At 45.5% G+C, this 288,358-nt stretch overlaps 5 protein-coding genes and 2 pseudogenes across 27 annotated transcripts; 2 read left to right on the forward strand and 5 right to left on the reverse strand.

Annotated features, from left to right (window-relative positions):
* Positions 1-6,686: 6,686 nt before the first annotated feature.
* On the reverse strand, positions 6,687-38,725 carry KDM5C (lysine demethylase 5C). 10 transcript variants are annotated; one of them, XM_025468570.3, is made up of 26 exons: positions 38,052-38,725; positions 33,957-34,034; positions 31,568-31,690; positions 31,092-31,262; positions 30,430-30,564; positions 29,545-29,668; positions 29,253-29,434; positions 28,072-28,230; positions 26,159-26,278; positions 25,869-26,027; positions 25,073-25,254; positions 24,818-24,980; positions 18,376-18,495; positions 18,068-18,262; positions 14,301-14,482; positions 14,084-14,208; positions 13,804-13,951; positions 13,082-13,187; positions 12,044-12,402; positions 11,290-11,428; positions 10,655-10,834; positions 10,371-10,508; positions 9,601-10,200; positions 9,255-9,333; positions 8,932-9,131; positions 6,687-7,553 (listed from the first exon to the last, which is right to left on the reverse strand). In XM_025468570.3, exons 1-26 carry the CDS (start codon positions 38,199-38,201, stop codon positions 7,416-7,418), a joined length of 4,455 nt encoding a protein of 1,484 aa, XP_025324355.1. In that variant the 5' UTR covers positions 38,202-38,725; the 3' UTR covers positions 6,687-7,415. The 10 variants fall into 10 exon arrangements, with proteins under 10 accessions (XP_025324355.1, XP_025324352.1, XP_025324350.1 ...); XM_025468567.3 differs by lacking the exon at positions 6,687-7,553 and adding an exon at positions 7,584-8,828 and having other exon boundaries at positions 9,264-9,333; positions 30,430-30,561; XM_025468565.3 differs by lacking the exon at positions 6,687-7,553 and adding an exon at positions 7,584-8,828 and having other exon boundaries at positions 30,430-30,561.
* Positions 38,726-45,012: 6,287 nt separating this feature from the next.
* On the reverse strand, positions 45,013-125,191 carry IQSEC2 (IQ motif and Sec7 domain ArfGEF 2). 6 transcript variants are annotated; one of them, XM_025468573.3, is made up of 16 exons: positions 124,262-125,191; positions 98,176-98,205; positions 85,103-85,198; positions 64,196-64,457; positions 62,605-63,006; positions 60,640-61,535; positions 59,024-59,185; positions 58,419-58,541; positions 57,261-57,427; positions 54,703-54,842; positions 53,191-53,316; positions 50,861-50,960; positions 50,139-50,300; positions 48,424-48,597; positions 47,883-47,932; positions 45,013-47,285 (listed from the first exon to the last, which is right to left on the reverse strand). In XM_025468573.3, exons 1-16 carry the CDS (start codon positions 124,966-124,968, stop codon positions 46,320-46,322), a joined length of 4,563 nt encoding a protein of 1,520 aa, XP_025324358.1. In that variant the 5' UTR covers positions 124,969-125,191; the 3' UTR covers positions 45,013-46,319. The 6 variants fall into 6 exon arrangements, with proteins under 6 accessions (XP_025324358.1, XP_025324360.1, XP_025324361.1 ...); XM_025468575.3 differs by lacking the exon at positions 85,103-85,198 and having other exon boundaries at positions 124,262-125,190; XM_025468576.3 differs by lacking the exons at positions 98,176-98,205; positions 124,262-125,191 and adding an exon at positions 87,077-87,192.
* A 1,808-nt stretch (positions 125,192-126,999) lies between these two features.
* LOC112673197 (40S ribosomal protein SA-like) lies at positions 127,000-128,394 on the forward strand (annotated as a pseudogene).
* A 33,938-nt stretch (positions 128,395-162,332) lies between these two features.
* On the reverse strand, positions 162,333-211,136 carry SMC1A (structural maintenance of chromosomes 1A). Of its 6 annotated transcripts, none has more exons than XR_007409263.1 (25): positions 210,915-211,136; positions 205,952-206,140; positions 205,728-205,840; positions 204,582-204,785; positions 204,250-204,488; positions 203,330-203,588; positions 203,108-203,248; positions 202,196-202,278; positions 201,861-202,068; positions 200,464-200,649; positions 200,195-200,374; positions 199,933-200,079; positions 199,694-199,831; positions 198,741-198,857; positions 198,528-198,634; positions 194,694-194,835; positions 192,178-192,323; positions 191,934-192,087; positions 190,779-190,889; positions 181,625-181,781; positions 180,991-181,145; positions 180,718-180,869; positions 166,557-166,764; positions 164,842-164,938; positions 162,333-162,543 (listed from the first exon to the last, which is right to left on the reverse strand). XR_007409263.1 is itself a non-coding variant. In XM_025468557.3 (25 exons), the coding sequence occupies exons 1-25, from the start codon at positions 211,021-211,023 to the stop codon at positions 173,244-173,246; spliced, it is 3,699 nt and encodes a 1,232-aa protein (XP_025324342.1). In that variant the 5' UTR covers positions 211,024-211,136; the 3' UTR covers positions 172,671-173,243. The 6 variants fall into 6 exon arrangements, 3 of the variants coding, with proteins under 3 accessions (XP_035567566.1, XP_025324342.1, XP_025324341.1); XR_007409262.1 differs by having other exon boundaries at positions 166,552-166,764; XM_025468557.3 differs by lacking the exons at positions 162,333-162,543; positions 164,842-164,938; positions 166,557-166,764 and adding exons at positions 172,671-173,324; positions 179,110-179,220; positions 179,508-179,577.
* A 7-nt stretch (positions 211,137-211,143) lies between these two features.
* Positions 211,144-228,147, forward strand: RIBC1 (RIB43A domain with coiled-coils 1). 4 transcript variants are annotated; one of them, XM_025468560.3, is made up of 8 exons: positions 211,144-211,545; positions 211,757-211,859; positions 218,764-218,880; positions 220,241-220,322; positions 220,527-220,871; positions 226,863-226,981; positions 227,402-227,808; positions 227,918-228,147. In XM_025468560.3, the coding sequence occupies exons 3-8, from the start codon at positions 218,764-218,766 to the stop codon at positions 227,997-227,999; spliced, it is 1,152 nt and encodes a 383-aa protein (XP_025324345.1). In that variant the 5' UTR covers positions 211,144-211,545; positions 211,757-211,859; the 3' UTR covers positions 228,000-228,147. The 4 variants fall into 4 exon arrangements, with proteins under 4 accessions (XP_025324345.1, XP_025324344.1, XP_025324346.1 ...); XM_025468559.3 differs by having other exon boundaries at positions 211,144-211,431; XM_025468561.3 differs by having other exon boundaries at positions 211,144-211,431; positions 227,414-227,808.
* A 146-nt stretch (positions 228,148-228,293) lies between these two features.
* Positions 228,294-230,822, reverse strand: HSD17B10 (hydroxysteroid 17-beta dehydrogenase 10). Its single transcript, XM_025468562.3, has 6 exons — positions 230,550-230,822; positions 230,034-230,198; positions 229,247-229,411; positions 229,019-229,147; positions 228,828-228,936; positions 228,294-228,621 (listed from the first exon to the last, which is right to left on the reverse strand). Exons 1-6 carry the CDS (start codon positions 230,574-230,576, stop codon positions 228,431-228,433), a joined length of 786 nt encoding a protein of 261 aa, XP_025324347.1. The 5' UTR covers positions 230,577-230,822; the 3' UTR covers positions 228,294-228,430.
* Positions 230,823-242,629: 11,807 nt separating this feature from the next.
* On the reverse strand, positions 242,630-243,841 carry LOC112673271 (MICOS complex subunit MIC26-like; annotated as a pseudogene).
* Positions 243,842-288,358: the final 44,517 nt, after the last annotated feature.

Consider the following 288,358-nt stretch of genomic DNA (forward strand, 5'->3'; position numbering starts at 1 on the left):
ATCCCTTTTTAAAAAAGATTTTATTAATAATATTTTTTGAGATTTATATTTATCTGATAGCTACTTAGTTTGGGCATTTCTTCATGTGCCTATTAGCCTTATGGCTTGCTTTCCTTTTTATATCCTTTGTAGACCTGTTTGCACCTGAAGGTATTGTCAAAGCTTCCCCTCTGTGAGGGCTACACTGATAGTCCCAGTACTGTGGGAAGCCTGGACCCAAACCAGGGCTTCTATACTCTATACTGTGAGGAACTTGCATGCCTTCCAATCTTTGGTTTCTTGACCTGTTCAAACTAGCTTCCCTAACTCTGATCCTCCGAATCACCTTCTTTTCAAAGTCTCCCTTTGGATCAAGACCACGGTAAAGTCACTATTCATACCTCTCTACTGACTCTGAGAATGCAACTCCTATGCCCTTCACACACCTCCAGTCAGCCCTGTGTTTATTCAGAAGCTATCTTTCCCTCCCCAGAGCCAACCCTTTATCAGAATACCCCCATAGACACCCCACTGTCTAAAATCCCCTGGTAAGATGCTGTGTGGAGTCCTTTCAGGGGAAGGAAGCACTGTAGAATCTGTCAGTGGAGCAGGGAATAAAGGAGGTTTCACTCCTCTCAAGACCGTGGTCTACTTACCTAGAGCAGATCATGAGGAAAAAACATGGGACACCCTCTCCTCAAGGACAGGGAGGTGTGTGTGGATGATGGAAGAACTTCAGAAGAGGCTAGGGCCTGTCAGGAAACCACTAGGAAGGAGGCAGTGGGTGGTACAGCCAGGGGAGGGAGAGAGGTAATTATGACCTAGAAATGGCTTTTGGAAAATGACGGTTATGGCCCTCTGGGTACCTCCAGGGTCTGCCCCTCCCTCATCAGCCTCAGCATCCAAACTCTTTCAGATTAGGCTCAAAGGCAGGCTCTTTGGTATCTCCCCACCATCTTTCTCTCACACACAGATTCCTGCCCTTATCATGGCTGCCTTCCTCTATTCTCCTTATCTGAACCACTTTCCCCCACCCCTTGCCCCAGCATCCCACAAAATTCAGATCTCACCACAGGTTCTGTAGGCAACTTTCCTGGGCCCAAGTCTCCTTCCCCATCTCATCTCCCTTTCCAGGAAAGAAAGGAGGGACCTCTGGCAGAGGCCCAAGGGGAGGAGGTTGGAGCTGGAACATGAAGTGGGGGGGGGGGGAGTTGCGTGTCCTCCAACACTGCCTTGAAGCTGCCATCTTTCTGGAGGTCACCATCTGTGGGGCTCTCAATTCAGAGCTCTCTCCACCTGCCTCAAAGACCATAGCTCTATAAAGTATTCTCCACCTCATGTCCCTCCCACCCTACTTCCGATGTTCTAGTTATTCCCAAGACAAGCTGAGCCCTGTTGTCTGGTCTCCAGGCTTAGCTACTGTTGAACCTTCAGGTTGATTCTCCTCTTTATTCTTATAATCGGGCAAACTCCTGTTCATCTCTCCAAATAGCTCATCACCACCTTCTCCATGAGATCTACTCTTACCCCCTACTCTCAGGCACGGAAAAATGGAAATATTAGCTACAAAAAAATAGTGGGTATGGGTCCAACTTCATTCTTTTGCATATGGAAATCTAGTTGAACCATCACCAACTGTTAAAGACACTGTCTTTGCCCCATCGAATTGATTTGGTACTCTTGCACTGAGTAATGTATAGAATTGCTGAATCATTATATTGTATGCCTGAAGCTAATATAACGCTGTATGTTAATTACATTTCAATTTTAATTAAAGAGAACCACTTGGCCATTTGACTTTGTTCTTCTTGGCATGTTCTTCTTGGCAAATTGGCATTTCCATGTTTCTGCAAAAAGGCTGTTGGAATTTTTAAAAAGATTTTATTTTTATTTATTTATTCATGAAAGACACACACACACAGAGGCAGAGACATAGGTAGAGGGAGAAGCAGGCTCCATGCAGGAAGCCTGATGTGGGGATCCATTCCAGGACCCCGGGATCAAGACCTGAGCCAAAGGCAGACATGCAACCACTGAGCCACCCAGGCATCCCAAGGCTGTTGAAATTTTTAAAGAGATTGTGTTGAATCTGCATGTTAGTTTGGATAGTATTGACATCCTAACAATATAGTCTGCCAATCCATGAACACAGAATGTCTCTTTTAATTTCTTTCAACAACGTTTTCTAACAAGTCTTTGGCCTCCTTGGTTACATTTATTTTTAGGTATTTCTTTTAGATGCTATTGTAAACGGAATTGCTTTCTTAATTTCATTTTTGGATTGTTCATTGCTAATGTATAAAAGCAAAACTGATTTTTATGTGTTGATCTTGTACCCTGCAACTTTGCTGAATTTATTAGCTCTATGCCTTTTCTGCCACTCTTGCATTCCTGTGATAAATCCCGCTGATTATAGTGTATAATATTTTTAATATACTGTTGGGTTTGGTTTGCTAGTATTTTGTTGAGGACTTTTGCATCTACATTCTTAGGGATAATTGATCTATAATTTTCTTTACTTGTGATGTCTTTATCTGGTTTTGGCAGGCTCAAACTTTTCTCTTTTTTTACATTCCCTCACTCACCTCCCCTCTGGTAACCATCAGTTTGTTCTCTATAGTTAAGAGTCTGTTTCTTGGTTTGCCTCTTTCTCTCCATTTTTTCCCCTTTGCTTGTTTTTCTCTTAAAATTCCACACATGAGTGAAACCATATGGTATTTGTCTTTCTCTGACTTATTTCCCTTAGCATTATACCTTAGCTCTATCCATGTTGTTGCAAATGGCAAGATTTCATTCTTTTTTATGGCTGAATAGTATCTTAGGGAGGGTGTGTGTGTGTGTGTGTCTCACTTCTTTTTCTTCATCCATTCAACTATTGGTGGACACGTGGGCTGCTGCCATAATTTGGCTATTGTAAGTAGTGCTGCTATAAACATAGGGGTGCCTGTATCCTTTTAAATTAGTGTTTTTGTATTTTGGGTGTAAATACCCAGTATTTACTACTTTGTTGAGGATTTTTGCAACTATACTCATGAGAAATATTGGCCTGTGGTTCTCTTTTTTTTTTTTTTTTTTTGTGGTGGGTGTCTTTATCTGGTTTTGGTAACAGAGTGATACTGGCTTGATAGAATGAATTCGGAAGTTTTCCTTTTCTATTTTTTGGAACAGTTTGAGAATAGGTACCTATTAACTCTTCTTTAAATGTTTGGTAGGATTTGCCTGTGAAGCCCTCTGGCCCTGGACTTTTCCTTCTGGGGAGTTTTTTGATTGGTAGGGTCAAACTTTTCAATATGGGGGCACTTATCAGCAATCCTGGATATACTGCTAGCTGAAGCAGCTAGGAATATTTCTAAGATTTGTTCCATTGATTGATTGAAAGCTGTACTCAGCAGTAGCCTGTGTTAAATGAGGTAAAGATGCCAGATATACAATGTAGAGGGAGGAATCTCTAAATGCCAAGGGTATTGATAGCATAGTGGTGAATGTAGCTGCTCTCCAAATATTTAGGGCAATAAGAATGTTGGTGTTAACTCATCATGTGTAACCCATTTAACTCACCTTCTGGCCATGTGGACATTCCTCTTACAAGGGCTTTGAGAAATACATTATGAGGTGCAGCAGAGACTAGCTAGGTAGTCATTAAGCCTGTTTCCTCTTCAGACTACATTTTCCAATGTCCCTTGCAGTTGAGTATGACCTAATCAAGGAACTTCCATTTGCCGAAATGGATTTCAGACTTGCTATAAAGCAGGGACTTCCTTGTGTCTCCCATTTCCTCCCTTTCTGAACTGAAATGTCTGTAGTAGTTATCCTGTGCCTGTTTCACCATTGCATCTTGGGTGTGTTGGGGACTGATAACTTGTGTCATAAGTTTCACAGATCTACAGGTGGAGAAAAATAGTACTCAAGGAGCCATACTTAAGGAATACACACGGAGCCATGTTCACACCTGGTCCTGATTTAGAGGGGATCCTGGACTTTGAGGTGATGCTGAAATGAAGTGGGAATGCGTGAAAGGGATGCAAGTCACTGGGGGCCAATGAACTACAGTAATCAGTTTCCAAGGTGGCACCAAGGATCTTCACCTCCTGGTATTCGCACCCTTGTGTAATCCCTTTCCCTCGAGTGTGGCCTGAACCTAGTGAGTTACTCCTAATGAGTGGAATATTGCAAAAGTGATGGGATGTCACTTCAGAGATTGGGTCATGAAGACTTTTCATCCTGCACTCATGCAATTCTCATTTCACTTGACTGGCCTGATGAAGCAAGTGGCCGTGTTGTGAGCTGCCCTATAGAGAGGCCCACAAGACAAGGAACTTAGGGCAACCAACAGCTAGTGAGGAACTGAGACCCTAGTCCAAAGACCCTCAAAGAATTGAATCCTGCAAACACCCACGTGAGTGAGCTTGAAAGCAGATCCTTCCCCATTTGAGCCTTGAGATGACCGTAGCCCTGGCTGACGCCTTGACTGCAGCCTGTGAGGCCCCAAAATTGGAACCCAGCTAAGTCGTGCCCAGATTTCTGACCTACAGGAATTGTGAGATAAATGGCATAGTTTTAAAGCCACTAAATTTTGGAAATAATTTGTTACTCAACAATACTTCATGAATATAGGCAGGCATGAAGGTTATGCCCAAGTTCAGCAATATGGACTTTTACCTACCAAGGCCAATCTGGCTGTAGCATTGCTGAGTTCCCACCTGCCAGTGACAGAGATCGATAACGAGCCCCCGCTACCTAGTATTTCCTGGGTGCAGGCTGATTACTTTGGACCCCTTCTATCATGTAGCACAGAGCAGTATGTTCAGAGATTTGGTGGGAATCCTGGCTCTGCCAGGCTGATATGCCCACACTAGGCCTATTCTTCCAGGGGTCTGTTTCCCCACATGTCCTACAGGAACTTTGTGAAATGTCTTACATGGGGCTGGCACCCAAGAGGGAGTTCACAAGGAACTGCTCCCTTCCCTTTCCTAAGAATGTCCCAGGGATAGGGTTCGTGTCTGTCTTGAAACTCCTCCCATCAACAATTTCAGGACTTCTGAGAAGCATGGTCAGTGCCTGCTCCTTTAGGCCCCCAGTGACCATGGACCTGGACCCTAGACCCCACCTTCATAGGTTAACACCTTTACCAGTGGGGTTTACATAGTGCAAAGGGAATAGAGTTCATATGCAATGGGGCTTCAGAGGTTGCTCCTGTCTCCCTCCTTCTGTGCAAGACAGAGGACTTGGGCCTGGGCCTTGCTTTCCCTCCAGGAGCTCCCAGGAGAGACAGACCTGTTAATCCCAGAGTGTTTCAGACACCATGTAAAGCACAGTTGGAAGCACTAGAAGGAGGAAAGGTGTCAGTTGGGCCTGAGAAGACTTGGGGTAAGTCCCTAATGGAAGTGAGGTCTCTTCCCACCTTTGCCACTTGCAGACCCGGGAGCCATCCTGAGCCATGTTTGGGAGGATGCAACAGCAGCAAGGAGGTGTCACTATAGAAAATTACTTCAAAGTGAAGATACTCTCTTCTTCCTGGATCCTTTTTTCCATCTCCCACTCATCTGCCCCCTCTCCCCAACCCCTCCCCAACACATCACTCCTCCCTTTCTAGGTGAGTGCCTGAGAAAGGGGGACATATATGCCACCAATGAGCTTTCTGAAGAGGCCACGCTTGACCTAGGTCTTATGGGATCAGTTAGGGTGTCACCCGTAGGACTCTCCAGATGTAGGTCCACTGTGAGGAATGGGACAGGCAGTGCCAAGATGGAAAAGGTTGTCTGCCGACTGCTGAGGGCCAGGTCGTACCCTAAAGGACCCGTCTGGGCCCAGCACTTGCTGGCCTGGAAGCTGCTGCAGGCCACAGGTACCCTTTTTCCTCCCCTGTTGGGCCACTTCTAGGGGTAGACAGCCTTGGGGTGGGAGTGGTAGTAAAGTGCTGAGCCTGAGCCCCTTCCTTGTCCATCATAGCTCGCAAGCCTGTCTCTTCTGAGTTGTCTCCTCCAACCCTGCTTTCATGATCAATTCCAAACAGGTGGGCAGGTAAAAAGCCAGCCCTTCCCCCCTAGATTGGGGCCTGGGGTTGAACTGGATCCAGCAGGGATGTGTTGGCCCCTGCCTCCCTCCCCTTGACTTATACAGCCCAGTGTCTCCTGACCAGAAGACTAGAGGCAGGGCTGGCCAGATCCTCCCACCAATCAAACCTACCAGAAGAGGGTGGGCCTTCTCATTCATCACTAGGTTCCTATCAACCGGAAATCTTGGGAAGGGGGAGAAATGGAGCAAAATGAAGCCATTAAGCGAGCACTCAAGATGAGAAAGGGCAGAGTACTGATAGTTCCTGATCTAGTCCAACACCCTCATTTTCCTGACTCTGGAAGTGCCTGGGTGGCTCAGTCAATTTTGAGTGTCCAACTCTTAGTTTCGGCTCAGGTTGTGACCTCAGTCAGGGTCCTGAGATCCAGCCCCATGTCAGGCTCCACAATCAGTGTGGAGTCTGCTTGGGATTCTCTCCCTCTGCCCCTCCCCTCTACACACAGAACCACACATACTGTCTCTCTAAATAAATGAAATCTTAAAACAAAACAAACAAACAAAAAAAAAACCAAAAAAACCAGCCCAGATGGGGGGAAAATCTGTCCAATATAAAGATACCATTCATATCTACACTTAAAAGTGAACTCACCTTGAAACAATTATGCTAAGTGAAAGAACACAGTCACAAAGGATCACAAATTGTATGATTCCATTTATATAAAATGTCCAAAATAGGCAAATCCATATAGATTAGTGGTAGCCTAGGGTTGAAGGGCCGGGGAGGGGGGTGATGCCTAAGGAGTGTGGTTTCATTTTGAAATGATGAAAAAACATTCTAAAATCTTTTGCATTAATGGTTGCACAACTAGAATTATACTAAAAGCCACTGAATTGTATATTTTAAGTGGGTAAACTGTAGGATATGTAAATCATATCACAATAAAGCTGTAAAAGTGAACTTGGGCTGCAAATGACCATAGATCTGAGTTTTAGTCTCCATTCACAGGGGCAGAAAAAACCCTTTAGGGTAGAGAAAAGTCAGGGAAGCCTCCCCAAACATGGCTTATGGGTCGGACAGGAAAGCATTCCAGAAAGAATGAGATCATAAATATAATCTTGATCCTAAGGGCAATAAAGCATCACGGATGGTTTTAAGCAGCAAGAGTGACATGATGAGATCTGTACTTTGGAAACATCCCTCTAAATCACTGAATTTTACATTTAAAAACAGGTAAATGTTATGATGTATAAATTATGTCTCAATAAAGCCAAAACCAAAAATCCCCCTGGGGGCAGGGGGCATGAGGACAGACCAGAGGGCATAAAGTTGGAGGGGGCTATGGCAGAAGCTTAGTTGCGAGGTTGTCAGGCCCATCTGCTGGAAGATGGGGAAAACTGGTCTGGGGATGGGTAGGGGAGCCTCAGGATGTCTTGCCCACAGGTAAGGAGAACCTGGTAGAACTTGTTTTCAGAACCCAGAGCTCCCAGGCTTCAGCCCTAGTGCTCCCGCCAGCACTGCAGCTGCTCCACTGACAGGTGATGGAGGCACTGTTCTCCCCCTTCAAAGAGAAATGCACTTCAGAAACATATTTCCAAAAAATGTTGCTAAGGGTTTTATTTCTAACAAGAGGAAAATAATAAAATAAAATTAAAATAGGCTTCAGTTGGAACCAAGTTTCTTGTTTCTTTCTTTTTTTTTTTTTTTTTTTTGAACAAATTAATTACACACCAACAATCTTCTTTTATTACAACATGAACCCAGGAGGAGGAAAGAAGACAGGGCAGGACAGGGAGAGAAGGTTGAGGTGGTTGTGAGGACAAGCACCAAAAGCTTTCTTCAGATCATAGGGAGCCTGCTCAGCTCCCCAACCAAATTCATTGAAAATAAACAACTGTGAGCACGGCTATGTGAAGTTTCCTCCTCCTGGGTAGAACAGTCAGGGGAAGGGGGGAGGAAGGAGAGAGAAGGAGAGAGAAGGAGAGAGAAGGAGGGAGAAAGTGGGATGGGGGGGAGGCAGGAAAAGGGGAGAGGAGAAAGAGTGAGAGGGAGGTGAGGTTAGTGTAGCATGGCCTGGCCAGGGCCAGAACTGGGGAGAGAAGGGAGAGGAGTTTCCCCCAGTTTGCATATGCACTGGCCTTGTCTCTGGAATGGTGCTGGCCCAGCCCCAGCCACCCCCCTGCCCACCTGCCTATCCATCTGTCTATCTGCCTCAGGTGTCTGGGAATGCTGGTTAGAGGCTACCAGGGAGGGGGACTCCAGGGGCCGGCCCCCAGGAGCTGAGGTCTGAACAATACCTTGGAGTCAGAATATAAAAGTCAAGGGATTCAGGGATGGGCTTGGGGGGTGGGGGGTGGCCATCCCCCCTACTTGCCCACCTCCCAAGAAGCAGGCTTGATGGTCAGAAAGAGGATCCTTGAGGCCAAGGGGGGGGGGGTCTTTGTTGGGGGGTCTGTGCTAGGCTCAGCCACTGTCACAACTGTTGCTGAGGTGGCTGCTGTGGGCAGGGCACATGCAGCTGAGGAGACAGAGTAGAGAAAGGGGCTGAGGGGCCTGAAGTGGCCAGCGCAGGCTCCAAGCCATTCTGGTTCTCCTGGGTGCTGGGGCTGCCAGTAGTGGGCAGGGTTTGGGGGGGGCCCTCACCCCCAGTCTCCTCCTCCAGCTCCTCCTCCTCCTGGGCCTCCTCGGCCTCTGGCCCTGAGCTCCGTACCCTCTTTGGCTCTAGCTCCTCTCGGGCTGGGTCATCGCCCTCCCCACCCCGATCCACCTTCCGCCGTCGCCGCCTCTCCAATGCCCGGCCCCGTGCCCGGCTCCCATGGCGCTCTGCCTTCTCCAGCTGTGATCAGACAGGCAGAAAGAGGTGTGGGCAAGTGGTCAGGCCTGGGCTCCCTGCCTCCTTGGCCTGACCTCCTGGCCCTATCCATGATCCCTGTCCTCACCTCCAGAAGTGTGCGGATCCGCTCCATGTCTGGAGGCTGCCCGGCCTGCAGTAACTGCCAGATGCTGTGGTTCTCATCCAGGGTTACCTCAAGCAGGTCCCCTTCTAACATAAGCTCCTCCAGAGGGGCCCGGGTGGCCTCAGGCAGCTCCAATGCGGGGCCAGTCAACTGTGGCAACAGCGAGGACAGCAGCTCCAGGTCTAGGGGGTTGAGGGGACAGGCTGGGTTAGAAGCTGCTCCCGGTTGTAGCCTCACTACAGAGCCGAGGACCCCATGGGTCACTGGGAATACCCAAGAAACAGCCTACCCACACCTAGACCTACCTCTCTTACCTGAGCCTTCCCCCAGGGCTACCTTCTCAGGACTGGTCACACTATCTCCGTTCTCTAGCAACCCCTGGACCTATCAAGGAGAGCAAGGATGGGTAGCGGTAACTAGAGAACCGGGCTCCCACCAACCCCAGACTCGGGACATTCTGTCTCCTGGAGGAGGAGGGCAAAGGTTGTGGCAGGGAGCAGTCTGGGGATCTGGACAGAATGCACAAGGGGGAAGGGAGGCCGGGTCAAGAAAGATCAGAAGTCAGAGAGCAGGGACAGGGCTTAGAGCCTAAATGGGGGAGGGGGCTAGGAGATGGTAATTGGAGGGCAAGAACTGGGGTGGGCAGCTCACCTTGGGCATATCCTTGCCACTACCTTCTCTGAGAGGGTCAGAGGCAGGGGCTGGAGGGTAGGTAGGGGGTTCCTCAGGTCTGGGTTCAGCCTGCAGCCGCTGGCGAAGCTCAGCCAGCCGTCCCAACAGAGCAGTCACATCCTCAGAGGCCAAAGCCTGCCTGGCACGGCCTTGCCAACTGATGGCCCTCTCTGTGAGACACTGCAGGGCTTCACCCTCAGGCAGCCGCACAGGCAGTCTCTGCAGGGCTACCAGCAGTGCCAGGATGGTCTCCAGGCGTGGGCGCCGTGAGCGCATGCACAGTGGACACAAGAATTTGGTGTCCCACTCCCACCAGGCCAGCAGTGGGGATGAGGTGGGACTGGGCCTCGGGGAGCTGAGGAGGCGGGGTACCGACACACATCGCCCATGGAACCAGTCCTGACACAGGTCACACTGCAGAGCTCCCACCCCAGCTGGCACCTGCCCACACACACAGACAGAGGTTGCAGAAGAAGCCGTGGCTGATGATGCCAGAGGACTGGGCTTGGCGGAGTTGGTGCGACGTAGCTGCAAGATGCCCTCCTTCTCCTTCTGTTCCCCCTCCTTGAAGGCCACGATCTGGTATACCCAGGACAGCAGGAGAGGAGGTCAGCAGCCCATCCCCTCCCTTCTTGGACACCCTTAACACCCTACTCCCAAACCAGGAGAAGTGAGAGGCCCAGGGAGCAAGTGGTCTGCCTACGGCTGCCCTACTCAGACACTGATCACCACAGGCCCCAGTTCCTTACCACAGAGCCTGGGTCCCTGAGGTCCTGCGCAGACAGTCCCAGAAGCTCTGTGTCAGATTTGTACAACCCCAGCTCCTTCTCCATCCACCGGCTGCGCTTGATGCTATCTGAGCCAGCATCTGCACATGGGCAGAGCACCTAAGGCAGGCAGACAGGGTGCAGATGCCTCAACTTCCCCTACCCCTCACTCCCAGTGCACCCAAAGCCCCATGTTCTCCTAGAAGCCATCTCATAGCAGCTGGGCCGGAGGCTGGAGAGGCTGTGGGTCAGGGTCCAGGCCTCACCTCTAGCAGAGTGTAGCAAGAATTCTTCTTGAGGAAGGTCTTGGAGGCCTTCTCCCTCCAGGAGTGCGCTGTCAGTACCTGCAGCTCTAGCTGTCTTAGCTCCTCCAATCCCACAGGGAGGTCCCGGCCCACAGCCACCAGGCCCTCTAAGTCATCCAAGCAGGGGTAGTGGTCACCATTCTGGGACAGGGGCAAGAGAAAGCTCAAGTCAACTTGTCAACATCCATGGATGTCATTCTGTGCTCAGCCCAGAGCTGCGAAGAGGCACCAGATTTGCGGTCTTTGGGCAGAACAGAACAGGGATCATCCTAAGGAAAGCACTCCTACAACTCCCACATTCAGTGGCTCCACCCCGCATTCAGCCTCCATGACCATCAGACTGATCATTCTGTTGTGGTCTGCCTCTTCCATCCTCCCTGCCCCTATCATTCTGACCCTCTCCACAACCTCTCCACCCTCAGGCTGGCCTTGTGAGCCCTCCTCACGTTGCTTGCCGCCAAGCACGTTTTGCCTCCTCTCAATGTACTGTGCCTGCTTCTCTAGCCAACCCAACTCAGCACAGCCAAATGCATGCCAGCCCTCCTGGCAGGAGTGAAGGTCTAGGGTGGATGGTCAGGGGGCAATAGGGTCCTCACTTGGATCTCGTCCACATCAGCAATCCAGGCTCGGGCCTTAGCAAGAGCCTCCTTAAGAGCCTGGATGTTAGGCAGGTGAACTGGGATGTTTTCTGCCTCATGGATTATGGCCTCAAGCGTGGCTGGTGGATGCTTCTGCCTAAAGATAAGGGAAAAAGAGGCCTGAGTCTAGAGTGATCTGCCTGAGCAGCAGCCTGAACTGACTACCAGATATATCAGCATGGGCCCCCGGAGCTGCCACTTGGGCCTACTTGCTAGCATTCTGCCTACAGGGGGCTGCCAGTCCCTGCTTGCTCCAGACTGCACGCACCCACCCAACTTCTGCCATAGCCTTCGTGCCTCTGCTCATCTACCAGGCTATCAGCCTGTTCATGCTGCCTATACAACCAGTGTTAGTGATCTGGCACTGCAGTGTGTGGCTTCTATCAACATCTGTCCATCTGCCTGTTAGTACTTGTGCAGATGTACTTGTACTTGTGTGTGTGTGTGCCCACGTGAGCCTGTGGAGTTAGTCCACTATACATCTCTGTACCTGTCCATCCCTGCTTCCCCATAAGCTTATCTCTGCCTCTATGTATACACGGAGTTTTAAAAAAAGAGAGAGAGAGAAGCTAGGGAACTAAAAAAGGGGAAGAAAGTCAATACACCAACACCAGAGTCTGGTACCCAAGGACACCCATGGGAATCACTGTCAGCTCTTCCACTAAACTTTGAAGGTTGGGGCAGAGGAGGGAGGGGTGGAGGCTAGACCTACCTGGCCTCCAGGCAGAGGTGGGCTTTCTCCTCCCAGCGCTCAGCAATGGTCAGCAGCTCCTGCAGCTCAGCCCGGGCCTTATCGACAGCAGGGCTAGGGGCTACGCTAGCACCCGCAACCAACAGTCCCCGCATAACAGCCAGGGTGCCCCTTCGGGCCGCAGGGGCCAGCGTCCGCTTCACTTCATCCAGCCATCGTGCCTGTTCCACCTGCCGCTGGAGCTGCTGGGCCTCAGGCACCTCCACCCCAAGCTGCTGCCCCCTCTCCAAAAGGGACTGCAGTAGCCCTGGACTGGAAGGCAGTGAGGCCAAGGCTTCACGGGCCTCAGCCTGGTAGCCCTCCACCTGTTCCAGAATACCCTACCAGGATACAGATGGAAGAACAAACTCCTCAGCTGGGGCCACTTAGAGGTCCCACCACCAAATACCTTTGCCCCATCTACCTTCTCACCCTCCAGTATTTGGGAAGAGCATCTAACACTGGCTGCGCTCTCCTCTTTTACCATGCCCTAAGACAATGGTTCCTAACACTCACTGCCTGTCAGAATACCCCAGGGAATTTGTTAAACAGATTCCTGGGCCCCACCCAGGGATCTTAGAGTATTAATAGGGTTTGGCCAGGAATCTATGGTTTAAGTCCCCAGAGGATTCTGAGGTCTAACACCAGGAGACCTCCCTGCCCTAAAAACACTCTGCTATGCTTGGCCTTCTCACAAACCCCTACACTCTCACTGGTGTCCACGGCCCTCTTCATCCCACCTCTCCTCTCCCTTAATGAATTTGACTTAGCTTTCCAGGCCCAAAGACATCCTCATTCCTTTCTCCTCTTCTACCTCCACCAGGACACCTTCCCTTGATTCCGCATCTTGTCACCTGCCCCATAAGCCTCCTCTGCCTCCTAGCTCCTGTTTCTCTCACATGTGCATGCTATCTTGCCCAAACACCTTATGCTTTTTGAAAATAGCCAAGAGTGGCCTGCTGCTCAGGTCTCCCAATCCCCCTGAACCCTCATCAGCACTCTGAGTACACTCCTCCTCACCTTGACATCCCCAATCTGGTGCATGGCACAAGGCAGGTTGTTCATCTGGTCCAGAAAGGCCCGGAGCTCAGCCAGGGTCATCTGTAGACCAGCCACCCTATGGGGGCTGTGGAGTTTCACATGTGGGGTTTCAGGTCCAAGCCGAGTTCCCTCCCTCCATCTCCATGCTCAGATCCAACACCTTTCCTCATACCTGCCCACCTTGAGCTCTCCTACTCACAGTGCCCCCAACTGTCCAGGTTAGAGGGAGGGTTTTAAGATATCAGCACATTCATATGATGGGAGCAAAGAATGATGGGGGGAGGGTGGGATATAGGATATATTTGCGGGGGGGGGGGGGAGTCTAGAAATTAAATGATTGTAACAGAAGCTGGACTTTTCAACCCATCCTTTACTGTGAACTCTCTGATCAGGTTTTTGCTTCTGTGTCCTTTTCTTGTCCCTAAACCTTCCACAACTCCTCCCTGCCCACAAAATCCCTTGGCCTGTCTGAAATCTCCAGATACTGATAAAAAGAACAATTTCTAGCTTTCCCAGCACCAAGGCACTCTTCTCCATTCTAGCTGCCTGATCTCCTTGCCCTCCCAACATCTTAGGCCACCTTGCACTGCAGTGCTTGTCAGCTTCCTGCTGATGTCATCTGCTCAATGGCACTCAGAGTCTACTCCTAGGCGCGGGCTCCTCAGCAGGCTATCTGAGCCCGACACCCCCCACTGCCATACCCAGCCTCCTGGCCGCTGACTAGTCCCAGAGCCCGGGACACACAAGCCTCCGCCTCGCTCAGGCAGTTCTTTAGTCGCTGCAGCAGCTCGCTGTTAGGAAACCGCCGCTCACGGGCCTCAGACTCTAGTGCCCTCAGCTCTTCAAGGCCTGGGGAGAGAATGGAAGCAGCAAGGAGTAGGCAGTATTGAGTAAAGGGAGAGGAAGGAGGTGGGGGTGGGGGTACAGAAGAAAAGGGAAGAGAACTTGCCTGTGCAGTCCCTCCATCCCCCCATCACTCACTGCGCTTCCGCCCATCCTCCACCTCCAGGGCCACTCGAACTTTATTGGCCCAGGTGTCAAAGGACTCGGCTCGAACCTTCAGCTTATGCAGCATGGCAGGGAGCTCATCCAAGGTGTATCGATACCTGCAGGCAGACAGCAAGGAAGCACACATCTAGCCCAGCTCTCTGCATCCCTGCCTCAGCCCACTTCCTTAGTAGGCCCCCTCCCTGCTCACCGCAGGTACTGCCGGCTACTGGAGCACTTGCAGAGGTCATTGATGTGGGAAAGGCAGACAAGGCCGTCTGGGCAGTCATAGCAGGCCAGGGCTGACAGGAAGCACGTGGTCTTGCACTTGATGCACTGGCGCTCATCATCTGGGAGCAGCTCGAAAGCCTCTCGCTCAGCTTCTGTGATGCCCTGGGGGCAAATTCAACCCACACACATTATACAGAATCAGAACGGGGCTGCAGATATGGCCCTGTCTCTGCCACAGCTGAGCCCTGCATTAAGACTCTAATAATCTGGGTTGAGAGTTGTGGAGGCCAAACTCCACAGAATAGACTACCTCTGTGAAGTTCAAACTCTCGAAACTGGGGAAATCGGATGAACCAGGGCAAGATCAGTGTGGGCTGAGAGGAAAAAAAAAATGAGGTAAGATTCAGATCAGCAGAAAGGGCCTTTAGGGTAAGAGAGGGTGAGGAAAGTGATGGGCCAAGGCACCAGAGAGGTGGCAATATGTGGGAGTGGCCAAGAGAACTGCGTACAAGGGGAACAATGCTGGCTTCCAGTCATTCAGCACCCAGTGTTCCAGGCACCATGCTGGCAGCTTGGCAGACAGGACACACTGCACACACATATAAAACTCACAGAAATAAAATTCTGTGCTTGTGTCCAGTGTTTAAAGATAAATTTTTTTTTCAACAACATGGCTTCCAAACCTATGCCAATCACTTCATCTGTTACTCAGATGAAAAAAAGCATTCTGTTCCAAAAATGGAAGAAAAGCCAGCTTTGCTTTTCATTATACTAAAAGACAGTATAATGCTATGCATTATGGCTAGTTGTAGGGATTTTTAAAGGGAAATTCTGGCTAAGTTTTCGTTCTATATTGACTGTAACGTCTAACCTCTGCATCAGATGAGTCCGCTGTATATTACAAATCCCTCTCTGCTACTTACTGGTTGTATGATATGGAATACATTATTTACACCTCTCTGTTTCCGTTTCCCTGTCTTATAAAATGGGAGATAATATACCCTCATTGTATTGTCATGAAGATTAACAAAGGTACGGCAACTAAGGACTTAGTAAAGTATTTTAACATTTAGAATTAGTGGAGGCACAAAAGACCCCTAAAAGCCAAAACAACCTTGACCTTGAGAAAGAAGAACAAAGCTGGAGGCATCATACTTCCTGATCTCAAACTATACTACAAAGCTATAGTCATTAAAACAGTATGGTACTTGCTTAAAAACAGACACACAGACCAGTCAGTGGAACAAAATTGAGCCCAGAAATAAACACTTGCATACACAGCCAACTAACTTTTTTTTTTTTTTTTTTTTTATGATAGTTAGAGAGAGAGGCAGAGACACAGGCAGAGGGAGAAGCAGGCTCCATGCACCGGGAGCCCGATGTGGGATTCAATCCCGGGTCTCCAGGATCACGCCCTGGGCCAAAGGCAGGCGCCAAACCGCTGTGCCACCCAGGGATCCCAGCCAACTAACATTTGATAAGAGAGCTAGAAATACTCAATAGGAAAAGGACAGTCTCATCAATAAATGGCACTGAGAAAACTGAGTAACCACATATAGAAGAATGATTTTTGGTCCTTACACCACTCAAGAAAATTAGCTTGAAATGGATTAAAGACTTAACACCTAAAACCGTAAAACTCCTAGAAGAAAACAGCGATAAAGTTCCTTGACCTGTGATCTTGGCAATGACTTCTTGGATAGGACACCTAAAGCACAAGCAACAAAAAGCAAAAAGCAAAATTACGTAAATGGGACTACATTAAGCTATAAAGTATCTGCACAGCAAAAGAAATCATGAACAAAATAAAAAGGAAACCTATAGAACAGGAGAAAGTATTTGTAAACCATCTATTTGGTAAAGAGCTAATATCCAAACATATAAGGAATTCGCCCAACATCAACAGCAAAAACCACCCCCACAAGCGATAAGAAAATAGGCAGAGAACCTGAACAGACATTTTTCCAAGGAGATACAAATGGCCAAGAGGTACATGAAAAGATGCTCCATGTGACGAACATCAGGGAAATGCAAATCAAAACCATAATGTGGTATCACTTTACACCTGTCAGAATGGCTATTACCAAAAAGACAAGAAATAAGTATTAGCAAGGATGTGAAGAAAAGGGAACCTTCGTGCCCTATTGGTGGGAATGTAAATCAATGCAGCTACCTGGAAAACAGTATGTACATTCCTCAAAAAATTCAAAATAGAATTACCCTATGATCTAGCAATCTCACTTCTGGATATTCCAAAGGAATCATAGACTCCTCTGAGAATTGGATGCAAGCTAGGAGCCCTCTCCTCATAAAAGTACTCAAACACACACACACACACACACACACACACACACACACACACCCTCTCCTCATAAAAGTACACACACACACACAATCTTTTACAGATTTTTAAGACTATGGGGTTCAGAACCCTCCTCTAAGGTAAGAGCCAAGTATAAAAAATTTTCAACATCAGGATGAGAATACCTAGTCTTCCCACCTTGCTTTGGCTTCTTATAGTCTGGTACAACCCCAGAGTCATCATTTAATAATAGCACTGAACAGAGAGAGAAAATGATGCCTGGAAAAGACCCGGGGCTTACCAACTAACACCACAGACTTTCAACATTACCATAGCTGCAATTCTCCTTACAGCCCATGCTCATGGGAAAGTTATAAATGAGCTTTAAAATAAGAAAGTATTATCCTAAATGGACAGCAAGGGGTCCCTCAGGACGAGCATTCCTTTGTAATACTATGAAGGACTCTCACTAAGTCACTTATCTAACAGGGCAGGTGTGGAGCTTTAAGAAGGCCACTGAACTACATGAGTAGCAATCCCACTCATCTACAAACACAACTGACCACATGCTTATGAGAAATCTATTAAAGGAACACTGCCTTAAAAAGTAAAATAAAATAGGGATGCCTGGGTGGCTCCGTTGGTTAGGGGCTGCCTTCAGTTCAGGTCATGATTCCAGGGTCCTAGGATTGAGCCCTGCATCAGGATCACTGCTCAGTGGGGAGTCTGCTTCTCCCTCTCTCTCTGGCCCTCCTCCTGGCTTGTGTTCTCTCTTGTTCACTCCCTCTCTAAGTTTTTAAAAAAGAAAAAATTAATTAATTAAATTTAATTAAATTAAAGAAGGACTGCCTTGTGTTTGGTAGTATCACCCTGGTTTGAGCTACTGAATCATTTGAATGTACTAAGATGACATTTCCTAAGAAATGTTCCATATTTCAATCTCTTTTTTCATGAATTAAAATTACGAATAAAAGCAGCTGTTACAATGCAAGTACAATTAATAGATACTTTGATGTAAATAACCTTCCTCAAGCTTTACATTTTACAGAGCAGGGAAGTGAGACCATGAGAGGTTAAGTAACCTGCAGTGGGGGTTTCATGTGCCCGTCAGTGCTGTTGGGTTATTTAAACAGATGACAAATAGCAGCGACACCAGCACTTGCTATGGGTCAGTTACTTAACAAACATAATCTTTAATCTACTTGACTATCCAAAATGATAAACATTATAATACTCATTTTTCAGATATGGATATAGACAGTGAAGTAAATTAACTTGCTCATGGCTGTTGATAAATGGCAGAGAATGGAATGTGATTTCCAACCCAGATGCATCCAGTTCTTTTTTTACTACACCCCAAGAAGAGAGGGTACATCTATTTCTTCCTTCTCCCACTTCTGCCAGGATAGGGTACCTAGTTCAGGGCACTTTCCCCTTCACCCTACCTTCTCAAGCAGAGCCTTTCGTAGGCGCCGCTCCTCTTGCACCATGATGAACATCTCCTTATGCACAGCTGCTGCCAGGTTCAGGTCCAGCTTCTCTGGGCAGGCGGCCATCTTACAGATGAGCTCCTCGTGGGAGAAGACACAGTATCTTCGGAGTCGGCGGTAGTGCTCAATGCACTGGCGACCAGCCGGCAACTGTGGGCAGATTCAAGGATGAGTGTGGCCAAGTCTGAAGGCCAGGGTGCCTCAGCTTCCCCACAACCCTCCTGCTTCTCCCTGTCAGCCAGCCCACCACACTCCAGACTCACCCAGTCAGCAGTGCAAAAGTTGACAGCCTCTGCAAAGTTGTAACCTTGGTTGAAGCCACTGTGGTAAGCACGAGGGAAGGTAATGACGAATTCTCCTGCACACTGGTTTGTGCGGACAACCTGGGGAAGAAGGCAGCCAAGGTCATGGAGACAGTTTTCCACAGTTGGGAGAAACCTGATTTAAGTGCAGGATCCTTAAGGAGAAAAAAGGAGAGCCTGAAGGAACAGTGTGAGGACAGATCCTCAGATCCTCCGATTCTAAAAGGAAGGACAACTGGCCTCTGCTCTCAAAGTTGAAGTTTACCTTGGCAGCAACAGGAAGATCTGAGTCAAAAGTAGGAAATGTACATACCAACATATTTCAACTTTCCTTGTAATTTTTATAAAAATGCAATATATCACTTTTCATTAAAAATTATTTTTATCAGTCACACATGCAGTTCCAAGAGCCAAATGTTCTACAAGATTTGTTTGAAAATCAGCAGGCCCAGGATTCTCCAATCCCCAGAGCAAATCACTTTCACCTCTTCTGATTATTTTGGCATTTACCTTGACAGCCCTAAATAAAATGCCTCTAGACTTTAAGGATAGCCTATTATTTCTCAGTTTGCTTAGTTTTCTGTGCATGTATTAGTAATCCAATCCCAACCTTTTAACAAGTGTCTAACCCTCCTCTTGCCTATCACTTCTCACCTTTCTGTAGCAGTCTTATGATCTGTTCCAACCCAAACCATCTGTCCTCCCTGGACCTTCACTTTCCCACGATGATCTCTTCCATTCCCTAGATCCCAGGTCTTCCTCTCTTGGTATTTATTCTTTCACTATACTTGAGTACATCCTCCACTAGCTTCCCAGGAAATGATGGGAAGAACTTTTTTTCAAATATGTCTCTATTCTACTCTAGTGCTTCATAATTTGACCTTATAGAATTCTAAATTGAAAGCCAACGTAAAGGCATGGCTCGGGACGCCTGGGTGGCTCAGTGGTTAAAGCGTCTGCCTTTGGCCCAGGGTGTGATCCTGGGGTCCCAGGACTGAGCCCCATATCGGGCTACCTGTGGGGAGCTTGCTACTCTGTGTCTCTGCCTCTCTCTCTCTCTCTCTCTCTCTCGGTCTCTCATGAATAAATAAAATCTTGAGGGAAAAAAAAGGCATGGCTTTAGTCTTCTAGTGTTGTTTTTGAAGTCTTAAGCCATTTTGGTCTCTAATGCTTTGAATTAAACTTGTTTTCTCTCTCAGGAAGCTTGTAGGACTTTTCTGACCCCAGTGTTTGATATATAAATTCATCAGATATACCTTGGTATGCATCTATTTTCATTCATGTCCTGGGCTGGCCCTTTGATTCTGAAAACTTAATCTTCTGATTCAGGGAAATGTTCTTGAATTTCATTAATGATTTGCTTCTGTTTTCATCTATTCTCTTTTCAGAACTCATTATTTGAATACTGAACATCCTGAACAAATTTTCTTTCAACTTTACCATTTCCCATCTTTATTTTTTATTCTATTTTCTGAGAGATTTCCTTAACCATTTATCTTCTAAACTTTTTTCTTCCACTTTTACTATAATTTCTAAGAGCTCTTTTCTGTTCTCAGGATGTTTTCAAATAGTATCCTGTTTGCGCTATATACTCCTCTCTAAAGACAGAGTGCATGAGCAAGGAGGAGGGAGAAGCAGGCTCCCCCGCACTGAGCAGGGAACCTGACATGGGGCTCAATCCCGGGACCCCTGGATCATGACCTGAGCCGAAGGCAGATGCTTAACCAACTGAGCCACCCAGGCACCCTTATCTCTGAAGATCTTGAGGTTTCTTTCCCTTTTCTTTTTGAAGTTTAATTCTCTGCCTGCCCAACCTATTTATCCAAGTTGCCTTGTTTGGTTCTGTTTTCTAGAGGTTCCTCGGCTGTTTGTTTATCTGTGACTGTCAACTTTTAAGAGTAAGAAATGGAAAAGCTGAATGGAAGTTCTGAGTATATAGGTGAAGTCTGTCAACTGTGAGCTTCACTGTAGGGCGATCTGGAAGTGCCATTCAGTTTGGGAAACTCTAGGTCTTTCTTTTAAGGCTGCTGAGATTCTCCAGAGAAAACTCTCCCATTTTTTTGGCTGAAGGAAAAAGATCTGGCTGCCAATGTTCTGAGAGCCAAGTGGAAGAAGATGGCTGGAAACCTCAGCATCCACTATGTATACAACGATGAATCCTACTATTTTCACTCTACCTCCACCCTCAACAGTACCTAGAAGACCTCAGTCCAGAGACGTTTTAACCTCTTCAAAAGTAAAGTCTTTTACTTTAGTGAGGAAGGGTCACATTTCCAGCTGCCCAGTGTGGGAGGGGAATCTCACAGCTTCCTATATAGACATGAACCAATCCTTATTTTCACCTCATTCATCCTTCCTCCCAGAATACCTGGTGTCACTGACTACTGAACCTTTGGGGGATATTCTGAGGTATAAATCAGGCTGGTTGGTTCTCAGATGTCTCAATACTGGCTTAAGACTCAGTTTCCTCATCCGTTTTTTAGTTTCAAGAATTTTATTGTATCGTCTCATTTTCTCCATTTTAGTAATTTTTTAAACCTTAAAAAAAAGAAACTGTGCTGTTTAAGTGGTTTCAGTAAGGAATGGAAGCAGCCATGTGTGTGTTTAATTTGCCATCTTTAAAAGTCTCATTAAGATGAACATTCAATGCTGATGAACACACAGTTAAATAGGTACAGGTAATGGGACCTGTACCAATAGGTTGGTAATGGGACCAGTAACTTCTACTATCTGGAAAATCAAATTGCTAATTAGATCAAGGTATAAAATGTTTATACCCTTCAACCCAACAATTCCTCTGCTAGGATTCTAGAATAATGTGGAGAGAATTAACATCCTCACAATATTGAATCTTCCCAATCATGAATACATCTCCACATTTATTCAGGTCATACATCAGCTCCCACCTCCAATACATTTTCTTTTCAAATCTACCCCTATTGAGGGGTAACATCAGCATTTCTTGCCTGGATTACTGCACTGGCCTCCATTACCAAGCACTAGAATGATCTTTCAAAAAATGCAAATCTGATCAGCAAGGCCCCTGCTGAGAACCCTTGACCTGAAACCCCATGTCCACATGATGAAGCCACGGCTCCAATGGGCCAACTCTCACCTTCCCCCAAAGATCACCACTTCCACAAATGGCTTTCCTGACTCCCTCTTCCTAGCGACCCAGTCTGTTGTTCTTTTGAAGCACCTCTAACATTTATTCACCTCCAAGCTCCACTCAACTGCACATACCCGAAGGCAAGGACTGGTTTATTTGTCTCCAAGATGTTGGCCAGAGGCCTTGTACACAGAAGGAGTTCTAGCAACACCTGCTAAATGATCTAGACCCAGCTGTAATTTTATAGATATGAAAACTGAGTCCGAGAGAAGCTTCAAATAGCAGAGCCAGAAAGAGAACTTAAGGCTCCTGACTCTTCATCTCAGCCTGCACCCTCACTTTGGCAATCAATATCCCTTCACCACTTTCTATGTGGTTAGCTCATAAAGCTCTCCTCACATTCTGCAGCTGTTAAAAATTACCCCAACAGCCATCAAGTGGTGAATGAATAAACAAAATGTGGTACTTCCATAAAATATATTATTCCACCATAAATAGGAATGGAGTTCTGACACATGCTATAACGTGGACAAACCTTGAAAATATTAAGTGAAACAAGCTGGATGCAAAAGACCACATATTATCCCATTCACGTGAACTCTCCAGAAAAGTGAAATCTCTAGAGACAGAAGGCAGACTGGTGGTTGCCTGGAGCTAGGGAGTTAGAATGGAGAGTGACTACAAGAGGGCATGAGGATCTTTTTGGGGTGATAAATGTCCTAAAACTGGATTGTGGTGATGGTAGCACAATTCTGTAAAATCACTGAACTGTGTGTGCTTAAAATGGGTGAATTTTATGGAAATTATACTGCAATAAGGTTTTTTTTAAAGAGATAGTTATAAACAGTTTATACTAAGGCAGCAAAAATCATTCTAGATCAACACTGTCCAACAGAAATATAGCACCAGCCACATAAGTACTTTTAAATTCTCTAGTAGCCACATTAAAAAAGTAAAAAGAAACAGGTGAAATTAACTTCAATGTATTTTATTTAATATATCCACAATATTACCATTTCAATGTATCAAATGGTACATAAAAAAGTATTCGTGAGATATTATCATACTAAGTCTTGACATCCAATGTGTTTTATACTTTCAGCACATTTCAGATGAGATTAACCTTGTTTCAAGTGCTCAGCAGCCGCATGTGGCTAGTGGCTACCAAACTGGACAGTGCTGTTCTAGATCATTAAACTTAAAAAGAGATGATAAAATCCACACACTAATTATTGTTATGTCAAAATTTACATAGGAGAATAACAGAAATGTATCAAAGTGTGGAGGAAATAGGGATGACCACTTTAAATTTCCATCTTCTGAAAAGGGGGTAGGTTTCTTTTATAATGAAAATAAATACTTACACTATATAGCTATAAAAAGAAATGGCCGCCTTCCACCAAAGGGGAAGGGGGGAGGGGTTGGGCTAAAGATAGCTCCTTGGGGAGCTTCAGCTGGCTAAACTGCAACCTGCCAGCATGAGAATATGAAAATCAGATGCCTTGGATTGAGGGGATACTGCCAAGTCCAAAGAGTCTGGAGATGCTGGGAACCACCTATAGGAGGGGCAGGGTAGGGGATGGGGGTGGGGGGTGAAGCAGCAGCTGGCGAGCCATGAGCAGGACAAATGCTGTGGAGCTGGAAGCAAAGAGCACATGTTTAAAAATCTGTATTCAAGTTTTCTTAAAAAGAGGTAAGGATTAAACAGCCATATATATAGATATATACAGTACATATATATAATCTATATACATATATATATAATCTATATATATATATATCTTAGCTGTCTAAATCCTTAAGGATCCTCTTCCACTCCTACAATTAATTTTTCCTGACACTAGGCAAGGACTAATACCGTGCTGTGGGTCAGGAAGAAAGGAGTATGAGGAAAAGTCAGACCCAATGCCTACTTATGAAGAGAAGTGGAAGGGCCTGCAATCATCTCCACCCCTCAAGTCCAGTAGTTTTTAAACGGAGTGAGGCAGTGAGGGAAAAAGATGCCCATCCCCCCACCCCCACCATCTTGTGTGGAGGAAGGCTGCTTGAACTGTTGTGGTATACACTTCTTCTAATTCTCTAGATCCCTCAATGCTTAGTATATATAGTAGTATATAATGAATATATTATAGGGCATGTAGTGCATTAAATCAAGGTGAAGGCAAGAACTGTGGGTGAGAATCACTGACCTAGTCCAAAGCCCTACTATATAGATGATCGGGGATATCAAGGAGACATTAATTCAGTATGAAGTGACTGCCTACCACGTCCCATGTGTTAGACTAAGTGGCAGGGAAGCCAAGGTGGTGGGGAGGGGCGGGGGTTGGGAGGAAAAGTAGTATAGAATAAGACTCAAAGCACAGGTGGAAGATATACTAATTACTGTTCCTACAGAACTGATCAGGCTGTCTTAAGATCCACACCAGAAAACTGACTGATGCTAATGCTAGAAATTCTGTTACAGACAAGCCAGACTGTATAACCAGCAAAGTGTTTTATGGAGTCCACAGAGGAGGATAGGTTCAGTCCAGCACTCTGGGTTCAACTTTAAGTGTTGACAGATATTAGCCCTTTTTAAAAAGAAGTTATGTACTCCTCTCCCAGCACTACTGAGATGTGTGACATATAATACTGTATAAGTTTAAAATGTACAACATGTTGACTTAATACACTTAGATGTTACAAAATAATTACTACCATAGAACTCCTGACTTGTTACATAAGTAAAAATAAATAAATAAATAAATAAATAAATAAATAAATAAATAAAAGCACCCATTGCTCCCAGAAGTGCTACATGTCAAAGACAGCTAGTTATCCCCCAATATTCATTCTTACCTTCTTTCACAACAATATGAATTTGTAACTGGAATGTGACCATTCAGAATAAAAATCACATTTTCCAGTTCTCCTTGCAGCTAGATGTGGCCATGTGACTAAGGTGTGACTAACAGAAGATGAATGGAAATGATGTAAGACTTTAAAAATAAGGAGACTTGTCTTGCCCTGTCCTTTTCCCATTTCCCTCTTCCACTGGCTAGAATACAGACATGAAAAGAAGCCATCCTGAGGTGTTGCCCTCAAACACAAGGTCCAGAGGGCTCACCACCACATTGCCTATCTAACCACTATTATGTACAGTCTCTAGAGTTGTCAAATTAAGATAGAAAAGGAATGAGAAAGAGGCAGGGGTAAATTCTGGATGATCACCACCACCACCACCACCATTACCACCACCACAAAGGACATCGCTACATCATTCCTACCCCTTGTTCCTGTTTCCTGAGCACTCACCGGCACACCATGGGACATGAGGGTGTTGGGATTCATGAGGGTGACAAGTTGGTGCAGGAGGTCAGGCTGGCTATCAAAGAGCTCAGGTGTCAGCTTCTTCATCACCTCTTCCAAATGTTCTGCTGCAAGTGAGGGTACCCCATACCAGGTCTTCGGCTCACCCCTGGTCACATGGAAAGGGGACACATGGTGGTCATGCACATGGTCCTGAGGGAACCTACTCTGCCTCCCTGGCTTCCCAGGGGCCCCACTCACCAATGGAGGTAGTTAATGGAGTAACTCCAGTGATCCTCAATATGCCAGCAAAAGGCTGAAAAGACCATGCCCACATACAGCCAGGGCACCTTCATGCCAGAAATATCCGCATTGATGTGGCACAGTACAGACTGCTCCAACACTGGCATCACATTCAGGTTCCAACCACTGGTAGCATACTCCTGTCAGGTTGGGTATTTGTGGAAAGGGGATGAGGGTTATGCTACAGAGCTGAGATCTTTAGCCCAGGGAACCTTAATTTTGAGGTCACAGACCTTTTGACACATCTGAGATACCATAGACTTTCTCCACCTCCTACCCACCCCGACTAGCCAAATGCATACATACAAGATTTCAATTCCATTCGATTTTAGGAAGTTTTATAGAAATACTCACCCACCAAAATATCTGCAAGCTAAAAGCCCCTGCTCTAGACCAAAATGCACCCTTCTCTTGAGGTAGGCCTGGGCCCTCATTTTTTCCTACACATACAATACCAGTCACTGGACTCTTCTTATGAATGAGCCAGGTACCCTGCCAAGTATTTCATACACCTTCTCATTTAGTTCTTGTAACAAATTTGTAAGGTAGATACTATCCTCGTTCTAGAAAGAAATAGCCATCTCATGGCTAGAGATGTCATACCAGATCATCGGGCTGTTTTCTACATATACCATCTTATCTACATCTCACAGCAACCATTTGAAGCAGGTATAATTACCCCCTACCCCAACAGAGATACTAAATGACCTGCTGAAACTCACACAGCTGACATAACCGTGAATCACCCACTCACCTCCTCCTCTGGAGTTAGGTGCCGCTTATTATCACTGACAGGGAAACCGCTACCAAATTCTTTGGAATGGATGTCAGCCCCATACTCGACGGTCACATCCTCTTCAATGCTGTTCACCAGCCGCCAGAACTCCTTCTCCACGAGTTCTGTAGGCACCATCTGGGGAACAGGGGTAGCAGATGACTGTGGCCCACCACATCCTGGCCCCAATGACCCAAGAGAGCCAAGCCTCTCAGGCACCAACATCTATGACCATAGCCCTGATGCTACCTCAGCCCTCCGTCACCTACGTGCACAGGCATGTTGAAGTAATCGGCTTTAAAGGAGTCAGCCATCTCGCCAAAGCTCTGCAGAGTGTATTCCCGGGTAGCCTGCTCAAAGCCAAAGGCTTCAGGGGGGCGCTTACACTCCTGAAACCCAAAGGAGAACATGTCACCACAGCAGAGGGTACAGAGGTGGAAAACCCTAAGGAGCGGAGCTGGAATATGGGATAGGAGCAGGGAGGAAGAAGAGCCCTAGGTCTGCACTCAAGGCCCCTGAGGCAGGCCTCACTTTATAGCTCCACCTTTTTTTCCCAGTGCTGTGGCTTAGTCTTTTCATTCCCCACAGGCACTGTTGCTGTGCTTTTGCTCTTCTCTTCCTTTAGGACTCTACCATCGAAATCATGAACTCTGACTTAGATATGCTATCCTATGTTCCTCTGCCACCGTGTTTTCCTCTTGAGCTTAAAACAGGGAGTTTAAACAGGGTGCCTAAGGAAACTTTCTTATGCCCAGACTGGAACTACAAGCCTGGGAAAATGGCGCTGAATATTCCAGTAACTCAGAGGATGGAAGTCAAAGGCACTAGCTTCTACACTATTCCTGTTCGTTAGACTGTTTCAGAAGACAGGACGTAAGACTACCTTGCTTTGTACCTATGTTCATGGTTTTAGGTGAGAGCTGTATGTATCCCAGAGTTAGATTCACTCATGTCTGGAAAAATCAATGTCAATCTGGTCTGCTGGACCAGAACCACTTAGAGCCAAGTAGAGCTGACAGCCTTCACTGTCTATGATGCTCCTGGTATCCAAACTCCTTCCTGAAGGAATTCCCACCATTTCCAAGGCCTTTATGCACTGCCCTGGTCTCTTTTCTCAGCTGTGTGTATATGTGTGCATACACACATACCTGGTCTCTAGGGCCACATTTGAGTCCCTAAGATAAGACAAAAGACCATCAATATCTGCTCTCCAGAAACCCAGAGAAAAATGTAGATGAGTGCCCAGAATTTGGATGAAGGAAGCAAGCTAATGGAACGGACCTGGCAGACTTACTGGACCTCTCAGCCCTCACTGCTGCTTTAGGTGCTCTCCTTACCGCCCCTCTTACCCTAAGGTGCATCCTCCCCAAACATCCTTGCTCCAGCACGCCTCCATCCCAAGTTTACAAAGCCTGCCCACCTCTTCCAGTTAAAGCTTATTATCACTACAAACTAATGAAATTACCAAAACAAAAGGAAAATGAACTAAGGACTATACCCATATGATGGACCCTCCCCTACAAGAAAAAACAAATCACTGCCCATGAATAAATGTAACAACATAGAAAAATGATTATAAGACAGCAAATGAAAATATGTAATAAGAGCCCAAACTTGTTAAAGATAGTTTCGCAATAATGAAAAGATGAGAAGAAAATATACCAGATTATTAACAATGGCTGTCTCTAGGTGGTGAAATGATAGGTAATTTGCCTATTTTCCAAGCTTTCTTAAAAAAACAAAACAAAACAAAACAAAACAAAAAAAAAACACCAAAGAATAAAAAGCTTGGAAATTAAAAGAACAATTTTTCCTTCATATTCCTATCCTCCAAATCTCATTCCTGTCACCTTTCCTGATTGCTACCTTTTGTCATTTTCCTTTCCTCTGAACTTCTACACCTCAGAGTTTCTAACACATAATTTAGCACATGACTCTACATCGGCAAAGGATCCATCCAATTATGACTCTCACCTCCCCAGGTAGTCTGGCGGCTCCCAGGGGGACACAAGCAAAGGCTAGGTCTCCTCTTCTCTCTCCCCAAACTCTGCCCAGCCTGGCCTCCCCAGGGTTCTAAAACATTGAATTGTGGCTGAGCTAGGAAGTTTGTCAATAAGGCCTGATGAAGGAAGGCAAGAATACCCTATGAGGCAGACGTGAAGTGAGGCTGGGAGGGCCTTACCGCCATGACACACTTTGGGCACCGCCAGACACCCTTGGGAATCTCAGGCAGAGGAGGCAGCAGGCAGAAGATGTGGTAGTTGTCATCACAGCCATCACACAGCAGAAGCTTGTCATCCTCATCTCCTCGGGAACACATCCGGCACACATATGACTCAATCTGCCAGGAAAAGGAGGCAACGGTTCATCAAAGCCCTGTCCTCCAGACAGCACCCTAGTCCACAGAGCTCTCCATTAGAAACCCACCGTGCCTGCTGGCTAGATCATTCACAGCTCTGTTACAGGCTAATCGTGCTAGTTTTGGAGTTTAACTATATGCACATACCATCTCCCCCCAAAAAACTGGTAGAGCTGTGAGAGCAGTCTTTATCATTCAGTCATGAAATCTCCCATTTTTATTAATTCAGTAAACACTGAGCACTTACATGTTCAACACTGTGCTGGACTCTGAAATACAGCAATGAATAAGACATGACATCTGCCTTCTAAAGGCACATGGTATTCCAGAGACATATATTCATAAAAATTAAAGGGTAGTGTGGAAACTGCCACTATCAGTCTATAGAGGGTACCAGGGGAGCCTAGAGAAGGGAGCACTCAAATCAGCTGGAGATAAGGAGAATAGCTTTGAGGAATGACTTCACTGAAAAGGTGATACCTGACAATGACATTTGAAACTGACTAAAACCTGCAGGCAAACTAAAGTCTGGCTATGGGGGAGAGCACAGGGAAACTCTTCCAGGTAGAAGAGATAGCAGGTACAAAGGGATGGGGGAAAGAGAGCATGGTGCATCTCAGGGGAAAAAATGAACATACCTATAAGTAGTTCAGTGTGGCTATAGCAGAGGAGTGAGGTGGGCAGTGCTGGGGAATGAGGCTAGAGGTCAGCAGGGACTGGATCATGCATGATAATGAGGAGCTTAGCCTTTATCCTGAAGCAATGGAGGGAGCCTCCTTCTCTGGACCCTTCCAGCACTTCATGTTGACAGCACTTGATCACCCTTTCTCGTCCTTTGTTCCATGTGAGTTGGCCTTGGTTCCCCAATTAAGTGAGCTACCTGAGGGCAGGGCCCACCAGGCCCACTTTTCTGCTTAATGCAACCTGGTCCAGAGCCATGCTGGGGAAATGCTCGCTGAAGGGATGAGAAGCAGAGCATTAGGAAGTCAGGGCTGGGTCCTTACAAACTGGGCATTGCTGTGGTTCCTCCGCAGTCTCATGGTCATCTTGGTGCACGGCTCTGGGCTGTGACTCAGCTCCTCCTTGCTCTCCAGGAAGGTCTTAGGTGAGGTTGACTCCACCTTCACATCCCCGCCTGACTCCTCCTTCACCACTACGGTGGGGGGACACTCAGGCCCTTCCTTATCTGGGAGAGGGAAGAGTGGCTCTAAAGTACAGGTCTAGAACAGTCAGGGCCCCGCCTCCTCTCCCCAGGTGAGGCCATCCTTCACACTGCCCCAGCCTGTCAGGCCTCACCTTTCTTCCGCAATGTCTTATCCTTGGCCATGAGGCCCAGGCCCATCATCTTGGGGCCTGCCCCATAGATCTGCAGCTTCTTCAGCTCCGGATTCTTTTCAATGTCTTCCTCCGTGGGTTCCGGCTGGGAGGGGAAAAAAAGGAAATGAATTAAGTCTTCTATCTGAGGCAAACTGCTCCAACCTAAAAGAATGATAGCTTGGACTATATATTGCTTGAGCTCATGCCAGGAGTCAGAAGCAGGCCGGCTGCTTTTTGGAGACTAGGGTTAAGTGAGCTCCCCCATTAGCTCTCTCTTGGAAAGAAATTAAGGTGGAATTTCAGCTTTCCCAACTGTAAAATGAGAATATTAAGTCCTACCTTCCAAGGAGGTTCACAAAGGGGCTTGGGGAGAACACAGAGAGAGAAATCTAACAGTGTCTGGCACTACCAGTAGATGGCAGTGACTAATATTACCTACTATACAACATGCTCCGGTGAGCCCAGGGACAATGTCCATCTTGTTCCTTCTTGTATCCCCCAGTGCCTAGAACAATACCTGGCACATAAGCTGCTGCCTCAAGCTAGGATAGAGGTATGAGGGAAAAGAGCTCTAGCCCTAGGAGCAGAGTGAGTCTGGAAAGAACAAGACAGGTAAGAAAAAAAGGCAGACACAGAAAAAGACAGTGAATGAGCAGATCAAGACACAGCTCAGAAGTTCAGCTGAGAGTGAAGGAGAAAGATCAAGAAACCGGGGTGGGGGGGGGTGGGGGGGGGGCACACCACTGCTCGGAACTCAGGAAAATAGAGTGAAGGGAGAGTAAAACAGGGAACAGAACTCTGGTCAGAACTTTGTGGACTCCCATCACCACCCCCAAAGCTCTAAGTTAGAAGTGGAGTACTCACATCAGGCTGCAGCCTCTTGGCCCGCCGGCCATAGCTATTGAACTTGGAAGGCTGGACAGACTGTCGAAGGGGGATACTGTGGGGTTTGTACTCCTTGTCCTTTTCCTCATTATCAAATGGACGTGTGTTGCACTGCTGGGGACAAGTGACGAGTAAGGGTCAGGGAACGGGGCCCCGGCCACCATCAGTGACTCCTCTCTATCCTTACCTGATGGCAAACAAAGTTGTGGAGCTGCACCTGCCTGACCCGCAACAACAGGCCCTGTTCCACTGGTCGTTATCAACGACACCAGCACACACTTTGAGAATTCTTCTCTTACCTTTGCTTATGTCATTCCACTTTCAAACCACCTCCCACAACCACCTCCCTAACTAAATCAGATGCCATTTTTTCCCAGACCTCTCCAGCCCAAAATGTCTCTCCCTCCTATTCCTTTATCAGTTAAAACCTTGTCACATATTGGATAGTAGGCTCATTCTGTGGGCGACCCCAAGACGTGTGACCCTGGGCAGTATGGGAAGAGTATAAGCATCACTAGAAAAGGGTAGAGTCTAGCTCCCAGGTCTCCAGCCCACTGAACCAGTTCCATTAAGAGCAAGTATGAGAAATCTGCATCTGGTGTGGGGGAAAGCCTTCTTCCACCCCAGCCTGGCATCCTTACCACCAGGTTGGCTCCAGACTGGTACATCTCATAGGGGTAAACGATGCGTTCATAGTGGGAGCGTAGCAGGGAGCCTATGTTTTTGCCTGGTGGGTAGTTGAGGCGCTGGGCCACCCGGGCCCACCGACGGTCTTTGCAGATGGCTTCATAGCCACCTTCCTCCACCACGATCTGCAGGGACAAGCAGGAAGGGATGTGGATGTGCTGTGTGTATGTACATAAGGGAGTAGGCCTGCAGAAAGGGTGATGAGGACAACTCCAGCCCCTTACCTCACTGGGGGCTAACCCCTCCTCCTACCACCACCGATCAGATTCAGATTGCAGTAAGAGATGCCAAGAAGTTCTGGTGACACATGTGTTACCAGACTGTGCCCCTTCCACTGCAGCCTAGAGATCTAATATCCAAACCAAGGGAGTCCCCAGAGTATCAAGGATATTAAGGGGTAGGGAGGGTTTTGAGAAAAACCTTTTCTTACTTTGCTGAGGCTGTAGAGGTCCAAGATCCGCCGTTCTACATTGGGAATCTTTAAGGAGGAGCCCTGGATTTCCCAGAATTTGGCAATCTGGTCCAAGTAGTTCAGCTTCACTCTTGTTTGGGCCTGGAAAAGAAATGGCTCAAAGAGGCTGGCCTCCCCCTCCACCTGACCCCTGTCTTCTGGCCTAATTTTAGAAGAGTTGAAAGGGCATACAGAGCAGCTCACCATCCAGGGTTTCTCCCATGAAATGGGTCCCAAAGTGTAGGCAGTGCTTAGCCCACCTCTCTCATCTCTGCCACCGTCAATAGGAAAAGCCCAACAGAGAAGGTCACGGCACAAGGCCAAAGCTTTACATACACACCCTCTCAATCTCTGTCAGGGTTGTGTATCATCATCTCTTCTACAGAGAGCCTCTGTTGCCTTAAGTCAAACAGCAGGTACCAAGAGACCCAAATGTCAAGTAAGTTTTAGCCGTTCCCTGCTGATTTGCTGTATAGCCTTGAACAAATTGGTTCTACTCTCTGGATCTCCATCTACTGATTATAAAAGGAAAATAAAATAATTGCCCAGTCCACTTACCCCAGAAGGGTGGACTTACAAGAAAAACAATGGAGGCCTTCTGGAATATCCAAAACTACATCTAAGTTCTTGGCATGTTTCAGAGATTGAAGGCTCCAAAAGAGCACATTTACCTCTTCTTATGCACCACCAAACTTGTCCCGTGGGGGCTTGATGGTTGAGAGTATATGCTGGAGGCAGACTGGCCTGAAGAACTAAGATAGTGTACCAAAGCGGCGCTGGGACCTGGCCAAACCAGGACTTGCTGAGGGCCAAGGATCCTGGGAACAAGGCATGTACCATGCTTCCCTGAAATTTCAGTGGCCCAAGAAAGACTCTCCAAAGCCCCAAGTCTAGAAACACCTTGCACTGGTCGGAGGGCCTGATTCTAGGGAGAACTAGAGTCCTTACCATTCTCCACCTTGCTTGGATCCTATTAGAGGAATAGAAACAGTTCTATTTCATAGATGGGGAAAACTAAGGTCTGTTTGTAGAAATAAACAAACTATGGCTCTTTAGCTATGAGAACCTGGAAGAGGCCAGGAACTCTACTCCCTCCACTTTAACCACTTAGCTTTCTAATCTTGGCCTCATCCTTGCTCTTCCTCATCATTAGCCAGCACAGTACCTCTAAAAAATCCTACTCTTGTCCCATACTAGGTAACATCATATAGCACTTAGCTGTACCTTCACAGACCTAGTCAGATGCATTTCTTTTTTTTTTTTTTTTTTTTTTTTTCAGATCCATTTCTTTAAGGAACTTATAACCCCTTCATGAGAGGACTTTTGGTCTGACCAGGACAGCATACAGACAGACTCTAGAATAGTGGTTCTCAATGAGGAGAACAATTTTGCCCCCTACTCCCACCACAGGAGACATTTAGCAATGCCTGGAGATATTTTTGGTTGCTGTAACTGGGAAAAGATATTACTGGCATCTAACAGGTAGAAGTCGGAGTGCTGACAAATATCCTACAATATATCGGACAGTCCCCCCACAACAAAAAATTATCTGGGCCAAGATGTCAATAGTGTCAAGGCTGAGGAACTGTGGTCTAGAAACAAGTAAGGCTTTAGGTCATGGGTTTCCAGTTGGCCCTAATACGCCCTCTCCCCAGGACATCTAGTAAGGTTTGTGGATATATAACAATGACTGAATAGTGGTAGCAAACTTGTAAACTACATCTTCTGTGGGAAACTCCAGGATCCTCCCTGGAACTGGCTTCAAAGCACCCACTCTCATTACCCCCAGGGCATTCTCAAGCCCTTAGTGGAGAACTTCCCCTATCCATGCAAAGGGCCTGGACTTCCTGTACAGAACAAAAGGGAGAGGGAAAAGCCTGTCTGCCTAACCCCTGTTCAAATTTATAACCACTCTAGCCTCAATACAGACCAGTTCTTGTGTTGTTTCTGCCTATCCACCTCATGTCCCACCTTATCAAGCCCCATAGAAGGAAGCACAGTGCTGTGGATGAATTGGATAATGAGGCCACACTCAGCTGGCCAAGAAAGAAAGGGCTCAGCCAACCCATTTCCCTTTTGTTGACTCAGGTATGGTACATTAGCCGACAGGAGTCTCAGAAGTAGCAAACCTTTAGGGAAACGGAGATACCCAGTCTTTGAGCTATCAGACTGGAGATGCTAAATGCTCCTGCTCTTGGTTATATACAGAGCTCTAAAGCTTCCTCCATGACCTCCATGCAACTTCACAGAAGAGAGAATAAAGGCCAAGTCGGGTAAAGTACCTTAGCCTGAGAAGGAATGAGGGAAGTGGGATCAGAGCTCAGGTATTCATTCGCCCAATCCCGCCATCAGCTGCTAGTCTTCTCACCTCTAGTTCATTCAGCCTCTGGATTCGGGGTGTAAACCTGAAGTTGTCCACTTCTACAGCAAAGGGTGGCTGCCAGTCCTGGGGGAGGGGGGGGGAGTTACAGAGGGGAAAGGGAGTTGGGTTATTCCAGCAGAGTGTAAGACCAGAGGGTACCACAAGCGGCTCAGTATCCCATTCGTGCCTCCCCAGACCTCTGGCCACCCGACTCTTTAACCTGGCAAACACCCAACCCACTACCCACTGCCCAGGATTCACGACAGGGCCCTAGCAGCCCCTCAAGTCCATACTCAATGCCCTAAGCACATGTCCTGGAAAATTTCTCCCAAGTCCTTCTCAACAGTACAGTGCCTAGATTTCAAGAAATAGAGATAGGGGACCCAAAACAGTTGACCCCAAACTCTCCCTACATCAACATTAACTCCTTATTCCCCAGGCATGTGCTATAGAACACAGGCTAGAACTACTGGTGAGCACAAAGGATCTGGAGTCAGAAGACTTTGGTTCATGTTCTAGCTCTACTACTTATGAGCTATGGGATTTTTACCTTTCTGGGCCGGTTTTCTCATGTAAGGCAGGAATATGAACACTTGCCCTGGCTTCCTCATAAGACTGATATGGAAAATTAAACTGGTTTTCAAATGAAAATGAAAATGTTATCCCCAAAGGAATTGTCCTTAAGACTTGATATTTTAAGCTGACCCCACCACCTAATACACATGCACAGCAGCTCAGCTCCGATCCTAGCAGGATTTAAAGGTTCGGGCCTTTAACGTCTGTTCTCTCACTTTAAAGGGCCTGAGACAGACACTGCAGGGAAAAGCAAGAATCTGCATCACTCACCCAGTCTGGAAGGTTTCCTGTGGGTCCTCTCTCAAACACCTGCCCAGTACAGGAAGAGGCAGGGGGTGGGGGGTGGGGGGGACAGGGGAGATAAGTGATGGAATACCCAACTGTGGTGGCCAATGGGAGAATTTGGAGAGGAAGGAAGTCAGGGAAAGATAATGAAAAGGGTGGGGAGGGTGACTCTGTCCTGCCAAGTTTAAGCTTGTTGTGTCCTACCCAAAGGGTGGCTATGGGGAGCCCCTCACTGATGGCCTCCCCAAACCTTGCACAGTCCTCTCCTCCCCAGAGCCTCAGCTCCTGGGGAGTGGTAAAAAGAACCTTGAGTAACCCATTCATTTTATGAATGGGGAAAATGAGGCCCAGAGAAGAAATGCGGTTTCTCCAACATCACATGCTGATTTAGTGGCGGAGCCAAGACTAGAACCCATGTCTTCTGACCTCCAGTCCAAGGCTCTTTGCACTACACCAGGATACCAGTGTTCGTACACGCACACACATGCATACATATGGAAGTGGGAGGTAGTAAAAAAAAAAAAAAAAAAAAAAAAAAAAAAAAAACCTGTCGGCCTCTTCTGCACACTTTCTTTTAGAACAGAGGCCAGAGGACTCTCACTTGCATGCACATATAGTCCCCTCAACCCCTCAGCTGAGAGAGGTTTGCAGCAAACACCTGGGGCTCAGTGAAGCACGGGCAAATTAAAAAAAAAAAAGGAGAGAGATAGAGACAGGGAGAGAGAAGACTAAAATGGTATGTCTCATGCCCAGACAAGCGCCCCATGTCCTCTTGCCAGCCATCAGTAGGGCAGTCCCCTTAGTACAGGTAGAAAGGGATTCAACCTCAAAACTCCAGGCACCCTTCTTTTTTTGCTGAATCGAGTTCTATATAAGTACAGCATCAAGCAACCTGACAGGAAATGGCAAAACTGAATCCTAGAGAAGGAGCTGTGGGTGCAACAGATAGGTGTGGAAGGTCCAGCAAACCTCCCTGCCCTGTTCTCCATGGGACCTATGAGCTCCCTCATCCTGCCTTTGTCTCATACACCTGTGTGCCAAACACACCGGTATTATCAGGATGGTGATTAAAAAGTTGGCTACGTGATACAGGAAGCAAGGCCCTTCCAAGATCCCCTGGGTCTACTCCGGGTACCAACATTCTCCTCCTACCCATCTTCCCCAAGACTAGCAGTCAACCATCTAGCAACTCAAAACCCAAATCACCCTTCCCTTAGGCAAACCTCCAATTTCCAAGCACCCACCCATACAAGGTTCCCACTGTGGGCCCAAGCACAACTTGGGTGAGTGCTTCAAATTCCAGCCAAAAGGCCTGGCTGCCTAAAGGTGGCGTAGGAGCAGCCCTACAGGAGGAAAAAAAAAACAAAACAAAACAAAAAAAACTGAACAAAACCAAAGAGACCAGGTTTCCAGGACTGGAGGAAAAGAAAATACACTATTGGGGTAAAGAGGAGAGGAGAAGCATAACAAAAGATGGCCCCTTGCAGGTCACGCGGGGGGGGGGGGGGGTTCCCCCCCTCTCTCCCCCTCTCCCTCTTTCTCTCTCTCTCTCTCTCTCTCTCTCACACACACACACACACACACACACACACACACACGTGTCACTTTTTCCCTTCCCGGTCCCCTAAGGAAGGGTAACACCTGCACGAGGCCAGCCTGCCCGTAAGTTCAAGGCAGAAAAATAGAAATACAGGCCTCAGCCACCCCCTGTGTCAGATATACTTCTTTCCCACAGGCATGCTGGACCACTCCAGGGAGTGCCTCCTTGAGGCTGCCCAGGACTCCAACCTCTCCTTTCTGCTTAGTGCCTTCCTGACTTCTAACTACCTAATGCCACTCATTCACCATGAACAAGGATACCTTAGAGATCAGTGGCCAGGCTCCAACTAGGAAAAAATTGGTTTACGCAACACCTCCCAAAAGATCCATTTGAAACTAGCCTAGATCTGTGGCTGAACACCAGAAAACACCAAGTTGGATAAGGAGGCCTGTGGTGCCCTCCTCAGGTGGCAGTCAGGCTTCCTATCCCTTTTCAGACGGGAGACGCCCACTCAAAAACACCCTGTTCCAAACTCAATTCCTGCCTTTGGAATCCCAAGTGGCGACTGAGCAACACACATCATCATTTCTCCTCCATGCCAGCAAGGTGGCAGCCTATCCTAGCCCTTGGGGGACTTCTTGCAGCCTGAAGCCAGGCCTAAGAACAAAGATATGCCCTTTGTCATTGACCTCTGGGAATCGAGTGTTCCAAAGGAGACAGACTTCCATAGCTCCATTCTGTTTTTGGAAGTCCAAGAATACCCTTTTGTCTGGGACCTGCTATATCCTGGGACAGAACACCATACAAATCTGAGAAGGACCCATACCAAGCTGCCAAGCTGACTGGTCCAAGCCTATCCGTAGAAGTCAAGGCTGGGGGGTGATACGCAGGGAAGGATATTGCCTTCCACTAGGAAAAGAAGGGGACAATTCCCTAAACCTATCTCAGGGGAGCCAGAGAGAACGTTCCCAGAGATTGATTTCCTGACTGATCTGCCAGGACCTTATCATAGATGGATTGGTCTGGCAGGGTGTGAGTAAATATGAATCAACCCACATAGAAGCAAACCAATGACCACATCAAACACCTTCGCAGTCACAATAATTACCACTTACCTAGCACCTACTACACAGACTCTACCTAGTTTAATCCAATTTTCAAAATAACCATTCACGGGACTCATTTCACAGGCTCAGAGAAGTTAGGTTATTTCTCCAAGGTCACACAGCTGGTAAGCTGCACAGAATTTTGAACTCAGGTCTGTCTCCATTTACACCTGTGGTCTTTCCACTACACCACACTGCCTGCCTTAAGGGAAGCGATGACAATAAACGGAAAGATGGCCTTATTCAGTGCAGCCTTGACCTGGGTGGTCCAGGGTAACTAAGAGATGTGCAGGTACTTCTCTGAACGCTCCTCGGCCCACTCGGCATCCCTTTTTTGAACCTTACCAAGAATGAACCTAAAAGTCGGAGTGGGAGTGAGGGTGGGTATCTGACCCCAGATCCCTTGAGGGCTTCATACCACGAGAGGACCCTAGCCCCATCACCCTTTCTCCGACCCACCGCCACATCCACAGCAGTCCCAGCAATCCCGTTTCCCCACACCTCGAGATGCCCTCCGCCCCAGAATTCTCAGCCAGCTACCCTAGCTCTTCATCCCCGGCCTCGCCTGCGGCGACCACAGACCCCGGGCCTTACCGCGGGTGGGCGGATCTTGCAAATGCCGGACTTCTCGGCGATGGGCCTTATTTTCGCGATGTAGCCTAGAGGGTCTCGGAACTCGGCCCAGCTAGGCTCGAACACCGGGCACTCCGGCGGCGGCAGGAAGTCGTCGGATCCCGGCTCCATGGTGGGCCCTAGAACTGGAGGGCTCGGACCACCCTTAAGGACTCATGGCGGACGCCGCTGTATGAAGCCGAGGCACTGCTCGGGGACTAGGCCCTACGCGGGGCGGCCGCCGCCCGCCGAGGGCTTTGGGGGGCGTGTAGCTGCTGCGCTCCGAGAGGCTCAGGCTGGCGCTACTGCTACCGCCTCTTCGTCCTGCTCTGTTCCTTCCAAACTCTGCCGCTGCCTCCCAACTACTGTAGCCTTCAACACGACAGTTACCTCCTTGCCGCCGCGGCCTTCACCGCCGCCGCCGCCATCTTGGTTTGTCAGCGTCTCCCCCCCCTCCTCACCACAACAAACCGGATCCTTCCGCGGTGTGTCCCTCCGAGCCTCGTGTACGTTGCGTGAGGCCAAGCCCTAGGAAACTTTCATCCCGTGGGGACTGAGCTGAATCTGCAAGTGTGGGTTCCCTATTTGGAAGCGGGAACTCAAAAGTACCTCCCAGACTGAGAGCAAGTAGTCCACCTCGGCGGCGGAGGAGCAATATTGTAATTAAACCGCCGGGTCCTTTTTCCGGATGGACCGGCGGCGCACGTTTAAAGGCCAGTGGTGCGCATGCGCGCTACGAATTCAGACCGGAAGAGGAGCTGGCGTTGGTGGGTGGTGGGCCCAAACTGGCTCCCCCTCTATGACCTCAGCTCTGGCCCGAGCCCCGCCCCAACATTTTCTTCTTCAGGGTCCTTCCGGTGTGGGCCAAAGAAGGCGGCTTTGGGTGCTTGAATACGAGGGATCCCTTATTCTGACAAACAGGTTGGGAAAGACATAGGGAGTTCCCAGCTCTAGGCACTGACACCTCTGAAAGAAGGAGAGCAAGATGCTGCTCACCCCCTGGGGATTATGGATTTTGGGAATGCTGGGTCCCAGGGAAAGGAAGGAAATATTTATTTCATCCAAGGTTATGTGTAGAAGCCTCTCAGAGATGGGGCTTCCATTCATACCCCCCAACGAGTCATTGTCAGTCAGCATTTTAATGAACACTTTCAACTGTTCTGTATGCACTTTTATTGTGTTCACATTTGTGGAATGTACTATAAAACATGCTCGAGTGTATATATATTTTAACTGTTGGGTGTTTAGCAACAGCATATTCATCTATCGCCTACTAGTGCCTACTGTATGGAACATATACCATTTGTGAGCCTACAGTGTACTTATCAAACATCTGTGTACATGGGTTGTATTTTTTGTGTATAACACCTGTCATATGCATTTGAGTACCTATTATGTATGCATCTACTCCTATTGTGTGCGTGACCATTGAGCGGTTTCTGAATAGGTTTATTGCAACTACTTTGAATATCAAACCAGCACTTTGCCCACACATCAGGCATCTCCTGCATTTGAGGATATTTTTCATTGGTTGTGGGACTATTGCACACAGGGTGAACACCTACTACGCACATATTAGAGTACTTGTGTACGTGCTGATTAAATGCTTAATTTGTGCCCCCCCTCCCCCGCATCAGACTGAATTTCTTAAGGGCAGGAACCATGTGGCTTTATATGTCCTTAGCACTTGGCATGGTAAGCAGTAAATGTTGAGTAAACAAAAGAAAAATGAGTATATATTTTTGAGTATCCTTAGTATATATTGACTGAAAATAATATATGCTCTTTGCAAAGACTTCCTGTGTATAATAAGCATCTGTTACAAGCTTAAATATGTTTGAAGCAGGAACAGTTAACTGTACCATGTCCCAGTTAGGTACATCATTCTACCTGCTTCAGGGCTGAGCTGAAGACATCCTGATAGAGCAGCACACACCACTAGGAGCTCACACTGTAGGATCAGATAGGCCTAATTATTTTAATTATTATTAATCTTTGCAATTTCCCTTAACCTTTGTCCTGGGAAAGATGTAGGTCAACTTAACCATTCTGTAGATGAGGAACTAAATTCTAGAAAGATTAAACAACTTGTCTACTGTTACATGGGAAGTTGCTAAACTCCTGGTCAAATGCTCTTCCTATCATTTGCTCTCACTAGGAATAGGACAGGCAGAAGGGTGAGGAGAATGCAGAAGGTGGGAAATATGTCAAATTCTAGGCTGAAGGAAGTTCAGCCTTTCCATCTAGATGCAGCTCAGCAAAGGGCAAAGAACATAAATCAGGAGTCAGGAGACCAGGTTCAGGACCTCAGTTCAGCCCACATGCCTGAGGTCCTGAGCCCAGACACCACCCCCAGCATCCTGGAAGGGCGAATGGAAATTGCACAGAATCTTTAAAGCCAGTGAGATCTAATTCATTCATTCATGAATATTTATTAAATTCCTCTTATGTACCAGGCACTTTTCTGGGCTCTGGGAATATAATAGTGACCAAGATGGATAGGGGCCCTGCTTTCCTGAAGCTAGCATTCACCAACAGAGGTCTGCCGGATACTTCTTCTCCCTTAGCCTTGATTTTCTCATTTATCCAATGAAGCTCTATAATCCCTTCCTCACAGAGTAGTTATGAAAATTAGAGATAATGATAACTGCCATTCATCAAGGGCCTAGTGCCATGAAATAGGTATAGTTATCCATGTTCTGCACATAAGTGGGCTGAAGCTCAGGTAAGTATAAACTTATCATGTCATATGTAAGTGGCAGAGCTGGTATTCAAACCCAGACCTGTCTGCCTGTAAAAGTCTCAGATGGTGCCCTCTACCCCCACCCTGCAGCCCCAGTAAGGTGCTCAGGAAACGGGTTCCTTGCCCAACCCTCTGGTCTTGCTGGAGATCAATCCGCATCTGGCCACTGCAGAGTTAAGATTTGGGAAGCACCAGGGAGCTCACCCTGGGCCTCACCCACCCACCTGGTAGAGAAAGTCTGGCGCAGAGCTGGTGCAAAGCAGTGATTGAGCTCTCCACCACACACCCCATCCATGTTTTCTGAATGGACAGGATCAGAATGACTTTGTACCTTACTTTTTTGATTTGTAAAATAGGATCCCTTTTAGTTCTGATGTGGGTATGAGCTATGAGTTCTGACTCCTGAAGAGCTCTGGAATCCATCCTCTCCTTCCCTTGCCATTGTCTAACCTATTCCCCAGAGAGCCATTTCCTATCTCTAGCCTGTATTATTAAAAGAGCCTCCTCAAGGTATTAAGGTATTTGTGTGAATTCATGGATATATACGCACAAAAAACAATAAAACATATTCAAAATAATGACAATTCCAGATGAATTATGACAGTGGATTATAACTCATTGAAGAGTGGAATAAAAATCCATGACTTCACACTGATATACATAAATAAAATGAGGGAAAGGGAAAGCTTTTCTTTCAAGGAAGGATGGAGTAAGTAGATCCTCAATAGATGCTCAGACTTTTTCCAAGTAAAAAAGTAAACTCTTAATTAAAACATAGCTATAACACTGAAATCTTGGCCCAAATCTTGGTTCTTAAATGCCATTCTCTACTAAAAAGAACCAGGGCTCCTTGGAAAAAGTGGCTGATTCCAAGACTAGGGCAAGGAAAGTACATGACGGGGCTGGAGCATCTTGTAGTGCCAGAAAACAAGGAAGTGCTCAAAAAAAGGTGGAGACCTGCCAAAAGTACACAGCAGCCAGCTCCCGGAGGGCCTCCTGCTGGCCAGATCTGGGGCATTTTGAACATCATAATAAAGAATGATACTAATGTGTTATAACCCATTGAATACTATAGACAATCAAGAGTCCACAAGGATATAAACAAATACTTGTAGAAGAAGGGAAAGTTCTCCCTTAGAGTGGAAAGCCAACTAATCCATGTCAAAAGAATGATGGCATTTGAAAATCACCACTTGGCAACCTGGAGAATCATCAGTGAATACTCAAACTGGTGGGTGCAAGTTTGAGGAGAACGGGATATTTATATGATGTCGATGTAGCTCTCCACAAGATGCTCATTTATTACAAAGAGGAAAACAGTAACTGTGCAATGGGGACACTAGGTCTAGTTCAATGTGTCACCGGGTCTTACTTAGGTCCTCATGAGGCTCAGGTGAAAAAACGTATTGGCAACAGAGGAATGAGGGTATGCTGCCTGCCAGCCACTGTGCTTCAGGATATGCCAGGCCTACCACCTGGGCTTCCCTCTCTCATTCCTTCCTCACTATGCCACTAACACATCACACACTCACACCCCTCCAGGCGTTTGTATACACTGTTCCCTCTGACAGATGCCCTTCCTTATCAGGGTAATTCCTATTCACCTTTGAAGACTCGGCTAAAGGGGCAGTTCCTTCCTTGCCTGCCCATCACCCACCCCAAGCTGGGTTTTCCCTCTTCTTTGCACCCCCTCATCCATGCTGTGCTCCCTTCTGGGCCTGTACTTGTTATACCACATGGACATTATCCCCGCCAGGCTGTTCACTCCTGAAGGTCTTGTTCTGCTCTAATATGGTAGCCACTATCCACACGTGGCTATTTATATTTAAATTTAAAAACTCAGGTCCTATGTTGCTGTAGCCACATTTCAAGTGCCCAAGAGCCACATGTGCTAGGGGGTATTGTACTGGACAGTGCAAATACAGGACATTTCCATCATCACATAAAGACTTATTGGACAATGCTAGTCTAGGACAAAGAATGCTGTGAGAGTCTAGGACCTTTGTCTTTTGTTGTGTGTTGTCTGTTGCCATCTACATTCCCAAAGAGATTGGCAGTAGAACCTTTGATAGCCGGACAGCCACTGGGCTTCTTGTCTTCAGGCCCTCAAACAAATGGGGAGGTGAGGAGCAGAATTACCCCTCCACAGTCTGGATGGTGAGGCTCCGGGGAGTGGGGGTGGGAGGGTGAGGGTGCAGGGTCAGGAACAGCCCAGTGCTGATGCTGCAATGAGGAGGGAACAGGAGAACATAGGCAAGAGCTGAAGGAGGCATGAAGAGGTCCCAGGGGGCCCAGAAGCTTGGGACACAGGTTGCACCAATCAGTAAATCAACCAATTCAAAGGTACCTGACTCTAGAAAGAACTATATATTCATTTGAATCAACAAAATTTCAGCGTCATCTGTGCTGGGCAATGCTCTGGACAGCGATGATTCAGACCATCGTCGCTCTTGAGCCACTTATATGGCCTGGTGGGGGAGAAAGATAACGAAAGATCTCAGAGGATGTAATCAAGGGCCCATTTTGTGAGGGATGGGTTTTTTAAAGCCCATCTCACAAGAATGAGAAACTCTTCATCAGGGATGTTGGGGGGAGCCCCTTTGGTGGGGGTGCAGGGAGGCACAGGTAAAATACAGAACTGGGAAATTACACACAGGCCTTCTCAGGGAACAGTGAGTGGGTGGTCAAAGTGTGAGTGAGGAAAGAGGATGAGGAGATCAATTGGGGCCCTGCGGTGGAGGACCTCCAATGTCAAGACAAGGAGTTTGCATTAGTTTCTGTAGGTGGCAGAGAACAGCTTACTGTGTGTCCGGCAGGAGGGAAGCATTTCACATGCATCTATTATCAGTTTCCCTACAAGATTATTATCCCTGTCTTACAAGTGAAAGACCCAGCTCAGAAGGGCTAGGTAACTTGCCAAAGGCAACATAGTCGGATATGTGACTGAGCCTGGATTTGAGTGCAAAAGGCTCAGCCTTGGGGAGACAAAACCGGCATCTGGCATCACCTTGAAGGTGGGAGAAGGGGGAGCAACCAAAGGCAGTCCAGCTTGGCCCACCAGGGAAGAAACCAACCAAAAAAAATACTTATTGGATTTCATTCTGGCACCTCTGTATCTAAGCTCTTCAAAAGCTCAGAGTGGGTCCCCGAGGAGGCATCAAGTGGCTAGACAGTCCCAGCTGCTTCTTCCATTCGAATGTGCAGGCAAAGAGGCAAACTGAGCCACTGTCCAAGCTGCTAAAGAGTGGGGCCATCCAAACCATTCCCTAGAAGGCACCAAAAATGTTTACTGACTGCTGCTTCTGGGGACCCTGCTGAGCCCAACCAAGAGCCAATGCTCTGCCCCCATTTCTCCTGTGCTCCCCAGGATATAACTAGTAGGGTTGGAAACATGTTCATTTCCTAGGGAGGCAGTTTGGAGGGCTGGACAGTAGCCTGGCCTAGAACTCAGGAACCCTTGTTCTGACTTGTATAGCCTTGGAAAAGACCTTTCCTTTCTCTGGACTTGTCCCCTGCCTTGTAAACTGAAGAGAATCCAGCTATTTGTTATCTGAGGACCTAAGTGGATACACATAAGAGCTCTTATAATGTATCTAGCCTCTGGATGCCTGGCCCAGGTCACCTACTACCCCCGTTGTTACGCTGCCGGACCTCCCTCTCAAGGACAGAAACATGGCTTGCTGTGGAGGGTGGGGAGTGCCCCAGGGTAAAGCCAGGCCAGCCACAGGAAGGGTAAGCATAGATGGCACAAGAGCAGAAGGAAGTCTCCGACCTGTGAAAGGAAGAGCAGGGAAGTAACTTCCCGAGCACCTACTCCATGCTTTTGGCTTGACATTCATCCGTCCCTGCATGTCATCATCCCAACTCCACGTGGCAACGGCTTATCACCTTTGATTTTAAAGTAAGAAGACTGAGACTGAGAGGGTGCTCTTCCCAAGTGTGCATGCCTCAGAAGGGAAAGCTTCAGGATTTGAACTGGATCAACTCCAGAGCCCACATCCTTGCTGCTGTCACCTGGGCAGCTAATGAGCTGAGACAGGGAAACCTCCCTCTTCCCCACCTCCCACCCAACCAAGGCATTTCACCCACCCAGCTGCCTGAGCTGCTACCCTTAGCTCCTTACCTCTCTGGGCTAAGGCCTCTTTCTCCATGGGCTCCACCCAGGGGGAAGGGGCATAAGTAGGAGGCAGAGGCGGGAGGTGAGCACAAGGTCTTTTATGAGGCATCAAATATACATTCTTATATACAAGGAGGAAAAAAGACAATGCCTGAACCCCAGCTCCTCTCCATACAGCCCCTCCGGCTGCTGCCCTCCCCCACCCCAAGCCCCTGGGTCCTTGGACCTTCATACAGCCAGGCTCTGTCTGTCTGTACTGCAGCCCACTGTGGAGGGGGGAGAGGGAGGCAGGAGCTGAGAAAGGAGCTGGATATGCAGGGCAAGAAGAGGAGCTGGGGTTTGTAAAAAATATATTTATAATAAATAAACAGGGCTGTAAAGGGGCTGGAGAGGCAGCAGACATTTTGATGGACAGAAGGACTCAGGCATCCTGGCTCCCAACCCCTGCTCTGATGGCTTCAATCTGCCTCAGGAAGGAACATCATGGGCTTATGGTGGCCCTCTGGGAGCCTCTCTCCCCAGGGCTGATGCAGGGTGCCCTGCCCCAGCGAGGTGTATGTGGGCAAGATCTATAAAGTGCATTGTCTTCAGTTGTAGACGGGGGAGGTATAAGGGAATGGGGGGGCATGCAACATGGGTGAGGGAGGGCAGTGCCCTTCTCATCCTAGACCTGAGCACCCCCCTCCAAAACCTGTCTGGACTTTGATCAAGCTGAAGAGGTCTAGGCTGGGGCCCACTGGAGAGAGGACAGAGGCTGGCTCTGGAGAGGAAGCGTTGCCCCTTGCGGAGGGTGGGGGGAGGCCCCCCCACCCCAGTGTTAGTGGGGGCCCACCCACTGAGTGCACTGATAGCCCCATTCCTCCAGCAGGTGGAGAGACACACGGAGGGATCTAGCCAGGCCCTGAGGTCTGAGAGAGCTGAGCCAGCTAAGGTTTGGCCACAACTCTACAGAGCTCCCTCCTAGGCCCCCATGGCTAGAGGTGCTCTGGGGAAGCCTTCACCCTCACTGCTCCTGACACCTACCTGCCCTTCTCTACCAGCTAGAGCTGACAGGTCGCTCACATTGGTTCTCAGGCCTGAGGCCACCTCAGGGAGTGGGGAGTGGGTGGGGGAGTGGAGAGAGGAAAAACAAAAAGGTCAAGGATCTCCGAAAGGTCCTCACCACTCCCCAGAGCTTGAGAGCCCTGTGTCCAGGCTTTAAGTGGCAAAGATCCTTGAATCTGGAAGGAAACCCCATGGCAACTGTTGGGGGTTAGAGGAAGGGTGCCGAGACAGGGAGGAAGTGGGGAGGAGGACATCTCTATGTGTATATATATTTTGGAAAAACCAGGGAATCTCTTGTAGAATCCCCAGACCTCCCTGGGCCCCAGCTCACTCCCTCCATTCATCATCAGACCACGGTGCTGATCCGGCTTGGCTTGGCCTTGGGGTTTGCACTGGGTGGGTTGGCCGTGCCAGGGGGCCCAGAGGCGTGCAGTGGGCCATGGGGGGAGGTGGGTGGCAAGGGCGAGTGTGGGGTGTGGGGGGAGGGTGGGGGCAGGGGTGGGTAGGAAGGGTGGGGCGGGATGGGTGAGTGCGGTGACAAGGGTGACTGGGGGTGGTGAGGGTGGGAATAGGAGCCTCCTGGTGGCCGGGATCCAGGGCCCCCAGTGGCCCCTGCTGCTGGCATCATCTGTGGGTGGTGGCTGAAGATGAAGTGCTTGGGGCCCTGTTTGTGGGCTGGAGGGTGCTGGGGGGCAGGACTGTACAGAGGCAATGGGGATGTGGGCTGGTGCAGGGGGTGGCGGCCATGTGGAGCAAACTGAGGGTGTCCTCCAGCCCCCCGTCTGGGCACCCTGCCTGGCCGGCCCAAGGTATAGTGCTGGGGGCCTGGGACTGGGCCGTGGGCGTGGAAGTGGCGATGTGGCCCCACAGGTGGGGCCGAGGCGGGAGGTGGTGGAATGGAGCCCAGCTGGGGCAGGGGTGGGGGCTGCTGAGGAGGTGGGGGGAGAGGAGGTTGCTGGGGTGGGAGGTAGGGTGGTGGGGCAGGGCCTGGTCCTTGGCAATATTGGGCATGCAGGGCCTGGAGCTTGGACTGCCCATCAGGTAGCACTCCCAGGCCACCATGGCTATGACCGTGGTGGTGGTGGTGGTGGTGGTGGTGGGTGGAAGAAGCAGATGAAGAGGAGGCAGAAGCCTGGCCTGTTGGCGGCGGTGGCATCTGGAAGGGCCCCTTGCCCCGCTTGCTTCCAAACAGGGAGCCCAGGAAGGATGAGGAGTTGGAGACGGGCCTCTGGCTCTTGTACTCCTCTGGCGGCGGGGGTGGGGGCGGAGGTGGCATCCTCTGGTGAGGGCGTGGACTGCTAATAACAGACCCCTGGAAGCGGGGAGGGGGGGAAAGTCAGGCCAGTCTAGACTTCCTAAATGCCCAACCCTAAACTCCACCCGGCCCCTGGGGGTCTGGAGCTGGGGAGACAGGAACCCCCAGGGCATCATGAAAACCAATAGTGGTCCTATACTTTGTACACAGAGCTCCCCAGCTTGCAGAACTCTGCTGTCACATCTACTATCTCATCTGAGCCTCCACTGGGAGAGGAAGAAGTAATCCCTCTTCATCATCCCCATTTTGCAGGCAGGGAGAGTGTCAGGCCCCGAGAGAGAGACACAGATTGACCTGCCCCGGCTCAAAGGGCAGGGACTTGGAGGTGAGAGCTTCTCATGGCTCAACTCCAAGGACAGCTCTACTCGGAGCAGCCCTGGGATTGAGCGGGGCTAGGGAGAGTGGAAAAAAGACTGAGAGACAGGCAGAGTGAGGACAGACAGAGTTGACAGATAGAGAGTGGGTGGCCGGGAGAGGCAGCTTCAGGGTTCCCGTCAGGGAAGAGGGGGAAGCAACAGGTCCCCTCCTCCTCTGGGGCTCCATGGCAGGGCAGGGCTCATGCAGAGGACATGTGGGGCAGGAGCTGGCACTTACTTCGATGGTGCTGTCCAGCGATCCCACGCTGTTACGCCGCCCCCGCTTCCCTGCACCCATAAGCAAGGAGCCCAGCGTCAGAGCAGCAACCCCCTCTCCCCACCCTGCTGGGCTCCAGAGCTGGGCACCAGGCCTGGGCCCCTCCCGGAGATAGACACCCCTATTCCCTTTTCCCCATTGAAGAGGGGAAGGCAGGGAGGAGGAGAGATGGAGGAGGAGGAGGAGGAGTGAGAGGAGGAAAAGATGGAGGAGGAAAGGTGGTGCTGGAGAGATAGAAGAGGAGAGGAGAGGTGGAGCAGCAAGAGAGAGGAGCTAAGACTGTGGCCCCGCTTCACACTCCCTGGCCCAAACTCTGGGCTCAACCTGATCTGACCTGGCTCCCAGGCCCCCCTGCGGTGCAGCGCCCAGGGCTCTGGATGAAGGCAGGCAGGGTGCGTGCATGTATGGCAGGTGCAGGGAAGGCTGGAGGCCAGTGAGAGGAGGCAGAGAGGACACCCGGTCCCACATCTCCTTGGCCAGGGCAGGGGCCCCAAACACTTGCCTGCGTCAGAGAGGTCTCGCAGGGAACTGCTGAGTGCGCCCCGTTTGAGCCCATCGCCTGCCCCATATGTGTCCTCCAGGCTGCTGCGGGCCAGAGTGCCATTGACTGAGTCCTTGGCCCCTCCAGGCTGTGAGGCGTTAGGCCGCATCATACCTTTCTGCTTCTCTAGCTCCGCTGGGGTAGTCGGGGAGACAGGGAGAGAGGGTCAGGAACAGGAGTTAAAGGCCACCCAACTGCCCCCAGCCCTCCATGAACCTTCCCGCTCTGTCTCCAGGCCTCCTGCTTTGCCCCCTGGACATTCAGCACATTCCCTCCCACTTCAGCTCCATCTCTGAAGCCCCCCATAGTGCCCAGCCCTGTTTTGCACCATCTCCCCTAGCTCTAGCTGGGTTTTCCCTCTGTTCCTCCTATTCCCCCCCTTTCCTCTGGCAACTTCTGGTTCCTGGCTTCCCTGCCCACTCTCATTCTAGTCTCCCAAACCACCCCTACCCTTCAAAACAAAGCTTCAGAGCTGTTGGTCACACCAGGGGTAGGAAGAATCTTCTAGATTATGGCAAAGGGCAAGCATTCCAAAGTCTGCTCAGTTCTCAGAGCAGAGGGCTCCTGGAAAGACAGGAGCAGGAAACCAAAAGGAATGCAATCCTCTGTTATGTGCCAGCAGTATGCTGGGTGCTATGCATACTTGATCTTGCTCAATCTCACAACAGTTCAGAGGTAAGCACCACCATCCACAGTTTTCAGATAAAGAAACTGAGAGTCCAAGAATACATAGAGTTTGCCCAGGGTCATACGGCTGGAAGGCGGGGAGCCAATACTCTGGAAGCAGGTCTGCCTGAGTCCAGAGCCTGAGCTCCCCAGCCTCTTTATACCCTCATTTCCTGGAGGAGGTCATGGAGACTTCTGTCTGCGGCCTTCCCCCTCATCTTGGTATGCTCACCCCTCTCTGAATATCCCCTGAGTCTCAAGGATCTGGTCTCAAGGAACTGAAATGTGTGACCCTGCTTTGCTGAGGAGAAGAGTAGACCCTGGAACCATGATGAGCTCACTGAGCAGCTGTCCACTGCCTTAGTTTCTCTCTCTGTGTCTGCCTGCCCCTTTATCCTCAACACCATGTTACTTAACTGTTGCTTATCCTGGAGAAGAGAAAACTTGGAGGGCACTGAGTGGAATGAGATGTAATCACCACTTTCCATTATATATGCTTTAAGTGACTTGATGTGGCTTCTGGTGGCCAGAAGGATGGGCAATGAGGACACTGCTCAGGAACCTGAATGTGAGAAGAGGACACCCTGTCTCCCTTACCTCACTGAATCTCCACAACTCTGTGAAGGAGATTTCATTTTTCCAATGTCATGTATGAAGAAATTGGGGCTCGGGGAGTCAGGCAACTTGTCCCCGTTTATCTAAATAATAAGTAGCATACCTGGGATCTGAAACTAGAGTCCTACCTCTGGTACCCTGATTCTTCTCCCTGCTGCCTTTCAAGAGAAGGAGTTGATTCATAATTAGGGCTTGGAATAATAATCTGCAGTTCAGAGGTAATGAGCCCCTTGTCACTGAAGGTATTCAAGCAGAGGCTGAAAGGCTCCTAGAATGAGGGTAGGAAGGTTGGACAAGCTAACCCTCAACTCTGAGATTCTCAGAGGACAGGATTCTTGGTGTCTGTGGGATACTGTGTCAGGGAAAGGGGAAAGAGGCGTGGCTGCAATACTCACACTCCACGCGGTATTTCTCCATCTCCTGAACCTCAGCGATGGACTCACGCAAGTCAGAAGTGAAGCGCAGCCGGTCCTGGAGGCTGGGGGCATTGAAGATGATGAGGACTTTGCGCTCCCCGCCAGGTACTGCAGACAGCAACTTGATCCCAAACTGGTAATCTGCGGGGAAGCGGGAGGTCGGGCACCTTCGTCAGGATGGAAGCAAAATGGCTCATATGTGAACGCATTTTTCTCAATTCCATCTTCCTCTCCTGCTCCAGCATCTTCAGTGGCTCCCCTTTGCCCCCCCAAGCCCCCCCAAGTTCCTGGTAGTTATGGCCCCATTACTTCCTCTATTCCAGATATAAAGGCAAAGTGAACCCTAGCTGCTCTCTCGAACCCCTTCCTTCACACCTCTGCCTCTACTCACATTGCTTGTGCTGCCACCCCACAAAGCTCCACTGGCTCAGTCCTGCAAAGCACAGTGTGATCACCATCTCTTCGGCCCACCGGAAAACATACACACCACAGCTCTCTGCCAGACCACGAGCTCCCCAGGGCACAGACCCAAATTATACCTCACCCTGGCCTGCCCTGCCATCCTAGGACCAAGTAGGTGCTTTGGAGACCTTGGTCCAGTTGTAAAGGACTCCAAAAACTGGAGATTGGTATGGATGAAGGATGAGTACAGGGGCTATAGCATAGACTTTGGGGATGCTGGGATCCAAGGAAGGACTCACATGAATTCTGGAAGAGCTGCATGTGCATTTCCACGAGAGGAAAGGACTGACGGAAGCTGTACGTCACCAAGATCTTCTTCTTCTGGAAAATTTTGGTGACCTTTGGCAGGGGGGCGGGAAAAAGACAAAAGGCAGAGTTTGGGGTGAGGAATTTCCATATGACACCTATTTCTTACAGCCGCCCTCCTCTCCCACTGCCACTAACACACACACACACACACACACACACAAACACACAAACACTCATACCCACAAATTGGGAAAAACTGAAGCTTAAGGAGCAGACGGGGAGAAAACGCAAGTTCCTGATGTAATGACGCATAACAGGCATTTACGATTTTTATAGGAGGTAACTGAAGGCTGTTCTCTCCAGAAAGTCTGTTCTACCTAACACCTCTCACAGACTCCCCCATCCTGCCCCCCACTTTTTAAAAACGATTTCATTTATTTATTTGAAAAAGAGAATGAATGGGAGGGAGGGGCAGAGGGAGAAGGAGAAGCAGACTACTTGCTAAGCCGGGAGCCTGATGAGCCTGATGAGCCTGATGGGGGGGCTTGATTCCTGGACTCTAGTCCAGACGCAGACCCTTCACCGACTGAGCCACCTAGGTGCCCCCCCTCCCCTTTTTGGAACTTGAGAGTGCTGCTTCAGTGCCTTTCACCAAGAGGCTTTAGGTGAGCACTCTGAGGGTGGATTGCCCCCTGCTGGACCAGAAGTGCCAAGAGGAGTCTCGTTTTCCTGTCTCTTGCTCACCCTTCCCACCCCCCCCACGCCCCCACCCCCCCACCCCACCCCCACCCCACCCCCCCCACCCCCAACCCAGCAAAACAATGGTAAATGCCAAGGAATGGATGTCTTGAGTCTTCCTCTCTCAATACCCCAAGGTCTTTACCAAGTACTTGAGCACGTACTTGAGCACTCTAGATTCAACCACCATAGGCTGTGAACATCTCAAACAGTCTACAAGTAGTGTTTAAAAGCAAAGTATTTCATTTCAGGATGGTTACAGTGCATGGTTATGCAAAGCATTTTTTTTCTTTTCTTTCCTTTTTTTTTAGTCCTGAGAACAAGGACTGAGTCTCATTCATCTCTGGGAACCCAGTGCCTAGTATGGGGCTGGACACACACAGGTGTCAGTATGTGACAGGTACTGAGACATTTACTCAGCAGCTGTGTGGACCAATCATTCCTCTGGGTTAGGTTCTTCCACATCCAACTTCTTAACTCCATCCTCATGGCAACCCCATGAGAGAGGGATTAGCCCCACTTCACAGAGGAGGAAATTAAGGCTTAGCAAAAGCATCAGAGGGGCTTCATCTAAAGTGGCAATTCTCAACCAGGGGCGACTTTGAACCCTGGGGGGATATCTAGCAATGTCTGGAAACAGTTTTGGTTGAAAGAAGTGCTACTGGTATATAGTAGGTAGAGACCAGGGATGCTGCTAAATGTCCTCTGATGCATAGGATAGCCCCTACAACAAAGAGTTATCCCGCCCCAAATGTCAATAATGTTGAAATTGAGAGACCCTGTTCTAAAGCACAGAAGACCACAGAGGTGGGTGGTGGGGGAGACAGGTCACTGTCCTCAAATCCCTGGGAAGCTGTCTCAGAGCAGGAGAACACTTGTTCTCTGTGATTGCAAGGACCCGGGGAAGATGGTTAGTGGAGACTCATTGGGAGACAGTTTCTATCAATCAGAGCTGTCTAACCAGGAAACTGGCTGCCTTAGAGGAAGGCAGCCTTCTCTCTGCAGTCATGCAGGCAGGGGGCCATGCAGGAAACTAGTTCTTGCACCGGGTAAGAGGTTGGACAGGAGGCCCTGAAATTCTTTTCCTACTGGCAGAGTCCTTAAGAGTCCCAGCTCTAAAAGATGTAGTGGTGATGAGCTTGGTTTTAAGAATCACTTCAAGTGTCCTGACCACCCAAAGGTTTCAGAGTGACCCCAGGGTCACAGGTTCACCTCCTTCCAGCCAGCACTCTGGGGTACTGAGATGGATGGGGACGTTTCCTACCACTTCCCAGACTGTAGGTCTGTCAGCTCCCCTGCTCCTCACATTTTCTCCCCTTATGCCACTGTCACTACCTCCAAAAGAACGCAAAAGGTAATAGAGGGGCAGAGGGCCTTATCCAGTGCCTTATCCAGGACTGCACAGATCACATGATAAAGCACCTCACCCACCATGCCTCCACCTGCCAATGTTAGCATGGTTCATACTGGACCCAGGGTCTGAACTTACCACCTCCCCTTCATCTCCACCCCCACATAGGATACCACAAGGTATCCTCATACCACAAGGAGATCACTCATACCACAAGGAGATCACTCATACCACAAGGAGATCATTGAAGAGGAAGACTTCCCGCTGATGCAACCCTAGCCTCTGCGGGCGGTTTGGATCTGGCACCTCATAGAGTTGACAGCAGCAAACCAGTCGACGGTGAGGAAGAGACAAGACCTAGACAGGCATGAAGAAATAGGTGTCAACAAGGCTAGAATACCAGCTTCAGGCCTCTGGCACCTTATCACTCAACCTCAAGAGGAAGTTTACCTCTGATACATATCACTGTCACTCTGACACAAGGAGTCTAAACAACAAAGGCCTAGGCTTGCCTTTGTCCTAATAGCTTTCTCTGTCTGGAATGCCTTTCTTTTCTTTCCTTTTTATTTTTTAAATATTATTTATTTATTCATGAGAAAGAGAGAGAGAGAGAGAGGCAGAGGGAAAAGCAGGTTCCCTGTGGGGAGCCCAATGTGGGACTCAATCCCAGGACCCCAGGATCTCGCCTTGAGCCAAAGGCAGACACTCAGCCACTGAGTCATCCAGGCATCACTGGAATGCCTTTCTTGCCCAGCTCCATATTCCACTCTTCCTCCAAACCCCAGTTCTAGTGTTGTCTCTTCCAAAAAGCTGTTTCTGATTTCCCTGGACTGAAAATGACTTCTCCCTCTTTAAGATTTGATTTATCTATTTGAGAGAGAACGTGCACATGAGTGGGGCGAAGGGGCAGAGGGAGAGGGAGAAGCAGACTCCCTGTGCAGCAGGGAGCCTGATGCAGGGCTTGATCCAGGACCCTGAGATCATGACCCAAACTGAAAGCAGATGCCCAACCAACTGAGCCACCCAGGTGCCGTGACCTTTCCCTCCTTTATGCCCCCTTAGACTAACTATGATGCAGAAGTATTGCGCTGTCTGACACCCCCCACTCCCAGGCTCTGAGTGCCCCCAAGGACAAGACTCTATCTGATTCATATCTATGTCCCTACTCCCTGGTGCATTGCTGGGCTCTGTGGAAAGGCATCTGTAAATGTCTGTTGACCACAAGACTAAAGCGTGTACTTCATTTGGGTTATCAGCTAACTATGAGCTTGGCTCCTCACCTGAGATGGAGAGGCAAAACCAGAGGTGGGAAGGATGCTAGTATTTACACAGCACCCATTATGTGTCTTACAATGTGCTAGATGCGGGCAGCCCCAGTGGCGCAGCGGTTTAGCGCTGCCTGCGACCCAGGGCCTGATCCTGGAGACCCGGGATGGAGTCCCACGTCGGGCTCCCTGCGTGGAGCCTGCTTCTCCCTCTGCCTCTCTCTCTCTCTCTCTCTCTCTCTCACTCTGTATCTCTCATGAGTAAATAAAATAAAATCTTTAAAAACAAAACAATGTGCTAGATGCATTCCCCTAAGAGCATTGCACTCTGCACCATGACCCCTGAGAACGCATTATCACTCACTCCAGTCAGCAGGAGAGGGGAGTCTGGGGCTCTGAGAGGGCTACTGGCTTACCTACCACTCTGGCAGAAGCCAACCCAAACCCTGTCCCCTCTGTAGCCTCCCAAGGCACTTACTGGTTTTTTGCCCACAATCATGCGCTCCACGGCCTGCACCTGGGACACATGGTCATCATTGGTCCTCAGTTCACGCCCCTGGATACGCTGGTAGATGCCCACCAGGAGGTCTCGGGGGATGTCTTCACCATTGTCAACCCCTGGGTAGGGGAGTAACACAGAGGCATATTGTATAAATGTGGGGAGTGGGTGGTAGTGGTTCTCCACAATACCTCACACCCAGACTCCTGCAGGCAAGCAATGGCTGGGACTGGAGGCAGTGGGCACCCCTCAGTCCCTTAGGACTGGGCCAGAAGAGCTGCTCTTCACCAAGGACTATTGTTCAGCAAACAACTGGATACCCAGTTGCTTTCTTTCCCAGCATGGGGATTTTTTCTAAGCAACTCAGAGCACCTGGGATTAAAATAATCAGGTACTTTTTTTTCCCTTCTAACTGGCAAAAATAGCATTAGATGATATAGCCAGTGTTAGTAAAAGGGCAGGGAAGTGGGCACATATATTAACATAACTGTTTTGGAAGGCAACCTGGCAAAAGCCTAAATATTCTGGGGTTCTTCTTTTAGGAATCTACCCTAAGGAACTGCTCAGAAACAGTGCAGAGATACATGTGCAAGTGCTACTTACCCACAGGAAAACTTTGAAACAACCTAAGTCCTCACAATAGAGGAATAGTCAACTAAAGCTGAATATATCCACTTAATAATTTATAGCTATTAAAAACTTGATGTTTATAAAAAAGCCTGAGAAAATTCCTGGAGCAAAGTAAGTGGAAAGAGCAGGATAAAAATTACATTCACAGCTTAACTGTGATCTTAACTGTATAAAAAGTTACATATGCTGAGGGGGAAAAAAGACTAGAAAACAGCAAAATATCAACCATGGCTGCCTCTAGGCAGCAGAATTCAGGACAATTAAACAAATTTTTTCTCATTTGCTCTATTTCCAAAATTTCTGGGCATGAGCAAGTATTCATTTCGCTTGTTTATTTATTTAATAATTGGAGGGGGAAAGATATACACATACATAATACATATATATATATAAATGTATGTACAAATATATGTATATGCACACATATACATAGAGAGGAAGTACCTCCTCTCCAAATACATATACACATATACAATAATACATGCACACACGTATATATACACATATATGTATGCACACACATGTGTATGCATGTAACCATATGTATGCACACATACACATATACATACAGAGGAGGAGGGAGGGAGAAAGAAAGGGGAGAATGAGTGAATGAACAAATGACTAACAGCAGGAGTCTGGAAGACAGCTCCAGATGGCCTCTGATCTAACTCCCTCCCCCCGAGTCTACCATCCTTCTCCACTCCTGTCTGCTGAGTGAAACCCACTCACTCTTCCCCCTAAATCTTCTGCTAGAGAAACTGTATTCTCCTTTGGAAATGCCACATCTCCTCCTTGGACAGGTGCTAAGGGAACATCCTTCATCACATCATCTTTTTATCTCAGCTGCCAGAGAGCTTAAGCCCAGCAACCGTGCAAAGCCTGTCGGTCAGCCAATTTGTCTCATCTGTTTGTTTTTCCTCAAATCTATTGCTCTCTTTCATTTCTGTTTAAATAATACTAACATCTGTGCCGCTTTTAGTAGGCTGCTCTTTAGTGAGATGACAGGCTTGATATCAACACAATAAACCAAGAAAAAAGGTCAAGGTGACACCTTTCACCTCGCATTTGAGGCCCTCATATATTGATTCCAACTGACCTTTCTGACTAGGTCGTCCACCCCATCTTAATTGTTCTCCCAACAACTTTTCCTACCTCTGTGCCTTTTTATTCTTACTGCTAGGTAAGCCTCCTCTGTTGCTATTCTGTCACATTGTCACATTGTCTATGCCTTGAAGGTCAATCTTAAAAATGAAAATTCTACTTCCTCCAGGAAGTGTATTGAAGGTGGGCTCTCCTACCTCTGAGCTCTGACTGCACTTTCGGCCTATCTGACATCATGATTCACTTATTTATTCTCTTGTGTTGGGTATCTGGTACTATAAGTCAGTCCCACAAACCGGGAGCTCTCTCGGGGCAGGGGCTACGGTGTCCTAAGTCCCCATTGCAGGGCCGGGCACACATGAGGCATTCAGTGTTGGTTGGCTGGCCGTCTGGCTGGCTGATCAAGGGAATCAATAAATGTATGGATGGAGAAGGAGCACAGAGCATAATTAAATGAGCCTTTATGAGCATAAATAAAGAGGAGAGGGGAAGAGGGAGTGATGCGTCAATGCCTGGGTGGATTAGAATAAGCTCTGTAAGAGCCAGGACTTTCATCTCTCACATCCACTGTTGTAACCCCAGAACCCACTCAGTCAGTGTTCAGTGCAGGAATGAGTGGATGGACAAGTATTTGAGTGAATTAATAAGGGAATATGGCAGCTTTGGAGGAAATCAGAGAACATCACAGGTTAATATCCAGGGAGCCTATATGATCTCCCTCCTCCTTCCCCAGCCCACTCCCACCCTGCCCACTCTCCCTTCCAAAGGGAAGGACAGGACAAGCCAACAGGGGGACCTGGGGTCACCTCTCAGGTTCTTGATGAAGTCATCTAGTTTCATCTTGCGTTCAGCCTTGACGCTGGGACTGTACATGTCAGTATTGAGAAGAATGATAGCAAAAGCAAGGATGAAGATGGTGTCTGGATTCCGGAACTGGCGCACGAGGGCTGGGTTACACACACAGTATCGTTGGCTGCAGGGCAGGATCAGGGCCAGGGTCAGGCACCAGTAATCTTCACCTACCCACCATTGCCCCTCTGTCCTGAGTCTGGTGCCACCAACCCTCTCCCCCAAGAAATACTCCCAAGCCTTTTGGGTACAACCTCTTTCTTCAGTTTCCCCAACACTAGTGTGTAAAAATCACAACCACTACCTCTTCGGAGCTCTGCTAGGGGACTTAGGTACCTTGTGTCATGTAATCCTATCAGAATTCTACAAAGTAGCTATTAGCAGCCCCATGTGACAGAGGAAGTAATGAGGCCCAAAGTGAAGAGGTATCTTTCTCAGGGTAATAGAGCTGGTAAATGGTGAAGACAAGATGAAAATCCAGATCTTTCTAACAAGTCAAATCCTTCTCCCATTATGGGCAACAAGTTCTTAGGAATTCTTCTGTTTCTCTGCTAAATACCCCAAAGTGATGGGGCCAGGATTTCTATCCAGGTCTGCCTAATCCCCAAAGCATTAACTCTACTAAGTTAAGGGCATCTGGTCATGAAAGCAAACACCCTTGAGTTCAAGTCCTGGCTCTGCCTCTTACTCACTTTATGACCCTGAGCAAGTTACTTAACCTCTCTAAATTTCTGATTTCTTATCTGCAGCATGGGAATCACAATAAAAGCACCTACCTCACAGGGTTGTTGTGAGCATCCAGAGAAATAATTGTGTAAAGTGCCCAGCTTAGCACCTGATACCTGGTAAGTGCTCAACAAATATTAGCTGTGGCTGCTGTTGTCACCTATTGGATGCCCACGTCCCAGATGCTGAACCAAACACTTTAGGCACGCTACCTCTGATCCTCACAACTGCACAACTGCCTGGCAAGGTAGGATTTATCATTTCCATTTTCTGGTGAGGAAAGTAGGAGGCCCAGAGAGGTAACTTGGAGATGCATACTGTACTGACCCCTCTCCCCATCCCCATCCCACCCCCAATCTTGCTTGGGGAGAGTGGGGAAACAGGCACACCTGAAGGCTTCAATGAGTCGCTCCACTTTCTGGGCCTCGCCTTGAACCCGGATGTGGGACTGGAACTTTCGGAGTGCATCATCCAAATCCATGGAGGAGAAGTCCATCTCATCCACCACACAGCTGAGAAACACAGAAGTGGGTATGGCACTCTCAAGTCCTCTGCAGAAAACCTCTGACCTACCCTGACCTGCCTAAATGGACGGACACCCCCACTGACAAGACTTCCAAAATCTGGACCCATGGTCCCTAGCAGGTCCTTATGAGGAAGGAATGTTCGAAATGGAATCCACCCCCAAAAAGTCAGGGCCAGACTACATGGTTACTCGGGGTCCTTTCCACTGACCCACTCATTTCAGAGACAGGAAAATGGGGGCCCAAAGCAGGGCAGGGGATAAGCCGGGCCACCCAGAAAGACTTTTGGGCATAGAGCCAAGAGAGATGAGAGCTTTTGTGAAGTACAGGGGTACGGGAACAGGAAAGTCTCTTCATCCTGTTTTGTCAAGCTCATCTGAGCACAACAGACCAACTGCCCACTTCCTCCCTCCTGCCCTCCTTTTCCAGGAAGCCCCAGCCCAGTCTCTGCCCCTTCCTGGGGTCCTCACTCCAACACATCTCTGTTGAACTGCTTCTGCCGGTTCCCTAGGAATTCCCCTATCATCTGCCGGCTCAGGCCTTTCCGCTCCAGGATAAAGTGAGCCACTCCCACCGGTGTGTCTGACAGGAAGCCCCGCTCGATCAGATACTGGATACCCTTCTCTGGCTTCCTGCAGAAAGAGGGGAGGTAGATGAGATGGCTGTCCGCCTGGAGCTCCGCCCCCTGTCCCTACTACTTGCACTAACTTGGGGCTCAACCACTGCCTCAGAGAACCAAGACAACTTCCTTGCTATGCAGTCAACTGAATACATAATTTGGTCCAATGCCACCACAGTACAGGTGAGAAAACAGGCCCAGGCAGAGGAAGATACTCTTGCAGAGCTTCCAAATTTCCAAGGTATCCTCAACCCAACTGCCTTCTTTACTGGAGCCACACTACAATGGAAAGAAAATGAAGATCTAATGGGAGGCTGCTATATGCCAGGGGCTTTGATATTCCCAGGGGGCACAGAGGAGTCCCAGGAAAAGGCATGAGCTCCAGGCGAAGCCCTTCTCTCTGGGTCACAGACCCTCAGAATAGGAAGGTGAAGAGGTTACTCTGTCTGCCTCCCACATCCCACTAAGACAAAGTATTACCCAGCCTCTGTGGGTGGTTTGACAGAGAAGATACTCCCTACTTTCCACAAGGCCAAATCTGGGTCTGAACTATCCCATAGTCAGAACCCCAGAGCCTTAGGACGCCACAACGCTGGAATTTGGAAAAGACTTTGGTGCCACCAGAGTCTCAAACCCATTACTTACCAGTTGTATGACACAGGACAACTCCTTTTACTTCTCCAAGCCTCAGTTCTTTTTTATAATATAAACGGGGACACTACTTCCCACCTTACTGAGCTATTGTGAGAAGTAAATACAGGTGGCAGTGTCTCCTAGGCTATAAAGACACAGAGCATTTGCTTTCTAATTATTTTCTGACCAAATGTCACACTTCTACCCCACTCCTAAGCACCTGGCAACAAGATCAGGCACCTAGAAAGAGCTCAATCATGGTTACTGATGACTCCAGCACCCCACCATGCCCCCCAGAACTTCAAACATTACACACCCTGCTAATCAATAGGTGGAAGAACTGAAACCCTAAGGAAGGCACACACCTTGCCCATGGCTGCACACAGAGTTCAGCTGAAGTCAGGTTGGGGCCCAGGGTGCCTGTTACTCAGAGCAGGGCTCTTTATACATCATATTACCTCCCCCACCAAAAAGGGGATGTGGAAGAACCGAGGTTCAGAATCCATCCCTAGAGACGGTGAACTGGGGCCCAGAGAAGGAAGTTACTTGCCCAAGGTCACATAGCCAGTCAGAGGCAGTATGAAGACTAGAACTGCCTCTGACGGGGTGTGTGTGTGTGTGTGTGTGTGTGTGTGCGCGGTGGGGAGGGCTTTCTATTCTGCCACCCTGTTGCCAATCCTCTTCCCTGAAAAGCTGGGGAGAAGCCCCATCCATGAAATAAGAGGACAGCAAGGGGAAGCAGGATCTCTGCTTGGAGTTCAGCACCCCCGCCCCAGTCAAAGCACCCCCAGCAGGGTAGAAACAGGTGCGGAGGCAGGATCAGGGAGCACGTACTTATTAAACAGGTTGAGGCCAATTCTGTAGTGCCGCCTCTGTACCACGTCGTTGTTAAAGGCTGGTGAGTCCCAGCTGTGCCTCGTCTCTCGCTGGTAAGTCTGCTTGCACAGACCTGTGGCAGGAGGCTCCCTCAGGCTGTCTCTCGAAGAGGAACCAGAACTGCAGTTGATGGTCTCATTGGAATTGCTGGAGCTCTCAAGGCTCTCATTATCTCCACCATCAGAGTTCTCGCCTGCTGCCTCGCACTTCCCCAACCTCCGACCCCCAGCCACACCACTGGGTCCAGTGCCACTGCTGGGGGCTGGTGGCAGGGGCCCTGGTGGGGCTGGGGCTGGGCCCTCCGGGGCTGGGTAGTGGCGGTGGGGGATTGGGGCCCTGCCTGGTGGCCCCTTGTGCTTCAGGGTCCCATGGGGGCTGCAGCCGTCAGCCTCGTACACCAGCTGGCGGTGGACAGAGCCGCGATCTGAGCGGTCACTCAGGTCCACGGAGCTGTCACTAGGAGGCTCAATGGTAAGCAGGGGAAGGTGAGCGGCCCGCAGCCGGAAATCCCGGCACTCCAAGCACCCGGGACCCCTGCGAGTGGCTTCCTCACGGGCACCATCTTCCCGGGTCCCTGGTGGCACTGGTGGAGTAACTGGCGGGAGAGGGGCTGGTGCCCAGAACTCAGCCCGGCCCTGGGGTGGGGGCTCTGTGCTGGGCAATCGTTCAGGGGATGGTGGGGGAACTGGGTCATCCAGGTAGAGGGGAAGATCACTGAAGGATGTGGCTGAGCTGTCCTCTTGCTGTTCCTTTGACTCCCGCTTCTCCAGTTGGGCTGACCCTGGCTCCTCAGACATGGGCCCTGATGGGTGGCAGTTCAGGGCCTCATCAATGGATTCAGCCAGAGACTTTACCTGTGCAGGAGGAAAGGGGAAGAGGGAAAGGGAGAGAGAGGGAGGAAAGATGTAGGGGAGGAGGGTGGGATGGTGCAAGGGAGGAATGAGGAAGGGAAGGAAGAGGGGAGGGAGCGGAGAGGGAGGGAGGGAGAGAGGAAGGGAGGGAGAAGAGGGGAATCTTCCTAGTGGGTCAGCCAAGAAGAAGGAATTCCCCTCCCCCTCCACAGGTTCTCTGCAGTATATAAAATAGCTCCCAGGGAGCCATTGTGAGCTCACAGGAGCTGTATAATGGCAGTGACAAGGTCCCTTCTCAGATATCTCAATACCTCCTTCATGTCCCTATAGACCCAAGCCAAATGCTGCCTCCACCCTGATTCAATCCACATTTCTTGCCTCTGCCATCCCCCAGGGTAAACCGAAATCCCAGCTTCCTCTGCGGTCCCAGAGTCCTCTGTCTGGTTATGTCTTAGGAAATCTGTAATATTTATCACTTGAAACTCTGAACCATGACTGGCAACCCTGTTTCCCTGTGGTATCTAGCCTCCAAAATGGTCTCTAAAGATCCCTACCTCTTGGGATCCACACCTTTATGTCCCAGGTGTGGTCTGTGGGACCAACAGTATATGGCAGAAGTGATGGAATGTCACTTCAAAGATTAGGTTATGAAAGACTACAGCTTCCTTCTTGAGAACTCTTGTTCACTCTGCTCGCTCTCTCTCTCTCTTTCTCTCTCTCCCTCCCCCTCTCTCAGACCCCTTGCTCTGGGGGAAGCCACACCATGAGCAGTCCCATAGAGATGCCCACATGGTAAGGACCTGAATTTTCCTGCCAGTAGTCAAATGAGTGAGTTTGGAAGCACACTCATCAGTACCAGTCAAGTCTTCAGAGACTGTGATCCCACATAGATTTTTAACTTGCTTGTTTTAACTACATGATTTTTTATCTGGCCAATTCTTTCTCATCAATCTCACAGCCCTGACTCAAATGCTTGCTAGGCAACTTCTTTCAGTTTGGAATATAGGTGAGAGCCATAGGAATAGCCAGAGTATGGGGCTGGGGAGGAAAGGCCCTTTTCATGGATGCTGACCTGTTTGGAGAAGGAGTCCTCGAGCTCTGTGATGTCATTAGAAAACTCTCCAGATGTGGTGACTGAGCTTCCCCCACCATCGATGCCCCCTCCACAGGAGCCTCCATAGGGGAGCCCTCGTTCAAGCCGGTGGCTCCGGGCACCAGCCATGGCACCCTCGTCCAGCGAGGCAGGCTTGCCCTCGAAGTACGCGGGGTTCTGGGCCTTCTCATACTCCTCGAAGGAGAACTGCATCCGCATGTTGGAAAGGATGATGCGGCGGGACATGCGGCTCTCAGAAGCTGAGCTTCGGAGCCGCTCAAAGTTCTTGTTCATGCGGTACTGGCGAAAGGCTGTCTGGATGGTCCTGGCAGCCCTGCGGCTCAGGAAGGAGCCTCCATACTTCCTCTCCAGCATTTCCACCTAGCATGGGGAAGATGGAGGAAAACAAGGTCAGAAACCCTCTATAGCCTCATTCTTCTCCCTGGGCCTCAACCACACCACCACCCCCAGTCACAGCTAGCTGCTTAGAGCTGCCTGGACACTCCAGGTTGTGCTCTGTGTTGGGTCCTCACTTTAATCTCAGATAGCACTTGTCACATGGGGCTGGCTTGTGGTTTTCTTTCTTTCCTCCTTTCTTTCTCTTTAAATATTTTATTTATTTATTTGACAGAGATAGAGAACATAAGCAGGGGCAGAGGCAGAGGCAGAGGGAGAGGGCGAAGGAGAAGCAGACTCTCTACTGAGCAGGGAGCCCAATCTGGGGCTCAATCCCCGGACCTGAGCCAAAGGCAGACGCTTAACTGACTGAGCCACCCAGGCACCCCTGCGGTTTTCTTTCTTATTTATAGGAAGTAGATGTTTGTTATCCCAAAAACAGTTTGAAAAAGAACCCACAGAAGCCAAAAATGGAAAGAAAGTAAAAAATAAGTTGGGAGTAAGAAGGAGGAAAGAGAAAGAGAGAGAGAAAGAAGAGAGGGAGGGAGGAAGGGAGGGAGAGTGGAGAGAAAGGGAAAGAAGGAAGGAAGGAAGGAAGGAAGGAAGGAAGGAAGGAAGGAAGGAAGGAAGGAAGGAAAGAAGGAAGGAAAGAAGGGAGGAAGGAAGATTGGTTCACCTAAAGTCCCGATACCTAGGAAAACCACAATTAACATTTTGGTATATGTCCTTCCAGGTTTTTTTTTTTCCTATTCATGGCATTTTTGTGCCCCTCCCACTTTTTTTTTTTTTTTTTAACTAACTGATAGCCTGTGTGATATATATGTTATACTATAGCACACTCTTCTGGAAGTGTCAATTTATGTGTGTCCTTCTCCTATCAGACAGATTTTGGAGGACTGGGTCGTGGTCCCATTCATCTTTATGTCTCCAGCATGGGCTTGGAGCTCAATCCATATTTGCTGAGTAAACAAGACTCAGCGGATGGGTGGTGAATGAGGGAGTGAGTCCCTAGTAGGGTGAAGGATCCTAGAGCTAGTCTTCTATTCTAGGCTCCCCATGCCTCCCCTGGATACCACCCTTCCTTGAGGGTCACACCCTGATCCCTCCCTTGGTTCTCTCAGGGCCCCCCATTCCCACTCTCATTCCCCGCCAGAGCTGTCTGTCTCCTCTGCACCTTCTTGTCTTGCAGGTCCGTGGAGAGTTCGTAGCTGTCCGATAGGGCCTTGGAGCGCTTTATCTCCTCCTCCTCCTGCTTCCTCAAGGCGACACTGGCTGGCTGGAGGCGAGTTCGCTGAGCCCAAGGAAGGCCCACCCCAGCTGGGGGGCCCCCCATGTGGCTGCTGGTGGGGGGCAGCTGGCTCAGCCGGTAGGGGGGTTGGCTCCCAGGACTATCAACCGCTGTGCTCAGGTCACTGCCTGGGGCATCACCCTCCACACTGTGGGGATGAGATAACATGAGCCAAGATGTGGGACCGGGAGATGGGCCTGCACAGCCAGACTGGATGTGAGTGGATCGGCTCCCTTCCCACAACCCCAGCCTCCCTGGCTTCCTTGAGGACATAGGAACCCTAATATTTAAAGGCCAGAGGGAAGTTCTACCCTCTCAAGCTGCCTGTTGCAGTCTCCTCCCTTCGGGCCCCCTTGCTTTCCCAGCCCTACCCTCATGTTGCCCTTCTGGCCACCGCTCACAGCACCAGCTGTGAGACTCCTTTACCTCAAGACAGGGTCTCCTCACAGGCTTGTCCTGGTCCCCACTCACACCCTGGTCCCTTCATGGTCATGCCCCCTCACAGCCTTATGCCTGGACAAGCTTCCTCCTGGTCTCGTCCACTCCAAGTCCCCTTTGTTAATAGTCTCAGCCCCTCATGATTCCATCCCCAAACCCTCCTTCCCCTGCTGGCCAGGTCCCTCACAGCCCCACCCCTCCCACCACCAGGCCCCTTCCCCTCTCAGCTCCAACCCCTCGTGGCTCTGTCTCCAGCACTGTGTCACAGTTTCCACTCCCAGTCTGATCCCGCAGCACCACCTAGATGGGCCCTGACCCCAGGCCTGGGGGCCCACTCCTGCCTCCTGCACCTCCAGACTCATCCCTACCCCGCCCAGCCCTGCCCCCTCCTGCGCCCAACTGCCTGGACATGGGCCTGGCCAGTTCCCAGGGTTCTCTGGCTGCTAGGCTCTGGGACAGCGAGAAGCACCTCCCCTTCAGCATCCTCACAGGTAAAGAGCTGCCCTGAGGGGCAACTTCTTTTTTCTCCTCATGGCCTTCTCTGTTCTGCTGAGGGAGGGAGGGGGCAAAAGTCTCAAGGTCGAAGACTGGCAGGAGCTGGGCACTGGGCCTTGCCTGCCCTGGTTTCCCAGAGTTGTTGTTCTGCCAGCCCTGCTCCCATGGTACCATGGCAACCAGGCTGCCAGGGAACCCAGGTGGCGACAGAGCCCAGGTGCCCTGAGCCTAGCCAGCAAAGTGAGGAGCCACAGAGGTGAGGAGGAGGGAGGAGGGGTTCAGGAGGGGAGGGACAGGTGGGTGAAGCATGGGCATTGTTGGGGGAATGGGTGTCATAGAGCCCAGAGAATGGTCTGCTTTGGGCAGGCACATGGTTGGGGGGGCTCTTGGCTGGAAAGGCTTAAGGGGCCACTCCCAAACCTCTACTTGGCAGAGGCCTGGATGCAGGGCAAGGCAAGCTGGAGTGCATGGAACTCAGGAGAGCATATTGTGCTGGGGGCTGGGTGCAGTGGGCAGGCTGCACCCACCCACCAGGCTGGGTCCTGGGCTGCAGCAGTAGAGCTCAGCTCCACCCTAGTGAGCCCCCTCTTCCCACCATTCATCCTCCACCCTTATGATATCAGTCTATGACACTGCCAGGAACAAGGCAGAAACAGACTGGGGAACTTCCCTCTACTCTAAATTCTTTCTCCTCTGGGGCCTCAGGGGCTTATGAAGTCCCACTCTGGGGGGCAGACCTCGTCCAGCCCCGCACTCCCAACCAACCTGGGCATCTAAGATGTTCCTCTCCACCACCCTCAGGGACTGCAGGATCCTGCCCATCAACCTTTCAAATCTCTCCCTCTCAGCACACAGCTTAAACCCAGGTTCGATCCAATTGTCCCCTCTGTTCATGAACCATCCATAGCTCCTGCTGCCCACAAGAGATAGCCCCAAGTTCCTTATTCTGGCAATGGAGGCTTCTCAAAGATACAATAGCCAATGCTTACAGAGCACTTGGCATGTCAGGTGCTATTCTTACCACTTCACATTTAATAACCTGTTCACTCTTCAGAACAACCCTATGAAGATAAGAATTGTGATTTATCTTCATTTTACACATCAAGAAACGGAAGCCCAGAGAGGTTAAGTAACTTGTCAATGGTCACACAGCTACTAACAATAGAACCAGGATTCAAATCCAGGCAGTCTGACGCCAGAGCTCACAGTCTTAAACATTAAGCCATACTGCAGGGTTTGCTGCCAGCTCCCCATCCCATCCACCCTTCACTCCAGCCTGGCCCAGATCCTGTTTCTCCCAAATACTCCTCTGCTTTCCACCTCTGAAACTGCTTATACAGTACCTTCCACCTGGAATGCAGTCCCTATCATCTCTGCCATCTGCAACCCGAGAAATCCCCCCACACCCTACTTCCATCAAGATTCAGGTCATATGCCACCACTAAGAAGCCCTCCTGAAGCCCGCCTCCAGCCAAAAATTATTGCTGATCCTGTTCAGAGCTCCCACACACAGCACATATCTGTCCTTCTTTTTATGGTGCTGGTTAGCTTTGGCAAAGCGTGACAGCTATTTGTGTTCATGACTCCCAGAATCCCAGCACAGGAAGAGAATTTGGTAATCTCCTTGCCAACACAGAGCACAAGGCCTTGAACAGTCACTCAATAGAAGCGTCTGGAGTGCCAGAGTCAATGAATGAGCTCTGGTGGCTTTCCTAATAAGTCCTCCCACCTAAGCCTTGACCTCCCCCTCCTGTGTCCTCTTCCAATCCATTCTTCATGTGCCAGGCGCAGCGCTAGGTGCTGGAAATGTAATGGTGAACAAGACACAGAAGATGTGTTCCCTAGGGGAGGTGACTTTCTAGTGGGAGATGCAAGCTATAAATACAGACTATAATTTCAGGTAGAGATGAGTGCTAGGAAAGAAAGTACAGCTGAGTGATAAAAGGTGCTGTTTCAACCCGGCAGTCAGGGAATGTCTTTTTGAAGAAAGGGCGTATACGCTGAGCCCAGATGGAAGTGAGGGAGTGAGAGGTGTGGTCACCTGAGGCCAAAGCAATCCAGACAGAAGGTAGAGCCAGTGCAAAGACTTTGCAGTAAACAACAACAACAACAACAACACAATGCCTGGCATATTCAAAAAACAACAAGGAGGCCAGTGTAGCTGGAGTAGAGTGAACAAGGGGAGAGTGACAGGAGGTAAGATCAGAGGGTAAGGGAGGCCCAATTGTGAAGGGCACTGAGCCCATGGTAAGGACTGTGGCTTTGCTCTGATTGAAAGGGCAGAGGAGGGATGTGATTCTACCTCTGGCTTTATAGAAATCATCATCCAGCTACCTCACCAGAGCCATGGATGGCTCTCCTGACCTGACCCCTGCCTCATATACCTTCTGCCCCATTATTTCAACCTGGCTACTTCTGGCTCACCCTTCAACATTTAGCTCAGGTGTGCCCATCCATGCAGACTGCCCCCTCCACACGGGTTGGCTTACAGGTCCTTCCTCTGCTGCCATAGGGCCCTATAGCCACCTCTACCCTGAGGGCAAGAGCATTAATGAGCTGAGTCCTGGAAACTTATCAAGGCAGACACCATTAGCCCTGTGTTATAGATGAGGACACTGAGGCTCAGAGAGGCAATATAAAGTTGCTCAAGGTCACACAAGCTATCAAGAGAGAAAGTCAGGATGCAAGCAGAGGGCCCAGGCTGTTTTTTCCTGACATCTAATCACCTCTCGCCACTCCCAGCTTCATGCTGCCCCTGGCTCTCTGCTCTTTGGCAATTCTTCCCTTCAGAGCTGGCCCCCAATTTTGGTTGCAGAGGGAATAGTGGCAGGGAGATCAGGCTGTCAACGCAGCCTCCCCCAACAGGGCCTGGCGGAAAGTACAGTGCTTGGGGGTGCTGCTTCTGATATCATACATACTGCTGAAGAAATCAGACCTGGAGATGTGAAATCCCTTTACTCAGGGCCCCCAAAACACTGAGGAGCATGCTGATCACATGGAAAATCTCTCCTCTCTCGTTCAGGTCTTGACTGTCAGTTGTGTGAGCCTGGACATGCCCCTCTCCCTCTCTGTACTTGTTTCTCATCTATGCAGGGCTAGAGGGAAATGCAATTCCCTCTTTGGGTTCCAGGACTACAGATAGGGCCTGGGAAACACCCCCCTGGACTCCTTCCTCCCAGCAGGAGCAAAGAACACAAGAACACACACACACACACACACACACACACACACATACACACACATGTGCGCATGTGCATGCATGCCTATGTACACTGTCTTCTGGGCTATTCTGTGGGGGAAGCTGGAGAGCATCCTCTGCAGTGGGGGAAATAAACCATGTTACACAAATAACACAGTACAAAGCTGAAAGTTCTCAAGGCCGGGGAACAGAGGAAGTGCTGGGGGAGCTCAGGAGAGAGATTCCTTCTGCTTGGGGGTGGCTGCACAGAATAAAAATAAACTCACACTTACAGTGCACCTTCCCTGTGTCAGGCATTTTGGCATATTATTTAATCTGCATGACAAACGTGAAGGAAGAATTAGGATTCCTATTTTGCAGGTGAGGAAAAAGGCTCTGAGGGGGCAAGTAACTGCCAAAAGGTCTCAGAGCTAGCAAGTGGTAGGACAGGAAGCCAAAGCCCAGAGCCTGAACTAGTTTCCCTGCTGCCTTAAATGCTTCCATGGGGAGGAAGCTCCTTGCCTAAGAGGAGCTAGTAGAAGTGAGTGAGTGACCTTGTGAGCCAAGGCAGTGAGATGGGGAGAAGCAGGGCAGAACATTCTGTAGGGAGTTGGGGTGGCCTGCCCACGGAGTGGGGGCATTGACCCTCCCTGGATGCCGTTCCTAATGGGAGGTCTCTCTCCCTCCTTCCCTTTATTGGCACTGCTGGAACCAGGCAGCCAGCAGGGGACAGGATCAGGATACAGTTGCCATGGAAATGAATGGGGGCTGTCGCTATGGATACCATAAGATGAGGGCAAGAGGAAGCTAGGGATGCTGAGGACTATCCCCATGACAACTTAGGCTGGAGGGGGGGACCAGAAGTGAGAGACAAGAAAACAAGAAGAGGAGGTCAGCACACCTACATGAGAGCAGGGGCTTCAGGCTTTGGAGGATACTAGGTGAGGCGGTCAGACAAAGGGGTGGGTAGGGCAGAGGGACTGAGGGACCCCAGTCACCTCGGTCTCCTCTGACGGTTCTTCTGCAAGCTATTTCTGCTGCCCAATCCCAATGCCATGGAGATTCCAAACCTGAGGCCAGCCTGGCTTGGCATAGAGGCTGGCAGGGGAGGAAGCCAATCAGAGGGGCTGACTGGGGAGACAGTAGGCAAACATGGGCTTGGGAGCACACAGGCCTGGGTTTGAATCCCACCTCTACTTCTTCGCAGCCCTAAAAAGAACTGTTGTCACTTACCAAGTACCTACTTTTGGCTAGGCCTAGCAACTCTGCAAGGTCTGGGTTGTTCTCCCCAAAGGAGACAACAGAGGAGGAAACTGAAGTACAGAAGGATGAAGTAATTTGCCCAAAGGCTCAAAGCTCACCAGTGGTGGGACCAGGAGCCACATCGACACTCATGTTCTGACCCCCGCCCCCCCAAGCTGAACCACCCCTCCCAGGTCTGGTCTGCATTTTCTGGCTCCCTGTGCCTTCTTATAGTGACATGCACAGGGCCAGATGCTGGGGAACTATCTGTGGAGTGTGAAAAGAAGCAACCCAAGAGGAAGCAGGAAAGACTGGGGTTAGATGGAAGAAGTGCCTGACTTCGAGAATACTGAGTCACGGGTTTAGCCAAGGGGAGAAGAGCCACAGACCATGGATGGACTTCATGGACCAGCCAATCCCAGAGATCCAAACCAAGGCCCACAAAGTCAAAGTGACGTGTCCAGGTCATGAAGAATGAGAATCCGAATCCCCTACCTTCCAGGCCAGTGTCCCACTTTTAGTTGGAGAAGCCCCTTGAATCTGTCCAGCACCCCCCCAACCCTGCACCTTTAAGCTCCCAGACAATAGCAGGCTACTTGAACTTGCTAGGCGGTGTAAGCCCAGTGCCTGTGCTCATATTCTTCCTTTGTTTCTTCTGCCCAGGATGGCCTCCCTCTCTACTTTGCCTCAGACTTCATTGGTCTGGGTGAGCTTATCTGCATCTTGCAGCACTCTGAGCAGATGAGCCCTCCTTGAAAGTCAATTCTGACTCACTTCCTGCTGCCCACCACCTACCCCGAACCTGACAGGGTCTAACTACTCTCCATGCTGTGTCTTGTGCACACTCATGTCATGGGTGGTCTTTATGGGCAGCTAACTCATGGTACTCCCTCCAAGTGTCCCTCCCCTTCCCTGCTCCTATCTCCCAAGGGCACTGGCAGGGTATGATTCACCTCTGTGGACTGTGCATGCCCAGGACAGGGCCCAGCCCACAGCACATGCTCAGCAGCCACCTTGATCTCCTAAGACAGGAGGCAGTTGTGTGTATCTGAATGTGTGTGACCATCTTGCCTGACAACTGTCACCCTAAAAGTCATAGCCCCATATGCTCGAAAGCCACCCACACCCAGTCTTGTGATTATCTCTACCAGGCACACACAGCCTGTTGGGCACAGAAAGTTGCCACCTCACACAATCAAACTTGCATACACGCACTCAGAATTCCTCATGCCCAGCCTCACACGATCACGTTCTCTTAGATACGTGATAATGCATAGTCTCTCACTACAGATCCACCTGCCCACCACACAGAAAAACACGCACACACATGCACAGGCACACACGTTTCCCCCCACAACTGATGGGAAACCTTCCCCCTTCCCACAGCACAAGCCCTCAGCCAGTTCAGTTGCCTACACAGGGGTCTACACTTCCTTGGCTCCCACAGTGATCATCTGACCTTGACTTGCCCTCTCCCACCAGTTAGTTGAACCCCCACCCCCACCCCACTTCCTTGTATCTCCAATCAGAGAAAAGGTAGGATGGTCTCTCCAGCCACAGGTCATCCAGCCCTCATACACCCTAGAGAGCCAGTTGAACAGAGCAATCTACACACCATTCCCTAGCACAACCCTGGAGCTCTCTACCACGTTTTTGTCCAGGCTATGCCTGTAGCCTATGATGCCTCTTCATGTCCACCACCCATTCAAACCTTCCCAGTCTTCCACTCTCACCCCTCCTCCTCCAGCAAGCCCTCCTTGATACTGCCATCCTCCCCAACCCACCTGGACCTGCTTTTCTACTCTTTGGGCCAGGAACATATCTTGCTTGCCAGCAAAGCCATCTATATACTCAGTCATTTCTGCCCCTCACATCCTGCCTATTTTCCCAAAGGGATTCTCATCTCCCCTGAGAGATGGAGAACTTATGGAGAACACAGCCACTGTCTTCCTTTGGACCCGTCACAGCATTTAGCTTGAAGCCTTGCCCACAGTCAGGTGCTCAAGCAATGCCTTCTGGAAGAGTAAAGGTGGGAGAGAGAAAGAGAGAGAGAGAGAGAGAGAAGAGGTCAGAGGGAGGGGAGAAATAAATTGGGATGTGAATGAGTAAAGGAGCTGATGAGTTGAGTAGCTGAGTGAAACACACAGTGAGGGAATAAGGTGAGCCTCCGGGAATAGGACAGGACCAATGTAATGGGGATGCTGAAAGGAGGGCTGAAAGGAATGAGAGGCAAGACTCTCACATGGACCCTCATCAAAGCAAGGGCCACCAGTCACTACACACTTGCCCAACTGTGCACCAGACCAAACCCTATACACTGAGCTCCTTGGGTTTTTTTTTGCTAGTCCTCACGATATCCCACAGAGGTAGATATACTCTCACTGCGCTCAGGAGGAAAATGAAGCTCAAGGAGAACGTATTTGCTCAAGATTACACAGATAGTGAGAGAACCAGAAGGTAAACTCAGATTTGTTCAATGCCAAAGGCTCAGGAAGGGAAAGCCAGGGTATGAGCCCACCTGGGTGTCTCCTGGCTTTGTTCCCAACACAGACATATGATGGAAGGTGTGGGTCCTACAGTCCATAAAGAATACCTTCCACCCTCCTGCCAACAGCCTAGGGATTCTGAGAACCAGCTTCTGGAAGGTGCAGGAAATATTTAGGGTCGTTGCATCTGGAGGTAACAGCTCCCCCTTAGATTCAGAGATCCCTAAAGCTATAGAATCGGAACCGTGAAAGTACAGAATCAAGGACTCTTACCGTCACAGAACATTAAAATCATACCATCAGAAATTTTTTTTAAATAATAGAATCAGGAAATCTTAAAAACACAGGATTGGAGAATCCTCAAATCACAGTGTTGTAGAAATAGAAACCCCAGAATTGCATGGAATGTGTCACTGAATTATCATATTTAAATTCATGTAATTGCAGTTTCTTAAAATCATAGCATCTAAGGCTGACAGAATGTCAGAGCTGGAGGAGCCCCTGGAGATCCTCTGACCCAACCTCTCTCCTCCTTTCGCACATGGGGGAGACTAGGTAGCAGAGGGGTTAAGCGATATGTCCAAGTTGGCCAGCTCACGCCGCCTCAGGTTGACAGGCTGGAGAAGGGCGGCAGGCTTGTCCACAGTGAGAGCACCACACCATTCATTCGTTCATTGAGTGCCTGTCTCTTGGGTGTTGACAATAACAAAAACTGAAGCCTTCCCCCCACCCTTTCTCTCTCTCTCTCCCAGGCCCTGTTCTCAGCCTTGGCTAGGAAAGAAGTAAGGACCTGGTGGGGATGAGGAGAGGAAAGTGGGGGCAGGGTGGATCATACATCAGACAGAGAGAAGAGATCAGCTTTTATTGATGGAAATTCCTTTGTACACAGCGACACACACACTCTGAAAGGCCTTTTCCTCCTGATCATATTTACAGAGCACTATGGGAGTGGCAGAGGGCGTGGACGAGGCCTTCAAGCAGGGGGAAGAGATGGCAGCAATGGCCACTGCGAGGGAACGAGCAAGGAGGGGGGGCGGGGTGGGGTGGGGGGGGTGGGGGTAGGAACTAGGCAGGCTGGGTCCCGCCCCCGTCTGGTCCTCTAAAGCCCTAGGCACCCTGCATCTCTGTTTGTGCTCACAGAGGACAGAGGTAGGTCCTTAGGATGTCATTTGGAGACCTCTCCAGGAGTGGCAGGCTCCAGGGTGCCTGGGAAGTGGGGTTCGGGTGCAGGAGGGTCCAAGCTCCAAGCTCCAAACTGTTTTATTCAGATCTAGGGCTCCAGCCTTCATAATTCGGGGGCTGGAGTCCAGGGGAGACAGCAGTGGGGATGGGGGTGGGAATTCCAAGGAGGTGGGGGAAGAAGGGGCACGATGCTTGCCCATCTTGAAGCAGGGACAGGGTCCCCTGGGGGGGTCGAGGGCAGGGTGTGTGGGTCGGCGGGGGTGAGGGGGCTGGTTAAGGCTTTTGCTTCTGCATAGAAAATGACCCATGCCCTCTCAGTTACCGAGAGGAGGGACTACTGCACTCGGAGGCCGGACAGCAGAACTGATGAGCGTCTTCCTCTTCCTCTTCCTCAGTCTCCTCCTCCTCCTCCTCTTCCCTGAGGCCAGGAAGGGCAGGGTAGAGGCCACAGGCAGGCGGGTGACAGAGAGAGGCAGAGGCATTAGTTTGCAGAGCAGGGGAGATACATGAACGGCTGGAACCAGGGCAGTAGGGCTGGGATGGGGGTCTGAATGGGGAGGCCAGTGTGACAGATTAGCTAGGGCCACACCCTACTCAGTCTCCAAGGAGCCTGAGATAGCCCTCCCCCACACCCAGGCTGGGCTCACTTATAGTCAGGCCCAGAGTATACCAATTCTATTTCGGACCTGACAGGTACCCAACCTTCATCTGAATAGAAATAGTAGCATCCTGCTCTATGCTGGCTCTTTGCAGACATTGGCTCATTGAACTCGTGCAACAACACTGCAACCTTTTAGAGAGAAGGGAACTGAAGCTCATAGAGGTTGGTTAACCAGCCCAACCAAGGTCACACAGCTGGGAGAGTGGTAGAGTCAGGATTTCAATGTGGAGTTCTCAGAGCTCCAAGTCTCAACTCATCCCACTAGGTCCCGTAGGTGAACTTGGCACTATCTCTAGAACTCTAGGTTGCCCTTAAAGGGCAAAGATTTCTATTTCTGGAAGGCTCTGGGTAGGGGAGGTTGGAGATGCTCAGGCATGGAGTGTAGAAAGCCCACAGCTTTGAAAGCAAACAGACCTGGGTTCCAAGGCCAGCTCTACGAGCGCTTCCAGGCTATGTGCCCAGGCATGTTATTGGCCCCTCTTGAAGCCTCAGTGTCCTCATCTATAAAAATAGGGCTCAGGATGCCAAGCCCACAGGATTGTTGCAAGGACTGGAACATGCATCAAGTGCCTGGCAAATCAGAGCAACGGGGATGTGGTGGTGGTTACTGCTCACAGCTCATGAACTGAATCTAATTCCCAAGGCGGCCATTCGCCCCCACGCAGAAGTGCCGCAGTGGCAGGGAGGAGTCGGTACAGGAACAGGCCCTGGGCCCCAGGGTCCTGCGGAATGGTCCCAGGGGCCGGTCTGCACGTGGCAGTCACTGGAGCTGGGCTACGGTTTCACAGCGTGGATGGACAGACAGGAGGGCTGAGAGGGGTCCAGCTGCCTCAGGAAGAAAAAGGCTGATCCTCTGGAGAGATAGCCAATGAAACGGTATCATCCCCACTCCCAGACCCCGTGGCTCAAGAGATGCAGGAAGTGTGGAATCCTGGAACCTGGAGGGCTGGGAAGAGATGGAAAGGAGAGAGGACAGGCAAGGGAAGGCACTGAGGTCCATCTGACAGCTGGACAAGCACACACCCACGCACATGCGCACATACACACACCCGAGCACACGCCCCCCACTTCATCCTTCAAGCTCCCTCTGACACACTGTTCCACAGAGTCACTGAGTCAGCAAAACCACGTGAAGCAGAGCTCAAGTCCTGGGCAAGCAGATCCCCCTGAGTTTCCCATTCCTCATCTATAAAAGGAGAAGTCTCCACACCTCTCAAGGCTGTCATGAAAAATGAGTGATCTTCCAGTCCTGCTGCTCACTTCCCCTCGTATCCAGGCCCAGCTCCTGCCACCCCTCACCCTGACCCTGCAGTCACCTCCGAATTTCTTCTCTCTACCCTTTTGGACCCACTAGGCTTCCTAATAAAGTCTGCAAGCACAGATCTCTTGCTTGTCTCTGCTTAGACACCCACTTTGGCTCCCCATTGCTTCCTGGATAAAGGTCAAGTTCTTCAACTTGGTATTCAAGGCTCCCCCACCAGATGGCTTCACCTGACCTACCCTGTCCAGTGGAAAAAGCATTGGCTTCAGAGTTGGACAGATCTTGGTACAAATATCAGCACCCCCCGCTCCTACTAGCTGGGTGACCTTGGGTCTGCTTCTTTACTTCACTAGGACTTACTTTCCTCATCTACGAAGTGAGAAAAATGCCTATTCCGCAGGGCATGGTGGAATGAAATGAATTCAAGTATTCAAAGCACTTGCCACAGGATAGGTTTGGTGCTTCATATGCAGTAACTGTTATTAGTACTGTCATTATCAGTGGCTCCCTCATGCTCAGCCTCCATCAAACTAGCTCGTTCACTATTCTATCAGAATGGCCAGCCTCTTTACACATCTCTGCTTTGGTGACTCTGTTTCTTCCTTCGGCACACATCTTTCGCTATCAAAATCCTATGTGAAACGTTATGGCCCAGATTAAATGCTGCTTCCTGCAGGAAGTCCTCCCTCTCAACCAGAAGTACTCCTTTGCTTCCTCCTTGCTCCCCCATCTCTGCCCTTGGATCTCTGGCAGCTGCTCCAAACTTCACCAAAGCATTTCTTTCACCAACCCCTTCAACGCCCTTGTATTCGCCCCTACTACCTCTGCTCTGCTTCTGTGTGAGAAAGAGAGGGCCCCTATACTACTTAAGGCCAGCCCCTCCACTTGGGCTCTGGAGCCCACCCCTGCTACCTCCTCCACAACCATCATCCCCTCTCCCTCCTGTATTTCAATCTCTCTCTCTCTCTCTCTCTTTCTGTTGCCTCCTTCTTACCACATTTATAGAAGCTCAAGTCTCTCCCATCTGGGAATAAAAACCCTCTATCTGCCCCCACATCTCCCTCTAGCAATCACTGTCCCTCTCTCCTCTTCACAGCTAAGCTTCTTGAGAAATTCATCTACACTGGCCATCTCCACCTCAGTACCTCCCACGAGCTCTTCAGCCCACTGCAATCTGCCTCGTGCACCCACCATGTCACTGAAACTGTTCTCAGCCAGGTCACCAAGGACCTCCTAGTGGTTAAAGCCAATAGACTCTTCTACCCTCATCTGCCTTCCCCCAGCTGTAACACTTGCCACTCTTTACAAGCCCCTCCTGTATGTGGATGGCTCTTTCCTTCCTCTGCTTCCCTGAGCCCATCTCCCTGCTGGTTTTCCTCCTACTCCTCTGACCACCCCATCTCTTCTTCTTCTCCTCATTACTCATAGGTTGGTCCCTCTTCCCCAGTTCTGCTCTGGTCCTCTTCTCTATCATTCCACATCCTGTGCCAGTGATCTCACTACATTGCATGACTTAAGGGATGGCTTAGGACCCCTACCCTAACCCTGTTTCATGGATCTCTCTCCTGGGCCTCAGCCCCCTCAAGCCTAATTCTTGCAGGAAGCCCCACCAGGATGGCCTTCAGAGCTCACAGGGACCTCAAACTCGGCATCTTACCACTGCCAACCTGTCCTCTGTGTTTTGCACCTTAGCAAAAAGCAGCACCATCCACCTACTTGCTCAAGCCCCAAACACACCTGATAGTCATTCTTCCCGCTCCCTTAACAAGTCAGTCGCCAAATTCTGTGGATTTCACCTCCTCATCTTCTACTCTTCTCACTCCTTGTTGACTCTTTCTCCAATCATACTGGTCTCCTTGCTGTCCCTCAAACATGACATGCAAACTCTTGCCTCCAGGCCTTTGTGCTCTATGTTCCTTCTGTCTGGAACATCGTCCCCCGGAGAGGTATGGCACCAGACACAGTCTATATATTTAGTTGTTTATTTGTTATCCATCTCATCCACCACAAGATCCATCAGGCCCAGCATCTGTTCTGTCCAGTGCCATTTTCCTGATGCCCAGCACAGTGTCTGGCACTCAATAGGTATTTGTTGAATGAATGACTCCATGGCCAGACCTGAACACTGAAGCTCCCTCTGGATTCCAAACTCTGTCCTGTCTACTCCCTTCAACCCCCACTATTTATTTGGCCTACTACTCCAGTTCTCTCTTCCCATCACCTCTCAAATGCATCCCCTCTGCTCTATCCCCACAGCCACTACCTTAGTGAATCTCTCTCTTGGATTACCATGGCTGCCTCCTCCCTAGTTTCTCGTCCTCTAAAAAGCCACTTTGATGTGTCACTTCACCTACTCAAGAACTGCTCATGGCTCTCTACCTGGCCTACCACGAAGGATGAAGCCTGAACTCCCCAGAGAGCTATTTGGGGCAGGTCTATGCTCTGCCCCCTTCCCATGTTCAATTTCACCATCTCTCACCCCTGGGCCTTTGCGTGTACTCTTAGAGCATCCTCTCCCATCTCTAGCTCTATAAATCTTTATGAACCTTGAATGATTGACTCAACACCACTTTCTTTGGGAAACAACCTGATGCACAAACCAGACGTTAGTTCCTCTCCAAAGTCCATAGAGAGATAAGTGTCTCCAGTGTCACTCAGGATCTCCAAGAACCGAGTAGATTGGAAGTTAGTAATTCCCAAGGATGTTAGTGCTGGGTAAGTATTAAAAGAGGTTGCCTTTTCCTCTTGCACTGTTATCCTGGATTCATGTCCCTCTGGCCCTCTGCAAATGCCAACTCATTCTTGTCTCTTCCCTCTCCTTCATCTTTTGTTGGGTCTATCTCATTAATCACTCCCAAAGGCTTTTGATTTCATAATTTGAAATGAAAATATTTCTATATGACTGGTACCCAATGGAGTAGTGCAACAGGGTAGTCCTGCTCAATTCCATTCCCTTCTATGCCAGTACCCCAGTTTAGGCCTTCCAACTGGCCCCCATGCATACAATCCATTTCTCATATGGACTACTGATGTGATGTTTCTAAAACACAAATTTTACCAAATTTCTCTCCTATTTAGAATCCATTCCCATGATACTTGTCACTAGCAACATTGGTTCTCAACCCTTCTGGAGGAACACAAACCCTTTATGTGTATAACGAAAGCCACGGACCATCTCCCCAACAAAAAAGGCCCATAGGTGTACACACAAAACATTCTGCACTCAATTTCAGGAGGTTCAGGGACAACCCAGAGCCCATGCAACCCAGGTTAAGAACTCTGACCCTATCCAATAACATCTAGGTTTTTCTGCATTTGCTGCTCCTTCTGCCTGAAATGTTCTTCCACACATTACCCTTCTGTCCCTGACTACCTCTTACTCATCCTCTAAGACTCAACTCTTAGGGTGAGTTGACCTGCAGCAGTCCTGGAATGGGCCAGATCCCTTCCTTTGGGCTTCTACAGCACCCCACCACCACTATGATCCCCTCTATCATAGCCCTCCTTGGTCTCCTCAACTAACTGGGGACTCGTGGGAGGCAAAAACCATTACCCAGCATAGGCCCTGGCTACCGCAGGACTCCATAAGTGTCTACTGAAATGAACACTAATGACAGCTATGCTGTTTTTGAGTACCCATTATGTGCCAGGCACTCAGCAACTGATCTCATCTTTAAACCCCATGATGTTAGTGGTATTGTGTTTCTTTTAACAGATATGGAACTAAGTTCAGAGATGTGAAGTGAGTTGTTTATGGCCACTCAGCTAGTGAGTGAAAGAACTGAGAATGAAATTGAGATGTGTTGGCACCAGTGCAAATATTGGTCCACCATGCTTCCCTGCCCTGGACTGTGAGATTGAAAGATGGTATCAGTAGAAGAACAGGGTCGATAACCAGGGCCAGAATGCCCCATCTAGGCTCCATTTCCCAGGGCCACCTGCCCATTTTTTCTGCTCATGTGTCACCTTCATGCCAAAACCTGAGACGTGGCTCTCTCTTATAGTGCAACCCCCTCCATCCCATTTACTATTCTCAGCCTTCTCATTAACATAAGAAGTCCCACTATGGTCAGGCCCATTCTTTGCTACAGAACCATCCCCAGACACATAAAGCCTTTAGATCCAATCCAATCCAATGCTATATACTTGGCTATGAGGAAAACAAGACATGGGCAGTCCCTGCCCTTCAGGAGTTGATAGTCACTCAGGAATTTTACACGTACCATCTCCAATCCTAAATCAGCTCTGAGAAGTAAGTAGGCATCATCCCCATTATACTGATGAGGAAACAGAGGCTCAGAGGTTAAATGGTTTGCCCACAGTCATAGAGTTGGTAAGTGGTCAAACTTAGATTTGAATAAAGAAAGGTACTGACTCAACTATTTTCCCCCATTAGGTCATCCTGCTCACAAGAGCCAAAAAGTAGGCAAGACCACTTCTGGCAGGGTAAGCTAGTACTCTTTCAAGACTCAGTACCCATGTTCCCTCCTGTCAGGGACAGATAGGATTAGGTACTCTTCCTCAGCAACCCCTCTGAACTTTCTTCTGTCCCATACCAAACCACACTGCACTGTCATGGTCTATGTGTCTCTCCCTTCTAGACTTGAGCTCCCTGATGGTAGGACCACATGCAATTCATTCCTATATGCCACAAAGGTTCAGCAAAAGGCCTAACAGAGGGTAGGCAGGACAAATCTTGCTGAATGAATAAGGTGGTATTTGAGCTAGTTATTAAAAGGAAAAGCAAGATCTGAACAACTCGACATAGGGAAATGGTATAGAGGAGGAAGGAAATGAGGTAGTAGAAGCAAGGAAATGGGAGCAAGGAAAAAAGCCAGTAATTTTGAAATTATGACATGATGTGTATAACATGTTTCCAACATTTTTATATGGATTTTCTTTTCCTTACCAGAATGGGATAATACTACAAGCCCTGTTCTGCAACGTGTTTTTCATATAACAATAAATCTTGGATATACTTCCATGCCAGTATACAGAGATATATATTTTTCTTTTGATCTGTAAGAGTATTCCATAGTATGGGTGAATCACGAAGGAAAAGCTGTTCTCTATTAATGAACATGTAGGTTGCTTTAATTTTTCGCTATTATAAACAATGCTGCAACGAACATCTTTGTGTATGTCTGGAAGTAGTTTTGAAGGATGGCTGCCTAAAGGTTGAATTGCTGGGCCAAAGGAATGCATACTTTGTTTAAAATGTAGATAAAAGTTATTTTTTATAGACTGGCTAAAAGATTATTTCTGCTCACATAATTTTTATAGACTGGCTAAAAGATTATTCCTGGTCACATAATCCCATCTTTATTTTGAGGAGCATACATCATATAACCTTTTCATTAAGAGCTGGTTGAGAATGCTATCCTACAAGGGTATGTGATAAAGAGTTGCATAGTATGGTTTGTTTGCAGTTGGGATTGAATGTTTTAGAAAAGACATCTGGTTGGGGGACCATCAAGTAGTAAAGCCTTACAGAAATCTACCTCCAAGACATGGCTGTCAGGTTAGAAGTATAAGCACATTTAAGATTCTGGGGGCAACTAACAAATGGTGCCATAAAAAATTGCACCAATTTGCACTCCAGTCAAGGAATATGAGAGGTTCTGTTTCCTCACAACTCTTCCAACATAGTATGGTTTGTTTGCAGTTGGGATTGAATATTTTAGAAAAGACATCTGGTTGGGGGACCATCAAGTAGTAAAGCCTTACAGAAATCTACCTCTAAGACATGGCTGTCAGGTTAGAAGTATATGCACATTTAAGATTCTGGGGGCAACTAACAAATGGTGCCATAAAAAATTGCACCAATTTGCCCTCCAGTCAAGGAATATGAGAGGTTCTGTTTCCTCACAACTCTTCCAATCTTTTTAATTTTTGGCACTTTAAAATTGGTACTTCGGGGATCCCTGGGTGGCGCAGCGGTTTGGCGCCTGCCTTTGGCCCAGGGCGCGATCCTGGAGACCCCGGATCGAATCCCACATCGGGTTCCCGGTGCATGGAGCCTGCTTCTCCCTCTGCCTATGTCTCTGCCTCTCTCTTTCTCTCTCTGTGTGACTATCATAAATAAATAAAAATTTAAAAAAAAAATAAATAAAATAAAATTGGTACTTCGTTGTTGTTTTAGTTACATTTCTTTAGTTATTAGCAAGCTTGAATATCCTTTCTCATTCATCAGCTAATGGATGTTGATTTCTTCGCTGAATTGCCAAATCATGTTATTTCTCTATTCTAAATGTGCTATACATCTTTTTCTTATTGATTTCCAGGAGATGATATATAGACAGAGATATTAACCTCTGATATTTATGTAGCAAATACTTTTTCCTAACTGTTATGTTTTAACTTTGTGTATAGTCTCTTTCTCCACACAGAAGTTCCTAACTTCAATGTTGCCTAAATTATTGTTCTTTACTTTATGGCTTCTGGGTTCTTAATTCATGCTCAGGAAGACTTCTCTACCCTAATATTTTAAAAATATTCAGTATTTTCTTCTGGTACATTTGATTTTATATGAGAAAGAGGTTTAACTTAAATTTTTCCCAAATGGGAGTCAATGGTCCCATCCTATTTACTGATTCCCTACTGACTTTAAATGTACTTTTTAATCCTAAATTAAATTCCCATATGAATATGAGTTTGTTTTTAGACTCTCTATTTTGTTCCATATGTATAATCCTCTATTTCTGTGTTTATATATGTAATTTCTGCAGCTTCATGATAAGTTTTGCATTTAATAGGACAAATGGCCCCTCACTATTCTTTTTTTTCAAAATTTTCTTAGTGATTCATGGGTATTTACTCTTCCAAGTGAACTTTAAAATCCAATTGCCCAAGTCCCAAAGAAAATACCACTGAAGGGGATCCCTGGGTGGCTCAGTGGTTTGGTGCCTGCCTTTGGTCCAGGGTGCGATCCTGGAGTCCCAGGATCGAGTTCCAGGATCGAGTTCCAGGATCGAGTCCCAGGATCGAGTCCTGTGTCGGGCTCCCTGCATGGAGCCTGCTTCTCCCTCTGTCTGTGTCTCTGCCTCTCTCTTTCTCTCTCTATGTCTATCGTGAATAAATAAATAAAATCTTTTAAAAAAGAAAGAAAATACCACTGAAATTGTAATGCAAAATGCATTGAACCTTTTTAACCAAATTGAGAGGGGGGAAATGTCATTTTTACCGTATTCAACCTTCCCATCTAGGAACAGGATAGGATGCTTGACTATTCAAGTCTTCTCATAGCCTTTGATGAAATTTTACAGTTTTCTACAGGAAAGTATTTCATGTTTCTTGTCAATTCCTAGGAATTTTATCATTTTTTCCTACTGTTGTGAATGGAATCTTTTTTTTTTATTATGTCTTCTAATTAGTTATTGCTGGTATTCAGAGAAGCTAATGGTTTGGGTGTATATTTATCTTGTATCTAGCCATCTCATGTAATTTTCTTATTAGTTCTAATAAGTTTTCCTTTTATTCTCTTTTATTACCTAAGTAGACAACTATATCATCTTCAAGCAGTGCTAATTCTGAGTCTTTCTAATATTCATACCACTTATTTCTTCTTTATTTAATACCACTGCTTAAAACTTCTAGAAAAAAATGTTGGTTAGTGACAGTGATAGCAGTCATACTTACTTTGTTCCTGAACTTAATGGAAATTTACCTAGCATTTCACTATTACATTTGATGACTGTCTTTGGTTTCTGATTAAAAAATTCTTTACTAAGTTAAGGATGTCTTTTTTTTAAGATTTTATTTATTCACTCATGAGAGACAGAGAGAGAGAGAGAGAGAGAGAGGCAGAGACACAGGCAGAGGGAGAACCAGGCTCCATGCAGGGAGCCCGATGCGGGACTCGATCCCAGGACTCCAGGATCACGCCCTGGGCTGAAGGCAGGCGCTAAACCGCTGAGCCACCTGGGCTTCCCTAAGGTCTTCTTCACTGAGAGCTTACTGTACTAGTTATCTATTGCTGTGTAACAAATTACCCCAATACAGCAAGAAATTACTAGACACTTACTAAGAGTTCTAAAATCAAGAATGGATGTGTAGTTCTATCAGATTATTTTTTTCAGCATTTATGGAGATAGTTATTTTTACTTTAATCTATTAATGTAATCCATCATAATAACAGCTTTCCTAATGTTTAACAATCCCTGCCTTCCCGGGACAAACCATTTGTCACAATACATTCTTTTTTCAATACACTGATGGATTCAGTTTATTTATTTTTTATTTTTTTTTATTTTTTATGATAGTCACACAGAGAGAGAGAGAGAGAGAGAGGCAGAGACACAGGCAGAGGGAGAAGCAGGCTCCATGCACCGGGAGCCCGATGTGGGATTCGATCCCGGATCTCCAGGATCGCGCCCTGGGCCAAAGGCAGGCGCCAAACCGCTGTGCCACCCAGGGATCCCCAGTTTATTTTTTATTTTATTTATTATTTATCTTTTATTTAAAATATTCATGACTGTATTAATATATGAGATTAGGCTATAGTTTCCTTTTTTCTTTTCTTCTTTTTTTTTGTCTAAACCTATTCAGTCCAGTTACAGGACCTATTCAGTCCTGCTGTCTGGAATGAATTTTGTCCAAACCTATTCAGTCCAGTTATAGGACCTATTCAGTCCTCCTTTCTGGAATGAATTGGGAAGCTGTCCATTTTCTTCGATTATCCTATCTTTCCAGATTCAATAGAACTTCTGTCAATACCAGAACTTCCATAATATCAACTGGGCCCTGGTACCATTTCTGAGGAGAAAATTTTGGCCATCTTTTTAACTTCTATATTGTTCTATTCTATTCAGGTTTTCTGTCACTCCTTAAGTCATTTTGGTAATTTATATATTCCTAGAAAACCACCCATTTCACCTAGATTTTCACATTTATTGGTATAGAATTATACAAAGCATCTTTTATGACTTTTTCACCTCTTCAAAATTTGTTTAAATCCCCTTCATGATACTTTATTTTATTTATGTCTTTCTTGCCTTTTCTCTGTCATATCTGACAGAGGACAGTCTGTCTAGTTTACTTGTCTTTTCATAAACCAAACCACCTCTTAATTTATCAAACCTTTTTCATTAATTTCCAGGTTTATCTATAGTAATTACTTTATTCTTCTTTCTTTTGGTTGTTCTTTTCCTAAATTCTTGAGTGGAATAATTAGTTCATTCAATTTAAACTGTCTTGTTCTCTAATAAAAGCATTTAAGACTATAAATTTTCCTCTGGGAATCTCCCATGGTCACATCCTGTAGGTTTTGATATATAGTATTCCTGATGACATTTATTCTAAATAGTCTATAATTGATATTTATCCTAAATAGTTTATAAATTCATTCTTACTTCCTTTTTCACTCAAGTAGTTTTTTCAACTCTCAAATGGGCCTAACCTTTTTGCTGTTGCTATTAATATTTAATGTTATTGCATTATGATTAGAAAATATAAAATGTGATTTCCAATTAACTTGGAAATAATGTTGCTCTCAAAGGTGTGGGTGATTATTCCCTCTGCCTAAACACCCTTCTCTATCCTATCCAACTGGCAAACTCTTATTTATCCTTCAAAACAGCTCAAATATTCCATATTCTAGAACCGACCACTCCCACTTTTTGGGGTGGGTATCTAGGGAGGGATTTTTAAGGAAGGACAAACTACAAACAGAATCTGAATGTCCTCTCTGGTCTCCTACCTGGTCTCCCAGTCACTCTCCTCACAGGATCAGACATCCATCCACAATCACTCCAGGGGCTAGAGGGAGATGGGGGAGGGGGGTCTGGCAATGCTGTGGCAGATTTGTCCCGGGAGGGTGAAGGATGGGGGGAGGGTTGGGTCTAGCTCTTACCTGCTCTCTGCCAGCCTGCCTGAGGGGATAAGCTTCATGGAGTCAAGGACCTGAGTAGGACAGCAATACTGGTGTAGAGTATGAGACGCTGTGGACCTGAGAGACAGCAAAAGACAGAGAGAGAAAGAGAGACAGAGAGACAGAGAGAGAGAGAGAGACAAGGAGGGAGGGGAGAGGCAGGGTGAGGGAGCAGGGACAAGGAAATGAGAGTAAGTGAGGTAGGGGAAAGGAAAGACTGGGAGGAATGGGTGGTGGAGGATTGGGAATAGAAGAGGGGGGTGGAGGTGGGGAGGCAAGGAAGGAAAGAGAGAAGGGAAAGGGGGAAATAAGGAGGGAGGGAGGAAGAGAAAGAGGGAGGGAGGAAGAGAGGGAGGGAGGGAGGAAAGGAAGGAAGGAAGGAAGGAAGGAAGGAAGGAAGGAAGGAAGGAAGGAAGGAAGAAAAAAAGAAAAAAACCACAAAGTCAAGAAAGAGAGGACGGCACTCGAACCACAAACAGAACACAATGACAACAGGGGGCAGCAGAGACAAAAGATCCAGTCTGGGCCTCCTGTGTTCCAGGTGGACTCCGTGGGGACCTGAGCCACGGAGACACTGGGACACCACAGCAGGGAAGGGGGAAGGGAACCCTCCTCATACCAGACGCCACACGGGTAGGGAAGGGGGAGGGGAGGGGAATGAAAGAGAAAGGGCGAAGATGTATGGGGGGGTGGCTCCCCCTTATAGAAGGCCCCTGATGAGAAGGGAGGGAGGGAGAGAGGGAGAAGAGGCTCTGGGCCCAAAGCCGGGGAAGAACCCAGGCCAGGAGGGTGAAGGAAACACTGTGGGAGGAGTGGGAAAGGAACAGAGAGAAAATGAAAGGGACAAGGAAAGGGTGAGACAGAAAAGGAGAAAGACAGAGAAAGGCAAGACAAAAGACACAGAGAGAAGACGGGAGAGGCAAGAGAGCACCAGAGCAGAGGAGAGGAGAGGGCGGAGGAGAGGTGACAAGGTCTCAGTGGTCTAGGTGACAAGGTGGGGGCTGAGTGGGTGGCTGGGGCCCAGTGAGCCAGAGGACACAGTGGTTCCCAGTAGAAATCTTTGCTTCCAAGGACAGTGCTGTGCCTAGCACGCGGCCCACACGCCACCCCCCAGTGCTGTGCCCCCACCCCTAGTGCAAGGGTCCAAAGGCCCCTGTGCCTCCTGTTTCCCAGGATTAAAGTCAAGAGAATGGACAGGGGTGGGGGAAGGGGGACCAGGAGACAGTAGGGCAGTGAGGCTGAGGGCCTGGTCTACCCAGTGCCCTTCCAGATCAGCCAGCTCCTGTCCCCTCCACAGCCCTTGAAGGCAGGTTGTGGTCAGGGACTAGCTATTCCAAAACCCAAGTAAAGGCCAGGAAATGTGGCTGCAGGCCAGGCCAGGCCAGCTACCCAGGATCTCCCTTGTGATTTTGAGGATGCCCAAATCTTAGATCCTTATAAGGATCTTGGAATCTGAGATTGTTCTTGTCAGAGACTCTGAAATGATGTTGATGATGATGATCATCATCATCAGAAGGACTGTTTCTCAAGTGCTATCTATGTGCTGGTAACCAGCCAGAGTTCTTGACCCATTATCTCATTAAACCTGAGAAGTAGAGACCCTTAGGCTTCAGGAATGTGAGTATCAGAGAATCTCAGTGGCTACGGGGAGCCCTGCAGTGCTGAGCCAGGCTAGCATGCCAAGGCAGCCACTAGTTACACCCCTCATAGGCCACAGACTGTGCTGCTGCTCAGGGCTCCAGAGTCCTTACAGCACTGGGCACCCAGATGCCCATGCTCACCCACTCTCACTAACTCCTTCCCCAAGCCAAAGGCCTCCTAGAGTTCAAGAGTGGAGCCAGGAACCAGGAAGCCAGGAGGCTGCTGAATCAGCAGCCCAAGGACCGTGTCCAGGCCAGGGCAGGGAAGGAGGGGGTCAGGCTGCAGGGTGGGTGGGTGGGGGGGCTATCTTCCTACCTGCTACTCCTCCTGGGGGCCTCCATGGGTCTGGACCTGTCCTGAGGGCAGGCCCCCTGGCCAGGCGGTGCTTCCACTGTGTCACCACCCCCTCCTCCCTAGCCCTTCCCTAGAAGGAGGAACCAAGGAGGCGGGGCCAGGCCAGCTGGGCGGTAGGCCAGACTGCAACTGGAAACTTTGCTCCTTCCCCTGCTCCCCCGGGAGGGCTGGGAACTTCAAGTAAGAGGAAGCAGTTTTGAGAACTCACAGTGACTCCTCTGGGCCAAACCCAGGCTAGGCTCCTGCATCTTTGCTAGAATCTCCCCAAGCACCCTGTCAAGTATGTGTCACTAAGCCCTATTCTCCTGAGGAGAAAACAAGATGGAGAGACATTAAGTAATTGGGCTCAGGTACTACAGCTGTCATTGTGCAAGGTGCTCCAGATAAAGTAATGTTCTATTCGACCATTTTGGGAAATCAAGATGAGGCCCTGGCCAATATTCCTGACCACAGCAATAAGCTCTCATTCTCTTTTGTGTTGTCTCCCAAGCTGGCTAAGAGAAATGTTCCCTGAGTAGAGAAGCACAAATCAGAAGAAATGCCATTCTCAATCAAGAGGCTCTTCTCCCAAGGAAAGTGCCCTGCCTGACTTGACAGATGGGGAAACTGAGGCCTCCAGAGGGGAAGAGTCTTGCTAATGTTCACACTGCCAGTCAGACTAAAATCCAGATGCCCTGACTCCCTACCTACCTATCACAGTAATCTCTCTCTCTCCCTCCCTCTTCTATATGAGTGGAGCTGGAAAGAGTAGAGAATTTGGAGGATGTGAAGGATGGGAGATAGGGGGGTTCCTAAGAGTCCCACAGATCCAGCTCAGAGAGCTCCTGTCCTTTCATGGCCCCAGAGCCCAGGCCCCTAGCTGTTCTGAGCAGAAGGCGGCCCTGGGAGGGGCCAGGGGGCCAGTGATCTAGAAAGAATAGGAACTGACAGGCAACAGGCCAGCCTTCCTACCTTCCTGCCTCCCTGCTGGGGCAGCTGGTTCCTCTCAAAAAAAGCCAAAGCTGCTGAGAGAGATAGGCCCTTTAGACCACTGCAAAGTTGGCATCTATGGGCTTATCGTGGCCTCCTTTCCCTCTTCCCACCTTCTAAAGCCCCTGGTCCTTGGGGTGCTGCTTGGGGGGGCCTCAACTCCCACTTCTTTTCTCTCTTCTTTCAGCTTTTCTAGCTCTTACAGCAGCTGTGTCTTGTGCCTTCATTGCTGCACCTCTGGCCCAGACCCGCCTCTTGGCCTGGTAGGAGCTGAGAGACAGAAATTCTAGTCCTGGCCTTAAGGAAGGCTGATACTGTGTGACCTGGGGTAGGCCCCTTCCCCTCTGTGGCAAGGCAGAGAGCTGGGTGCCTGGTGGATCAAGTGCAAGTCCCAGCTCCAGCACTTTCTAGCTGGATAACCCCTCTGAGGGTCAGTCTCCTTATTTATGAGAGAGGAGTAGCCATTCCTACCTCATGGGTTCTTGTAAGGGTGCCATGAAACAAAAGTGCATATATGACAAAGAATCAGCTTGAGCCTGAAAGAATCTGACCCCTCCCCCAGGAAAACAGGGGAGACCCACAGGAAGCCTGTTTGTTTCAGGGATGGAGAGAAGTCTCTGAGCCACTCTTGGAAATCAGATGTATCTGAGCATGTTGGGTAGACTCATGTGATGACCCAGTGGGCCAAAAGGAAGAAGGAATTGAGGGTGAGGAGCTTCACCCAGCCGTAGGGCACCAGCAGGGCCTTCACTCACTTGTTCAACAAATCCTATGGACAAGGCACTGGGCCGGGACCTGATATGGCAGGGGCTGAGGGGAGCCAACATCCTGATCTCACAGAGCTTGTATCAGAGAGGAGAAGACATTCACCAACGAATGGAATTAAGCTGGACAAAAAGTGGAGGTAGCAGGAGAGGATGTTCCAGGCCAAGGAAACAACTCGACAAAAGGCCTGAGGTGGTATTTCCAGGAACTATAAGGAGGCCAACACAGCTGAGTGGAAAAAGCAAAGGGGAGAGAGGCCAGGCTGGAGATGTAGGCAGGTGTCCAATCACACAGAGCCTTGGAGGCCACGATAAAGTTTCAGTATTTATAATAAGAGTAGTTTGGCAGAAAAAAAAAAAAAGAGTAGTTTGGCAGCCTGTGGTTCATGGGTAGGCACTGGGGGGTGGGAGTGGGGGGAGTATCTCTGAAGCTCTTGAAGTCGTATGGAAAATATTAATGAGTAACAGCATGTTTGGGGGTGGGGGGAGCATAGCTTTCATAAGATCCTCAGATGGGTTTAAAATCCCCAAAGGTGGGATGCCTGGGTGGCTCAGCAGTTGAGCGTTTGCCTTCAGCTCTGGGTGTGATCCCAGGGTCCAGGATCTAGTCCCACATCAGGCTCCCCATGGGGAGCCTGCCTATGTCTCTGCCTCTCTCTCTCTGTCTTTAATGAATGAGTAAATAAAATCTTATTTTATTTATTTTATCCCCAAAGGGCAGGGGAGCTCCTTATATGATTCCATTCACTAAGTGCCAACCATAAGCTAGGGACAGGCACCCTAGAACCTTCTCTGAGCTGGCACCTAACCCCCCACCCTCTGGTTAGTCTCAGCTTTCCCCCGACTCCCATCTTCAAGCAGTGCACCACCCAGACAGAAGTGCTTATATTCTTGGCCACACAGCTGTCCAAGCCTTCACTCTGCCTCTGTTCAAGAAGCCATTCCCCACCACCACCACCCCCCGGTCCCCCACTGCCACCTCTCCACCTTGCAAGCTCACCCTTGTTCTTCACAGGTCAGTGTATAGGTAAATAGGTAAATACCTGCTCTGCCCACAGGTTGTGCCCTTGGGGAACCTGCCCTGACCCCTTCCCTGTTTCCTTCTCACCCTGCACTTGTCTCAGCATCCTCTGTCCACATGCGGATGCTCCTTCTGGGCCAGGAGCCCTATGGGGATAGAGGCTGGGTCTTATTTATCCCAGCGTCCCCTGCAACCAGCACAGGGCATCTAGTCACACAGGTCAGTAAGTGGTGTTGATTGGTGGACAATCCACCTGGAGGTGGAGAGGCTGCAAGATGGGCTGGTGGACACTAGAGGGCACTGTGGCCACTGGGATCGTGGCCTGATGCTGCCCAGGCAAAAGGCGTGTGTGTGTGTGTGTGTGTGTGTGTGTGTGTGTGTGTGTGTGTGTGTACCAGGTGCTCCGGGAAGCAGGGAAACTGCCCCAGGGGACTGCAGCTCCTTAGCTCTGAGCCTAATTGACCAGGGTCCCTGTTACAGCCTCCCAATTTACATTCTGCTCTGTTTCCACACCATTTCTCATGACAGCCCCATTCCTTTTGCAGAAAAGAGCTTCCATTCTTCCCAAATATAGGGGCCAACCATGCCCGCCACCATCATGGCATACATTTTCTGCTCTGCCCAAAACACCTCACCCCTCACCCACTCCTCACCCGGCTAACTTCTACTCATCCTCCAAGTCTCAGCTTAGATGGCAGCTTAGAGAAGCCTCCCTGGCCCTCAGGCTGGGTTGGGTATACTTCTGAGATGCTCCCGCCTTCCACTTCCTGGTAATTGTCTCCTTGTCTGTTTCCCTACTGGACAGTGGGCTTCCTCAGAGCAGGACTCTATTATTTGTATTTGTATCAACTGCATCTAATTTAGCACAGTGCCTAGAACACTGGAGGTACTCAATAAATCATCCTCACATGAATGAGTGGATAGGTGGACAAATGGATGGATGGGTGAGTGGACAGGTGGGTGGATGGATGGATGGATGACTGGCAAGTCACTTTACCTCCCCGGGCTTCAGCTTCCCCAGCTGTATAGTGTACACAATCACTCCTACTTGGCAGGGTGGCCAGGAGGCTTAAAGAGAACCTGTGCCAAATGCTCCCTAACAGTACCTGCACAGCAGACATTTTGTGAATTAAAGCAATTATTAATATTTGGAATAGTAATAAATAAATAAATAAATAAATAAATAAATAAATAAATAAATAAATAAGGAGGCGGAGGGGAGAAGTTGAAGGAGACTCTGCTCTGAACCTGGGATAATCTCTCCCACTCACATTTACCATTTACCTGTAGAAGACAGCTTTAATGATAATGAAAAAGCGATCATTCTTATTAAAAATAGCAACAGCACCTTCTCTGTGCCAGGCCAGAAACAGGAGGCCCCCGGGGAGGTGGTGGGCAGCCTCTAAGTCTCAGCCAGAGGATGCGAGGCCAAGGCCAAAGTTAGAGCCGTGGGCATTGCCCCTGCGTCTGGAGAGCAGTCATTATGAGCACAGCTGGTTCCAAACTCTTTACTCATAGGTGAAAACTTGTCTAAGAAGTCATTAATTCTCTCTGTAATTAATGTAAAAACTGCAAGGGTTTGTATTAATGGAAAAGTAAGCTCAAGCATCAAGCTGATAATATTGATAATGTGTGCCTGTAATTATATACCGCAGATAACTATAAATTCAGTCACTGCACTAATAAAATGTGCAAATTCTCAAAGCAACCAAGAACTCAGTAACAGCTGTCCTACGAGTAGCACTGTGCCAGTTGTTCCAGAGCTATAACAATAACCATACCTGGATAGCAATGGTAATATTCATGGGTGCACATAAAAGCTGGCATTAAAAGGGGGAATTATTTCGATAAAACAAGGTGTTCTCAGGCAAGGGCATAGAACTTGAAAGCATGGTGAGCAAAGGTCAACCTGCATTCAAATAATCAAAATCTTGATAGATGGGCAACCTTACAACCCTGGGCTCTGAGCAGACTGCCCCATCCCTGCCCACCAGGCGCCCAGGCTCTGATTTCACTTGTGGACTCATAAAAACTGCTCACTGTGGAAGTATCTGACCTCTCTATCCTCACCCACTTCTAGGAGAACTGACTCCCACCTACAGCCCCCCTTGCTGTCTTATGTTACCATAGGATGGATAGAAATGCTGTAGTCCTATGGAATGGACCCGTAAGCTATAAGGTCACATAGCTTCCAGGGTTGGCAGCCACATCAAAAGGTGTGAAAGCAGAGGAGGCTTAGTCCAGAGGGGCAAGGCAGTGACAAAGAGATGATGGGGGACCAATCAAGCCATGAGATACATAGACAAGACATGGGCCTGGAAGATGCAAGGCGGAGGGGGGTGGGGTGAGGGAAGAGAAAGAATCTCGGTCCTTGACTTCCTGGTCCTGCTTCCAATTGGTATGAGGCCTGGCTATATATATTTCATTTCTCAGATTCTGTGAGCTGTAGCCTTAGCCTCACAATAGTTTTCCCCCTTTATTCTGGAGCAAGTTTGAGTGGGTTTCTGTTCCCTGCAACAAAATGTACCCAGACTAAGACAAGGGAAAATTGGGGATGTAAGTGCAGGGCTTGCATAAGCAAGACTGCATAGAGAACATTATGTAGGGAGGGGTGAATGCAATTATACAGTGTTTGTATTTGCTCACTCAAATGCTCCCTCATTTTCTGCCACTTGCTACCACAGACACACATTATAGCCCCACACTCACACACTGACATTCAGTGGCACGCAGAAACAAAGGCGGTGATGCCTAGATTTGCTTCTCTGCAGACATCCAGACACACATGGATGCATGCCAGCACCCTGGTGCTCTTCACACCCTCATGGACATGAAACTGGGTGGCACACTGGAGGGCACCCGCATGCATGAGCACAGTGGCATTGCCCACAGGGCGCGGGGCAGGAGTCGAGGCTTGACTGGGCTCTGTGCAGCCTCCCTCCCCAGCTGCCAAGTGACTCATCCCCAGGGCTGCTAATTAAAGCCAGGACAAAAAAAAATAAAAAATAAAGCCAGGACAGAGGGGACAGAGGCAAGGGGAGGGGAAGAGAGAGAAGGCAAGTTTATTTTGGTGCCAACCAGGCATGCAACCAGCTCAGGGGTCACCTGCTTCTTGGGGCTGGGCCAGGCAGAGGCTGGGGAGTGCAAACAGGAAGGGGAGGGAAGACCCTCTTACCCTTTCTTGTCCCTCCTGAGCTTCCTGGAATGGTGCCTCCTTTGGGAAAACTATCCAACTCCCCCGTGTTTCCCCCCACATCATCCTCCTCTATCCCACTGTCACTCCAGCTCTCCCACTCCAGACTCTTGTCCTTACAACTGGTTTCTCCTCTTTAGCACACTCCCATATAGGCTTGCCAAAGCTGGCTTATTTGTGTTGGCACCTCGCTTTTGCCCTCCCACCCCCAACAGACCACCCAACACAGGTCCAGTACACAGGGAATGCTCTATGTGCTGCTGGAGAGTTGCTGTGGTGATGGCAACTCTGATGGTCTGAATCCCTATCCTTGTTCTACTACCAGGGAAATAATTTCAGCTAAGATTAGTTTCCTTGCTGGTAAAATGACAAGAACATATACCCGATAGCGTTATTATGGAGATGAAATGAGAGAGTATAGGTAAAGTGCCCAGCATGGTGCCTGGCATGGAAAAGCTCTAGCTAACACTCTAAGTGCTGCTGCTGCAAACACCTGCCTCACCAGCCCTGGGGTAGCAGCAATCACACAGAGCCAAGTTCAAGCCTGGCTCCACCACACACTACCCAGGGAACCTCAGACAGGTCACAGAAGCTCACAGAGCAGTGACTTGTCTGTAAAATGGAGATTCATGATATGACCCCGTAGATTTTACTGTAAAGATCTGAGCCTGTCAGGCATCCTGTGTGGAGCCCCACCCTTAGAAGCTGCCAGATAGGGCAGCCCGGGTGGCTCAGTGGTTTAGCACCGCCTTCAGCCCAGGGTGTGATCCTGGAGACCAGGATCGGGATCAAGTCCCATGTCAGGCTCCCTGCATGGAGCCTGCTTCTCTCTCTGCCTGTGTCTCTGCCTCTCTCTCTCTCTCTCTCTCTCTCTCTCTCTGTGTGTGTGTGTGTGTGTGTGTGTGTGTGTCTCTCAATAAATAAATAAAAACTTAAAAAAAAGAAGAAGCTGCCAGATAAATGGCAGCAGTGAATATGGAGAGGCAGCAAGGAGGAGCTCTTGACCTGACGTTTGGGGGGCCAGAGCATCCCAGGAGGGAAGAAGCAGCCGGGGTGGGCTTAGGGCAGCCAGGCAAGGCTTCCCAGAATGAGCAGGACTGGGGTTGGGCCCCCCAGAGCCAGAAAGCCTTCAACTGACCTGAAAGTGACAAGGTGGCAGGCACAGGAAGTGGTAGGAACAGAGAGCTGGGCAGGACAGGCAACTAGGCTCTGCTGAACAGGAGGCAGCATGGGAAGGAAGACTTGGACACAGCTGGGTTGCCTCCTGGGACTGGCAGTGTCATCGACATGTGGACTGGGGAGCCTTGGAAGGTCTGTGAGGTCTCAGCCACCCCAGATTGCCAGGAGGTCAAAACAAAGAAGAATCTTAGAGGTGATCTAAGCCAAACTCCGGTTGGACAGATGGGGGCACTGGGGCCCAGAGTGGGAGGCCTCCTCTGGGAACAGAGCCAGCAGTGGCTCCTCCTCCCACTTCTCCTCCGAAGGCAGCGGCTCCTGTTGCCATGGGGACCTCCTGGGCTCTGCGGGTGTCAGTGGCTCCCCCACCTCCTCCCTCCTTCCCTAGCAACAGGCCACCTCCGTGGCTCTCATCCTTGCATGCCTGGCAACCCCAGCCTGGTCCCCCAGGCCCCCTAGTTCCAGCCTGACCCTCCCAACCATGTCAGTGCCTCCAAACCTGAGATCCCTGGGTTTCTGGTGGCAGAGGTAGCAGTCCCTCCTGCCTCTCAGGCACATCTCCACATTTTTCAAGCTTGGCTATCCAGTGAAAGACAATGGATTGGGGGCGGCAGAGGGCTGAGGGCATTAGGATGTACTGAGCACTATTTTATGCTGGACACTGCTTTACTTTCATTTCCCTCATCTAACCCAGAGGAGTCCAAACTGTTGTCCCCACTCACGGATGAGGAAACCAAGAATCTGAGAAGTTCAGTGACTGCAGAGAGCACACAGTGAGGAAGCAGGCTCCACTGACCAGCTAGCTTTGTGAATTTGAGCCATCCTCATGCCCTCTGCGGACCTTGGTTTCAAATGCCTGTGGGCCTGACAGCTTCTCACAAATCCACAGGAAGTCCAGGCACCTTCCTCTGCCCACAGCCCTCGCACAACACCAGCTGTTCAGCTCTAATTAGACTCCACACTTTCTCTGGCACCCCATACTTAGAAGCCCTCAGGCCTCAGTGGTTTGCAATCTACCCACCCTGCTCCCTCCTTGCTGCTTGGCTGCCACAACAGCCAAGGCCTAGCCTCTCTCCTTGGTGTTTCTTCTATCCACCGTTCCCTTCTACACACACACACACACACACACACACACACACACACACACACACACACAGTTTATTAGATGAGGACACTTGGAGCTCCAAGGGATGAGCAGATTTGTCCAAAGTCACATAACGAGAAAGTGACCTAGCCATAAATGGCGTCCTGTGCCCCAACCCAGATGCTGCCTTTGCTATGCTGCAGAGCCCAGTCTCTCTCCTCTGGCCTTCCCTGGCTCCTGTTGAGGACAGAAGGTCTCTGACCCAGCCCCGATCCATGTTCTGAACTTTAGCATTAGCTCTTTTCCTGCCCTGATCTGTTGGAGCCCAACAGAATGCACCCACTCTCATCCCATCCTCACTTCTGATGCATGCTGGTTCCACTTCCAGGGATGTGGACCCTGACCCCATGCCCTCACTGCCTTGTAAAGTCTGCATGACAGTCTTCCACAGCCTCGATCAGATTCTGCCTTCTCCACAAAGATCTCCCTGACCCCTAACTGAAGTGAGCTCAAACATTTATGTGTGTGGTCTGGTCCGGGAGCACCTTCACACGTCTCCACCCAGTCCTGGTTCCAAGTTCATCTTCCCACCCCATTTGCTGGCTCTTGCCCCACAAGTACTATGTTTTAGGACCCTTCCACAGCCCAAGTGTGACCCTTGCTTCTCAATTGCTGAGTCCTCAAGACACCCTCCCCCCACGGCCTCCTGGACTGTGGAACTGGGACGGGTGTTGGGAAGTATGGCTCAGTAAAATCAATGCTGGCTCTGCAACCAGACAGCACAAGGCATGAGTCAGAGTGATGCTGCCCTGACCTATTGCTGTTCTTTCCTTGGGCAAGGTGCTGACCCTCTGGGGTACCTCATTGTCCTCATCCATAAATCTGGGAACCCAACCCACATCTAACAGGGCCATTGTGAGCATTAAATAAGATCATGCTCAGAGTTCTTAATATGTGAGGAGCAAAGGATAACTACTATTATTACTAATATTAGGATGATGATGAGGACAATTATTATCTGCCAGGCTGTCAAGAGCTCCCACAGTGGCAACGTGGGCAGGGCTCTGGGCTTGGTGCCAGGCAGACCTTGGTTTGAATTCCAGCCCAGCCATCTATTAGCTGTGTGGCTGTAGGCAAAACCCATAACCAGCCCAAGCTTCAATTTCTTTAACTGTAAAACAGTGATGATAAGGCCAGCTCGGGCTCCACCTACAGTGTTGCTGGGAGGATCAAACAAAAGAAAGTCCCTGACAACTTTTATAAGTTGTAAAGGCCTAGTGTATGTCATCGTGACTTATGATTATGATCATCAGTAAACACCCTGAGCTGCATGTCCCAGGAACTCTCCTGCTGGGGAGAGCTGGGAGCTAGAGATGCCTTTGATCAGGTTCCTTGACAAGCAGCAGGGATATCAGGGGGGAGGCCTGGGAACCTGTGCTCAGAGTCATGCTAAGTTGCCTCTCTCCAAACCCGTAGTGGGATCCATATCCTTTGCTAGACTAGTAGTGCCTTCCTAAATGCTAGGACAGGCTGTGCCCATGCTGTCCTCCTTGGCTGCATGCTGGGACTAATTGCATCTTGTCATGTACTCCTTGCCTAGACGCTGGGCCTGACTGTACCTAACACAGTCCCCTGCTCTCCCGCTGACCACAGCCTATACCCCAGACCCGGGGCATCAGTGTGATCTTCCCACAGCTCCTGCCTGGGATACTAGGACATGCTGTGTCTCATTATGTGCTTCCGGCTATATGCTGGGATCCTCTGCCTCACTTCCCACATCCACTGCCCAATGGCAGGACCTGGGCGGCTGCATAAGGTTGGACAAGCTGTGCTCTGCACAAGGGTTCATGGCCAAGAGGCCATAAACAGCGGGGGGGGGGGGTGGCTGAAATGCAACCTGTGCTCTGCTCACTGAGCTGGGAACCCCGGTGAGAGGCCGCAGTAGCCCTGGAGAAAGGGAACATGCCTTCAACTGGTCCACTCAGTGGATCCCACCCTTCACAAAGGCACTGTGTGGGTTAATTAAGAACTGTGTAGCCCTGGCTGGAATTCAGTGTACCCATCCCATGCCTCTGTTGCCTGGGCCCATCTCATCTTATCTCAGAGGCCCACTGCATTGCCTCTGACCTGGATGCTAAGACTTAATGGGCCCTATCCTGAGTACCCCATCATTCCCCCGTAGACTCTATCCTTGATACTTGTGACTTCGTGAAGCTTCTGATGGGTTAAGGCCCAGGAAATGCACAACTAGCCTTTGTCTTAACCCCAGTTTTATTCCCATCTCTTCGAGTGGCAGATTGATCACACCACGAAAACTTACTGAAGCTTGTAATTTTTTACCAAGCATGGAAAAAAAAGTGCACTTGTCACCATAATGTATGTTTCTAATGTGTAGAATGTGTCATGTCAAAAGTCCAGATCTCACTACTCAGAGCTAGCTAGTGCAATTCAGGGTGGAGCACCAATGCCAGACCAAAGAAGCCCTGCTTCTCTCATGCCCTCTTCTCCAGAAAGGAGAAGGTGGAGAAGGACCCAGGTCCAGAGCTGACCTCTCTGCAGGTCAGCTTTCCCATCTGAGCAGCAATCATGAGTCTTTCTGGGGTTCAGCCCAGCCCAGAGTAGCCAGGGTCAGAAAGACTGAGGAACAGTTTTCAGCCTCCTTCCACGCCTGCTACACTCACCTTAGCCCTTCCACTCTGCTCCATACCCACTCCTAGTACCAATGGGACAAAACCCCTGGGGTCGACTGCCCCCCCCCCGCCCCTGCCCACAGATCCCCAAGTAACAAACCAAAGGGCCCACCCCAGTCCCTGTCCCATCTCCCCACTGCTACTACAGAAAGAGGGTACTGACCTGACTGTCCTGGAATTCTCACCATCAGATCTGAAAGGGAAGCAGAAAAAAAAAACCCCAATGATCAGTACACGCTCTCTGTTCTTCTCCTGGTGCCCTATGCAATGGCCTTGTGGCCTAACACATGCCGGGAAAAGGAAGGGGAGGGTATTTCATGCAGAGGAGAGCCAATGGGAAAGTTGTTGGGACCGGGAAGAAGATAGTATGGTGGGGGTGGACTGAACCAGGGGAGGAGTGGGTGTGGGTGAGGTTGGAGAGGTTCTTGGAACCAACCATGAGGGCCCTGGTGGGTCACAGTGAGAAGTGAGGCCCAAATCGAAGTGGCTAAGAGGCAGCCCACAGCTGTGGGCCAAGGCAGAGCCCCCCACTTTAAACGCAGAGAGACCTAGCCCTGGATATTAGTTTTGCCACAGACCAGCCCCGTGACCCAGGCAAGCCATTTCCCTTCTCAAGACCTGAGCCTCAGTCTCCCTCTCCCCACCTGGAACATAAGGCCAATCTGGGCAGGACTGTTGGGATGATTAAGCCCTCTGGAACCCAGCAGACAAATGCCAGGTATTATTAACAACATAGAAAAGGCTTTGCCAATTGCCTAGTTCAACCTGCTTATTTTCTAGATGAAGGGAATGAAGCTGAGGGGGTAAGTGAGTCAGCTGCTGGGCTCCTTTCTACTACGCTGGCCTGCCTTCTTCAGCTGGCCTGCCTTCTTCATCGTGAGGCCCCCTCAGAGGTGAAAGAAGGGCAGAGAGGAGAGAATGGGGTGCAAGACAGCTCTGAGGGAGCTGAGGGAATGAGTGAAATCTGCAGCACACCCCTCTGGCTGCTTCTCCTGGGGAGGGGGTGTGGTGAGGGGCAGGGAGGATTGGGATCGTGGCACTGGGGTATCCAGGGTGAGAAAGGGGAGACAGGACCCAGGAACTTGGAAGAATTGGCAAAGTGTGGGAAGCAGCTTTTCTCATCTCCTTTGTCTTCTTCCTCCTCCTTTACAGTCCCCCCGCCCCTCCCCACACTCCCCACCCGCCACCCCCCCCAGCCCCACCCCCGCCCACATTTTCCCTGCAGAGAAGAGAGAGATAACACATCACAGGCTCTGTCCTCAGGTAAGAGAACCAAGACTCAAGCTCAGTGAGAGGAGCATTATCTCTGCTGCATGCAAAATGAGACAGGGGTGCATGGGGAGAGGAGGTGGACCTCAGAAGAGAGTATTTGCTATAAGAGTGAATGGGATCCCTGGGTGGCGCAGCGGTTTAGCGCCTGCCTTTGGCCCAGGGCGCAATCCTAGGATCAAATCCCACGTCGGGCTCCCGGTGCATGGAGCCTGCTTCTCCCTCTGCCTGTGTCTCTGCCTCTCTCTCTCTCTCTCTCTCTCTCTCTCTCTCTCTCTGTGACTATCATAAAAAAAAAAAGAGTGAATGGAGCCTGGTGGGATGAGCACTGGGTGTTATTGAACTCCAATAAAAAACAAACAAACAAACAAAAAGAGTGAATAGAGCCCTCACAGAGAGGTAGGGCAGGCAAGCAGCAGGGCACTGGAGCTCTAACAGAGCACTCCCAGTTCTGCTACTTACTAGCCACATGATCCTGGGGAAGGCACTCCCCTATGCCAAGCCTTGGCTTTCTCACTTGGAAAATGGGGTGAGGGGAGGATCCCTCCCCTCATCAGGTGGCTATGAGGCTTGGCCTAGCACACTTTCTGCCTGGCACATGGCACGTGTGTTCAGCCAAGGACAGTGGCACTAACCTTTAGCCTTCACAGCCCCCTAAAGGGACAGAGGACTAGGGCCGCAGAGCACGTTTTCACATTTATTAAAACCTTCCATCTCACTCCGAAGCAGCAAGACTGCTTTGAGGCCTGGCTCAATTTTTCACAGGTACCAGGTCGGAGGGGTCTGACTTCAATGATCCTTCAAGGCCAAGCCCCTCAGCCTCTCTCCCTAACACTAAGCCTCTGCTCCAGGCAGGCTGCCCCCACCCCACCCCCTGAGCCCCGGCACACACTTAATAGGTCTACTGTATACCAAACCCAGACCTGGAAATATGAACCTTCCAAGAGCTCATGGACTGGCCCCCTGCCCCAATCTGCTTTAGAGCATAAGCAACATATATAATCATCCCCATCATCATGTGAAAAATCGCTGAGCACCTGCTATGTACCAGGCACCATGTTAGGCTCTTTCCCTACATTATCTACTTTGATCCTGCAATGTGAGAACTGTTCGTCCAATTTCTAGATGATTAAACTGAGACTCAGAGAGGTTGAAATGATTTGCCACACATCATACAAGTAGGGGAGCTTGGCATAAAGCCCAAAGCTTGTGCTCTTATCACCATACTCCACTGTACCAGTGGCTTGATGCTGAGCACATGCACACCATTAAGGTGAGATCCCTTGTCCTATATCCCTGATGCCAAGACAGACTCTTCCTCTCTAGGGCTCTTTCTTCTGAGGGGTTATCACACATGTACTTCTGCTCCAAAAGCATTTCTATGTGATGTGTTACAGTCCTCAAGATGGCACTTCAGGGGAGTGAAAGAGCTCCAAGCCATGATGCAGATGTATTAACCAGTTCTCCTCACCGTGGACTAATTCTTACCAGTTTAAGAGTGTTTGGCATCATGCAACATTCAAGGTAGGGGTGCTTCCCACCTCGGAGGTTTCCGGCTCCTTACACATTTAGTATGTTATGAATTACATGTAGATAACAGTGACCATTAATGCTATTCTTTCCTATACCTCCCTGGGGCTAATGACCTGCCGAATGGTCAGTCTACCTCTTACTCCACTAAGCTGAGCCACTATTCTTTGGAAGATAGCACACACTTGGATAAGTCACTTCTGGCTAGACCTTGGTTCCTCATCTATAAACAATGGGGCTGTGTTAAGTTGAGTTCCCAACAACCTTCAGGCTCTGAAATTTTTTGTTCCTTTGGAATGCCAAAGTTTCTCTTTTGTATCAATTTGGTTCAGCTGTCTAGTACATAGAGACCCAAAGACCCAGGGGACAAGGCCTCCCTTTATCAATCCATGTCAGGAGAAGAAATCAATCTGTCTTGCTACTCCCACAGCCTTCTCCTGATGACAGGCCACTTAAGATTCCAGGGTTCTCAAAAGGTTTAACAGGGCCAGTTCCTATCCTCAGGAGTGGTCCTCAATAAATAGTAATTCATCGGGGGATCCCTGGGTGGCGCAGCGGTTTGGCGCCTGCCTTTGGCCCAGGGCGCGATCCTGGAGACCCGGGATCGAATCCCACATCGGGCTCCCGGTGCATGGAGCCTGCTTCTCCCTCTGCCTGTGTCTCTGCCTCTCTCTCTCTCACTGTGTGCCTATCATAAATAAATAAAAAAAAATTTTAAATAGTAATTCATCAAAGCCTATGAGTACAGTGACCGTATTTTCTGAACCCAAAACTTGGGCATGTAATCGGACCGAGGATTTTTTTTAAGCAATCTCTACATCCAACATGGGGCTCGAACTCACAACCCTGAGATCAAGAGTCTCATGCTCTTCCAACCAAGCCAGCCAGGCACCCTTGACCAAGGATTCTGACACTGCTGCTTCCAGGTATAAGAAGCAGTCTGGCAGATGAGACAATAAATGGCAAAATATGGAAAGTTCCTGAACCTTTGGGGGACCTATTGGGATAACAGGGCAGAATAACTGAAAAGAATGTAAGCCCTTCAGTTGCCACATTGGGGTTTCTGCCCTTGCCTCCTGACTGGTTCCCTGCCTCTGGTTTAGGTCTTCCCAGCCATCCGTAAACAGCACCTCAGGAAACAATAAGATGCCTCACCCCAAGAACCTAGAATTAGATAAACAAGACTGTCCTCTGAGAGCTAAACTAACAAACATAAAATATATCAGAAATGAGAAATGCAAAGTTACCTGAAAGAGACAGACTGGTCCTCAAGTCAGGATGTGAGTTGAGTAACATGTCTAAAAACTCTTGTGTCCAAGAGAAAGGAGGTTGGATACTGATGGAGGTAGATTTTTTTTAAGGAAGCCTGAAGGACAACCATGAACAGGGCTTCTTCCAGCAGTGCCCTGAGGACAAGGAGGTGGGTATCCTAGCCCAGGTATCACACAGGTCTCTCCAAAAACTGACAATCAGCCCTAGGGCAGCCAGGCACCTTCTCTCCTAGACATTGCCTGGTCTAACTGCAAGTCTCTTCATTGGAGAACTCCCTTCTCACTGCTAAAGGAACATCTCTAAAGTACACATCAGTTGATGTGGTTCTCTTGCTTTAAGCATCAGTAACTCCTCCCAGTGACCTCCCTGCCTGTCTTGCCCAAACTCTCTAAGGCTCTCCACCTCACCCTGCCCTCCCATCCCTTTTTCACGCATCTGGTATTGGCTACCTGGAACACTCCCTGCCCCTCTTTAGGTCTTTTAAATTATTTTTTTGAGATCTTTATTTATTTGAGAGAGAGAGAGAACGCACAAGCAAGGGGGAGGAGTAGAGGGAGAAGCAGACTTCCCGCTGAGCAGGGAGCACCGATGCGGGACTCGATCCCAGGACCCCAGGATCATGACTTGAGCCAAAGGCAGACGCCTAACCAACTGAGCCCTCCAGGTGCCCTTTTAAAATTATTTTTAATTGTATTAAAGTGATACGTGAAACAGCTGAAAAAGTCAAACTGTCAAAGGATCTTAGAATGAAACTCCTTTTCTTTTTTTTTTTGTTTTTTTGTTTTTGTTTTTGTTTTTTGTTTTTTTTTTTTTTAATTTATTTATTCATTTGAGACCCAGAGAGAGAGAGAGAGAGAGAGAGGCAGAGACACAGGCAGAGGGAGAAGCAGGCCCCATGCACCGGGAGCCCGATGTGGGACTTGATCCCGGGTCTCCAGGATCGCGCCCTGGGCCAAAGGCAGGCGCCAAACCGCTGCGCCACCCAGGGATCCCTGTTTTTTGTTTTTTTTTAATTTATTTTTTATTGGTGTTCAATTTACTAACATACAGAATAACCCCCAGTGCCCGTCACCCATTCACTCCCACCCCCCGCCCTCCTCCCCTTCTACCACCCCTAGTTCGTTTCCCAGAGTTAGCAGTCTTTACATTCTGTCTCCCTTTCTGATATTTCCCACACATTTCTTCTCCCTTCCCTTATATTCCCTTTCACTATTATTTATATTCCCCAAATGAATGAGAACATATAATGTTTGTCCTTCTCCGACTGACTTACTTCACTCAGCATAATACCCTCCAGTTCCATCCACGTTGAAGCAAATGGTGGGTATTTGTCATTTCTAATAGCTGAGTAATATTCCATTGTGTACATAAACCACATCTTCTTTATCCATTCATTTTTCGTTGGACACCGAGGCTCCTTCCACAGTTTGGCTATCGTGGCCATTGCTGCTATAAACATCGGGGTGCAGGTGTCCCGGCGTTTCATTGCATTTGTATCTTTGGGGTAAATCCCCAACGGTGCAATTGCTGGGTCGTAGGGCAGGTATATTTTTAACTGTTTGAGGAACCTCCACACAGTTTTCCAGAGTGGCTGCACCAGTTCACATTCCCACCAACAGTGTAAGAGGGTTCCCCTTTCTCCGCATCCTCTCCAACATTTGTTGTTTCCTGCCTTGTTAATTTTCCCCATTCTCACTGGTGTGAGGTGGTATCTCATTGTGGTTTTGATTTGTATTTCCCTGATGGCAAGTGATGCAGAGCATTTTCTCATATGCATGTTGGCCATGTCTATATCTTCCTCTGTGAGATTTCTGTTCATGTCTTTTGCCCATTTCATGATTGGATTGTTTGTTTCTTTGGTGTTGATGAAACTCCTTTTCAATGTTATTTTTTCTCAGTTCACTTTCAGATTTCTAAAGTATATGTTCACATTGCTAATCTGCTTGTGAAACTTCTTTTGTGTGTCCTTTTACATTTTTTTGCCAAAGTAATACATGTATGTAGATTTTCAAGTCATGCAGGACTGTGAGGATTGTAAAAAACAGATTCTCCACTCTACCCCCTTCCCACACCCAACCCCCACTCTCTGAGACAAACCCACTTCAACTCTTTTAACTGCTTGTTCAGGTATTTACCTCATCATTTCTAAAGAACCCGTGCATACACCTACCTCAATACCCAGTACTGGTAGCTGACATTACTATGACTGCATCAATGCTAATAATGGATAAATCATATCATATGCTATAACTACATTTCTTTTCCCATACTACTTTTTCTTTTCCCTGGGGTTGATGGTGGTGATGACTTTGCTTGCTTAGTTTTCTTCAGAACGATGATCAGTTCTCCCCAAACTCTGTCAGAAGTGCATTTCTTCTCTCAACGTGTTTTGACACATCAGGCAATCCATCAGATTTTCTTCTTTTTCCCTTCAAGACATTGTCCCTACTGCAATTCAGGCTGGGCGCTCTCTACACCCACCTAAGGTTGCACTAAGATCTTGTCCCTGCCCCATCACTCTGGGATTCCTTTCACCTTTCATCTGTTTCCTAGATCCCTTGGACTTTTTTCTGACTTTATGTCTACATTTTGCTGGAGCACATTCTCCAGCACTCTGAGCAAAAAGGCCTAGGACATAAAATCTTCAGACCGCATCTATCTGAAAAATGTATTCATTAGGCCTTCAGCCTTGATTGATAATTCTTTTTTTTTTTTATTCATAGAGACACAGATAGAGAATGAGAGGCAGAGACACAGGCAGAGGGAGAAGCGGGCTCCATGCAGAGAGCCCGACTTGGGACTGGATCCAGGGTCTCCAGGATCATGCCCTGGGCTGCAGGCGGCCCTAAACCGCTGTGCCACCGGGGCTGCCCCTTGATTGATAATTCAACTGAGTATAGATTTCTAGGTTGGAAATTATGTTTGCTCAGAATTTTTAGAACACTGCTACATTTATTGTCTCCTAGCTTCCAGTGCTGCTGTTGAGAAATCCAATGCCATTCTTTTTCTTGATCTTTTGTGTATGATATGTTTTTGTTTTCTGGAACCCCTAAGGATCTTCTCTTTATCACTGGTATTCTGGAATTCCACAGGCATACCTTCGTGTGGGTCTTTTTATCATTTATTTTGCTGGTTACTCAGTGGGATTTTTATTCCTTCAGTTCTGGGACATGTTCTTGTATTTTGGCTTTGATTACTTCCTTCGTGCTGCTTCCTCCACTCTCTATTTCTGGAACTCCTGTGGTTGGATGTTGGAGTTCCTCAACTGATCCTCCAATTTTCTCATCTTTTCTCTTCTGTTGTCTATTTCTTCATCTTGTTATTTTGCTTTCCTAGGATGTTTTCTCTCCTTTTATTTTCTAATCCTTCCTGCTGAAATCTTTATTTTGACCCTATTTTTAATTTCCCAGGGTTCTTCTCCTCCCTCCTGACGTCTGTTCCTTCCAAGTTCCTTTCTTTACTGTTTGTTTGCTTGCTTTTTTGGTCACTCTATAGGTTGATATCTTCTTCAAAAAGCCTTGTACTATCTGATCATATCTAGCTACCTAAGGCTTGCCAGTGGTGTGCGTGTGTGTGTGTGTGTGTTAAATGTCAGTTGTACCAATGCTTAATTTACATAAAATCAAATATACCAATCTTAAGGGTCCTTGGCTGGTGATCCTTGGTGATTGGTTTCCCTAACACTAACAAGCAGATGGGAAGCTCTGTATATAGATGAGGATTGCCAGGTGGTAGGCTTCACTACAGTTGCTGGGCTGAAGCCTGTTCTTTTGTTGGAAGACTCCCATTTGTCATCTTTTGCAGGTCTTTCTCTAGAGCCTTTCAGTTTCCTCAAAGAAGACTACTTTGATCCCTTGTATGCTCCTGACTTTGGTGTCCTAGAAGGAGGAAAGTGGGAGGAGGTTGGGGTCCCACTGTTTAAGGATGCAGAAACCTTTGCTTATAACCCTATTCCATCCCACCCTTTATTGTGCCTGGTATCCCCAAGCCCAGGGCCTCTTAACTTCAATTTGTCCAAAAAATCAACCCCCATCTGCAGAGATGGGGTTGGGGGTGGAGGAGGCCCCTCACTAGATGGGGCCAGGGAGGGGACAAGAGGGTCTGTTAACAGACTTTTAAAATTCTCCCTGTTTTCAATTCCATACCTCACCCTGCCTTCTGTGGTTCATAGTGCCTCTGAATTCTCATATTTCAGTTGGATTTGGGGAAGCAGCAGAGATAAATAAGTTAATTCAACTCATTATGTTTAACAGGAAGTTCCCCCTTTTTTTTTTATTCCAGCCAACTCCTAATCATTTTCCGTGACTCATTTAGGCAAGACCTCCTCCAGAAAGCTTATCTTAATGTTTCTAGGCTGGATGAGGAGGCCCTCCTCTGTTCTCCTGTAGTATCCTTTTCTTGCTTCCATCACAGCCCTGATCAAACTGTTCTGAAAGTGTCCATTACCGTGCCTGACTCTCCCTGCAGAGGGGGAGCCCCTGGCAGTCTGGGGCTGTGACTTAGTCACACCTGTACCCCTATATCTCAGGGTCTGGCTCACAGAGGTATGGAGCCATTATGTGGTGATGGAATGAATGAACAAATGAATGACTACCAGAATGTGTCAGACCCAGCCACGGGTAAAATCTAGAAAGGGAAATAAGCTGAGGACAGTTGTTCCTCTACAAGGCCAGTTCCCCAAATGCTGTAAGTTTTAGAGCTGTATGTGCAAGGATGCCCACTGCAGCCTGATTTAAAACTGTGGAAAAAATGGGCCCAGCTTCTGTGCCCTACATTCGGAGGATGGTTAAGTACATTATGGTATATCAGTTGCCGTTAAAAATAATGCTCGTGGAGAATATGCAATTACGTGGGGGAAATGCTCAAGTGAAAAGAAGCAAGAAAAAAATCGTATGTGCTGTATCATTTCAACTACATGAAAAGAATAAAAAAGAACAAGGGAAATACATCAAATGCTCGCAGTGGCTGCCTTTGTGTGCTGTAATTACAGGTAATATTTTTCACCTCTACTTTTCTGAGTTTTTTCTACATTTTCTAATGCAAGGATGCATTAAATGTCTAATTTTTTTAAAAGCTCCTAAGAAATGAAGGTAAATGTCCTGCAAGTGCTATGGAGAAAATACTGTGATGGGGGACCTAAGAGTCTGTGGGCAGGTCCAGCTGTGCTTGCTGGGAAGGCTCTGTTCTTTACTGCTCAGAGGCCTTGAAGACTCAGGCCCATGGATACCACCCATCCCCTCACTGCAAAAGCAGGACCTAGCTCGGGAAGCCAAAGAAGGGGGATCTTGGGGTCTAGCTTATTACAAATCACAATACCATAGGCCATGCTGGGAAACAGAGGGCCCTAAATTGGACCCCAAACTTTAGATGCCTCTCTCCATGAGGTAAAGGGTCTGTGGGGCCATGGGAATACAGCCATCAGGATCTTTGGCCCTCTGTCTTCTAGACTGCACTCCTGGTACCCAGAACCCCAGAGTCTCCTGCCTGTATCTCTTGAGCTTATTTGCAAGAATTGTGTGGTCTTATCATCCAGGTCCATCTGCTAGGCCCAACAGGTGGCCAAGGGGAAGTTGGATGGAGACAGGGCTTTGATGTGTATGTACTCCATGAATATGGAGTAGCCATATTCATCCCAAGGTTCTATAAGAACCATAGGTAGGAAGAGAAGCAAGGAGGGCCAAAAGCCTCAACTGGTACCTGGGCCCTGAAAAAGTAGAGGCAGGCAAGTCCATAGGTCCTTAGGCCTCAGGGTTTATAGAAAGGCCTAACACTAAGAGGAAGACAGATCTAGGTTCAAATCCACTTATTTGCTGTGCAACCACAAATGAGTCCATTCCTTTCCCTGAACCTCAGTTTCTCCAACTATAAAACAGGTATAATAATATCCACTTCAGAGAGTTGTGGTGAGGCTTGCTGGGGACAGAACAGCCTAGTGGTTACGAGCACAGGCTTTGGGTCAGACAGGCCTAGACCTCAATTGCAGCTCTGCCCCTCTTAACTATGTGAATTATATCTGTAAGGTTCAGTTTGCTCATCAATGTAATGTAAATAGCAATAGCATTAACCCAACAGAGCTTCTGGAAGGATTATGGTCATAAATAATGTGCAAAACATTGGAAAATGCTTCAATGAGGAAAGGCTGCTTAATAATAATTGTGCAAATACTGACTATGGTGGAGTCGACGGGACCTTCTCTACTCCCCATACTCCTGTCCAGCTTGATTTTTCACCATAGCACTTAACACTATAGGACAGATTCTGCATCCTCTTGTTTCTTTTCTGCCCCTGCCTGCCGACCCCCAGATATCCACACACTAGAATATCAGCTTCACAAGGCAGAGATTTTGTCTGCTTTGTTCAGTGTTGCCAAGTACCTGGAACAGTGCGACATACAGAGAAGATGTTCTTCTACAGTTTAGTAGCTATCTGCTCCTTAGGGGTAAAAAGATGTTCTTGGCTAATAAAATAGCCAGAATATGGGCATGGGAGCACAAAGAAGTCCACTTTGCTTAGGGAACACGACACAGTTCAATACAACTTGAATACTGGTCAGGAAAGGAAGAACATGGCTAGAAAGATGAGTGGAGCCCTGGCCTTTCCAAAAGGAGCATGCAAGAGCTTTCCTAGACCAAAAGTGATATAAAGACTTACTTGCAATGGCCAAGGAATGGAAAAGCCCTGAGGAAAAGGCAAAAGACGCCTCCTAACTTCAAGAGCCACCTAAATCGTGACAATGTGAAAAGTGACTGTAAAAACCTCTTGAAAGAGGGCAGCCCTGGTGGCCCAGCAGTTTAGCGCCGTCTTCAGCCCGGGGTGTGATCCTGGAGACCCGGGATCGAGTCCCACGTCAGGCTCCCTGCATGGAGCCTGCTTCTTCCTCTGCCTGTGTCTTTGCCTGCCTCTCTCTCTCTCTTTCTCTCTCTCTCTTTCTCTCTCTCTCTCTGTCATGAATAAATAAATAAAATCTATGCTGAGTGAAATAAGTCAATCGGAAAAGGACAAACATTATATGGTCTCATTCATTTGGGGAATATAAAAATTAGTGAAAGGGAATAAAGGGAAAGGAGAGAAAAGGAGTGAAAATATCAGTGAGGGTGACGGAACATGAGAGACTCCTAACTCTGGGAAATGAACAAGGGGTAGTGGAAAGGGAGGTGGGCGGGGGGTTGGGGTGACTGGGTGATGGGCACTGAGGGGGGCACTTGGCAGGATGAGCACTGGATGTTATGCTAAATGTTGGTAAATTGAACTTCAATAAAAAATTTTTTTAATCTTTAAAAAAAAAACAACAACTCTTGAAAGATAATTCAGAAGGAGAAGACTCCTGCCCCAGGGACCCATCTGAGCCAAGAATCGGACCTAGAAATGACACATAGGTGGTTAGAGAAGTCAGGAAGATGAGATGATGGTGACATGCAAGAAAATCTTATAAAGGTTAATAAGAGAGAACCACTAGATGAGCCACTGGGCAAATCAAAAAGCTTGTTGGATAATGAAACCACTTTCAGCAATCAAAGGCCAAGATGGTGGCAGAGATGTAAAACGAAGGCCATGATAATCTCGGTTGCTGATTATCCTTTTGTTGGTGATCACTCTTCCTATGGTCCTTGATGAGCACTATTTGTGGAGTAAGTTCTAGGATGCTGAGGATGATGATGAAGACGGCTGCATACTTCAAAGGAAATATTTGGCTATCACTTTTCAATTTCTTTTCTCAGGAATAGGCAGTGCCATTTTACATTATTATTTTAAAAAGAAGACAGGCAGAGACTACAACGAAGAGCCTTGAATGCCAAACAACAGACTATTGTCCTGTAATTTCTGGGGAGCCCTTAGGGAGCTCAGCCCTGGGACTGATAAGGTCAGATGCTGCCTTCCCTGATCCCAGGCTCCTTCCTGTCAAGCAGGCTTTATTTGGTCTTAAGCATATTCTGCCTTCTAACAATCCAAAAAGAATAAAGTGACTATTTATTAAGTACCTATGATGGGTTCGGGGCTTGCACTGTGTTCTTGACAGCTGGGCAAGATGGTTATTCTTCCCATCGTACAGATGTGAAAACTCAGGCTCAGGACAGCCATGTGATTTGCCTAGAGTTATGCAGCTAATAAGTGGTGGGGCTGAGATTCAGGTCTGGTTGGTCTAACTCTAAAACCAACGCTTTTAACTGCTACAGCTGTGGCTTCCTTCTGTCATGCCAGAGCTAAGTGGCACTTCATCTCCCATACCAGCCTGTGAGCTTGGCCTCTCTCCCTCACCTGGCCCCCATCTCCCCTATACACAGTGCAGCCCAAGCCCGGCATCCACCCTCAACCATAAACATTCAGGGAAGTACTTCTGGAAGAAACAATCATTCTAGGTCAGAGGGAGGGCACCAAACAGGGAAGGTGGGATTAGGCACAGGTATTACAGTCCAGATCAGCTCAGCATTAGGACCAAAAAAAAGAAAAAAAGAAAAGAAAAAAAAAGAAAAAAGAAAAAGAAGGGGAAGAGAGAGAGAGAAAAGTAAAATGGAACTGGCTCTCTCCAGCCCTCCCTTCCTGCCTCCCTCTGCTAGAGGCAAAGGGATGGAGGATCAGTCATGATGGGAAGGAGAGTGGGTGGAAGTGGGGAGCAGCCTAGAGCAGCTCGCTGTTGCAGAAGCCTCACTCAGCCTCAAAGCCCCCTCCTGTGTGCTAGGGGCCCTGGTCTGGCCTACCTGCTCCCCCTGCCTAAGCAAAGGAGGCTGGGCTGCACTCCCAGGAGCCCACTAAAATGAATGTGGAAAACAAAACAAGATATGAAGTCATAACAGTGAAGAGGATGGAAGAAAGCAATATCAACGGATGAGAGATTTAAATGAAGGTCTGTAAGCTAAAAACAAAGAGAAGAGTGTTCATATTTGAAGGAGAGCCAGGGACACCATTCAGGGGGTGGCAGCCAGGGTGGGAGCCAATCAGGCCAGCAGAGGCCCAGAGAGACTCCAGACTTGGAGATGATCAGGGATGATCAGGGACGATCAGGATCTGAAAACAGGGGGATAAACTGAAAATAAGTACATGAAATCCTCCCCTGCTCCCCTAACTCCCAAATCCAGAATACAAGCTGCCTGGCATGTGCCCCTAGGCAAAATGTCAGAGAGCTTCTAGCTAAAGGAATTAAACTATCTAGGGTGAATTAGGGCACCCAGTGGCATGTTGGTGTCTCCAGAATAAAGTGCTTTACATTCTGGCATTTAGGGGGCCACCCATGATAACAGCCAGCTCTCTGGAGGCTCACCTGAAATAAAGCTGGCAAGTGGACAAGACAGCCTGGATATATAAACATATCAATCAGGCTTTCTATGAACTCATTCATAAACAATAAAATGGAAAGTATGAGAGAAAAGATAGGCAGCCTGGAGGATCAATCCTGGAAGTTCAACATCTAACTAGCAGACATTCCAGAAAGAGGAAACAGAGAAAATGAAGAGGAGGAAACTACCAAAGAAATTATGTAAGAAGAGATAAAAGGCACTGGATTGAACACTCACTGAGTACCAGGCCAGGTGAATGGAAAACAGACCTTGAACTGAGTGCTAGTGACATGGGTATGTTTGGCTTGCAAAAATTGCCCCAGCTGTTCATTTGTGATATGAGCACTTTTCTGTATGCATATTATACTTCAGTGTGACGTTTACCAAAAAATCCTTCTTCTAGAAAACTCCAGGTAAACTGTCCCCAGAAGATGTGCTATGATTATCCTGCAGTTTCAAGGAGCTCCATATAGCGATAACTAAATAAGTAAGCAAGCAAGCAAACAAACGAGGGAGAAAGTCCTAGGCTCAAATATAAAACAAAGTAAAAGGTGGCATGATTTTGAGCCATGCCATAGAGAGTAAGAAAGGAAAATTCGTTTGCTCTTGACGCGAGGCACATCTTCCTATGAGGACAGAGGTCGTGACAGTGGATCCTGAAAACTGAGCTGCAATTATAGTCATAATCACATAAACAGAGTATATTGGTGGTCCACTTTTATTTGTTTGTTTTTATTTGTTTTTATTGAAGTTCGATTTGCCAACATATAGTATAACACCCACTGCTCATCCCATCAAGTGCCCTCCTTACTGGGTGAGGGGTGCCCATGGGGTAACTGGGTGACGGGTAGTTGACTTTTAAAATCGATGTGTCTTGATAAAGCACTGGAGGCCTAATTATTACAGGATGCAACTGCAATCAACCTTGTGGAATGCAAAAGTGTCGAGCACAGAATGTGGGAGGTGCAAGGGTGGAGAGATAGAGGGAAGGATGGGGCCCTAATAACTGCCTTACAGACCCAGTGGTGAAGAGATACTGTAGAAAATGGATGGACTCAGAAACTGTAGTTTAAAACAGTGCTTAATAGGGGCACCTGGGTGGCTCAGTGGTTGAGTATCTACCTTTGGCTCAGGTCATGATCCCGGGGTCCGGGGATTGAGTCCCACATCGGCCTTCCCGAGGAGCCTGCTTCTTCCTCTGCCTCTGTCTCTGCCTCTCTCTGTGTGTCTTTCATGAAAAAATAAATAAAATCTTAAAAGAAATAAAAATAAAACAGTGCTTAATAAAGTTACAAAGGCAACTAACAGAGGAACCAAAGTATTAATGTTAACTATCACAATCTGTGCGGGGGAAAGATGTGTCATAAATAAGTTAAATCCTCATTTGTCGGAGGAGAAGGAAGTCAGTAGATAATGTTTCAAGTTGATAAATGAAGAAATAACCATGAAAGCACATGACTTAGATAAAACCACCACCAGAAAACCTAAATGATAAAAGCAGTAACCTCTGGGGGCCGGAAGGGGAGAAGAGGGAGACATTGGCTTTTTACTATACACGTGTCTGTGTACTCTTTGCCGTTTTTTTTTTTTTTTTTTTTTTTTTTTTTAAAGATTTTGTATTTAAGTAATCTCTCCACCCAACATGGGGCTCGAATCCACGACTCCAACCCAGAGATCAGGAGTCACAGGCTCTATCGCCTGAGCCAGCCAGGTGCCACTGTTTGCCTTTTTGACAGTATGCACATGTAACTGCTTTAATTTAAAGAATGAGTCCCTCCTCTTTCTTTGGACCTCAGTTTCCCCACACAGTATGTATAAAAGAGGAAAGGTATGATTCTATGTGATATAAGGTCCTGTTCTTCAATGTAGGCTTCTTTTTATTTTTATATTTTTAAAAGATTTTTATTTATTTGAGAGAGATCACAAGCAGGGGGGATGGGCAGGGGGAGAGGGAGAAGCAGACTCCCCACTGAGCAGAGGGCCCAATATGGGGCTCCATCCCAGGACCCTGGGATCATTACCTGAGCTGAAGGCAGCCGTCTAACCTCTAATGGACTGAGCCACCCAGGTGCCCTACAGGCTTCCTTTTAAAGCAAGAATGAAACAGGTGAGTGAGGGGCCGATGCCCCCCCCCCATAACACTTCCATTCCTCCTGATGCCACAGTTAGTTGTCCATGGGAATGCCTTCTCAGCTACCCCAACCAGCACCGCCTTCCGGTCCCCTTTTAGCCCAACCATCACCCATCCAGCCTCTCCAGCCTTCCACTCATTCTACTATTTACACCCGTTAGTTATTTATACCTGCCTGAGTCACAAAGGATTTGAGGTGGCTTACTTCAATAACACAAAGAAAGAATAAGAAATTGAACTAGAAAATAAGCTCAGAAAAAGAGATCAACAAAGATGCTCAAGCTGTACTTCAAATTAATCAGTAGCCAGGGAAGAGGGGTGAGATACAATGAGCCATGACAGCCTCATATTAGGAAGGAGGAAATACACCCATTCTCTGGGCATGGAATTCTGCAAATCGCTGTCCATGGGAGATTTCATGAGGAAGAAGGAAATGACGGGTTTGGTTTGGTTTTTAAACTTTAAGTTGTCCTACTTTAAATGATATGCTATCCAGATATTTGGACGAGTTAGCTCCTATTAAAAACTAAAGATGGGTGCCTGGATGGCTCAGCAGTTGAGCATCTGCCTTTGGCTCAGGTAGTGATCTCGGGATCCTGGGATTGAGTCCCACATCAGGCTCCCTGTGAGGAGCCTGCTTCTCCTTCTGCCTATGTCTCTGCTTCTCTCTCTGTGTCTCTTAGGAAGAAATAAATAAAATCTTTAAAAAAATAAAATAAAAACTAAAGAATCTCAGGTAATATCATGATTATAGAAATGAAGTGTAAGAGGGGTGCCTGGGTGGCTCAGTCAGTTGGGCATCTGCCCTTAGCTCAGATCATGATCCTGGGGTCCTGGGATTGAGTCCCACATTGGGCTCCCTGCTCAGCAGGGAGTCTGCTTCTCCCTCTCCCCCCCCTCCCCCACTGTTCTCTCTTTCTCTCTCAAATGAATAAATTTTTTTAAAAAATACAAAAAAAAGAAATGAGGTATAAGGGCATGTGCTTTGGCATGATCTTGGATTATTTCATTGGTTTTCTGCCCTTGGAAATGCCTAGGAAGCACCTACATGTATCAGTGAATGCCATTCAAATGATCTAGGTTAATCCTGAAAGATGGGCATTGTCCAGCCATCTTCCAGACAAGGAAACTAAAGCTCAGAGAAGACAAGATGACATAGCTGAGGTCCTCCAGTGGGTTGGGGCAAGCCGAGATTCAAACCTAGGGCTCTCTGCTGGTAGCTACACTTGTGGGGAGCATAGCATAATGTATAAACTTGTGGAATCACTATGTCCTATACTTGAAATGAATGTAATATTGTGTGTCCACTATACTCAAAACAAAACAAAAGAGAAACAAACCTAATCTGTCTGTCTCCAAAGCTGGTTCTTTGTGTATCATGCCATGGAGCCTCAAAACAAAGTCATCCAGGCTGGAGAGGCTCTGCCCTAAGCAATGGGCACACACAGGTGATGACAGACAAGCCTGTCCTCCTCCATGAAAACAGAAAAAAGGGGTATGACAGGCAGGGCTCTCAGGCCAAAATCTGCCTCTGAGCTGCCTTGCTTACATTAAATGAGGACCTAGAAGGCAGACAGCAGCAGGAGAAAAGGTGAGTTGGGCGGAAAAAGGGAAATCTGGGTCTACTCCCTCGCTGTGAATCTGAGATCTGATTTCTGTGGGGCTGAGCCAGACAGAGCAGAGGGTCTCTTGCTTCAATGGCAAGACAGAGGGTTTGTCTCAAAGACCCGGCTTCCTCATCTGTAGGACACAACAATAATGAGCCCTTCAACCTTCACAGGATTTCAAGGCATAAAATAGCACATTTAAGGAATGGTCCTTTGAACCCTGGCATTAACATTAGAGTGACTCTTCTAATCAGAGCTCTTCTGCTTTGACATTGAGCAGCATCATACAGGTTCTCTCTCTCTGGGCCTCAGCCTTCTCATCTATGAAATGAACAGCTTTAGCTGAATGATTTTTTTTTAGAGATGTTATTGATTTATTTGAGTAAGAGAGAGACAGAGACAGAGAGAGCATGCGCAGGAGGAGGGACAGAGGGAGAAGGAGAAGCAGGCTCCCCACTGAGCAGACAGCCAACCATAGACTGGATCCCAGGACTACAGGGTTGCATCCTAGAACCCTGAGATCGAGACCTGAGCCGAAGGCAGACACTTAACCAACTGACCCACCCAGATGCCCCTTGAGCTGGATCATTTCTAAGGGTCCTTATAATTTGAAGTTTCTTGGCTTTTATGCTGGTATTATTAAAATCCTGCTAGTCATGCATGGCTGCCACTTCTCTGATTTCCCACAGTTAGCTGCATGCCCCTCTTTCACAGCACTTACCAATGTGTTGTCACTGTCTCTCTCCTCCAATAGATTATCTCTACTCCCAACTGCCTAAGATCAGGTCTTATCATCTCTCATCTAGACTGTCACCACTGACTTCTCACTAGGTGCCCTCCAAATCTTCCAAATTGTCCACTAGTGGGATCTCTCCAAAACATAGCTTTTGACACCACCCCATATTCTAAAATGAGCACCTCTTTCCTCAACCTAAAACCCTATCTTGGCTCCCAATTCCCAACGGAATAAAGCTCCTTATCCTGCTCTTCAAGTGTTCTCCTGATCTGGGCTGGCTGACTTTTCAGACCCTGCTCCAGACTCTTCCTGCCTTTCCTGTTTGTGCTTTAGTTTTCTACTGACCTCATAAACTGCCCCCCCCTACACACACTCTGCTGGTTCCATGTCTCTGCATGTTCACTCCTGTGGTTCCCTCTGCCCTAGCCTCCCATTTGTTCTCCATTTCCACCAACCCACATACAGTCCTTCTTCATCTAACTAACTTCTACTCATCCAAGTCTCAGCTCAGGCATCACTTCCTCCAGGAAGTCCTCCCTGACAGTCTAGATAGATGTCCCTCCTTTGGGCACCCACAGCCCCCTGTGCTCCCCTCTAGCCCAGCGCACAGGAAACCGCAGTACATTCATCTTCACTGCCCAACTGTGAATGTTGTGAAGCCGAGAACTGTGTAATATTAACGACAGAACTTCCTGCCTGTAGTAGTACAAGGCATGGCACATACTAGGCATGCAATATTCACTGGACTGATCTCTCATTCAGAAATGTGGTGAGCTCCCACATGGCCTCTCCCTCCGGTCCCTCCACAGCACAGAGTTTGGCAAAGTTATTAATAATAATAATGCCTACTGCTAAGTAAGCAGACACTGTGTGCTAAACACTTCACCTATGTCATCTTATTTCATTTTCACGACAATCATGAGAAGATTCATAGCCATTTATGAATTGGCCAGCTTATCAGACAGACAACTACCTCCCTACCAGTTTTTTTTTTTAAAGATTTCATTCATTTATTTGAGAGAGAGAGGAAGAGCACAGAGGGAGAGTTAGAGGGAGAAGCAGACTCCCCGCTGAGCAGAGAGCTCAATTTGGGACTCAGGACCCGATAGCAGGACCCTGAGATCATGACCTGAGCCAAAGGCAAATGCTTAACCAACTGAGCCACCCCGGTGCCTTCCCTCCCAGTTTTTTTTATAAGGGAATTTGGGGGAGGGAAAAAATTTAGGTACTTTTAATCTCAGATATGATGACAATAATTCTAAAGTGGCTATAGAGAGGAAAATATTGGTTTTCGTCAGGTAAATGCAACATCCTGGAATCCAGGAGGAAATCACAAGGCCCAGATTTGCAGTCATATTATCCCTTTCAAAAGGTATAAACATTATCTAGCTATAAAAAATGCATTGATATTAGGAAAATGGTATATGCCAGGTGATAATTGTGATAAATTTCCTTCTAAAATGTTAGAGGAATCATCCCGATTAGCTCTTGTAGCTCTGGGTTGTTTTGAAGATGTGATGTGAGGATCTTGGCGGAGTTGTTTTGTTTGCTACATTACACCTCTAGGGGGCAGGGCAGGCCCACAAATGATTTTCCATCCTTGTTTCTCAGCTTTCCATCTGATCAAGAACTTTGATGGGTATGTTAGGCAAACAGGAAATTTTCTGGTATATGGGGGGGGGGGTTGCGCAACATGAATCTTATATATCAGAAAACACAGTTTTATCTGCTACTTGAGAAAAACCGAGGCTCTGAAAGTTAAGTGACTTGCCTAAATTTGCAGAAAGTCCCCCTTCCAGGGCACTGCACTTTCTCCGAATACTAAGGCCCCCAGAGAACTTCAGTTCCGAAGTGCTTGGAAACAGCCTTCCCCATGTAAATGCTATCAACACGGATGCTTGGAGAGAGACCACATAATTTCCAGGAGGAAGTCAGAGTAACTAACAAATTACCTGGCCTAAATGAGTGACATCAAAAGTGGAAACAAATCATTTACTCATCATTCTTGCCCACAACCAGGGTTTATCATTCTGCCAAGGAACACAGCAGGGGAAGAGCCAAAGGGGTTGCATCTTATTCTTACTCTAAGACACCTTGCTGAGCCCTGGGTCTGAGCCCAATAAAGACTTGATGGATAATAAGTAACTTCCCACTAGACTGCACAGGCTGCACACAGGTCCTATGCATGTCTCTTTGCTCCTTTCAGAACAGATTGGGGGTCAAGACCATGGTGTGACATGGCCATGGCATGGGACAGAGGGGTAACGATAAGCAGATTGCCCTAAATGTCTCCTAAGGTTCCTCTGACTGCTACCCTGACATCCTAGCAACTGGAAGATGGGTGAGTGCAAAAAGCACAGGGGGAGGAGGCCCAACAACTCCTGGAAGCATAAGAAGGCCACACAGGAGCCAAGAGAATTCTGAAGTGGAGTCGTCTCTATAGGAGCCCTGGGATGAAGAAAAACTTAGGCACCTCTGGCCATTAGGGCACCAAGAGTTAACCTGACCTGCATTTATCTATTCAGCATTTACCAAGCAGTCACTACTGTGCTATATGTTTCCAGGCTGCTTGCTCTTTCACTCATGCCCAGAGCACCTACCAGAGGGACCAACACAACACGCTCTGGATACTATCAGTTAAATCTCTATCTGAAGGAGTTCCCAATCTGGTAGGGAGGACACAAGATGCAAACAAAGAGTCGTTAAGGTATAAAAAGGGGCAAAGCGCTCATTTCAAGGGTCAGGGATAAGCTAACAAACTCGGAGAGGTGACAGTGCAGCTCAGCCTGGGAACTGGATGGAACAGCCTAGGAGAAAGAAACAGCATGAGTAGACTCTGAAATTATCAAAAGGCTGAGTGGGCTAACAATGGGGTATATAGGCCCTTCTGGCCAGAGCACAGTGTGTAGGAAAGACGAGAGGAGAAAGGTAAGTTAAGTGCAGATCCTAAGAGGACCATGTGTGGCAGGTAGAGGCCTGCAAACATTCTCCTGCAGGCCAAAGCAGAGTGAAACCACAGGAGCCCTGCAGAAAGCTTGGTCTGGCTGCATGTCATCGGAGGCTTGAAGGAACAAGAGCAGGGGAAGCATCTATTAGAGAAGACTCTGGCAAAAATCCAGGAGGCAATCAGGAAAATCCAAGGGGCAATCAGCAGATGGACCCTGACTCTGAGCAGTGGTCTTGGGAGCTCTGAGGGAAGGCCAGAGCCATGCCTGGAGTGTCGTTAACATCTTTACACCTTGCCTGCGGGAGGTGATGGCACACCACAGACTTGAGCCAGACAGTTCTGGGCCCCATGCCGTTGTGTAAGCTCAGGCAGGTCACTGCACCTCTCTGATCCTCATTTCCGTGTCTGAAAAATGAGGATAATACTAACCCCCACCTGGCAGGGACTCTGCAAATGAGATAAGAGGCAGTACTGCATGGTGGGTAAGAATGCTGCAGATGGACTCTGGAGCCTAGCCACCTGGGTTCCTTCTAGCTCCTTCTCCATTCTGCTGCTTATTCATTGAATCACCTTGGGTAGTTAACCAACCTCTCTGGGCCTCATTTTCCTCATCTGTATAATAGATTTTTTTAAAGATTTATTTATTTATTTACGATATATATATATATATATATAGAGAGAGAGAGAGAGGCAGAACACAGGAGGAGGGAGAAGCAGGCTCCATGCCGGGAGCCCGACGTGGGACTCGATCCTGGGTCTCCAGGATCGTGCCCTGGGCCAAAGGCAGGCGCCAAACCGCTGAGCCACCCAAAGATCCCTGTATAATAGATTTAATGACAATATCTACATCAAAGGATTCACGTGAAGATTGAACGAATTAATACATGGAAAGCGCTTAGAACAAATAATGCTTGGCACACAGTAAATACAGAAAAAAAAGTGCTAGCTATTATTACATAAAGCCACATAGGGTGGTGCCTGGCACACGGAAGGCTGAGACTCACTCAGCACATGAGTGGCCTCTTCTCCATGCTCCCGGCCTTCACTATACTCTTGGCAAATTCAGAGGCCCTGGGTAGGCAGGAGAGGGTGAGATGAAAGAGGAGCAGAGAGCAAGCCTGGGTCCAGGCTTCTCCAACCGAGGTCCCCATCTGACACTAGGAGACACCCACTCTCTTCAAAGCCCTCCAGCCTGGTCCTCGGCCAGTGTCCTGACGTGCCTTGCTCTTTCATTCCTTCCTCCAAGAATCTCCACACTCCTCCACCCTTGCTACTCATTTTGTCCTGAACACTGTCGCTCTGGTGGGCTGAGCCTGGAGCCCTGCATCTCTGGCCAGGAGGAAGGGGCTCTGCAAGCACAGAGAGCATGGTGTTCACTCAGCCTGGTGGCCCCTCTTGCTCTGTGCACGCAGCCAAGAAATGTTTGTGGATGACAACAACCCCTTCTTGCCCCAGATATAGACAGAGAAGAAAGACTCCTCTAATTCTCATTCAACTTGACATTATCATTTCCTCCCACACAAGTATAATGCTCCCAACACGGGGGGGGGGGGGGGGGGAGGGGATAAATGGCTTACCCTCCTGGGAAGAAGGAGAAATCCCCCTGGGAAAAGCACCCCAGACCCCAGAGGAAACAGACTTCCCTAGGGCCCTTCCCTGGGCTCACTCTCTCCTCCCCCTCCCTTCTCCCTCCCAGTGCCCTCAGGCCCTGCAGGGAGCACACTGACACAGCCCAGCAGCCAAGCAGTAGACCACGCACTGCCCTGGCTGTCAAGAACACCAGGCCGGGCCCTCTGGCTGCTGTCTCACAATGTGAGCCAGCATGCAGGGTAGGCTGGGGGGTATGAGGAAGTGCTGGGGTGAGGGCAGAGGATGAAGAGTTACCACCAAACCAGCTTCAGCCCCCCACCGCCTACAGCAGAGCCAGAGCCAGGCCCATGCAAAAAGCGTGGGAAATACAGCTCTCTTCGGTGTGGGCCACCTCAGCAGTGGCCCCCAGCACACTGGTAAATCATTCCAGGTACCAGAACTGCAGGTGGGGGCGGGCAGGGGAGAGGGCAGGCCAAGATCAACAATGAAGAAACACAGACCTCTTCTCTAGTCATCTGGAGAGGGACACCGATTCCAAGGGTAAAAGACCTGTACATTGGCGTGGCAGAGACCAGTAGCCACAAACAAATAAGCAAGCAAGCAAAGCCCTCACATACAGGAGAGCAGTGAGTGGCCAGCAGGAGGTTGAGCCTCGCCTCACTCTATGCTGTACGAGAAAGGCCACACCCAGAGCAAGCAGAAGGCATACTGGCAACCGGGAACCTGTCCAGAGGAGACAGTGCAGGCGGCTGTGGGAATCCTGGGGGTATGACACGGGTGGGGGTGGACACGACAGCAGCCGTCAACTGCAGTAGAGGGAAAGTTCACAGGACCAAGAGTCCATCTTCGGGGTAGTGTGACCTCTGGCGTGTGGCTTCACTCCTCGGAGCTGCTCAGTTTCTTCAGCTGTCAAGTGTGGATCATAATGACAGACACACAGGGTCTCAGGGAAGGGCTAAATCAAGTCCCTGAGGCAAACGGGGAGGGGAGAACACCCCCCACCACCCCTCACCCCCCACCCACCCCCCGGGCCACGAAAGGCAGCTGGGCCTCAGGCCCTCTCTCCCCTCTTCCTCCACCAGAGGGAGCCCAGGGACCAGAAACCGGTCGCCTGGACAGGTGCTACTTATCCTCCCCCAGTGCTGCAGCCTCTGCTGCGAAGACTCCCACCCTGCTAGCCCCGGCTTCTCAAGGCAGCCTGCTCACCCACTCCTGACAAACCCCGACAGGCCTGGCAGGGGAGTCTCCTCAGCAGCCATGGAGGCAGCAATGGCCACTGCAGCAGCAGGCCCTCTTGATGCCTGGCTGCAAGGGAGAATGGTGAGGAGGGAGACACAGCCTTTTGCCCCCTTGCGCCTCAACCCCAGATCCCCCTTCTCCTCCCCCCACCCCCATCGACGCCCCCACTCATCCCAGTCTCAGCTCCTCCTGCTCAAATCCTCTAGATCCTAAGGCTCTCCTGGCCTCTCCCAGTTTGTGACCCGGCTGGGTCTTGAAGTCGGGAGTCTCCCGTGGGTTGGAAAGCTCTGGTGAAAAAATGACAGGCCTCAGAGACAGGGGGACTTGGGTTTGAGTCCCAGCCCCGACAGGAGCCAGCAGCATAACCCTGAGCAAAAACCTTTTCTCGGAGGCTCAGTTTCTCCATCTCTAAAATGGAGTTGCTAATGCTCACTGCATGGGGCCTGTGGCGAGGCCCCCAAAGAGGCAATAAGGGATGTGCAAATATTTAATATATGCTTAGGAGAGACTCAAAGTACTATCTAAACTGTCTTATTAATCCAGTGGGAAATGTGAAGGAAGCAGAGAAATCCAACCAACAGCCTAGAGGGTACACAAAGGAGGGACCGACTGAAAGGCAGGCCTGTGCGGATGGCAGAAGCACAGAGCTTAGGAGCAAATGGGCTCCCAGCCAGCCAAAAGATTCAGATCCACATCTGCAGGATGGAGAATCTGAGGGCAATGGAATCCTGGAATTGAGGAAGACCCAGGTCACTTCACTGGGCTTTACATCCGATTCAGGAACACTGCTTTCTCCAGCTCATCCCAACACCCACTGGGCCTCTGCTGGACAGGTCCAGCAGGCTCCCACCCCCCACCTCTCAAGTCAGTCCACTGCATCACCAGACAGCCAGGTTGGAAAGTTCTCCCTGATTTCTGCCCAAATCTCCCCCCTGCTCCTGGTTCTTCTGTTCCCCAGAACCACACATAATGAGGCTGCTTTGCCCTGTCACAGGCCTGATCACTCTGAAAAGTATTCCACAGCCAGGATCAGGGCCCACCATGCCCACCCAGTCTCTTGCTTCTACCCCACTGTGGCCCTCTCCGGACACAGCCTTGCTTGGTGGGTCTGGACCCTTCCTCTGGTGTGGGGACCCAAGCTGCACCCAGGCAGACTACTGGGAATGAGCCTGGACAGGAGAACCCATCTTCCTTGCCCCCAGACGACTCTGGGGCAGTCCACACCAAAACTCAGCTGAGGGTGCATTGCAGTGGAGCCCAGCTGAGCCCTCGAGCTGCAGCTGCTGCTCCTGGGGCCCAGCCATCTCAACCCAGCACCCCAGCCTGCTGCCTCACCACGGGGGAGTTGCAGAGAGCTGTCTCCCGGCAGATTTCCTGAGGCAGAAGGCTTCCCCACCCCCAGCCCAGCCTCCAAGAGACACTCCACTGGTTGTGGCACATGGTAGGACCAGCTGAGCAGTGAGAGGAGGGGGAAGGCTGTCCATTCGCTAGAGGACTTCAGACTTGTTCTGTAGTGTGGCTGGATTAGTCACAGAACCAGCAAATCTAAACTGAGGGACTTTAGGGAGCATTCGAGGCAGACAAGATATGGGGGGACCTGCTGGCCAGAGAGAGGAAGGGACTCCGTCAAGGTCACGAATCCATCTGCAGCATGGCTGGAAGGGGGAATCCCAGGTCTCCTAGCTCTCAGTCTGGTGTTCTCTCCAGCACAGCAAAAGGGAAATCAGGGGGCCTTCAGGGCAGTCCTGTGAGCCTGCATGCCCTTGACTCTTCACCTGACATCTATCCCGACTGGTAGATACTGGTAGTATCTGCATGGAAGAAGTGGCCCCAGCCCATGTCCCACCAACCCAAGAGAGACAGCCAAGGTGTCCCAAATAGGCAGATACACAAACACCAGCACGGAAAACTGGCACTGATCCAACAAGAGGAAAGCTCTGTAGACTTCCCTTCCTTGGTAGCTCTTTAATTGGGTAGTGTTTTTCTCGAGGGTGGAGAGAGGGGTGGTCTTTGAGGAACTAGCCAAGGGCCTGGCCTCCATCTTTGCTCCCCCATCTTTGCTCCCCTGGCCAGGATGTGCTGCAGTTCCCCTCAGAGGGATATCTCAGCCTCCAGCAGCCATTCTGGTCCCCACCTGCCTCTCTGGGAAAGGATGGGGCTGAGGCAACCAGAGACAAGATCCGGCCTGCACTTGGGACCTACAGAGGAGACCCAAAGGGCGGGGGTAAGGATGGGGGGCTTTCTTTCCCTTGAGGCTCTGAGGTGACACCATCACAGATAATAAAAATCCCAAGCAGCACATCCAAAATCAATAAAGAAATGAAAAGCCATCCTCTGGCACGGCTACAGCCTAGGGGGTGAAGAAGTGGAGGGGTGATGACTGCCGTAGGCCCTCCCTGGCGGCGGTTTTGAGAAAGAAGAGACACCTGCACTCATCTGGCCAGCCCAAGCTGGGGTGGCTAGAGAAGGGGTGGCGGCTGCTTGAGGAGGACCCAGCTTCCTCCCACAGGCTGGGACGGAAGAGGAGGACATGGAATCAGGCACAGGCTTCTTACTTTATCAACCGGACAAGTTGGGAGAGGGAACTAGAGGGGAAGAGCCGGGATGAACGGGAAGGTTGGGAGGGGATAGGAGGGTACGAACACACGTTCCTTACTTTCTCTGGAGGGTTGTGGCCGGGCTGGTGCTGGTACTGGTGCTGTGGCCTCCGCCGGCCCCAGGGCTGGAGCTCCTGGATGCGCCACGGCTCAGCTGGCCCCGCTCCCGCGGTGGCCGGGACCCCACGCCCACCGCCACCGAATAGCCGGCTTCCTTCTCGCGGCCAGGGTGAGCTGGCCCTGTCTCCCGCCCGCCACGCTCGCGCCCCAGGGCTGGGTTCTCGTGGTGCAGGTGGCACTGGGCCACGTCACGTTCGCGGGCTGGGTATCCAGTAGTGTCCTGGAGCGGGTAGGCGGCGTCCCGCTCCTTGTCCCGATATGCTGCCTCCCGGTTCTGGTAGGCGCCATCCCGGTTCGGGTAGCCCACGTCCCGGGTCGCCTGGTGGAACTGGCTCTCCCGCAGCTCGCGGTGGTGGAACTGGGTCTCGCGCAGGTTCTGGTACTGGCTCTCGCGGCCGGGGCTATCCCGCGCGCCGTGGGGGTCCCGGTGCAGCTCCCCGCGGTGCAGCTGGCTTTCCTCCCTCAGATCGCGGTTCTCCTGGGTGAGCTGGTCCAGCTGGCCCTCCAGCTCTTCAATGCGCCGCCGCTGGGTCTCCAGCAGCTGCTGCTGGCTCTCGATGATGTTGTTCAGCTCCAGCAGGTACTCCACCGCCCGGTTGGGGCTCTCGGATCCCGGACCGCCCGGGGGCCCCGACCCCGCCTCCATCCTGGCGGCCCAGGGGCAGGGGAAGGGGCAGGAGAGCCCGGTTCCCGCTCGGTCACGGCGCCACCCTCCCCCGGGCCCAGCCGGGGGAGGGGGCCGGCGGGACGCGAGGGCGCGCACCGGGCTCGAGGGCCCGGGGGCCCGGGGGGGCCCGGGAGACAGCTCTGGGGCCGGCGGCACTGGAAGCAGGAGCTGAGGCTACGGCTGCCGCCGCCACCACCGCCACGGCTCGGGAGGACGCGGCCCACGGCGCTCCGCCCGCTGCGGAGTCACTGCGCAGCGCGGCCGCGCGGGACCGCCCCAGCCGCCGGCCCGCCCCCCGCCCCTGCCCCCACCACGCGCGCCGGGTCCGCCCCCGCGCGCCCCACCTGCCGCCGCCACCCGCGCACGAAGGCGGACCCGCCCTGAGACCCCCGCGCCAGGCAGGGGCAGGCTGCATCACAAGCTTCCGGGGATCTCTCCATTCCAGCAATCCCAGGGGCTTCACCAAAGGCAGCCTAACGAAGCCCTCCATCCCAGCCCGTTCCAGTGTCCCTCGGGTCCTCTCAGCCCGAGATCCTCATCTTAAGACATCCCTGGAACCCCCATCTCAGGCAGCCTCCAGGTCCGGACATCCCATGGAGTCCGCATTCCCTGGGTCTGCCAGTCCCAAGTGTCAGATTCCCCGTTCCGTCCAACCCCTGGACGTCCTGTCTCAGGCGACCTCTTTCCCGCCCACATCCCGAGTAGTCCCAGGATCTCTCATCCTAGCCAGTCCGTGGACCATTCCTCCAGCCCAGCCAGCCCATGGTTCCTCCAGCCCAGGTGATCCACAGCTCCCTCTTCCCAGGCAGCCCCTGGAACATCACTCCCCCTTCCCACCCCCCCACAACATCACAGTCATCCCCCAGCTCCAGCCAGTTCCTAAACGCTCCATGCAAGCCAGCACCCAGATCACCTATCCCAGTCAACCCCACCATCTGGAAGGTTAGCCAGTCCCTGGGTCCTCCAACAGAGGCAGTGCCAGGATGCCCATCCTAACAAGCTCTGGGACTCCCCATTGCAGTCAATCTTAGGATCAAAGCTCCATTCATTCAACTCTCAATTTCTGCCCGCCTTCAGAAATGGGCTTCTCCATTCTGTCCATCATCTTCATCTAATGAAACTGTACTCATCCTTCGAGACTTAAATGCCACCTTACTGAAGGCAACCTTGATTTCCCTAGCCAGAAGTGCTTGCCTTCTCTCTCCTCTCAACCTTCCATTGCACTTCCCTACATTTTTCTCTTGTGGCACTTGTGAGACAAGTGGAACTCTGCTTTAAAGCACATTCATTTGTGTTCTTGTTTTATGTCCTCTGCCAGGCTCAGCTTCTTAAAGCCAGAAACATATCTTCATTCATCTTTGTGAGCAAGTTGGGGTAGAGGAGAAAGCTACATTTTACAGTCAGAAAAAAAAATGGATTTGTATTCTATTTTCTCCTCTCCAAACTTCCATTTCCCCTATCAATAACACCTGCCACACAGGGAGTGGTCTTGGAAAAAAACAGTAAAAACATTTGGCACAGAACACACAACCCATGGAATAGGAAAAAAATATTTGCAGATGATATATCTGATAAGGGTTTTGTATTCAGAATATGCAAAGAACTCTTACAGCCCAACAACAAAAAGATAACCCAATCTCTTTGGGTGAAGAATTTGAAGACACATTTCTCCAAAGAAGGTGTACAAGTGACCAATAAGCTCATGAGATGCTCAACATCATTAGCCACCAGAGAAATGCAGATCAAAAATGACAGTGAGAGGGGATCCTTGGGCGGCTCAGCGGTTTAGAGCCTGCCTTCAGCCCAGGGTGTTATTCTGGAGTCCTGGGATCGAGTCCCGCATTGGGCTTTCTGCATGGAGCCTCTGTCTTTCTGTCTCTCTCTCTGGCTCTTGTGAGTAAACGAATTAAGTCTTTAAAAAAAAAAAAAACGCAATGAGCTTTCTGTGCCCCCCACACATCATGCTGTTCTGGGTTCCTGTCATAATTTTCATGGTTTCCAGAGCCCTCCATGTCCTGTAGATGGGAAGAGGCAGTCTTTAAGTTCCTGGCAGCAGGAACCCTCTTAGGTGGCACCAACGACTTCCAAGTGAAACGGTACATCTACCAAAGGAAAAGTGAATGCACCTACATCTTAAGTCTGAAGAGAACCTAGGAGATGCTTCTGCTGGTGGCTTGCACCATTGTTGCCATTGAAAACCGGGCTGATGTTAGTGTCATATCCTCCAGAAATACTGGCAGGCTGGCCAGCTGTGCTGAAGTTTTCTGCTGCCACCAGGGCCACTCATACTGCTGGCCACTTCACTCCTGGAAGATTTACTAGCCAGATCCAGGCAGCCTCCCAAGAGCCATAACATCTAGTGGTTACTGGTCCCAGGGCTGACCATCAGCCTGTCACAGAGGTGTCTGACGTTATGTTCCCACTGCTCCGTGTAACACAGACTCTCCTCTGTGGGCAATGCCATATGGGCATTGCCGTCCCATGCAACGACAAGGGAGAATACTCAGTGGGTCTGATGTGGTGGTTGCTGGACCAGGAAGTTCATTCTGTGTGTGCGTGGCATCATCTCTCATGAGCACCCATAGGAGATCATACCTGATCTCTACTTCTATGGAGATCCTGAAGAGACGGAAGGGAAGAGAGGGCCACTCCTGAAATACTGTGTCCAAGAGGAATTTCAAGGTGAATGTACTGCTCCAGCTTCTGAGTTAACTGTTACTCAACCCAAGGTCATGGACTGGTCTGAAGGTGTGCATATACCCTCACTGACTTTCCAGAAGTTCCCTATTGAAGACTTGAGTGCTCAGCCCACTACTGAACAATGGTCCTCAGCTCCCACTGCTTAGATCACTGAATGGATAGGAACAACCACTGGGTGGTCTTAAGCTGCTCTTCCGCATGCTCTTAAACAAAAAAAAATGGAAATAAGGTTATTGAAAAACAAACACAAGCTTCACACACACACACACACACACACACACAGATACCACTTCACACCCACTATAGTAGCTAAAATTAAAAGGACAGACAAGGAATCCCTGGGTTGCTCAGTGGTTTGGCGCCTGCCTTAGGCCCAGGGCATGATTCTGGAGTCCCAGGATCGAGTCCCACATCAGGCTCCCTGCATGGGGCCTGCTTCTCCTTCTGCCTGTGTCTCTGTCTCTAATAAATAAATAAAATCTTTTTTTAAATTTTTAAAAAAAGGATAGACAAGAAGAAGTATGTGGTGACATTAGAACCCTCATTCACTGCTGGTTGGGATGCAAAATGGTGTGGTCACTTGGGAAAACAGTTTGAAATTTTCTCAAAATGTGAAACATAGAGTCACCACATGATCCAGGAATTCCACTCCTAGGTCTATACCCCTACCCTATACTCCTAGGTTCTATACCAATGAAAGCATATGTCCACATAAAAACTTGTACATGAATGTTCATAGTAGCATTATTCATAATAACCAAAAAGTAGAAACAATCAAATGCTCATCTGTTGATGAATAAGCAAATAAAATGTGGCATATCCACACAATGGAGTATTATTCAGCCACAAAAAGGAATAAAGTGCTGATCCATCCTAAAACATGGATAAATCTTAAAAACACTATGCTACGTTATGCTAAATGAGACACAAAAGGCCACATATTGAAATAAAATCTTATTAAAAAGGCAAGGGGCACTGGGTGGCTCAGTGGTTGGGCGTCTGCCTTTTGGTTCAGGTTTTGATCCTGGGATCAAGTCCTGTATTGGGCTCCCCACGGGCAGCCTGCTTCTCCCTCTCCCTCTGCCTATGTCTCTCTGCCTCTCTCTGTGTCTCTCATGAATAAATAAAATATGTTTTTTAAAGTCCACATATGGTGATTTCACTTATAAAATTCCAGAATAGGCAAACTAGTAGAGACAAAAGGCAGAGTAGTGGTTGCCAGGGGCTGGGGCATGTGTTGGGGAAAGGGGAGTGACTGCTAACAGGTATGGGGTTTTTTGAGGGAGAAAAAAAAATGTTCTAAAATTAGATTGTGTTGGGGCGCCTGGGTGGTTCAGCCAGTTAAGCCTCCAACTCTTGATTTTGGCTCAGGTCATGACCTCAGGGTTATGAGACCAAGCCCTGAGTTGGGCACCACACTGGCGTGAAGTCTGCTTAAGATTCTTCCCTTCTCTCTCTCCCCCTCCCTAAAAACACAAGTAAAAAATAAAATTAGATTGTGGTGATTGTTGCACGACTCTTAATTAAAAAATCACTGAACTATACGTTTTTAAAGGGAGAATTTTATGATATGTGAATTTTATCTCTATAAAGCTGGTTTAAAAAATAACAAATACCAGAACGCCTGGGTGGCTCAGCGGTTTAGCGCCGCCTTCGGCCCAGGGCGCGATCGATCCTGGAGTCCTGGGATTGAATCCCACATCGGGCTCCCTGCATGGAGCCTGCTTCTCCCTCTGCCTGTGTCTCTCATGAATAAATAAAATATTTTTAAAAATAACAAATACTTTTCACAGAGTCTAGCACATAACAGCAACTACAGTAATAATAACTAACACATCTATGGAGCTTACCATGTGCCAACCGCCGTGCTAAGCATTTTACATGTATGACCTCACTTAATCCTTGTGACAATCCTATGATGTAGGTAATGTTATTACCTCCATGTTACAGGTAAGGAAAGTGAAACCCAGAGGTTGAATGACTTGCTCAGGGTCCACATGAAGGCATAGCCCAGATGCTCAGATGTTTCCTTCTCACTTTGTACGTCTTCTCAGTACTTTATACAAAAGAGGTGCCCCCAAAAGTGTTAAATTAACACATCTGTCAAATACTTCTATTCATCCAGTGAACACTTACAAAGTATATATTATGTTCTAGGTCTATGTTCTCATCCTTATCCTTGCTTCTTTCATTCAGATTCCCTGTGGGGCATGGGGCAAGTGGGTATAGAGAGTCATTCACAAAATACTTATTGAGTGTCTATATGTATCAAGTACTATTCTAGACACCGAGGACAGAGCAATGAAAGAAATAGACAACAATCCCTGACCTCATGGAGCTAACATTCTAGTGGGATGGAGAGACAATAAATAAATAGAATGTATAGAGCATGTTGGAGGGCACACTAGATTGCATAGTGTCCCTCAAAACTTGATGTCCTCCTCCTGCATGTAACCTTATTTGGAAATAAAGGTCTTTGCAGATGTAATCAAGTTAAGGTGAGGTCATACTCTATTTGTCTGAGTCCTAATCCAATGACTGGTGGCCTCATAAGAAGAGGGGAAATTTGGACATAGACACGCACACACATGAGGACAATGTCATGTGGAGACACAGGCAGAGATTGCAGTCTACAAGCCAAGGAATGCTAAGGATTGCCAGCAACCACCAGAAGGTAGGAGGAGACAGGGAAGGAATCTTCCCTAGAGATTTCAGAAGGGGCATAGCCCTGCCAACACCTCAATTTTGGACTTCTAGCCCCCAGAACTGTGAGAGAATAAATTTATGTTGTTTTAGGTCACCCAGTTTGTAGTACTTTGTTACAGCAACACGAGGAGACTAACACAGGTACTGCTGGGTGCTCTGGAGAAAGACAAAAGGGGGAAGGATGACGGAGAGCCCTGGGTGAACCAGACAGAGCCTGTGCCCTCAAGGAGCTCCCAGTCTAATCAGAGAGTTACAACCATAAGTCACAAACAGAACTAACAACATGATGCATAAAGCATGAGAGTAGAGACACAGCAGGACTAGGATGCTGGGAGGCCTTTATGGATATGAAGGTGTTTGAGCTGAGCTTAGCATTTCAACAGGTGGAAGTGGTAGAGCTGAGAAATACCTGTTGAAAGGAGCCATGTGTGGTAAGAGGAAAGGAACAGTCAGTAAAACAGTGTGTGTTTAGGGACCCATACATAGTTTGGTAGAAGAGAGCACAAGAAATGTGTGCGTGAACAGGTGTGTGTGTGTGTATGTGTGTTGTAAGGAATGGGAGGTAGTGGGAAGACATGGCTTGATTTAGCTTGGAGAAGACTCTATTGCCAAGTTGGAGTATCTTGACCTTCACTTATAGGCAATGAAAAGTCATGGAACATTTTTGAGCAAGAGAGTAACATGGTAGGCAGGAGTGGGTCCACATGGATATTATACATACCAAATATTACACACTACAAGGTGAGTTTTGTATTGGTTCATTGTTGTTCAGCAGAAACTGAAGTACTACCTTTTTATTTTTTCCTGCCTGCTGGTTCCCAGAGTCATTTCAGGGGCTGAAGCCTCAGCCCCTGGTGTGGTTGTTCCAATGCCCCTTACTCTAGGGCCAGCGTTGCCAAGGAATATGGAGCTACAGCAGGAAAGAACCCCCAAAACCACATCTCACCACTACCAGTATCTAGTCAACAAGAATTCGTCATGATAATGAGAGCCAGGAAATATTTTCCTCAGCTGCAAAGGTGGCATCTGTTCAAATTGGTTTTTCCTTTTGGGTTCTCATAGCTCTGTCCATCAACAGATCTTCTCTTATACCGGTTAGCTGCCAGACATGAAATGGGAAAATTAAATTAAAAAAAAAAACAGTCATTGGTCTTTCCACCAAAGAGTTTATAGTCCAGAATGTCAGAGCCGAAGTGATGTTAGAGATTAATTCACCTTTCAGATGAGGACACTGAGGACCCAAGAGAAATTATTTGTACATACTTGCTGTGTGATTGCTTAGGCTACAATTTCTCACTTGGGCTATTTCCTGAGGTCTGGTGTTCCGAAGAATCTTAAGATTGCAGACTTTACAGAGCAGAACGCTGCTCAAAAGAATGAAGAAGGAAGGGAAAAGGAAGTCTCTTATCTCTGTGGGGAATCCCTAAAGAGATAGCGGTGCTTAAAACTGAGACAGTATTTAGCTAATTAATTAATCATCCTTCCAGTCCTCTTTCCCCTAGTGGGGGAAGGGGTAAGATATATTCAAAGTACCTGTCAGTCTTGAACAGCCTCACAGAGAGCAATCTTAATAGGCTAGTCTGGAGTTTTGTTTCAGGAAAAATCTTCTCTCTGAAGATGATTTGTAAGCTTGATCCTGTCAGAATATAAAACCACATAACCCAACGTGTTTCCAAATTTGTCCTAGCTGCCATAAAATTTTGAGCCAAATTCAGAGTCCAATTATAATCCAGTTCATTTTGGGTACCTGGCAACATCTATTCGTGCTTCCTTTACATGGTTTCTGGTCTGTTTTCTTCCACAGTTTTATCCCTAATTGTCTTTCTTTCATGTTATAACTGATGAGTCTCCTAATAACCTCTTTAAAGTAGGCGGGAACAAATCTTACATAAACTAAACTATATTTACAGATGCTAAGGGGATTTGAACTAGTGAAGAACATTTGAAGGAACAGATGATATTTGGCCCAGAAGAGAGCAGGCTTATGAATACATGATTACTGGCATCAAATATCCAATAGGCTGTCAGAGGGGCAATGCAGTGGAATTATTGTGCTTAGCTCCAAAGGACACAACCAGAACAATGGATAAAAAAGTACAGGGAGACAAATTCCCAGAGGGAAGAAACGTCTCACAGGCAAAGCTTAGTAAAGACAGTGAGTTCACCATCACTGGAGGTCTTCAAATAGTGGCTGGATGGCTTCATTTGGAAGGTCTGTTGCATAAGGAATGTAAACAACTGGATGGAGGGCCTGGATAAGACGATTTAAAAGGCCCTTTCCTGGGGCACCTGGGTGGCTCAGTAGTTGAGCATCTGCTTTCGGTTCAGTTCATCATCCTGGGTCCTAGGATCAAGTTCCACATCGGGCTCCCTGCGGGAAGTCTGCTTCTCCCTCTGCCTATGTCTCTGTCTCTCTCTGTGTGTCTCTCATGAATAAATAAATAATCTTTAAAATAAATAAATAAAAGGCCCTTTCCAGCCCTAATATATGCAAAATACAGCTCTAGGTGTAGAAAAGAAGACTGGAGAGAGAGGCAGGTGGGGAAAGGAGACAAGAAAGAAAGAAACAAAAGAGTTCATCAAATGCTAGAATGTTCTAGTCAAAAGCAGTGAACCCTAACTGATTCTGAGATCCTTGTAAATGGAAAGATGGTCCATAAACAGAATCCCAGGCTGCATTTCCCCAGTCCTATTCCATATGACTCTTACAGGGCAGGAGAAATGAAAGAATCAGCTCCATTGCTTCCATGGCTATTGTTCAAGAAAGAGCACATCAAGACTGTTAGAGCTCAAAGGAGTCTTAGAGATCCTATAATCCCAACCCCTCACTTTAGAATTAGAGAGAAAGAGGCCCAGAGAGTGGAAGGGGCCTGTCTACCTGTCGGCCACATCACTGATCCTGTGCCGCTGGAGGGTAGAGACTATTCTGTTTACCTTTCAATCTCCCAACTAGACCTGGCTGCAGCTCCTTGCACATGGTGAAGGCACAGTAAGCAATTGGAAAATTGAATTGCCCAGGAGCGCTGGATGTAGAAGCTAGGTCCTTGACACCCCCACCCCCAGCCCATGATGCTTTTCCGTGACAAAATTTCATCCAATTCAATTCAGCAGACATTGATTTGGCATATCTGTGCACCAGGCCTGGAGCTATAGCAAGAGATGAACAAGAGGCAGGCTGTGCCCTCAAGGAGCAAATGGCTCCTCCTGGGAGCTGGGTTCTTTCCCTCTTGGGCCCTACACACCTGCTGTTCTTTTGGCGTGGAAAGCTCTTTTTGCTGCCTTTGCCTACTTACCGCCTATTCATCCTTCAGATCTCAGTTCAAATGTCAATTCCTCAGCAGCACTGTCTCTCACTCCCAGATGAGGCAGATTCCTCTGATAAAAGCTCTCAGTGAGTCGTTCTCCTTCCTTGAGCTTAGCAAGTATGTAATCACATATTGATTTGTGCAGTTCTTTGTTTGCTTTCCTCCTGCCTCCTTCACTAGACTGTTAGCTCTACAAGGGCAGATACTCTGTCTGTTTTGCTCCCCACTGTACCACGAGTCTGAAATCAGACCATATGGGACTGGTATGACCAAAAGGACACTCCTGCTATTCAAAATTCACTGATCTCTCTGTTCCTCAGTGAGGTCCTCTATAGGAGAAAGACCCAGAGGATTGATTGGTCCTTGGTCCTGGAATGAGGGGGCAGTTCTGCACCTTTTGGGGGGGGTGGGGTAAGACCTACTCCTAGGCATAAGAGAGTGTTGCCCTCTAGTGGTAATAATGATCATGATCATGATCATAACAAGTAGTGGATATGGGTAGAATGAGCAACCACCCCGGTTTGTTCAGGATATTTTCTGCATTCAAGTTCTGCTTCCCAGGGAACCTCTGAGTCCTAGGCAGTGACAGTTGGTCATCCTACTCCTTGATGGTGTTCAATGTACTATGCATATACGTGATCTCATTAGATGGCTCATAACCCCCAAGGCCAGGAATCAGGATTCAGGCTTCAGAGATCAGTAGAGCTTTAGATATCCAGTCTGATTTCCAGATGAGAAAAGAAAGCCCAAGAGAAGCAAATTCTTTGTTCAACATCACATTACAAATTTATAGCAGAACTGGGATCAACATGTAGGTGTCCAGACCCACAATGCTGTGCTCTCTTCCTCTGCCTGGCATGCTTTGTCAGTTTGTCTAGGTGCTACATCCTTTAGGAAGCCTTTCCTAAACTATCCATCTCTCAATCCTTTCAGAAAGCTTTCCCCTGAAACACTCATCTGACACTTAGCATATGCTATAGGTACTGGGGTTTTTTATGCTTTAAATATATAACTGGAAAAAAAGGAAAGTTCCCTGGCCTCCCACCCTCAAACCCCCACAAGTACTAGGGAGGAGAACAGCCTCTGGGCATGAGTGTCAGGTATGCCCATAGTTCGTTCAGGGCCCTGAGAAAAAGGCATTTGGCATTGCAGAGGAAGGAAAGAAGCAGAGAGAGATTTTTGCAATTACCAGGTGGGATGGATTTGAAAGCCAAGAGCTAAGCAGAGGTAAGAAGGCATCCCTGCGGCCTTAAGAAGAAAGGAAAGAGAGTGAGAGCCTTCCTTGCCCAGTAATACCATCAAGGAATAGGTCCTAGTTTCTTGCTACCAGAATTACAGTGTCCTTTGGTGATCCCCTGGTCCCTGACAAAGACCCCCCAAATCAGCTCTTGCCTCTCCCCTCCACGGAGACAAATTTGCAAACTCCCACATCTCTGTGGAAACGGCAGAGAGCAGGAGAGAAGAAAAAAGGAGAAAAATCCACCCACATGCCAACAAACTGGAAAAAAAATAACCCAGGCCTTGTCTCACTCAGCTGTTGGCTTGCTTCTCCCTCCCACTGTGATGGCTGCTCCTGCCTCCTGGACAGAGACCTGGCTCAGTGCAGCATCCCTTCTCATCCTGAGCTGGCTTTTGTCAATACTCCTCCCCCAACCTCAGCTTTGGGAAGGAGGGTCCTCCAGCCTAGAGGTAGGAAGGCTGGAAGGAAGGACTGACAGAACCACCAAATGGTTGTGGCCAACCACAAACTCAGTTCCCATCACTGTCCCCCAAACCATGCAGGGGACCATCCTCCCATCCCAGGGAGCGAAGTCAAGGAGCTCTCTCCCACCACGCAACTTCTCCCTCAGATGCTGTCCCTTGCCCATTCCCTCTGCTGCCTCTCTCTACCATTTCATTTTTAGGCTCTGTTTTCAGTCTAACTCCCTTTAACTCCAGTGTTTTTGTGTCCTGTCCTATCCTATCTTCATCTTCTGCCTAGTTCTGAGCAACATACTTAAAACAAAACAAAACAACAACAACAAAAACAAAACAAGATGGAGTGTGCTGATAGGAAAGGAGGGCTCTGGAAGTCATCACTAGTAGAAACTATTAAGGAAGGGATCCCTGGGTGGCGCAGCGGTTTGGCGCCTGCCTTTGGCCCAGGGCGCGATCCTGGAGACCCCGTGGAGACCCCGGATCGAATCCCACGTCGGGCTCCTGGTGCATGGAGTCTGCTTCTCCCTCTGCCTGCTTCTCCCTCTGCCTGCTTCTCCCTCTGCCTGTGTCTCTGCCTCTCTCTCTCTGTGACTATCATAAAAAAAAAAACTATTAAGGAAAATAGAAATGTTTAGTAGCAGAGAGGATACAGACTCATAAATCATGGCAAGATAGAACCACAAGGAGCTTTTTGGATTACTTTGTCCAACCCTTCATTTTTCAGCTGAGGTGACTGAGGCCTAGAGAGGAAAGAAGACCTGAGCTGTCATGCAGAAGAGGGGACAGCTTTGGTCTGTGGGCCTCCAGGAAACAGAAGGAGGATGAGTGGGTGAAAGATATGAGAAAGTAGATTTAAATGACAGTTTTGTTTCTTCCTTCCAAATCCTTATTCCTGCTATTTTATGTCCTTGTCTTACTGTGCAGGATCACCAGTTCAATACTGAACAAAGGGGCAATAATGGGCATCCTTGTTTTGTTATTCAACTTAAAAGGAAAAATTTCAATGTTTCACCGTTATATATGTTTGCTGTAGGATTTTGGAGGATGCTTTTATTGGGTTAAGGAAATTTCCTTTTATTCGTAGTATGCTAAGATATTTTTTATCACTAACAGGTGTTGAATTTTATCAAAGGCGTCCTCAGCATCTTTTGTAACGATCATGTTTTTTTTAATTTTCTAATCTGTTTATATGGTCAAGAATGCAATATTTTAGCTCAAGAGAAAAATGAAATTTCTAACATACAAAACCACCCACAGAAGCATTGGCTGCCTTATAGATCAAAGCAGTCAGCTCCAAGTCACTGGAAATGTTCAAGCAGAAGTGCAGCCATCCAGTAAATATTTAGATACGAGGCTCTGTTCTAGGTATAGACAAGTCAGTGGTTAAAAGAGTCCCAGCTCTCTTGGTGCTTACATTTTAGATAAAAGATGATAGACACAAACAATCAACAAATACAAGATCATTCCCAAAAGTTAAAAGTGCTTTGAAAACAAATGGGAAAAAATGTACAAAGGCAGTGTGACCGGTAGGGATGGGGAACAAGGTTAAATAGAGTATCAGGGAGGTCTCTCCAAGGAGGTGACAGTTAAGGCACATGAATGATAGATTGAATGACAAGAAGGAAGTCATTTCATAAAGATTCAGAGACATGGCATCCCAGTCAGGGTGAAACACAAGGGCAAAGGCCCTAAGGTGAGAATGAGTTTGGTATATTCAAGGGGCTTCAGAAGAAGTCTGACTAGAGAGAAAGCAAGAGGAGAGACTTGTAATAGATGAGTCAGGAAAGAAGTTCCAGAGCAAAACTGTGTAGAGCATATTAGTCGTAAAAAAGAATGAAATCTTGCCATTTACAACAGCATGGGTGGAGCTAGAGGGTATAATGCTAGGTGAAATAAGTCGGAGAAAGACAAATATGCCATGTGATTTTGCTCATATGCATAATTTAAGAAACAAAATGAAGGAAAAAAGACACAAACAAAAAACCAGACTCTTAAATATAGAGAATAAACTGGGGCACCTGGGTGGCTCAGTGGTTGAGCATCTGCCTTTGGCTCAGGTTGTGATCCCAGGGTCCCGGGATCGAGTCCTGCAACAGGCTCCCCACAAGGAGAGAGGGAGCATAGGCTCCCTCTGCCTATGTCTCTGTCTCTGTCTCTGTGTCTCTCATGAATAAATAAATAAAATATTTTTAAAAATATATAGGATAAACTGGTGGTTGCCAGAGGGGAGGTGGGTATGGACATGGTGAAATGATAGAGATTAAGAGTACATTTATCATGATGAGCACTGAGTTATATATTGAATCAGGGCAGCCCCGGTGGCTCAGCAGTTTAGCGCCGCCTTCAGCCCAGGGTGTGATCCTGGAGACTCGGGATCGAATCCCACGTCGGGCTCCCTGCATGGAGCCTGCTTCTCCCTCTGCCTGTGTCTCTGCCTCTCTCTGTTTCTCATGAATAAATAAAATCTTTAAAAAAAAAAGAATCATTGAATCGCTATATTGTACACCTGAAACTAATATAATACTGTATGTTAATTACACTTGAATTAAAAAAATAAATTAAAGGGGCACCTGGGTGACTCAGTGGATGAGCACCTGCCTTTGGCTCAGATTGTGGTCCTGGGGTCCTGGGATCGAGTTATGGATTGGGCTCTCCACAGGGTGTCTGCTTCTCCTTCTGCCTATGTCTCTGCCTTTCTCTGTGTGTCTTTCGTGAATAAATAAAACCTTTTAAAAATTAATTAATTAATTAATTAATTTTAAAAAGATTGTGTTGGACCATGCCAGTCATGGGAAAGTGTCTAGATTTTATTGTGGGTACAATTAAAAGCCAATGGAGACTTTGAGCTGAGAGTGATATGATCTATGATCATTTTGTATGATATGAAGAGAATGAATTATAGTGACAGCAAAACTGGAAACAGGTCGATGAGTTAGAAGGCTAGTTATGAAACCAGTTAGGAGGTCCAGGTGACTGACCATGATAGCTTTGGCTAGGATAGTGATGATAGAGAAAGTTAAGTGGACAGATCTGGGATATGTTTTTACCTGAACATCATTATCAATCAATTTGATCTCACTGGCATTTACAGATTATTCCATGCAACAGCAGAGTGCACATTCTTCTCAAATCTACAGTGAACACTCACCAAGAGAGACCATATTCTGGGCCATGAAACACATCTTGACAAATCTAAAAGAATAAAAATCACATAAAGTATGCTCTCAGATCACAATGGAATTAAACCAGAAATCTATAACAGAAAGTAGCTGGAAAATCCCCAAGTGTTTAGACATTAAACAACACATTTCTAAATAATGTGTGGGTCAAAGAAGGAGTTTCAAGAGAAAGTTTAAAATATTTTGAATTAGGGATCCCTGGGTGGCGCAGCGGTTTGGCGCCTGCCTTTGGCCCAGGGCGCGATCCTGGAGACCCGGGATCCAATCCCATGTCGGGCTGCCGGTGCATGGAGCCTGCTTCTCCCTCTGCCTCTCTTTCTTTCTCTCTCTCTGTGACTATCATAAATAAATAAAAATTAAAAAAAAGATGATTTAAAAAAATATTTTGAATTAAATGAAAATACAATTTATCCAAATTTGTAGCATTGTAGAAAATCCCCAACAATTTACACGCACGCACACATACACACACCTTCACACCCTTCTGGAACTAATGAGAACATGTACAGCAAGGTTGCAGATACAACTTCAATACACAAAAATCAAGTTCTTTCTTATACACCAGCAATGAATAATTAGAATTGGAACTTTTAAGAAAATGTTACTACTTACAGCAGCTGCAAAACAATGAAATACTTAGGTATAAATGTAACAAAATATGTACAGGATCTGAATGTGAAAAGCTGAAAAACACATAAAAGAAACCAAAGGAGATCTAAATAAATGGAGAGATGTTCCATGTTCATGGATAGGAAGACTCAATGATGTTAAATATTGTTAAATATTGATGTTAAATATCAGTTCTTCCCAACTTGATCTATTGATTTAACATAATTTCAGTTAAAATACAACCATGTTATTTTGTAGATATAAACAAAGTGATTCTAAAGTTTATATGGAAAAGCCAAAGACCTAACACAACCAAAATGATACTGAACAACAAAGTTGGAGGATTCATACTACTGATTTCAAGATAGCTACAATACTATAAAACTATGGTACATAAGGCAGTGGTATTCAAAGAAAGAATAAACATATAGGTCAATGGAACAAAGTGAAATAGACTTTAAAATAGAGCCCCAAAACTTGTTGATGGATATACAGGATAAAGAAAAGAAGGGAATCAAGAAGAACCATCTGTATGAGATGAGAGGAAGATCAGAGTAGATCCTTTCAAATTTTTCTTCCAAACTTTAAGTTTTAATAAAAAATTGTAAGGTCTATGATTCCTTGGCCTGCCCCACATATTTCTCCTAACCCACTACAGCTATACTTGGGACTGGTGTCTCCCTACTTACAGACACCACGCCTCCAAGCTCAGTCCCCTTTTTTCTCCTTTGGATGGGGTGGGGGGGTTCTGGGGGCTCTCTGCAAGTGGGAACCAATGAACAGAGTGAAGCTGCCTCTAGTCTTGATTTTAAGAGGCTTCAAGCTATGTGTATCAAAGATACTATTACCCTATAATTATGTGTTAATGAAGCATGAGGGAGGAGCTGGAGAAGGGAAAGGGGAAGGGAAGGATAATGAGGAATAGAGTTTTGAAGAAGATGAAGAAAGAGAGATGGGGGAAGGGAGGAAAAGGGAAAGAATAAATAATCTGTTGGCAGAAAGTGGGGAGAGGAGCAGGTTATATAGCACACAGGAGCCCCTAGGAACAGAGTGCCTCCAGCTCTGCTCACCTCAGCCCATTTCCTGGGCAAGATCCCCTCCTTATTTGCAGCACTTGGAGAGCAAAGAGAACTGTTATACAGAGAAATAACCTTCCGCAGTGACTACATCTAGTCAGAGTGGAGGGGTGGATGAAAAGAAGTGGAGTTAGAGCAATATGCTTAACTTTCTGAGTCACAGACCTGCCTGAGAGTGTGAGGAAGGCTATGCCTTGCACACTCTTCCAGAAAAATACTAATACACATAACCATACCAAATTTTGCCTACAACTCAGTATGTTCATGGATTTTCTAAACCCTCCAGGGTCCATGAACCACTGTATAGAATCTTTGAATAAGAGAATATTTAGGAGGTAAAAATCAACACTATTAGTTAATTCACTGAGAGAATACCCAAAGAAGAACAGATTTCAGAGGGAAAATACTGAATCCGATTTGGACCTGGTGACTTTTAAGTGTTTGTGGGCTATCCAAGGGGAGATATTTAGAAGGCAGTTGGATATATGAATCTGGAGTTCAGGAAAGAAATGTAGGCAGGAGCTATAGAACTGGGAGTCATCAGCATGTACATGGCTATTAGGGCCATAGTAATGGATGAGATCACCCACCGTGACTGTACAGACTGAGAAGAACAAAGGGCCTTGGATATAACCCTATCAGACACCAACATTTGAGGAAAGGAAGAGGGAGAGGGGATCACAAAAGGGACCAGGAAGTAGTGGCCAAAAAGTAATGAACAGAACCAGGAGAGTGTGGTGTCAGAGGAACCAAGGGAAAATCATCTTCCAAATGGAGGGAGGCGTCAACATGCCAGATATTACACGAAACAAAGTCTGAAAACCTTCTACTAGGTTTAGCAACAAGGTCACTGGTTGTCTTTCAGAGAACAGGGAATGATGGGGATGGATGGCAAATTATGATGGGTTAAGAAGGAAGGAGTGGAAGGCAAAATACAATGGGTGAAGAGGAGACTGGAGGTGAAAAAAGACTAAAAGAAGAAAGAAATGAACAGGAAATGAGGAAGTATAGACAGGAGTGCAAACAACATTTTAAAGCTGCTTGCCCATGACAGAGAGCTGAGAAACAGGGCAGAAGGTAGAGAATAATGAGGCACCAAGGCATTGTTGTTGTTGTCGTTTTTCTATTTTTGATGAGGACATTTAAGTTCTACTTTCTTAGCTAATTTCAATTATATAATACGGTGTTGTCAACTCTAGTCACCATGTTATATACATTAGATCCTCAGACTTATTCATCTTATAGCTGAAAGTTTTTACCTTTTTACCAACCTGTCCCCATTTTCTCCACTGCCCCACCCTTGGCAACAACTTTTCTATTGTCTGTTTCTCTGAGTTTGACTTTTTTTCTTTTAGATTCCACAGTTTGCACGATACTACGAAATATTTGTTTTTCTCTGTCTGGCTTATTTCACTTAGCATAAGGCCTCAAGGTCCATCCGTGTTGTCACAAATGGCAGGATTTCCTTCTTTCACATAGCTGAATAGTAGTCTGAATATATATCCAAATATATAATGTGTGAATATATATCACATGCTCTTTATCCATTTATCCTTTATTGGACTCTTAGGTTTTCTCTGTATCTTGGCTATTGTGAATAATACTGTAATGACATGTGGATTCAGATATCTCTGTGAGGCTGTGTTCTTATTTCCTTTGGATATATGTCCAGAAGTTGGATTGCTGGATCATATAGTAGTTCAAGTTTTAATTTTTTAAGGAAAACTCCATAGTGTTTTCCATAGTGGCTGCACCAATTTGCATTCCCACCAACAGTGCACAAGAGTTCCCTTTTCTCCACGTTTTTGCCAACACTTTTCTCTTGTCTTTTTTATGATAGCCATTCTAACATGTGAAGTAATATTGTGATTTTGATGTGCATTTCTCTGATTAGTGATGTTGAACACCTTTCATGTACCCGTTGGCCATTTGTATATCTTTTTTTTTAATGTCTATTCAGTTCCTCTTCCCATTTTTAATCTTGTTTGGTTTTTTTGCTATTGAGTTGTATGAGGTCTTTATATATTGTGAATATTAACCTTTATCAGATATATGATTTGCAAATATCTTCACCCATTCCATAGGTTGCCTTTCCATTTTGAAACGGTGAGCAGCATAGTGACTTTCCTTTGCTGTGCAGAAGCTTTTTAGTTTGAAGCAGTTACACTTGTTTATTTTTGCTTTAGTTGCCTTTGCTTTTGTTGTCAAATCCAAAAAATCTTTGCCAAGATCCCTATCAAGGAGGTTACCCTCTATGTTTTCTCCTACAATTTCAGGTCTTATATCCAAGCTTTTAATCAATTTTGAGTTGATCTTTGGGTATGTTGTAAGATAGAGATCCTGTTCATCATTTTGCATGTGTCTGTCCAATTTTCCCAATACCATTTATTGAAGGGCTTATCCTTTCCCCATGTGTATGCTTGACTCCTTTATTGTAAATTAATTGACTGTATATGCATGGGTTTATTTCTGGGTTCTCTATTCTTTCCACTGATCAATGTGTCTGTTTTCATGCTAAATACCATACTGTTTTTTTCCCCAGTTTTATTGGGATATAATTGATACGAAACACCGTATAAGTTTAAGGTGTATAGAATAATGACTTGACATACATATATTGCAAAACAATTAAGATTAGTTAACATAAGTTTAGCTAACATCTGTCACCTCATATAGCTACAATTTTTTTCCTTGGGATGAGAACTTTTAGGATCTGAGAGCATATTTCTCAGATGACTATAGTTTTGTAATATAGCTCAAAATCAGGGAATATGCTTCCAGCTTTGCTCTTCCTCAAGATTGCTTTGGCTATTCAGGATCTTTCATGGTAGCAACAAATTTTATGATTGTTTGTTGTATTTATATGAAAAAATGTCATTGGAATTTTGATAAAGATCTCTTTGAATCTGTAGATTGCTTTGGATAGTACAAACATTTTAATAATGTTAGTTCTTCCAATCCATATCATGGAATATCTTTCCAGTTATTTGTGTCTTCTTCAATTTCTTGTATTGGTGTAAAACACATGTATTATAGTTTTCAGTGTACAGATGTTTCACCTTCTTGGTTAAATTTATTCCTAGGTATTTTATTCCTTTCAATGCAATTGTAAACAGGATTATTTTTTTAATTTCCTTCTGATAGTTCATTGTTAGGATATAGAAATACAACTCATTTTTTAAGATTGATTTTGTACTCTGCAAATTTACTGAATTCGTTGATTCATTCTAACAGTTCTTTTGTGGAGTATTTAGGGTTTTATATATATAATATTATCTGCAAATAGAGGCAGTTTTACTTCTTCCTTTCTGATATGAATGTCTTTATTTCTCTTTATTGCCTAATTTTTCTGGCTAAGACTTGCAGTACTATGTTGAATAAAAGCAGCAGGTGTAGGCCTCCTTGTCTTGTTCCTGATCTTAGAGGAAAAACTTTCAGCTTCTCACTATTAGGTGTGGTATCGGCTATAAACTTGTCATATATGGCCTTTATTGTGTTGAAGGATGTTCCTTCTATACCCAGTTTGTTGAATTTTGTCAAATGTTTTTTTCCGTATCCATTAGGAAAATAATGATTTTTATACATCATTTTGCTAATGTGGCATATCACATTGATTGGCTCATGGATGTTGAACCATCCTTGCACCTCTGGAATATATCCCACTTTATCGTGTGCAAGATTATTTTAATGTATTGTTGAATTCAGGGCAGGACATTGGCCTGTAATTTTATTTTTTTCTAGTGTTATTATCTGGTTTTGGTATTGGGGTAATGCTGGCCTCATAAAATGAGATTGGAAGTGTTTCCTCTCTTCTAGTTTTTGGATAAGTTTGAAAAGGACTGGTATTTATTCTTCTATAAACGTTTGGTAGAATTCACCTGTGAAGTCATTGGTCCTGGGCTTTTCTTTGTTGGAGGTTCTTGATTGCTAATTTAATCTCTTTACTGGTAATTGGTCTGTTCAGATTATCTATTTCTTCATGATTCAGTCTTTTTTTTTTTTTTTTTATTATTTATTTATGATAGGCACACAGTGAGAGAGAGAGGCAGAGACACAGGCAGAGGGAGAAGCAGGCTCCATGCACCGGGAGCCCGACGTGGGATTTGATCCTGGGTCTCCAGGATCGCGCCCTGGGCCAAAGGCAGGCGCCAAACCGCTGCGCCACCCAGGGATCCCCATGATTCAGTCTTGATAGGTTTGTCTTGATATGTTTCTAGGAATTTATCTTGTCTTTCTAAGTTGTCCAATTTGTTAGCCTACTATTATTCAGTCTCTTATGATCCTTAGTATTTGTGTGGTTTCGGTTGTAATGACTCCTCCCTCATTTCTAAATTAATTTATTTGGGTTCTCTCTCTCTCTCTCTCTCTCTAAGTCTAGCTAAAGGTTCATCTACCTTTTCAAAGGTCTTTTTTTAATCTTTTCTATTGTCTTCTTAGTCTCTATTTCATTTATTTCACCCTTATCTTTGTTATTTCCTTCCTTCTATTAACTTTGGGCTTGATTTGATCTTCTTTTTCTGGTTCTTTTATTTATTTTTTTAAATTTTATTTATTTATGATAGTCACACACAGAGAGAGAGAGAGAGGCAGAGACACAGGCAGAGGGAGAAGCAGGCTCCATGCACCGGGAGCCTGATGTGGGATTCGATCCCGGGTCTCCAGGATCGTGCCCTGGGCCAAAGGCAGGCGCCAAACCGCTGCGCCACCCAGGGATCCCTTTTTCTGGTTCTTTTAGATGTAAAATTAAATTGTTTGTCTGAGATCTTTCTTTTTTTCTTAATGTAGGTGTTTATTGTTATGAAATTCCTTCTCAAAACTACTTTTGCTGTATCCCATAAATTTAGATTTGTTGTATTTCCATTTTCATTTGTCTCAAAATATTTATTTCTCTTTTGATTTCTTCTTTGACGTATCAGTTGTTCAGTAGCATGTTGTTTAATCACATACATGTGAGTTTTCCAGTTTACTTCTTGTTTTTTTAAAGATATTAATTAATTAATTAATTAATTAATTTATTTATTTATTTATTTATTTATTTATTTATGAGAGAGCACAAGCAGGGGACGGGGCAGGGAAAAGGAGAAGCAGATTTCCCACTGAGCAGGGAGTCTGGATATGGGGCTTGATCCCAGGACCCCAGATTCATGACCTCAGCCAAAGGCAGATACTTAACCAACTGAGCCACCCAGGTGCCCCAATTTCCTTCTTGTAATTGATCTTTAGTTTCATACTTTTGTGTTTGGAAAAGATGCTTAATATAATTTCAGTCTTCTGAAATGTATTATGTCTTGTTTTGTGACCTAACACATGATGCATCTAGGAAAATGTTTCATGTACACTTGAGAAGAATGTGTATTCTGCTACTGTTGGATGCCATGTTCTGTGTTGTTCTTTAAAAAAAAAACAGCTTTACTGAGATATAGTTAAGTAGCATAAAATTTACCTTTTTTAAGTATACAGTTTAATTAGTTGTATCGTATTTACAGTGTTGTAAAACTATCCTAACAATCTACCTTTAGAACATTTCCACCTCCCCAGAATGATCCCTCATGACTGTTTGTAGTCACTCCCTATCTGCACCCCTTGCCCCAGGCAACCAATAATGTACTTTTTGTCTCTATAGACTTGCAATTTTTGGAAATTTCATATAAATAAACTCATAATATGTGTTTGTGTGTGCGTCTGGCTTCTTCCATGGAGCAAAATGTTTTTGAGTTTCATATATGGTATAGCACGTATCAGTACTCTGTTGCTTTATTGACAAATATCTATAGATACATTACATTTTGTTTATGCATTTACCAGTTGGTGAACATTTGGACTGTTTATACCTTTTAGCTATGATGAATAATGTTGCTATGAACATCCAAGTACAATTTTTTATGCAGACACATTTTCATTTCTCTTAGGTAGGTATTTAACAGTGGAATTGCTGCGTCATATGGTAAATTTATGTTTAACATTTAAAGAAATGGAGGCGGGATCCCTGGGTGGCGCAGCGGTTTGGCGCCTGCCTTTGGCCCAGGGCGCGATCCTGGAGACCCGGGATCGAATCCCACATCGGGCTCCCTGCATGGAGCCTGCTTCTCCCTCTGCCTGTGTCTCTGCCTCTCTCTCTCTCTCTGTGAGACTATCATAAATAAATAAAAATTAAAAAAAATTTAAAGAAATGGAGGCAATGACTTTTTAAATTGAGGTAAAGTTCACAAAACATAAAAGTAGCTATTTTAAAGTGTACAATTCTATGACATTTAGTAAATACATAGTGTTGTGCAGTCATCACTTTTATCTATTTACAAAACATTTTCATCACCCCCAAATGAAACCCTACACCCATTAGCCAGTCATTTCCCATTCTTCCTATATTCCTAGTCCCTGGAAACAAACAATCTGCTTTCTACCTATATAAATTTACCTTTTCTGGACATTTCTTGTAAGTGGGATTATATAATATGTGGCCTATTATATATGGCTTCTTTCACTTAGCATAATGTTTCCAAGATTCATCCATGTTGTAGCATGTATCAGTACTTCACTCCTTTTTATGTCTGAATAATATTCCATAATATGGACATACCACTATTTTGTTTGTCCATTCATCACTTGATGCATATTTGGGTTGTTTCTACCTTTTGCGTATTGTGAATAGTTCTATTATAAATATTCATGCATGTATTTGAATATTTGTTTTCAATTCTTTTGAGTATATACCAAAGAGTAGAATTGCTGTATCATATGACAATTGTATGTTTATCTTTTGGGAAAATGCGAAACTTATTTCCACAGTGGTCATGCCATATTATATTCCCATCAGCGATATACAAAGGTTCCAATTTTCTCATGTACTTGCCAACACTTATTTTCCTTTTTTAAAGTTATGGCCATCCTAGTGGATGTGAAGTAGTATCTCATTTGTTTGTGTTTCCCTGGTGGTTAATAATATTGGGCTTTTTTTTTCATGTGCTTCATGATTATTTATATATTTTATTTGAAAAAAATTTCTATTTGAGTCCTTTGCCCATTTTCTTCTCTTTTGTGGTTTTTAAAAGATTTATTTATTTGAGAGAGAGAGAGAGAGAGAGAGAGTGAGCAGGAGGGGCTGAGGAAGAGGGAGAGAGAATCTCAAGCAGACTTCATGCTGAGCATGGAACCTGAGGCAGGGCTCAATCTCAGGACCCTGATATCACGACTTGAGCCAAAATCATGTTTTCTTTTGTTGCCTGTGCTTTTGGTGTCATCTATAAGAATCCATTGCCAAAACAAAGATCATGAAGATTTACCCCTGGTTTTCTTCCAAAAGTTTTATTGTTTTAGCTCTTACATTTAAGTCTTTGATCCATTTTGAGTTAATTTTTGTATATGGTGTGAAGTAAGGGGTTCAACTTCATTCTTTTGCATATAGCTATCCACTTATCCCATTACCATTGTTGAAAAGGCTATTCTTTCCCCCATTGAATGTTTTGGCATCTTTGTTGAAAATCAACTGGCCATAGATGTTTCAGCTTATTTTGGACATCCAAAGTTCTATTCCATTGATCTCTATGTCTATCCTTATGTCAGTACCACACTGTTTGATTACTATAGCTTTGTAGTAAGTTTTGAAGCTAGGAAGTGTGAGTTTTCCAACTTTGTTTTCTTGTTTCAAAATTGTTTTGGCTATGTGGGGTCTCTTGCAATTCCATATAAATGATAGGTTTAACTTTTCCATTTCTGCAAAAAGATCATCGGGATTATTTTTGAACTATAATTGGCATGCAGTGCTATATTAGGATCATTAGGATTTTGATAGGGGTTGTATTCGTTTGGTAGATGGCTTGGGTAGTATTGCCATCTTAACAATGTTAAATCTTCCAATCCATGAATATGGGATGTCTTTCCATTTATTTAGTTCTTATTTACTTTAATTTTGTAATGTTTTACAGTCTTTAGTGTACAAGTCTTGCATATTCTTGTTTAAATTTATTCCTAAGAATTTTATTATTTTTGATGTTATTGTAAATAAGGCAATTTTTTTTAAGATTCAAGAAACTTGAATATGTTTAAAGGCTGAATCAGTAGAGAGGGAGAGACTGAGGATACAGGAGGGAGAGAGAAACTGATCAAGATTCTTGAGGAAGTAATGGGGCATGGGACACAGAACATCAACAGGATTAGTCAGTATGAAAAAGGCATCTCTTCACTATGACAGAAGGAAAAAAGCAAGGATTGGCCAGGTGTGGATCCTGATGAATTTGCAGGTAGCTTGTGGCAAAAAGTTGAGAGCAATGCTGCTTGGGACTATTTTAAGTTCAGTAGGAAGTGAAGTGACAGGAAAGAGAGAAAAATGTAGGAGGGCTAAGGAAATGGAGATTTGACAAAGCTGCTATGGAGACTTGGAGAAGAGAGCAAGGAAGCAGGATTCCCAGGATGCAGTAGAGGTTGGGGACCATGACTTTTTATTGGTTTCCATCTAAGCAATTATATGAGCATAGGATTGATATAGAGAAGGTGAATGCTGTATCCATCTGGAGTTGGGGCTGTGATGGAAGGACAATAAGGCATTTGGTTGAGGATATTATGGGCTAGAGAATGGGGACACATATTTCTTCTCCCATCCACTTGTAGCTAGTGCATGAGTATGTGACCTCAGAATGACAAATCACATGATCTTGCCTGGAACCTTGAATGTTGAAGGAGTGATACAAAAGTATGCTGTCAGTTAGTGATTTTTTTTTAGTTAGTAATTTTTTAACCAGCTACTGCAAAGTCAAAAATCTGACAGTACAGAAATAGTATCAAGGGACAATAGGGTCCAGCTGTAGTGGCAAGTATTAGTTGGCAATGGAAGCAACAGCATCATGCTATCTTCAGTAAAATCTTTGCTGTGTCATGTCATGCCACCTTTGGTTCCTGACCCCATCTGGTTCTCCAGGCCTCTCATGGACCCCGTGAAATATGTAACACCATTTTCTGTTAGTCAAGATGGGATGGTTTACGTTTTGTTCATAAATGAACCCCAAATCTCAATAACAACATGTACAAGTTTATTTTTTGCTTATCCAAAATCTACAGCAAGTTTCCTTTCCAAATGGGAACTTAGGGATACAGGCTGATATCTTGTGGCTGTCTCAACTAGCACTTGAGGCCTCCATGATTGCCATAGCAGAACAGAGTGCAGAAGGATTGAACATCAATTCTTCAATTCTTCAATTCATCAATTCTTCAATGCACTAATGGCCAGAACTCTTCACATGGCCTCATCTAACTCTGAGAGGACTGGGAAATGTGGAGAAGCACATGGATATCCAGCAAACAGTAAATGACTTGGCCACTCCTTCTAGTAATTTCATTTTATGCTACAGTTAACCAAAGTCATCAGTGATGCAATGCATTATTTACAATCAAGAACCATGATTAGTAAAAGATATTAGGTGGTTAGAACATTTATTTTTTTATTCTTTTTTTTAGATTTTATTTATTTATTCATGAGAGACAGAGAGAGAGAGAGAGAGAGAGAGAGAGAGAGATAGATAGATAGAGAGGCAGAGATACCAGCAGAGGGAGAAGCAGGCTCCATGCAGGGAGCCAGATGTGGGACTCGATCCTGGGACTCCAAGATCACTCCCTGGGCTGAAGGCAGGCGCTAAACTGCTGAGCCACCCAGGCGTCCCTGATTTTTTTAACTATATACATTAGTCTTCCTATTGTTACTGTAACAAATTACCACAAACTTGTTGGCTTAAAACAGTGCAAATTGGGACGCCTGGGTGGCTTAGCAGTTGAGCGTCTGCCTTAGGCTCAGGATGTCATCCCAGGGTCCTGGGATGGAGTCCCGCTCTGGGCTCCCTGCATGGAGCCTGCTTCTCCCTCTGCCTGTGTCTGCCTCTCTCTCTCTTTCTCTCTCTCTCTCTCTCTCATGAATAAATAAATAAAATCTTTTTTTAAAAACAAAGCAAATTTATTATCTGGCAGTTCTGGAGATCAGAAGTCTGAAATGATCTTTATGGGACTAAAATCAAAGACTTTTTTCCTGGGGACTAAGAAAGAATTATTACTTTGCTTTTTCCAGCTTTTGCACTTTTATACTTGGATTCCTTGGTTTGTGGCCCCTTCTTCATCTTCAAAACCAGCACGGATGCATCTTCAAATCTCTCTTTCTGATCTCTGCATCTGATGTCACATCTTCTGATTCTGACTCTCCTCCTTCCTTTTGATTACATCGATCTCCCCAAATAATCCAAGATAATCTCTCCAAATCAAGATCCATTTTAGTTCATTATTTTTTAGTATTGACTAATATTCCATTGTATGGCTATACCACATTTTGTTTATCCATGTACCTGTTAATGGCCACTTGGGTTGTTTTTGGTCTTTTTGTGTGATTATGAATAACGTATTGGGTGGGAGGGCAGAACATTTATATTTTTAGTACATCTGGAACTTACTTTGGTGTAAGCAATGAGGTAGAGATCCAACATTATTTTTGCCAAATCATAAGTCAATTATCCCAAAACCATTTTTTGCATAATCTTTTCACCAAGAATTAAAATATTATCTTTCTTTTTAAAAATATTTTGTTTATTTATTAGAGAGAGAGAGCATGAGAGTCTATTACACCAGACTCCCCACTTTGCTGGGAACCCGATGTGGGACTTGATCCCAGGACTTTGGGATTGTGACCTGAGCCAAAGGCAGACACTTAACTGACTGAGCCACTCAAGTTCCCAAAATATTATCTTTCAATATACTAAATTCTCCATAGACTGAATGACTTTTTCCTGAACTTTCTATCAAATTGTCAGTTTTGAATCAGTACCACTGTGTTTTAATTGCCATAGCTTTACAATGTGTTTCAATAAGTGGTAAGACTGATTGGTACTCATTACTCTTCTTTTTCAGAATTTCCCTCATTATTTCTGGATGTTTATTATATAATTTAGAACTGTACATAATTTAGAGCTGTAATGTGAATTAAAAATGATTTTAATTGCATTAGATTTATAAATTAATTTGAAGGGAACTCACATCTTTTATAATACTGAGTATGCCCATGCAGGAACCAGATATGTCTCTCTGTTTATTCACATATTTCTGAACCAACAAGGGACCTTATTAACTACAGAATGAAGTTTCCAGGGGGTACAGTAGAAAGATTTTGGAGGAAGAGAGGTATTTCAAGTTTTGCTCAAGAGAGGGAAAGCACAGAGTTGTACGAAATACAGGAAAGAATAGATGATTGGAGGAGCTTGTATAAATGATGGTTATTATATTTAGTTATCTTTTGTTGAGTAAAAGATAACTACAAACTTAGTGGCTTAAAAAAAACAACATGTATTCATCTCATAGTTTCTGTGGGCTTAGCTGGGTCCAGGTCCTCTTCTGAGTTCTCTGTTTCAGGGTCTTTCATGAGGCTGCAATCAAGATGTCTGCCATAGCTTGGTCTCATCTGAAAGCCTGACAGTGGAAGGATACACCTCCAGATCACCTGATTGTTGCCAGATTTTCAGTTCCTCAAGGACTGCTGGACTGAGAGACTCAGTTCCTGGTTGGATGCTAGCCTTCACTTCCTTGGCACATGGACCTCCCCAACACAGCAATCTGCTTCATCAAAGCCAGCAAGGGAGACAGTCCATTAGCAAGATGGAAGTCACAGTCTTATGTAGTCAAATCCCTAAGTGACATTCCATCACCTTGGCCACATTCAATCAGTTAGAAGTAAGTACCTAGGTCAGCCCACACTCAAAGAGGGTATTACATAAGGGTGTGAATACCAAGAGTCAAAATTTGCCAAGAGAGGGACATCTGGGTGGCTTAGTGGTTGAGCCTCTGTCTTTGGCTCAGGGCATGATCCCAGGGTCCTGAGATTGAGTCCCACATCAGGTTCCCTGCAGGGAGTCTGCTTCAAACCTCTGCCTGTGTCTCTGCCTCTCTCTCTGTATTTCTCATGAATAAATAAATAAAATCTTAAAAAAAAAAACAAAATAAAATTTGCCAAGGGAATGTCCTAGAAATCCCCTGTTTGGGTCTTCAGGATTCTCCTGTAATTTAGATCAATTGCATTTCCAAGAGAATTGTGGTCTCTGGTGGAAGAAGAGACTCCAGGCTCATTAGGGCAGGTAAATAACAACCATGTCCATGTGTGTAATGTTTCAGGGTTTACAAGTCTGCTTTGGAGCTATCATTTAATTTGATTCTCATAACAACCCTGTGAGGTGGCCAAGCAATGAAACTAAGGTTCAGAGAAGCTACACGGCCACCTCAGATCTCACAATGAATGGCAGAGGTGAGACTAGAGTCTCAGTCTTCAAATTCTTAGCTTATTACTCCAGACAGCCTCCTCCGAAGCACAGAGATATGCTATTTTTTTCTCTCTGATGGCCTCTCCCATCTTCTTCCTCCCTCTCTGTATTCTTAACATGGCTCAGTCATTTTTTTAAAAAGATATTTATTTATCTATCGGTTCTAAATAAATTCAGTAAATTATGTTCATAATAGTATTGTATCAATGTGAATTTCCTGACTGATAATTGCTCTGTTTATGTAAGATAATTTTTTGTTTTAAGAAATACACATTGAGGGGCACCTGGATGGCTCAGTCTGTTAAGTGTCTGCCTTTGGCTCAGATCATGATCTCAGGATCCTGGGATTCAGCCCTGCATTGGGCTCTCTGCTCAGCGGGGAGTCTGCTTCTCCCTCTCCCTCTGCCCCTTCCCCTGCATGTATTCTCTCTCTCTCTCTCTCAAATAAATAAAATCTTTTAAAAAAGAAATATACATTGAAGTACTTATGGGTAAAGGGATATCATATCTGCAATTGACTATTAATTAGTTCAGGAGAAAGAAGAAATATATATATATAAGAAATATAAAAATATATATGAGACAGAGGGAGAAATAGAGTAGGATAAACAAATGTGGTAAAATGTTAACATTTGAGGAATCTGGGTGAAGAGTGTAAGCATCTCTTTGTACTATTCTTGGAGCTTTTCAGTAAATCTGAAATTGCCTAAATAAAAATTTAAGAGAAAAATTCCTAATTAAAAAACATAGTTAAAGAACATCTACAAAAAACCTAGAGCTAGCATCATATCTAATGGTGAGAAACTAGATGCTTTCCTACTAAGATCAGGAACAGGGCAAGGATGTCTGCTCTTATTGCTCCTATTCAATTAGCTAATGAAATAACATAAGAAAAGGATTAAAAGGTATACAGATTGGGAAGGAAGAAATAAAACTGCCTTTGTACAGATGACGTAATTGTTTATGTAGGAAATCCCAAATAATCAACAAAAAAACTGCTGAAACTAATAAACAATTATCATAAGGTTATAAGATACAAGGTTAACATATAAAAGTTAATTGCTTGTCCACAACAGCCAAACTGTGGAAGAAGCCTTTGACAGATGAATGGATAAAGAAGATGTAGTATATATACATACAATGGAATATTACTCAGCCATCAGACAGGATGAATGCCTCCCATTTTCATGGGCATGGCTGGAACTGTATGGTATTATGCTTGCTAAAGTGAAATAAATCAGAGAAAGACAATTATCATATGGTTTCATTTATATGTGGAATATAAGAAATAGTACAAAGGACCATACAGAAAGGAGGGGAAACTGAATGGGGAAAAATTAGAGAGGAAGACAAACCATGAGAGACTCTTAACTCTGGGAAACAAACTGAGTGAGTAGGGGGATGGAGTAACTGGCTGATGGGCATTAAGGAGGGCACATGATGTGATAAGCACGTGGTGTTATACTATATGTTGGCAAATTGAAATTAAAATTTTTAAAGTCAATTGTTTGCCTACATACCACAATGAACAACTGGGATTTTAAATTAAAAATACACAAAAAATTTAAAAAATTTAAAACACAATACCACTTGCAGCAGTACCAAAAAAATGAAATACATGGGTATAAATCTAAAAAGATATGTATAAAATCTATATAAACTATAAAACTCTGATAAATCAAAGAAGATACATGGAGCATGTACATGGATGGAAGATTCAATATTGTCTAGATGTCAGTTCTTCCCAACTTGATCTATAGAGTCAATGCAATCCCAATAAAAATCCCACCAAGTTATCTTCTGGATATCAACAAACTGTAAAGTTTATCTGTAAATGCAAAGACCCAGAATGCCAACATGACATTGAAGGAGAAAAATGAGGTCTGAGGACTTGACACTACCTGACTTCAAAACTTACTATCGGTTAATAGTAATCTAGGTGTAGTATCAGTAAAAGAATGGACAAATAGATTAATGGAAGAGAACAGAGAGTCTAGAAATTTATCCACACAAGTAGTCAAGTGATCTTTTCACAAGGGAACAAAGGCAAGTCAATGGAGAAAGGATAGTCTTTTCAACAAATGATGTTAAAACAATTGAACGTCACATGTAAAAAATATTAATCTAGACACAGATCTTACACTGTTCACCAAAATCAACTCAAATGGATCATAGACCTAAGTGTAAAACACAAAACTATAAAATTCCTAGAAGACTACTTGGGGAAAATCTAGGTGACCTTGAGTTTGGCAGTGACCATCATAAATAAAAATTTTAAAAAATCTTATTTATTTATTCATGAGAGATGCAGAGAGAGAGAGAGAGAGAGAGGCAGAGACACAGGCAGAGGGAGAAGCAGGCTCCATGTAGGGAGCCCGACGTGTGACTCGATCCCAGGTCTCCAGGATCACACCCTGGGCTGAAGGCGGCGCTAAACCGCTGAGCCATCGGGATTGCCCTCTGCCTCTCTCTCTGCCTCTCTTATGAATAAATAAATAAAATCTTTTTAAAAATCCAGCTTCTGTGAAGGTTAATGAGCTTTCACTCTACTCCATTCTTGAGGGTCAGTCTAAATATGTGGAGGAACCAAGGACCCAACTTGAAAGCATCTCACATCACCAACATTATTATTATATAATAAACTGTGGTACATCCAGACAATGAGATATTATTCAGTGATAAAGAGAGGTGAGCTGTCAAGCCATGAAAAGACACGGAAGAGCCTTAAATGCATATGACTAAATGAAGGACGCTAATGTGAAAGACTAGACATATTGTATGGTTCCAATTATATGACATTCTGGAAAAGGCAAAGCTATGGAGATAGTAAAAAGATCAGTGGTTACTAGGGGTTAGGGAGAGGGAGGGATGAACAGGCAAAGCACCAGAGGATTTTTAGGGCAGTGAAACTACCCTGTATAATATTATTAGGTGGATACATGTCATTATACACTTGTCAAAACCCATAGAATGTACAACAGAGAGTGAACCCTGATGTAAACTATGGACTTTAGGACTTTCAATAGTGTATCAGCCAAGTATATCTCAATAAAGCGTAAAAAAAGAAAAATAATAATGTATCATTATTGGTTTATCAATTGTAATAAATACATCACACTAATGCATGGCGTTAACAATAGGGGAAACTGGGTTTGGTAAAGGGGCATATAGGAACTTTGTACTCACCACCCAATTTTTGTTTAAACCTAAAGCTGCTCAAAAAAGTAAAGTTTAGGGGCCCCAGGCTGGCTCAGTCAGTATAACATGCAACTCTTGATCTCAATGTTGTGAGTTCGAGCCCCACATTGGGTGTAGAATTTACCTTAAAAAATAAAAAAAGTTTTAAATACAGTTTATCTATAAAAAACAGAATGAAGTATTGATACATACTACAACATGGATGAACCTTAAAAACAAGCTAAGTAAAAAAGTCATTTTCAGAAGGCTGTATATCATGATTCCATTTATATGAAACATTCAGAATAGGCAGATCTATAGAGCTAGATTAGTGGCTGTCTAGGGACGGGGAGATGGGTGCTTCAAGGTGACAGCAAAGGAGTACAGGGTTTCTCTTGGGGATGATAAAAATATTCTAAAATTTATTGCAGTGATCATTGCACAACTCTGAGTACACTAAAAGCCATTGAATGACACACTCTAAACGGGTGAATTGTATAGTATGTGAATTACATCTCAATAAGGCTGTTAAAAAATTAAAACATAGCTACACACACACACTTGTATAGGCTTAGGATATCCACACACAGAAGACAAAGAGTGCTACCCAGCAGAACTGAAGGTGAGCCGTGTGAAAGAGACAGATTTTTCACTGAATACCTTCTTGTATCATTTCAAGGTTTTATCCTGTAATGTCTAACATACTCCAAAGTTTCCCTCAAGTACTACTGCTTCCAATAAGCCTACCCTGCTTTTCCCAACTTCTCTCAAACAACGATCTTTCTGCTATCTTCCAAAATAAGACATAGAGGAAATCAAACCTAAAACCTGGCCAAACAATTCTAAAGAAAGAAAAAAAAAGTAACAAAAGTAATACCAAATCCCACGCAGAAAGGAATTCCATAAGTATCTCCATTCAACACGATATTTTGCACTGTTTAAATAATGTTTATGAACAATTTCAATGGGAAAATGTTGATGTGCAAGTGGCAGTATATAACTGAATGTACAGCGTGATCTCAAATGTGGTTCTTAAGGACAAAAATAAAGCCTAAATATGAGGCAGCCCGGGGGGCTTAGCGGTTTAGCGCCGCCTTCAGCCCAGGGTGTGGCCCTGGAGACCGGGGATTGAGTCCCACGTCGGGCTGCCTGCATGGAGCCTGCTTCTCCCTCTGCCTGTGTCTCTGCCTCTGTGTGTGTGTGTGTCTGATGAATAAATAAAATCTTTAAAAAAATAAAGCCGAAATACACCAAGATGCTAACATTGGTTGTGTTTGGGCAGTAGAATGTTTTTTACCCCATAATTTTTGTCAATGAATACGTATTACTTTTGGGGGGAGGGACATTTATTTTGTTGTTTGGGGACATTCTGGGTAGTAGGTGAGGTTACTAATGGCCTCAGATCAGGCACGCTATTATCATTGGCTCCTTCTTCTCTCGATTCCTTTCTTTGTTCATTTTATTTATTTATTCTCCAGAGTTCCCACACCCCATTCTCTTTTTTCTCTCTCTTTTTTTTTAAGATTTTGTTTATTCGTGAGAGACACAGAGAGAGAGAGAGGCAGAGACACAGGCAGAGGGAGAAGCAGGCTCCATGCAGGGAGCCTGATGTGGGACTCGATCCTGGGTCTCCAGGATCACATCCTGGGCTGAAGGCAGCGCTGAACCGCTGAGCCACCCAGGCTGCCCCCACACCCCATTCTCACTCCCATTCCCCCAAAAAACATTTAAGTGTATTTAGTGAGTTTTACTTTTAGCATCAGAAAATTTTCTCTTTAATATACATATGACATGTGTTTTAATATATAAATGCATAATATATAGGTATATATTATATGTTCTCTCTATAAAGAGAATATGCTTACTTACATATAACATATATTCTCTCTATATATCTATATAATATTATAATATAGAGAGAAAATATAAATTTATGTGTGATATATTTATCACTTTTTAACAGATCTGGGTCTGACATTCTACCTCTGGACCCTCCAGAGCCAAACTCCACCCTTCCTTTTCAAAGCACAGCCTCCACAAGTCTCTCCTGTCCTCCAGGCTGCTCTCAACCCAAACATTCTTGTCCCAGCCCCTTGGAAAGCCATGATCTAATTTGCTTCGGAGCCTTGCTCAGCTCCTTTCACTGTGGAGCTTGACACACCTACACAAGCCCTGCCCTCACTGCTTATTAGGTGGCTAAACTTATGTAAGTCATTTCCTCTCTAGGAGCCTCAGGTTTTCAGAGGTGAACCACAATATTAATAATTTCCACATAAAGGAGTTAGTCTAAGTGTTAAGAGGTTATGTATGAGCAGGTAACAGAAACTCAATAAATGTTCAAACTCCATCCTCCGCCCCTGATCCCCACTCCAGATGTCCCCAGAGCTTAAGGTCACAGTAGGTGTTCAGGGTATGATTTCTTCTTTCATTTCTGCCTTGACAACTGTTTCTCTAAGACCCAGGTTGGAGGCACGACTCCACCATTATCTACTGCAAACCTGTTGTCCAAAGTGAATCCTGGGAGAGATGGGGACAAGGTGAAAAGTGACTTGGAATTGAACAGAGCTGGAGTTGAATGACCATATTTAGCTGTATGGCTTTGGCAAGTCACCTAAGACTCGCTGTGCCTCAGTTTCCATACCTATAGCAAAGAGGGACAATAATAGCACCTACCTTAGTGGCTCCCCTCACTTTCTATCTTGCATCGCACCCCTTCTCTTCCAATATGCCTCACCTTCAGGCTCAAGACTTGGCTGCTTTGGCCTCACCCTGCAACAGCTGACCCATTCTGCGGCCCCTCCCAGAGAAACCATGCCCTGGAACCCAGAGGAACCTGCCAGGAACTAGTGACATCTTGCAGGCCCTTTGAGGCAAGAGTGTGCAACCACAGGGCTGAACCCAAATTCCATTCCTCGTCCAACCATTCATGCACCTAAATGCATTCAATGAATATTCACTGACCCTTCCTAGGGACTGGCCAGGTCCTGGGCTTTGCTAGAGATAGAGTCCCTGCCTTCAGGGAACTTCTGAGCTGCTACGAGAACACATGGGGGCAGACGGCGGGGACCTCTGGGGGCTGTGGGAGCCCAGAGGATGGGATCCAATCCCACTTGGGAATCCAGGTAGGCTGCTTGGAAGAAATGACACTTGAAATGAGTTCATCAGATTTGGGAATTCAGTGTAAAGGCCTTCCATAGAAAGACACTGAGACAAGAGAAATCCTGGTATATTGCAGTAACCCCCTGTAGTTAGTTCAGTGGTCAGAGCACAGCATGTCAGGCAAAGTGTGGTAGGAGATGAGGCTGGAGTGGTATGGCAGGGGTCTGAACTCTGAATGGCCTTAATTGCCTAACAAGGAGCTAGAACTTTAATGGTAGTGGCGGGGGATGGGTGGCAGAGATGTAAAGGAAGAAAGTGATGTATTAGCATCTGGATCACTGCTCTCTCACTGCTGGTATGCAAAATAGTAGGTTGAATGTGGCCAGTCGGGAAACAGGGAACCAGGGAATAGACTTGGGGTCGCTCATATGAGGGATGTTGAGGTTGAAGCAAGGCAATGGCAGAGGATGAGAAAAGGTGGATTTGAGAGACAGAAAGGAGAATCAGCTGGACTTGGTGAGGGATTGGCTCTGATGAGAGAAGGGGGGTTCAGGATGCACATAGGCAGAGGACACAGAGGAAATGTATTGTGCAAGTGTCAAGGGGGTGACTAAGACAAAGATAATGGGGGAACTCTGAGGGCTGAGAAATCAGTGTGGGATAGAAAGGGCAGAAACACCTTTTTGGAGGAGGAGGGATTCAGGTTTAGACTCACCGTGTGACCTTGGGTCAGTCATTTTATCTTCCTCTGGTTCAGTCATTTTATCTTGGGTCAGTCATTTTATCTTCCTCTGGTTCTTTAGATTTCCCCCTGCTAGCCTGGCTGACTCAGTCAGTAGAGCCTGTGACAATCTCAGGGTTGTGAGTTCAAGTCCCACATTGGGCATGGAGCTTACTTAAAAAAAGAAAGGAAGGAAGAAGGCTAGATGTCCACCTGCTAACTTAGGAGGCAAAGAATGATAATTGTGAGGAATGAATCACATCAAAGAATGTTCAGGAAGTGCCTAGCCCTGTGGATGATTTGGAGGGGAAGGTGTGTGACAGGTGGGTTTGGTCCAGGGAGAGGTGGGGCTGGGCTGCCATTTGTGCAACAGCCTTGCCATTGGCAGTGGGAACACATCCTTGCAGGAGAAGAAGGTGTGCGGGAAGGGGAAATGTGATTGGAACACATGCATGTTGGATTTGAGGGGGTCAAAGATCAAGGCAGTCAAATGAATCTACCCCTGGGAGGCTGTATCTTGGCAGTCAGCAGTGAAGAGCCTCTCTGAATTATGAACCTGAGACAGCCACTTCCTCAAGAAGTACCCAGGCCTGAGAGGCCTGATACCTTTGAGTTCTGATCTCAAGTCAGCGCTTGAGTTGCTCTGTGACCCTGAGTCAGTTCTAACCCACTCTGGGTCCCAGGTTCCCATATGGACAACAATAAAAGCATGTGTGTGTTGGTGGAAAGGTGGATGAAATGTTTCCAAAGGTGCTCTCCAGGTGTGTTATGCATTAGTTCTATGACCCTGAGTCCTTTTTTATTTAAAAAAAAAAAAAAAGTCTAATCCTGTTTCCAGCCCTGACTTACTGTATGGCACTGAGCCAGCTGCTGGACCTCTCTGGGCCTATTTTCACATCTGGAATATCAGGAGATGGAGCAGGAGACTCTCCAATGTCCAATGATTCTCCCTGGAGGATGCTTACCCTCATCTTTAGCAGAATGCTTCAGACAAATCAGAGGAAAGTGAGACGCTGGTCACAGACGACCCCCCCTTCCAAATCTTCAGTCTTCTCCCACTGCCCTCCCCTCCCTACTGTCAGGAGCTTGCAGCACTGGCTCTCTTGCCAAACTTGTTGCCATGACAACAGGTTACAAATAACTCAGATGCAGATGAAGATTTTAACCCAACAGCTGCTGGTCCAAGGGCTTCTAGCTTCCTCCCCACACCAGACTGAGGGAACAATCTGACATATTCTCTGGGTTCAAGTGACTTCCCTGATCACAAGCCTGCTACAGCTCAGTGTCACAAGAATAAGTCCTGGTGTCTGAGGCTCTCCTAAAACCTGATTCAAATCTTTCCAATCACATTTCCCACTTGCTCCCATTAAAGAGTAATCATTCCCATTCTGAACACCTGCTTGCTGTCTGCCAAGGCCTGTGTTAGATGCTTTACACGCAGTAGCTAAGAAAATCTCTCCAGAACTCTATCAGATAGGCATTATCATTCCCATTTCGTAGAGGACAAAATCAAGGCCCATGGATGTGACTTGAATAAGGAGGTCAGAGTCAGAATTCGAACTTAAATGCTTCAGACTCCCAAACCCAGGCTTTTTCTATCGCCAGTGGTTCACAAATGTTGGCCTACATGCTTAAGGCATATCCACATAATCTGAGACAGCTAATAATTCAGATTCTAACTTCCATTCAAGAAGGTGGAACACATCTGTCTCCTCTAATTCCTGGGAATAAGAGTAAAGGAATTGTGTACAAACCCACATCTCCAAAAAGAGCTGGAGGAGGTCCCATCAATGGGGATGAGATTTCAGTAACTTTCTGGCAAGCAGAAAGAGGCTGGAGTGGTGGTAACTGAGAAAGCAGGACAGAGAAAGGTAGAGGCACAGTCCACACGTGGGACGGGGAACCTGCGAAGGAGAGCCCTGGTCTACCCTGCAAAAATCCTGGTGAGACTGGCACAGAAGAGCTATCCTGATGGTAGGCATGAAATGTAGAGCCCCTGACAGGGGGAGAATTCAAAGTATGTGTTGGAACAGTTGACTCCCCCACCCTCCCTCTGCCCTTCTCCATGTGCAGAAATCCGAAGAGCCAAGCATCTGCACTTAAGCAAAATACAGAGGGTTTCTTAAAGAAATCAAACAGTTCTAGAACAAAGCCTCCAATTTCCGGACTTTAGGAGTCCTCCAGCAGAAGGTGCTGGTCCCCACCCAGTCACAGTAAAGTCTAGTAGTTGACTTGATCAACCTCTGCCTCTTCCAGGCTCCCAACCAATCAACTTTTTATTGGTTTCTTCTTAAATCAATGGGCTGGGAGGTTTGAACATCTGTGAAAAAAACATGCTTATAGGGTTATGAATGAACTGATGAAGCAAATGGGAAAAATGAAGGCTGTACCCATCTCAAGCGGGGGTAAAAAAAAAAAAAAGCAAGCAATTATTAAGTTCAGGAACATTAAAAAATGCAAAATAAATCCAGGTCATTATAGTACATTTCTTGGCCCTGTGGCAACTACTGATTTACCAGAAATTGGGATATAAACATACTGGAAGAGTGAAGGGAGGGATATAGGGATGTATGTGTGAGGAGGGGGATTAAAATCCTCTTCTACTCTAAGGAGATCTCAAGAGATCATGTCTCGAATTGCTAAGTTAAAGAAATAGTGTGATATAATATTGTAGGTCTACTCTACTTCAATTAAAAAAAGAAATAGTAGTATCAATGTATTCTATAGAAACATAGTGATCCTTCAGTTAAAAATCCTTTCAGCTACAAGCAACACAAAACCAAACCGACAGTGGCTTAAACATATCTAGCTTTATTTATTCGTTCATTTATTTATTTTTCAGGAAGTTCATTTATTATTAACATCAGTGTGGCATGGGTTCAGCTGCTCAATGATGCCATCAGGGAACCAGGCTCTAACTTTGTCTGCCTTCATGTGTTGTGTCTTCACCCTCATGTTCATCCCCTCACTGTCACAAGATTGCTGTCACAGCTCCAGGCAGCACGGCTATAGTCAAGGCAGAGAAAAGAAGGGAAGGGACAGTGTTAGTTATGCGAGTCTCTGAAAGCAAAAGCCTTTTCAGAAGGTCCCCCCACCCCCTCCCCAGCAAACCTCTCCTGGCCATAACTGGCACACATAACCATCTCTAGCTGCAAGGAAGCTTAAAAAAGTGGCTCTTCAGCCTCTGAATGGGAGATGACAAAGGGGAAGGGGGTTGGGGGTGGTGAATGCCAGAAGAAACAGCCCAAGACTGGTAAAATCCTTCATGTAGTTGCCTCTACGAAGCAGGGACTGGCAGCAGGAGGGGACAGGGTATGGCTGGGTTCTCTTATGAGCTCTTCAGCACAACCGTATTTTTTTAAAGCATATGCGAGTGTTACTTTGATGAAAAATTAAAATTTAGAAGTGTTATGGTTTCTCTGAAAGAAAAACATTAAAAACAAAATAAAAGCTGGTAGCAGTTTTCTGTCTCTAGAGGAAAGGACATCAATTCACCTTGGAAGCAAACTTACCAGAATAAGTCTGTTACTTAGACAAAGGTATCACAGGTGTCCAACCCTGATCTTAGAGAGAATTGTGCTATCACCATTAACTCTAATGTGACTTATGGAAACCAGTACAGCACTTGTAACACTTACATGGGTTGACTGTGGTTAGACAGTCCTGGTGCAATTTCCTGTCTGCCATTTATTAGCTCTGTGACTCTGGGCAAGTGACAACTGGGAGCCTCACTTTCCTTCTCCATGAAATGAAGATAATTCAAGGGCCAGGTATAAAGTAAGCATTCAGCAACTGTTATCCACTCTGATTAAAATATTCAATGTTTTGAACAGTGACATAATTTGGGTGTACTTTACAGCATTATGCTTCCATTGAGTTCGTTTTTTATCCCAAACATGGGTTTGGGCTGGACTGCCCCTGAAAATTATTTGTTCCTGAGAGATGTGTGTGCACATTTTTGCCCAGGCCTTTGCTCACAGAAGATACTCAGTTTGAACCACATCAAGAGATATGCCAGGTTCGATTGCTGTTGACTCCTGTTGAAGGAAGATTGCACAAGGGAACTAGACAGGATTGTCATTTCCAATATATATATTATATAATGTTAAAAAAAATCCACTCTGTGAAATGTGCTGCCAAGTATCGTGATTGCCTCATGTAGGCCTGGGAGTGGGGAAAAGAACAATGACCTCCTTTCTCTGGTGTCAAGGTAAAAGCTGGAGATCTGAGCACATGGCCCAAAACCATCCAGTTGTTGGATGATCACCTTGCCCACACATGGTTTCAGTCCTGGGGGCTAAGGAGAGGGACTGCCAATACACAGCCCCATTCAGAGGGGCATGAGTGGTGGCATTTTCTTGGAGAGGTAATATCCGACATCCATTTACAATTTTCCTTCCTGGCTTGGTAATTATCATGTTATCCCCAAGACTCCTGTAAAGCTCTATTACACACACATACACAGAAGACACTGCATCCATTAAAGAAAAGGATGCCATGAAAAAGGCACCTTTGGAGACTAAAAGAGTTAGGAATTTAAAATGACTGCCAAAATAAAACAAGTACAATAGAAGATAAACTCAAGAAAATGTCTCGGACTACAGAATAAAAAAACAAATACATGGAGAATATGAGAGAAAGTAAAAAGACAAAGACAATAATCTAGGAGATCTCACACCCAATCAATAAGAGGTCCAGGATGAGAGAACAGAGAAAATAAAGGAGAGAAAATTAACAAAGAAATAAAACAGTGTGATTTCTCAGAGAGGACCATGAGTCTTCAGATTGGAAGAATCCAACTATCAAGTGCCCAGAAAACAGATGGGGAAAAAACAGTCCTGAGCTCATCATTCTGATATTTCAAAACACATGAATGAGAAAAACAGTAAGCTTCCAGAGGTGAGGAAAACAGGTCACCAAGGAAGGAATGAGAATATTAGCACACTACTTCTAATCAGCAACACTACACGCTAAATGCAATACCTTCAAAATTCAGAAGATCTTTCTCTTTAAGATTTTTATTTATTTATTCATGAAAGACAGAGAGAGAGAGAGAGAGAGAGAGAGAGGCAGAGACACAGGCAGAGGGAGAAGCAGGCTCCATGCAGGGAACCTGACGTGGGACTCGATCCCGGGTCTTCAGGATCACACCCTTGGCTGAAGGCGGTGCTAAACTGCTGAGCCACCCGGGCTGCCCAGGAAAGATCTTTTGAACATAGAATTCTAAAGCCAAATGATCATGCAAACATGAAGATAAAATAATGCTACATTTTCGGACATGCAAAGACCCCGAATTTTATTTACCTTTCTTAAGGAAGTTACTTGAGGATGTTCTCCAATGAAATGCGTGATGTCTCAGTCAGGATTCTGGATGCCAGTAACAGAAACTGACTCTAGTTAACTTAAGCAGAAAAGGGACTTATTACAAGATTATCATGTAGTTCACAGAAGCCTGGAGATGTGGGTAGGAGAAGCTACAGATAAGGCCACACCATGGGAACAGCCAAGATATAATGCCGCTACTGGTCCTGCTATCCCCAATGCTGCAACCCCTGGATGTCATCCTACCACCAACCACCACTCTGGATGACCTCCAGCCATCCTCCTGTCTGCTATCATTCATTTGTGGTCAACGTCCGCATGGTCTTACTCATGCTCTTCAATCCATGGCACATTATTTTCCCCAGTTCACTGAAGACCCCTCTTTTGCTTTATTTCATTGTACTATAATTTTTCCCTTCCGGTTCCCATCCCCACTCCCATTTGACTGCCCACCTCAGTGAGCTACTCGAGGGTATTTCATGTATATACACTTCCAATTCATCTTCCATATGTTTATTTAGATATATGCATATCCATGAAAATAGTGTTGTTTTACAATTACATAAATGGTGTTATGCTGGAAATCTCATTCCGTTTTTACCTTTTCACACAACACCAGGCTTTCAAGACCTATCTGTGTGGCTATAGTAAATTTAGCTCATTTCTTTTTACTGTTTTCTATTTCCCATCCTATAAATATACCATAGTTTGCTTATCTGGTCCCATGGTGATGGACATTTAGATTGCTCCCAATTCTTCACTTAACACAAACAACACTATAACAAACAACCTCAACTATATTTCCTTAAGGACCTATGTGAGAATTTCCCAGGAATATATTTCTCCAGAATATATATTTAGGAGTGCAATTGCTATGTTGTAGGGCCTACACACACTGAACTTCAGGAGGTACTGCCAAATTAATCTCTGGAATACCTGGATCAGCTCATGCTCCCACCCATGAACTTCCTTTTCTGCACATCCTCATCAGTATTTGATAATACTGACTTTCTGCATGTTGCCATTCTTATAGCAATTTGTTATTTTAATTTTTTCTTTTCTAATTATTAGCAAAGTTGAAACTATCTTAATATATTCAAGTTTTCCCTTGTACAAATTCAAGGTTATCCTTCTGTTAGTTATTTTTCACATCATTTGCCTATTTTCCTATTGGGTTTACTATCTTCTTTTTCTAGTTATCCATCTTTTGCCAGTCTTACACATTGCAAATATATTCTCCTAATCTATCATTCATACATTAACTTTGTATATTCCTCTCTCCCTTATACTGTTGACCTGACTCTAGATTCAAGGCCATGAACAGAATATTCAACCCCTGGTGGGCAGGGAAAGGAGGTTTCTGACCTCCTTCAGTTTCCACAGTAGGAAGTGGAGCCCTGCCTCCAACCAAGACTCATAGGAGGGGGGAATCTCCCTAACAGGATGAGGATTTAGATAGTAGGTAGCCACCGAGTTTACTCTTTTGATTGTCAAACATCTACATACACCCTTTTCAAAGTTACTCCACAAAAATGCTTTCCACCTATATAATTCCACCTTATATAACCAAAAATACACTCACATTCCCTCTGTAAAAGGAGACAGCAAAAAGTTTAAGAATGCTTTCAGGTACAAGTAATATAAAAGTCAACTCAAGCCGGCTTAAATAATAAATGTAATTTATTGGCTCACTTAACTGAGAAGTCCGAAGGCAGGGCAGACTTCAGGCATGGTATGATCAGGAATATGGTTCCATTTCTCTGTGATTCTTTTGCCTTCTCCATTTGTCAGCTCCATCCTCAGGTAGGCCTTCTGCATGTTCACAAGATGGCTAACAGCAGCAAACAGGCCACATGCTTCTTTGTTCATATCCAAGGGAAGACAGGCCACCTCTTCCCTCAAAAACTGAACAAAAGTTCTAAGCTTCAGTGTGACTGGATCATGCCAGAACCAATCATCACTGTGGCAAGGGGCATGACACTCAGATTGGCTTATACCAATAAAGGCCTATACCTAGAGCTGGCAGTGGAGTCAATCCCACTCGAATTGTATAGTTGTTATACAACGGGAGAGGAGAGGAATGGATGTTGGAAAACAACCACAAAGTCCACTACAAAGGAGTAAACTAAGAAAGAGGAAGATATGGGGTCCGGGAAAGATTGGGTCCAGCCCAGAAGAGTAATGAAGGGACGTCCCAGGATGACAGTTGTGCTGCAGGCCTACAGAGCAATCAGTCCAAATTGGAGCAGGAAGACGGAGGGCTCCAGGAGGAAGGTATCTGGGAAAAAAGGGGATTCAAATGATTTTATACTTTCCTTTGAGAATTTGGAACAACTTAAGAAGGAGATAGTCAGACAATGCAAGGAAAAAAGAAAGGCAATTAGAAACTCCAGGAAAAAAAATACTGTGTAAGAAAAGAAACGTAATCCTAGTACACTAATTGGAGCTTCAGGGAACAACATTTACATAATTATAATAACAAAAACACTTTATTGACTTTAAACTTTTAGAATGACCTGCCAGCTAAGTATGGATGACTTAATTATGGTTATAGACCAGAATGTAAATGTTATTAATCTTATTAATCGAAGTAAAAATAAAAATGACAAGTTGAGATACTGAAAGGAATGTAAATCTGTTATTGAAAGGTACAAAGGTAAGGAATAGAGGATATATAATTAATAGTAGAGTTATATTGGGGGCATGGGAGGAGGGTAGTTGGATGATTTAAATAGCAGGAAGTCAACAGATAATGTCTAAAAGTGATAATTAAGTTGATAAATAGAAAAATCTGCATATTACTTAGAGATATTAAGATAATTACCAGAAAAATTAATAACAAACCATTATCGACTAGATTTCCAGCTCAAGATGGCAGACTTACCATGTGTTTATCTCCACTCCCACCTGAGACCTTGCTAAAATGACAGTAAAGGAATTTAAAAAAAGGTATAAAAACACAGTGATGAAGAGAATGAGAGCAGGTCCATCAGCAAGAGAGATTTTAACACATTTCTGGAAGACAGAAAGTAATGGACAAATGGTAACTGATGAAGCATGGTGGAGGAAGCCATAGCCTGGAGTATGCATGATGATGCCACCGAGGAAGGAATTGATCTTTCTCTGCAGAAGCCTGGAATGTCTTGGGTCTTAACAATGCCAGGTATGATGTAAAGTAGGAGTGAGATGTTGGGCTGAAAACAGGGAGATTAATTGGAAGGTTGTATATTGAACCATTATCCCACCCCCTTGTGTGTAATTCACAGCAGCCAGGTGTCTACCCATTAGGCAAAACCCAGAGGGTTCTTAACTAAGGAAACTAAACAACCTCAGAGAAAAGATCTTTGCTTTCTGGCATTCAGGGACTCTGCAGCATAGCAGGCAGTTCTTCTCCAACCAATCATCCTAAAGGGAAGCCACCAGTCACCTAGCGCTGCCCCCCATACACAGAGCTTCCAATCAGATATGTTGTTACATTCCTAAATATGAGTATACAACCATGGATTACCAGGCACTTGAGAAATGACCACAAATTAAGAGAGACCAAAATAAGCAAAAAGGGTAAAACAAATCACAAAGGAAACATATTTTTTTAAAGAAAAAAAAAACCCTTTAGTGTACCCAGAGAGTCAAGATACTAGAGCATCAAATAAACAAAGATAGGATGCTGTAAGAAAGGAAAAGGCACATGAACGGATATTTGGAAATTTAAAAATGTGATCATCAAAATGAAAGAAAAAAAAAGCAACAGAAGAGTTGAAAGATAAAAGTTAAATCTTCTTCCAAAAGGAAGAGAGGGAGAAAACTAGGCAAGGAGGAGGGGGGGAATGAGACTGAGGGAGAGAACAGATAAAAACTACAAAAGATCAATTCAGGAGTTCCCAGAGAGAACAAATAATCGGAAGGGAGTAATGTATTAAATAAATAAAAGAATTCCCCAGAGTTAAAGAACTTCAAAATGAAGGGACCTAACCAGTAACCAGTACAATGAATGACAAATCCCCAAACCTAAACACATAATTATAAAATTTCAGAACACCAAGAATATAATTCCTAAAAAATAACTATTTAAAGTGGGGTTGGGTGGGTGAAGTACTTTTCCTTATTTCTCTTCTCAAGTACATTTAAGATCCTGGGGCATTGTATATAAACATGACTCTGAGAAGTGAAGAGAAGAAGGCAAACATGCTAGAAACCTTGGCAGCAGAGAAGCAACATGGTGGTGAGTTCCCTTGGTTTGCTTTTTGGCTTGCATACCCTAGACTTGGGGGGAGGAAGTGGCCATTAGATAACTCCACTTGGCTAGAAGTGGCCATTAGATAACTCCACTCCAGCCAATACCACAGAAAACAACTGTGGTCCCACCAGCAAACACCAGGTGGGAAGCTTAGACTTCTACCCTCGCTGGCTATAAAAAGTCGCCCCTCTCCCTTCCTGCTGGGGTGGTATCAGAGAAGGTTGAGGAGGGAGCTGCAACTCCTATCTCCCCACCCAAGAGTAATGACTATCCATAGTCTGGACTGTCCACGCCCACCTAGCGGTAATGAGGCAATGTCCCCTCTTTCACTGCTGGAACAACAGTGTCTGAGGAGGCAAGTTGAAACAGAATGCGCAGGTTTCAACAGAAAATTACTCATCATACCAAGAACCAAGAGGATCACAACTTGAATGACAAAAAGACACTTAATAGACTCCAACACCGATATGTTAAAAACTATCTGACAAGGGTTTTTAAGGAGCCATCATAAAGTGCCTCAATGCACAATTAGGAACAGGCTTAAAACAAATTAAAAATAGAAACTGTCAGCAAAGAAACAGAAGATAAAAAGAACCAAGTGGAAATTTTAGAAGTGAAAAACCAAAACAAAAACCTCAATGGATAGGGCTAATATCAAAATGGAGAGAACAGAGTAAAGAATCTGTGAACTTGGGAGATAGAACAATAGGAATTAATCTGGAAAACAGAGAAAATAGACTGGAAAAAATAGTGAACGGAACCTTAGGGAACCTGTGAAACGGTAACAAAAGATCTCACATTTATATCATGGAGATCTGGAAGGTGGAAAAAAAAGATGTGGGGAAAGTTCCCTACAGAGCCATGAGATGTAGACTGGTATCAAGACTGTGTATCATCAAAATTGGATGCTAGAAGAAAGTGGAACAGTTCCTTCACAGTGGGAAAATGATGAACTTTAACCTTTACAGTCAAGTACAAGGAGGACTAGACATTTTCAATGTGCAGACTTGGGAAGTCTAACTCCTACGCACTTTTCTGAGAAAGTTACTTGAGGATGTGCTCCAACCATCAATGGAAAAAAATAAACAAAACAAAACCCCTGGGAATCAGCAAATAGTGGATCTAAGCAAGGAAAGCAGTGAAGGAAGGTCCAGAAATGACAGCCCTGCATCAGGCCTAAAGAGCAACTAGTCCAATTTGAGAAAGAATATAGTGAGCTCCAGGAAGAAGGTCTCTTAGATCTTTTTTTTTTTCCTCCAAGAGACCTTCTTCCTGGAGGAAAAAAAAAAAAGTAGGCCTGATGGAATGTTTAATAGAGAATTTTGAGAAGAAAAAAAAATGGAATATACAATAAAGTAAAACAGTGAAAGATGAAAAGAGAATTAGAAACTTGAGGAAAGGGCAGCCCAAGTGGCTCAGCGGTTTAGCGCCACCTTCAGCCCAGGGCGTGATCCTGGAGATCCAGGATAGAGTCCCACGTCAGGCACCCTGCATGGAGCCTGCTTCTCCCTCTGCCTGTGTCTCTACCTCTCTCTCTCTCTCTCTCTGTGTCTCTCATGAATAAATAAATAAAACCTTTAAAAAAAAAGAAACTTGAGGAAAAATGAAAACTACAAGGAAAAATTATAAAAAGTACATTAAATGGCTTCTTCAGTGAGTATTTACAGTCATATTCTACAATTGCTTATCCCTTTTCAACTTTTCAAATCAAACTACAGACAACATGCATATCAAAAACTATAATCATGATTACAGGATTCAAATGTTATCAACTTTGACAATATAAAAGACCAGATGACAGAAGTTGGGGAGGTTGAGAGCGGAGGAAGGGGGAAAAAGAAAAGACATTCTCATCTAACAAAATTCTGGTCAAGAAATATTGTCTCTAAGTCATGGAAAATGAAGAGTATCATTTAAATTCAGAAAAGTAGCACAGAAACAAAACTATACCGGAAGCAGGAAAGACAAGAGTTGAACTTGACGTGACCTAAATTCTCACTTGTCATTTGCAGGACATCAATGGGTTAATGTCTGAAACTGATAAAAGACAAATGCTCACATAACACAATATTTAAATATGGAGGTCACAATCAGAAGAAATAACGAACAGTGGTTGCTAATAATGAAAAGCAGTAGAGAGTGGGGCTGAGACTCAACTTTTCATGTCCTTTTGTACTGATTTAAGTTTATTGATTTGCCTTCTAAATAATGTGTGTGCACTGATCCTATTTTAAAATGAACATGTACTTAAAATTAATCTTAAAAACGCAGGAAAAGGACATTCCTGCCCACCACTTACTCCCTCCCTCCCAAATTCTCTTGTATCTGCAGACCTGAAGGCAGCATTATAGAAAAAACTTTGTGAAACTTGCAGTCTCCCTTCCTGCCTTTAGCTTAGGTGCAGCTCTGCTGCAATCAAACTGCAATCTTTGTTAGCTTGAAGTTACCTCATTAACACCTACCTCCTGGCTTGTTTTCAGGTCTCCCAGGCCTGGAAAGCCCTTACTCCTCACCTCTACCAGTTGGAATCCTATTTACTTTTCAAGGCTTGGCTCAGTCCTCTTCTGAAAAGTCTGCCTTGGTCCCCTGGTAGAACTTTTTCCTCTTTCATCAGGGACTCCTCGAGTTTTCACTCATGCCTCTAATTATGACACTTAGATGTTCTCTCTCCAGGTGTGTTACTTAGGTCAGTATCTCACGCCTGCAACCATCTTTCATGCCAGCTACCAGAGTGATCATCCTAAAATACCAGTCTGACTCTGTCACTCCCTTGCTTCAAACCCTTCTAACAGTTTCCTATCGCCCCTGGAGTCAAAGTTAATGCTCCACTGCCTGGTTTCTGCCACTTCTTCCACCACACGGGACAAGGCCCATTCCCCAGCCCACCCCTAAATCCATGCACTTCCACTCTTCATGTTAACTTTGCTCAGGCAGCTCTTCTGCCTGGAATGTTCTATATCCTTTCTACATGGTAAACACCAACTCTTCCTTTAAGAGGCAGTTCGAGTGCCCCTTCCTCCATAAAGGTTTCAAGTACTCCCTCCATCCTGCTCCACCCCACATGGGCACAGTCCTATATTCTCACCCTGCCTCATCCAGACCTCTGCCGTATAATCTCTCGCCTTTGGTGCACTCCTCTACTTGAGTTCCCAATTAAACCGTGAATTCCTAGAATTCAGGAATTCTATCTTATCCCTAGAACCTAGCCCTGGTCCTGACAGGATGCAGGAACTCCCATGTATTCTGACCAATCGGGTGCAAAGGTGGAGCCAACAAATGAGTGAACGCTTATATTAATGCCTGAGTGCACAAGCTAATAAGTGAATGAATGAATTATGCACAAAATGATGAACAAATGGACAGTAAGTGGGGGCATGAATGAGAAAAAGGAGCCAGGGAGTAAATGAATGAGAAGTACCTGTGCCACTGAGGGCATGAGAAGAAGGATGAGTGAATTCCCACCTGTGTCTTGTTTCAAACCCACCTGGATGACCTTCTGCCCTGCTATCCACCCATCTACAGTGCACACCGCAGTATTAACTTCTTTTAGATCACAAAAACAGACACACTCAGGTTAGTGATGGAAATTTATTGAAGCATTCACAGGGAAATAAGGAAGACAAAAACAGCTACACAGGCAGCCTCATGGAGGAACAGAAACTTGAAAATGGTTCATGATCCAAAGCAGCTCTAGAGCCTGGCTTATCTTGTCACCCCCTCAGCTGCAGGCATCTGTTGCTCCCTTCTCTATAGTGCTTCCCAAAATGGTGACTCAACTTCTTTCTGGATGTATTTATACTCCTCCTACTGCTACTTAGACTACCTTTTTTTAAAAATGTTTCCCCCTGCTACCCTCCCTCGCTAGCACTTGGCCTTCAGGGGCCTCACGGCTTCTCGGCCTCCTAGCTCCTGCAGCTTCCTGGCTTCTGGGGGCTTCGGTTCCAGTTAATCCAGGGCTTCTCTGTGCTGTAGCTTCTGCCCGCCGCATAACTCCTGCAGCCTCTTCGATTCCTGTTGCCTCGCTACCTTGTGGCTCTGACAAGTCTCAGTGCTTCTGCTCGTGATCTTGTCTGTTCAAGCCTTCTGCTGCTTCGTGGATCTCGTATTCATGGTTTTGTCTCGTGGTTTCTGTTCCTTGTGGCTCCTGCTACATTGTGGCTCCTATTGCTTCATGGCTTCTGTGTCCTTTTGGCCCATGGTTGTCTTGCTGCTTCATGGCTTCTGCTACCTGTGGCCCCATGTTCTCATGATATAAACGTCTCATGGTCCCTGCAGCTTTCTCCTAGCTTTTGCTGTTTAGCTTCTGGCACCCCTCATCCACCACCACTTCTGTCTTGCTAAGTTCTAATTAAAATCGTTCACTTCTGAATGCCTCACATCTGGCCTCCCTGGAGGCCATTTGACACACGCCATCACTATGAGGTGGAACTTTTACAGCAGTCCACCTAATAGGCTATAGCCTAGAGATTGGCTGTCTTCGAATCCGATACTATCCCAAACTAACCACTTGTGGCCAGGATAGTGAGGTCACATGGTACAGAGCATGGCAACTCATGCTTAAGAAACCCCTTGGAAGGGACTGTGGGCATGGCAGGTTTGCTGAGGGTTTCCAGAAGGGGGCAGTGTAATTGGCCTATCCAGTACACTGACCTTCAAGGCCGACCTAAGTCCCACCTTCTCCCTGGCCGCCTCTGCCTGTCCTGATCTGTGATGGGAGAGATCAAGGCTCTAGTGGTGATGTGGAAAGGGAACTTAGGTTCCGGTTCTGGCTTTGACACTTTCTAGTAATGGGACCTTGGGCAAGCTCCTTCCCCTCCCAGGGCCTCAGGAGGGGGGTTGGACAAAGTCTGTAAGTTCCCTTACAGGTCTGACATCTGGGCATCTTGCTTTAGGTTACTTACTGTCTAAGGGATGGGAAGTCTTACCTGGGGAAGCCCTCAAAAACATCTCTTGAGGTAGGAAAGAGGGAGTCAGAGTCCTGGCTTGGAAGAGCCTCACTGCATACAGGAGGTGCTTAGCCAAGATTTATTGAACTGGATGAATGAATCAATGGCTGGGGGGTAAGGTGGGAGTGGGGAGGTGGGGGTGGAGGGGGAGGGGACCACACAGCACACAGAATGCTTAACTAACTTGAGGGAGGAATTCCAGTGGCTGAGGCTGGAAGGAGATTCTGACTTAGATGAATGAGGAAAGAGAATGACTGGGATAGGGGAGGAATCTGGGCTACTAATGGGCACACATTCTATCCTCAGTCACCCTCCACATCCAGTAATCCTCAGGCATCAAGTCTGGCTCACACTTTTATTGCCTCTGATCCATTCCCACTGCCCTTGCCCTTGAGTAGGCCTCCTAGGCTTTTCAACAGTTTCCAAACTCATCCCACTGTCTCCATTCTCTGTCACAAATGCATTCATTCACACATTCACTCATGCAAAAACTATTTATTGGGTGCCTGTTTGGGGTCAGGCACTGTGCTTTTTGCTGGGGATATGCCAGTAGCAAGATAACCCCAGACCCATACCTGTGGTGCTTTCAGCTTATTCAGAAAAAAAACAAGCAAACACAGTGTGAGAAATTGAGCCAACAGGGAAACTCCAGGCATGGCAGCATACAGGATGCACATTTAACCTAATCCATTCTATAGTGGCTTGCCAGAAAGAGGTTTATAAAATTCGCATCCGATTCAGGGTCTCCCCTACTTAAAACCATTCCATGGCTCCCACGCTGCCTTCAGGCCACAGTTCCCAAACCTGGCTGTACCCTAGAGTCATGTGCTAGTTTTTCTAAGCACTCAAGATCCCGAGGGCTCACCCCAGTTACAGAAATTGAACTTTCAGAGGCCGGGGCCTGGGATGTTCCATGTGGTTCTGATGCAAAGCCAGTTTGGGAGCCACGCTGTCCCACGAGGTAGATTTGAACTCTATCAAATCTTACTTCGGGATTTCTAAACTGTCTTGCTGCTTCTTACCTCCAGGTCTTTGGGCATAAATGTCCCTACTACCTGGAAATTCCTTCCACTTCAACTGGGTAATTCCTACCAGTCTCTCAAGATCAGCTCAGGTGTCATCTCTGGGACTAGAGGATGCCTTCCCTGAACCTCTACATAGGCTACTGGCCCTCCCTTTTCCATGCTCCTGGCAGAGTGCTAGCATACTGTATGGTTAGCAGCTGTTCTATGAGTTGCCTCCCCCAACTATTGAGCTCCTCAAAGGCAGGGTAAAAATTAGACACATGTTTATGTTCCTGGTGGGCAACACAGCAATTCCCAGTGAAATGCCCAGTTAAAGGTAAACATGGTCATGGAGTACTCTTCAACTCCCTAGACCAAGGCTACTAGGTCCAGGGTATAAGGGAATCAACGTAGTGTCCTCTCAAAAGCCCTAGGGATACTATTTGGATCCAGACACACTGTGGTGTCAGCTCTCATTTGAACACAGCCTTCACTAAGCTCGTGTTGCATTACAATGACAGGAGGCAGTGTGGCACAGTGGGAAAGCACTGGGCAAGCACAGAGATCCCTCCTGGTTGAAGTCTAGGTTCTGCCAACGAACCAACTGGGACCTAGGACAAAGCCTCTCACCTCTCTGATCCTCAGGACCTAAGTCCTCTGGAGCACTTGTGTCCCTATAGGCCAGGGCTTTAGTCCAAGGCATCTCATTTAATCCTTTCCACCCTGTGAGGTAAGAATTTGTTATCCAGATTATTATCCACACCTACTGAATTAGATTTCCAGGGGCGGGACCAGAGCAAGGAGCTCCACACCCTTTGGATGTGGGGGTGCAGCAGGAACAGCTGCTTTGCATTATAAGCCCTTCTGTACTATTTTACTTTCTAACCAGTGTATATATTGCTTTGATTTTTAAAAAAGGAAAAAGTTTCACAAGTGATTCTGGTGCACAGCCAAGACTGATAACCACCCTCACAGTAGAGAAAGCACAATACCAAATTGGGGGCCTGGGTTCAAATTCTACTGTTATCTGGTAGCTGGGTCACTTCACCTTCCTAGGCCTCAGTTTCCTCCTCTATAAAGTGGGGAGAATAGCAATTGCTACCTTGAGAGGTCTATAATGATCTAGGTGCCAGCCAAATCACTTCAAACTTCCTCTTCCCTATACTGCCACAGAGTAGGGCACGTATTACCTCCCTTTCTAGGTGAGGAAACTGAGATTCAGGGAGGTGAGGTAATGAGCTCAAGTTTCTACAGCTAGGATTTGAACCAGGGTGACTCCCAAATTGTGCTCTTTCAGATATGCCAGTATTTCCCATACTACAGCACATGTACCACTGGTGGTATATGACTTCTTTGGTTGAACACAGAAATTTATTTTAAGTTATGCCTTTTAATATGTATTAGAAAAATACATAATTAGCACATCAGACCCATGGTTTCACGGATATCACTACTTAGGATGAAACCGAAGTAGATAACAATGTTATACCTAAGACAACCTAAAAAAAAATACTGAGTAAATAGTACAGGAGGGCAATTTGGAAGTATCTATTCAAAACAAAAATATAAATAGTCTATGACTCTGCAATTCAACTTCTAGGAAGCAACCCTAGGTAAACTCATATGCACACGTGCGCGCACGCATACACACACAAGCACGCGCGCACACGCACGCACAAATGTTCCTGTGTAGTATTTTATAATAGCAAAAAGAGAAAACAGTCTTATCTAGCTATCACAAAAGAAATGAGTACGATGTGGTACAGTCATATGATGGCACTCCATACAGCAATTACAAAGGCTGAATTCAATCTACATTTAGCCCAAACAACATGCATAGATCTCAAGAACACCATTAAACGAAGAAAGCAAACTGCAGAATGACTCAATATACCATTTGTATTAAATACACAATAATATTTTCAATGAACTCATATGTCAAAGTCTTAAAACTGTCTAGATGGATGTACAACAAACAACAGCAGTTTAGAGGGGGCCGGGCAATGGTAGCCAAACAAGGCTAGTTTACTTATAAATCTCATGTCTTAGAGAATGGATTCATGCATTACTTGAGTAGTTTAGAACGGCTTTACCTTTTAAAAAACAAGAATGTGATATACAATCAGGACAAGGTGATGGTTTGACAGTGTATGTGAACGAGCAAAGGCTGACCTCATGGCAGCAAGCTGTGCTGCCCCTGCACAGTCCCTGCAGCTGACACAGTTCCCAGAAGGAACCTGACACACATTCAGCTGGGATGTGGCCCAGGCTACCTCTCCCCTATTTCCTCACGACCCAGGATGGGGCCCAGGCACCTGGTTACCATACATGATTGAAGCTTTAGGCTTCCTAGGCCCTTCACTTATCAGGCAAACACCATTGGTGCCCTGGAACTTTTTCAATAACCAGGGCATTTAGTGTTTCCCAGATCTGGAGGCTCCTTCTGTCCCCAACAACTGGGATCAGAGCCCTCAGGGGTCTAGGTATGTGAAAGTTTTTATTCTGAGGGGTCGGCACCTAGTGGGCTCCAAGCAGGGATAAGGCCCCCAGTGAGGAGCTTGACATCATTAAATCCTATGAGGTAGGTAATATTGTTAGCCCCATTTTACAGATGAGGAAACTGAGGCACAGAAAGGTCAAATGACTTGCCCAACATCAAACTAGTTAAGTGATTTTTTTAAAAAAAGGACTAGAACCCACAAATGTCTGTCCCCAGAGCCCAGGCTCCATTCCTAGTGCCCAACTAAATCCTATCAACTTTTTTTTTCAAATGTGACCCTTCTCCAGGAAGCCTGGAGGTGATCGTCCTCTTCTCAAATTCCAAGTACCTATAAATATGATTCAGCTGACCATGGGAAATCATGAACCCACTGCATCTTCTGAGTAGGACAGTAGAGATCATGTCTGATTCAGCTCAGTATTTCTAGAATAGAGCCTGACAAACATAGGGTGCTCAATATATGTCTGATGAATACACAAATGAATGAAAACACACAAGTGAATGAGGGCAATTCCATATGACTGATTCCTATGAGGTCCTGAACACCTTTGCCCAGCTCTGGGGTGCTGTCATACTAAGCTCTCTTAGAATCAAATGCAGCCTAGGCTCCTTCTAAAATGGGTCTCCAATATCTTTATTATTTTGCAAACACACCCATATGCACACATACAGACACATATATACACACATACATACCCACACATAAGCAAGATGCAAAGGGCCCAAGGGACCCATGATTATGGGTGAAGAGGGGAGGGAAGGTTTGGGAGAGGGGAAGGTAGGGAATGGACAGATGGCCCTGTTCAGCTCAGTTCAGCTCAGCACCTCCTTCCAAAGGCCAGGATGCTCCCTGAAGCTCAGGAATTTTTGCTCCAGACCTAACATCACCTCTGTTCCTCTTCGTGCTTGACAGCAGTGCCTAAATCCCATGACTATACCAAACAGGGACAGGAGGTAGGGGAAGGCTGGGAACCAAATATCCAGAGATTGGGAGAGGGGCAGCTTAGGGATCCAGACAGGGCAGGAGGGCAGAACTACTGCTACTGCTCATTGGGGTTGGGGTTGGCATCTGGGTACTTGGTGAGGTCGAAGGTCAGGACTTTGCTGATCACACAGTCCCCTTGCTGAAGGAGGAGGGAGAAAAAGAAAAATGAAATTGTAAGGAGAGAATTGGGGGGGGGGGGAGGTCTAGCGCCCCAGGACTGGGGGGCCTCAAACCCTCCTCCCTACATACCTGCCCAAAGCCCAGGCAATGGTTCTCTCTGGGTGTGAGAGGATGTGCTCGGTCCCATGTGCCTTCTCTCCCTGCCTACCTCTACATTCTCCTTTTCTCTGCCGTCTGGCTGCCTCTGCCTGGCCTTTCCACCTGTCCCCAGACGCAATAGCCCTGCCCAGCTGGGCTGGCTAAGCCTCTAAGGCAGGGCTCCAACAAGCCCAGATAGCTGTTTAGGACCTGAATCCCTATGCTCCCCCACCCCCGTGGCCCTCCACTGCAGCCTTCCCTTCCTGCCCTGGGGAGTCAGGCAGGGAGTGGGGCTGGCTCCTGAGCCAGGCCCGCCCTACCTCGGGGTAGACTCCAATGAGGCTCTCAGCCTTGGTGTAGAACTCCTCCTTGAGAGAGATGACGATGGCCTGGAAGTTGCAAGTCGACTGCTCCTTGATGTAATTTGCCACCTGTGGGAGGGGCCGCCAGGCACTTAGCAGGGCTGAAGCCGTAACACTCCCTTGTGTTTTCCAGTCAGAACCAGAGTCAGAGGGGTGGGGTAAGGGGTGGAGGGTAGGGGGGAAGAGAGGCTAAGAGGCCACTGACTAGCACGGCGTGAATGAATGACCCTGAGCCCAGCCTCCCGGGCACAGAGAGCAGGCAGCAGGAACGGCTAGAGCACACTCAGGAGTTGCTCCCTGAAACCCAGCCCCAACCTAGGGGCTTCCCTCCCGGGCCCCACTTTCCTTGCACCCACCTTGCCAATGTTGGTGTTATCCAGGGCAGCATCGATCTCATCCAGGACGAAGAAGGGGGCTGGCTTGTAGCTGGGAGGGAACCAGTAGGTGAGCTGACACCGATGGGGGCAGTGGTGGGGCAGGGTAGCCCCAGGGCCCATCACACAGGCCAGCATCCCCCTCCACTTCTTCAGAGACTAAAAACACCCAGGTCTTAATGTTGCCTGAGCCCCTAAAGGCCAGTTTACCAATTGAACCCTCCTCTGCATCCAACCTTGTGCTCCAGGATCCTTCAGAACCAGGAGAAGACACAGTTTTCTCCAGAGCTTCCAGACCAGCTAGGGAGATAAAGCTGTCCTAGCTCTGAGCACACTGTCCAACCTACCTGGAGGTCTATCCCACCCACCTGCACCATACTGTTGTGGCTCCCTGCCTCTTTGCACATGCGGCACCCTCTGCCTAGCACGACCACCCCCCCACCTGCCCCCAGTGTCTCAGCTCACTTCTACTCATCCTTTGCATTTCCTACTCAAGTGTTACCTGTCCTTCAAAGCCTTCCCTGGCCACCCACACCCTCCCTCAGACTGGGTTAGATGTTCCTCCTCCGTGCATCCACAGCACACGCACTCACCCGGTTATAACACTTAGCTCACTGTTTACACATCTGGCCTTCACTAGACCATGAGCTCCTCAAGGACAGAGACCATGTCTGACTCATCTGTGTCCCTAATCCCCCAACAGTCTGGTATAAAGCAGCCCTCAAGAAATGCTTGCTGAATGACGCTGTATAATCAATCAAGTATTAAGTTGTGGGGGTCAGATTCAAGTACTACTGGCATTCAGGAGGGGGAGGTCAGGGTATGCCACAGTTGGTCAAAGCAAGCTTCCTAGAGGAACAGGAGGAGGAAAATGAGATGTGAAGGCATGGTAGGTGATGGTCAAGCTAGATTTGCACAGAAAGGACTAATTAGCCAGCAACCATGTAAGCAAAAGCCTGGTGGTGGGACTGAAGACATGCAGGGGCCAGCGAGGGCATGCTGAATGGATGGGAAAGACAGGTCCAGGAAACCAAGGCCAGATGTGCTGTAGTAAGTAGGGAAATAGGGACGCAATCCAGATTCCACCAGAACATCTTCACCTCTGCAGATCTCTGCATGTCCTTGGACCCCAGAGCCTCTGGTAGCCTCAGTTCAGTCTCTCCATCAACTGCCCTGGGAGGAGCAGCCTTACCTGTGGATGGCAAAGAGCAAGGCCAGAGCCGCCACTGTTTTCTCCCCCCCTGACAAGTTGTCCATAGGCCGGAAGCGTTTGCCAGGAGCCACACAGTTGTAGTTGATGCCATCTAGGTAGGGCTCCTCAGGGTTCTCAGGGCCCAGAAATGCCTAGGGAAAAGGCAGACAGGTCAGAATCTGGGTCTGGATCTAGAGGAGGAGAGGGGTAGGAAGCCTAAAGGAAAGGGCAACATGATGGTGGGGATTGGCTGGGTAAGGGATTCTGGCTTACCTGGGCACTGCTGTTGCGGGATAGGGCCTTGTAGATCTCATCAATGTTGGTGGCCACAGATTCAAAGCAAGCATTAAAGCGGTCAAAACGCTCCTTCTTGATCTGTTCGAATGCCTGCTTGGCTTTCTTGGCTCGCTTTCGGGCTGCCTCAAACTCTGCCACGAGGGAAAGACAGGTGACTCCTCAGTGCCCAGGTTCCGCCAAGGCTGAGGACCATACCCTGGCAAGAATGGCCTGTAAATGACAATCCACAGAGCAGGGAATATCCCAAAGGGAGAGGGACATCTGGGGAGGGCCCCAGGAAAATGGCCCCATGACTGCTCATGACCACTGGGCTGGTCACTAGTACAAAAGAAGAAATTTGGGCTTGGAGCCACAGAAACATGAATTCTACCCTGGGCTCAACCAACAACTAGCTGTGCATCCTTGGGCAGGCCATTCACCCTCTCTGAATCTCAGCAGTATTCGACTCTATAAAAAACAGGTGTGATTACTGACCCCTACTCTTTAGGGCTCTTGGGAGTTTCAAGAAAGCATGTAAAAACAGGAGTGTTGTGATGTGTAACAATCCCTTGTTTCATAACTCCAGCCTTCTGTCTTCACCTTAGACCCAAGTAAAAGGGAAAAATCTTACCATCTGAGGTCTCCTGGAACTTGTCTCGGACACTTTCCAGCTTTTCCATGGCTTTCATGTTAGGGGCAGCAATACGCTGGAGTACACTCTGCTGCTCATTCAGCTTCTGCTGCAGTGTATTCATCTCCTGTTTGATCTCCTCCTCAGCCTGGGCATCCTGTAAACCCCAGGCCCAACGACATCAAGAAGGGCCAGGCCCCTGAGCCTAGACCCCCACAAGAGATGCTCCACCAAGCAAGGCCTGAGCATTTGCTCCCATGCAGAAGGCAGGTTCTTCCTTAGCTTGGTTCTGTCTACCGGGTCCCACCTCCAGTAAGCATTCCCACCACCCCTGGAAATTACAGACTGACACCACTTTCTCATCTCTAGCCCTACCCCCAGGCCCTGTCAATCTCTGTCTCTCAGGAGGAGCAGCTGATGGTGCCCCTCTCTGGCTCTCAGCCCAGGCCATGAGCCAGCACCATCCCAGGGTGACTTAAAGGCCCCCACACAGGCTGGTCTGGACTCTGCCTACAGCGCCATAATGAATAAGGCAACTCACGTTTTCTGCTCAGATCACCACATCTGAGCAAATTCCATTTGAGTTTGGTTTCAGGTCTATGGATATTACAATATATGTCCGGGCTTGTGCCTTTCTGCCACTTTTAGTCAATAAATATTTACTGAATGCCTTCCAAATGCCAGGCATTGGGGCCCTCATATCCTGCGAGCCATGGTTCCTGTGTTCACAAAGCTCATGGACTAACAGAGGAAGGCATATATATAAATAATCAGAACACTGTACACTGAATACCAAAACAATGATAAATAAATGGTGTTGGGTGAGCACAGAAGGGCACCTAACTCAGACTTGGGCTATGGAAGGCTCCCAGGAATATGTTTCAGCTCAGGCTTACAGGATGAGTAGTGAGGACAGAGAGAAGGAACTGTCTATGCAGAGAGGAGTATTATACGCAAAATCAAGGATTTGCTCATGGTCTATTCAAGGAAATCAAAGCAATTCCAAAGAACAATCAATTTTAATATATTTCAAAGCCAAAAAAAGGGGCAATTCAGTATGGCAGTAATAGCACTTATGTGTGTGCATGTGCACATGCTGGGGGAAGAGGCAAGGCTGGAAACATGTGCAGAAGCCCAATGATAAACGGCCTTTCAAGTCTCGTAAGAGGTTTGGATTTTATCCCAAGGGCAATGAGGTACCATTGAATGACTTCAAGCATAGGAAGGACATGAATATGCACAAATGTATACATAAATATATACATCTTAGAAAAGCCCTTCTACAAATCTCTATATACTGCTATGAAGTGATCTCTTGGATATGTTGTAAGTGAAATGAAAGCTACACAACAGAATGTTATTTTTATCTAAGAGAAGGAATATGAGTATATTTATAGACAAATATATTTTTATTTTTAAAATACAACAAAAGGATAATCCAAAAACGAATTAAAATGATTACACATTGAGTAAGGGAGGCGGAGGGGACACAAAAGCAAGCAAAACATCTCTTCATGTACCTTGTATTATACTTTTGGTTTTATAACCAATGGAGATTTTACAGAATTATAAAAATAAATAAATAAATAAAAATGTGTAAAACACAGGGCAAAAAAATTGTTGGAAACAAAATATTCACAAAATACCAAAGAATCACCCTAAAGATTACTTATTACTTGCAAAGGTAAGAAATCTGGCAATTGATACCTTAAATGAGGATCAAACTTAACATCATGAGTAGCGGAACATCCTCACATTACATACCTCCTGGCATGATCCAAAAGACAGTACATAGCATCACCAATGAAATGTTCTGGCCAAAAAATTACTTAACCCAAATCCATCAAGGCTGAGACTATATCAAACTTTCAGATTTATAGGAAACAGGGTAGGTAGAACAAATTAAGCAATAACAAAAGGAAACAAATATATCTATAACATATCCACCATTCAAGACAGCACGTAGACTCTTCAAAAGATCAGTGTCATGAAAAAGGTGAGGGGCTGCTCCACATTAAAAGAAACTAAAAAAACACCCAAAAGCAATACATAAATCTTGACTGGATTATAGTTTAAAACAATTATAAAAAATGATTTTAGAAAAAAAAAAAAAATGATTTTAGGACAAGGAAATGTGAGTATGGGCAGGATAGTCAATATGAAATTATTAATTTTCTCAGGTGTAATATGGAATTGCGGTTATGGAACAGAATGCCTTGTTCTTAGCATCCTAAGTATTTAGAGTTGAAGTCTGCAGCTTCCTTTACATGGTTCAGCAAAAACAAAAAATGTGTAGTGTGGAGGGAGGGAATCAAGAGAGATGAATAGAGGGAAAAAAAAACCTGGGAAAATATTTATTGGTGAATCTAAGGTGAAAGGCAAATGGGTGTTTACTGTTCTTTCAATTTTTCTGTAGGTTTGAAATTTTTCAAAATAAAGTTGAAAAAAATAAATCAAAATGCAAATTAAGCAACCCTCTTAAAAATGGAAAACTAAACAAAGAAACATGACAATAGATTAATAAGCTGGTTAAACACTAAGAGAATTCTTTCAAGTTACTTTAAAATAGAGGAACACGGCCATACATGCTCAATAAGCTATTATTAGCTTAACAGCAGAACGGACCTCAAGGAAATCTTCAATAGCATTCAATAATCAAATTGTTACTAATAACACCTCATTGTGATTTTTTTTTAAGATTTTATTTATTCATGAGAGACAGAGAGAGAGAGGGGGGGGGGGGCAGAGGGAGAAGCAGGCTCCATACAGGGAGCCTGACGTGGAACTCGATCCTGGGTCTCCAGGATCACGCCCTGGGCCAAAGGCAGGTGCTAAACCGCTGAGCCACTGAGGGATCCCTCATTGTGATTTTCAAACTATTATACACGGAATAGGATAAATATATTATTATGTTAGTGTTGTTAGGAACCAAGATTTTCAGCAAGAATAATCGGGGAGACTCAAACATAAAATCAATGATGTTAAACTGTGAAAATTATAATTTTAATTGAAGTATCAAATGAGCTTACAACACATTTTTCCTTCAAAATAAAAAACGCCTCTTGTAGCCCAGTCTACTGAAACATTCTAGAAGCACTGAGCAACCCAGCAGTCATGAGCACTCCGATTTTCAGATGGTAGTCACTAAGCAGTATTTCCCACTACAAGTTAGAGATTCTCAAAGAGAAATGGCTAATGCCAGATCTTGGGAAATGTAAAGGATGAGCCTGGACATACCAGAAAGCAGGGAAAACATAAGACTGTAAGAGTTGTGTCAAAATGATTCACCAGCCAACTTTAATGGGTTCCCCACTGGCCAAAGATGCAAACAACTTGATCAACAAGAATAACCACCACAACAAAATCTAACACATCTAATATGTTTAAATCCTTAAGTGCAAAATGATACAAAAAAAAAAAAAAACTCAGTGAACAAATCTTGAGAAAGAGAACCAACTCATTTTTTTTTTATCAACTAGTAAGTAAAAGAATACATTCTGCTTTTATTATATAAACTGTACCTCAGGGTAACCAAATAACTGATAGGAGGAAATCTCTCTTTACAGTATTCCAGCTAATAAAGAGAAAATGATTTCATTTTGCAACCACAGACAAATTAATGAATCTAGGCAATAACCACCACAGCTGCAAACCACACAAAAAGAACTACAACCAGATATTACCAACCTCCTGATGGATGTTAACAATGTCACTTAGGAGGTAGTCTTGACCAAAACAAACCCCCAAACTTGAATTTAATCAAGTCTCTAGATCTGAGCTGTCCAATATAATAGCCATAAGCCCACACATGACTACTGATTTTTTAAAAATATTTTATGTAGTCATTCATTCATTCATTCATTCATTCATGAGAGACACACAGAGAGAGGCAGAGAGACATAGGCAGAGGGAGAAGCAGGCTCCCTGGGAGGAGCCTGATGTGGGACTTGGTCCCAGGACCTCGGGATCATGCCCTGAGCCGAAAGCAGACATCTGCTCAAGTGCTGAGCCACCCAGGTGGTGTCCCATGGCTACTGATTTTAATGATCATTGACTGATTTAAAAACTGATATTCAACTTAGTTACTAGAAAACTTTTATCTGAAACAAACTTGGTTATGTGGTTCTCTTTTTTTCAATTGTACAGTTTAAGATAGCTAAATACAAATCAAATCTAAATATAAATCAAATTTATCTGAGGAAAATATAGCATCCAAATTGAGATTGCTGGAAACATAAATAGATACTCTGTACTTTGAAGACTTAGTACAAAGAGACTGTCAAATATCTCATCAATAATTTTTATGCTGTTTACACATGGAAATTGTTTTGGAGTATACTGGATTAGGCAAAAATACAGTACCAAAATGAATTTTACTTTTTAATAGGTCATGTGGGTCATATTATATCTCTAACAGCACTGATCTAGCTACCCACTTAAAGGAACTATAGGGGATACAAGAACTATTTTTTTTTTTTTTTTGCTTTGTTCTGGGGGAACATAAAAAAATTATAGGATACAGGGGCACCTGGGTGGTTCAGCTGGTTGAGTGTCTGACTCTTGGTTTCAGTTCAGTTCATGGTCTCAGAGTCATAGAATCAAGCCCCACACTGTGGGCTCTGCACTCAGGGCCGAGTCTGCTTGTCTTCTCCCTTCCCGTCTGTCCCTCTTAGTGTTCAAGAGCATGCACATACTCTCTCTCTTAAATAAATAATCTTTAAAAAAAAATCATAGGATACAATCAACAAAGTACAGAATGCAGAAAATCCTCTAGGAGAAATGAGCCAATTTCTTCAAAAACAAAAAAATACTGCAAAGAAAAATATAAACTGATGGAAGGTCATCCTATCCCCCTTAACATCCTAAGACCCCTAGTGGCTATCTAAAACTATGGACAGTGCCAAATGCTACATATCATGTTTTTTCCTATACATATATGCCTACAATAAAGCTTAATTTATAAATTAGGCACCATAAAAGGTTAACAGCAATAATACAATAGGACAATTATAACAACTCTGTAATAAAAGTTACATGAATGGTCTCACTCTCACACTATCTTATTGTACTGTACTCACCCTTCTTGTGATGCGAGATGATAAAAAAAATGCCCACACGATGAGATGAAGTAAGGTGAATGACGTAGGCACTGTGACATAGCACTAGGTTACTATTGACCTTCTAACGATAGGTCAGGAGGATCATGTTTCCAGATTGCAGTTGACCGTGGGGAATGAAACCACGGAAAGGCATGCACAAGGCGGGGACTACTGTAGATTAAATGAGACTTAAGAGATATATCAGCCAATCACTCTATCAGTCACCTATCTATCTATGTCTGTCATCTTATTTGACTCTCAGTGCAAGCAAGCAAACTGTGTGTGTTCAGGACAATTCGGCAAATGTGAATACTAATCATAATACGAATAATAAGGAATTATTTTATAAAACTCCAATATTAAGGAATTATTGGGCTTTTTATATGATAATGATTCTAAATATTTTAAAGAATTATCTCTTTTAGAGATACATTCTGAAATATTTACAAATGAAATGGCATGATGTCCACAACTTGCAGCTGAACCCTGAATAAGGGGGTTGGGGTGTTCGCCCCTTACACAGCCCAAAATCCACTTATATACTAATTTATGACTCTCCAAAAAAACTTAATTACTAATAGCCTATTGTTGACTGGAAGCATTACCAATAACATAAACAGTGATTAACACATACTGTAAAGTAAGCTGGTGAAAAGAAAATGTTATTAAAATCTATTTAAAGTACTGTATTTATTGAAAGCAATCTATGTATAAGTGGACCGCACAGTTCACACTCATGTTGTTCAAGGGTTGACTGTATTTTTAAATAATACAAGGGTGAGAAGAGAGGAGGAAGAGGATGGGGTGCACATAAAATAAGTTTGGCCATGAGTTGATAACTGCTGAAACTGATGATGGCTACACGAGATAGCACTGTGCTATTTTACTTTTGTGTAATTTTCCATAATAAAAATCTAAAAATAAGAACAACAAAAATCAACTTGAAGTGGCTCCTATTGGACAAGGATGGGACCATATGAACATCAAAAAGAAAAATGACTCCAGTAGACAAACATCAAAGTACATTTAATATGTTAAATTCACAATACATACAAATGAAAAACTCACTGGTCACCTTCAACGGTTATAAGAGCAACCGCCTCATTCTGAAAGATGATAAATAAAGGAAAAGAATGAAGCATTTATCCTACCTTTCCTGTACTGGCTGTATTTCAAAGGAACTAAATGGTTGATATGAGACAATTCTTTTTAGAATTCCAATAAATAAATGGAGGAGGAATGGAAGAATTAGGAAATTACCATTTTGCAACCCTTAATAGACCTAGGCAATGATGATTAAGAGCTGCTAAAACTGAGGTGCCTGGGTGGCTGTCAGTTAAGTGTCAGGACTCTTGATTTTGGCTCAGGTCATGATCCCATGGTCCTGAGATGGAGCCCCACATAGGTCTCTGCACTTAGCGGGGAGTCTGCTTGGATTCTCTCTCTCCCTCTCCCTCTGCCCTTTCCCCCATGGGCGCAAGTATGCAGGCATGTGCTCTCTCTTTCTCAAATAAATAAATAAAAATCTTTCTTAAAAAAAAAAAAAAAGCTGCTAAAACCAACTTCTAAAAAGCTGACAGGGAACTTTATAAAAAACATGGGCTAACAACACCTGAACCTGATGATCATGATTATTTTTCTCTTAACTTTATATTATGTAAATTTTTAACATACACACAAAAATGTAGAGAATAATATAATGCACCTCCTATGTACCTATTACCAAGCTTCAAAAATCATCAACTCATGGCCAATACTCTGCTATCTATACCCAATTCCTCTTTATCTTCAATTATTCTAAGGCGAATCTCAGACACACGACTTCCACTTCACCTATAAATACTTCAGTATGTATCTCTAAAATGCTTTCTGAATCTCAGCACTATCGACATTTTGGGCCAGATGATTCACTGTTGTGAGGGCTGTCCTTTGTGCACTGTAAGATGTTTAGCAGCATCCCTTGCATCTACCTACTAGACACCGTCAGTAACCAATTATGAAAAGTGGGTGTCACAAGTGTCTCCAGACATTACCATATGTCCCCTGGGGAAGTAAAATCCACACACCATTGAGAACCACTGTTATAAAACATAAGGACACTTAAAAAAATTAAGCCATAATACCATCATCTCACCTAAAAATATATTTTTTCACCTAAAAATATTAACAGCAATTTCTGAACATGATAAATTATCTGGTCAGTGTTCAAATTATCCTGATTGTTTTATTTAAAAATTTTTTTACAGGATTTTCAAAGCAGGTTTCAAATAAGGTACACACATTGCAATTGGCCGGTCTATCTCTTAAGTCTCATTTAACCTATAAATTCCCCTTCTCTCTGCAATGGATTCAAGGAAATCCCACATATTCCAATTGGTTGATTTGTCTCTTATATGCCAATAAAAAAATCTGCCCCTCTGTTTATTTTCTTTCTTCTTGTTTATCCTTGGGAGGGACCAGGTCTATGGTTTCCCATAGTCCAGATTTAGAACTGCATCCCTGTGTTTTTATTTAACATGATTCTCTTGCACTAGTGTTTCATATAATTGGTGGATATAAAAGCTTGATCAGATCCTTGTTTTAGTTTTTGACGAGACTATTTCACAGGTAATGTCGAACACTGACCAAACTTATTACAAAGATAGAAATGACATTCAATGTCAACTGATGTGACGCAAAAGAAAGTTCACAAGTAGCACCACCTATGATATATATTCCTGCCAAAAATAAAAAAATGAACTACATCCAATCAAACCCTAGATTTAAGTACCAGTTTACAGGAAATACAGGGAATGGAAAAACACATTAAGTAACATCATAGGATATAATCAGCCAAATTCAGAATGTAGAAAATTGTACAGGACCAATGACCTAGTTTCTTCCATAAATAGGTAGAAAAAATAAAAAGGGATAAGAAAATGGTACAGACTAGAAGAGACCACTTTTAACATATGAACCTCACTTGAATCCTGATTTAAATACACAGACTGTGTTTTCTTTTTTTTAAAGGTATTTATGGGATATTCGTGCAAATCTAAACATTTACTGAAATTAGATGGTATTCCAATTAGTCTTAAAATTTTTTTGGTAGGATACTGTGGTTGCTTTTTAAAATGTCCTTTCTAAAGATATATGTTGAAGTAATTATGAATGAAATGTTACCTGGAATTTGATTTAAAATATGCCAACAGGGAAGGAAAGGGTATAAAAAACAAGATACCATATGTTGCTAATTGTTGAAGCTAGATGACGGGTACTGGGGTCCATTATATGATTCTATTTCCGTATATGTTTGAAATTTTCCACAATAAAGATTCCTTTAAAAAAAAATCAAGTCCCCCTGGCTATAGTGATGGATGGAAAAGCATGAGGAACTGTTTAGGAGGCTCCTGCAGTAGGCCATGTGAGAGGTGAAGTGGCCTATACCATAAAGACAGTTTGAAACCGAAAAAAAGCAGAATTCAATGGATATTTAGGAGGTAAAATGGATAGGGCTTGGTAATTCAATGAATATGCCACATGAGAGAGGGAAGTGAAGATGAGGCTCAGACTTCTGGTTTGAACCTGTGTCTGGCACCAAGGAGTGAAGGCAGGTTTGGGGAGGAAGGCTGGGGTTGCAGGTACCTGTGGAGCACAGCACACATGGCAGCTGAGGCCAGGGGACTAAAAGAGATACCCAGAATGAGAGAGATGAGAGAATGCCAAAAGTGAGAAGGAAAGAGTACCTAGGACAGATCACGGAGGAACATCTAAGGCCCATCTGTGTGCTATAAAGGAGCATGTCCTTCGTGTGTGCATCTGGGATGAATGCACGTGCATGGAAGGGGAAGAGTGGCAGCAGGCAGGGACCAGGGGTAACTGAGGGTGGTGGTGGGAGATGTGCCTGTGTCTGTGTGTGCATAGCTGGGGGAAGACCCTATATCACAACTCCCTTCCTTCCTCTCGCCAGCTTGCCCCTCTTTCCAGCCGTGGTCTCCACGATGGGGCCCCCAGGTGGGCTGACTCTCCCTCTGAACAGCTGGGAAGACGTGGCCACCCCCGTGGCAGATCCTCACCTTCAGATCTTCACACAGGTCACCGTAGTCAATCTCGATGAGGGCCTCTCGTGCATAGATGCTGGAAGTTCGCTGGGAACCACTCACTGAATCCTCCCCCTGAGAGCTACCCTGTAATGGTGAGGAGAGTTCAATGGAGCACGCTGGCTGTGAGAATGTCCTCTAAAGGGGGCACATGGGGGACGGAGGGCTCCTCTACAGCTTTCAAAGTCTTTGAGAAGCACCTTGCTAGAGAGAAACTATGGCAGAAGAGCAGTTCTGAAGTCACAAAGACCTCAGCTCAAAATTGGGCTCTGCCACTGACTAACAGTGTGATCCTGGGCAAGTCATGGTATCAGATCCTGACACCTGAATCCTGATTTAAACACACACACCCTCAACTGTAACAAGGCATACTGCCTGCCTGGCAGGGTTGTGTTTAGGATGAGGAGTAATTATGTCATGTTATCCTGGTGCCTGGCACATTTTTGGTGTTCAAAATATTTTTGCTGAATTAAACTGAAATGCATTTGGGAAGAGGGAGGGAGAAAGATACGTGGGGCCGAGATACATGCTCAGGTCCAAGACAGATATGTACACAAACCTTCTCTCAGTTAATGTTCCCACCAATCTTCACTTTCAGGACATAAAATGCTTTGGCTCCTCTATTGGCCAGTGTCCCTCCCTTTCCTATGACTAAGCCTTATCACCACTGCATTGCTAATGTCCCTTACCCAACCCTCTCCTGGCCAACCTCCCTCACTGCAGCTAGGCCATCATCTGTCAGGTCCCCTAGCTTCTGTCTTCCTTTGCTCTTGGCTAATGTCCCTCAATTGCCACTCTTAGCACTATCCAACACCTATCGGAGCTAACTTTTTTTTAGCTCAAGTCCCTAAGGTTACAGAATGATTTCATCTTCTCCTGCCTTCCCTCCCTCACCACCTACTGACATCCGGCATTACCCCCCACTCAACTTCCCTTTCACACCAAAGCTATTACCTTACCCCTACCTGCCTTCATAGCCTCATCCTGGCTTATCTCCCCTGCATCCCTCCTTAGTGTTCCCCATCACCCCTGCCCACCATCCTTTCCTCCCCTTCTCCCCATCCACTTTTATCCCCCACCTCTGGGTAACGTTGTCCACTGCCCACTCCTACAGCCTGCCCTGATACTCACCTCTTCCTGACTAATGTCATCCATAGTGCCCTTAGACAGTGGCAACTTGATGTCCTGCATCTTGCAGGCCTGCAGCAGGTTGTGGCGGTCACTGCGTTTCTGTTCCAGCTTGGTCTCAATGGCTGTCACCTCCTTCTGTAAATGGGTCATTTCCCTAAAAAGTCCAGATAAAGAGGTAAGATCCAAATCCAGCAGGCTGCCTGCTCTACCTAGTTCCCCCAACCCCAGGCCTGAACCCACTCACTTGTTGGCGCCCCCCAGTTTCTTACGAATCTCCTCCATCTCATGATTCTTGTCATTCACCTCCGACTTCTTGGCCAGGTGCTGATTCTTCAGGTCTTGCAGCTGGGCCATGGTCTCATCTATGATCTTCATGTGTCTTTGCTCCTCCTGGTCCCAGCAGGGGGAACAGGACAAGAAGTGAACGCTTTCCTCATCTCCTCTTGGGATCTTCTCCCCTTGCCCCAACCCTTTCCCCCAGGCAAAAGGAGCTTCCAGGTGTATCAAAGCCTCTCTTCAGGAAGCTCTGCTTTCACATACCACCATTACCCTTTAGGCATCTTCTTATCTTTTTTTTTAATTTGGTTGCCCTCCCCCACACACCCCAATACACAAATTGCCTAATGTAGAAAAGTTCAAAGTATTGAAACAGCATCAAGTAGGAGAAAAAAAAAATCACTCTTAATCCCATCAATTAATGTGTTAGCCTATTTCTTCCTAACACTACTTATAGATGGGTCTACAAAGTGGAGACTAGATTGTAATTAAAACCCTATATTCTAACATTAGAATATATTTGACCACCTTTTCCACATCAAAATTACTGTCACAGGCAATATAACATGAATTTTTCTTTTAAAAAAATCCACACAAACAATACTATTTATTTTCTATGAGTACACCTACATAAATGCACAACTATTTAAATGCCTGCAAGGTCTGGCAGAATACCCACTACGTGGGATTAGCTCCAGGGAGAGGAAAGGGAGTGGCACTGAGAGTGGTCAGTCAAGGGGATCGTAGTCTTACTTAACAGATCTGATTTTGAGATTTTAATTTGAGACAGTAAGCGAGCGAGCGAGCGAAAGAGAGCGAGAGCGCAGGGGCAGAGGGAGAGGGAGAAGCAGACTTCCCTGCTGAGTAGAAAGCCAGATGTGAGTCTTGACCCCTGTAACCGGGGATCACACCCCAAGCCGAAGGCAGATGCTTATCCAACTGAGCCACCTAGGCACCCTTAGATTTGATTGTTTAAACGAAGAAAGTTTGGTTTCCATTTTGATCTTCAAGTCACATAAAGGGAACCTATCTGCCACTTCCCAAACAGCCCATAAAAATAATATGCAGGCACAGACAATGCAGAAGCAAATATGGCATGCTAGTGATTGATGAATCTTGGTGACAGGTAGGTGGGAGTTCTTTGTAATAGTCTCATCACTTCTAAGTTTCAAATGATCCCAAAATAAAAAGTCAGTCATAGAAATATGATTCTGGATCACCTAGATGTCCACTTACTCCTACCTGATCTGCATTTGCATTTAAGATTCAGATGACACCAAAGAGGACTATTTTCATTATCAGGGTTTAATGAAAACACACATACACACACACACACCCCACCAACAACAAACATCGGCAAACATAAAAAGTCAAAATGGTATGTTTAAGCCAAGTGAGGAGGATCAAATTCTCTCTTTCTCTCACTCACTCACTCACTCACACACACACACACACACACACACACCCCACTACCAAACATCGGTAGACATAAAAAATCAAAATGGTATGTTTAAGCCAAGTGAGGAGGATCAAATCACCTCAGGAGGGGATGCTGTGAGAGGAACAAATGTTTCACAGGAATTTAAAGAGAAGGAATGTGGGAAAAGTAAATCGTCAGACAATACCCAGCGACTCAGGCATGCTCGACTCGAACTGAGCCGGGGCAGTTAGCAGCACAGGTGCAATGTGAAAAGGGATTCGGTTTCAGCAAAACACCATCACCTGTTGTACTAAATTAATGTGATTAATTATACAAATTAATTTGTAAGTTCTGGCTTTTTCGTGAAGTGCTCTAAGTATGCATGTCTGTATATATTTAACATCAAGGATTTTTTAAGTCAACACTAAAGATCTTAGCTATTTAAATGGAGTCCGTATATTACTAAAATTTGAAGACTAAACTATGCAAATGCATGTATGAATATAGCATAATTTGCTAAACTTTTAATTCCCAGAGGACACTGTAGAGTTTTCAATATGGAACTATAAATGTTTGTAATAAACATCAACCTCTGTGCACAAAGCTGTGCCAGCATTTTGGATTTCCTCAGGTATTACTAAGTGGGGATAAGTATATTCCAAAGATTCTTGATGGATGGTGCCATATGGCAAAAGAATGCTGGTCTTCTGCACCGTGGCCAGTATTAATCATTTGGCTTCTTTTTTGGGGGGGGGGGGGGGGGGCTTTTTTTTTAAGATCTTGGGTAATGTGATAGGAAGCAAATTACATCTGATTGTTGCTTTCATTTGCATTTCTTTGACTTCTAATAAGGCTAAATTATGTGTATATGTTTCCAGGCTATTTGAATCATCTTGAACCATTTGTGCTTCTTACTCGTTCTTTTTTTTTTTTTCCCTATTTAGGTCTTGGTGTTTTCTTATTTCAACAGGGCTTTATAAATTATGGATATTACCCTTCTATCATATCTCTTCCAAGTTTTCCTCCCAGTTTTTAGTATGTCTTTTCTTGCTCTCCTTCCTTACCTTCTTGAGCTTTTCTATCTCATTTTCATCCTTTTTCACTGTCTGCTCCCACATGTGTACTTTATCCTGGTCTTCTTTCAGTTGGTTCTTTTCAAAATCCAACTGGATGCCCAAGCGAGTCTTCTGATTCTCAAATTCCAAACTGCAGGGAGAAAGGAGAACTAGCTCCAGGACACAGGGACTACTGGATTTCAATTACCTCTCAGGTCATCCCTCATATCCACATAAAACTGTTCCCTGAAGTTGGAGAACTAAGTCCCTCAGCCTAGCCTGTGGATATGGCACAAGGCAGGGGAGATCCAGCCAAACTCCACTAATCCCCCTTTATACACTAGAAGACTCCAGAGCCCTCCCAAGTTCCGCGGAGGCACAAAAAGGTCCACCTGAACCCACTAGCTATAATTCTTACTTATTAAGTTTCTGTGTACTTGACATAATTACCTCCAATCCTCTAATTAATAGCTCCACAAGTAAGCATTATTATCCTAATTTTACAAATGAGGAAATAAGGGCCAAGAGGTAAAAGACCTTACTTAAGGCCACACAGCTAGTAAATGGCACATGTGAGCTTCGAAACCAGGTCTAACACCAAAACCCAGGCTCCTTTTCCTAAGGCACCACCGCAATATAATGTGGTAGGAAAACAGGTCTGGCTTCCAAACTCTGCCCTTTACTAGTAGTATAACTTCAGGCAAGTCAGTTATACTCTCCATGCCTCTCTTTATGTATAAAATGCAAATAATGATAGTACTTACTTCAGAGTTATTAGGAGATTTTTTTAATGAATTAATATGCATCAAGTCCTTAGAAGCATGTTGGACACACAGTAAATACTTAATAAAATTTTTAAAAAAGATTTTATTAATTGGGGATCCCTGGGTGGCTCAGCAGTTTAGCGCCAGCCTTCGGCCCAGGGCATGATCCTGGAGTCCTGGAATCGAGTACATCAGGCTCCCTGCATGGAGCCTGCTTCTCCCTCTGCCTGTGTCTCTGCCTCTTTCTCTCTCTGTCTCTCTCTCATATCCACAAAAATCCATAAATCTCAAATAAGATTTATTCATGCTAAGAGCCGGACATAGGACTCTTTCCTGGGACTCCGGGATCACGCCCCAAGCCAAAGGCAGATGCTTAACTGCTGAGCCACCCAGGCGTCCCAAAACTTAATAAATTTTTATCATCAGTATTGATAGGAATACTGGCTGCATTCAGCTCATATTTGCTCACAGACTTTGGCTCTTTCCAACTACCCCCCCCCCCCGCAACACACACACACACACACACACACACACCTTCCCATAACCTTCAAGGAACATGTAGAAAATACTATATTCCTGCCATTGCCCTGCCCCCTGTCTCTTCAGAAACTCAGAGTATGTAACCAGCAGCCAGATATTAGCAGGTCAGGCAGGGCTAATTTCCAACCGCCTCCCCACTCCCCCCATATGGTGTGACAGATGCTGCCAGATGTCACACTAGCAGCTTAAACCTATTAGTCACTATAATCCAAATGGAATGTAATTAACTCTATAATTTTGAGCTATGCAATTTTAAGCCCAATCTCCTAAGCATGACTCACAAAGCCCTCTGTGATCTGGCCCCTGCTGACCTGTCCACCACTCCCACCTTCTTCCTGACCCCATTTTTATGCTCCAGACATTCAAAACTACTTAGTTTCCAGTACAAGGCACACTCTCTCACACCTCTGAGCATGCTGTTCTCACTGCCTGGAACTTCCTTCTATCTGCTGCCCAGCTGGCTAAGTCCTACTCACTCTATAAGCATCTATTTCGTCACTCCTTGTCCTGTAAAAGCTTTCCTGACAGTTGTGAGCAGGTTCTTCATTTCTATTACACTTTTCTGGGTTTTCTCTCTTTTCTGGTGCAGTTAATTATATCCTACAGTTCATAAACATGTTGATGTTCGCTGTCTATGCAAGACCCGTGTCTCCTTTGGCTCAATCCATCCCTGACTTCCACTACCATTATCTTCCCTACGGTGAGCATGCATTCCAAAGTGATGTATGTGTATACAAACATACATATATAGCCTTAAAAATGCATATTCTTGGGAAATATCCTGGTTTTCATATTTACACAAATGCATGTTATTAATTTATCCATGTTACTGCCTATAAATCCAGTCCTTGCTATACAGGATTGCATAGTCTGTATATTCATAACACTTAACTTGTATTTCCCCCAAGTGATGGCTGTTTACATTGCCACCAATGTCCTACACCACAAATGATGCCGAGATACACAACCCTCAATGTGTTTCTTTGTGACCCTGTGGCAAGACTCTCTCTCTCTCATATATATTCAGGAGTGGCTTTGCTGTGTCATAGAGCTTATGTAGACTTATTTTCACCAAATACTGCTAGACTGTTTTAATTTGCATTTCTGATTAAGAACAAGACTGAACATCAATTTGTAGTTATTAGACACACGCATGCTTCTCTTTCTATGAAATGCTAACTACATCCTTTGTCCTTTTCTCTACTGGGTCTCTCTTTTTTTTTTTAAGATTTTATTTATTTATTCACGAGAGACAGAGAGAGAGAGGCAGAGACACAGGCAGAGGGAGAAGCAGGCTCCACGCAGGAAGCCTGACATGGGACTTGATCCCAGGTCTCCAGGATCACACCCTGGGCTGAAGGTGGCGCTAAACCGCTTAGCCACCCAGGCTGCCAGGGTCTCTTGTTTTTACTGTTCCTCTTGATTTGCAGTTCTTGGAACATTTCTTCTGTATTTTCTATGTACCTCAAGTACAGCATCAATGGCACTGTTCTGAAATTGTTGATCTAATTGCTTCCCCAATTATTTCATAACTCCTTGAGGTCAGGGACAGGTCAGGACGATTCATTCTATATCCCTTGAGCCTGGCTTAGGGTTAGGAGGGCAATGAAATGTTTATTTATATGGGCCATGAGCTACATGAACTGCAGACTGGGCCCAGGGGGTGACCTCTTTCAGAGACTGTGTCATGTTCGTCTTATCCCCGATCCCCTCACCAATAACTACCACAGGACCACTTGGTACAACAGAGGCACTCAAGGAAAGTTTGTTAAATGAGCAAATAAACTAAAGAGAAGAGAAGAGAAACCGTTTTGTTTTGCTCTTACTACTCTTCCAATCTAGAACTTCATTCTTCCCCAACCCCTCCTCATTGCCTATCAAGAAATGACAGTAATAAAAGCTAGCATTTAGTATTCTTAGTAGGCGCTAAGTATTATACTAAATACTTTAGAAGGATTAGTTCATCTGACGTGCCCAATAATGCCATGAGATAGGCATTGATATTAACCCACTTTACAGATAATGAAACTGGGGCTGAGAGCAAGAGACAGAGAGAGAGAGAGAGAGAGAGAGAGAGAGAGAGAGAGAGAGGTTGAGTCACTGCCCAAGATAAAAAGTTGTGGAGCTAGGATTCTAACCCAGGTAAACCATATTTAAAGCTGGCCCTCTTGGGATGCCCGGGTGGCTCAGTGGTTGAGCATCTGCCTTTGGCTTAGGGCGTGATCCCAGGATCCAGGGATCAAGTCCCACATGGGGCTCCCTGTGGGGAGCCTGCTTCTCCCTATGCCTATGTCTCTGCCCCTCTGTGTCTCTTATGAATAAATAAATAAAATCTTTAAAAATAAAGCTGGTCCTCTTAACCACGAGACTATGCCACACTGCCTCCCTGACATCCCTGTTCTTTAAAGCTGACCTACAACAAACACCCATCATTCTAAGAGCTCCTTCCTGTCTTATGATAGCATGCGATTTCTCAGGATATCTGGGCTGGGGGTTCGAGGGCACCCTCATGTCCTCTTGGACCCACACTTTCACCTACCGCTTCTTGGCAATTTCGTTCTGCCGCTTCACCTTCTCTTCCTCAAACTCCCGGATGTTGCGCACACCAATCTCCCGACAAAACTCTTCAAACACCTCATCTTCTACCTGAGGGGAAAAGCGAGGAAGGGCAAAAGCCCCCTGGGTCAGAGTGCTGCTTCCAGCCCCAGTCACACTCCACTGCACACATTGGCATGGCTTGTCCCCTACCAACCTGGTTCATTTTCTCCTTCAAGTCTTTCATTTCCCTCTCTCGGCTCTGGATGATCCTCTTGATATCATTAATGCGAGGCCCAAAGTTGGCTAGCTCACTCTCCAGTTTGGATTTTTCCTGCAGGAAACAGGGTTGAGAGGGGAAAAAAAAAAAAAAAAAGAGACCAGGCTCTTTGAAGGAAAAGAGCTATCAAGAACACACTGGCCCCTGGACAGGAAGGGCTAGCTCTCCACAGGCTGGGAGAACTTGGCTTAGAACTGCCCAGTAAGGGTCCCATCATCTCCCGCGTGAACTGTCACACAGCTTCCTTCCCAGCCTCCAGTCAGCTAGCTTCAATCCGTGGGGCTGGGAACATGGCAAACATCATCAATTACAGGTCCACACTCCCTTATCCATAATCCTCAGAATTCAGACTTTTTGATTTTAGAAAAAGGTAAAAGGATATTTATACTACATTTTACATAATGCCCCCAGGTTGGTCTCGGGAAGCACCCCACGATCAAACACATTAACACATCTAGGAGAGTACGTCCACCCACAGAGACCGAAATGCCAGTATTTCAATTCACTTTCCAAAGCAGCTCAAATATCTGTTGAATGAATGATGCTAATAATAGCATCTTAAAATTTACTGGGCACTTACTGGGTGCAAGAAGTCAGTCTAAGTAGTTTACGTGTATGAGTTTATTCAATTTTTGTAAGAATGGTATAAAGCAGGTGGTAATTCTAACTCCCACTTTACAAACAGATGAAAACCTGATGCTGACAGGTTAAGTAAGTTGCCTCCTGTCATACAGAGCCGAAATCTAAAACTCTGGCTGTCTGAGCTGCTAGGCTTGGTTCCCTAAAGCATGCTGGGAGGAGGGAAATGAGAGGAGTTCCCACCCCAGAGAAACCTCAGCCAGGAATGTGAGGGTGGCCTTTGGAGGACAGGGTTGAAGGCCAAGCCCCACCTGTAGATTCAGGGCTAGATGTCGTGTCTTGGTCTGTTCCAGGTCACTCTGTGAGTACTTGAGCCGCATCTGCAGTCCGTGGGCCTGAGACTGCACCTGACGTAGCTCTGCTTCCTTCCGCTTTGCCTTCATCTGTTCCTGAAATAGACAAGAGAGAAGGGGTAGGGCATAAGAAACGGACTGGCCAGCCTGGTAGTTTAGGACTCCAACCCCTAGGGATGTTACAGCCTGTGACTTACTTTCAGCTCCTCTGTCAACCGCTCCTTCTTCTCTTTCAACTTATCTACTGCTTTCTCATCCCATCGCCGAGCCTTGGCCTTCAAATCACTGGCCCCACCAGAGATCACCCCTGACTTCTGGAACAAGGTCCCATCCAGTGCCACTGTCTACACACAGTAGAGAGAAGAGATGAGGAGAGGGGGGAAAAGATGAATAAAAGAATCTCCAATACTAATGGGGACAAGGAATCTCCAGCTCCAACATGGACAAGGGAATCCATACCTTGTGACGCTGGTGGCCTCCAAAGGCAATGCGACGAGCATCTTCCACATTGTCACAGACAAGGGCATTGCCACAAGCATACTGCAGGGCCTTTTTGATGTGGGGTGGCTCATAGCGAATCACATCAATCACCAGCTTGGCCCCCTTCAGTTCCCGGAGCTTCTCATCTGTAGGTTTCACCTGTGGGAATAAACTCAGTAAGTGGTAGAACATGGAGGGCTAGGAGGGACCCTCTCACACTGCCCTGACCCCATCCCCACCAGCCTCACCTCCAGGTAGTCAAGAGGCAAGAAGGTCTCAGGCTCCCCACGCTGTTCCTTGATGTACTGAATGCAGTCCCGACCTGTCTTCTCAGAGTCCACGATAATGGCATCCATGTTCTTTCCCAAAACTTTGGTTACAGCAATCTGGTACTTCTTTTGTGTAGGCTGACAGAGGTCAATGAGGCGGCCATACTGAGGAAAGTGGAAGAGCAAATTGAAGCATGAGGCTTTTGGGAACTGGCTCAATTCCTAGCTTAGAAAGAGGAAGACCAAAATCTGTGTGAAGAACACAGCTTCCATGCCATGGAGGAAAAGCCTACTCTGGCCCCAAAACAACAATCACTTCATTCATGCCTAAATCACAAAAGCATCTTTCTGAACCTCATTTTTACCATTTCACAGAGCACTGCTACCCCAGGCACTATATCAGATACCTTACATACGTTACCTCAAATTCTTACAAGCACCCAGCAAAATACATCTTTTTCTAATTCACACCCCCCATGCTCCCCTAAACTAATTGTGCTTCCCTAAGAACTATCAGATAGGGATCCCTGGGTGGCGCAGCGGTTTGGCGCCTGCCTTTGGCCCAGGGCGCGATCCTGGAGGCCTGGGATCGAATCCCACATCGGGCTCCCGGTGCATGGAGCCTGCTTCTCCCTCTGCCTGTGTCTCTGCCTCTCTCTCTCTCTCTCTCTCTGTGACTGTCATAAATAAAAAAAATAAAAAATAAAAATAAAATAAAGTGTGGTGATCTTTAAAAAAAAAAAAAAAAAAGAACTATCAGATAAAGAGGAAGATTTTCAAGGGCAAGGAATGAGCCTAATTCATCCTTATGAATTCCCCAGCAGTGTCTAGAGGAGAGATCAGGAACTATTTATGGAAACAAATTAAGTTGAACTCAGGGATGGAATTACAGCAACAGATAATATTCAGGGAATCTAGGAACTCAGGATTTGGTTCAAGAGGCCAAGCCTAAGATGTATCTATATGCAAATTAATAGGTTGAATAGTTTGGTACATGCCAAGGGAGATCATATAGAAGCCTACAGAGTTACTTCCTAGGAGACTAATCCCTATCCATGGCCCCTACCCTTTGGAAAGGCCTCTCCTGTCTCCCTGTCTTCCACAGAGGAATGAACAAAGCAAGACAGAACCTTCAGGAAGATGCAAGCGGTGTGATGAAAACATGAGGTCATAAGTCAGAACAAGTTGGGTTTAAACTGTAATCCTTCCATTTACAAGCTGTGCTGTTTTGGCAAGTCATTTAACCTCTCTGAGCCTGTTCCCCCAGCTTTAAATAAGGGATTAGCAATCTTGTCCTCAAAGGGCTGCTGGGAAAATTATCTGACTTTGAGTGGGAGAGTAGGTGCTCAGGAAAGGAGCTCCCTTTCCATTCTTACCACAGAGCCAGGGTACAGGCGCTTGATGCTTTCCATAATCTCTGCCTTTCGCTGTTGGCGGCTGCTCTCCTGGCGGTCAATACGGGCATCCCCCAGCTGTTCCATCACCTGGTTCAGCTCTTTGTTGATCTCATCAATACGCCGCTTGGCCATCTCCACCTCCTCTGTCAGCTCCCCCTCTAACTTCTTCTGCTCCTCTAGGGACTGCCTACAAAGTGAGGGAATACAGGGGTTACTCTGGCTGATGAGAAAATATTCCTGGCAGAGGGACTCACAAGGACAGACAGGGTTCACAAGAACAGGCCTGGAAAAGGAAAGGCTGCAGAGCCACATACTTGCTAGTGGTGATGTATTCCTCTAGTTTCTCAATCCGTTTCTGATTCTCTTCAATCTCCCGCAGCTTTTGCTTGATCTTAGCCTGGAAGAAAGACAAATATACATCATCACCAGGGGCTGAGCAAGTTATCTCTAATAAGACTATGGGGCCTAGAGTTATAGACTTATCTATAAGCAGCTTATAACCACTATGTTCCCATTCATTCAAGAGCCCAACAGTCCAGGACAATCTGTCACTAATGGGGAAGACCCACCAAAAAGCAGACACACAAGTGTTCAGCGTGGCACCACTAACTGATGGGCCTCCCAGAGCCCTGAGACCCTCTCATGGTGTTCTTCCTAGCCCAGGCTACCTTCCTCACCAATCAGGAAGGCTCAAACCAATGCAAAATAGAGCTTTCCAGGCCTTTCTGCCCTGTTTTCTCATCTGTAAAATATAGGCAACCTCCACTTCATAGGACACATATTAAGTGCTTAACACAGTACCGCTATTAATATTAATGCCCACCATCTTCTTTTAGATCTTTAAAGAAAGAGCTTAGTAGAATACCTGGAACACTGTAGGCTTTTCTTGGAGTACTATGACAACTATTATTATTATTATTATTTTATTAGTATTGTTATTAGGAAGGCGGTAAGCAAGGTATACTTGATAAGACTGTGGCTTCAGAGCTAGACTGCCCAGGTTCATATCCTGGTTCTGCCACTTCGTAACAATGTGACCTTAGACAAATTAATTCACATCTGCACTACTGTTTCCTCATTTAGAAAATGAATTAAATGAGTGGATATATATAAAATACAGTGCCTAGCACATAGTAAGTGTTCATTAGTCGTTAGCTATTGTCATCACTGTTAAGACTATCACTTCTTCTCAGTCCAGTATCTCTCATCTTAAAACACATGCCCACCTCTGTCTCTACTTTCTTCCGCTCTTCCAAATCCAGCCGGTCCTGGTCAGCTTTCTGATCCCGATTGAACTTCTCTAGCTCCTGGGCCAAGGTAGCCGCTCTCTTGCTGGCTTCTTCTTTCAACCGATGGTATTTCTTCACCTACATTACGAACAACCAACCGAATCAGTCTCTGTCAGCACAGCAATCCTCCACTCCAGCCCCAACCCTCCCAGAGCTTACTTGATTCTCCTCCAAGGTCAAGTCTCTGCCCTGACTCTGACTCTCCTCTTCCATCCGTTCCTCAAACTCCTGCCGGGCTTTCTCTACTGACAGCATCTCCTTTTCCAGCTCATCCATATCACCTTTACGCTTCTTGTAATGCTTCTGAGCATTCTGTAGGGACTTTTTGGCTGCTTCCAGCTTCTTGATTTTGTGGGAGGTATTCTCCTTGGCTTTGATATACTGAGGCCGCTTCTGGTTCAGCTCTGAGTCCTTCTCCCTTTTGCCAGTGCGGAGGGGAGTAAATTGGTTAGCAGTGTGGGAGAAGGGAGGGTTCCCTGGCTTTATACCCAAAGGGAGGCCTGAGGCCCCCAGTCAGCCTCAGGGAATTGCCTAAAGAACAAGGGCCTGACGCTGCACAGATCTTCAGAAAAGGGGCAATCTGACTACCCTCTGGAAGTGATGGCTTCAGCCTGACATCCCGGCCACTCCATAAGGTAAAACTACCACTCCTACCTCGGCCCTAGCTGGGCCAGGCCCCTCAGGAACAACTCCCAAGAACGCCCTGTGTTTAGTTGCCCCCATCTGATCTAACCGTTTCAAATTCCTGTCCTTTAAACTTCTAGCTCCATTTTTCCTCTTCCAGGAAGGCATTCCCAGCCACTCTAGTAGCTGGGCCTCTCCCATCACTTCCTCTCACTTGCCAAGGTCACCACCCCTTTCAAGTCCTCTCTTTTATGAGTAGCCATCTACCCAGTCTGAGTACTTAAATGCTCTTTTTGTCTAAAAACGCAAGTCAAGAAATGTGCTTGGTTCTGGCCAAAGCAAGTCAAGAGGAAGACAAACTAGTGCAAGCACTGGACTCTAGGCTCAGAGGAGCCCTAGGAAACAGCATAGTCTCTTGGTTTCCCACAGGTTGCAGGCCCAGGCCTGCCTCTTACTTGATCTCCTTCTCAATCTGCTGCTGCTCCCGCATCATTTTGCCCAGCTCCTTCTTCTTCTCCTTCAGCTCATCCTCTACCTTGTCCATTCGCTTCTTGTCCTTCTCGATCTCCTTGTTCTTAGAGGCCAGTTCCTTATTGAGTTTCTCAATTTCCACTTCGTTGTGATAAAGCTTAAAGAGCTGCAGCTGCACCTGAGCTCGCACCACCTCATCCTTCAGGCGCTGGTAGCGGTCAGCCTGTGCAGACAGGGACACGGAAGCAGGGGTACGTCACTAAGGCACTAGCTCCATCCTGGCCCCTCAGAGCCCAGTAGCAGCCTGGCCACCTACCTCTTCTTTCTCCTGTTTGGCTTCCTTGCGTTCAGCCGCGATGTTTTTTTTGCGATGGTAATTAAACTGTGTGTCCTCTTCAGCCTTTACCATTTCCTTCTTTCGCTTGTCATATTCCTGGGCCAACTCCCCAGAGCGACTGATCTCTTCAAATAGAGCTGTCCTCTCTTTGGGGTTCTTCATGGCAATAGATTCTACAGCACCCTAGTAAAGGTCAAAACATTCTCCCCACTTAGAGCTTAGCCATCCCAGTTCCCTCTACCCATTTCCACTCAATCAAGGTTACTGACCCTCTCCCTGCACTAGGTGCTACATTTCACACTGGGCTTTAAGGGCACATTCCTGCCTCTTGAGGTGCACAGGAACCAAAAGGGACAGAAGCAAAGACAACACTGTGTGTTACATGCAGTGACAGAAGTAGCACAGAAAAAGGACTAAATGAAGCTTGCGAGTGGGAGACTGGTAGGGGTTTCTATCCAGGAAAGCTTCCCAAAGGTGAGTGACATCTATGCTGAGTTTGAAAAATGGGGAAGAAAGTTAAGAGAGAAGGTTATTTCATGTAAAGGACAATTAATATGCAAAGGCCCTCAGGCCAAAGGAAGCAGGTGAATTGTGGGACCTATAATGGTTTAATTGGGCTGGAATGCAGGTTGGAAGGGAAAACTACTGGCAGATGAGGGGCTAGCGAGGTGGGCAAGAACCAAAGGGCATAAGTTTGAGTTTATGCTAAAGCAATGGTTCTCAAACTTTAGCAGGCATAATAACCTGGAAAGCTTGGTAAAATACCCAGTGCTGGGCCCCACCACATGTTCTCTATGTCCATAGGTCCGGGATGGAACCAGAGAATGTGCAATTCTAACATGTCCCCAAGTTGATGCTGATCCAGAGACTACAATTTGAGAACCACCATCATGAGGCAATGACAAATCATTGAAATGCTTTAAGAAGAAAAAGGAAAGAAACAGATCTGTGCCCTCCTAAGATGAACCTAGCCTAAGGGATGAACTAGAAGGATCCAGACTGGAGTCAGTAAGCCCAGTGAGGAAGCTACTACATTAGTTCAGGGGAGAGATGAAGCTCAAGATGGAGCAGGCCCATTGAGGATGGGCAAACAGCAGATAGCCAGTAACTGTCAAAAATGCTCACCTGGAAGACGAGGAAGTTACGAGCTTTGATGAGAATGCCCAACTTCTCTAATTCCTCACTGTACTCATGTAGCTGGACCACTTTGTTGTTGATCTTGTACTCAGAGGAACCCCCTACAAGACAGAGAAGGAGTTGGCTGAAGGTCAGATCTCCCTCTTATCCCAGCCAACTAGTCTAGTAACCTCCCAGGACCCAAGGGGAGCCTTCTGGCCAGCCTCACCCACCAACAATGACACGAGCAAAGGTGCGGTCCTCAGCACCCTCCTCAGAGTAGACCATGCTGACAAAGGCCCGGTTGGCAGCTGGCTTGCCCACAGGTGCTCCGTGGATCAGGTCCCTCAAGGTCTTTACTCGCAGGTTGCTGGTTTTCTCACCCAACACAAAGCTGATTGCATCCATGAGATTTGACTTACCTAAGGGAGTAGGGGGCAAAGCAAAGGAGGAGAAGGAAGTCAGGAAATACTGCTCCACCCTCACTAAAGCCTTGGTTCAAAAGCTTAGAAAAACAGTCCCCATGCAGTTATTACCTAAAGCAAGACTAGAACCCCATCTAAGGAAAGGGCATATTCACATAATGGATTGTTCTACAACCTTTAATGACATGAGGAAATGCCCACAATAGAAGAAATAAGCAGATATAAAACTCAACATAGTATCATCGCAACCAAGTTTAAAAGTAAAAAAGAAAACAAAACAAAAGAAGAGCTGAGGGAAGGTAATAATGGGGAGTTGCTGTTTATTGAGTACAATTTCAATTTTGCAGGATGAAAAAGTTCAAATCAGTTGTACAATGTAAAGATACTTAACACAACTGAACTGTACACTCAAAAATTTGTTAAGATGGCAAATTTTGCTATGTATATTTTACTATAATTTTTTAAAAGGCATATTGCTAGGGACACCAGGGTAGATGAGTTGGTTGGGCGTCTGACTCTTGATTTTAGCTTGGGTCGTGATCTTGGGGTTATGGAATCAAGCCCCACATAGGGGTCCCCACTCAGCACATCATCTGCTTAAGATTCTCTCCTTCTGCCCCTTCCACCCTACACACACAATCATGGTGCTCTCTCTCTCAAAAAAGGGGCATATTCTTATTGTGATATAATAGGACCCATAGAGCATCATGTATGAAGTATCTTGCCAAAAATATTTAACCTGAATCTAAACAAATTTCCAGTTTACAGCAGCAGTTATAGGAACATAGTAAATGACACCATGAGGAAACCCTAAGAGAATGTAGGATGCTCTTCAAGACAACTAGCCTGATCGTTTCAAAAAGTCGATGTCTGGTGTGCCTGGGTGGCTCAGTTAAGCATCTGATTCTTGATTTCCGCTCAGGTTATGATCTCAGGGTCCTGAGATGAGCCCCATGTCTCAGGCAGGGCTTCCTGCTCAGCAGGAGTCCACTTCTCTCCCTCTGCCCTCCCCTACCCCCCACCCCACCCCCACACGCTCACACTCGCTCTCTCAAATAAATCTTTAAAAAAAAAAATTCAATGTCTAAAAAGAAAGGTTTGGAGAACCACTCCAGAAAGCGATTATTGAGAAACAACCAAAGGCAGTATACGAACTTTGACTGGATTCCGGATTCCCTTCAAAAAACCCAAAAGACGTTTTGGGGAACAATTAGGGAAGCTTGAATAAAAACTAGATAATTGATAACAAGGAAATTAATTTTCCCAGACATGATCATGATCTACTGGTGATACAAGAGAATGATGATTGTAGGAGTCAAATGTTGAATCCCTAGAGGTGAAATATAATTAAGTCTGTAACTTACTTTCAAATGATTAAGCAAAAACACACATGTGGGTCTGAATATTTTCAAGTAAAAACTTGAGGAGGGGCAAAGGCATAGGAATAAATCTGAAAATGTAAACAGTGTAACCAGTGGTCACTTCCCAAATGGAAAATAGGTAATAGGTCAGGGAAGGCAGTCTTACTATTTATCCTTTGGGATTTTTTTTTTTTTTTTGTATTTTATATTGTGTGCACGTATCAGCTATTCAAATAAATAAGATTTTTAACATTAAGAGTGGTTATCTTTTCAATAGTGGAGTCACAATTGTTAATTTCTTCATTTTAACCTCAGGGAAAAATTTTTTTAATTAAGACTGGGGTTAGGGGAGTACTGGAGGACAGCTTAATCTCTATAAATCGCTATAAATTCTATCTCAAGATTCTCCCCTAATATGTTATATGACCTCGAACTGAGGACATGATTTCCCACACCTTTTTACCCAGCTATAAAAATGGCAGCCCCATTCCTTCCACAGAAGCAATACAAGGCAGTGATTAAGAGCATGGGTTCTAGGAGTGCCTGGGCTCATTCAGTAGAGCACTGGACTCTTGATTTAGGCTCAGGGTGTGATCTGGGGTCATGAGATCAAGACCCATGTCAGGATCCATGCTCAGTGTGGAGTCCGCTTGTCCCTCTCCCTCTGCGCCCCACCCCCATGCTTGCTCTCTCAAATATGTAAATGAAATCTTAAAAAAACAACAAAAAAAGCTCAGGTTCTAGTCCAATAGATCAGGTTCTTAGTTTCACTAATTCTTAGCTGACCTTCCATTCCCTCACCTGGAAAATCTAAAAAACCATAACGGATAGGCAAAACCTTTTAAATAATGCTTGGCACATAGTTCTCTATTGAAGTGGCAGAAGCATAGGCTTTGAAGCATGACAGGCACAGGTTCTGATCCTGGCTCTGAGAATCAATTAGTGTGCAAGTGATCACAACTGTGCTTCAGTCTTCCCATCTATAAAACCAAGATATCTCCCTGATAGGGTCACTTTGAGAATTTAAATGTAAAAGGCTCCAATAAATAAAGTATTTGACACACAGTGGTACTCAATAAATGGCAGTTCTCTCCTAACACAGGTCTGGACTCTTAGCTCCGGCTCCCGTATCAGAGCAGGACTAGCACACCATGCAGACCAGGAGTCAGACTTTTAGGCATTCACTTCCAAACTTTGGGCTTCTCCCATGCTCTCCAGGGAATGTCTCAGAACCAAAGCCCTCCCTACTAGCAATCATTCACTATTGCAAACATTTATAGTAAGAATGTCTCAGAACCAAAGCCCTCCCTACTAGCAATCATTCACTATTGCAAACATTTTTATAACATGCATTATGAGCTAAACACGGATAAAATGTTTTAAGGAATGTCTTCTTTGGGGGCACTCATAAACCAGTGATTAAGGTACAAAAACACATCCCATGAATACCAAGACAGAAGAAAATAAACATTAACACATGCCAAGTGTCTATTGCGTTCCAGAGAAAAAGAGTAATTCACTGAGAGGACCCAAGGAATGGCTTGTGGAGGTGAGCATTGAAGAACTAGGGGGTGGGGGAGGGGTCCAAACCAAAGGTCTTTTTTGAACAGCTACCCACACTGAGAGGAGTGAATGCTAAGAGGTGGATTCTGGCTCTTTCCAAAGGAAAATCCTAAGAAACTGGAGTGGAACCCCAAGCATCAGCCCCTCTAGGCCACTGGTTCTGAAGCGAGGTTGGAGGAAGCAGGGAGTGATTTGCCCCACCTCTCAGGGGACATTGGCAATGTCTGGAGACATTTTTGGTTGTCACACCTGGGGACTGGGGAGCTACCACCTAGTTTGTAAAAGACAAGGATGCCACTAAACATCCTACAATGTACAGGAAGAAACCCATAGCAAAGAGTTATCTTAGAAACGTCAACAGTGGCGCTGTTGAAAAAACTTGCTCTACAAAGAGCACCAAAAACAGGCAAAACTCCAGGGAAGGTTCATGAGTTTGAGCTATGTCATAAGGATAGCCCCTCATTTTAGGAAATGATTTAGCTAGAACATCTCTAGGGCGGAGGAACACAGCAGGATTCCAGATTGCTTGTGGGGGTAGATGGGAGGAATCCATAGTGTATCATTTACTTTTTTTTTTTTTTTTTAAGTAGGCTCCATGCCCAGCATGGAGCCCAACAGGGGTCTTGAACTCACGACCCTGAGATAAAGACCTGGGCTGAGATCAAGAGTCCCAAACACTTAACCAACTGAGCCACCCAAGCTCTCAATAGTTTATCATTTAGAGATGAGGAGTCAAGCTATGAAAGACCTGACCACCTTTCCCCTCCTCCAGTTTTGGTGAGATATAACTGACATATAACACTGTATTAGTTTCAGGTATACAACATAATGATTCCATATTTATATATATGAAGCAATGATTATCACAGTAAGTTAACATCCATCACCTCACAATTTTTCCCTTGTGATGAGAACTTTTAAAATCTATTCTCGCAGAAACTTTCAAATATATAATACAGTATCTACTAACCACTCTTTCTAAAGACACCACTCAACTCACTGTATTCCATCAACTTAATTTCCTGTCTAGCATTCATCACAGTAAAAAATTGTATTATTTTCTCCTTTATTATTGTCTTTCCATTGCAAGTCCCCTGAGAGCAAGGCTTACTCTATTCTCCGCTGTTTCTATAGCACCTTGAATAACTACTTATAAAACAATAAGCATTCAATAAATTTAGCGAGCAAATGAGTTCTTTAAAGGGTTTCAGTGATAGCAAAGGGGGGGATTTCGAAGCATTCCCATCTCTGAGATGGGGGTGGAGGACGGACGTCCCAAGCACTCCCGCGGGAGACAGGAGGGCTGAGTCAGAAATTCAAAAGTGCCGCCTTGGGAGGAGAGTGAAAAAAAAGGAGGAATTGGAGCATACCAAAGTGAGGCGGGAGGGGACGCTGGGCAGAAAGAGAAGTGTACTGCTGGGGACCGGAGGCTTTGGGAGGGCTACCAGCGGTCCCGCGCTTTCCGGAGAGTTCAAACAAGGCAGAGGAAGTGGCCGGATGCAGCAAGTCCGCGGGTAACTGCGCGGCCCGCAGCTGGCGGACAACTCCGGACGCGCCACTTTTGGCGGGAGGGGGCAGTGGGCGGGGTAACGTACAGATCGGCCCGTACCACTCGCTCCCGGGCGGGGGCCGCGCAGAGAGCAGGCAAGTGACACTTGGGGAAGAGGTTGGAGTCAGAGCACACGAGCGGGGAAAGCGGGTTCGACCCGCACCCGCTCAGGAGGGAAAAAAACCTGTAAGGGTTCGCGACATTTCAGGTCGCACGGGTTGGGTTGTACTACTCTGCTGCCGGATTAGGGGGTCCAGGCCGGGACGTGCGCAGGGCCGCAGCCCCGTTTATTTCTCACCAGAGCCATTGGGTCCAATGATGGCGGTGAACCTCTGAAACGGTCCGATAATCTGCCGACCCTTGTACGACTTAAAGTTCTCGATCTCAATCAGTTTCAGGAAACCCATGACGGCGGCGGCGCCGGCGGCTGTACAAAAGGCCGCGCCGTACACCCGGGAACTGGGATAGCCCGCGCGGGAAACACCGCAGTGCAGGCCGGGCGTAGGACAAACCTCGCGAGAATAAGTGCAGGCCTAACGGGATTTCCGGCTTCCGGCGAGAGCGGAACCAGGGGCGGGGCGTGGAAGTTTTGTTGATCCGTTGCCAGGGCGCGAGCTTGAAACAAGAGTTGGGTCCCGCCCCCCCTTTCTTGTTGCGTGGCAACGCAAAAGGCTGACTCTGCCTACCGAACCTTAGAGGAGGCAGTGACGGCGGACTCAGCAGCTTTTCAGATCCGAGGAAGCAGACAGGACTGGAGCCCACCCTTGCTGAGACAGAAGTGACAGCAGAGTTATGCCCTCCAGGGCAAGAGGAAGGTGGGAGCTTAGCTGTGGCTTTAGCCTGGCCGGCCTGAAGGATCAAACAAGAACAGGGTCGGGAATTGGAAGGACCCCCAGGACAGAGGGGCCAGCGGGAGGACGCGGTGTTGGGTGAGCTCAGACCGTGCAGAGGTTGAAGTAGGGTTGGAAGTGCAGTGGAATGGGAGTAGGGATGGGTTGGGGTGGGAAGGGGGATGGAATGTGAAGGGAGATGAGGGTACTCTGGAGCATCTGGGTTACGGGCTGGGGAACGCTATGGGGTAAGGAAAGCTACGGCCAGAGATACTGTCTTTATCCATCTCCCTCATTTTCCTCCAAGCAGAGCTCAGGGACTGCTGCTGTAGCCCAAGAACAGTCTTGGACCTGAGCCACTTGTTGGCTGCTTGAGCTGGGAGCTTCAAAATTGACACTCGTTGCTAAGAAAGGTATTTCGTGTGAACCCCTGGGAGTCACAGTCCCTAAGCCAGTGCTCTCCACCCTTATCTCCCCATTTTATCTGTCTCCTCCATGCTTCATCCCCATCCCATTTCCTCTTCTCCATCTAACCCCCCTCCTTGCTTTCCTCCTTCCCCTTCTCTTGCTCTCCGTCCTCCATCTCTGTCTACTGTTCTGTTGCTCTCCTTCCCCTTTCCTTTTTTTGCCTCCCCCCACCATGCTCTGCCACCTCTGTCCCTTTCCCTTCTCTCGTCCCCGTATTTTCTATCCTTCTCCTTCATACTTTCATCCTCCTATCACCTTATACCTGCTCATTACAAGGTCATGGTCTTAGCAATCCAAGAAGCTTAAAATATCTGCAAAATCTTCCCCTTCAGTGACCTTACATTGTGGTGACAAATGGGAATGAGTGAGTAGGTTGGGGTTGGTGCCTAGACTTGGACATGGAAAGGGTCTGGTGGTTGCCATGGCTATTCCTGAAACCATTTTTAAAATGACGTATGGAGGCTGGGAAGAGTATAAAAGTCTTAGGACAAGTCCAGGAAAGCAAGAAAGCTTGATTGATGGAATCTAGTAGAGGAACCATAAATGAATTCAACTGGGAGAAACAGTCACAATCAGGCTAAGGGGACAAAATTATCAAAGGGCAGCAATCTCATATAACTGACAAGAACTAGTGTTCCATTTAAAAAGATGAAACTTGGGGCAGCCCAGGTGGTGCAGCGGTTTAGCGTGATCTGGAGACCCTGGATCGAGTCCCATGTCAGGCTCTCTGCGTGGAGCCTGCTTCTCCCCCTGCCTGTGTCTCTGCCTGCCTCTCTCTCTCTCTCTCTCTCTCTCTGTCTCTGCATTTCTATGAATAAATACATAAAATATTTAAAAATAAATAAAAAGATGAAACTTGGAAAAAAATCAAATTGGATCCCTACCTCTCACACTGTATATAAAGTGCAATTCCAAATGGATTAAAAACTTAAAAAAAAAAAGAAAAAAAAACTTAAATGAGAAAGGCAAAATTCTAGACATTTTAGAATATATAGCAGAATATGACCTCAGGGAATTTCTTAAATAATGAAAACTTCTAAGCTTAAAGGAAAAGATTGCTGAATTTGACTACATTTAAATTCATCCAAGTTACAACATAAAGTGAAAAAATGGGTGGGTGCACACAGAAAGCTTCTAACTCTAGAAGCTTGATAATTTATTTTCTGGCTTCTGCTGAGAGTTTACAGGTGTTCATTTTGTTGTTGTGCTTCATAACTTACATGTGTGTTAACCATATTCCTTTTTATGTATCCACTGTAACCATAAAATTTCCATAAAATAATGATAAAGTGAAGGGGCACCAGACTGGCTCAGTCAGTAGAGCATGTGGCTCTGGATCTCAGGGTCATGAGTTCAGGCCCCATGTTGGGCATAGAGCTTACTTTGAAAATAAATAAATATCATTTTAAAAATAATAAAATGAAAAGTCACAAATTGGAGGTGTCTGCCACATTTAAACTAAGAAATGATTAGTGTGTCAGTAATAAAGAACTAAAATTAATAAGAAAAGGACAAGCAACTTGATTTTTTAAAAACATGAATAAAAGGTATGAATGAGCACTTCACAGAAGAGTAATCAAAAATGGCCAAAACACATGTGAAAAGATGTGCAACCTCACTAGCAATAATGATAATGTCAATAAAGATTGTTAATTATAATTGTTAATTATAATACAAACTGGCAAAAATTTTAAAGTCTGCCATACCAAGTATTGCTGAGGATATAAAGTAGCTGGAGTTTTTATATACCTGAGTGAAGTGTAAATTGGTATAATCTCCTTGGAAAACAACTTAGTGTTATCTTGTAAAGTTAAATATGCCTTTGACTTATTTTTTTTAATTAAATTTATTTATTTATTTATGATAGTTACACAGAGAGAGAGAGAGAGAGAGAGAGGCAGAGACATAGGCAGAGGGAGAAGCAGGCTCCATGCACCGGGAGCCCGACGTGGGATTCGAATCCCGGGTCTCCAGGATCGCGCCCTGGGCCAAAGGCAGGCGCTAAACCGCTGCGCCACCCAGGGATCCCTGCCTTTGACTTATGACCAGCACTTGCACTCCTAGGTATATGCTAGGGAAACTTTCCCACCTGTATATATATTTCTTTAATCTACAGGTTCCTCCTCCCTCTTTTGCAATTAACAATAATTATAAACTGGGTTGTTTGTGTTGCGGAGTCCTAGTCTCTCTTGAGCTTACTTCAGTCAGGTTTTTATCCCCAAAACCCCACCAAAAATGTTAAGGTCATCAGCAACCCTCACATTACTAAACCTGTCAGTTCTCAGCCCTCCTCTTGACATATCATCAGTTGCTCACTCTCTCCCAAAAGCTTCTCAGACACCACAATTATGGTTTTCCTCCCGCCTCACCAGACGCTCAACCTTTGCCTCCAGTGCTGACTCCTCCTTTCCCCATCTCCCCTGGGGCATTCTTACCCATCTACACTGACTCAGAGATCTCTTACAGCCTCAAAGCTTTAAATTCCTTTGTATCAGGGACACCTGGTGGCTCAACACATCAGGCTCCTTGCAGGGAGCCTGCTTCTCCCTCTGCCTTTGTCTCTGTCTCTGTGTGTGTGTGTCTCTCATGAATAAATAAAGAGAATCTTTTTCAAAAATTCCTTTGTATCAGTCAGGATAAGCTGAATTGTGCTGAGGTTACAAACAACCCCCAAATCTCTGCAGCTTAGAAAAACAAGGATTTCTCACCCATGCTTGTCTGATGTGGGTTGGCTACATCTCTGCTCTACGTCATCATTCCAGAATCAACGCTGAAGGAGAAGCCCTTACATGGGACATTGCCAGACTCAATGTCTTCTGCTAAGACTTCGCTTAGCAGAGAGCGAAGAGGAAAAAGTGGAGGGCAATCACATAATGGCTCTTAGTTCTGTTTGGGACTAGCATGTGTCAATTTTCCCATTGCAGAGGGCAAAACCAACCACGTGGCTAACCTTGAGGGCAATGAGATATGGATGAATAAGCCTTCTGCAGGGAGGAGCAGCAGATCTTTTTGAACAATAATAAAATTCACCATACCGTCTGTGTGCTATCAGTGGATATCTAACAGACCTCTCAAACTCAACATTTCCAAAACTGATCTCTTGATCCTCCCCCTGCCTCCATCCCATACTGTTCTTGCTACACAGACTACTCAGTTGATAGCAACTCCATCCCTCGGGTTACCCCAGCTCAAATCTTTGAAATCATTCTTAATACTGCTTTTATACTGCACATCTAATCTAACAGGAAGTCCTATTGGCTCTGCCTTTGACATATATCCAGAATCTGACCACTTCTCACTCTCTGCTGCTACAAACTTGACATGATTCAGCATCACCTCTTGCCTGGACAACTGCAGTCACCTCCTGTCTAGTCTCCCTGCTTCTAGCCTTGCCTCTGGTCCCCTCAGTCTATCTACACAGCAGCCAGACATAATTCTTTAAAAACCAAAGGCAGAGCACATCATTCCCACTGCTCAAAACCCTCCAGTGGCTGCCCATTCAGAGTAAAAGCCACAGCCTTTAACAATGTTCTACACAGTTCTACATGCTCTGTGCCCTCCTGTTATCTCTCTAATATCATTTCCTACCTACCTCTCCTGCACTCACTTGCCTCCCTGTTGTTCCCCTGAGTGTGTGCCTTTTTGTGTCCACCATAAGACCTCTGTGTTTGTCCCCTCTGCCTGGAGTGCTCTCATCCTAGATACCCGCATAGGTGACTCCCTCACCTTCCAAGTATTTGCTCAAATATTACCTTTTCAACTATGCCTTCCCTGGCTTCCACATTTAAAATGGCAATACGGGGCAGCCCAGGTGGCTCAGCGGTTTAGCGCCACATTCAGCCCAGGGCCTGATCCTGGAGACCTGGGACAGAGTCCCACATCAGGCTCCCTGCATGGAGCCTGCTTCTCCCTCTGCCTGTGTCTACATGTGTGTTAACCATATTCCTTTTTATGTATCCACTGTAACCATAAAATTTCCATAAAATAATGATAAAGTGAAGGGGCACCAGACTGGCTCAGTCAGTAGAGCATGTGGCTCTGAATCTCAGGGTCATGAGTTCAGGCCCCATGTTGGGCATAGAGCTTACTTTGAAAATAAATAAATATCATTTAAAAAATAATAAAATGATTATTTTTTAATAAATAATTAAAATTATTTTTTAATAAATAAATTCTCTCTCTCTCTCTCTCTCTCTCTCTCTCTCCCCTCTCTGTCTCCCATTAATAAATAAATAAAATCTTTTAAAAAAATAAAATGGCAATACGCCCCATGTCCTTGGCACTCCAGTTCCCTTTATCCTGCTCTATCTTTTCCCCCATAGCACATATCATCTTCTTACAAACTCTTCAGCATACTGTTTATTGTCTCCCTGCCCCCACTAAAAAGTAACCTCCACAGAAGACTCAGATTCTCGTCGGTTTTGTTCTTTGATGTCTCCCAGCTCCTTATAGGAGTGTCTGACAGTAGGAAATCCACAACAATTTGTTAAATGATAGAATGAACATGAGTTAAAAAAGTAAGATGAAGAAAAAAATGCACACTATATGATACATTATCAAGTTCCAAAACAAGAGAATGTTTCAAAATATTGTCCAGGGAATCATATACATACACAGTATGTTAATGCCTATTAGTAAGCAAATGCTAACATTTGCATGATGGTTATCTCTTAGGGTAAGGATGAGGGAAAAGAGACATAAGATACTTTAAGAATATTGATTGAGTTCTATTTCTTAAGGTGGGGAGTTGGTTCATGGGTCTCTTTTATCATGTTTCTTAACTTGCATATAGGTTATATATATTCTGTATATATCAAATTATTCAGTAACAATTTTTTAAAAATAAAGGATCATGGGTATCTGGGTAGCTCAGTCAGTTAAGCATCTGCCTTTAGCTCAGGTCATGATCCCAGGGTCCTGTGATGGAGCCCTTCCCTGCTCAGTGGAGGGTCTGCTTCTCCCTCTCTGCACACCTGCCACCCCACTCATGCGCTCACTCTGTCTCCCTCTGTCTCAAATAAATAAAATCTTTTAAAAAATAAGAATTATAAAAGGATCAGAACTAGCTATAGGAGAAGTTCAGGAATGGTATTCTAAACAAAGAAACACCATATACAAAGACCCTGAGGTAGGAACAGTTGTTGTGTTGAAGGACTTGATAGGAGGCCAGTGTGCCTGTATGACCGCAAGTGAGGGAGACTGATGTAGGATGAATTAGAAAGCTGTGCGGGAGCCGGAACTTCAAACCCATGGTAAGGAGTTTGGATCTGATTCTAAGTGCAGTGGGAAGCCAATGGAGGATTCTAAGCAGGTGAGAGACACGATCACATTTATGTTTGCAAAAATGTTTTTGGCTGTGACTTTGGCTGGCTCACATGCCAAAACTGGGCTTCCCAAAATATGAAAGAACACAGGCAAATTTAAGCCTTCTAGCCTTTTACTTGACTAAAGAATAAGTAACAAATAGGAAATAGTGGTGCCATTTACTGAAACGGGGAAAACCAAATCGAGTGTAATGTGAATGGGGGAAGAGTTGTAAATAAGTTTTTGAGACTTGGAAAGGTGAGCAAGGGTCAAATCATGAAGACTTATAAATCTGGCAAAGGGGGTTAGACTTTATAAATACTGGGGAGCCATCTGCTTTAAAGCCATTTACACTTTTTAAAAAAAGATTTTATTTATTCATGAGAGACCCATTGAGAGAGAGGCAGAGACATAGGCAGAGGGAGAAGCAGGCTCCGTGCAGGGAGCCTGATGTGGGACTTGATCCCAGGACTCCAGGATCACAACCTGAGCTGAAGGCAGATGCGTAACCACTGAGTCACCCAGGCGTCCCCCATTTGCTCTTTTTTTTTAAAGATTTTATTTATTTATTTATTTATTTATTTATTTATTTATTTATTTATTTATTTATGAGAGAGCATAACCAGGGGTGTGGGGCAGAGAAAGAGGAAGAAGCAGACTCCCTGCTGAGCAGGGGGCCCAATGCTGGCCAGATCTCAGGACCCCAAGATCATGACCTGAGCCAAAGGCAGACACTTAACTGACTAAGCCACTCAGGTGCCCCTAAAGATGCTCTTAAAGGTTTCTTTAAAAAGATTTTTTATTTTTAAGCGATCTCTACACCGAACATGGAGCCTGAACTTAGAACCCTGAAATTGAGTCCCATGCTCCACTGACTGAGCCATCCAGGTGCCTCGTTGCTTTTAAAGGTTGTTGGGTTTTTTTAAAAAGAGATTCTATTTATTTATTCATGAGAGACACAGAGAAAGAGGCAGAGACACAGGCAGAGGGAGGAGAAGCAGGTTCCATGCAGGGAGCCTGATGCGGGATTTGATCCCAGGACCCTGGGATCACACCCTGAGCCAAAGGCAGACACTCAACCACTGAGCCGCTCAGGCGTCCCAAGCAGGTTCCATGCAGGGAGCCCGATGCAGGACTTGATCCCGAGACTCCAGGATCATGCCTTGGGCCGAAGGCAGGCATGCAACCGCTAAGCCACCCAGGCATCCCGCTTTTAAAGGTTTTAAGCTGAGGTGTGCCATGGTCAGATTTGCTTTCAGAAAGATCACTCTGATAGCTAGTGCAGAGAAAGGAATAGACAGGGTGACACGAGAGCAAGAGAGGCCACTGAGGCTCCTGAGAACATTGTCTGGCACCTGATTGTGAGACCTGAATTAGGGCCGTGACAGCAAAGATGTAGGACACAGATATGAAATACATCAGGAAGTAAAATCAGTAGGAATCAACAACTGGTGAGTTGCTGTAGGGAGAAAGGAATAGAGGTGGGGATGTAGTCAAGAATGGTGGTCAGCACTGATTGGCCATTCCACTCCACTCTTACTCCAGATGTATAAGGTAGACGTGTCACCAGATCCAAAGGAGGTGGCGGCCATTGAGGCTAGAAGAAATCGAGAAAAAGATCGACAGAGCCGATTCTTCAATGTGCGGACCCGAGTCATGGGGGTAAGTAGGCAACAGGGACTTTCTTTTTTTTTTTTTTTTTTTTTTTTTTCAACAGGGACTTTCTTGGGACCAGGGGTCACCTCACTCCTGCACCCATAGAGGAATGTAGCAGTGTCTGTTACAGCCCTCATTGATTTGAGTGGCCCCTCCAGCTGGAAAGGAAGGAGATGGAGAGAGGGCATCCAGTACCAGGTGAGGGAAGGAAGAGGGCTAGGGGTGCAGGGGAAGAGAAGTCAGTGACAGCCTACTCCTCCAGTCAGCTCTGGGCTGAGTGACCTGGTTCTTGAGAGACAGGCAACACGGAGCCAAAAGATGTCTAAAGAATATTTGGTATTGTGTATGCCTAAGTGCTGTCTGGAAGGCTACATAAGAAACTGTTAACCAGGCTGAGACACAGAGATGGGAAGGACTTACTCTTCACTAAACTGTATTCCCTTTTACACTATCTTGAAATGTTTCAAAGGAATCACAATCAAAATAAACAGAAAACATTGATAGTTTTAGAAAAAATAGGTTGCTGGGTAGGTGGATAGAGATCAGGGGGCTGCAGCATGGTATCCTGGAAAAGACCTCCTACCTCAAGGGCGAGGTCTGCTGTTTACTAGATATGTGGCTTTGAATGAGTCACCTGTCTTCTCTGAGCTCTAGGCTCCTCCTCAGTAAAATGAAGCTAAATAAAGGAAGTGTAAAAGTGAATATTAACATATGGTGGTGGCTGTGGAAACCAGAGCATAGTGCCTGACACAAGTAAGTATTTGGCTGAGAGATGTGTGGTGTGATTGAGATCCAGCTGGCAAGCATTTCCTCAGGATCTGTTCTGTGCCAAGAACTTGATTGAGCAGTAGGGCACAAAGCTAAGGCCCAGTCTCTGCCCTTAATAGGCTCACAGTCTGGTGGGGGAGATCATTGTCAGAGGCAAACATCAACATAATGTGGATAGTGGGTCCTAGATTCTATGGGAGTAGCACCTGCCTAAGGAATCAGGAAGGTGAAGCCTGAGCCAGTCTTGAAGGATAAATAGGAGTTTAGGAAAAAGAGGAAGAAAGTTCCAAGTGGAGGGAGCAGCTGGAGCAAAGGCTATTTATTCAAAACAACCTAAGAAGTACAGGGAACTGTAAGCACAGAGCTCCTGAAGGTGGGTCAGAGAAGAAGGTACTGAGATAAAGCTAGAGAAAGAGACAGAGACTAGACCAATGAGGGGCTTACAAACCATATTCAGATAGTAGAACATATTCCAGGAGGTATAATGGGGACCTATAGGAGAATTCTGAAGCAAGTATATTCTGAGAAGTTTGTGTTAGAGCATTCAAGACCCACTGTTGGTCCCCTACCCTGATTTACCTCATTTCTTTGGGATCAGGTGGATGTCAAAGCCCTCAACAGCCAGGTGGAAGAGCGAAAGCTTCGAGAGGCAACAGAGCAGAGCAAGGAAGCAGCTTATGGTAAAAGCCCAAGGCCCAGGGCAAGCTAAGAAGGATAGTGTAAGGGCCTGAGTGGGCTGAGGTAGGGCAGTTCTGCCTTGGAGTAGGGCCTGAGGCCTGGGGTGTGGTGGGACAAACCAGATGGACCTTTGGAGCAGAGGCCATGCAGAGTGGGCTCTGTCTCTTCTGTGGGGCTTTCTCCATGTCCCTGCCCACCACCCCCAGGTACCTACCAGATGCAGTATGATCTGGTAGCCCAGATGCTAGAGAAGGAACAGGCAGAACGAACACGTCGGCTGGCCAGGAAAGTCCAGGAATTTCGGGAGCAAAAGCAGCAGCTCAAGAACAGACAAGAATTTGACTTCTGGGATCCTGGCCGTTTCTGCATGGAGTTTCCAGGCCGTTTCGGTGACAGTGACCCCTACTATGGCCCAGCCAGCCTGCAGTGCTTTGCTGGAGAGGACCTGGACAGGGCTGCATGCCTGAAAATGCAGCAGGAGCAGTTCAAATACAGCCTGGAGAGGCAACTGCAGGAGCAACGACAAGTCAAGGTTGATGAGAAGTGTTCAGGTTAGTAGCCGTGCACTCCAGACTGAGACCTAGGGCCTAGTGGGGAGTTGTTCTGAGCCAGGTACAGCACCCACAAGGTCAGAACTGTGTGGGGAGGTCCAGTGACCCATAAAGCTGATGCCAAAAGGTTAGACTGAGCAGACCCCAAACTCCCTGATTTCCTTCAGTAACTGACAGTGTAGCCATCAGTACCCACTCAGCCTCAAATTCCATTATATGGAGGCAACATAGTGAAGACAGACCTATCGGTTCTGCCACTTACCACCTGGTTTGGGCAATTGAATTTTCTTAGTGCTTCAGCTTCCTCATCCTTAAAATGGGGATAATAATCCATGCCACAAAAAGCTCATAGAAAAAAAAAAAAGCTCATAGAAGAATGACATGAGATACTGTATGAAAAGCACAAGCATCAGTGCTCAGTAACCAGTAGCTACTATTACTATGACACTGCCTATGACCACATCCTCCTTTTTTATTAGAGTAAGCCCTTTAAGGGCAAGGATCACCTCTTACCTATTTGTACTGCTCACCTTTCAAATCATCCCTGTTAGAGCATCCTATTCAGTTTACCACTTGTCGTGGATGTCACTAATTCTGAAAGTATTTGTGGAATGTCTGTCTTTTCTCCAAAATGTCAGCTCACTAAAGACAAATTTTCTACGCCTGTCTCCCAGTGGCCTCATACAGAGCCTGCCACAGTGTCAGGAGCTCAATAAATCATTGTCAAATGAACAACTGGAGACCAAAGTAAACAAGACAAGCACCCTGCCCTCCATGATCCCATGAAACCATGCCCCTTCTAGAAAAACAGTTTATTTTTTTAATTATTTGAGAGAGAGAGAGCACGAGCAGGGGAAGTGGCAAAGGGAAAAGGAGAAGCAGACTCCCCTCTAAGCAGGGAGCCCAACACAGGGCTCAATCCCAGGACCCTAAATCATGACCTAAGCTGAAGGCAGACACTTAACGGACTGAGCCACCCAGGCACCCCAAAAATCAGTTTAGTTGAAGAGGAAAAGATAACATGCACAAGTTATTCATCAGCAAATATTTATGCTTTAACAGTGGTAGGTATTGTGATATAAGTGTATATAGGACATGGAGGGAACATCAACATGGGAGTGGTCAATTCTCACAAGGAAAGGGAGGCAGGATGGGGAGGTAGCACAAGTCAGCTATCAGGAATCAGTTTTGGAAAGTTGGGTACAATTTTTCCAAGGCAGGGTAAGGGAACAAGAAAAGGGGCAGGAAGAGGTAGAGAACTGGGGTTGTGAATAGTCCAAGAGTGTAGGATGCGTGAACAGTTTCATGTTAGTGCAGCCTAGGGTTGAGGGCTTAGAGGAAGAGAAAATGTGCAAGAATTTTCTACGCCAAACTAAGGAATTGTGACTTTATTATGTAGACAGTGAGTAACCATTTAAGGGTTTTAAGCAGAGTGACAAGACTATTTCAATATTTGGCATATATTAAGCCACCTATTTTGTGCCTGGCACAGTGAACAAAATAGAAAAATCCTTGCTGTCATGGAGTTCACATTCTAATGGGGACAAACAGAAAATAAACAAGATAAAATAGTAAACTATACAGTGGACCCTTGAACACAGGTTTGAACTGCATAGGTCCACTTATATGTGGAATTTTTTAAATACAATACTGTAAACATATTTTCTCTCCCTTATGGTTTTCTTTTTTTAAAAAAATATTTTATTTATTTTTTCCAGAGAGAGAGAGAGAGTGCAGGGGGAGGAGCAGAGAGAGGGACAGGCAGACTCTGCACTGAGCTCAGAGCCCGAAGTGGGGCTCCATCTCAGGACCCTGAGATCATGACCTGAGCCAAAACCAAGAGTCAGATGCTTAGCCAACTGAGCTACCCACCACCCCTCCCTTAAGATTTTCTTAATAACGTTTACTTTAAAAAAAAAAAAAATAACGTTTACTTTTCCCTAGCTTTATTTTAGGGCTACAATATATAATACATTTAATATACAAAATATGTGTTCATCAACTTTACATTACTGATAAGATCAACAACAGCAGGAGGCTGAGTTGTTAAGTTTTGGGGGATTCAAGCTACATGTGGATTTTTGACTCTGTAGGAGGCAGGGCGGGGTGCAAGGGGGCACGGGGGACATTGGTGTGCCTAAGCCCTGCATTGTTCAAGGGTCAACTGTATAAGGTAATTAAGATGGTTGCTAGGGAGAAAAATAAAGCACAAAAGGGGGGACTTGGGGACTTAGAGTGGTGCACAGTTGCCATTTTAAATAAGGAAAACCTCACTGAGGTCATCTTTGAATACAGATCTGAAGATAAAGGATTGAGCAATGCAAACAACTGAGGGAAGAACTGTCACAAGTAGAGAAAGTAACTAGTACAAAGACCTGGAGGCAGGAGAGAGGGTGTCTGGAATGTTTGAGGAAGGCAGTACGGCCAGAGTAGCTGAAGTAGACCAAGTGAGGGGAAGAGTGATAGGAAATGAGGTCAGAGAGGTGAAGGGGCTAGATCCAGTGGGCCTTCTAGGCCATAGTGCAGATTTTGGCTTTAACTGGGGGAGGGAGGAGCCACAGGAGGGTTTTATGTATCGGGGTGACATGATTTGTGGGTTTTTTTTTTAAAGATTTTTTTAATTTTTATTTATTTATGATAGTCACACAGAGAGAGAGAGAGAGGCAGAGACACAGGGAGAGGGAGAAGCAGGCTCCATGCACCGGGAGCCCGACGTGGGATTCGATCCCGGGTCTCCAGGATCGCGCCCTGGGCCAAAGGCAGGCGCTAAACCGCTGCGCCACCCAGGGATCCCTGATTTGTGTTTTATACATAAAACTTCGCAAGCAATTGTGGAAATTGGATTACAGGGGAAGACCAGAGGCAAAGAAATAAGATAGAAGACTATTGCAGCCAAGAGGAAGTGGCCAACAGGCAGCCATGTAGCTATATGATCCCAAGGTGGCATATAGCCAGTCTGGGCTGGAGGGAGAGATCTGGAGGCCCACAGGCGGGGAAGGGTTTGCACAGGAGCAGAATACTAAGCCTGGATGGAGCCTGGGAAAATAGTGCACTCTGTGAGGACAAAGGTCAGAGCTATCTTATTAACCACAACAACTCTGGTGACTTACATACTCTGCCTCGTATGTAGTGGGTGCTCAGGAAATGTATCTTGAGTGAAGGAGTGATAGAGGAAAAAGGAGTGCATAATAAAGGGATCAGGGAGGTAGGATAAAAGATGCATAAAATACTAATAGCTAACCTTTACTGGGCACTTACTGTGTATCAGACACTTTGCTGAGCTTGCTACCATAGAGTAACTCATGCAGTCCTCCCCGCCACTCCGTGAGGCAAGCACTACTATTATCCCCATTGTTAGTGGAGGAAACAAACTTTAACAGAGATGTTAAGTAACTTGCCCAGTCATACAGTTAGTGGGTGATGGAGGCGGAAAGTAAACTCAGGCAGACTGGCTCCAGAGCCCACATTCTTGGCCACTACACCATACTTGCCTTCTCTCAATCTCCATGAGAAAGTAGGGTCAGAGATTAAGGGAGAGTCTCAGAATGGGAGTCATCGATAATGTCAAATGCTCTGGAGAAGTTTAGGTAGGAACAGAAACCTGTCTATTGGATTTTGAAATTAAAAGTATCTGGGGACTTTTGTCAGACTAGTTGCAGAGGCGCCATGGGGCCAGCTGCCCTATGGCAGCAGGCTGATGTATGAGAAGGCAGAGCTAGGCAGCAGGAACAGCAGGATACCAAGGGAGGGTACATGTTGTATAATGAAAACAGCATGGGCTATTTCCTCAAGAGACCTGGATTCAAATCCCAACCAACTATTTGCTGACTGTGTGACCTTGGGCATTTTATTTCACCTCTGGACCTCTTAGTGTCTCCACCTAAAAAATGGTGCTGATCCTTTCCTCTCTGGGTTGCAGTGAGGAATGAAATGAAACCACACACCCCTATCCATCCTCCCTAACCTCTGCCACCCTCCAGCCTCTGAAATCTGTTCCTTGGACCTCTTCAAAGCTAAGCCTTAAGCCTATGTTCTGGACCCCATTATCCGTGTCCCTCCCTCCACCTGCCCCCAGGCTGTGCTCTTTACAGTATCCCCTGCCCTGTGTTTTCAACGTTTCCTCTTCCACTGGTCCCTTCTGTGCCTGCTGTAAACATGCTTATGTCTAACCCATATTTAAAAAAAAAAAAAAAGCATCCTTGCACCCTGTGATTTCTCTGAATACTGTGAGCTGTTTTCCTTTACAGCCATACTTTTTGAAAAATCTGCTTCCACTTGCTGTGTTTTCTTCCTTTCCATTACACCACAACCCCGAGATCTCCTTTCTCCCCACCCAACTTCACTGACACTACTCTTACTAAAATCACCAATGCCTTTGTATTATCAAGTACCAGAGACTCTAGTTAAGTCTTTCCTCCTTGACTGGACCATTCTTGCCACCCTTGACTCTGATCACATCCTTCTTAATCCTCTCTCTTCCTTGGCTTCTGTCATAGTACATCCTGCTATTAGCTCTCTGGCTCTCTGGCCATTCCTTCTGTGTATCTGCCCTTTGTGGGCTCCTTTTCCCTTGCTCCTTTCTTGAGACTCGGTCTATGTCACACTGCTTTCCCTACCCTGCATACTTACTGCAGGTGCCCCTGGCCCTTGTCCTGGTTTCAGCTGCCACATCACCCACCACCTCTGTGCTGAGGACTCTCTACCCACAAAACCAGATAGCCAGATGCCTGCTGACTACCTTCAACTCAGCTTCCTAAACAGAATTCATCCATGTACTTCATTCTGTATCTTCTACTTCCTGTGGTGGCCACACCATGGCATCCACGTATCCAAGCCAGGACCCTATGAAGCATCCAAATCTCCCCACGTCTTTACTCTCTCATCAGTACTGCTGATGTAACGTTCTATATATTTGGCCTGCTTTAAGCCCTCCAAGATGGCTTCGCTACCTCCATTGTCTCCCACCAGCCTGACTGTTTTCTATATTGGCCCCCAGAAGGAGCTTTCTAAAATATAAATCTGTGTTGCCCCCTTACTTAAAATATTTCCATTTTTCCACCACCTACAGGGCAAGTTTCTGGCCCTTTATCTCACCCCTGCAAAGTTCCCTAGCCACTTGCATTTTATGCTCCAGCAAGAGCAGATTAATTATAGTTTCAGACACAGACCATACGGTGTCTTGATTTCCTTCATCCATTTGACAAATATTTATTGAGCACCTACTATGTGCCAGGCTCTGATCTGGGTGCTGGGCATGGTAGTAAATAAAACTGACAAAATCCCTGCCCTCAACAATGTTACTTTCTATTGAGGAGAGAGACAGGCAATAGACAAAATAACTGAAATGTTGAGTATATGGGATGGTGACAAATTGTAGGGAGAAAAATCAGGGAAGGGGGATAAATATTGGGGACAGGAAGGTTGCAATTTTAGGTAGGAGACACAGGGAAGGCCTCACTGAAGTGGCAATATTTGAGCAAGGCCTAGGGGAAGCAAGAGAAAACATGAGCCAAGAATAACATCTGTTGCAAATCCCTGATGCAGGAGTATCTGGCATGATCTAGAAACTGCAAGGAGACTGGTGTGGCTGGACTAAAACATGCCCTGGAATGCCCTTTGCTCTTTCTTTCTATACACAACACACATTTCAAGGATCACCTCCTCCTGGAGGTCTTCCTCTCACCTTCCTCACAAAGCTCTCATTAATGCCCTGTATACACCTCTTTCATTGCCCTTCCTACATTGTGGTATGATCTATGTTTGATCCATCTCCCTGCATCTTTCATTTAGGCACTTGAGAAATCCTTGTTGCTGCTACTGTGGCTATCCCTAAGCCCCCAAAAGTAACTCCTTCCACATCCTACAATTAGAACATTCTCCTCCCAAACATACACATCCACACATCTACCAAGCTTGTTGAACAAATGGCTGAATGAGTGAACCAGGAATGGAGCAGGCCACTATAGTGCCTGGCCATATTTTTCTGTGTAGATATGCTCAATGACCAGCTGCGCCTAGCCATGGACATGCGGGCCACCCAGTTGGCCAAGCTAGAGGAGTCCTGCCGTGTGGCCATGATGTCTGCCATGGCCAATGCCAACAAAGCCCAGGTATGGCCTGAGCCACTCAGTATACCGGGCTCTCCCCAACCCCTTGAACAAAGCCCTGGGGAACTTAGCCATGTCTTTGCCCACACAACCTTTCTTGAATCAGCACCAGCCCCTTCATCTACCTGAGGGTATCTCCTTTCACCTAAGGACCCTCTGAGGACAGAAGATGCTCTTCCCCACATCCAGATTCAGGATGACCGGAGAACAGAACATCACCTTCCCTTCCCCAGCCACTCAGTCTAAGGGTTTCCAGAGGGCAGGAAGTTCCCTGTCCATTCCGCTTCCCCCATGTTAGGTCATTCAAAGGCCAGGCAAGATCTGTTCCCTCTCTCCCAAAGACGGAGGAGAGTAGGGCCATGTCTTCCCCTCCCCTGTGACTGAGAGTTCCCTGAAGTTGGGCACCCAAATGCTCATATTCAGGGGCCCCACCAGGCAGCTGAACTGGCTGAACGGCAGCGCCGTGAGCATCAGCGTGAACAGGAGGCCAATTTCATGGAGATCCAGAACCAGATCACGAGTGACCTACTGACTGAGAACCCTCAGGTTGCTCAGCACCCAGTGGCTCCCCACCGGGTCTTGCCCTATTGTTGGAAGGGCATGACTCCAGAGCAGAGAACTGCCATCAGGAAAGTCCAGGAGGTGCAACGCCACGAAAAGGAGGCACAGCGCCAGGCCGAACAAGCACTGGATGTCAAATGGGAAAACCAGGCCTTGCACTCAGCCCAGGCAGCAATGGAGTTAGAAGAGCAGGAGAGGGAACTTTGTGCTGAATTTCGAAGGGGTCTGGGGTCTTTCAATCAGCAGCTGGCTATGGAGCAAAAAGCCCAGTAAGTTCTAGGGGTGGGGGACATGGATGAATGCCAAGGGAGGGATGGGAAGGGCCAGAGGGAGAGGAAAAGTTCATCAGCATCAGAGGCCTCTGAACTTCTTTCACAGGCAGAATTATCTGAATTCCATAATCTACACCAATCAGCCTACAACCCAATATCACCTGCAGTTCAACACCAGCAGCCGCTGAGCTCCAAATGACCATCATTCTCTTCTCCCTCACTGAGCTCATGAAAGCTGGGAGTCAGAGAGGAAGAGGCTGCAGACTCCCTTCCCAAATCCATTCCCCCACTATCCCTGCCTTTGGCCCTAGATAATAAAGTTATTACTAACATCAAGGCCATGTGTTGTAATGGGACACAAAAGGTATGAGGTGCTGCCTTTCCCACCCAACCCCTAGGCCTGCATCTGACCCTGTTAGTCTTCACCCATTCACCTGACTTCCCCATGCCAGTTTCCCCAGCACACAGCGTTACCCACTCCCTGTGAGAAAGAGAGACTTTATTAGGCACAGAGTGTTGAGCAGTTACAAGATGGCTACTGGACTTCCTCCCAAGCTGTAGTACAGTACTCCAAGGGAAGCAAGAAAAGAAGGGCACATGTTTTCTCTGCCCCTTGCCTTCAAGGCTGCATGCGGATGGCCCCATCCAGCCGGATGACCTCTCCGTTGATGAATGGATTCTCGATGATGGCTTGTACCAGATGAGCATACTCAGCGGGATCACCCAGTCGGTTGGGGAAGGGCACTTGGCTGGCCAAGAAGTTGCGCACTTTTTCTGGGAGGCTGGTCAGCAGCGGGGTGCCAAATAGGCCTAGGCAAGACAGTCGGAGTCAGAGGCTCATCCTTCCTTTCTTATTTCCCTGGTCCCTTCTCACTTTAGCTCTACCATCGGGTACTTCCCGATGCCCAGAAATGGAAGGCTACTGCTGCTTAGCCGGGAGATACTTTCCGTCCTCTCAACTGCCCATGAATCCTACCTACCCTATACCAGGTGTGGCAGGGAGGGAATATGTCTACCTGGAGCAATGGTCATCACTCGGATGCCCACAGGAGCCAGATCCCGAGCAATGGGCAGGGTCATGCCCACTATGCCCCCTTTGGAAGCAGAGTATGCAGCTTGTCCAACCTGGGGAAGGAGTAGAGGTCATACATGGAAGGGCCCTAACAAGTCACCAAAGAGGCACAAGCCATAACCCCTACCCACACACCTGGCCCTCAAAGGCAGCCACGCTGGCAGTGTTGATGATGACCCCACGTTGGCCTCCCTGGTCTGGTTCATTCTGGCCCATCTCACCAGCTACCAGGCGGATCACATTGAAGGTGCCTAAGAGATTCACCTGAAAGACCAGAAGAGACATGGTGTAGGACCATTTGTCCCCTAAAATCTTTGGGGGCACCCACAGCCAAATACCTCTTACAGCCCTCAGAGGCCTTACATTGAGAACTCGCTGGAAGTCCTCCAAGGTATGGGCCTGATTCTTCTTTAAGTTGTATGTCTTGATGGCCACTGCAATACCTGCACAGTTGACTGCCACATCCACACGGCCGAACTTTTCTTTTGCTAGAGTCAGGGCTGCTTGCACGTCCTTCTCTGAGGTCACCTTCAAAGGGAGAAGTGGAGAAGGTATTCATCTCCCAGCACACACACTCACCACTAAACCTGGGCAAGGGGAGAGCAAGTCCAGTCTTTGAGTAACAACAGAATTCTGTAAGCAAGGAGGAGGCCAAAAGAAAACATGAGAGTGGGGCAAAAGTGAAAATGTGAGATACTGTAGAGCAGTGTCACATTTTTCAAATCTATATCCTGTTTCGATAAATTCACATACCCCTGGAGATTTCTGTAGACCAGAGCAGTTTCAAGAATTATTATGATGATGAACTGGTTTTTTTTGTACCTCGACTTTCCAAGATGATTTCACCAAGCTTGCTTTCCGTAGCCTCATAAAAAAATTTTCAACTTTGTAAATACAAAATTATAGGGCACAATATGCATTTTCAAACTATACATACCCCCTCCGCGAGATTCTGATATATCCAATTCCCATCCCCACTGCTGTGGCTCCAGGCTTTGTACATTCCTTATTGCAGGTGCTCCCACAGTGCTTGACAGATGGCTCAGGCCAAAAGGGACAAGGAGATGGGTCCACTGTCCACACAGACCCTTACCGAAGGGGACCCCACGGGTTCCCAGGCCAGTTTCAGTGACCTCATGCTCACACTTACATCAGCTGCGGCAAAGGTGCAGTTCTTCCCCAACTTCTTGGCTTGTACCTCGCCATCAGAGTTGGGCAGGTCCAGAAGCACAGCAGTGGCCCCTTGCCCCACCAGTCGCTCTGCCGTGGCCAGACCTAAACCAGAGGCTCCTCCGGTTACTAGAGCAACCAGGCCCTGTGAAGAAAGGAACGGTCAACGGTACTCGATGCAGACCAACCCCACCCTTTCATCTGCCTGTTTGTTCTCCAGGCTTCTGCAACGGAGGCTCCCCGGGGTGACCCAGGTGTGTTTCCTCTCCTTCAGAATAGGACCTCTGGGTGTCTCATCCCCAGACAGCCCATCCAGTCACCCCACACACATATGCGTAGGAGAGTTGACCTTCACCTCCCGAGCCCAACCGCCGCACTAGCAGGCCTAGACAAGTGTGACCCTTTCTCCCAGCACCGATCTCTACCCCCTAGAGCCACGGCCGCGTGGTCCCAGCAGGCGCAGCGGACCAGCCAGTAGATGCGAAGTCCCAACTACCTTCACGCCCCGACAGGCCGCAGCCATTTTGCTCCGAACTCTCCGCGGGCAGGGCGGTGGGGCAGGCGCAGATTGGCCGACGCAGAGGCGTGTGGCGGGGCGGGCGAGGGGGCGGGCCGCTGCGCCAGACTCCGGGGCGTGGCGTCGGCTGCTCGCCGCCGCAGCCCAGAGGGCGAGGCTTCGGCGAGGTGCCTCCAGAGTTCTTTCACCTGGGGTAAGAACTCCGTAGCAGCCGCACAATGGCAACCACCCTCTCCGCCCGACTGTCAGCCTAGTTTCTGGGCAGGCGGCCAGCTCTGCGGGAAGTAGGCGGACAGGAGATTGGGAGTTTTCCTTACCTCTCAGAAAAAGCCTTCATTCAAGCATAAACATATGAGAGACTCCTATATGCCAGGCTCTGTGCGGGTCCCTGGGGACGATACCAAGAGGAATACTAAAAGGTTCGTGCTTTACAGAAGGACACACTTCAGTTGGGGGAAAAAGGTAATTACAGTACAGACACAGACAAAGGAAGGGGCAGAGAACTAAATTCTGAGACAGACACGGATAGCCAAAGATGGAGATTCTGAGAGCCACTGAAGAGAAATATGTTAAGGAAGAGATCAGAGAAACAGATGCCAGACAGGATCACAGATATGGATATGGGGAACCACTAAGAGACAGAGAAGCTGGGAGACAGACATTCTGAGACAGAGCTGTTGAGACGCATAAGCCCAGAGAGGCATAAACAGAGAAACAAAAACATTGTTCATCAATTCAGCCTTTGCTACTGTCCCCTGTGTCAAACCTATTTTACATCCCAAAGCCCACATTAATCACACGTTGCTGACTGGACCTCAACCAGACACTGTCACTTTAGTTTCAGGTCTTTGGTCATCCTGGAACATCTTTCAACCAGCATCCCAATTAGAATCTTGAGGGATGCCTGGGTGGTTTAGTGATTGAGCAACCGCCTTCGGCTCAGGGTGTGATCCCGGAGTTGTGGGATCGGAGTTCTGGGATAGAGTTCTGCATTGGGCTTCCTGCAGCAAGCCTGCTTCTCCCTCTGAGGCCTATGTCTCTGCCTCTCTGTCTCTCATGAGTAGATAAATAAAATCTTAAAAAAAAAAAAAAGACTCTTGGGATCCCTGGGTGGCGCAGCGGTTTAGCGCCTGCCTTTGGCCCGGGGCGCGATCCTGGAGACCCGGGATCGAATCCCATGTCGGGCTCCCGGGGCATGGAGCCTGCTTCTGTCTCTGCCTGTCTCTCTCTCTCTCTCTCTCTCTCTCTCTCTGATATGACTATCATAAATAAATAAAAAATTTAAAAAAAAGAATCTTGAGCCCACCTAATCTACCTAATCTGACTTCCTTTTATACTCTTCCCCAAACCAATATCTTCAGGCCATAGATCTTTATCTATATTTTCAGCCCCATTAGTCTTTATGTTTCCTCTGTCTGAAGTATCTCCCAACATGCTTTCCCACCCAGAAGACTTCCCTCCCAGCCAAGTTGTTGACAACCACCACACTCATGGTTGCTATACCATATTCCTCAAATGATTTAGCACAAGATTTATAATCTTTCTGATGACATGAAGTCCCCCCAGCAATTTATACCACTCTTCACTGAACCCAATATGCTCCAGCCACAGTGGCCTCTTTGTGTTCATCTTTGTGTTAGCTGCTCCCTCTGCTTGGAATTCTCGCTCCCTGATGTTTGCATGACTGCCTTTTTCTTCTTTTGATCATTTAGAACTAAGCTTAAATGTCACCTCCTCTCTCTGACCACTTAAGCTGTAGACACCTACTTGCTATCCCATTATGTTGGAGGAGTTTATCGAGGACGTGACCACTGGTTGACCTGAGAGCTGGAGCGAGGCAATGGGTATCTCTTCACCCTTTCCCCTGTCTTTGGAATGTAGGCTCTGCCCAGTCTTCCCACGGCTGGAGCCATTTCAGGGACATAGCCTTGAGAGAGTAAGATGTTGTTGAGACCATCTGGAATGAACACATGCTTGAAACCAGCTAAAGCCTCTACATAAATTTTTAAGATTCCAGTCGGTGGCTGCAGAGATCTACTCCTCTTCCAGCTGTCCAAGACAAGTCTTGTATGTAAATTCCCTGGTTTATTAAATCTGCCACCTGCCGATCTGGAGTAATCTGACTCTGGTCTCTCCATGTTCTCCATGTACAGGTGCCAATTTGTGAGCCACCACGTTGCATATTTGAATTCTCTGCATAGCACTTACAGGTCATCTTTTTTCTAACCTTGGGGCTAGATGCACTTTGGAATTCAAATTTTTTTCAATTTTAGAAAGGAAGACTTACTGTATATTACATAACTCTGTATACTGCATATACTGTATACTATGTAACTACCGAGAAAGGTCTAGAGCATAACTTATAATGAAACATTAATATTTCTAGAATGAAAAGTATGAACGTTAACATGAAGTGTGAATCAAGACTATAGATAGCCTCACATTACCTCAGGTCAGGTTTTGTCACCTAATGAGTTTGGGTTCCAAAGTATGAGAAAACAACCTTATGCTTTTCAGAACTTTGGGGGTCATGGAATTATGCCTAAAGGCTTGAGCCTTGTCTAACCTTGTTTTGTTGTTGTTGTTAAATTTTTTTTAATTTTTTTAAATTTATTTATGATAGTCACAGAGAGAGAGAGAGACAGAGAGAGAGAGAGGCAGAGGGAGAAGCAGGCTCCATGCACCGGGAGCCCAACGTGGGATTCGATCCCAGATCTCCAGAATCGTGCCCTGGGCCAAAGGCAAGCGCCAAACCACTGCGCCACCCAGGGATCCCCTGTCTAACCCAGTTTTGTGTGTGTGTGTGTGTGTGTGTGTGTGTGTGTTGTAGTTCTCTCCCTACTAGAAGGTAAGCCCCATGGTGGCAGGGTCTTGTCCTACTGTTTCACCTCTTGGCTACCCAATCCCCAGAGCACTGCCTGGCATGTACTAGACAATCAATACCAATGAATGAATGAATAAATAAGTCAATCAGTCAATCTTGGGAGAATTTGGGGGCCCAGCTTCATGATTCCTTCCTCTGCTTAACTCCAGAGACCTTCACCTCCTCTTGATTTTAACCACTTCTGTCTAGGCAACATTATTAATCTTGCCATGCCCTAGAATGACTCCCCCACTTCCCTGGCATCTACACATCACTATCACACTCTGAACATGTTGTCCCAGTCATTTTGGCTCTTCTTCATCTCACCATTTCTTTTCTTCTTGAACCCTGTTATTCCATGGGTCTTTCCATTTTATTTCAACCTAGCAGCCTCTTCCTACTTTTCTTCTAGCCAGTGTAGACCCTCTCTCATTCCCCTTCTCTCTTTAACCACTCTTGCTGGCACCCTCCACCCATTTGTCCCTTGACATCTACTAATTCAACTTCTTGACTGTTCAGCACAGACTCTGAAGCCAGAAGGCCTGGGTTTGAATTTCAGCTCCATCATTTACTAGCTGAATGACCTTGGGCAAGTTACTTAACTGTTGTACCTCAGTCTTCTCTTCAATAAAATGGGTATAATCAAAGCACCTATCTTGTAGTTATTAGGAATAAATGAGTGAATGACTATATAAGAAAAAAAGGTACTAAGAGCAGTACCTAGCCTCTAGCAAGAGCTACGTAAATGTTAGCTATTCTTACTCTTCTGAGCAGTGCCTCTTAGCCTTTTTTATGCTGTAAAAACCTCTGGCAGTCTGGTGAAACCTAAGGAATCCCTTCCCAAAATAATACTGCATTAAATAGGATATAAAAATAGGATTGCAAAAGAAATATAATTACCAACATAAAAAGAAACACATCTGCAATGTAGTAATATATGTGCTTCTTTATATATTAAATCCCAAGCTCTATCAACAGGTCTCGTGACTACCATGATTTCAAAATAGTGACGTTATTTTGAGAGATCTGTAACAATCCTGATATGCTACGAAAATCTGATTTCTACTGGTAACAAAGCCACAGGTACTGCTAATACTACTGTACTTTGTTACTCACATCCTCTGGAAGGACATACTACACTTGTGTTGGTGATAGTGAAAATAAAGATGCAATTTGCCCCTATCCAAGTCCATGGGCTGCTTGAATTCTCCCTACAGTCTCTGAAGGGGCTATGGACCCTGGGTTAAGAACACTTGTGTTTAGAGCAAATGGAGGCCATTAAGTGAACACTTCCTCTCTTGTCTCTACTCACACTATCCTTTCATTGGGTCTCAGAGAAAAGAGGTCCTATTTGGGGCTTGCTCTTCCCACTGGGCTCTGGGTCCCAGCCCTTCTCTTTTGCTCGGGGCTTTGTGCCATTGAGCATCCTCTCTATTGTACACACCTCTGTCTCAAGATCATTAGAAAACAGGGAACTGAGGGGCACCTGGGTGGCTCAGTCAGTTAAGTGTCTGCCTTCGGCTCAGATCATGATCTCAGAGTCCTGGGATTGAGGCCCCCCCCCCCCAATCGGGCTCTCTGCTCCGCTTTCTTGCTGTCTGTGTCAAATAAATAAGTAATATCTTTTTAAAAAAGGAGAAGAAGAAAAGAAAACAAGGAACTGAGCAAAATCAACTTTTGCACACAACAGATAATCATTACTTTGGGTGTATGTGGGCGAGAAGTGAGAAAAGGGGTATGTCAGGGACATTGTAACAAGCAACATCCAGCATTACCTCACAATCCCCGGGGGGGTATTTGCCCTACCAGGAGATAAGAGAAAAACAAAGGTGGTTTCACCCTTGGGAGATAAAAATCACAAAATAACCCATTTAACCCTTGTGGGTGCCTGCCATTACCCCTGTAAAGACAGAACTGCACTGGCTTCAGCTGACTCTGAGGTGGCATTGGCAAATATAAAGGACTCCAGATGATGGGGAGCCTCCAAATGTGTGCCTGTTGGGGCACAATTTGAATGAATGGTTTAAATTCTGAAGGCATGTGTGGAACACGAGAGTGTGGCCAGCATCTGAGAGTGTGCTGAGGATGCATGCTGCCTGAATATTTACCACTTGAATAATGGGACTGATATCTGAATGAACCCTTTTGATGCCAGCCTAAGTTCATCATGACTTTACCATTGCCCAAATCAATGGCCATTGTTTAACCTTTGTATACTCAGAACTTTCTGGCTGCCTTTGGCATGTTTGATCACTTCCTCTTTTAGAAAACTCCCCTAGGTTTCCATGACACCTAACTCCCCTGGTTCCTCCTACTTCTCTGACTGTTCCTTCTTGGTCTTCTCCCTGGGTTCCTTTTCTTCTGCACTCCCTGTCTTTGGGGAGCTCAATCATCTCTTAGTTTCAATGCTGCCTCTCTGCTGAGGACTTACCAATCTCTACCTCCAGCTCACCTTTCTCCACTGAACTTCAGAATGAGGTAGCGAATCATATGCTGGTCCCCCTATACCAGCTGTCCCTCAGGCACCTACACTTGTCCTAAACTAAACTCAATCATTGCCCTTTAAACCTTCTTTATCTCAGTTGGTAATAACACCATCTTCCCAGGCTCCCAAGCTGGATCTTGGGACTGATGCCCTCTTTATTCTAATTGATTGCCAGATCCTGTTGATTTAACTCCTACATACTTCTTGAATCTGGCGCCTCCTTTTAGCTTACAATTATCACCACTCCAAATCTCTTGTCTATTGTAACTGGTCAGATCCCACAATCATCCCTCTTTCAAGAAACCAGAAGAAGCCTCTTCCTAAAACTCAAATTTTATTAGTTTATCCTCCTTGTTTTAAACCTTTTCAGGGGTTCCTCCTTGCTTTTAGTGTTCTCCATAATCTGCTGTCTGATGTCTGACTTCAGTATGTATAACACTGTACTTTCCAGCAACGATGCACTACTTGATACCGATGAAACTTGGAAGTTTTTGGGTTTGTGAGCAAGCAGCCAAGAAAGAATTATTGAGATGTTTTGGGTGCAAAAAGGTGATTTTACTGTAGCGCAGGGACAGGACCTGTGGGCAGAAAGAGCTGCACTGGGATTGTGAGAAGTGACTGATAACATACTTTTAAATTAGTGGGGGTTAGGGATAGCGTAAGTCTCTAAAGAATTTGGAAACAAGACTTTCAGGACCTTGAGGGACTAGCTGCTGTTAAGATAAAGTGTTTAGAAGATATACAAATGGCCAACAGACACATGAAAAAATGCTCAACATCACTGGGCATCAGGGAAATACAAATCAAAACCACAACGAGATACTATTTTCATACTAGTCACAATGGCTAAAATGAACAAGTCAGGAAATAAATGTTTGCAAGGATGCAGAGAAAGGGGAAACCTCTTACACTGCTGATAGGAACGCAAGCTGGTATAGCCACTCTGGAAAACAGTATGGAGGTTCCTCAAAAAGTTAAAAAGAGAGTACCCTACAACCCAGCAATTGCACTGCTAGGTATTTACCAAAAGGATACAAACATAGTGATCCAAAGGGGCACCTGCAACTCAATGTTTTTATATATATTTTTTATTTATTCATTCATGAGACACACAGAGAGAGAGAGAGGCAGAGACACAGGCAGAGGGAGAAGCAGGCTCCATGCAGGGAGCCCTACGTGGATCCTGGGTCTCCAGGATCACACCCTGGGCTGAGGGCGGCGCTAAACCGCTGAGCCACCGGGGCTGCCCTAACCCAATGTTTATAGCAGCAATGACCACAATAGCCAAACTATGGAAAGAGCCCAGATGTTCATCAACAGATGAATGGATAAAGAAGATGTGGTATATATATATATACAGTATTTTAAAAAATCTTACCATTTGCAACGACGTGGATGGAACTAGACGGTATTATGCTAAGTGAAATAAGTTAATCAGAGAAAGACAATTATCAGATGATTTCACTCATACAAGGAATTTAAGAAAAAAACAGAAGATCATAGGAAAATGGGGGAAAATAAAATAAGGCAAAATCAGAAAGGGAGACAAACCATAAGAAACTCTTAACTATAGGAAACAAACTGAAAGTTGCTGGAGGGGAGGTCAGTGGGGGGATGGGGTAACTGGGTGATGTGCATTAAGGAGGGCATGTGATATAATCAGCATTGGGTGTTATATGCAACTGATGAATCACTGAACTCTACCTTTGAAACTAATAATGCACTCTATGTTAATTAATTCAATTTAAATAAAATAAAAATTTTTAAAAGATACGGTTATTTTAGTCTTTAATAAAACAGAAAGAGTAAGGCATTAAGGCAGCCATGAGTTCCTTGAGGAAGGCCATGCTCTGTATGTTTCAGGTATCTATCGGTGGGCTGTAAACTGTAAGGAGATTTAACTTAATCTGCATTTCTATTGCCTTTGTTTCCCTCAACAAAACTATCCACAGTAATGCCACCAGATAAAATACAGGGTGCCCAGTAACTAAATTTGAATTCAAATGAACAGCAAATAATTTTTAGTGTATCTCCCATGCAATATCTGAGACATGCTTAAAATTTTTTGTTATTTTTATGAAATTATATCTGAGTGGATAGCCTGTATTTTTATTTGCTAAATCTGCCAAGTCTACCCCATAGTTAACCCCCAGGATACCACTGGTGAGATCCCCCTCATCAGGCTCCCACAGCTCTGCATGCCCACCTCTGAACCAATACTTACCCTCCTGAGAGATCAGGGATCCCTTCCTCTTTTTTTTTTAAAGATGGATTTATTGGGACGCCTGGGTGGCTCAGCGGTTGAGCACTTGCCTTTGACTCAGGGTGTGATCCCAGGGTGCGGGATTGAGTCCCGCATTGGACTGCATGCGGGGAGCCTGCTTCTCCCTCTGCCTGTGTCTCTGCCTCTGTGTGTGTGTGTGTCTCTCGTGAATAAATAAATGAAATGTTTTTTTAAAATATATTTATTTATTAGAGAGAGAGAGCACAAGTGGGGAGAGGGGCAGAGGGAGAAGGGTAAGGGCAGAGGGTGAAGGGAGGGGCAGAGAGAGAGAGAGAGAGAGAAGCAGACTCCCTGCTGAGCTTGGAGCCCACAAGGGGCTTGATCTCACAACCTAAGCTGAAATCAAGAGTCCCACACTTAACCTGATACAGGGCCTGATGTAGAACAGATGGCAGTGTCTGTTGAGTGAATAAATGTGTATGCGTGACATTGCAATAAACCTGCATCATTTGGTGGAATTGTTAACCTTAAAAATAAAACTACCAGTTATTTTACCAGAAAAAAAGGGCGGGGGGAGATTATTTGGGAATAGCTGAGAATTGCAATCTAGGACAAGAAAACTATGGCAAAACTACAGGAAACTCCAGAGAACAGAAGGGAGGAACTCTTATAGAGGAAAAGGGGGAGTTGGGAGGATCTGATACAAACTAAATATCCATTGGAGTAAACTGGGACTTTGAAATATAGTGGTTTCTCATTGGGCGAGCTGTTGCTGAAAGAAGAAGAAATCTTCATTTCCTCTACGGTATTAGTAGTTTCCACATGCAAGGTCCACCTCCTCCTGTTAGTTCTGCAATGGATAACTAGTAGGGGTGTGAGAGTTCCCCCTGCCAGCCTCCCAATTTCATTCTAAATGAGATTTCCAGGGATCCCTGGGTGGCTCGGTGGTTTAGCGCCTGCCTTTGGCCCAGGGCATTGTCCTGGGGTCCAGGGATTGAGACCCACATCGGGCTCCCTGCATAGAGCCTGTTTCTCATTCTGCCTGTGTCCCTACCTCTCTCTCTCTCTCTGTGTGTGTGTGTGTCTCTCATGAATAAATAAATAAAATCTTTAAAAAATAAATAAATGAGATTTCCTTTTATTAATTTTCATATTTTCCCCTTTTGATCAAGATCTTTCTTTGAAAGCATCACTGATCAATGCTCAGGTTCTTTATATTGAGTGGTTTTGTCCCTCAGTATCAGGAAGGACCTTTTCTGGCTGTTATGTCCTACGTGGGAGGGAAAGCGCCTAGCAGTTAGAAATCACTTAAGGCCACATTTGAGCAACCAGGAAGGTTAGGAGGGAGAAACCTTAGGTACTTCCCACCTAAAGTCTTTATCTTCTCAAGGTCATGTGTTGGAAATCATCTTGAAGGGTTGAGCCAGATAGCCTTATTGGGTATATTAAGTTTTTTAAAGTTTGATAGGTGACAAAATATGAAACTTAAAATAATTATACAAAACAGAAATAACATTTACAATTTCAAAATGTATGATGGTTCCAAATAAGGATGCTAGATCTGAAAGTAGCCAGCTGAAATGTCTATTGGCACCCATTCCAACTTAGGGGAGAAACTTTCTCCTTATGAAGGCAAAGCTGGAGTCATGTATGCCTCATGGAAGTCTCTGCTTAAAGTGGCCATGAACACCGAATAGTGAATACTGCAAGAGCACACTGAAAGAATTAACTGAATGTATTTGGGAAGAAGATACAGTGCAAACATAAACATGAAGCAACATCTGATTAACTCTTTGCAAAACAGCAAAATTTCAAAGACATTTTAAAATAGTATTATCTCAAAAAACTGTGTGGAACCAAGCATGTTATTGATAATACAGTCTGTAAGGTTGCTAACTCAGAGACCATGTATTTGGATAAGAATCCAAAGTCAGTTAATAGTTCAGATGAAAGAAAGACTTTTGTGAATTCTGAACCTCCCAACCCTTTGGAAAAAGCAAATGAAAATTAACTTGTCCTGGGATCATCATGAGACTGTTTCTGAAAGGCCATAATCAAAAGAAGAGGTTTCCTCCTTCCACAAGGATTTGGGAAATGCAGATGAGGGCCTTGTCTTTCCACAAAAAAGAGAGAAGCAACAGTGAGAAAAAGGTGTACAGGTGTGATCTGGACCTCTTGAAAAAGTTGTCTCATCAGATGTCATCTCCTTCAATTCCGGGAAATCTGTACTTTCAGATGGTGTGCAGGTCAAGGTTTCGTGTTTTCTTTAGATGCATCACATGAATCTAAGTGTCTATTCCCTGGAGTTTGGCAGCATAGGGGCTGGTTTGCAGTTCCTGATAAGGGCCTTTTCAGCGAGGTTGAAGAGTCTTTCTGGACATGTCTTTTCCAACCTAAGAAATCTCCAGGATGCAAGGTGTGATGCTTAAGGTTATCATTCCCCAAGAGTGCACTGTGAAAAGATTGCTTTATCAAAGCACAGTTATTTTTAATATAAGCAGTTAGGCCTTCACAAAATTGAAGTACCAAGACAACGCTTTTGGCGAAGGTATTTGGAGGGTTGCTAGAACTTGTGCTAATTGAGTCTGAATGGTGACATTAGTTCATGTGACAAACTGAAAACTGGGGATAATCATGCACAACGAAAGCAAACATCACATACTCACTGAGGCACCTGGCCAGTAAAATGGGTTCCCTGATCACTATGAAGTTAGTGAGGGGTTCCTCAGGTAGGGACAATCTTTTCTAACAGAAGCAGCAGAGGCCTGTCTACAAGAGAAAGCTTAAGTCCAGTGAGTAAACATATGGATCTTGACTAAAACATATTTATATCCATGATATGGGGAAGCAATATGAAATCCATTCATATGAACAACTTTTCCTGAGTTATACTTTGGACAGGTGGAAAAAGTAATAGAGGCACCTTTACAGAATTATTAACCTTTTTCCGCCAAAACTGGTTCATGAATACCATCGTTTCCTCAATAGTCCAATGGTTTGAGCCTATACAGTTGACATTTTAGAATTTCTGGTAGGGCTGGATTGTTATCTGGCTCAAACCAGAGTTCTCTCATTTTTATCAAACCAACAATTATTAGATTTCCAATATTGTTTTTTTTTCCTCTGGGGCAAATTCTGGGATATCTCTTAGTCAATTTTTCTAAAATCTTATGGCAGAATACCCCCTGGGGCCAGAGGGTTGGCTATTGGTTTTCTTGAGAGTAGCAATTATGGAGGAAATGTCAGTGAGGTGGTTTATTTTGGCTTCCAGAGAATCAAGTATGGAATGCCCAGGAAACTTAATAACAGCTATGGCCACCAGCAAAAGTATAGTAATCTAAGAAACTTAGGGCATAGAAGCCATTTTTAAGTTCATCCCCATTGGAGATAAGGCAATCTCCTTGTTTCTATAACATTCCAAAGTCATGAGCTATCCTGAAGGCATACCAACTATCATTATAAATGTTTGTGGTTTTACCTTTGGCTAAGGTACAAGCCCATATGAGGGTGTATAATTCAGCCTATTGTGCTGAAGTAGCCAAAATGTAAAGGTGCTATTGCAATGGCATGAAAAGGAAATACGCAATAGCATACCCAGCACAATATTTGCCATTTTTATCCTTTAAGTAACTGTCAATAAACCATGAGAAATCTGCCTTGGTCACGAGTTTCCTGTAAAGTGTCATGGAGAGTCAAAAGGTAATCTGTCAATGTTCAGCAGTCATGAGGGGTCTCACCTGGATCCAAATGTAGCTCTTATTGTAAGATCAGATGCCCTAAGTATTTAACCTGAGCTTGAACAAACTAATTTTTCTTTGGAGACTTTATGTCCACTTAAGGCCAAACTTTTTTTTTTTTACCTTGGAATTTTAATTATGTACATAAATAGCAACATGAGAAGGAGGGGTTCTAAGGCTGGACATTATCTCTAGGTGAAAGGATTTCTGATGGGATGCTTGGGTGGCTCAGTTGGTTGAGCATCTGCCTTTGGTTCGGGTCATGATCCCAGGGTCCTGGGAACGAGTCCCACGTTGTGCTTCCTGCTTGGCGAGAGCCTGCTTCTCCCCCTGTCTGCTGCTCCTCCTGCTTATGCATGTGCTCTCTTTCTCTCTCTGACAAATAAGTAAATAAAATCGTAAAAGAAAAAATAAAGAATTTCTGATTAGCTCACTTGTAGTATGGCATCACCCAAGATAACAAAGAAGCTTAGTATAGTTTTTCCTGAAGAATAAAGCCAACTTGGTATATTCAGTACTGACTTCTGTACCATTTTTCTGTAGAAATATTGATTTACGGCATGGAGCTTCCAATATTTACCTATAACTGATAAAAATGGGCAGAGCAGGGGCACCTGGGTGGCTCAGTCAGTTAGGTATCCAGCTCAGGTCTTGATCTCAGGGTGGTGAGTTCAAGCCCTGAATTGGGCTCCATACTGGGCATGGTACCTACTTTAAAAAAAAATAATGGGTAGAGCATGGAGCATTCTACTAATTTCCAGGTGAATTTTTCACATTTCCTGGCTTTTGAAAGTCCTCCTTCCACAAATCTACGATTCTGTATCCTTGTAAACCCCAGTCATATAATTTCTCCCTACTGACCTGGACAAATACGATGGCTTATTGTGGATAATAAACAGAGGCTGTTAATCCCATGAACCCAGGTATATACACCAGTTTTTTTTTTAATTTTTGAACTTCTAGCCAAATGTAGTCCAACAATGCCAGCAAAACCAATAACACCAAGTCTTGGAAAAAATCCAGGAAGTATATTTTGGAGATATTCATAGCTATCTAACCAAGCTCTGCATCTTGGGCTTAATTTGTGAGTATATTTCCTAACACTAATTTGTATATGGCTTGCAATAATGTTGGTGATGTGAGATGCTTTCAAGTTGGGTCCTTGGTTCCTCTACATATTTAGACTGACCCTCAAGAATGGAGTAGAGTGAAAGCTCATTAACCTTCACAGAAGCTGGGTTTTTAAAAAGATTTTATTTATTTATTCATAAGAGACACAGAGAGAAAGGCAGAGACATAGGCAGAGGGGGAAGCAGGCTCCCTGCAGGGAGCCGGAGGCAGGACTCAATCCCAGGACCCCGGGATCAAGACCTGAGCCAAAGGGAAGATGCTCAACCACAAAGCCACCCAGGTGCCTCAACCTTCATGGAAGTTTTGTGAGGTGCTTTTTAGGTGAAGCATAGACTGAAGGTGAGCAGACTCAGACTGGCTGGCTCCACAGACCTCTGAATTACCTTAAACATGTTGCTGGCAGAGGTGGCTCTGGTGGGGTCCAAGGCCAAAAGTGTTAACAGGTGTTTGCTGTCTCCTGTGAAGAGGTTTGAGTAAAGGAGCAGAGAGGCAAATCATCTATGTATTATAACAAGGTAGAGCCTGCAGAAAACTTTATATCATCCATGTGAGCTTTTAAGGTTTGTGAAAAGCAAGGACTCTGTAAAACCCTGGGACAAGTGTTCATCTGTCAAGGTGTATTGCCATTCCTCCTGAGTGAAAGCAAAAAGATATTGGCTATCCTTATCATCTGGAGTACTAAAAATGTACCGCATAGATTAGTTACAGTGATAAATGTGCTTTCAGTGGGCATGGATGTCAGTAGCATGTGAAGCTTAGGAACAACAGTGTGCTAAGGGATAACAGTATTATTTATTGTTCAGAGGTGCTGCACAAGCCTCCATCCTTGGCCATTGGGTTTTCTCACAGGTAAAATAGGGGTGTTACAGGAACTAGTGATAATGAGGGGGGATAATATCCCCTATAACTAGGGAATAATGAGGCCCTAAGCCTTGTAATTTACTATGGGCCTGATGCCCTGAGGGCTTCTTTATTTAGAGGGCCTTAATTATGGGAAGAGGTTTTGAAGGATCTATTTGAATCTTGACCGGAAGTGCGGTATGGATTTTGCCAACATCAGTTGAAAATTTTGCCCATAAAGAGGGTAGTTGATCCAACAGGAGCACATGATCAGTGCCCCTGGACTCAGCTATAATGGCATCAGAGACAGAACAAATAAAAGATGTCAGCCATTTAATTCCCCAAGTTGGCTATTTTGATCACTACTGTCAAATTCTAGAATTACTCCCCCCCCCCTTTGGGAGAAATTTTGGCAAATGCTTTTTTTTTTTTTTTAATTTTATTTATTTATGATAGTTACAGAGAGAGAGAGAGAGGCAGAGACACAGGCAGAGGGAGAAGCAGGCTCCATGCACCGGGAGCCCGACGTGGGATTCGATCCCAGGTCTCCAGGATCGCGCCCTGGGCCAAAGGCAGGCGCCAAACAGCTGCGCCACCCAGGGATCCCCATTTTGGCTTCTTTCTATGGTTTGTTTTCTTTCTTTCTTTCTTTCTTTCTTTCTTTCTTTCTTTCTTTCTTTCTTTCTTTCTTTCTAGATTTTCATGAATAAATGAATTTTTTTTTAAAGTACAGTTCCAACCAGAACAGTCCCATCTCAAAATGGAGTTGGTCCAAAGTCCTACATGTTTCAAACAGGCACCCATTCCAACAGGAACAGTCTGGTTCCAAACATGACTCAGACCAAAGGTCAGCACAGTTCCACCAGGCCAAATGAGTAATGTCAGAGATTTAAAAAAACAACGAACAAACAAGACCTTAAATAGACCCCGAGTAAATTCTGGAGAGCTCAGACACAAAGCATTAAGCTAGAAAACCAGGAGAAAACTTACTTTCAAAGCCTCAAGGTCTGTAAGAAAGCAGTGAGCCCAATGGGTTATCTATTTGTTCACCAGCCTTGGAGTTATTGGGATGTTTTCTGGATACCATTTAGGGCCACCAAGTAATATACTTTTTAAAATATTTCATTTATTCATTCATGAGAGACACACAGAGGGAGAGAGGCAGAGGGAGAAGCAGGCTCCACGCAGGGAGCCCGATGCAGGACTCGATCCGGGGACTCCAGGATCACACCCTAAGCTGAAGGCAGAGGCCCAATGGCTGAGCCACCTAGGTGTCCCAAGGCCACCAAGTATTTTTTTTAAAGATTTTATTGATTTATTCATGAGACACACACACACACAGAGAGAGAGAGAGAGAGAGAGAGAGAGAGAGAGAGAGAGGCAGAGATACAGACAGGAGAAGCAGGCTCCACGCAGGGAGCCCGACGTGGGACTCCATCCTGGGTCTCCAGGATCAGGCCCTGGGCCAAAGGCGGCGCTAAACCGCCAAGCTACCCGGGCTGCCCACCACCAAGTAATATTAAGCTTAAAAATAAAACTCTCAGGGGGTACCTGGGTGGCTCAATGGGTTGTGTCTGAGTCTTAGTTTCAGCTCTGGTAGGATTCTCAGAGTCATGGGTTTAAGCCCTGGGTTGGCTCTATGCTCTGTGGGGAGTCTGCTTACCCTCTACCTCCCGCTGCTTGTGCGTTCTTTCTTTAAAATAAAAATAAATAAAATCTTTAAAAAAATTGAAACTCTCAGTTATTTTACCAGAAAAATAAAAGGAATACCCGAGAATTGCAATCCAACACAAATAAGCTAAGACAAAGCCATAAGCAAGTCAGGAGAACAAAAGGGGGGAACTCTCTTTTATAAAAGAAAAGTCGGGGGTGGGGGTGGGGGTGGGAGGAGCTGTTATAAATTAAAAGTCTCTTGGAGTAAACTGGGAGAAGTATAGCGGCTTCTCATTGGCTAAAATGTCACCGTCTCTCATTGGCTGGGCTGTTGAGACAGTAGGAGGAAGAAATCTTCCTTCCCCCTGCTGGGTTCGAAAAGTAGCATGAACTTGCAAGATGTGTTTCCGAATCCTTTTGGGTCTGTATTCATAACTAGTGCTGGAGTGAGAGCTCCCCCTGCCAGCCTCCGAATTCCATTCTAAATGGGGTTTCCTTTTATTGATTTTTACAGAATCAACAAGTGTTATGATCAGTACATAGAGTCAGTTCCACTTATATCCACCTCCCCTTCACAGCTTTGAAAGAATTACCTCAAGGTTTACACATTCACCCCGCAGACAAGCTAGAAAGCCAAAAGTCATCTGCAGGCTTAGTGAAGCCATTATAGGACCGGTTTGGGGTTCTTGTCGGAGGAAGAAAAGCAGTGGAAGACTACCCCTATTCTGACTACATGGAGGTCAAGGAAGGCAAAGAGGACGGGAGCAAGGGAAGAAGTGGGGGAGGAAAGAAAGAGAATGAGGACAGCTTGAAGGAAAGGCAGAAGAGCAAGCAGGTAGGAATGAATAGAAATGAGGAGTCAGTTGGCATCAGAGGAGGAGTAGAGCCAGACGGCAGGGGGAGTAGTAACGATCATCCTCATTGCTGTGCCCTCTACCTTAGTCCACTTGCACCATGTGGGACTGCCATGTGGAGGTGTAGGGCACAGTGAGGAGACTCTGATTCGTCACCACAGGGAGCCCAAAGGTGGCTCAAGCCCTCAAAAGGCCTGAGGGAACCTAAAAGGCCTGGTGAAGGGGCTTGGGCTGGCCGCAAATCCTATTTTTTTTTATTTCTGCAACTTCCAGAAAGACGCCCGCTCTGGGACCAAGGATTGGACAGCGACGTACAGGCTGCACCCCCTCTAAGTCATCTTAGATTCACGATGCTTGTTACTTACTCTTTTAGAGGGACTGCTAGCTAAACAGAAGGATTCACACTTAGACTCCAATATGGGGCCGTCCTACAGACCTGAATTACTGTGAGAAGACAAGATCCAGGGAGAGGAAGGAGGGTGGCAGGGGACTCGGAGATGGGCCAGCCCAGCTCGGCGCCGCCACTCACAGAACCTAGCCTGCTGGAGCGGCGCGCGACGTCCGCGCATGCGCTCTCCGCTCAGACCGGGCCTTCCCTCAAGAGTCGGGCGGTACTCGGTGGAAGTGCTGTCCGCGCATGCGTATCCCGCTCTCAAGTTCCCAGTGGAGCTGGAGGAGTCCCCTGTGGAGCTGGCTGGGAGATTGAGTGGAAGGGCCATAGCCCAGCCCATAGGGGGTGGCTGTTTGGGGATTTGGACGAAGCGGTGTGTGACAGCGACGAGTCAGAGGGCTGAAGAGGATAAGTGCGGCCCCCAAGGGCGGTTTACACCGGTCCAGAGTCCTCAGAGGTTGAAGGGCAATTGGGGTTGCTCTTTTCGCCTGGATTGCAATTTGCTGTCTCCCGAAGGAGACTGGAAACCAGAGGACTGAAGGGAGTGAGAGTGTTAAACCCGGAGGAAACACCTCTCCATCCCGTCCTTACATCTCCATGCCCTAAAAGGGACTCAATCAAGTCTGGTCGCCCTTTTTTTTTTTTTTTTTGTAAACAAAATGTAATACAACTGTATAGTCAAATAATAATGGTTAAAGGACATTTTATTAGATACAACTTTTAAAAAATTAAACTATGCACAAAGTATATTTAAACAAGGCATATTAGTATTAATGTGCTACAATCAAATTGAGAGCAAAGAAGTACAAAGCATTTTTCACTGTAAAGATACTGGAGCCTCTCACTGAAAGCAAATGACATTTGGCTGTCATCGGTTTGTACAAGTTGTAAAGCATATTATGCTTTTTTTCAACACTGTAATTGTTGTCTTACCCAGCTCCAGAAATTCTCAAAACTTTAAATAAAAGAAACTGGGGGAGGGATGACGGGGAAAGCAAGAGTAAGAACTTTTTCAAGAAATATAAATGAAAAAGCCTGTAGAAGGAAAAAAAATAGTACATAAGAATGGAACAAAAATATCCCCCTCGGAAGAAAATCTACATTTGGACAGTAATTGCGCTGCACTCCACCCCTAGTCTTCCAGGCAGTTCCAGGGCCCCACCCCACACTCTGGAGGACTCTAAGTCAAAAAGAGGAGGTTCTGTGAGGGCGGGGGTTGAAAGACCTGCTATGGAGCCTCCTGCCTCCATGGCCTGGGAAGAACGGCTGCTTCCTCATCCAGCACTGGACCTGAGGAAGACGCCAGACGGGCCTGGCAAGCCCCCAGAAGAGTGACTTCAGACCACTGATCAGGAAGTGAAGCCTGAAAGAGGTGCACAGGAGCCCAGCGTGAGACTAAATTAATGACTGACACATGACCCCTGTACAGAAAGGGAAAGGAGCCATTGGCTTCTCCAGCCAGGTGCAAAGTCACAGAAGCTTCAAGGAGCTTAAAGCCTAAGTACTTCTTATAAATGAGGATCCTGAGGCCCAATCGTACCATCTAACTATATGATGGGTCAGGCTCTGTTGTGAGTGTATTTACTCTGTTAATCCTCACAACAACCCTACGAGGTAGGCATTACAATCATCCCCATTTACAGATGAGAAAAGTAAGTTCTGGAAAGTTAAGCCACTTTGCAAACTCATGTAACTAGTAAGGAGGAAAGCAGGACTTAATCTGGTTTCAGAGTCTGCATTCTTATGAGCACAAGCTTGTATTGCTCTGGGTATAGAGACCACATAAGAGAATCTCAGTAGAAGATGAAGATTGAAACTCATTTTCTGAGTACCTACTCTCACACTATTGTGTTTCTCACACATTATTTCAATCTTTCCAACAACTCTGTAAGGAAGGAAGTGGAGGAAACTGATAGAGGTTCTGTATCCTGCCCAGGTCACAGAGAGTAGCTGGACCAAGTTGATGAAGCAACTTGGTAACAAATTAGTTAGCCAAGACAGCTGAGGAGACTAAAATCTAGTTCTATCTCTCAATCCTGGGGCCTTTTTTTTTTTTTACTACATGCATTTTAACAAACATTTATTTGTTCATTCAGCAGATGTTTGTCATGCAAATGTTCTTGCAGGCACTGAGGATTCAGCAGTGACCCAAACGGACATGGTCCCTGTCCTGGAGTCTCGGAGGGAGGGTGAAGGTGGAGGGTGTCAAAGATCAACAAAACCCAACATTTGTTAAAGCAATGAAGACAGATTTTATCCAGTAACTACTGCCAGTAGGGGAAAGAGTTGAGCTCCATTCCAATTTTTGCAGAAGTGACTGGGTATTTTATTTTTTAAAGATTTATTTATTTCAGAGAGACAGTGAGTGAGGGGGTGGGGAGAGGGAGAGGGAGAGCAGACTCCCCGCTGAGCCAAGAGCCAGGTCGGGGCTCTATCTCTGTACCCTGAGATCACAACCTGAGCTGAAACCAAGAGTCAGATGCTTAACCAACTGAGCCACCCAGGTACCCCGTGACTGGGTATTTTAAAGGGAGGATGAGGGAGGAGGGAGAAGGCTGGGTGGCTCAGTTGTTTGGGTATCTGCCTTCTGCTTGGGTCCTATTATTGAGCCCTGCATGTCAGGCTCCCTGCTCAGCGGGAAGCCTGCTTCTCCCTCTCCCTCTGCCCCTCCTCCTGCTTGTGCTCACGTGCTCTCTCTCTCTCAAATGAATTTTAAAAATCTTTTTTTAAGATTTTATTTTATTTATGAGAGACACAGAGGGAGAGGCAGAGACATAAGAAGGCTCCCTGTGGGGAACCCGACGCGGGACTCCATCCCAGGACCCCAGGATCACGACCTGAGCCAAAGGCAGATGCTCAGCCACTGAGCCACCCAGGTGCCCCTAAAAAAAATTTGTTTTTAAAGTTAACCTTTCCTATGGTCACCCAGCTGTACAGGGCTGCATCGGCCAGGAGAGAGGGGTGCCTTTTTCTAATAACTACAGGCCAGCCATACTGTGAGCAGGAGGGGCAGGCTGCCCAGAACGGCACCTTTGTCTATACAGAATGAAGGTGCTAAATAGGCAAGCTGTGGCTTGTGTGCCAGGTGCTGAGCTAGTAGTTGCCAGGGTAGCAGACCAGGTATGAGGTTACTGGAAAAGCTGAAGCACCCGAGTAGTTGTCTTAAAAACAAAAACAAAAAACCAGTGCCATGAACAATGAATGTACATTACCTTATCACAGGGCCCATAGTGGTAATCCGGTGGGCGTGTTCAACCCCTCCATGGAGAAACAGCAGTGAGGACTAAACAGAGGAAAGTGTGATACATCCAGTACTCACTGATACTTGAGTGTGACTTCATTCGGGTGACTGAACCCCTTTTAGCCCCCTCCTCCTGCATCCCCCTTCTCTCTCCCCCTTCAGGCTCTCTCTGGGTCTCTCCTTCCCATTCCTTTTATTTCAACAGAATTGAGCATTCATTACCTGGTACAGTGCATGCAAAAATGTCCTCACTGGTGTCCCCAAAATCAGGTAGAGGAAACAGACACGTTTTTCTAAATGTATTGAGTTACTGATTTATACCTTTCTATTTTATGTAAAGGATTTGAAGCGGCTGTCAAAAGAGTTATCTTTTCCTGCCACTATACTAAGGTGGATGATAGAACGAACGTAGGGCAAGATGATGATAAGAATCTCTTCATTTGTCTTGCTTTATATTTTTAAAGCTTTTATTTTTAAGTAATCTCTATACGCAACATGGGGCTTGAACTCACAACCCTGATATCAAGAGTTGTACACTTCTGACTGAGCCAGCCAGGTGCCCCTATTTATTTTGCTTTAAAAATGTTTATATTGAGTACTTATGTTGCATATAGTTATTTTGTCATCTTCTTTTCAAGTGTGCAGAAAGGCAGATCATAATATAAAACATCCCCAGTTTCATCAGATCTTCATGTTTTGGCATGTTTACTTCAAGATCTGATTTTTTTTTTTAAAGAGAGCATTAACAAAGTGGTTAATTATCTCTGCAATTCCCTCAGGTGCATCCCTTTTCCTTCTCCAGTTACCATTATCCTGAATCTGGAGTTCATCAAGCTCATGCAGGTTTTGTTCTCCAACTTTATTTCAAAGCATCCATAAATGTTTCATAGTATTTTGTAAACATGACATAGTCTTGTTCTCTACCAGCATTGTTAACACTGTGTGGCCCCTGTGTTGGTAGTGAAGCTGTAGAATTCTCTATATTTACATGGTGCTTCCAGCACCCAAAGGACTTTAGGGTCCATTATTTCCTGTGATCTTCACATAGACCTCCTAAGGAAGCTAAACAAGTGTTATGATCCTTATTCAGCTCAAGAAGAAACGACGATTCAGGGAGTGAAGGGACTTGCCCCAGGGCCGCAGAGGGGCAGAGGCCCAGGCTTACCAGTTCCTAGCTCGGTGCAGTTTCCACTAGTTAACTACCATCTGGGTGATAATGTGAGTTGTGTCAGCAAGACAAGTGTGAGCGACAGACCCGAGAGCGGCAAGTGGGAGGGAGAGGAGAGGAGAGGAGCTTGGAGATGAGGGTAGGAAGTAAAGGTAGATAAGGGAGGAAGAAATAAAAGGGCAGAACCAATGGAGGGAGCTGTATGGCTTTAAATCTACCAGTGATTCTCACTGTTGGCCACTCTTTGGGATCGCCTGGGAGCCTCAGAAAAATACTGTTGCCTGAAATCCACCCCCAGAGATCTAATGTAATTGGCCTGCAGGGTGGCCTGAGCAGCTGGATGTTGAAAAGCTCCCCAGCTGGTTTTGAATGTATAGCTGAGGCTGTGAACCATTGACTAAGCAAAGCAATTTATCAAGCAGTGAATTGGTTGAGGAGGCGGTACTCAAAGACTGGCTTATTAACATTAATAAGATCTTCGACCTCAAAGCCTGGCTTGATAATGCAATGTAAATAAGGTATTGAGATCTTAGCCCTAGATTGTATGGAAAGAAATGGGCTAAAACGAAAGAGGTGATAATCCAGTTTCCTTGGTGCTGTTCATACTAGGCTTATACTATTGTGTTCAGTTACCGGGCTTTAACTTGAAGGGAAGACCAGCAATTTTCACAATGGATACCAGTAACCCCCCACAGAGTAAAAAGCATTCAGCAAACATTCTCTGAGTACTTCCTTTATGCAAGGTCTGTGCTGCTGGGAAGTAAGAGAGATGGAAAAAAATCACAGCCCTTGCTCTCAGGAAACTCATACTAACAGGCAACCAGACAAATACAAGAGAACACAATGTGCTGAGTGCCAGTGATCAATCTAAAGTGCTAGGGAACAGAGGGCAGAGAGAGGAGTCTCAGGGAGACTGGCAGAGGGGCTCAGGGTGAGCTTTATAGGCGTGCTGCCTGAGCTGAGTGTCAAAGGGCAAGTAGGAGTTGTTTCAGGACGTAGTTGAGGCTGGGGGTTGGGAAGAGCACCTGCAAAGAGTTAGGTATAAGTGGAGCTGCAAATTAGTATGGTAGAAGCCCAAGGGATGACTATGCAGTGGAACAGAAGCAGGTGACGAGGTCCGAAAGGTGGGCCTGTTCTTTTTTTTTTTTTTTTTTACACCCTCTAGGCATCACGGAATCTTGATCAAAGAGAAGAGTGTGGGGGAGAACAACGAGGTCCTCATGGAAGAGAGGGCATCTAATTGGGGCTTGGAAATGATAGAATTTCAACAGGCAGGGATATGGGGTGGAGAAAAAGGCTTCCCAAGCAGGGGTAGGGGGAAATGTGGAGGCAGGAATGAGCCTGATATATCTCAGTGCAGCAAGGGGACCAATAATCTGATACAAATGAGCAAAACCATCTGAAGCGCTTTTTAAAAATATCCATGCCTGGGGACGCCTGGCTGGCCCAGTGGTTGTCTGCCTTCGACTCAGGGTGTGATTCTGGGGTCCCACATTGAGATCCCCAAGGGGATCCTGCTTCTGCCTCTGCCTGTGTCTCTGCCTCTCTATGTGTCTCGTGAATAAATAAATAAAATCTTAAAAAAAAATCCATGCCTGGGCTCCAATGCCCCCTTTCCCCAGAGATTCTAATTTGCATGGTCTAGGGATGGAACCCAGGCATCAGTATTTTTTCTTTTAGATTCATGTAGTTATTATTATGTGGAAATGGCTGACCAATACCCTAATTGTGTGAGCCAGTGGATCACCGCCCTTTTTTTTAATTAAGCTTTCAATTTTAATTCCAGTATAGTTAACATACACTGTTATATTAGTTTGAGCTGTACAATATAGTGATTCCACAATTCCATACATCACCCAGTGTTCATCACAAGTGTACTCCTCAAACCCATCTATTTCACCCATCCCTCCTCACCCCTGCTCTGGTAACCATCAATTTAGTTTGTTCTCTATAGTTTGTTTTTGCTCATTGTTTTGTTTCTTAAGTTCTTTATTTATTTTTAAAGATTTTTATTTTTTTATCCATGAGAGGCAGAGAGAGAGGCAGAGACACAAGCAGAGGGAGAAGCAAGCTCCATGCAGGGAGCCGGACGTGGGACTCGATCCCGGGTCTCCAAGATCAAGCCCTGGGCTGAAGGTGGCGCTAAACAGTTGAGCGCCCCCCCCCCCCCACCGGGCTGCCCTCTTAAGTTCTACATGAGTGAAATCATATGATATTTGTCTTTCTCTGATTTATTTTGCTTAGTGTTATACTCTCTGGATCCATCCATGTTGTTGCAAATGGCAAGGTTTTTTTTTTTTCTTTCTTTCTTTCTTCTTTCTTCTTTCTTTTTTGAGAGAGTGAGAGAGTACGTATGACTGGGGTGGGGGTAGGGGCATCCAAATTGGTAAGGAAGAAGTAAAACTTTCACTATATGTAGATGACATGATACTATATATAGAAAACCCTAAAGACTCCACCAAAAAACTGTTAGAACTGATAAGTGAATTCAGTAAAGTCACAGGATACAAGATTGATGCACAGAAATCTTTTGCATTTCTACACGCTAATAATGAAGCACCACAAAGAGAAAATATGGGGCACCTAGCTGGCTCATTATAGAGCATGAGACTCTTGATCTCAGGGTTGTGACTTTGAGCTCCAAATTGGATGTAGAGATTGCTTAAAAGTAAACCAAAAAAAATTTTAAAAAGAGAAATTAAGAAAGCAATCTCATTTAAATTGCACCAAAAATAATAAAATACCTAGGAACAAGCTTAACCAAAGAGGTGAAAGACCTGTATTCTTAAAACTATAAAATTCTGATGAGAGAAATCAAAGACGACACAAAGAAATGGAAAGACATTCCATGCTCATGGCTTGGAAGAACAAATATTGTTAAAATATCCATACTACCCAAAGAAATCTACACACTAAATGCAATCCCTATCAAAATATCAACAGCATTTTTTTACAGAACCAGAACAAACAATCCTAACATTTGTATGGAAACACAGAAGACTCCTGAATCTTTTTTTTTTTTTTTTTTTTTTTTTTTGACTCCTGAATCTTGAAAAAGAAAATCTTGAAAAAGAAAAACAAAGCTGGAGGCATCACAATTCCAGACTTCAAGCTATATTACAAAGCTGTAGTCATCAAAACAGTATGGTACTGGGACGCCTGAGTGGCTCAGTGGTTGAGCATCTGCCTTCAGCTCAGGACATGATCCCTGCGGGGAGCCTGTTTCTCCCTCTGCCTATGTCTCTGCCTCTCTCTGTGTGTCTCTCATGAATAAATAAGTAAATAATCTTTAAAAAACAGTATGGTACTGTCACAAAAATAGGCACATAGATCAACAGAACAGAAAACCCAGAAATAAACCTACAATTATATGGTTCATTAACTTTTGACAAAGGAGGCAAGAATATCCAATGGGAAAAAGACAGTCTCTTCAATAAATGGTGTTGGGAAAACTGGACCACTGTCTTACACCATACACATAAATAAATTCAAAATGGATTAAAGACCTAAATGGGAGACCTGAAACCATAAAAATCCCAGAAGAGAGCATAGGCAGTAATTTCTCTGACATTGGCCATAGCACCATCTTTCTAGATGTGTCTCCTGAGGCAGGGAAACAAAAGCAAAAATAAACTATTGGGACTACATCAAAATAAAAAGCTCTTGCACCATGGTGAGATGAGCACTGGATGTCATACCGTATGATGGTAAATTGAATTTAAATAATTTTTTAAAAAAAGCTTCTGCACAACAAAGGAAACAATCAACAAAACTAAAAGACAACCTACTGAATGGGAGAAGATATTTGCAAATGACGTATCCAAAAACTATAAAGAACTTATCCAACTCAACACCCAAAAAACAAATAATCCAACTAAAAAATGGTCAGAGGACATAAACAGACATTTCCCCAAAGAAGATATCCAGACACATGAAAAGATGCTCAGCATCACTTATCATCAGGGAAATGCAAATCAAAACTACAATGAAGGGGGCCTGGGTGGTTCAGTCGGTGGGGCATCTGCCTTTGGCTCAGGTCATGATCTCAGGGTCCTGGGATCAATCCCTGCATCGGGCTCCCTGCTCAGTGACGAGTCTGCTTCTCCCTCTTCCTATCCCTCTGTGATCTCTCTCACTCTCATCGGCACTCTCTCTCTCTCTCTCTCAAACAAGTAAATAAAATCTTAAAAAACTACAATGAGGGATCCCTGGGTGGCGCAGCGGTTTAGCGCCTGCCTTTGGCCCAGGGTGCGATCCTGGAGACCCAGGATCGAATCCCACGTTGGGCTCCCGGTGCATGAAGCCTGCTTCTCCCTCTGCCTGTGTCTCTGCCTCTCTGTGTGTGTGTGTGTGTGTGTGACTATCATAAATAAATAAAAATTAAAAAAAAAACTACAATGAGTTTATCACCTTACACCTGTCAGAATGTCTAAAATCAGAAACACAAGAAACAACAGGTGTTGGTAAGGATATGGAGAACAAGAAACCCTTGTGCACTGTTGGTGGGAATGCAAGCTGCTGCAGCCACTGTGGAAGACAGTATGTAGGTTCCTCAGAAAGTTAAAAATAGAGCTACCGTACAGTCCAGTAATTGCACTACTGAGTATTTACCCAAAGAATACAAAAACCACGAATGCAAAGGAATACACATACCCCTGTTTGTAGCAGCATTATTTACAATAGCCAAATTATGGAAGCAGCCCAAGTGTCCATCCATAGATAAATGGATAATGAACACACACATATACAATGGAATATATTATTCAGCCATAAAAAAGAATGAAACCCTTAGATGCCTGCCTGGGTGGCTCAGTTGGTTAAGTGTCTGACTCTTTTTTTGGGCTCAGGTCATGATCTCAAGGTTGAGGATCAAGGCCCACATCAGGCTCTGCACAGAGCATAGGGCCTGCTTGGAATTCTCTATCTTCCTCTGCCCCTACCCCCACCCCAGTCATACACACTCTCTCTCTCTCTCTCTCTCTCTCTCTCTCTCTCTCTCAAAAAAAAAAAGAACAAAACCTTGCCATTTGCAACAACATGGATGGATCCATAGAGTATAACACTAAGCAAAATAAATCAGAGAAAGACAAATATCATATGATTTCACTCATATGTAGAACTTAAGAAACAAAACAATGAGCAAAGGCAAACTATAGAGAACAAACTAAACTGATGGTTACCAGAGCGGGGTTAAGGAGGGATGGGTGAAATAGGTGATGGGTTTGAGGAGTGCACTTGTGATGAGCACTGGGTGATGTATGGAATTGTGGAATCACTATATTGTACAGCTCAAACTAATATAACAGTGTATGTTAACTATACTGGAATTAAAATGTAAAAGAACTGACAGGTTTTGGGAAGAAGGGAGGGAGAGTGTTTGAATATATCCTCTATACCCCAGGGATTTAAAAAGAACTCTTGCATTGAAAAAAGAATGATTGATTCTCATCACATGCAAACTCCTTTTTTTTTTTTTTTCACATGCAAACTCCTAAGGAAATAATGGATCCAAACAATGGCTATCTAGGGCCAGAAAGTTTTGTGAGAGAGCCAGACATACATGCCTCCTGATGGAAGCACTCATACTACCACCTATGAAGTATACTTGCCTAAAGACTGGATCAACCTGGGGATCCAACTCCCATTTTATAGATATCTAGGCAACAGAGGAACATGTTGAACAAGACCATGAGAAATAATCAGCTTAATAATTCCTTCAGGTTCGTACTTGAAGCTCACCTCCTCAGTGAGGTCTGCCCTGACCATCTCATATAAAATAGTATATCCTCCCTTATCCCCAACCACCTGGCACTCATCCCTTTGCTTTGCACTCAGTATCATCATCTGAGTTTTTTTCAAAGATTTTATTTATTTACTCATGAAAGACACACAGAGAGAGGCAGAGACATAGACAGAGGAAGAAGCAGGCTCCCCACAGGGAGCCCAATGCAGGACTCGATCCCAAGACCCCAGGATCACGACCTGAGCCAAAGGCAGTTGCTGAACCAGTGAGCCACCCAAGTGCCCCTATTTTCTGAGTTTTTAATTTTCATTATTTGTTTATTATTTGTCTGTGTCCTACAAAAAAAGTGACATTGATGAAGCCAGGGTCTTTGTCTGCTGTGTTGCTGTGTCCCCAGCAGCTAGAACATGGCCTGGTACAGATTTAAGCAATACATAAACATCTGTGGAATAAATGCATACATGAGTGAATGGATCTGGCAGAGCATCAGAGCAGTAGTCCCAGCCCAGCTCAGCCCTCATGATAATTCTCCCACCTGTTTTCTGTCCATTGGAAGGAGGTGGGCACCTTATTTCCAAGCCCTTCCCCAGGACATTAAGGCAGAAGTGGGGCTCATGGCTCATCTTCAAAGGCTATTGCACATTTTGTTAGAAAATACACTCCCTCAGTCCTCAATACAAATAAATATGACTTCTGTTTCTCTTTTCCCAGAGTGGAAGAAAATGAGGAATAAAATTCTATCAACATTCTCTGGACAAATTCCCAGTACATAGAGTTACTTGAATCACAATAGGTCAGTTGGGGAATTTCCTTTTTCTTTATTCTGGAACAGTGTATATATCTAGTTGATAAATTGAGACAAAGTGATAGAAACATATCTAGAGCTGTACCATCCAGTATGGTAGCCACTAGGTATATGTATCTATTTACATTTAAATTAATTAAAATTAGGGTGTCTGGGTGGCTCAGTCGGTTAAGCATCTGCCTTCGGCTCAAGTCATGATCCCAGGGTCCTGGGATGGAGCCCTGCATGGAGATCCCTGCTCAGTGGGGAGTCTGCATCTCCCTCTCCCTCTACCCCTCCCTCCTGCTCATGTTCTCTCTCTCTCTCAAATAAATAAAATCTTTTTGAAAATGAATTAATTTTTAAAAAATATTTTATTTATTTATGACAGATACAGAGAGAGAGAGAGAGAGGCAGAGACACAGGCAGAGGGAGAAGCAGGCTCCATGCACCGGGAGCCCGATGTGGGATTCGATCCCAGGTCTCCAGGATCACGCCCTGGGCCAAAGGCAGGCGCCAAACCGCTGCTCCACCCAGGGATCCCTGAAAATGAATTAATTAAAATAAAATATCTGACACATGCTGTGACATGGATGAATCTTGAAGAAATTATGCTAAGTGAAATAAAACAATTACAAAAGGATAAATTCTATATGATTCCACTTATATAAAGTACCTGGAATAGTCCAATTCATAGAGTCAGAAAGTAGAATGGTGGTTGCCAAGGACAAAGGAATGATTGTTTGATTACAGAGTTTTAGTTTTGCAAGAGGAAAAATGTTCTGGAGATGCATGGTGGTGATGATGGTTGCATACCAATGAAATGTATCTAATTCCACTCAACTGTATGCTTAAAAATGGTTAAGATGGTAAATTTCATGTTACTTTGTTACTATTTTGTGTATTTTACCACACTTAATAAAGTAAAAATTCAGTTCTTCAGTTACACTTGCCACATTTTAAGTGCTCAATAACCATATATGCCTAGTGGCTACTGTATTGAACAGTGCAAATATAGAACATTTCTGTCATTCAGAGCATTTTATTGGACAGTGCTGGTTTAGAGTTATGGCAGAAAGCACTGGAAGAACTAAAATCAAAACGAAGTTTAAGAGGTGGAAGTGGCTGTCGATGAGGCTGCAATATGGGGTGGGGAAGGGCAGACAGAAATCTTGCTTTTCACCAAAAGCCCCTTTGTACTGTGGGACTTATTCCCATCTTCATGAATTGCTGTGATAAAAATGTTTAAAGGTCAAAGGGTACAAACTTTCAGTTATAAGGTGAGTAAGTTCCTGGGATTTAATGTACAATGTGGTGACTATAGTTAACAATACTATATTGTATACTTGAAAGTTACTGGGAGAATAGTGCTTTAATATTCTCACCATAACATAACAACAACAACAAAGTGATAATTATGTGAGATAAAGGAGGCATTAACTAACCTTATTGTGATAAACACTTCACAATAAATGTGTATCAAGTCAACACATTGTATACCTTAAACTTACACACTGTTATATGTCAATTATATCTCAATAAAGCTGGAAAAGGGGCGCCTGGGTGACTCAGTCCATTAAGTGTCCAAGTATTGGCTTCAGCTCAGGTTTAATCTCAGGGTCTTGAGATCCAGCCCTGTGTTGGCTCCCTGCTCTGCACGGAGTATACTTGAGTTTCTCTCTCCCTCTGCTCCTCCCCCTGTGCTCTCTCTCTCTCAAATAAATAAATCTTAAAAAAAATAAAGCTGGAAAAAAATGTCTGAAGGAAAACTCACTCTCCTAGGGCCCATCAGAGTTGGATCCAGGATCCACCCCATCCTTCCCTTTCTTCTTTTTCTCCTCCTCCTTATTCCTTTTTGCTTTTTTAGAAGTTTGTAATAAAATTATTATAAAGTGAGTAATTCAGCGGCAATTAGTATATTCACAGTGTTGTATAGCTACTACCTCTTTGTAGCTCGAAAATGTTTCCATCACCCTCAAAAGAAAACCCTGTACCCATTAAACAATTGTTCTCTGTTCCCCCCCCTTGCCCCTCCCAGCCTCTGACAGTCACCAATCTGTGTTCTATCTCAATAGATTTACCTATTCTAGATTTTTATACAGTATATGCCCTTTTGTGTCTGGCTTCTTTCACATAACAATGTTTTCAAGATTCATCCACATTGTAGCATGTATCACGTCCTTCATACCTTTTTATGACTGAATAATATTCAACTGTCTGTGTATATCACATTTTGTTTACCCATTCATCTGTTGATGGACATAGGGGCTGTTTCTACCTTTTGGTGATTGTCAGTAGTGATGCTGTGAACGTGTGTGTCCATGTATTTGTTGAGTACCAGTTTTCAGTTCCTTTTTGGGTGTCTACCCAAGAGCAGAATTGCCAGAATTGTGGCAATTCTGTTTAGCTTTTTGAGGAACTTCTAAACTGTTTCCACGGTGGTTGAGCCATATTTCATTCCCACCAGCAGTGCACAAGGGTTCCAATTTCTCCACATCATTGCTTATACATATTTTGTTTGTATTATAGCCCTCCTAGTGGGGATGGTGCCTCACTGTGGGTTTCATTTATATTTCCCTAATGATGAATGTTGTTAAGCATCTTTTTGTGTGCTTCCTAGGCAAATACCTTTGGAGAAATATTTATTCAAGCCCTTTTCCCATTTTAAAAATCAAATTGTTTTTATTGCTGAGTTGTAAGAGTTCTATACATATTCTGAATATATATCAGATATATGGTTTACAAATACCTTCTCCTGTTCTATAGGTTGTCTTTTCATTGTCTCGATATTCTCCTTTGATACACAGAAGTTTTTCATTTTGATGAAATCCAATTTATCTATTTTGTATTTTGTTTTCTGTACTTTGGTATCATACCTAAGACTCCATTGTCAAACCTGAGATCATAAAGATTACTAGAGCCTCTTCTTGGGGTGAGGCTCAGCTTATGGCTCTCAGTATCTAGAGAAGCTTGACTTTGAGATAGACCTTGCTCCCTCTCATCTTCACTTTCTGACTCCTGCCTCACCCCAGCTTTGAGCCCCACAGAAGGAAGCTACTCTGCTGCCTGGGATTCTCGCCTGTATCCTGAATTGACAAGTGAGCAAGACAACCCGTGCCTGGGGTTTTTCCCCAAGATTTTGCTTTTTGATTATCCATGCTGCTGCCTCTGGCTGCAGAACAGCTGCAGTGAATTGACCTAGTCTTGGTTGAAGGTGTTTGTCTGGTACTACCCAAGACTAGAGTAAAACTAAAATTTTCCCAAATTCTCAAGAATTCAGCACGTTGGTTTTTCAGCAAGTTAGCTTCATCAGTTGGGTTCTAGGAGACTTGATGGTTTGGTGAATTGGCAACATCATCTATTGGGTTTCAAAAAGAAAGTGTTGGGACACCTGAGTGGCTCAATCAGTTGAGCATCTGCCTTCAGCTCAGGTCATGATCCCAGAGTCCTGGGATGGAGCCTTGTTTTGGGCTCCCTACTCAGTGGGAGTCTGCTTCTCCCTCTCTCTCTGCCCCCTGTTCATGCTCTCTCTCTCAAATAAATAAATATCTTTTAAAAATAAATAAAAATAAAGTGTTATCTTGATAATAAAGAAGAAGAAATAAGAATATAGACGTGTCAGGGCACGTGGGTAGATCAGTTGGTTAAGTCACTGACTCTTGGTTTTGGTTCAGGTCATGATCTCAGAGTCATGAGATCAAGCCCCTTGTCTGGCTCCATGCTCAGTGTGGAGTCTGCTTGAAATTCTCTCCCTTTCCCTCTTCTTTGCCCACCTCCCGCCACTCTCTTTTTCATAAATAAATAAATAAATAAATAAATAAATAAATATTTTAAAAGAATATAGACATGTGTCTGCTTATCTTTACAAAGAAAGAAACCCAGGAAGAATAAATCATACATGAAGGCAATTGTTCATCCCAGAGTCACAGTGGGCATCTGGACATGGTGGGCATCTGGACCCTTCATTTCTGCCACTTTCAGGGCCAGGGGGGTGGGAGGGGTGGCAGGGGGACCCTCCCTAGAGGGACTCTGGGCCTACCCTCTACCCCAGGCTACCAGAGGCTTCTCAGCTGTACAAAATCTCCATGTTGCTAATCTGAGCTGGCATGGTTAAGGCACCAGCTCCCCAGGTGTGAGGTCCCTAGAACCAACTCTGGGTGTAGGGAATGTGCCCAGCATGGGAATTGCCAGGTGCAGGCTGGCCTGGTGCCCCTTACCAAATTGGTTCTGTGATTTTACCTTCAGCCTGCTCTGTCCTGCCCTCTGTTAGGGCCATTAGCAGCGAGGCCCAGTGGTGGGCTGGGGAGATTAGGGCCCACATCTAACACCAGAAGATCTTTTAATTTATCCAATCAGTTCTTTATTGAGCACTTATACTATTCTAGGTGCTGGGGAAATGATGGTGAACAAAACAGCTCTAAACCCCTGCCCCAGGGAAGCTGCCATTCTGACAGGGACAGCAAACAGTGAACAAACAAATCAGCACATTATGTCAGGTGGTGATGAATTCCCTTAAGGAAATGAAGCAGGGAGGGTACACTTCAGTGACATGTGAACTTAGATTGGAATGGTGACCTGAAAGAGCCAAATATGCCCTGATCTGGGGGAATGGGTGTTCCAGGCAGAGGATAGTGTAAAGGTCTTGAGTTGGAAATAAGCTTGGCTAGTGACTAGGATCCAATAAAGGCAGAAATGCTAGGGGCTCAGGTTTTTGCCAGGTACACATTCCAGCGTATCTCAATCTAGTAGCACAGAGGGATGAGGGAGGGGAGAGGCTTTCCTGGAGCAGGACAGGTACAGATGGTGGTGGGAAGGATCACGGGCACAGGAGATAGGTATGGGTGTATGGCATTTCAGTGACTCTGCTGGGGGTAGGGTCAGCATAGAACTAAGACTTGAAGGTAAGTCAGAGTTAGAATGTGGGGAGTGGGAAGACAGGGAGGGAACGTAGACAGGGAGGTGTAGGATTCCTGGACCCTGCAGAGGGTACCAAGGGGCCACCTCATCTTCCTTCCCCTTTCTTTCCTTTGCTCCCTCCCTGAGGGAAAGCCCCTCCTGCATCTGGGCAGAGCCTTGGGGACAGATGGCAGGTGTTTCCCACCCAGTGTATCACCTGATTCCTGTAGTATATGCCTGAGGCTGCAAGATGGTTGCCTTGGTCTGAGAGTGAGTAGGGAGCAAATTTTAGATCAGAGTCTTTTTGCTTGCTCTTGCTTTCTCTCTCCCTCTTTTCAGTCAGAGGCACAAACATATAGAAAAGGGCCAGCACAGGCACAGCCCCTGAATCACCCGGAGACACCCACAGAGAGTGACCATGCATTACTCATACATACACAGACACACAGCACAAACATAGATACAGGCACACATACTCTGACATATGGCAACAGCAAACAGACACATGCAGACACAGTCCCTCAGAAACACTGAGTGTAGTGACTGTCAGCCACTCACAAAGAGACATAAGTCACATAGAGGCCCACATGCCAAGCATAGACACAGCCTACAAACCCACACATGGGCAGAGCCTACACAGGCTGACATATAGTGATACCAAACCAGATCTGTGCAGACACAGTCACAAAGGTACACACTCACAAACAAAGATACTAAAAAACAGAGGAGCATGCAGACTGGGGTCATATATACCCAGAGCCAGCCATAGAAATTTTCTTTTTTTTTTTTTTTTTTAAAGATTTTATTTATTTATTTATTCATGATAGTCACAGAGAGAGAGAGAGAGGCAGAGACACAGGCAGAGGGAGAAGCAGGCTCCATGCACCGGGAGCCCGATGTGGGATTCGATCCCGGGTCTCCAGGATCGCGCCCTGGGCCAAAGGCAGGCGCCAAACCGCTGCGCCACCCAGGGATCCCCCATAGAAATTTTCTTAAAACACACTGTCAGGGATGCCTGGGTGGCAGCGGTTGAGTGCCTGCCTTTGGCCGGGGGTGTGATCCTGGAGTCCTGGAATCGAATCGAGTCCCACATCGGGCTCCCTGAAGGGAGCCTGCTTCTGTCTCTGCCTGTGTCTCTTCCTCTCTCTCTCTGTTTTTCATGAATAAATAAAATCTTTAAAAAAACCCTCACTGTCAGACACAGGCAAACAGAAAGACAGCATCATCATGCATAACCGATGATATCCCGTGTGTCTCTTCTTGGGGTATAGCAACCATTAGTGATCACTGCTTAGATCCATGATTTTGTTAGCAGCTAGGCTACAGTGAATTAAATGGTGTAATAGAGGGACATAATTATGGAGCATAGAATTTAAGCTGGGTAAGTTGGGAAGTGAGGACGGAGAGAGGTATGGAAGAGTGAAAAGGTAATAGAGTCAATAGATTCTAGGTGCTAATGGGGTTGAAGTGTGTGATGGTTAATCTTATGCGTCAATTTGGGCCACAGAGTGCTTCCTGGTCCCATGACCTTAAACTCTGAAGGCCTTATTTCCAAAAAGAGGAATACTTCTAACAGAAGACACAACAACGATTCCATTGAACCGGAAGTTGAGACTGCCGCCTGGACACTTTGGGCTCCCTATGCCTCTCAACCACTGAGCCACCCAGGGATCCCAGGAGGAGTATCTTTTATTCTAATGAAGTGACTCTGGGTGGGCTTCTGGATGGCTCCTGGAAGAGGGCTGGTCACCAGAAAAACCAAACCATGATTAGAAACTTGGAATTTTCAGGCTTATCCCTCCATTCACTTGAGAAAGGAAAAGGGCAGGGACGCTTAGGTGGCTCAGTGGTTGAGCGTCTGCCTTCGGCTCAGGGCATGATCCTGGGATCCAGGATCGAGTCCCACATCGGGCTACCTGTGGGGAGCCTGCTTCTCTCTCTGCCTATGTCTCTGCCTCTCTCTCTGTGTCTCTCATGAATAAATAAATAAATCTTTAAAAAGAAAAAGAAAGGAAAAGGGCTGAAAATGGAGTTAATGACTGACTGTGCCTACATGATGAAGCCTCCATAAAATCCCCAAAGTACAAGGTCTGTAGAGCTTCTGGGTTAATGAACAAGGTGCAAAGGTGTTGAGAAAGTGGCATGTTCAGAGAGGACATGGAAGCTCAGTGCCTCTTCCCCCCTAGCTTGCCCTTCACATCTCTTACATCTGGTAAACATAAGTAAATCTTTCTCTGAGGTCTGTGAGCCCCTCTAGCAAATTAATCAAACCCAAGGAGGGGGATCATTAGACTCTCATATCTATAGCCTATTGGTCAGGAGCATAGGTGATAACCTGGACTTGTGACTGACATCTGAACTTGGGGCTGGGGCAGTGTTATAGGACTGAGCCTTTAACCTGTGGGATCTGACATTATCTGTAGGCAGTTAGTGTTAGAATTAAGTTGTCATAGGACGCCCAGCTGATGTCACAGAGAATTGCTAGGTGGCTGGAATGTGTATTTTGAATCCACCATCGATTTGGGTTATGAAATCACCAAGATTCTGGACAAGAGAGGTATTGGAGGCAGTCACAGTGAGCCAGGAAAAAATCCTCAAAACCCAAAGGGGAGTGATGAAGGGGCTTTTGGTAGATGACTGTAATAAAGATGCATAGAGGGCCATATAACCTGATGTTTGTGCCTCAAATGAACTGGGGGACTTCCTGAGGAAGGGAAGGAGCATGGTCTGGGGTTGTGCATGAACTTCCGGGAGGATACCTATGCCTCCTGAATCACTGGCATGAGCTATGGGAGAGAATGCAGTGCTTGAGAGAGCTACAGTATTGTCCAGGAAGATTCAGGTTCCCATTGGAGCAAGAAGGTCAATTCAACCTTCAGCAAAGAAGTTGAGGATATAGGGATTCTGGTGAGGACTGAGTGTGAGTTGCAGAAGGCCAATGTCTCAGAAGGGTCAGAAAAGAGAGTTTGGGGACCTCTGTTTACAGCTATGATAAAGTACCAGGGATTAGATTTACTCTCCTTCCTTAAACAACTGAAAAAATGGATGATATATGGAACAGTGGTTTCTAGACATTAAACAACAGGTCACATGGGACCATGATCCCTGAAAGAAGGTAAACAAATGAATGAACCATAGGACTGCCTGGAGAGAATTTCCAGGTGCTCTGTGGGATGTGGGAGGGATTCTAAAGGAGCCTGGTCATCTCCTTGAGTTTAGAAGACATAGTAAGAGTTTTGGAGGTCACAATAGCCAGAATTCTCAGAACAAGGCAGAGTACTATGGAGAAGAAAGCTTCACAGAGACAGAAAATTCTGGAGGTCTACAGAGTGGTCCCTTCAAGTCTTCAACCAAGTACTGATCGGCAAACATATGTGAGGAAACTGCCTGAAGCCAAGAAAAGTCCACTGAAAAAGATCAGGAAGAAAAAAACCTCAGAGGCAGGAGTTATCTCCACACTAGTCTGAGTGGAAAAGCCTATGAGTCACTGAATAGAGAACTCAGAAGGGTATTGCCTCTGTACCCAATTAGCTCTAGACTATCAAATTAGCTCTGAACTAAAAACCATTCAGGTCCAGCTTTAAGAACTTAAAAGCAAGCCTCAAAAGGATCACATTGATTAACTGTGCCCTAGAATACCCCTCCACACACAGTGTTTTAAGTAACTCTCCCTCAAAATTCAGCAATCAACAAGGTAAAATTTACAATGTTTGGCATCCAATAAAAGATGATCAGGCATGCAAAGAAGCAGGAAAATACAACTCTTAATGAGGAGAAAAATAATCCATTAGAAATGACCCAGACGATAGAACCAATAGACAAGTAACATTAAAACAGCTATTATATATATATATAAAAAAAACAGCTATTATAGGGATGCCTGAGTGGCTCAGCAGTTGAGCATCTGCTTTTAGCTCAAGCGTGATCCAGGTCCTGGGATCGAGTCCCACATTGGGCTCCTTCCGAGGAGACTGCTTCTCCCTCTGCCTGTGTCTCTATCTCTGTGTGTCTCTCATGAATAAATAAAATCTTTAAAAAAAAAAGCTATTATAAATGTAATCCATATGTTCAAGAAGGTAGGGGAAAGCATGAGCATGGCTAAAATACCACACCCAAGGAAGATACTATCCCAAATTCAGAGCTGACATGGTGGAACTTGCTCAAAATCTGTTTTGGAACTTGCCAGAAATCCACCCTCTACGATACCAAAGAAAGCTGTTCATGGGGAGCTGTGCGTGCTTCAGAAGCCAAAAGCAAACTGCTACTAGCCCATGTGATGGTGGATTTCAGGGAGAAGTTGCTGGCCCCTTGGTGCTGGTGGTCATCATGCCCTGCAGGAACCAGGCCCTGGAGAATCTAGGAGGACCCTGGTGCTGGAGAAACCTGTGTCTGCTGCAGGAACCTGCTGAGTAGGCACAACAGTCAGGAAGCAGAACCATTTTCCTTCTTGCAATGTCTCTCCAGTGCCCTCTACTGGCAAAGCTTCAGTGCCAACTGGCAAAGGGAAAACATTTAAATGGGCCAGATCCATTTTCACAGAGCAGGCATAAAGAATGGATTTGAAGCCAAGAGGAAAAGTCAGTAAGCAGCACAGTCCACCCTTTTGACTACTCAGCTTGCATGTGCACCCCTCTACAAATATTTGAATCTTTATACAACCAAACCATTTTATTTCTACATATGTGTAGCTTTCCTTCTCTTAAAGAGGAAGTTATCATTCTTTCCTCCAAATGAGACACATAATCCCAAGGGTCGTTGTATCCATTGTTGCCTATATTAATTATTCCTCAAATTTAGTCACAGCCCCACTGATACTCTAGTATTGGAAGACTAAATTGTAAGATTGACCTCCAATGACTCTTTGTATATAAAATAAAAATGGGAAAGAGGGAGAAAAAGAAAATAGCTAGCACATACAGGGAAACACAAAAATATAACCGGCAAAAATAAAGAAAGCAAAGCTACAATAGTACTCATTTCTGTAATTGATCATGAAACTGTATTCCCATCTGTGGCTTTCCTCCTCCTCTATCAATTCCGTATTTCCCCTGCCTTCCTCCAGCACCTCGGGTGGTCTTTTTATCTGATGGAGTGATCCAAACTTTCATTTCTAAAGGGTCTGAGTCCTCCATCATCCTGTCTGTTGTGAGTTGTTTTAGATCTTCATGAACTTTTACTCGGGCATGGTAGTACTAAGAGGCACTCCAGATAAACTTCTGAGTTGCGGGCATAGTCTTCCTCGCCTCTATTGTGTAAGCAATCTGATTTCCCTTTGGTAATGAAAATTAATCGCTCCAGCCAGTGCATTAACTCTACCTCCCCCCATGTTTATTTGCCCCTAGCTTTACTGGCATAGGAGCCGAAATGTCCAAAATGTCTCAACTTCCAATTCAGTAGAACTATGGTTGTGCTCCCTGGTAGAGGCTTCTCCCACTGGCAAAGAATCATCAAAATTTAGGGGGCAGTATCTCCAGCTTCATTAGGGTCTTCCCACATATACCCAAGCCAACTTACAGGACCCTAATCCTTTCCCATCAATGCCTTCACTTTAACAGTAGATATACTGCAAGGCTGCAAGTTCAATTTCCATTGTAATTAAGCCAAATGCAGGATGGGGCTCCTCAGTTGATTTTCAGTAATTTCAGCTCTCTGGCTACAGGAGATTAGGGTCTCCTTTAGGACACACCTAGTTCTTAGGTCATTTGTGTGGTGCTTGAGCTGGGAATTCAAATCTCTGAGCTCATCCTTTACTTTCTCCACTTTGTCCAGCAACATTAGGAACAACTGGACAATCCTATTATATTTGTTTGTTTCCTAAAAATGTTTGAAACTGTCATATACACTGTCACTCAGCTCTTTCTGAAAAGTAGTTGATTAGGAGTATCCAATGGAGATATTTTCTGTATCTCTATTGCTAGATCAGGCCATGTTCTATCAGTGCTCTCTTTATATTGGAAATTGAGGCATCAGCATCTTTAAATTTTTTTGTATGTATTTTTTTATTGGAGCTTGACTTGCCAACATATAGTATAACACCGAGTGCTCATCCCATCAGGAGCCCCCCTCAGTGCCCATCACCCAGTCACCCCAACCCCCTGCCCACCTACCTTTCCACCACCTCTTGTTCATTTTCCAGAGTTAGGTGTCTCTCATGTTCTGTCACCCTCACTGATATTTCCCACTCATTTTCTCTACTTTCCCCTTTATTCCTTCACTATTTTTGTATTCCCCAAATGAAGGAGACCATATAATGTTTGTCCTTCTCCGATTGACTTACTTCACTCAGCATAATACCCTCCAGTTCTGTCCACGTCAAAGCAAATGGTGGGTATTCATCGTTTCTAATGGCTGAGTAATATTCCATTGTACACATAGACCACATCTTCTTTATCCATTCATCTTTCGATGGACACCGAGGCTCCTTCCACAGTTTAGCTATTGTGGACATTGCTGCTAGAAACATCGGGGTGCAGGTGTCCCGGCGTTTCACTGCCTCTGTATCTTTGGGGTAAATCCCCAGCAGTGCAATTGCTGGGTCGTAGGGCAGGTCTATTTTTAACTCTTTGAGGAACCTCCACACAGTTTTCCAGAGTGGCTGCACCAGTTCACATTCCCACCAACAGTGCAAGAGGGTTCCCTTTTCTCCGCATCCTCTCCAACTTTTGTGGTTTCCTGCCTTGTTAATTTTCCCCATTCTCACTGGTGTGAGGTGGTATCTCATTGTGGTTTTGATTTGTATTTCCCTGATGGCAAGTGATGCGGAGCATTTTCTCATGTGCTTGTTGGCCATGTCTATGTCTTCCTCTGTGAGATTTCTCTTCATGTCTTTTGCCCATTTCATGACTGGATTGTTTGTTTCTATGGTGTTGAGTTTAATACGTTCTCTATAGGTCTTGGATACTAGCCCTTTATCTGATATGTCATTGCAAATATCTTCTCCCATTCTGTAGGTTGTCTTTGAGTTATGTTGACTGTTTCTTTTGCTGTGCAGAAGCTTTTTTATCTTGATGTGAAGTCCCAATAGTTCATTTTTGCTTTTGTTTCTCTTGCCTTCATAGATGTATCTTGCAAAGTTGCTGTGGTCAAGTTCAAAAAGGGTGTTGCCTGTGTTCTCCTCTAGGATTTTGATGGATTCTTATCTCACATTTAGATCTTTCATCCATTTTGAGTTTATCTTTGTGTATGGTGTAAGAGAATGGTCTAGTCTCATTCTTCTCCACGTGGTTGTCCAATTTTCCCAACACCATTTATTGAAGAGACTGTCCTTTTTCCAGTGGATAGTCTTTCCTGCTTTATCGAATATTAGTTGACCATAGAGTTGAGGACCCATTTCTAGATTCTCTATTCTGTTCCATTGATCTATGTGTCTGTTTTTGTGCCAGTACCACATTGTCTTGATGATCACAGCTTTGTAGTACAACCTGAAATCCGGCATTGTGAAGCCCCCAGCTCTGGTTTTCTTTTTCAATATTCCCCTGGCTATTTGGGGTCTTTTCTGATTGCACACAAATCTTAAGATGATTTGTTCCAACTCTCTGAAAAGTTCATGGTATTCTGATAGGGATTGCATTGAATGTGTAAATTGCCCTGGGTAGCATTGATATTTTCACAATATTAATTCTTCTAATCCATGAGCATGGAATATTTTTCCATCTCTTTGTGTCTTCCTCAATTTCTTTCAAAATTGTTCTATAGTTTTTAGGGTATAGATCCTTTCCTTCTTTGGTTAGGTTTATTCCTAGGTATCTTATGCTTTTGGGAGCAACTGTAAATGGGATTGACTCCTTAATTTCTCTTTCTTCAATCTCATTGTTAGTGTATAGAAATGTCATTGATTTCTGGGCATTGATTTTGTATCCTGCCACACTGCCGAATTGCTGTATGAGTTCTAGCAATCTTGGGGTGGAGTCTTTTGGGTTTTCTAGGTACAGCATCATGTCATCGGCGAAGAGAGAGTTTGACTTCTTCTTTGCCAATTTGAATGCCTTTTATTTCTTTTTGTTGTCTCATTGCTGAAGCTAGGACTTCTAGTCCTATGTTCAATAGCAGTGGTGAGAGTGGACATCCCTATCCTGTTCCTGATCTTAGGGGAAAGGCTCCCAGTGTTTCCCCATTGAGAATGATATTTGCTGTGGGCTTTTCATAGATGGCTTTTAAGATGCTGAGGAATGGTCCCTCTATCCCTACACTCTGAAGAGTTTTGATTAGGAATGGATGCTGTATTTTAACAAATGCTTTCTCTGCATCTATTGAGAGGATCATATGGTTCTTGTTTTTTCTCTTGTTGATATGATCTGTCACGTTGATTGTTTTACGAGTGTTGAACCAGCCTTGCATCTCGGGGATAAATCCCACTTGGTCATGGTGAATAATCTTCTTAATATATTGTTGGATCCATTGGCTAGTATCTTGTTGAGAATGTTTGCATCTTTGTTCATCAGGGATATTGGTCTATAATTCTCCTTTTTGGTGGGGTCTTTGTGTGGTTTTGGAATTAAGGTGATGCTGTCCTCATAAAACAAGTTTGAAAGTGTTCCATCCCTTTCTATCTTTAGGAAAAGCTTTAGTAGAATAGGTATGGTTTCTTCTTTATACTTTTGGTAGAATTGCCCTATGAACCCATCTGGCCCTGGACTTTTGTGTCTTGGGAGGTTTTTGATGACTGCTTCAATTTCCTCCCTAGTTATCCGCCTGTTCAGGTTTTCTCTTCCTTCCTGTTCCAATTTTGGTAGTTTGTGGTTTTCCAGAAATGCGTCCATTTCTTCTAGATTGCCTAATTTATTGGCATATAGCTGCTCCTAATATATTTTTAAAATCGTTTGTATTTCCTTGGTATTGGTTGTGATATCTCCTTTTTCATCCGTGATTTTATTAATTTGAGTCTTTTCTATTTTGTTTTTAATTAGCCTGGCTAATGGTTTATCTTATTAATTCTTTCAAAGAACTGACTCCGGGATACCTGGGCGGCTCAGCGGTTTAGCGCCTGCCTTTGGCCCAGGGCGCAATTCTGGAGTCCCGGGATGAGTCCCGCTTTGGGCTCCCTGCATGGAGCCTGCTTCTCCCTCCTCCTGTGTCTCTACCTTTCTCTCTCTCTATGTCTATCATAAATAAATAAATAAATAAATAAATAAATAAATAAATAAATAAATAAATCTTAAAAAAAAAAAAAACAGAACCAACTCCTGGTTTTGTTGATCTGTTCTACAGTTCTTCTGGTCTCTATTTCATTGAGTTCTGCTCAAATCTTTATGAACTCTCTTCTTCTGCTTGTGTAGGTTTTATTTGCTGTTCTTTCTCCAGTTCTTTTAGGTGCAGGGTTAGCTTGTATATTTGAGTTTTTTCCAATTTTTTGAGGGATGCTTGTATTGCAATGTATTTCCCTCTCCAGACTGCTTTTGCTATATACCAAAGATTTTGAAGGGTTGTATCTTCATTTTCATTAGTTTCCATGAATCTTTTTAATTCTTCCCTAATTTCCTGGTTGACCCTTTCATCCTTTAGCAGGATGGTCTTTGATCTCATGTGTTTGAATTTCTTCCAAATTTCTTCTTGTGATTGAGTTCAAGTTTCAAAGCATTATGGTCTGAAAATATGCTGGGGTGAATCCCAATCTTTTGGTATTGGTTAAGACCTGATTTGTGACCCAGTATGTGGTCTATTCTGGAGAAAGTTTCATGTGCACTTGAGATGAATGCGTATTCAGTTGAGTTTGGATGTAAAGTTTTGTAAATATCTGTGAAATCCATCTGGTTGATTGTATCATTTAAAGCTCTTGTTTTTTTGGAGATGTTGTGCTTAGAATATCTGTCATTTGCAGAGAGCTCCATGTTGAAGTCTCCCAGGATTAGTGTATTATTATCTAAGTATGTCTTTACTTTGGTTATTAATTGATTGAGATACTTGGCAGCTCTCACATTAGGGGCATAAAGATTCATGATTGTTAGGTCTTCTTGTTGGATAGATCCTTTAAGTATGATATAGTGTCCCTCTTCATCTCTTACTACAGTCTTTGGGATAAACTTTAATTTATCTGATATGAGGATGGCTACCCCTGCTTTCTTTTGGGGACCATTTGAATGATAAATGGTTCTCCAACTTTCATTTTCAGGCTGGAGGTGTCCTTAGGTCTAAAATGAGTCTCTTGTAGACAGCAAATAGATGGGTCTTGCTTTTTTATCCAGTCTGAAACCCTGCATCTTTTGATGGGATCATTAAGCCTATTCACGTTCAGAGTTACTATTGAAAGATATGAATTTAGTGTCATCATATACCTAGTCAGTCCCTGTTTTTTGTGGATTATTTCTTTGGGCATCCTCTTTCTTTTACAGAGTCCCCCTTAACATTTCTTGCAGAGCTGGTTTGGTGGTCACATATTCTTTCAATTTCTTCCTATCTTGGAACCCCTTTATCTCTTTTATTCTGAATGAGAGCCTTGCAGTATAAAGAATTCTTGGCTGCGGGTTCTTCTCATTTAGGACCCCGAGTATATCCTGCCAGTCTTTTCTGGCCTGCCAGGTGTCTATGGAGAGATCTGCTGTTAATCTAATATTTCTCCCCATATAAGTTAGGGATCTCTTGTCCCTTGCTGCTTTAAGGATTTTCTCTTTATCTTTGGAATTTGCAAGTTTCAGTATTAAATGTCGAGGTGTTCAACGGTTTTTATTGATTTTAGGGGGGATCTTTCTATCTCCTGGATCTGAATGCCTGTTTCTCTCCCCAAATTAGGGGAGTTCTCAGCTATGATTTGTTCACATCTGGTCCTCTGTCCCTCTCGGCGCCCTCTGGAACCCCAATTAAATGTAGATTTTTCCTTCTGAGGCTGTCATTTATTTTCCTTAACCTTTCTTCACGGTCTTTTAATTGTTTTTCTCTTTTTTCCTCAGCTTCCTTCCTTGCCATCAGCTTGTCTTCTATGTCACTCACTCTTTCTTCTACCTCATTAACCCTTGTCGTTAGGACCTCCAGTTTGGATTGCATCTTATTTAATTGATTTTTAATTTCGTCCTAATTAGATCTAAATTCTGCAGTCATGAAGTCTCTTGAATCCCTTATGCTTTTTTTCTAGAGCCACCAGTAGCTTTATAATTGTGCTTCTGAATTGGCTTTCTGACATCGAATTGTAATCCAAATTCTGTAACTCTGTGGCAGAGAGGACTGTTTCTGATTCTTTCTTTTGTGGTGAGTGCTTCTTTCTAGTCATTTTGCTCAGTGCAGAGCAGCTAAAAACAAGTTGTACTTGTTAGAAGTGCAAACTCTTCTCTGTAGCGTTCCAGCTGTTTTCTCTTTAAATCTCAAGTCAAATTTGTAGGTCTTCAGGATTATTTGAAAGTCATCTAGGTAAATTGGTGGGGACAGGTGACTTGGGGACCCTACTCCTCTGCCACCTTCCCTGCCCCTCAGCATCTTTAAATTTAATCAGATTAGAGAGCCAACTCCAGAACTTTCAGAACCAATTTAGAAAACTCATCCTTAACATTCTGTTCATCTAACTCCAAACCTGGCACCAAAATCTGTATTAGTCAGTGTTCTTCAGAGAAACAGAACCAATAGGATATGCTTATATATAAAGAGATTTATTACAAGGAATTGACTCATGAGATTATGGAGGGTGAGAAGTCCCAAGATCTGCAGCCATCAGAGAAGGTGTAGTATATATACAGTACTACTGTGTACTGGTGTAGTATATAGTGGGACAATACACATTATGTAGTATATAGATCTAATGGTATAGTTCTAGTCCCAGTCCAAAAACCTGAGAACCAGGAGAGACAATGGAGAGACTCCAGTCTGAGTCTGAAGGCAGAAGAAGACTGATATCCTAGTTTAAAGACAGCCAGTCAGGCAGAGAAAGAGTGAATTCTCTGTTAGCCTTTTGTTCTATTCAGGCCTTCAATGGACTGTGCAAAGCCCACTCGCATTGGGGAGGCAATCTACTTCACTCAGTCTACCAATTCAAATCTTAATCTCATTCAGAAATACTCTCACAGGCACACCCAGAATAATATTTAGTCAAATATTTGGGCACACCATGTCTCAGTCAAGTTGACACACAAAATTAACCATCATAGGGATTTAGATTTCCAAACTAGCAGAACTCAAAATTGCCATGATGGGAAGGAAAAATTCTGAGTGGATTATTAGGTGTAATAGTGAGAGGTACCATTCCTACTCCTCCCCCTTGGTTTCAGGTCCCATATACACTGACTATGGGGGACGATAGCACCATATAATAGTCTCTGATTCAAAGTATATACTCTGTTCTATAAAACAGCATCTCATCTTTTCAGGGTGTTGTTTCTTAACTAGCATCATAATTGAGTCTTCAAAGCCATTCCACCTTTCAATTAGGCCAGCTGCTTCCAGATGATGTGGTATGTGGTAAGATGAGTTAATTCCATAGGCATAAACCCATTGCTATACTTCCTTTGCTGTGAAATGAGTTTCTGTATTAGATGCGATGCTGTGCAAAAGGGTCCACCGATGGTGGTGTTGGCACAAGCATTATGGGTGGGAGAGGGAAAATCCTATCTAGAAAATGTGTCTATTCCTATGAAAATGAATCTCTGTCCCTCTTCATGATGGAAGAGGTCCAATATAATCAACCTGCCATCAGGTTGGTTCCCACGAGGAATAGTGCCATATCAGGGACTCGATTTACATCTCTGCTTGATGGCAGTTAGGCACTCAGCAACAGCATTAACCATGCCATCCTCAGTGAAGGGAAGGTCATATTATTGAGCCCAGACATAGTTTCCACCTCCACTATTTTGTTCCTGGGCTGCTATGGACTGAATTGTGTCCATCAAGATTTATATGTTGAAACCCTAACCTGCAGTGTGATGGTATTTGGAGATGGGGCCTTTGGAAAGTAAGTAGGTCATGGTAGGATTAGTGTCCTTGTAAAAAGAGACATGAAAGAGCCTTCTCTCTGTTATGTGAGGACACAACAAGGAGATGGCTGTCTGCAAGGCATGGAGAGAGTTCTCAGCAGGAGCTAAATCTGCCTGCACTCAGATTTTAGAACTTCTCAGCCTCCAGAACTGTTAGAAATAAATTACTGTTGTTTAAGCTACCCAGTCTGTTCTATGGTGCTTGGTTATTACAGCCTAAGAAGACTAGCACATGGGCCCTTTTTTTTTTTAATCAAACTCTGGGGTGGCTGGTGAAAGAAGCTGACTGATGTGCACAGAGCAAGAGTCTCCTCTGCAGTAAGTGCCTTTTGGTGGGCATTCACATGGGATGCAAGTATCTTCACTGTGTCCATTCAGAGGATCCATGCACCTCTCTCTTCCTTAGACTTCTCTGTCACTAATATGCCAGTACTATTCTTTCCAAGTCCCTGACCACATGCATCAGTGTAGGTCCATTCTTTTGGCTCTCACTCCAGATACAGTAGACAATGAAATATACTGCTCTGTGACTGCTCACTGGAGAGGATTTTCCTTCACCACTGTCATTCAGAGTTACCCCTGAGAAGAGCTGTAATGCACATCTTTCCACTTCCAAATGATGTCAAATCGTGCAGGCATCCATATATAAACCAGGCTTGAGTCTTGTCTTTTTCAGCCAACTCATCATGAGGAATGCCCTTTGATACCATAGACATGGACTTTAGGAGAGGAGGCAATATTACAGGATTTGGTATCAAAAGAGTCTGAGCCACTTGCTCATACAACTTACTTGGACTTTCTGGACCTGTCTAAATTGGTCAATTTTCATTTGATAATAAATTGCTGCTATGCATGTTTAACCTTATGTCTATTTGGGTCAGACAAGAACCCCACATGGAAATCTCAGGATGTATGGTTACCATATCTCATGGTTAGGTGTTTGGTCTCTGCCAAGGCTGAGTAGTAAGCCAGAAGCTGTTTCTCAAAAGGAGAATAGTTATCTGGAAAAGAGGGTACAGAGGGCAGCCCCTGTGGCGCAGTGGTTTAGCGCTGCCTGCAGCCCAGGGCGTGATCCTGGAGACCCGGGATCGAGTCCCGCATCAGGCTCACTGCATGGAGCCTGCTTCTCCCTTTGCCTGTGTCTCTGCCTCTCTCTCTCTGCATCTCTATGAATAAATAAATAAAATCTAAAAAAAAAAAAGAGGGTACAGACTTGCTTTAAAATCCTAGTGGATTATATGCTAATTCTCTCATTGGTGCTTGCCAGAACTTTCACATAGCATTCTTATTTGTCATAGACACTTTAAGTGCCAGTGGATCTGCTGGATCATAAGGCCGCAATTGAAGAGTAGCTTGTACCAAAGTCTGAATGGCAGAGCTTTAGCTCATTTTCATCCCATTTGAAACCGGAAGCCTGGTGGGCAACTCTATAGATGTGTTCAAAGTCGCATCCTCAATGTTGCTTCCAAAATCCAAGGAAGCTTACCAAGGCATCTGAGTCTGTTTGGGCTACTATAAGAAAACATCACAGGCTGGGTGACTTATAAATGACAAACATTTATTTCTCACATTTCTGAAGGCTGGAAGACCAGGATCATGGCATTGGCAGATCTGATGTGTGGTGAGGGCCTGCTCCCTCACTGACAGCTCTCTTCTCATTGTAACCTTACATAGTAGAAGGCAGGATGGAGCTCTTTTGGAGTCTCTTTCTTTTTTTTTTTTTTAATATTTATTTACTTATGATAGTCACAGAGAGAGAGAGAGAGAGGCAGAGACACAGGCAGAGGGAGAAGCAGGCTCCACGCACTGGGAGCCCGACGTGGGATCCGATCTCGGGTCTCCAGGATCGCGCCCTGGGCCAAAGGCAGGCGCCAAACCGCTGCGCCACCCAGGGATCCCTGGAGTCTCTTTCATAAGAGCACTGGACCCGTTTATGAGGGCTCCACTTTCATGACCTAACCACATTTCAAAGCACCTCCTAATACCTTCACATTGGGCACTAGGATTTCAACATATGAATTTGGGAGGACACAAACATTCAGACCATAGCACAAGGGTTATACCTTTGTGTGGCAGGAGGTATGAAGTGTAGCAACTTGTCTTTCACCTCAGAGGGAACTTTTCAATATACTTTCAACCATTTAACTCCTAGAAACTTCAGTGAGGTAGCAGGTCCCTGAATTTTTGTGGGGTTTATTCCCAACTATAATTGTCAGTATTCTTCAGGGAAAGAGAATGAATAGGTTGTGTATATATTATAGAGAGATTTATTTTAAAGAATTGACTCACATGATTATGGAAGCTAGCAAGCCTACAATCTGCAGGATGTGTTTGCAGGCTGAAGACTCAGGAAAGAGCCAGTGTTGAAGTTCAAGTTTGAAGGCTAGCTGCTGGCAGAATTCCTTCTCGCTCAGGGGAAGTCAGTCTTTGTTCTAGTCAGTCCTTCAATTGATTGGATGAGGCCCACCCATATTATAAAGGATGATCTGCTTTACTCAAAGTTTGCCAATCTAAATGTTAATCTTATCCGAAAAACACCTTCACAGACCACCTTAGAATAATATTTGACCAAATATGTGGGCACCGGCTCAGCCAAGTCAACGCTATAAAATTAACCATCACACCGACCTTTTCATTCTTTTTTAAAAAAGATTTTATTTATTTATTTATTCATTCATGAGAGACAGAGGGAGACAGAGACAGAGACACAGGCAGAGGGAGAAGCAGGCTCTATGCAGGGAGCCCGACACAGGACTCGATCCCAGGTCTCCAGGATCACACCCTGGGCTGAAGGTAGTGCTAAACTGCTGAGCCACGGGGGCTGCCCCAACCTTTTCATTCTTAAAAGGCATCAAGATACTTGATATTTCCTTTTCACCAGATCTAATCAGTCTTTCATCAATGTAGCCCAGTGTGATGTTTTGCTGAGTGTCAAGATGACCAAGATCTTTGCAGACTATGTTATGGCAGAGACCAGGAGATTTAGTGTATCCCTGAGGCAACACTTTCAAGTTATACTCTTTTTTTTTTCAAGTTATACTCTTGATGGTTTTTTTGTTTGTTTGTTTTAGTAGGCTCTACTCCCAATGTGGGATTTGAACTCACAACCCTGAGATCAAGAGTCACATGCTCTACCAACTGAGTCAGCCAGATGCCCCCAAGTTATACTGTTGTTTTTGGCAATTAAAGCAAACGGTTTCTGGTAGTCCTTGAAATTTAGTGTGGAGAAAAAGTCGTTAGCCAGGCCAATACCTGCATACCAAATTCCAGGAGTTATATTGAATTGTTTCATTAAATATACTGTATCTGGAACAACGGATACAACTGGTGTCGCCACCTGATTGAATTTATGATAGTCTGCAGTCATTATCCAAGATTCAGCTGATTTCTGCATAGGACAAACTGGAGAGTTAAAGGGAGACATGATAAGTATCACATTTCCTTTTTAAAGTATTTTATAGTGACACTAATCTCTGCATTCTTCTGGGGATATGTTATCATTTGTTTAGTAACTTTGAAGGGAGAGGAAATTCACTTTCACTTAGCCCCTTCTTACCATAATGGCCCTCATTATTATCAGCAAACCCATGTGGGAATTATGCCTGTTTCTAAGTATATTTATTCCAAAAATAAATTTAGGAACTGGGGAAACAACCACAAGGTGGGTTACTAGATCAACTGGGCTCAGTGGGAAAATGTTATCACCTGACCACCATTTTATAAAGTAAAAGTAAAGCCCCCACTTTGACTGTTGGGCCACAGTAGCATTTTGGGTCCTTAGCAATTAGTGTCACTTCAGAATCAGTACCTAGGAGTCCTCATAAAGTCTGGGTATTTCCTTTTCCCCAATGGACACTCACTGTATTTTAAATAGAGGTCCCTTTGGGGAAGGCTTGGAGGAAGATTTACAGTATGTTCTTGCAGCAATGATTCATGCTCCTTCCTCAAGGGAACCTGGCCTCTCCTTCAATCAAAGGTCTCTGGGTCTGTGAGATGACTTCAGACTGGAAACAGCAAGATGCCAACTCTCCACTCTGGTGACTTGAGTCAGATTTCTGGGTACTGGATCTAGAACTTTTCTTATCATATATATTAGCAATATTCTAGTAGGTTATTCATCTATTTCATTCCTAGGGCCGTCATGATCAATTTGCCTATACATTAATGCTGCCCTTTATGGTAGATGTTCTCACCTTGTCTTTTGCAGTTAAGTGTTGCCACTTGGTCTCAGCTTCTCTGGGAATCCATCATCCCCATTGAATACAGAGAGCCTGTCTTAGTGTGTTCAGGCAGCTCTAACAGAATATAATAGACTGAGTGGTTTATAAACAACAAATATTTACTTCTCATATTTCTGGAGGCTGGGAAGTCCAAGATCAAGGAACTTGCAGATTTGGTGTCTGTTGAGATCTGCTTCCTCACTCATAGATGGCTATCTTCTTACTGTGTCCTCACATGGTGGAAGGGGCAGAAATCTCTCTGGAGCTTTTCTCATAGGGGTACCAATTTCACTCTCAAGGGCTCTACCCTCATGACCCAATCACCTCCCAAGGACCCCACCTCCAAATACCATCACACTGGGGGTTAGGTTTCAACATATGAACTGTGGGGACACATTAAGGGTATAGCATTCTACCCCTGGCCCCCAAATTTATGTCCTTCTCACATGCAAAATATACTCATTCCAACCCAACAATCCCCAAAGTCTTGATTTGTTACAGCATCAACTCTTAAATCTAAAAGTCTCATCTAAATATTATCTAAACCAGGGACACCTGGGTGGCTCAGCGGTTGAGCATCTGCCTTTGGCTCAGGTCATGATCCTAGGGTCCTGGGATCAAGTCCCACATTGGGCTCCCTTGCGAAGAGCCTGCTTCTCCCTCTTTCTATGTCTCTGCCTCTCTCTCTGTATCTCTCATGAATAAATAAAACCTTTTAAAAATAAAAATAAATATTATCTAAATCAGATATGAGTGAGACTCGAGGTATGATTCATCCTGAGGCCAATTGCTTTCCAGGTGTGAACCCAACAAGTCATGTGCTTTCAAAATACACTGTTGGCACAGGCAAAGGGTAGACATTCCCATTCCAAAAGGGAGAAATAGGAGAGAAGGAAAGAGTGACAGGGTCCAGGCAAGTCCAAAATCCAAGGGGCAAATTCCATTAGACTTAAAGTCTCAAGAATATTCCTCTTTGGCTGGATGCTCTTCCCTCCAGGCCCACTGAGATGGATGTCCCGCCTTCCAGACACACTGGGGAGAGGCCACATGGTGGCAGGCTTCTCCACAGCTTTGCTGGGCATGGGTTGGGCTCCTAAGGCTTTGCCCAGCTGGTCCCCAGGTAGTTCTCTGCTGTGGCCCCCTGGCTTTCCTGGCTGGGGGCATGAGTCTGCAGCTTTGCCTGGAGGCCTGGTCCATTGAAATCTGGGTGGAGGCACCATGTCCCCATGGCATGGGCTGCCAGACCTGCACCTGGGGTAACTGGGGAGCTTGGTGCTGAGTGCAGGAGCAGAACCCATCACCGTGTGAGGCGATGTTGGGTACTGTGCCAGCAGCTCCTCCTTTGAAACCACTCTGTCCCTAGCATCCTTGTACTCTGGGCCTATGATCAGAGGGGCAGTCCTAATGACCCCTGGATTGCCATCAGGGTCATTCTTCCCCATACGTGGCCTGCAAAGGAAAACAACTGCAAAGCTCCCAAGGATGCAGGTGTTCTTCTTACTGATGGATTTCTTAATGTCTAATGTGAAGGAGGTGTCTTCTGAGCCTTTTCATGGAACATAGTTGGGGGTTTTGTACCGGTCATACATGATAAATCTTGTCTAACATTTCTATCACCCTAAGTTTTTGGATTCCCTCTTCCATATCATGTCAGGGCACCTCTGGCATCTCAATCTCACTAATGTGAGCCATGAATGAGTGCTAGTTTCAGCCAATCAACAAAGTAAGCTCTTAGAGCCACCCTTAGCTGCATGCGCTGACACATCAAATCCAGAATTTCTAGTAAGTGTACCCATATCAATAAATTCTGTCCTCCTTCATCTGACACCCTTAGAATCTGCTTTTGCAAAGATTTCCCAGGTTTCTGCTAAGATTTGACTTTAATTATGATTCTATCAGCAATAGGAGGTGGTTGTGTTTGGTCTTGAGAAGAATGGTCATTTGCTTTCAAGGCCTCTGGACCAGGTGAGTTTATTACAGTGTTTTCAAGGAGAGAAAGGCTAGACTCAGACACTGAAAGGCAAGCTACTTCCATTAGTAAGAGAGACTCACAGTGACTTGGTAGTTCAAGATTGTCAGTTTCATCTGGAACCAAACTGATATTATCATTCTAAGTTTCAGGATTCCATTCTTTACCAGTCAATGCCCTAATATTCAAATGAGAAACCTGTCAAGACTGTGAATTCAACTGTCATTGCAATTTAACAACCCATACAATTAAATATTGTACTTGATTTTCAGCAACATTAGCCCTGTAGCTACAATAAATAAGAGCATTTTTTAGCCATCATAAAAGTTCTCTGGTTCTTGGACTATGGCTTGAGCTGAGAAATTAATGGACCTAAGCTTGTCATTTTCTCTTTGTAAGTGCTCTGTGCACTCAAAATAATCCATCCCACATCATAGTCTTTATAGCCATGATTACTGCCATAATGGTCAAAGTGCAGCAGCCATTTTGTCTTCCAAGGACATGCTTCAGTTGGCATTTCAACACAATCAGCCATAGGTTGATTAATTGTGATGCCACCGTATGCTGTGGATTACAAGGATTGTGCTCAAGCCCAGAGGTGTGAACAAATCAAACCCAAAGTTTCATCTCTGCAGGTCTATTTCCTGGAACCACTCTTGGTGACAATTCTATATAAGCCTGAGTCCTTTCTGGAGAGAGGAATGATACAGTAATTTGAACAGGGAAAGTTAATATAAGGAATTATCTACAATGGGGGATTGGAATAATGAGAAGTTGGTTAGGAAGATAAAAGAGAACTCCAAAGAATATAGGAATAGCATAAATAAGAAGTAGTCACTATCTCTAGACTGAGATACAATGCTCTGGAGCTGAGATCCCGATTTTGTTGGAGAGGCATGACTGTAGCTCACTGAATAGCAGAGAAGTCACTATGGTGCTGCACTAGTGGAAATTGCTGGAAATCTATTCTCTGGAACTTGCCAGAAATCTGCATGTTGTAGGGATTTACTGAGTGCTGCTGGCCTCTGTGCACTGAAGGAACCAGGCTCTGGGGAGGCTACAGGATCCAGAAGCACTTAGCTTGCTACCAAAGTGCCTGAGGGTGAGTGCTAGGGGGAAGGAAAAGCTACTGATCACTGGGTGCTACTGGCCGCCATGCAGTGTAAGAACCAGGCCCTGGAAAAGTTGTGAGCACTGCAGAAGTCTGATGCTAGAAAAAGCCATGAAGACGGAGCCTGCCAAGCAAGCACACAGGAATCAGGAAGGAAGCCTCTTTTCTTCTTGTGATATCTCTCCAGCACCCTCTACTGAGAAGGCTTCAGTGCCAGTTGGCAAAGGAAAAATAGTTAAAATATGCTCCATTATCACAGAGCAGGCAGAAAGGGTGAATTTGAAGTTGAGAGGCAATAAATTGACAACCAGCACACCAGGGATCAAAGAAGAAATCATAAGGAAAATTAGAAAGTATTTTGTGTGGAATTAAAATGAAAATATAATTTATCAAAATTTATGGAATGCTGCAAAATCAGTGCCAAGAAGAAATTTACAGAATTTAATGCTTATATTAGAATGGTCTCAAACCAATGACCTCAGCTTGAGAAATTATGATATAAAGAGAAAATTAAACCCAAAATAAGTAAAAGAAAGGAAGTAACAAAGATAAGAGCAGAAATCACTGAAGTATAAAACAGAAAAACAATAGAGAAAATGAAGGAAACCAATAGCTGGCTCTTTGGGAAGATCAATAAAATTGATAAACCTCTAGCCAGAATGAGGAGGGAAAAGAGAGAGAAAACCCAAATGACTAATATCAGGAATAAGATATGGGACAACGTATAAATCCTACAGAAATTGAGATAGTAATAAAGGGATGTTATAAAGAATTTTATGCTCATATTATAGTTTTACACTAAATTTGACAATTTAGATAAAATAGACACATCCCTTAAACTATCAAAACTTACTCCAGAAAAATACAACCTGAATAGCCATATGTCTTTAAAGAAATTTATTTCATAGTTAAAAACGTTTCCATAAAGAAAATCCCATGCCCAGATGGCTTCACTGGGCCATTCCATTTGAGCAAACAATTAGGGAAGAAATAATTGCAATTGTATACAAACTTTCCAGTAGGTAGAAGAGGAATGTATTAATTTTTGATTGTTGCATAACAAACTACTATAAACATAATGACTTTGGTCAATATTCATTTATTATTTCAGTTTCTGTAGGTCAGAAGTCCGGTACAACATAACTGGGCTCTTGGCTCAAGGCTGCAATCAAGATACTGGCCATGCTGGGATGCCTGGGTGGCTCAGCGGTTGAGTGTCTGCCTTTCGCTCAGGGCATGATCCTGGGATCCGAGATGAATTCCGCATTGGGCTCCTTGCAAGGAGCCTGCTTCTCCCTCGGCCTGTGTCTCTGCCTCTCTCTCTTTCTGTATCTCTCATGAGTGAATGAATAAAATCTTAAAAAAAAAAAAAGATGCTGGCCATGCTAAGTTCTTACCTGGAGGCTCTGGGGAAAAATGCTTCCAAGTTCATTGTTGTTGGCAAAATTGAGTTTGTTTCAGTCGTGGAACTGAGGGCCCCACTTTCTTGTGGGCAATCAGTGGAGGCTGCTCTCATCTCCTAGGGGCCACCATATCCTTTGCCATGTGTCCCCCCGGGTCTTTGAGCCAGCAACAGTGTGTCAAATGCTTCTAGTGTTTTTGATTTTAGACAGTTACATCTTCAAAGTCCCTTCACAGCAGTAACTGGATTTGTGTTTAATTAAATAACTAGGAAAAGTTATGTGTATACCAGGGAGCTGGGAATCTTGGGGGCTATATTAGAATTCTACCTACCACAAGGAGGGAACACTTCCCAACATATTCTATGAACTCAGCATTACTCTGATCCTGATATCTAAACCAGACAAAGAAATCTCAGCAAGTTATTTCATGGATATCAACAAACTGATTGCAAAATATATAACGGAAAGGCAAAAGACCCAAAGTAGCCAACACTACTACCCAACCTCAAGACTTACTATAAAACCATAGCATTTAAGATAGTGTGATATTGCCAAAAGAATAGACATAGATCAATGGAACAGAAGAGAGAGCTCAGAAATATATCCACATAAGTGTAGTCATCTGATGTTTTTTTGAGAGAGAGGGGACTGGAGGAGCAGAGGGAGAGAGAGAGAGAGAGAGAGAGAGAATCATAAGCAGGCTCTACACTCAGCATGGAGCTGTACACAGAGCTTGATCCCACAACCCTGAGAGCATTACCTGAGCCAAAATCAAGAGTTGGACACTTAATTGACTGAGCCATCCAGGTGCCCCAAGTCAACTGATATTTGACAAAGGAGCAAATGGCTAAAGAGCAATGGGCTAAAGAAAAATCTTTCAACAGGTGCTGACAACTGTCAGGATAGCTATTACAAAAAAAGAAAGAAAGAAGCAAAGAAAGAAAGGAAGAAAGAAGAAAGAAAGAAAGAAAGAAAGAAAGAAAGAAAGAAGAAAGAAAGAAAGAAGAAAGAAAGAAGAAAGAAAGAAAGAAAGAAGAAAGAAGAAAGAAAAGAAAGAAAGAAAGAAAGAAAGAAAGAAAGAAAGAAAGAAAGAAAGAAAGAAAGAAAGAAAAGGGAGTACCTGGCTGGCTCAGTCAATGGAGCATGTAACTCTTGGTCTTAGGGTCATGAGTTCAAGCACCACGTTGGGTGTAGAGATTACTTAAAAACCAAATGAACAAAAGAAAAGTTTTGGTGAAGATATGGAGAGATTAGAACATTTGCACACTGATGGTGGGAATGCAAAATGGTGCAGCCACTTTAGAAAACAGTACTGGGGCTCCTCAAAAAATTAAAAATAGAATTATCATATCATAATTATCAAAAATTAAAATTAGAATTATCATCTATTACCATAAGATAATATGATCATATGATCATATGATCCAGCAATTCCACTTCTGGTTGTATAAAAAAAATTTGAAATCAGGATCTCAAAAAGATGTAAGCCCTCCTGTGTTCACTGCAGCAGAACTCACAATAGCCAAGATATGGAAACAACCTAAGCATTCATTAATTAATGAGTAGATAAAGAAAATGTGGTCTATACAAACAATGGAATACTATTCAACCTTTAAAAAGACCATGACAACATGGATGAAACTTTTTTTTTTTAAGATTTTATTTGTTTATTCATGAGAGACACAGAGAGAGAGAGAGAGGCAGAGACACAGACAGAGGGAGAAGCAGGCTCCATGCAAGGAGCCCGACGTGGGACTCGATCCTGGGTCTCCATGATCACACCCTGGGCTGCAGGCGGCGCTAAACCGCTGCACCACCAGGGCTGCCCAACATGGATGAAACTTGATGACAATATACTAAGTAAAATAAGCCAGTCACAGAAAGACAAATACTATGTGATTCCAATCATATGAAGTAATCAAAATAGTAAAATTCATAGAATCAAAGAATGGAATGGTGGTTGTGGGGACTGGAATAAGAGGGAAATGGGGAGTTACTAATCAATGGGCATAAAATTTCAGTCAAATGAGATGAATAAACTCTCCAGAGCTGCTGTACAATACTGTACTTATGTAGTCAACAATTATGCATTGTACATTTAAAAATTTGTTAACAGGGTAGATCTCATGTTAAGTGTTCTTATCACACATACCCACAAAAAAATTGTGAACAACTGGACACCCACACGCCAAAAAATGAATCTAGACACCAACCTTACACTCTTCACAAAAATTAATTCCAAACAGATCACACTCCCAAACATAAAATGAAAAACTAAAAACTCTTAGAAGATACCTAGGAGAAAATCAAGATGATCTTGGGACTAGCAATGACTTTTTAGATACAACACCGAAGTCATGATCTGTGAAAGAAAGAATTGACAAGCTGGACTTTGTTAAAATTAAAAAATTTCTGCTCTGTGAAAGACATTATCAGGAGAACGAAAAGACAGCTTGCATGAAGTCTGCTTCTCCTGTCTCTGCCTCTCTCTCTTTCTCTGCCTCTCTCTGTGTCTCTCATGAATAAGTAAATAAAATCTTAAAAAAAAAAAAGACCAGCTCCAAACTGAGAGAAAATATTTGAAAATGACCTATCTGATAGAGGACTATTATCCACATATATAAAGAATTCTTAAAACTCAATAGTAAGAAAATTAACAACTCAATATAAAAATGGACCAAAAATCTCAACAGGCACCTCACCAAAGAAAATATACAGGTGGCAAATAAGCATATGGAAAGATGCTCCATGTCCTATGTCATTAGAGAAATGCAAATGTAAACAACAAGGAGATACTATGACATACCTATCAGAATGACCAAAATTCAGAATGCTGACACCACTAAATGCTGATTAGGATATGTAGCAAAAGGAACTCTCATGCATTGCTGGTGGGAATATAAAGTGATACAGCCACTTTTGAAGACAGTTTGGCAGTTTCTTACAAAACTAAACACACTCTTAAACCATACTATCCAGCAACCATGCTCCTTGGTATTTACCCAAAAGAATTTGAAAACTATGTCCACACAAAAATCTGCACATGGATATTTGTAGCAGCTTTAACTTGAAAGCACCAAGATGTCCTTTAGTAGGTGAATGGATAAATAAATCATCATATATATAGACAATGGAATATAATTCATTGCCAAGTAGAAAGGAGCTATCGGGTCATGAAAAGACATGGAAGAAACTTAAGTGCATATAACTAAGTAATAGAAGCTGATTTGAAAAGGCTGTATATTATATGGTTCCAACTATATGCCATTCTGGAAAAGGCAAAACTATGGAGATAGTAAAAAGATTAGTGGTTGCCAGGAGTTAGGGGGAAGGAGGGAGGGATGAAGAGGCAGAGCACAGAGGATTTTTAGGGTAGTATAGTGAAACTACTCTTTATGTAATGGATATATGTCCTTACACATTTGTTCAAACCTATAGAATATACAACATCACAGGTAAACCCTAATGTAAACTATGGACTTTGGGTGATTCTGATATATTAATGTAGGTTCATCAGCTGTAACAAATGTACCACTCTGGTCCAAGATTTTGCTAATGGGAGAGTCTATGCATGTGTAGGGGTAGGGGTTATATGGGAAATATCTGTATCTTCTGCTCAATTTTACTATAAATCTAAAAGTGCTATAAAAATAAAGGCTTTGTAAAAAAGAAAGATATGAGAAAACTACAGATCAAATATCCCTCATAAACAGAGATACATAAGTTCTAAACAAAATTCCAGCAAATCAAATCCAACACAATATATAAAAAGGATAATGCATCATGACCAAGTAGGGCTTAATCCTAAGAATACAAGGTTGGTTTAACACTTGAAAACCAATCAATGTAATTCATCATATTAATGGACTAATAAAGAAAAACCATATGATCATCTCAATTGACACTAGTATAACATTTGACAAAATCCAACATCCGTTTGTGATTTAAAAAAAGAAGAAACAAAAAACAGGGCAGCCCCAGTGGCTCAGCGGTTTAGCACCACCTTCAGCCAGGGGCATGATCCTGGAGACCCGGGATTGAGTCCCGCGTCAGGCTCCCTGCATGGAGCTTGCTTCTCCCTCTGCCTGTGTGTCTGCTTCTCTCTCTCTCTGTGTGTCTCTCATGAATAAATAAATAAAATATTTAAAAAAATAAATAAATAAAATAAAAACTACATCTAAATTC

Source organism: Canis lupus, chromosome X (assembly GCF_003254725.2).
Source record: "Canis lupus dingo isolate Sandy chromosome X, ASM325472v2, whole genome shotgun sequence".
NCBI lineage: Eukaryota > Metazoa > Chordata > Mammalia > Carnivora > Canidae > Canis > Canis lupus.

Bases quoted from the DNA above. Each gene is read 5' to 3' on its own strand.
- KDM5C (XM_025468563.3), bottom strand. From the start codon at position 38,201: ATGGAGCCGGGATCCGACGACTTCCTGCCGCCGCCGGAGTGCCCGGTG. The intron at 28,231-29,252 runs GTAAGGACCCAG...TTTTCCTGGCAG, and splicing joins ACCACAGCAATGCCCAGTTT to ATTGAGTCATATGTGTGCCG. The intron at 11,429-12,043 runs GTAGGTCTAGCC...CCTTATCTTTAG, and splicing joins CACCTCTGCCTGGAGGCCAG to GCAGAAGCATCCACCAGCCA.
- IQSEC2 (XM_025468573.3), bottom strand. From the start codon at position 124,968: ATGGAGGCGGGGTCGGGGCCCCCGGGCGGTCCGGGATCCGAGAGCCCC. The intron at 58,542-59,023 runs GTGAGGACCCCA...TGTGTTTCTCAG, and splicing joins TTCAACAGAGATGTGTTGGA to CTGTGTGGTGGATGAGATGG. The intron at 53,317-54,702 runs GTAAGTGCCTTG...ATGCCTGTCTAG, and splicing joins TGATTGTGGGCAAAAAACCA to GTCTTGTCTCTTCCTCACCG.
- SMC1A (XM_025468556.3), bottom strand. From the start codon at position 211,023: ATGGGTTTCCTGAAACTGATTGAGATCGAGAACTTTAAGTCGTACAAG. The intron at 194,836-198,527 runs GTAGGTGAAAGT...TTCTCCCTGCAG, and splicing joins AACGAAATTGCCAAGAAGCG to TTTGGAATTTGAGAATCAGA. The intron at 179,578-180,717 runs GTAAGGCTGCTC...GTTCCCTCCCAG, and splicing joins TTGCTCTTTGCCATCCACAG to CTACAAGCCAGCCCCCTTCT.
- RIBC1 (XM_025468560.3), top strand. From the start codon at position 218,764: ATGTATAAGGTAGACGTGTCACCAGATCCAAAGGAGGTGGCGGCCATT. The intron at 220,323-220,526 runs GTAAAAGCCCAA...CACCACCCCCAG, and splicing joins GAGCAAGGAAGCAGCTTATG to GTACCTACCAGATGCAGTAT. The intron at 227,809-227,917 runs GTAAGTTCTAGG...CTTCTTTCACAG, and splicing joins GCTATGGAGCAAAAAGCCCA to GCAGAATTATCTGAATTCCA.
- HSD17B10 (XM_025468562.3), bottom strand. From the start codon at position 230,576: ATGGCTGCGGCCTGTCGGGGCGTGAAG. The intron at 230,199-230,549 runs GTAGTTGGGACT...CTTTCTTCACAG, and splicing joins CGGCCTGTCGGGGCGTGAAG to GGCCTGGTTGCTCTAGTAAC. The intron at 229,148-229,246 runs GTAAGGCCTCTG...CTGGTCTTTCAG, and splicing joins ACTTCCAGCGAGTTCTCAAT to GTGAATCTCTTAGGCACCTT.